Source organism: Anopheles maculipalpis, chromosome 2RL (assembly GCF_943734695.1).
Source record: "Anopheles maculipalpis chromosome 2RL, idAnoMacuDA_375_x, whole genome shotgun sequence".
NCBI classification, from domain to species: Eukaryota; Metazoa; Arthropoda; class Insecta; order Diptera; family Culicidae; genus Anopheles; species Anopheles maculipalpis.
Genome location: NC_064871.1, coordinates 86,225,098 through 86,490,501, shown reverse-complemented (window position 1 = coordinate 86,490,501; position 265,404 = coordinate 86,225,098). Strand labels below are relative to the sequence as shown.

Here is a 265,404-nt window from a genome sequence, read left to right as displayed (position 1 = left end):
ATTCATAAACACAAATTAGAGTAATTAATTTATAAATCTTCCCACCCGTAAGCCAACTGTTGAGAGTGCTCTGTGCTGGTGTTGGCTGTGACTGTATGCCGGCGGGAAAGGATGGATTCTACTGTATTGTGTACATTCAGCTATCAATTGTTATTTGTGCTCCAATGTAGAGGGGCAATGGATAACAATTGTTGCTAGAGAAAGAGAGAGAGAGAAAGTGGAGGGAAGATAAATCTGTACAAGCTCCAAATTGTATAATTATGTCAAATCGCACTGTACTGTGCACTATCGATGTCGTTATCGATTGCGATCTGAAGCGATTGCTTCAGTCAGCTTGTTATCCACTTACGCTGTAAACGAGCCGATTGGGTGAGGTAAGTTTCGCGACACAAAAGCACCCGTACAGGTGGACGTAAATGGTGCGGTACGGTGATATTGAGCACATTATGGTTTATTATACATTGGTGCAATATTTTGTTTCATTGGAACAATGTCCCGCTGATCGATTAAAGCAACTGTCACATTGGCAGACCAATTACATTGTGAGGCAAGTATTGTTAGCAGTGTCGAATTGTTTTGATTTTAAAATAGGATAAAAAATTGGCGATAATAGTAATTTTAGTGTTTTTTTTAAATATTGTTTCTTAATTGCTGCTTCAGTCCGCTTAGGCCACGCTTACTGCACGCTTTCTCACTTGAGCACGTTTTTACCCAATCGAGAAGCAAAAGTGCAAAAATTCAAAGCGCAACATGAAATATCTCAACTACTTTTCCACATTTTTTTTTCGTTTTCATTATTGCACAATTACTGACAAACCTGATTTACGAAGAACCATTACTTACCGGAAGCAATATTGAAGGAAGAGTCTTTTGCTTTCCAAGGTGGACGACGGCATACCCCACAAAACACCAGTGCCTCACGACTATGGGCGTCAATTTTATATTGTTTTTTTTTCCCCCTTCTCCATCGGTCGTTGTTTGTGTTCATCCGTTTTCGCACCGTTGTCCGATGGAAAGTGAAGCTGAGCTGGGAAGCGAAGAACTCTGGCTTTTTTACTTTCATAAATCCAATCCAAGTATGATCTGCGGAAAGTTATTTACGTGGTATTACTTCTTCCCGGAGCATCCAAGGGTGTACGGCACACAGGAATCCATTTGCCACTGGCGTGGCAAACAAGCTTTAGATGCTATGATTGCACGTGGAGTCTGCCTGCTGAAGTAATGCTTTTATTGCACCATCTTCCTTGCTCGTTGCACGGTCATCGGTCGGCAAGATGGTGACCATGGGGTGTGTGCGAGAGACAACCCACCGGAGGAAGAAATATATGTACGATCACGATTCCACAATCGAGAAATTATCGAAAAAATATAAATTGCACTGCTGGAGCTATTTATGGCACACGTACATGGCACACTGGTACCCTGATGCCCGGCATGCCCGGGGTCCGGGTGGAGCGGGAGCGTGCAGTGTCCAGTAGCAACGCAAGCATGCAACGACAGGAAATGGAGGAAACTAATAAAGCGTACATCTTTACTATCAGCCTTTACCGTTGTGGTGCAGCTGCAGAAGCTGATTCTTCGCTCGCTGTGTGAGGCCAGGCTAAAGGTGTTCCAGTTTTGCTGATGATGTCCAGTCGTCTCTTCTGTCGCTTGCAGGATTGTGTTCTGCAGGACACAAACAATCACGACATTATGTCCCGGCTGCCATTATGCGTTTGACTGTTTGACCTTCGGTTCGGTTCATGAGCTGGGATGTCGCATCCGGTTACGATGCTGCATTTTGTGCAGTAGATGGCAGATGATTTTACAATCATTAGAATTCGACTCAGATTACGGTTTGTAGGATTTGAAGTGAGGCTTTAAAAAAATCCTATAACATTACAACATGCAATAGGAACAAGTTTGTTTTAACGTTAAACAGTTGCTTCAACATTTTCCACAGATTAAAAGAGCTAAAAAATTATGCTTTTTTGAATTTTTCTTAGCTAAAACTTTCTTAGCTTACCGTTCCTAGCTACATTTATTTATTTATTTATTTCAATAGCAATCAAATTAAAAAAAGGTAATAAAAATAAGAAAATTCCCAATTTTTAACTCTAATTGATGATTTTATCATATGTTGAAGAATAAAAATATTTCTCTTTTTACCACAGCTCAATTTCTTTTGTTTAAATTTTCATTGCACATTCTTATGCATTAAAATACATAATTCTCTTTTAAACCTAAGCTTTTTAACAAATTTTATCGTAAAAATTCGTGAAGTACCAGGCGCCTCCATCGAGTTTTTCTTCTTTTGTTAATCGATTAAGCTTAAAATGTTCATTTCATTAGTTTATGGAATTTAAATGAAAAACAATAAAAAAAACTATGCCGATCTACTTGGATCAGACAGATAGGCTTATTCCTGGGTCAACCAAACCAGTTCCTACCAATGGATCTGGAAATATCTGCTGATAACGCGTTGGGACGACAAAGGTCTTTTCTAAGGCGAACCGGGTTAACCTTTTTTCCTTGACTTGCCAGGAGAAGTTTTTAACGGTGGACGAAAGCACAGCCCATGATGCCTTCTCCTAATTCTTCCAACGGAGTAGGGAGGAACTTCTGGAGAGTGGGACCTACATCCGGAGGGAAGGCAAAGGGGAAACTTACAAAGGGAAGTGGGAAGGCAAAAGAGGAAAAATGAAGCGATCGCACATCGCTTATGCTGTACCGTTGATCCGTCTGATCTTGTTTATGCTTGCTGTTGTTTATCGTGCGCCTATGCCGATCGGCGAGTCAAGTGCTGGACTGTTATAAATCATATTTGTTGATGCGACACTATGATCTCTGTCCTTTCCCTACATCATATTACATTGTCGTTTCAAGGTTTCCGTTATGCTCTTCTAGAATGTAGATGAATTTGTGCGTCTACCTTTCTTTCAAGGACTTTGTGTAAATGTAAGCAACATTTTAACCCAAAAGGAAAGTTCAGAACGACTAACATTTTTTTTCCATCTTTCGAATAATAAGACACAAAAAGATGTTGGAAATATGGTCTACAATTGAAGCCAAACAGTTACATACAGTCTTAAGTGTTTTTACAATAGAAAGAAATAATAAATTTTCTTTCTTATGAGTGTAACTCAACCCAATGCCGATTTGCACAATTAATTGGTATCAGCAAGACCTCAGAAAAACGCAAGTTACTAATGTTACTCATCTCTCACCCCTTTGCAAAATGTAATCCTTTCAAAAGAAACGAAGGAAAAACGCCTACAATTGAAACCTGCACATAAAGATGTTTATCATGTACGAAACGCCGCTCACCGTACGGAACGAACCGTACCACCTCAGCACCGATCAGCTCACTTCCGATGGAGCCATTTACCTTCCCATCCGGAACTCGGTGTCCGGTTCCGCCAAAAACCTCGTGCCTGGGTCGAGTGGTCGAGCTTTCATCGCTTCCCGCTTCTGTTTCCTGCTTCCATTTGTGTTCAATTTCCGCTTCCGTTTTGTGCCCCACCCGGTCCTTCCTTCCCTTTCTTCACAAAGCGGCTGAGCTAGCTAGAGGTATCATTGTGCCATTGATTCCAAGAAATCGTTGAGCCTCGTATCTCCTGTGGGTAGAATAATAGCTGTTTCTTTAGTGCAAGAAAAACTAGTTAAATCGTTTTTCCTAGAACCAGTTTTTGTTTCCCTCCAAGAATTCCTCCTTCTATTAGTTCAACGGCGCGCTTCTTGAAGCATTACACCGGTACTGATGCATTAAAGCGAAATGTTTGAACGGTTCTTTGACAAAGTAAAACAAGTTTGACTCGCCTTCTAGCTATTCTTTAAGAATTGCAAGATTTTATTATTCACGTTACACAACGTGAAGATAAAGTGCGAGCGTGAAAAAAAAACAAACAATCACCCGTTAGTTGTGCATTGTTTTCCTTCGACACTTGCCAAAGAACTGGGCGGTTACTGAACGCCAACGGTTGGCTCATGTCCAACGCAGCGGGAGAGAGTAACTTGCAAATTGAAAGTTACGATTCTTGTTTGATAGCGTTGAGACGACTGTGGGCTGACCGGTGGTTGACACGGATTACTGCAAACCCTGCGGGTGGCACATGGCAGCCGGTTCTTTGCGAGTTTAGCTGATTGGACTACGCAACTGGAACAAATGCACCGTGTAACGCTGCTTGAGTGTGTGCCGCGCTGCCTACGGATGACCATTATCTATGATTGCGAGAATAAATAGTTCCTGGATACGCTGTACGCGTTACAACCCGCATAACTATCTGCATAGACTATCCGGGATCAAGGTTTTCGTTTTTTCACTTCCGCATGAATTACTTCTTATATTTCCTCAGAGGTTCCTGGAAATCTAGGAAGGCAAAGGCGGGTTTTTGAAAATTGGCCAGCTTACTTCAACAGTTTTGCAACTACTCTGGATTTTTCCGACCCGATTGCAACATAGGATTGCAAATGGGGAGTCATGTTTGTTCTCGTTAAGCATTACGTAAAATGCATCCACGTTCTTTGCCAGCCATCGCCGCACTGTTGGATAGGCACGGTCAAACATAAATAATGATTTTTGTACCTTTGTAATAAATCTGATCATCCAATTTATCAAAGTTTGAATCATGTTTAAATAAACTTGCGATTCAAAATTTCTGTGATATTTTGATTCAGGGAATAAATTCAAATTCAAATAAGCATAATTCAAATAATTTTCGATTGAGTGCACCCAGGCAGGCCGAGATCGCAGCGAAAAATGAAAACCGATTTTGAACGGAACTGGCAGCACTGGTTGTGTAAAATTTTTCAATTGCAGGAAAGGCAAAAATAGGTAAAATCATGTTCGTTTGATGAAAATTTCAAAATTTATCACAAGATTGTTTCTACACCTGTTAGTTGCGAAATTTAACACAAGATCGGTAGTCATTTCTCGTTTTTGAGAGTTGAACGACCCTGTCTGGCACAAATTAGCGCCTGACATAAGCCCAGTATGTGTCCCCCCGACAAGCCACTAAAGGGGGGTGGCTGATGGATCCACTCTGACCATGAGAATCTCTTGCTAAATTTCAAATTTTATAGCGATGGAAGTGTTCAGGACTGAATTATATGCTTGGCGATATGATGGAGGCGCCCAGTATTTGATAGATGCTACAGATATTGCGGTCTATGACAACTTTATCCAGTTTTATATACGTGTTTTGAAGTTTCGCAGTTGAAATGCTGCTTGCTCTCCGTACAAACTGACTGTTAAAACTAGAATTTTATTTTTGAGGAACAAAAAAAAACAAATGTTTAAAAAAAGTAGTTTGAGAAATTATAACTTAATCAAGTTATTATCACCCATCATAAAATATTAATCTTTTAATGCATTTCTATCCTGTAACTTTACATAGTGAAATCTTTTGACCAGCTCATCCTCCTTCCTAATCTTTTTTCTTTAATCTCACTCACTACAACCCTCTCAAACAATTGAGAGTTTGCAAGCTGCAATTTGCAATCTACTACCAGCCGTCCCTTCTTTTCTGGGGATTCCTTTCGCTTAGGATAGAGCATTGGGAGTGCACATTCATGCACTCCCAATCGAACTATCCCGAAGCCCTTGTTTTCGAATGGTAAACAGCATCAACTGGATTCCTTTACTTCAACAAGTTGTAGCAGTAGTACAAGTAATAAAAGAAGTACCTTTGCACAACACAAACATGATTCATCGAGAGAAGGCTGGAGGGAGTAGAATATGGATATTTTTACTTCCCTTTTCGCTTCCTGAATGGTGGACGGGACCAGGTACAACCTTCTGCAGATTTCACATTCTCTGTTGACTGTTTTCTGTTTTCACATTTGAAGGTAACATTTTATTTAGAAACTTTAGTGCAGTGCTCCGATGTTACAGTTCGTAAAATAGAAACTGTTTTTGTAATGGCTTTGCTCTTGCTGACGTTGTTATTTAATCGATATTGACACTTACAAAGATCGTTAAGTTAAAAATATCTATCACCTGAAGCTTAAATTCTTGGAAATATATTTTTATAGCAGCTAGATAGGGAAGTCCTAGCACAAAGGATGAAAAGTTTTTATTGAATGTCAATATAACTTGGCAGCATTGGAGGGCATTCGTTCAGCATTCGTTTGATGTTACAGCTTGTGGGGGAGATCGCGAGACACTTAACCATATAAACGGAAATACGCCAGACACAACAAAATCCGTTCTTCAGTCGGAAACGATGGGAAAGTATGCATTTTGCAAGACTCCATCGAAGTGCATCGCATGCACATGTGTGTGTGTGTGTTTGTGTGAGGGCCGTTTGCTCTTGAAACGCAATAAATTGTCGTAGTTTATTGCAAAATCCTTTTTGCCCTGGTTTGTTTCGCGCATCAAACGATTAGAGATACAGGAAGCGGCCAGAAAAACAAACATACTTGTGCCTCGTATCGTACGGCAAGAGAATTGCTACCAAAGAATTCAAATATTGATCTCGTGCACATGTAAGCGATCGAACTTGGTGGTGGTGGTGGTGTTGGTGGTAGTTTTACGACCGCATAAACAACGGTGCAATGCAATCCGATGCATTCGTTGTGTGGCGGTGCATTTTATTCATCGTAACCTCAAAACGTTGGGATTGGGTAAGCTTTCAGCGCTGATTGTATTCCATCGTTGGTTTATGGTCAATATAAATTGTCCCTATTTTCCACTGTCCCGGTGCACTTAAGATGAGTGAACACTGATGAGAAGCGTTATGCTGTCCGGTTGTGCTTTATGCGCAAAACATTGTTAGTGAGTTGGAGGCAGTATAAAAAGTACATAGAAATCGAGAATATGGCGAAGAAACTTGCCTTTTCAGTCATTGATCAACTCGTAGCAACGTATCAGAAGCAGTTCTTGGTTAAAATGGTAAAAGAATGTAAAGTTTGAAGAATATGCGAGTAGTTCGAATGTGGAGATTGATTAAATATGTACAGAACTGGGTTTTAATAGAATTTTTGTATATAAGTTTGACAATCATTCTGAGCCGTGAATGAATTTTTCTTCTAACCAGAAATTGAAAGACGAAATAATAGTTAAGTTAAAAGGTCGTTAACTTTTCCAGAGACTCGTTAGTTCTTCTTACAGCCCTGAAGTCTGTTCTTTCTTGATAGGAGCTGTTTCGTCCTTACCCTACTTTGTGTTTATGATGTTACATGTGTTGTGAAGTTATATGATTTACTGTGATTATGTGTTGAATAACCTTTACTGCTTTCATATTTTACACTAATTTAAACATTTACAAATTGATTCACAATTGTACATATTATTGACTTTCACTCCGCCGTTGGACCTCGTGAAGCGATGTTTGTCTGCGGGGCTGGTTTGTGGCTGCGTGGCAGAATGGTTGGCTGCTAGGCCGAATGGTTGGCTGCTTGGGCGACTGGTGGCCGTTGGGCCGATGTACACTTTACGTTGGTTGCCACGTGGTTGCTTCGCTGAAAACTGCACTACATGATCTTCCTTGTTCTGTGTTTCTAAGGCAACTGATCTATGGAAATCGAATGCAAAAATTTAAATAAACAGCATGTTCTTTTTCGCGAAATGCGAATGCTTAAATAAACAGCACGTGTCCTGTCAGGTAAGCAATTACGATGAACTCCATTATGTCTCCTTTACAGTGCTGGATATTGATTTCAGATCAGTACACAGTACAGATTACACGAACGATGTGCAATGAAATAATCAAGTTTCTTATGTGTCTTGTGAGACACAACACAGTGAAAAGATTTTTTGTTACCCGAAATTGAAAGACGAAATAGTAACTAGGTTAAAAGAATGTAAGCGCTTCTTATAACCCTGAAGTCCGTTCTAGCTTCAAAAGAGCTATTAAAAAACTACTAAATTTGGCACCAAAGTTTTTTTTTCCCATCAATAATTATTTCTTTTTTTAACATTTAGTTATCTGAATATTTAAATAAATGTTCAATAAAAGAAAACAATGATTGTAAAATGTAAAAAAAAACTACATGATGTACCAGTTTCGCATGACGAAAATTTATGAAACTGTCACAATTTATAGCTGTCATGCAATGTTTAAAGAAATGAAATATGCACAAAGCTTTTTAATCGGATCTTCGAAGAACTTTCGATCCTGAGGACAAAGCTTATTTTGTCGAAAAGCTGACAGCAAAACCCATCTCCGTCGTTGTAAAGCGGCACTTCGCTTTATTATCCGAGACCTTTTCTTTGACGTATGGAGCCAAACGTATCCCCTGGCTGAACACTTTCGAGTGTCGAATAAAATTCCAATCATTTCGTACCACCCTCAATCCACCGAGCACCCATCGCCTTCGCATTGGAGATTAATTGATCTATTTGTAAAACCATACCCCCTGACCGTCCGACCGCTGTGGTTCGCTTCCCAAACCCTCGTCGGTTTTCCTTCGGGCAAGACTTCAACATCATTCGTTCATAGCCCGAGACCTGATCAATCTTGCTCCCGTTCGGTACACTCCCACACTGGAGCGCTGGCCGTTAATGATCTGTCCAGTGTTTTTACCCGTTTCGATCCGTCAATCAATTAGTGGAGAAAATTAAATCCATCCCACCAGTTCCCCCGAGTGTGCTTGCATGGGCCGGGTATGCTCATTGTTTCTGATGGACTGGTTTTGGACCGAGGGTAAAACGTGCCGTTCTGATGGACGTGATGATTTATTTTCCGCCTCGTCTTGGTGCTGGACGGAACTTAAGGAAGCTTAACGTGGAGAGCGAAAGATAAAAAAATAAATGTATATACATATATATTTACCCAGCAATATCAGCACACGCACACTCGACCTATGGTGGACGTGTAATCGTACCGAACGGCCGTGTGACACGAGACATTAGGAAGGATTTATCCAACCGTTCTTTGGGCCGTGTTTTTCTTGTTTCTTGTTTATTTTGAGGTCAAAAGTAAATATCAGAAAATCCTGAAGGAAAAGTCTTCTGTGGAATGCTTCATGTCCAAAAAAAAAAAAAAAAACATGGCTGTAATAAACGTACGGGCAAGGCGCGAGCCTCCGTGTTAATTAACAGCAGCCTGTGTCGTAAAATTTTCAATTAAACCCACATAAAGAATGGTCCAGAATTGTAAAAGTAATCATTGAGTTTTATGCACTTTCGGCATGGTTTTTTGTGGAACTGGGCGGGAAACCGTAGCAAATTGAAGCCTGGAAGATAGAAGGGAGAAGTTATGGAGCTCGGGTTGGTCGTTGAAGCGATAGCAGTTAGGCAAGAAGTTCCGTCACTCATTGACAATTCCTCTTTCCTGGCCGGGGAAAGATACAAGATTCCGGTTTATTGGTTCAACTGAATAGCTGAGCCGTCCAGAAAGTAGCACCATCGGAAGGAAAATGGCCGATCAGGGTAGTGAAAAGGTTTGTAAAGATAGTGAAAGTTTGCGGACATTAATCTGAAGGATTTTTTTTAAAGCCTGACAACATGAAACGGACAGTGATATCCCCAAAAATATAACCTATTAAGTCCACTACCCAAATTACTCAGAGCCACCATCTGTCAAACGGTTCATTTATAGTAAAGAATTGAGATCTTGACAGGCATGTCCGAAGAATTATGTATGATAATAATAAACTTCCTTTCAAAGTTTGTAAGTCTGCAAATATGCACAAAGCTACAAAGCGAAAACGAGCCACATTTCACTGACACATGTCGTTAAATTTAGTAAAGGAATGCTGTGCTTTATCATCAAATCACTTTTATTCGAACCGAATTCAACTGACAGGGAGAATATTATAAAAGCAGCGAGGACATTCGTTTCCTATCAATTCACCCCATATGGAAAACATATTTTCCTACTATTGTCTTCAACTGCAAACCATTATTGATTGTTACATATTTTATGAACTTTATTTCCCCCTTTTCAGTTCAGGCTGGTTAGGTTTTGAGTAGGGAAACACCTTTAACCAACTTTATCAACACCTTGTCCGTGCTGTGATTCCTTCCAGAGCAAGCGGACCTTAGTATTAATATTCTCGAAAACAGGAAAGCAGTCCTTCGTCCAATGAAGCGTAGCAGATCCGGCAACTATTACGTATCAATTCCAGCTGTTCTAGCCCAAATCTATACGACAGAAATGGGACTGGACCGTTGTCATAAGGCTCAAGCTTTGTTTCGCTTTCTCAAACATATCCGACCACACCGAGGGAGTGAGAGAGAGAGAGAGAGAGAGAGAGAGAGAGAGAGAGAGAGAAACAGTGACAGCTACGTTGCAACCATTTTGACAGCCGTTTTCTTGCGATGCGGTTAAAATGAGAATCATAAATTTGCTATTTCTAACTGGTCGAAATTAGCACACGCACGCCCTGCAGGGAGTAAAACTGAAAAAGGGACTCTTCAAGGACGGGTCCCAGACAATGCGTGAATTATTAGACGTTTGCAAAGCTCATAAATCGCACCACATTTCTCATTCTTGGACGGCGTAGTAGGGTACCTGACCGGGGTGTTATCACTGTATCCCTCCATTGCTGTCCATTGCTAACCGTACTGAAACCGTACCGGAAGGCGCTCGCCTTAAACGCCTTTTAACCCTTTTCATTCTGCTAAAGCTCCCTTCTGCTAGCAATTTTCCTTCTAGAGAGAAAATGGGATGTTATATTTGTAAAAAAACATCGTTTTCTATTTGCGCGTTGTTTGTAAGCTAAAATAATCGAAATTTATTTCTATCATATCTGTCAACCTTGTGCGGGCAGGCACAAGCAAGATTTATGAATTTGTGCCAAATAACCACCGGAACTACGCGGGCGTTTTCAGTACCAAACACAAATCTAATCGGGAGCTGGACAAAATAATACCGGAAGCCATTTTAGAGGGAAAGTCTGTTTGGTCAGCAACAACGGGTATTTGATATTATTTGTTATTTTCTTTACGTCCTTATATGTGGTGCAATTTTTGTCCCAGGTTTTTCCTGGGTCGCAGGGTCATGTTGTGTGTCTGTTTGTGTGAGCTTTTTTTGCTTGTCAGCTGATACGCTCGGTTGCGTTATTGTTAGGGAGCTATGGAGAAAAAAAAAAAAAACAGCACCGGTAATGTGTGTGCGCGTGTGTTTGGTTCTGGATTCGAAAATAAAAACGCACCACACATAGGGGTAAAACCTTAATCCGATTTTGCTCGCGATAATTTTGCAGGTCACATTAAGCGAAAACCTGGGAGCTTGTCCGGAAATTGACCAATCGCACTGCATGGAGGAAAGGGACGGAACCGGGACGCAATACCGGTTTGTCCCGTTCGCGAAAAACACATGTGAACACATTCCGGCGGAAATATTTCGATTCGGACGCAATTTAGATGAATTATGTTGCGACCACCCAAACGGGCAACACAAACGGGCTGCAGAAAGCAAATGGAGAAACGTGGGAGTAAAAAAAACAAGTAAATAAACACAACTCACGTGTGATCGAACGGGCGCATATTTTGCGCCAAACAATGTGCAAAGCAGACCATTTCGCTTGCTTGGAATCGTTATGGTCGGTTCGGTTTACCCGGTGGGTGGGAGTAGAAAACATTCCCAGCGCTCGGCTACTGCTCCCGGTAGCGTTGGGACAATCGTTTAAGCTGCCAAACAACAAACAGAAACACAATCGTGCTGTATCCTTTGATTGATTGTGGTAGTTACAGAAGCTTCCAATCGGTTGGTAAATACGATTCATACAAGGATCGCTAGCAGCGTGTGGGTTGGCTGGCCGGTCCATTTGCCAGGAGGATGTGAAAATGGCACCGCGACCAATTATCGTTTGAAATAATGCTGGATGGAATTTGAATTCGTGTGCTACGAGTAGTGGATGTTTTGTGTAAATTAAAGTTTTTATGAAGAATTTTGCGGTTAGGCGATTGCATTGATGATTTTGATTGGGCTTGTGGTTGTAGCTCAATTTTACATTCGGTTTTAAAACCTAGTAACTGGTACTCAAATCAAATGTAGCCGTAGAAGAGTATTATTATAGCATAGGAAAAATTTGTAAAATTTTAATTTTAGTTCTCGTTTGTAGAACAAATTATTTTTCGTCAAAAATTTCTGTTCCCTATTATTAAACTATAATTTGCCATTGATTAAAGCAGTATTCTAACGAACGCTTTTTAAACCTTCACACAAACAAGAATTTTTAAATCTATTAAATCCAAATCAAAATCGTGAAATATCGTCCGGAAGCAGTCAGCAGTCAGCCAGAAAAAGAGCAGCTTTCCTATATTGTTCCAGCCGTTTAAAGCGTCCATTATTCGACATACTCAGCATCCCGCCGTCCATAGCGTTCCGTTTTTATTAACACGTATTTTCAACGTGCTTTTACCCCTTTTACCGGCCCGGGCGAGTGCGCCGGGGTGATGTACCTGAAACACATAAATTCGATGTTCCTGTCAACTTCCGACAGAGGTTGCCTCCGGACAACTGCTGTTGCTGCTGCTGCTGCTACTGTTGTCTCGCGGTGAAGCAAATCTTGTCTGGACACAATGAGGTTCATCGGCTCCGACACAATCGGATAGGGGAAACCAGTGCCACAAATGACGATAAAAAAAAAACCATACACACACACACACACACACGCGGCGCCAAAGGACACGTGTACGGGACCGTTGCTGCTACGGGTAGCCGGGACATACAACACACCGCAGTGGAGAGTTCACGTTGCGTTGAGGTTCCGCTTCCGGAACGGGAATGAAATTTTCATTTGCACAATTGTTCAAACATCAGCGCAAATCAAATCAATTAAAGGCCAATTATTATCACACAGGCAGCAGTAGACACACACACACGGCTGTACATGCGCGCACACGTGCGCCGGTCCTGGGGAAAATGCCGGAAAACATATCGTCATCACCGGAAACACCTGCTCATAGTGTGTTCCCGCGTGTACACAGTGGCAACCGGGCGTCCGGTGTGTGTTTGTGCCCCGGTGATGGAAAATCGAATCATTTCCAGCGGTAGGAAGGGAATTGATTTACCCCCTCACCTTCCTCCCTCACTCGCTCCTCTTCCAACTTCGCGCTCTTTCGTCCTCTCTTCTTTATGATTTTGGGAAAATCAGCGCAGCATCAGCTCATGATTTTTAGCCACTCCCGGAATGGATCGGATGCTGATTGAAAGGATTTATGAAGTCGCCACCGGTCGCCAGGGTGGCCATCGCCAACATCATAAGCAGGTGCGTCACTGGCGAGTCCCAAGAAGTGCATTTTATGTGCCGCTATGCGATTTATTTTTCATCCCAGGTCAGCTCGGATGAGTAAGGGGCAACCGTAGTACAATCACATTCACAACCATATATGTGCACGTACGCCGTCGCCTAGAAACAATGGCCCGTTTGATTACGCCAAAGCTTCGATCGGTCGGTACCGGATGCGTGAAATTAAGAAAATATTTGCTGTCATTTCATATTCGTGTTCGGGGGAGGGTGGGAGTGTGAGTGCATGGCAGCAATAGGAGGCAGTTTTTAGACAGTGAGATCATCCGCATTATTGACCATTCCGGGCAAAATAGCGTATTGTACCAGTTTCCGCTAGCACCTACCAGGCGTATCGCTGTGATTGATGGGTTGCACTGGGAGCTGCACCGAAAATGATCATGCAACTCCCACCGGTCTGCTGCACCCTGGCTGCCCGTGCTCATCTAATCAATTAAAATGGTTCGCGTGAAAATGGATGTGCAATGGCAAGCCGCAATTAATGGACGTGGACAAATATTTGGCTGCTGTGGACGGAGGGGCTTTTTTTCGGGGAAAAAGAAAAGCACATCGCATCGCATATCGCGCTAATTAGTGGTGACAGGGAGGGCGATGCTTTTTTGTTTGAAGAGGTTTGTTTTCGGTGGGTTTCGTTTGAAACCGGAACACGCATAGAATTTGGCGCAAAGGTGCTAATAGAATGGAAATGGTACTCTCGAGAGGATATCGTTGACATTAGTGGATGATACTTAGAATTAGGATACATTTCATTTGGAACTTGTCACTGGTAAACCTCACCATACATCAGAAGAGTGTAATTACGTGAGGCATTCAATAGTGTTCAAGTAATAGTTACATTTTATTATTCGATTTCATTGTTTAATTTCCTACATAATTTAGTTATAAACTGGATTACATTATGGAAAATACTACCACTATAAAAGAAGTACAAAATAGGATATAAAGATAGAAAAAAAGGAGGATCACTTATTTGTGTTTTCAAAAAGGACTTGAAGCGCCTGAAAGTATGTAACCCGTTTAAGAGCCTATAGCTATAAGCTTCATAAACATAGACAGGAGAGCTATTTCATACGCTGTTAGCACGATAATTTAACCACCCAGAAGGTACTAAGCAATCTATTTACAATCTCTCTTACTTACATGCTTACTTTTCAGGCACTACAAGCACGGATTGTATCACGGTCTGGTAGCGCCGCCCGCCATTCTAAAATTCTTTCTCGCGAATGCATCAACAATCTATCAATCTATCTCAGTATGGGCCTTATCTATCCATGTTTTCTTCATAGTTTCCGGCACAATGTTGAGCACGTCGTGATGGCATGGCCAGTTCTCCTATCCGTTTGAAGAAAACTTGGTTCCGATCTCCGATAGGTTTTACTCAGTCCGATCGTTCGAACATTTCTCTTCTTGAATAAGAGTCTCCGGAAAGCAGATGCCTTGTCTTCGTCGCATGGATTCTCAATGCAATCCTATTGGACTCACGTTTCAGTAGAGTGTACGCCTCGCACGCTGCCTCAAATGTCAGTCCGTCGATCCATTGGAGCGATTTGGTGAATATTGAGCTCCAGATGTTAAGGTCCACGCTATACATGACATTTTCTGGAGCTATGATGAGCAGCTAGACATGTGGATTGCTTAAAAAACTTCATGTTCTTGCTCGACCGGTGGAATTCGCATGCCTTGACCAACCCATAGTAGCGTGGCGACTCAGACCAGCTGACGTAGCTCGTCAATGTAGTGACTTTTCTATGATCCTTTCACCAGATGATACCAAAAGATTTATCTCAAATCTGTCTTAGAGAAATTTTGTCATCCAAGAGGTTTAACCAGAGGAGAACCTGAAGGTATGCAACTGATTTTGGTTTTCAACTGAGTTCGACCAAGAAAAGGCGGTGTTTTTTTTCCATTTGTTAGCTGCATGCATTCGACACGAAAATCTGCGGAATGGTAAGAGGAAGGATAATATTTTCCCACCTAGAAAAAGTCAAAACAAAAAAATAAAAAAAAATGTTTTTAATTCGTTCAAAGCGAAACAGTATCTTCCCACGATGTTCTCCTTTTTTACACCCCACATTCGTAAGCTTTTTCCTTTTCACCATACCTGGAAAGCGGTTCCTCTCCAAAAATACAGCCAGTTAAATTGTTGGCAATTATTGAAACTACCCTTCAACTAAATGCTTTCATCAATATTCATATTCCACCGGTTGGTATGCGTTACCGGTAGCAAAGGGTTTTGCATGTTGCCACCCTGTCGTTCCACGAGATTTGAAATCTAATCTTCTTATACACCCAATTCCGACGATCCCCGTTGCATTAGGCCCGCCTGTTGCTTGTTGGGCTGGACCGGTGTCGGGGTAGTCAGCACCGCGAAACCGTATGCACACTCAATATTCATTCAAATCGGGCAGTAAAATTAATCTGATTTCCATTTTTGCTATTTTAGCAAAGCGCAACCGGCACAAACGACCGGTTGCCGAGGAGTCGGGTAGTTCGCAAAAATTCGATAACCAAAATAGGCACGGAGGTAAATCTGAATATAAATCCTGGCCTTTTAAATACAAAAAGAATAAAACCGACTACGAAACAGTTGAGCCACGCGGGCGGCGCGGGCAAATATAAAGGATCACAAATCCATTTAGAACCCGGTGGATATCGAGATTGGAGCACCGAAGTGAGATGGAAATATCAGGCCGGTGTATGAAAGCCCGTGAAACGAAAAGTGTGTACGCCGTTTGGTTTTTGCTTCTCAAATACCGAAAGGCTGACTACCTGTGCCTCTTTTTTTGCGTTGTTTTTCATTTTAAATATTTACTGTAAATCTCATGAATTTAAAACACCTCTCACCTCGGCAAAATGGGGTTTCGAGTGTTTTCGGTGATTTTTCCGCTGCATAGAAAGTAGAAAGAATGAAAGCAAAAGAGCGAAAAAATACAGTCACTGCTTCGTATCTCATTTTTCGGTTGGGTTGTGTGTGTGTGTGTGTGCTATTATAGTATATTTTTGATTCCGCTTTGATTTTGCACCGCTTTTTTTTGTTGACGAACGAAAAGAAGCAAACATAAATGCATAGGGGTTTGCTTCACTCAAATCGGCCCTGTGGCCACAGTAGAGCTGAATATTTGCCGTGTCGTTTTTGGTAGCATAATATTGATATCAGGGGTTGTTAAACATTTGTAGATAGTGCTCTGTAAAACGTTTATTGGTTGGTTTGATAGCAAGATTGCTTATGGAAGCTTATGAAACCTTACAAGTATATGAAATCGTTCTTTTGGCTATTAGCATCGTTTTTCTATTCTTTTCCCTGATTTATCAGGTATGTTAAATGGAATTCTTTATATTTTAATGTTAGCCATATTTTCTTGGTTTATGTGACTATTAGGTAGCCGCGATGGCTAGTCAGAACAGTTAAAGACTGGAGAAGAAGCCTCCTAGAATAATTTGTGTGCAGCACGTGTGACATGTGCTGCGCTTTGCATAAGTTTAGGCATTCTTCGCATATTGACGACTATATTTTGGGGGCCTTTTCGAGTATTTTACCTTCAAAAGAGTTTTTCCATTGTGTTGTTCAGTGTCAATTGAATGACATTCGCACACATCGCACAACAGTGATATAATGAAGCTTAAGTTAAACTCCACTTCACAGTGAAGCAGCTTCACATGGCTACGTACAAATGAGTAAGAGTCCATGATCATAAAATTATGGAAAAAACTTTTGAAAAAAAAAGTGAAGCAGCAAGAATTGGATTGATGATCAATGCGACGAAGACGAAATATCTGTTTGCCGTAGACTCTGAACGTGATAGAGCCCGAGTGGGAAGCAGAGTGTTAGTCGACGGTGACAACCTCGAGGTAGTAGAGGAGTTCTGCTATCTTGGGACTGTCGTAACTTCGGATAACGATGTCAGCGGTGAAATCCGGAGACACATTGTGCAGGGGAATCGTGCTCACAACGGCCTTCAGCGTCTGCTGAGATCCAGAAGACTTCGAGACCGCACGAAATGTGAGATACATCGCACACTGATTCGCCCGGTGGTCCTATATGGCTACGAGTCTTGGACCTTCCGAGCGGAGGATGCAAACGCTCTTGGCGTGTTTGAGCGTCGCATCCTCCGGACCATCTTTGGCGGTGTGTTTGAGCATGAAGTATAGAGAAGAAGGATGTACCACGAGCTTGCTGAGCTATACGAAGAACCGGACATCCTGACGGTGGCAAAGAATGGCAGGATACGATGGCTGGGGCATGTCATGAGGATGCCGGACTAATGCCCCGCCAAGAAAGTATTGTCGGAGATCGGTTGCCTACATGGATGGGAAGTTGCAGCCAGGTTTCGATTTTCCTGGAGATCTATTGTTGGCCGGGCCTTGTCACGACGGTGTGCTCATTAAAAGAGCAACATGAGTGAATGAGTGAAAAAGAAATTTTTAAAATAAAATTGAGATAAAATTCTCTCGAAGAATTAATAGCTGATACACTTCTCATAGAGAGGGATGCTACAACAAATTATCTAAGAGATGTCTGATGGCGATCTCCTTTTTTAAAGCAATTGATTGAACATAGAAAATTATGAAGAAGAATTCTCCTCACATAAAATACTCGAAATATATTCTCTGTGGTACCTTGCCTGCCCCTGACAATTGCCAATATAGTTCATTCTTTGATATTCTTACCTTTTTTATGTGCATACGGATATACTTTTTTGAGGAATTGTGATTTACCGTACATCCATACACACACATTGCTCCATGATGATTCTTAGTGACCTGTCATGTGAGATGCCTCACATGTCATCATCTTCCCTTCACCAAACAGCAGTTTCATTTCCGTAGCTTCCGTCATGCGTTTGCATGAATCCGCACCGCGCCCCTTTCGGTCATAAATATTTATTAACAGCAACTTTGGAGAACCAAACCGAACTCGTTGGCGTTATTGAGTTTTATTGTACGCAACTCGCGTGTCTCAATGAAGTCGATAAAAGTATGACTCCCGTACCCCATCCGTACCATTCGATTACCTCAATATACATCCCTATTTGCATGGCTCCCAAAATTGCGTTTCAGCTCTGTTCAGCGTTTTATGGAATTCAAATACGCTCACCTCGTAAACGGCGTAAAGTGCTGAGAAGGAGCAATCAAGTGGTGGTATTTTAGATGGAACGTTTCCTCGTTTTTTTGCACTCGCTAGCTGCCAAATCAAAGCCAGTAAAATTTCATGATAATTTTTGCTGGCAAATTGCAACACTTAGAAACACTCCTCGGAAGGCTCTTTACATCGCTGCCGTTTAAAAACGCTCGAAGTCCATAAAAAAAACGCACTAAAAATCAACTACAAAACAGGATCTTCGTATTTCTGGCCTCTCTTTGCACTTTATAAAATAGTCCTCGTACTCGTGTGTCTCTTTGCGCAGAACGGGGGGATGTAGTTAAGCGTAAACGATTTTCCAGCCCGCTTCGAACTCGTCATGCAGTTTTCATTTAGGCAGTTGGCGGGAAGATATCTCCATCACGGGATACAGCAACATCGATATTTACACGCTTGCGATGGCAAACTTTGGCCGCAAAAAAATACATCCTTTCGTGGCCTCTCTACTTTTCGAAACCCCTTTTGGAAATTCGAGTGGGGCATTCGATTTTCGATTCTGATTCGTTAGTGACGCGATGGGACAAATATGTGCATTTATAGTCGTTTTTTTTTTCGGAAGACTACTCGTTGCTATGCGTTTTAGCTGATTGGATGAAATAGAGTGGCGAAAATGGATGGTTAGGATTGGGTGAGTGGTAGTATAAATGGTTGACAGTTTGAAATAATGGTCTGGGGTGAAAATGAATCGGAACGAATATGTATAAGCAATATTAACATCGAGGAGCTTTTTTTCAAGAGATAAATCTGATTTTTTTGCTTTGTTAGCCTTTTGAAATCAAATATAATTGAACAGAACTTTAATTGAAAATATACTATGTTTAAAATATTAAAGAAAACAAAATTAGCACAAGGACACTGTTTTTTTATTCCACTTTGGTTGGAAGACTTTTCCTCCTCCGAGCCCATGAAAGGGCACCTTATGCCGGGGTTGCGTTGCGTTCGTTCATCCATAGGCAGAGTCCTGTTCATGGCGAGGGTCTTTATCGTAAGAAGACACCTTACCTTGGATGTATTCAGACGCTTCGTTGTCGATTATTGCGTAGCCAAGCGTGGCAAAAGTTTGGTTCATATTGAGGGTCCATATCCAGGGACATCTGTTGATGTATCGTGATCTTATGTAGATCACGGAATTCGAGTCATTTAAGCTGGAGACGCACACCCAATGCGAGCTCAGGCACAAGAATTCTATGAAGGATTGAATATGGTAGAGGCGACAGCGGTACTGGTCTTCTCACGGCAGAATCCCATGGGGTTCAAATCCCATTCGAATTGTTTTCCCCTGGTGAGGACTGACCATCCAATTATCAGCAATGCTAGGAAGCCATCAGATGGCCGGCGTGACCTAGTAGGTCGTCAATGCTAAGAAGGAGTACAAGAAAACAAATGGATGGAAGACCAAGGGTCTTGGTAATACATATCAGCGAAAATGAATAAAAAGCCGCGACAATTACTATTTACGAAACCAACTGCATCTACCAAACTACTGACATCTTTCCCACGCATTAATAATATATGGCAATTTCGAATGCGATTAAAAATGGATGATACTTAAGTATGTAAATAAATACGTTGATGTGGATGCATCAATCACTTGTTACATTTTGCTTGCAACTTCTGATTCTTCATCGCCCACAGCAACTCCATCGGTACTACCATCACTCGATAAGCCCCGATGATTGATTTCCCATAAATAAAACATCCCGCTTAAAAGTGCCCCGTTAATAGTTGAAAAGCAAACAATCTCACTTCGAAAAGTCGACCAACCCTGTGCGATGGTAACACACTTTCACATTAGCTTAAATACTTAATGCTTTCGTGACAGTAGCATACCAAAAAAGTGCGTACCTGCCTGCTTGTTGTTTTCCGTTACAAACTTTTCTGGCCAAAACGTACTATATGCTCGTTGTGCACTGTGTGCACAAAAACCGACAAAGAGACAAAATCAATTCGAATGCGCAGACACAACAAAACACACATACATATATGGTTCGACCATTCGCCCCACCGAAAGGCAAATGCATAATTTAGTCGACTTTAATGGCCGTAAGGTAATGCCGCGGAAATCCACTGATCACTTAATTGGGTAATACGATTCGCAGCTTTTCTGCTGCTCTTTCCCAATGCACACGGTTAGCGTGGAAGCGTGGAAATGTGGCAATGCTCATTTGCGTGTCGTAAAGGGTTGAGCAGGGAAATGGTTTAAAAATAAAACATGTAGAAATTGATTTTTTTTTGCGCTGCCGTTGCTGCTTCGATAACCCCTAGCCACTTGGAAAGCAAGAAGGGTTAAAAATCATTGAATTATAAATGCCACATGGAAAACGGACCGGAAAGATATAGGAAAGCAATCGAAGTGCAATAAAACCCTCGAAGAGAGAGCAAAAATAAAAAATGAACGTACCAACACTACATTTTTAACAGCAATTACAGCATTGCATTTGCATTTCACGATGCAGAGAACAGAGGGAGAAAAAATGCACCATATTGGTACAATAAGCTCGGGCTACTTAACACCGGCCCATAAGTTTAATTGGATGCCCCGCTTCAGAGCGAGAGGGTGGATCATCATTTACGAATACATTTTCCACTCGATCAGTCAGTCAGTCCGTTGTTATGTGTTGCTTTCGAGGCTTTGCTTTACAATATGTATATGCTTTGTGGTAAATTATGCAGCATCGATCTTTCGACTGCAGCTTCATTAGTTTGTTCAATGGGTATTAACACTTTGTGTTAAGAGGAAATGCGATTTAAAAGAAAGTTTGTTGTACAATTTATAGTGTAAAAACATGATTTATTTTCTGTACGTTACTTTTGGATGGCATTGTGGTAGAAAGGGGTTTTCCTGCTTTTGCCTTCAACAGTCAGTGGAATTCTACACAAAAAGTGTTTCTAGTTATTGTCCCTTTCTCCTTTTGATTCATTTTCAATTTCTTTTTGATTTACTCTCCAAAAAAATCGTTTATAATACCCCGTCCTCCCAGTCGCGGTGGTATCGGGAAGAGTATAGTAAGCTATTCGATGGCCGGCATGACCCTTGAAGATCGTTAAGCCAAGTATAGGAAGATGAGCACAGAAAGCCCCAAAACTTGACCTCGGGTTTGTGAATAGTACAACACTGTGTCCTTGATCTATGATCGTAAAGGTATGATCCTAGCAAAATGATCAAGACAGCTGTTATGGATAATGCCAATCCATAACAGCATTGTAGCTCAATAACTTTAGAAACACCTGTATCTTTGATTCAGGGACTTAAACGTCCTTACTTTATATACTGAGTCATTATGATCACCCATCAAAATACTCTCCGATCATCGATCCGCCATCAAACAACCAGCCAGCTTACCAGCCTTGTTGTAATGTGACGTAGTTGGTTAGTCTGTCCTTTACTACAGGGGAACGGTCCGGATGGGATTTGAACCCCTGTTCTATCACCCAAAATCCAATTCCAAGTCCAAGGGCTGAATAAGGTTTACTGTTTAGAGGCAAAGCAATTGAATTAACAAACAGAGGAATAACGGCAACTGAGTTTAGAGTTAAAAAAGTTATTAATTTCATACGCAAAATCGTATCTTTCCCAATATACGCCTACGTTTCTAAGATTCCTGAAAGTTATTACGAATTCATCGAAACTCAACGCACGTTTTGAGCATAAAAAAAAGTGTAGTTCGTTAGGTTAATATTATAACCTTAAAAAGGCTTGCAGATTCTAGCATTTCTGCAGAGTTAGGTGAAGGAACCTTAGTGCCCTACGTTCCTGCTACGGGAAACATACAGGGGGAAGCTGGAATAATGGTCAGATTGAACGAACACACTCACTCGATTGACCGATTTCCTTGATGGAATGTGGATGAAAATATTCATGGAAAGCTAGCAATCTTTTTCTTCTTTCTGTTCAGCTTTTGGTAAGGGAAGAAAATTGACTTCTTTTATATTGCACACACACACCCCCCTACGGGGCAAGAAACAAGCACATTGAGCGTCTAAGAATCCAACCCGCCACACAAGTTGGGAAGCTAACCAATTTTGTCAAACACTTTCGGCACATCAACCTTCTCCTTACGGGTAGTCGTTCTGACAACCCAATCACGAGGATGTCCACCCAAAACCCAAGTGTAAAGATGCTTCTCTCGGTGGCAAAGGTTGCACATAAGGTCAGCAAATAAGATAACGATGTACTCGTGATGGCGTGTGAGGGCGAAACCATTGAAGGATGAAAACGGCTTCCGGGTGCTGGGGAGTGTCGATCGAAAGCCCAAACCCAATCCAAAAGCAACACCTTCTTCAACACCTGAAACCGTCTCCAGCGCCGGATCCGGTCCCAAGGTGCAGTCGTTCGATTTATCAAATTCTGACATGCCGGTGCGGCGCTTCTTTCGGGAAGTTCAAACGATCTCACAAAGGGAGGAAAAAAAATTAAATAAATGTTCAGCTAACGAGGTTTTTGCCGACGACGAAGACACTGGTCAAGTGTTGAAAAACTAGTGTCCCATCACGAACGTCTTTGAAAAGGGGGAAAATACCCATCCGGGCAATGGTTGTACGTTCGGTACATGCACCCAAACCTGACCACAGAAACTGGGTAAGAAACCGTACGAAGCCGGTTCAACCGATCGATCGATTTAACCCCGTGTGACACGATTATGCCAGACATGAGATTGAATGTCCCGTTTCGTAGCGTTTTGCGTCCAAGGAACGCTGCTAGTCTGTAGCATAACTTTACCTACGCGCTGTCACCACGGGGACAAAGTTTGTGCTTGACTTAATCTTTTACGATTACACATTGCTCCATGGCCGTGGTTTGGTGCCGTACCATACCTCTGTTCCCTGGTTTTGGTTATGAATGCATGGGAAATGTTGCTTCTATCTCAGTCCTGCCAGTCTTAAATTGGGAAAGTTTGCCGAATGGATGATGATACTGCTATGGAGGAAAACGAATCCAAACTGCTAGCAGTAAGATGATACCGGGAGTCAGTTAGTGAACCTAAAGTTGCAACTGATGAAAGCTTTCACGATTCGATATGTTTCATTTGGGTTTCATCATCACCGTTTAGATGGTTGATGTTGTTCGGATGGTACGGCTGCAGAAAATATGGAATGATTACATTAATAAAAAGTTACCTTTTGAGTTGATACAGCAGCTGGGATTGGTTTATTGCGCTCTGGAAAATTGATAAATGTGGTATCATACCAAATATTTTCAAAGAAATTTGTTCATTAAGCTGTTATCCAATTATTTTTTTCCCTGACAGAGTCCATCGATCAATCTCTGCTCATTATTTCGATCGAGAAAGACAGATAATGGATATTAAGAAACAAAATTACAGTAGAACATCTCGGTTGAAAATCCTCGCAGTTTTTGATTAATTGCGAATGTTTGACTTTATAAACATACATATAGTTTAACAATACAGTAGTTTAGTTATGCATTACCTCGTATATTAATGTATAATAGGACAATACGTATACGTATACAATTATGAAGCGCGGTCCGCGAAGTTTCTGGTCCAAATAAATTACAGATAGTCTTACACTCACGCAAATTATAACAAACGGAACAGAGAAGCCAAAGCGATCCTCGGTTGGACGTAGGACACGAGGTTTCCAATTGGTCCAATTGCGGTTGGACGTAGGACACGTTCAGTACGAAAATCGGGTTGATGTAATGTATGCCTGGGAAATGGGAAATGCTATAGAGGAAGTGGCAAATGGTGTCCGTTTTTTTTTGAAAAATACTTTCTGATGCAAGGATTATCATGTTTTCCTGGAAGCAAAAATATTCCTGAGCTTCTTCTTTCGCGACTGCAGGCCAAGAAGAAGGCCTGCAGTCGCGTAGACACAGCCGGGTTGCCAATCCGTTTCCAGGAAACTCGGCCTAGGGCTGCTGTCCTCGATCTCCGACAGGTTTGACTCCATTGTGATCCTGACAATGGACTCACTGTGCTTCCCAACACCTCGTGCCGAACGAGTCGCTGACGAGCACCTTCTTGGTGGGGCATTTCGTGAACACCGCCAAGCAGCTCAGCTAGCTCGTTGTTCATTATCCTTGGCCACACGCCCTGCACGCACACATCACCAAAGATAGTGTGCTTAGCACACACCGTTTGATTCCCACGATTGGGCACGATTCCCTTGAGCAATACGCCTTCGGATCTTAGTATAGCTGTTCTCTTCGGCTTCATCAAGAAGATTATGAAATCTCTATCCTCACGTCAGATGTCACCGGGATAAGAGCTGCTGAGGATGTAGTTACTTGACGGATGGCTTATACTAGTAGCTCGAATCAGTCCATAGATTCTAGTTTGTACCAAGCATATTCAACAAATAGTATTGTAATTTTACTCTCTTCCTCCAATCACAGGCATTCGACAGGCGTTCAATAAATCCAAAAATATTCGAACAAGATGTTTAAGCTCATTCTAGAGGGGAACAGCTATTATAAGGATGGAATAAAGTGAGCCCGATGAAGTCCTTTAAATAGATAAACATATTGATGACACCGTCTGGATAATGTAACTTGATCTAAATCCAATTTTATGCAACTGCATGAAAACCTTCATGGACCTGAAGAGCATAGGTTCTTGAATCTGAGCCCCAATTTATGTCCATTTGAAATCAAACGTGATTGACGATCAGGTAATTTATTATTGAAAAAGATGGCAACCGACATTGTTGCTCGAGTAGCACATAAACCATAAGCGTGCTGAGGAAAAATGAGCGTAACATGAACCATTGGATCGGAATGGTATACATGGGGGCCAGATTGTCCATGCTGCTTGTAATAAACCACCCATTTGTTGTCATGCTATATTTCGCATTGTGTGTTATTGGGTTTCATTATTATTAGCCTGATGTTATGATGATACGACCGTCCGGTATCGTCTGGCTGTACGTGCACCCAGACGTACACAATGTATCCAATTCTGAAGCGGTAATAATGCTAAATTCCTCTTATTTTTAGCCATCGGAAGGGATGTCATGTTTTGATTTATATTTCCGTTCAACAGGACATAAGAAAAAGAAAGAACAAATCGGAGGTAAAAAGCTTTAGAGCGGGAACAATGCGGTGCAGTAGAGTACATTGCGCCGGAGAATCTGGAACTAACCTTAGAATGGTAGACCGTATTTGTAGTACTCAGGAAACAGGAAACCTTAAAAGGTTTGAATCGTGCCATTTGGTTTTCTTTGCCCTACTCACCCTTCCTTACTTCCAGCTCTGTCCCGCTTTTATATAGTACAGCAACACCGAAAGCGAATGAAGCTAATGAAATGGAATATTTTCTCAATTAGGTTTCCAATTGCGTACGGTTTAATTTGCATTCGAAAGTCGAGCCTGTTCATTGTCCTGAGCTACAACACCGTGCAAGGGCAGCAAGACACCCTAGAAACGTCTGAGAAAAGTCTGAAAGTCGAAACAAAACCAAGCCCAAGCTATTGGTACCTACAAAGAGACGTCTAACCACAACTTGGAGGGTAAAGGAAGGCAAGAAGACGGTCGGATAAAGAATTAAAAGCCCGTCTCATTTTCTAGCCTCCAATACCTTGGGTGGTCAATAATTTTTTCCCTACCCCAATCATTTGGTAACTTTGATTGGAGTGAGACTTCCGGTGTTACTATTATCTCTTGGAATTTCACTTTTTTCGATAGGAAACACCATACCCCCCCGCCCCTTACCGGTGGTTATGCCACACTGGAGACGGTACCTGTTCCTAGCACGTATTATAGCTTCGTTGAATCGTCCAGCAAACCCATTGCACTTGGCAATTACCAGATCGTTTCTAATCTGCTCCTCTGGCGCTGTCTTTACGTCCTGTGTCCTGAGCACACTTGCGAGCACTCGTAAACGTGTGCCCAGATAAACACAACATTCCAGTAAGGGATGGCTAATCGTGTACACACCTTTTGCATGGATTTTATTACGTTCGTTAGTGGTAAACGCAAGGATGGGTTCGAGGGGGTATTGGCTTGCTCCGGAGAGGAAAACGTGGCTTCCCCTTGTCAGAGAGATATGATAGCACTCGAAATTGGCTGTGCATAATTTATCGTCATGAAAGGAAAATAAACCACCACCGTAGAGTACCATCGGGCCATAACCTCAAACAAAAGGAACCTGTGGTGGAATTCCCGGGTTGGGAAAGGGTTGGGCAAGCTCGTGCAGTGCGTTTGTTTGTTCCCAGTCTCCGCCAGTCGGAGTGTGAGCGCTGGTGGACATACACTGGTGCGGAATGTGGAACACAATGTGCACGTTTCGATTGCGTTTGCGGGTGGCAAAATGTGGAAAATCATCCATCCTTGTGCGTTCTGCAGCCTCGCTTTGCCCTGCCTTTTGACGGGGAAATCGTCCAACCAACGAGCCTAAAGTCTCTGGTAAAGGAGAACCATAAAATGACGTTATGCTCTACATCCACCTATCCGAAGAGGTTGAACCTAACTACCCAACTCCAGCATCCAACGGATCTAATCGGAACCACTCGAGCAAACGATGCGCAACAAAAACGCAACAAACCGGTTACACCGGTCGGATCGTTTGCCTACGGGAGTCGGTAGATTCGGCAGGACGGGAAGTTTGGGAGGCTCGTAAGGCTCGCACCCTCTCCCTGGACTCCCTAACCGTGGCCGAAAACCGCAGCAGGCGATGGCCATTGTGCGTGTGCGTAGCCTCGGATATGTTTCATTTCAAATGTAATTGTGCATGTAATAGTCCGGCGAAGCGATAAAGACCGATGTGTGGTTGTTTCACCCGGACAAAACTGCGTGTATTGGTATGGTAGCATTTAATCCGTTTCCGAGACGTTAGGACACACACACACGCATACCCAAGCACACACGGCAATATGTTGCCTCGGTTGAACGTTTACCAAGCGCCACTTAATGTGCGTTCACCGTTTCATCCCGCTGTGTGTGGTGTGTGGTAATTGCTGAATGCGCAAATCAACACTGATCCCAATTTTCCAGCATTGCCCCATTTGAGTGTTTATGCGTGTGTGTGTGCGCTTTTGTATACCTTTAACACCGCAACAAGCTTGTGCAGGCAAATATCGAACCTCGCGAACCTTCCAAACACGCTTGGTCTGATTAATCCTTCTCCCAAGCAAACGCTACCCATAACCGATAGTACGAAACGGGATCCGCACCGTCTTACGCGTTAATCTCAAAAATACAGCAAACGAGTCGAGCTCGTCGACTTGTTGTGAAGATTTCTAGCACCGGAAGCTTTTCCACCCTTGGAGCGGTACCGGGAAAAAGCGGCACGACTTTCATACTTGTTGGATTGTTGGTGACGGGATGGGGCTGAACAGTAAACAGTCAGGCTGTGTCGGTGTCGGCATTGGTAACGATGACAAGTGTGAAAGATTAATCGCTTTTCTTCAGCCCAATAAACCAACTTCAGGAGAGGAAACGTAAACAGCAGTAGGGGCGTTTTATTGGAGTTTAAAGAGGTTGCCGTATTTTTTTTGTTGCGACTCGGTTGTGGTATGTAAAGATTAATTGGCTTTGTTTTTAGGTACAATGAGTCATAAAATTGTCATTAAAAAAACTCATAAAAGGTGAAGCAGAATGGTGAAAGGTAAGCGTTTATTGAGCATGAAGTAAGTTTAAAATAGCGAGGGAATAGAACTTGTGTGTGAATAAAATTATCGGTGGGTTTTTATTAATGTTTTAAGACTTTTAAATCGACAATCATCTTGAAATGGCTTTCGAAAAGTATTTTAAGTAGGGATTGTTTTCAAATAATTTGTGCATTGGAGCCGAAGTCGTCCAAATTCCATGCTTTTCCGATACATTTTTAAATTATCGGTGTAAAACTGCTATTTTGATGAGCTCAGTAAATGTTAAATTTTTGCTAAGAGTACAAACATTATAAATTTATTATTTATCCTAAGAATTACACATTTCATACACTGTTACGCTGTGCTATTTAGCAACGCGATTTGAAAAATCTGTAAAAGCCCGTTTACGCAGCAGAAAACAGTAAAGCACTATGAATAATTTGCTAGATGAATTGAGGTACGATTGAGATGTTACTATTCCTGACAAACCTGGCTGGAGTTTATGATGGTCAATCAATCGGTACGGTGTAACACAATTTAGTGCCACAATTTCCGATGCTTCACGGTAGGTATCCTGATTATACAATAAGCTATCTTTCTGTATGGGAGCACATTCATATAAAACCACCTGTCGAATATGCAGATAAAAAGAGTACCCCGATTTAGTAGATAACGCTGCCTGCATGAGAAGCGCCTAAATGTAGGCAAAGAAGTGCTCAGTTTGACGTGTTAGGTGTGCTTCGCTTATTTACTACATTCCGGTAATAGGTAAGTAGTAAAAGAACATGAGAGAGAGAGAGAGAGAGAGAGAGAGAGAGGGGGTGGTTGCAAGCAAGGTTCAAATAATTTCTACAACCTCTAACAAACTTCCTTCGGTTCCACCGTACGAGCTACCGTTACGGCTACCGACTGTCATCAGGAACTCAAGATGTTGAGAACTTGAGCCAACTGTGGCAGACAATGGTGGGGCTGTGGGCTGGTGTATTGAGGGCAAATGGTCATGAAACTGACAGCCATGTCGTTACCCTGGCCTGTTTCTTCCACACCATACCAGTGGCAGTGCAAATGTTAAGAGATAGGCCATATATTTTCGTTTATCGTTACTCGGGTCTGGTTTTTATCCTTTTTGGCTGTTTTTTTTTTTGCTTTCGGTGAAATATACTAGAAGAGACTCTGTCTTCAAATGGATCAGCTCGACCCGGGGAACAGAATTCCTTTCAGCCGTCGTTCCGATTTACGACTCCACTTCCAAGACACATTTCTCAGTTCCACCACATCCGTCTTCGTTTCAACAGCAGACGCAGGCAAGGTGTGGGCTGTTGTATCTTCTTCGCCTGCGCGCGTATCATGTACGGCGAGTACATTAAAGCTCCAACGATGGCACACCGAGTGGTGTATAATTATTTCGTGATATTTTATTTTAATGGCGGTGTCATTTAAAATTTTATGACACTGAGGAATTAGTGTCTAGGGGTACTTTGACACACATTGCTACGTCGATGTCAAGGCACAATTTTGTTTTTTGTTATCCTGTTTACTGTGTGAACTTGCTCGCTCGCGCTTAAGAAGCACACATCACATTTGGGGTGTAATCCATCGTTACGGGGAAAGGATGACACCCGGGGTAAGGAAATCGTATCATCGAAACAAAAGCAGAAGCTTTTGTGATTCCCGTATGCCATGGTAAATGGGACAGTGGGATTTGGTTGAGAGCAGTGCTGTAGGCACCGTAAGCCTTTTCTCAGTAGGGATTACGGTTTTACGATGACATGGGATGGTAATTTTAACATTAGCATAATTTACACCCCTTTTGAAAAGCGATCAGCCGACGCATGTATGGGCGATGCTATAAAATCTATGAACGTTTCTTAGTAACGTCATAGCATGCAGCGCCATCGAGTGATTTTGTTTTCGAAAATTTTATACCCCGAAAACTCTTTTAATCGGGCTGAGTTATGCTGCAAGTCAGCAAAGGCACAGATTGCAGTTTTGGAGCACGAAACGGGATCCTGTTGTTAGGGGTTTTCGCAGCGCAATTGGGTCACCATGTGGACAAGTGACTTTATACAAGAAAGCAATAATCATCTTAGCAATTGTATGTAAGACCAAAGAAAACCAAAGGAAAAACCCAAAGCTGAAATGAAATAAAACCACAACAAACCACAATCACAATTGGGAATAACAATAAAATGTGGAAAATGGTTTTACGAAAGGAAGCAAAAACAGTAAAGCAAAACAATACTTGAAGCTTATCGTTGCAACCCAAGCCAACAAACAAACGGAACCCCAACATATATACAAGGCTGGTTTTTCATCCACTGCTTCTTCTTCTTCCCATCAAAAAAACCACAAACCCACACTACCATACTGAAATCATTCAACCGTTTAATTAAATCGCACAATGAAAAACGGCTTCCGGGGTGTACACACCCGCACATATCACATCGAGCGTATGTGCTAGTGTACGGTCAACACCACTACAATGGACCCTGTTCTTAGCTGACCGAGCTGGAAATTCAATTTTGACATGAATAGCTTTCTAATTTTGTGTGCATTCCAGTTCGGTTCCTTCCTTTCCGGGATCTGTCAGTTTGGTAGGTTCGTAGTAGATCAGATTGACATTTTGCTACTACGCAACCCCCGGCTTGTCCGGGACGCCTAGCTTCAACAGCTCACTGTGGGCTGATACGAAAAGTTTCCTGGGAGGAAAAATCATGTTCCCCAACAAATTTATTGCTCAAATGCTACTTAAACTCAACAGAGCTTCAAAGAAGCTACCAGAATTAAAGTTGATGTAATGACCCAAAAAAAAATAGCATAATTTTTTTTGGACACCGGATATATTTTAATCGAAATACGTGCATCAGGACGGTTGTCCAACAATGTCTATTAAGCGTGATGCTGTCTCATCAAATCGGAAAGATAGGTAGGATTACTGCTGATCGTTTTCGCAGTAGACTAAGCGAAAAAAGTAGCCATCCACCGTGGATAAGTGTGTTTGTGGCGTCCTAGAACTCGTCATCATATTTTTGGATCTCAAGTATCGATACCCAATTTCTAGGATACATTCCCGTAAGCTTGTGGCCGGCATCTGTTGGAAGATTTATTGTATCGACAAGCTCCAGTTCTAGTGGATCAATTACAACTAACCGATACCAATTTGCTTCGGATGAACTGACTATATTAACAAAATGGTTATCCCCCAACAGGGTACTAGTTTTTCACCCTCTCCGCTTTGCTAGTTGATAAAGTGCATTCATCTCACTTTTTTCTATCAATTTTGTAACGGATGAAGGATAGCGTAAACTAGTTATCATCAAAGCTCTGTTTATTGCTGATCAATACCTTTTTCCAAGAGGTATCACGATTGCTTTCCGTTTTTTTTTTTCATTCTACGATGGCAATCGTAATATTGAGTTACACCGTTTATGTGGGGCTGCCAGCAGTGGTTCTCTTGCCACCTTCCTGGAATCGTTTTCACACCCGCCGTACTGCAAACCTTCCCCTCTCCGGCAGGGGAACTAATCTTTTAACAGTGGCTTGAAGGATTTACGGACACCAGGTTCCGAGTCACGATGATTATTATGATGGTGAGGATGATGATGATGATCATGATGATGGGCAAATCGTTACTCGCTAAACGGTTTCCGCTTCGCCGTCGAGTCCCTTCCGATTCTGCGGGTGTTTTCCCGTGGAGTTTTCCTCCATTGCGCTGTACAGTGCAACAAACGAGAAGTGATTTAACAAAACCCGGAACGTCCCAGGGTTTGGCTCCCTTGCTTGGAGATGCTTTCTACCATCCTTCACACGTTTGCACCATTGCCCGGTGAGGTAGGTAGCCTGGGTTTGGTGTGGTTGGGCTTGAAAGTTTTCCGCTTCGATCGAAACCGACGCGGCTGCGGATGCATATTCTGCGCAAACACTTCTGCACTTTTGCAAATGCAGTTGAAGCGTACCGTACGACGGAGGGTAAGATTATCGAAGCGCTGGTAGAAATCTCATTTTTGCATACTGTACCGATGCTGTCGTTGGGAGCTGGGTTCGGAAAGGAGAAAACATCTAAGAATAACTCACCATCTTACCGGCCATTTGTCTATCAGAAGCCAACCGTTGGGGATACAATCTTGAGTTTTTGCTTTAGCTTGAAGTCTATCCTCGTTTCGTTCGATATAGTGGGGAGGAAAATATAATATAAGTGTGAAAAATTATAAGGTTTTCTAAAGCTGAAGGGATGTGTCATCGAGTGCATGTAAAGTGTTATCAAAGTATATACAGATGGTGCTGTATTTTGCGTTCTATTTTTGTATTGGAATCAAAATAGCTGAATGCTTGTTCGTAAAATTCTTTACTTTTGCTTGACAATTAACTGCATAAATTTGGGCGCAAGCAATGCATGTTGCATTCTGATTATAAAACTGTTTTAACATACTTTTTCTCACATCAAGTGTAAGTAATTTTAAATAGTATAATTATTTAATATTTAACCGAGTATGCCTGGGATAAGGCAAAGAATAAGGAGGAAATGCCTTATCAAGATGATTATAAAATTTACTCAACACAAGCGGTGTTGACAATACGGCACTGGACCGTCATTATTAATTATAAATAAATAAATAAATAAATTATTTAATATTTGGTAAACCTGGTGACTTTTATTACCAGAGATTTTGAAAAATCGTTTGTACTCAACAACGTTTAAATTCGTTTAGTTTGTGCCACAATGAAATCGTGGAGGTTTAGAAATATTAAATATTGAAACATGTGTTAAGCCCTAAACCTCTCTGACGTTCAATCTGCCCCACTGGAGGCCACACTGAGACTGCAGCAAAGACTTTATCTTCCATATTTGCGTACTTGACACCTGCATTATATTCTCCACCCGTTTAAGTGGAGTTTTTCCGCTCCAAGCAGTTCGGTCTGGCTCGGTCGTGCAATGTCCATTTATATGCTTACTCTTCTTCATCATCCACCCCACGCTCAAGACGTGTGTTTCAGCCGGGGTTCTTTCTTCTTTCGCTTTATTTAGCACAAGACTATCTCACCGCTACCGGGATTTCCCGGTGGAAAGGCGGTGCACAGCGAGTTGCCTGTGGTGATAGAAAATAAAAATTGAAACGACGCACACCAAACACAAAGAACGGAAACGAAAGCTCGTTTGCACCCTGAAATAACATTTCTTCGTTCGTTGATTGGTGCCGTTCGCTCGTTCGCTCGTTCGTTGTGGAAAAATAATGATCCCCGACAGGAGCGTACGCGTTCTGGGCCGGCTGCTTTGCCTCAGAAATCGAACCTTTATTGAGATGTCTGGCGCGTGTGCAGGATGCATACACGCCACGTGTATGGCCCGTCGGTCCAATTGGATGCTTACTCGTTCGAGTGGATGGGTGTAGGGTTTTGTGTAAGGTTTTTTTTCGTGGGGGGGAGGTTCAAAATCGATGTAAATTATGATGGGTAATAAGTTAAATTAAACACCTCGCATCGTACGAGAAAGGTACATGCTGCCATCGGGCTAAAGACGAGAGAGCGACGGTTCACGTTTGATTTAAACCGTTAAAGGCACACTGTTTGATGATTGAGAAGATCAGTGAAATTGGAACACAGCGCGTGAATGGCTTGGAGCCATTTCTTTGTACGAGAAAATGGGAAATGCTTTATTGTTGTCTTTGTTTGGGAGCGTAGGATTTCACGATCAAAGTATGGTGAAGGTAGCTTTAAAAAAAAACATTTAAAAACAATTTACAACACAAAATTTAAATGGTTGAATCTTTGAGTAGAAAGAAAATCAATTGGTTTTTACTGTTCTTTTGTTGACACACATTCTTCATTTGTTACATTTTTATTGTGTGTTTTTAAATACTAAGCATGAAAACATTTTATTTATAATTGTTAAAATTTCATTGCAACATTATTTTTGACATAGTACGCCGCGAAGTATGCAATTTTAATGCTCGGATCGTTTTGCTCTATTAAATGGTATTCTCCTTTTTTGTTTCAAATTGTTTTACAAATATATTTTTATGCGACAGCGACGCAGGACTTCACAGGTAGGAGGATCCCGTGATTCAAATCCCATCTAGACCGTAGCGGTTACGGCAACGAACCGGTAACGAACACTGTGGTTATCCAGCTAAGTTGATGCCAGCAAAGTTAGTAAACCAATTTGGGATGACCGGCGACCTATAGTAGGTAGGTCAGTAGGTAGATAGAATTGAACGTATGTGATTTGAGATTTTTTTTGGTTTCCTATTTATAGAAAGAACCTAACTTTATATTTCAAACACCAATAGGTTGAAAGTTTTGAGCTTAATCAGCAAAAAAAAAAAAAAAACCAGATCAAAGTGTTTAAATAAATCTAGCTCTAAAGCAAAGCAATAAAAATTGCTTCCATCTCACTGGCGTGGTAACACAATACGCAACTCATCTTGAAGCGTGATTTATACCATTTCCCTACACATTATTTTTCATCCTTTGCAGCCGTTTGCAAAACGCACAAAACACATTACTTTTCATGAAGTGGTGGGTTGTTTGGTTTTTTCGTACCTCAAGAAATCCGAAGCACGTCATCACATGTCGTGCTGGTGGGTACGGTTGTATATTGCTCCGTGAATGAATTGAAACCGGAAGCCCATTTCGGTTCAAATTTCTCATCCTTCACCCTTACAAACCACGCGCCACAAATCAAGATTAGGTGTGGGAAAGAAAGCGTGGAAATGGAAATTTAGTGTCTTTAGAAGCTTTCGGGGTACAAAATGTACCGAAAAACAATCCAATATTTATATGGCCGCTAATGTTTGCACACTTACGATCTTATAGGTGCAATAAAGAGGGCAACAAACACACACAAAAATCTGTCCAAACAATAGGAACCAATGCTCGGGTAAACTTTAACAACACCAAAGCTGCACTGCAGATACACAATTGGCGCTTGTGTGCTGCAGCTGTTAAAGTATGGTTGAGCTTTGGATCTTTTTGCTGTATTTATTATTTAGTATTAATGCTCGAGGTCGTATTTTCAGCGCAGCGGAGCTTTGGATCGCTTTCAGAATTTATTTCAGTGTTGCTTAACACATTGAAAACAAAGAAAATCTCTCTTATGATAGAACATGTTTTATGGTCAAAATTCAACTTAATTTCCCCAAATGATAGCTAACGCTTATCGACCAAGCTCCAGGTCGATAGCTGACAACCATCGAGATAGTTATGCTCTTGGTGGAATGTTTATTAAAGAAAAAAGCAACAAAAACCACCACCAAGCAAAATCACATCAAATAAGTCAAATTCATCACAGAACATTAAGCGGCAAAATTGTACGGGTACATTATTTGTATCTGCACTCTGGCACCGAAGGAAGGTTTCCAGTCGTGTTTGTACCACGCAGCAACCGTACACGCATGCATATGGGAGAAGAATGCACGCGCCGTGTGGTTTACGCCTGCCGGTGCGCAATCTGCAGTGCAGCAACACACTGGCAGTACGATGGTAAAGGTTAGGAATTTTTATTATTGAAAACTTTAGGTGAACATTCATCATTTTTCGCCTCTGTTGAGCGTTTGTTTGAGGTTGTGGTAAAAAGAGAGTGGCCTTGTGAGTGGGACGACGGGATATTAGTTATATTTTTTGTTTGTTATTAGAGCAGCAGTGCAATGAGGTGTTGATTTTGTACCATAACCAGAGCGGAGCGATAAAGACGGTTCGGTTGATTGTGAGGCTAACAAGTGCGCGTTGTGTTACGTTTCAACAAACATGCTGGAAGGTTTTTCATCTACTGGAAGAAATGTTTTCATAGCGATATGTAGCCCATTACGGGAAGCTAGATTATGGAATGCTCTACTATTTTCTCTCAATTAAAGAATTTATTCCATGTATAGCTTTTTGAATACACATTAAAATGATGAATAAACACTTTTGTTAGGATGTCTTTAGAGCACCAAACGTAAATAAGTTTAGCGTTTTTCTGCTGGCCTTATCTTTGTTTTTGCAATCAACGCTTGAATTTTCCGTTTACGTTTGAAATTAGAGGATTGTTTATTTAGTTATTTAATGGACTGTAGGAATAAAATTAGACACGTGAGTGTCGTTGGTAGGTGAAGAAGGCCTAATGAAAAAAAAAAGTAATCAACCAATTTACTGTGTTCTTGCAACTATCGACGAATAATTCAATCAGAATAATAAAGACAGTATTTTTTACAAAGAGAGAAAAAAATCCTACCAAGTTTATAAAAACATCAGCTAAAAAAAAAGATTACGGTGTGACTGTATTGGTCGGGCTGGCACTGGCAGTCCACTCCGGGACGCGATCCCACTACTGCTTACCGCGGAGACTCTTAGCTGCTGGTTTTCACCCCTCGCTCGATGTGTCTCTCCTTAGCCAACCTGAATGTCTCGGACTCCTCCGTGACACCCATATTGACGGCCAGCTTAGTGCGGACGCCCCGTCAACATGGCCTGGTCCAGCGCACAGAAACTCCCGCCCTCAAATCAGTCCGCAATCCGACCCACGAGTAGCCGCGTTACAGGAGACGCCACGCTCCCAGTCGAGGTGGTGAGCTTTGGCACGCAAGCAGGTCTTATCGCTTTCGGTTGCCGCGTAGGGTGGCACGCGCGGCGATGCGTGTCGACAATGTTCGTTTGCTTTATTGCTATTTTAAGCTCTGTTGATGGTGGCGCCATCTGTTGTTGGGTGCGGTGGCACGATACATAAGAGAAGTGGAATGGATTTGGGAATGATTTGTTTTTTTCAATATTTAGAACAGACTAAGGGGAAAAAAAGCTTTGTAATAATTTTGTTTTATTAATTAACATTGCAATTTTGAGATATTGAAAATGGTTTATATTTATATTTATTACTCATAAAGTACATTCCGAACCGTTGGATTTGTCTTCACATAATATCTTTCGAACAACTAACTGTGATCTAACTGTCGTTAAGCCGAACCAAAATGTACCCCAGTCAACCGGAAAAAGTGTCAAATTTTTTGCAGCAAATGCAGAAAGTGTAGTAAACATAAAAACTTGCATCAGTAGGAAAGAGTTACGTACATTTTACCCCATATTTCAACCACACAAGCTAGCTCAGAATCCTCTAACAGTGGAATTAGGAGTGCATTAGCAATTCTGGAAAGAAGTCGAAGTCGGGTCCACAATCTCTGAAACCCATTTGTGATGACCACCAGCTGTGCACGAAACGGAACTTTCAATGGACGGCAAATTGCAAATTGTTGCAACAAAATCGGACAGGAAGAGGGAAGCAGAAGCAGTGCTCACTCACATGCACACAAAGGGACGGTAATTTATTCGACACAAGTGAATGTAACAACTTTTTTCATCGGATCGGTGTATGGTACGATGTAGTGCATGCGTCGGACAGGAAGCGGGAGTTTGTTGGTCGGAAGAGATAGAAGGATTCGGTTGGTTTGTTGGCGTTTGAAGGAGAAACAGCAACCGGACGTGTTTCTACTTAAATGCAGTAGACGATTCAGTTCACTTCTCACGGTTGTTAGGTAACTGTGAAACTAACTGAATATAATTCTGAGTATCTTTACATCATTGTTTCACTATATGCGTATTGAAATCAAATAACATTAAACCTCATATTGCATAATAATTTGGATATAATTAATATTAGATTTTGTGCACGTTACTTGTAAGAACTACGAGTTTTATCCTTAAACAAAAATGTTATAGATAGAGAGGTCCTTAATCCTGAAAGGTTACAACTGCTTCAGATTGTTAACATCTTCCCCAGTCTTGCAACAGTACCCTAGGAATCTTCCAATGCAGTAGAAATGTACGAGGAATCAAAGGCTTTAGTAAGCTAGTTTGTAGAGACTTTGTACCATTTGACGTCTCTATCGTCGCTATCTAAAAGATGGAAAATATCCCGGACAGGATGAAAATTCTTCGATAAAAACTACTGTCCATGTTTGAGAAAAAGATGTCATCGTAACAATTGATTAAAATGGCATTAACTACGGCACTTGTGGGGAAGTTCTTGATGTGATGGATGTGTCGATTGGGGAACCCTTTACCTTGGTGAGGGCAAAAAACACATTTGATAGACAAATCTCTGTCGCAGAGCATCTGTATCCAATCATCCTTTAATTTCACAAGGACTAGCAACTGATTCTAATGCGCAGAGGAAGCTTTATAAAGACAGTCATAGCAAAAATCATGCATTTTGGCTTAAGCACGCTTGGATCCTTTTCTCACTGTTTTTCACAACAAATTTCTTTGAATGTTGAGCTCTAGATAAATTTTACAAAAAAATGATTCTTGTAGATTTCTGTTGGAATTTTATTATCATAATTTGATAGCCTATATGTCTCCCTTCAAACTCTTTAAACTAAGAAGATGGCATACAATGCATTAATCAATAACTTCCACGTCATCCCTACGTGAAGACGTTAAGTGCTCATTAAACTTTGCTTAAAAACGTTATAAAAACCATCCATTACACATATCCAACCGGTGTCCATCGGGCCATAAGAAAATCATTTTAATTAAGCATCTTTTGCTTGCCACAAAAATCACCGCTACCCTCTGATCTAATCATACGACCTTATCCCCGGAGGTTGCAAACATGAATCAACCAACCACCACCACACCAACACCATGTTGGCAAAGCAGCATTGGCCAAGCCGTTCGCCAGGAACGGCAAACAGAGCGCGAAGAACGTAGCCCAGCCCTTCACGATGGGGGCAAGAGCTTCCAACCGCAAAACGATTCACCGGTTTGGTTTTTAGACCAACCGGTTAGCGGTTGAAATATACAGCTTTTGGTGAAGCAACTCTTGGATTTCGGGAAGGGAAAAAGACAAAGCAGAGCAGCACACACAAACACACGTACGGAAGAGCCAATTTTCCACCGATGTGGATCGTACGTATGTGTGGAAAGTCGCAAAGGGTATCATCGCACGAGCGCATCCGCCATTGAAGTCAATTCATCATTTATCATTTTCACCCCATCGTATTGCGGGTACTGGTTGTGTGGGGTTGGTGGAGGCTTTTTTTGTGTTATTTTTTTTTCCTATGGAGAAGGTTCTAGAGAATATGAGATCCCGGCAAAAGCGGTGTTTCAAATAGAAAAACGAATCGCAACGAACTTTATGGGTTCTGGGCACAACTTTTTCGACTATTTTTGGGCCAGGTAGAAGCAGGATTCAAGTAGCACCAGAGATCAGATTGCTTCCTAAAGTCCTTGGCAGGTCGGGGAGCCATCATCATTCGTTGCCAGTAAACAATAGGGCCACCCTAACTTGGTGCTGCGGCGCGTGTTATGTAGTTTCATTGGAGAAAACCTACGACACACTGTGGCTGTGTATTGCAGATGGACACGACCAATGGACAACGATGGTCTCCAAGAGCATCCATACATCATGCTTACTGACCTCGTGTGCACAGCGCCCAAGCAGTATGACAGCTGGAACCTGTGGATCATTTTCCCTTTTTCCCTTATTTTCTCAGGCCAGAATGCAGCGGTGAAAGTTGATGTTGACTCGATTCTAGCAACGGAGTCGGAAACAAAAAACCTGTGATTCTACTGAACCGGAAAACAATCTCTCCGGTTGTAGTTCATCATACCACAGGCAGAAAAAAACCAAGCTGCTTTGGGGCAAGCTTAAAACAGAACACACACACCCGCGACATAGCAAAGCCTCAAGAATGTAAGCAGAAAATCAAAGCCCTTACCATGGGTGTGGAGTTGGACACCAATGATTGGCTTTTCCTACCACACTGCCTCCGATCGTGTAAAATGCCAATTTTCATATGAGCGAATGGTGTAAACGGAACGGAAAATTTGAAACCAAATGAAGCTAGCAAATTCCTAGCCTGGACGAAAACAATGGTTCGAGCTTTTTTTCCGTAACTGGTAGGAAAAGTATTAATGGAGCTAATAGAAATTCCCGTAACTGGTGCAATATACTAGCTTCCGTAAGCTAGCGGAAGGGAGTGAAAAATATTTACAAAAAATACCAACCACAAGAGGAAAATGGCAAAAAATCACTGGCACACCCTGGCAAATAGGCTTGAAACCACAATGAAATGAACTTTCGGTTATTCAGTTCCGAGCGTATTTTGGGTGAGAAATAGTGGAAGTGAAAATCACAAGTTTAAATAGTCTTTTTGAAAAAAAAAAAATACAAAAAAACGCAGGGACAAAACACAAAACCTGAGGATTAAGCATGCAGCTTGCATATTGCACCAAAAAAAGACTCAATAAATCAAATGTACACAGTAAACTAGTGATGCCCGTGGCAACTATATCGGGCAAAACGGCATTGTCGTGTTTTGCTGTTTGGGGCTTGTTACACAGTAGCTGCTGCTGTTGCTATCGATTGATTGAGTTGTGTTTGTTCTGCGATTGAGGCAAGTGTTGGTTGGTCGTTCTGCGAGCATGTGCATTGTGTTGTTAGAATTGCAATCAATTTTTATTATTTGCAAAAAAATTGCAGCATTAATTTTCTTGTTTGTCATTTAGTAATTCATGTGCTTGTGGTGGTCCGTATTTTGGGTAGATGTTTTGGATTGATTTTTTGAATCGTTCAATATGTTTGTTTTGTTGTTTGTTTGATATATGGTGGATTGATCGTGGTTTATGTACACTTTCGTTGCAAATTTTAAACATATTTAATTCAGCTTTATTTTCATTAAACAAAAAAAGGTCTTGTTAGAACGAACCCTTATAGTTATGCTGCAGTTAATGAAATAATTTATCCTTTTCCTGTTTGTAGTGGTGTTCTTAATTGCCTTAGGTGTTTTGGTTTATTTTATGCTCTTTTGTTGAAGCTTGTGATACATTTTGAATTTATTTCAGTCGCTTTATTACAATTAATGGAAAATAACTCTGGGCTGGTTAAATATACGGATAAATTTATATCAAAATGCCTTTTTCAAAATAATTGTTGACTTTTTTCCTTTATGCTCTTGTGTTCGTAATTTTGATTAATGTTTTCCAGCAATACTCCTATCACTTTCAATTCTTTAACATATTTCTATTATTTATTTTTATTTATATTGTGTACGTTTCTAAATATGTTCGTATTTACGTTTTATCACTTTTGTTTGTTCATTGTACCTTCTTCAAAAGTCATTCTACTTTTTTCAATCTTATGTTTTGACCCTGTTATTTTTTAAAAATGTATCTATACTTGGCTTTTGCTTATTTATTGATTAGATTGTAATCTTTATATTTTGCCTCTTTTATGTTTCCAGATATCAGCTTCCTAATTAAGTGCATTTAAAAGCAACTTTTATACCAGCTTTTCATACACTCCTCAACCATACAATGCAGCGTAACTTATCGATCGGAATTAAGCTGTTCATTTTCGCCGGCCCTGGGCCCCATCCTAGATTTACTGTCCCGGGGTGTAAAGGAAAAGCTCTAAAATTAAAGCTCCACCACAACGGTGCGTTCGAAAGGGGGAGTTTTCGTTGAAAGCATCACGTCCTAGCCCGGTACCATTCTTCAATCAGGCTCGCTGGCGGCTGGTGTCGACACATACACACGAGATGGTGCGCGATGCTGCTGTCGGTTGCAATTTGTTCGCTGGCAGCTTGATGGTAAATCGGATGATAAAATTACACTTAATGGAAGGTTGCGGTCTTTGCGCCATCCCAACATGGCTGCTGCAGGATGTATGCTATGCTGCTCGATGCACCCATCGCTCGGGTACGCTCGGATGGAGGTGATGCTGCAGGGAGTTGAAATTACTTTTTAACGTAATGTCGGGCCGGTTAGTGCCTGGTGGCGTTGGCCATCATTTGTGTGTGCCGTAGCGGTATGATCGAGCGCACACCGTGCCAGCTTGGGAGTGCCCGAGGCTTGCCCAAGGCTAGCATAATTAGTATTCACCGATGCTACTAGTCGACAAAAAGTTTTGCATACGCATAGGACACATCCATCCCCGGTAGGGCGGGGGAGGGTGGGGAAGGGAGGGATTTTTTTCGGCGCGAACGATCCATGCCAGCGACAGAATGAAGTCATTCTGCGAGTAGACAGTGATCGGTTTTGGGGTGTAAAAAGCGTACAAGCCAGCATCATAAGAAAAGCGCCAGAGAATGAAGCGGAGCCATTATTATAGCGCCGTGCAGGTTTATGCAGGAGCAGTGCGGTAAACTTAATTGGGTTATTCGAAAAATTATAAACTTAATTAGAGGGAATATTCCACATTTGCTAGATTGCATTAAGATTTATGAAAAGAAAATCCACATCCTGCTTGTTCAGCACCAAAACCATCTGGTTTTCGTTTCTGGTGAAGCAGTTTTATACTAAAATTTTTGAGTTTTGATTTTAGAAAATATAAAATTTAAATGAATTTTTATCTCATTTGTATGCTTCAATCAGTTTAACTGTTGCTGTTAAAATTTCCACTCTAAAATTACCTGTTTTAGTTACATAAAGGTTCCTTCTTTTTTGGCTTTGTAATTAGTTCGATCAAACAACACCAATACCCTGTATTTAATAAAGTTATTTAAGGCCTTTTCATCCTTAAACCTTTAACCTCTCTAAGCTTCAAAAATGCTTCCAGACGAAACGAAACCCTTGTTTCCAATGTTCGGGTTTTTCGGTGACACATTTCACCCAATCCCTTGGTTGGCTGAACTAGCGAAAGTAGCGTCATAATCACTTACATCCCTTCTCTCTCTCTTCCTTCCCGCTCAACTTCATCCACGTGCTACCGGTGTTTCGAACGACACCTCCGGTAAACAACATCCCAAGCATTAACTCGATCAACTCGATGTAATTAACGCGACAGGTTGCGGTAGCAAAACCGCGAAAGTGATTCAATTTCGGCTTCGGGTGTGTACCGGTACGGCAGCGCGAAACCCATCGGCGAGCAATGCTGTCAAAAGAGGTTTCACCTTTTCGAAACGGCATCATCATGAGGGTACGGTGGGCGGTTTGTGCATGATACGCGTTTCATTGCGTAAAAGTTTGAAAGGAGAAAAGTTTGTCGCGACAGTGCGCGCGGATGGAACCGTATTGTGTCGGGAAGCTAGCGAGCTTTGTTCTGGAAGTAGTAAGCTTACAGCTTTATGAAAAGGTATGTAGAATGTGTCTACACTGAACGGTGGCATAATGTGCCGCTGGGTTGCCCGTTGCTTGCCGGTTCAATTTCGTACCAGCAATATTGAAAAGGGGCGAAAGACACCAGGTCACACTTGTCTGGTGTTGCTGGACACAATCGGGAAAAAAACCTGTGCAGGGAACGGAAAAATAAGACTTCTCGATTTCCGCTTTATTGTTTGCATTAAGCTTTAGCCGGTGTTCCGCTGTCTACGACCACGATGGGTCCGTTACGTCGGTCAGCACTACTGGACATGCACACACACACACTCTTACAAAGAATATGCATTCTTTGATACTGTTCTCTGATGCATTAGTTGGGGAGGAAAATGGAAAGCAAGAGTGCACATATTCCTTCAAAAGAGGTTTAACAATGTGTTTGTTTTCGGTTTACTCTTTGCATTATAAAGAGAGAATAAATTCTAACGAACTGGAGGGATATGGTGGAATGAAACGCGATTGGATAGGACATTACAGTAGGTTACAATTTTTTTTAAATACGCTAATGGAATAAGCGGTTGAACATTTTCAATCATTTTTACAGAAAAGATATTTATATGTACAGTGATTAGGCTTCTTTATCCTAGATAAAATGGGATTAGCAATACGAATGGAAAATATACTGAAAATCTGAGTGACGTGTTTAATAAATTGTCATAAATTTTCCGACCTGATTTGACTGTTGTATTTGTATTTCGAAAAAAAGTTTTTGTTTTAATGTATGTTTCTGTTAATTTGATGATTTCTAGTAAATAAAAGTGGAGCCTCGTGTGTCAAAATGGTTACTGTTGTAACTCATGTTTGTTGTTAAATTATTATCTAACTTTTATTACCATTCTTACATTAAATTCTACATAAATATTTCCAAAAACTCCTTTTTTCCAATTAGGAATATTTCTCTGCCGAAAAGATTACATCGATCTGCTTCTTTGTTACCGACTGTATAGTTCATTGTAGTGAAATGGTAAGAATCGCGTTTGAATAAAGTGGAGCACCTTCACGATGCCCCGATAGCGAGATGTGATAAATTTCCATAGAGATTCCTCCGGTTTCAAAATGAGTTCTGTCCTGGCTAGCCCATCTTCGTACTGACCCCACCATCACCGGCCGTATGTGTGACGGGCAGGTGTAAAACGCGACCCAATGCCTAAACCGTGCCACAGAAACGATGAATCGCGTTTTTTTTCTCTCTGACACCCGCGCACGCTAACCGGTCGTTTGAACTGACCGTTTGAGCTCATGTCGCGCAAGAAAGCGCGCCCAGCATGGGATGAGAACAGAGGAAAACATATTTGACACCGTGCTTTTTGTGGCCGAGGTGGCACGACGTACACAAACACTGCCACACGGCGTATAACAAAGGCTAACGCGAACGTTGCATCTTGCTGTGTCCTGTGCTCGTGTGCCTTCATTTCAATCCATTCATGCTCGACTGATTTATGTGTAAAATTGCATGTTTTGTTTCTTGTGATTTTCCTTTTTCTTTTGGTCGCTGGCGATTTCCTTTCTTCTTTTTTTTTCTTTGCTCTTTGTTTTGCGGGCATGTCGGTGCATTGGTGTTCCGTTGGAATGCATGCAGTGAAGGGAGCGAATTGGGTCAGTCGCGTGAGCAATGTTACAGTTCGCTGCCCTTTTTACAGTGTGGCACGGGGCGGTCAGGATGTTCCTACCCATCCCAGGCACACCCTCTGTCCATCGATTGCTTACGCTTTTATGTGAAAAGGATTCACCGGGAGAAGTGTAAAAGATTGTTGCACGGGTGGATGGCTAGAGGAAGACAGTGCAGGAAAAAGAAAACATCAAGGAACAGGTCAGTGTGGCTGGTGTATTGTGTGAAGCGAATTTTGCACGAAACAGCTCATGGTGATGGAGGCGCCTGGTGGTTTGTTTCTAGGAGGTTAAAAATGTTGTTTGTCCTTAAGGTTCTTATGGTATATGCCGTTGGGAATATGAAGAAGGATTTTGAAAAAAAATTTAAGCTTTTTCATTTTGAATTTTAAATAAAAGCCAATGTTTGAAAATTGTGCGCTATTTCCATTTTAATTGTATTGCGCTTTCAAGTCAATTAAAAGAAACATTATTATCTCCAGAAGTATATTTTCACAACCCATCAACAACACAAAAAATACTACATGAAAATCTTACACAAAAAAGCATCACCTTTTATGTAGCACACATGAACGATTACTTAAAAGCTCGGCACACAAAACAAACACTATCAGAAACGAATAAATTCATTAACATCCAGCAACGTCGCCTATGATAGCATAGGAAAAAAAAGAGCGAACCCCAAACAAAAGCTTTCTTCTATCATCCAGCAGCCTTCATTGGATGCATCTGTGCCCATTGTTGCAAGCACAGCCGCTCGCCTGCTGGTGCACTTACGGGATGACCTTTTGGCAAACGTATACAGTCAACAGCACAGGGCACCGCCATCGTTTGCTGGAAAACAATTGTGCCTGTGTTTTTGTGCAAGTGCCTTAACAAGAACAACACCGAGAAGCAAACAGAAAGAATTTCCCCTTTTTCGGATGGAAAACAGTTCCTTTCCACAAACATCCACACACACACACACACGCCGAATGATGTATGTGTATGTTTGAATTCAATTTCCACTGCATAAATTAAGGCGTGCAGAAAGTGGACCATTTGCTGGTTGAGGAGTCCCGGGGCAGTGGCGAATGTTTTCATCGTCGCTGGAAGGCTTGCTGCTGGTGATGTTTCCTTTGTACCGATGCTTTCTGGGGTTTCTGGGAGCATCGTTGTGCGTTTCGCTTGTTCGCTTGCAGCGTATAGGTCTCGTGTACTGCATCCCTTGTCTAATGGGTGCACGTGAAGGAACCGAAACCGTGTGTGGAAACCGTAGAACTGCTGACTGGTGGCTTTTGGTGCAACAAAATCTGTTCCAGCCGAACTACCCGTTGGTAAGCTCTTTGGTTGGTTTTGCTTGATCTGGGTTAGGGTCCGAGTGCTGAGAAGCAAAAACAGCTATTTTTAGATGCGGGTTTACTCTTAGAGAATTGTTTGGGAAAGTGTGTTTACTCTCGAAAAAATTAAGCATATTTTTAACACGTAGCATGGCATTTATAGCAGTAGCTTCTTTATGGGCAGCTACATTCATTTAAAAAGAAGTTTGTAGTAAATTTTCTAATACATAAAGCATACATGCAGGCGTAATTTTTTGATGAAACGTGTGTTATAATTATTGTAAAGTATTCCTCATGTCTTTATACATAAAACAATAGAAGAAACGAGATACAAATGTGTTGATCATTTCACTTAAAATATTATAAAAATAGAATAGTACGCTTAAGAAGAGATTAATAAGATACTTTTAATCTCTTGAAAAAATATAATATTTGTGTAGGCTGTAAGTGTCTAAATAATCATACCTAAATAATAAAATAACAGGTTAGTAGCATAGTTATTAAGGAGATGTAAATCAACAACTCCATGAAAAACACTATTTTCAATCAGAAGAACTAATCAATTAAGTTGAGAGATGGTAAAGCTTTATTCGATACAAAATCTTCCATTGCTATGGGGTGCTTTTAGCTCGATCATGGATTGAAAGTTGAACGGGTTGCACGAGGCCTCGGTTAACACAAAAGGATTCTATTTTTTTATGATCCCTATGGGATAAATTGTTGTCGCGAAGGACGCACCACGTGGGTTAAGGCCGATGAAGAAATTGGAGCAGAAGCTTACACACTCGTACAAAAAGAGGAACCAAAACCGCACTGCACTATTGAATAGCGTGACGGTTATTTGCGTCAAATTGCCAATGTTATTGGGTAGCGCTACCCAATATCGAGCTCAAAATTATCCAACGTTCAGGGTCGATGGGATGTAAAATTGTTTTCCCATAAAAGTAGTGAACCGGAGCGAACCGTCAAACCTTTGGTTTGCAATAAAAATGCGAACGAACAGCAAAACCTGCGCTAAAGGTCGAATGTAATGAGTGTGCCCGCCTTTTGTGAACCTACCTATGAACCGTGAAGGTGCGAAGATTTCATCAAAACGCGTCGGAACAGAAAAGGAACGCCAAACAATGGTGTGAATATAAAAATAGGTGAGAAAATAGCTAATAGAAATCAGAACTTCTTCACCCCGTTGTTCATCAGGCTTTTCAATCGGAAAGCGTCGTGGCATTGGAAAATCTGTTTTCACCTGCCCATACGCTTCGCCGATTCCGTACACCATTTGCGGTGTAAAATGTGGGAAACAAATCAACGGCCGTGCGATGCGATGTGGTCGCAAAGGCACTATAGCTTCATAAAACCTTTAACCGGTACAACGGAACGCTTGGGTACGGTTTCTTTGCAAATGTGGCCTTACCTGTTTGCGCTATTTTTCTTTTCTTCCAGTGCATAAGTTTCGACACACTGTGCTGCAGCTGTGTCGAAACCACCACCCCGATACAGCCATTTGTTCACGAAGCCGGTGGAATGTGATCGGTTTTCCATTGCACAGACGGTTTGACTAATTTGATAGCACGCTCGGTAGCCCGGCCAAAGCACGGAACAAATGGTGATCGAGCGACATTGTAAAATGGTGCTGAGACCTTTGTTGCTCGTGGTGAAATAAGAGTCGCAAGCAAATGGAAAAAAATGAAATGATGTGGAACGCTACGATAAAAGTGGAGTGGAAGGAACAGATGGTAATACAGTAGGTAAAATAGTGTGGTGAATGAGAATAAAATTTATCTTTTTTTTAGACAGGTTTTTGTACAAGTATAATTTAAGATTTAATCTAAAAAAGTTTTTCGAATGTGTTTAAAATGAAGTTTACAATTAAACTTGTATTCGTGGAAGAGGTACCAGGTAGAGCACCTCCTTTTCCTACTCCTGTTGTTTCTTTGAACCCTATAATTATGGCTCCCACTCCCGTATTACGTCGTCGGATAGTCTTTGTTCGAGCTATCTCAACACTGGCTTGCTACCGTCCGGACGAAATTTGTACCCCGTGTTGCTGAGTGAAGACTGCGTGAGTGCTGATGTGAGGATGCCGATGGGTATAGTGTTAGCAAGCGATAAACCTGCTTCAACGAATAGATAGTCTGCTATCAAACAGGCTTGTATCGGATTAAAATTTAGCGCTTGTGTTAGCTGTACGTTTTAGTCCTGCTGACAAACAAAATTGTTTATAAGTTCATTAGCTGATTACCGAATTTCAAGCTACGCAAGAAAGTCATGTCTACGATAACTCATTCGAAGTCGCAGATCTCAGTTGTACCATTGAAATTGAATAGGAAAGAGCCAACCATCCCTTCAAAAGATCATTGTTGGATGATAAGACAGGGTAAAAAATGGATATAAGTGAAAAATAAGATGACAATTGATTTGCGACAACCCTCGGAAGTGGTAGTTCTTTTTCTTCTTATTGTTGGCTTAACGACCTACTACTGATCTGATTTTGGGCAAGAAATCGAGGAATTTTGGAAAGGAGTTGACTCACAAACGCATAAGCACACTGCTTTCGATGTGATGCATAAATAGTGAGCCTAGATTCTAATGGACTTTGCATCAAGCTAACCTAACGAAAACAGTTATGAGTCAATAAGGGACAATAACTATTTCAACTATTTTAGCTAATATACAAATTATTGAAAAAGCATCCGAACACTTTTCGAACCACCTTCAGGACAAATATCTGCTCCGCGATAACGATCTTTTCAAATGGTCAGGTGTTTTTACGTGGAAAAATATCGAACGGGAGTTCTACTTTGCAACTCCACTCCGGAACTAAACGCCTGTTTGGGCCGGAAATCTTGGTTCGATTTGATTGGTCTGGTGCTCAGCGTTTCAGGTGTGGATGACATTCCAAAGAACGTTTCGTACAAAACAAAAAAAGACGGAATCAAGAAATGAACGACTTGAGGTGCATTAGCGTGACTGCTCATGCCAAGAAAAGAGGACGTAATTTTGCTTGTTGTGACCATTTTTTATTCGTTTCGACTTCACCATGTGTTCCACCGATGTTTGGTCGTTTGGTGGTGATAATGACGACCCCATGTTGAAGATTTTTTTTTATCCAGAAGAAAACGGCATAGAGTTCTGTTTGTTGGGCACGAACGTGCCACATGTTGGCATCATAAATGCGCCTTATCGCGGAACAGAATAGAAAAGTGAGGAGAAAAAAAAGGACGCTATACACAGTAGAAATTCCAACATCGCATACCGATAATCTGTCCCAGGGTTGGAAGTCATTTCCACAGGAGGATTTTGTGTGTGTGTGTGCTATGGATTTGGTGTAGTTTTTCCTTGTGTTCTCATATTTTCTTCAGTCTGGATTTTCTCTTCCTTTTTTTTCGTTCTACTAAACAGCACGGAAACGTGACGTGTGTGCACGGGATGTCGTAGGGCAGCGCAAAAGGGCATCAACATGGTTCCGAATTTCAATTTACGGCCCACATCGGGCATGGTATCGCGTGGCTGTATGCCAGTTGGTAATGTCGGTGTCGGAGTCAAGATGCCTGCACGCGCCGCACGTAAGGTATGCAAAAAAATTACCTCCTCGGGAGACGCTGGAATATACGATCCGCTTTGTGGTGTTGGTACGACGTGTCGGGACCACCGTTTAGGGTGTAAAAGAGCGTGGAAGCGGTGGCAAAGCAATGTTCGGATTTACAGGCATGTGTAACCTCACCACTCACACTCATACCCAGCCACACTCACATGGTTTGAGCGGAAAGGGAGAGGTTGAAAGCTTTCTCGGTCTCGTAAACATGGCCACCTTGGTTGCTGGTGTACGGTACAGAGAAAAAAAAATCACAAAAAGCAGGAAAGGAAAGAGTTTCGTTGCACGTTCTGGTAGGGATTAAACTACCGTGCCACCACGAACGAGACCTGTCACCGGCAGGATACAGGGAGTACGTTACCGATACCAGGCAGGAACCGTAAGCTTATCCCCAATCGGTCGTTGGCTGTTGCAGGAAGGCGAACGTGCTGGATGCCGTATTGAGTGAGTTGCACACGGTCCTTTCTCAACAGCAGGCAGAAAGTGCTTAATGTTGTGGCCAATTGTCCAAATTGCTTTCGATTGTGCAGATGCAACGAGCTGAGCAATGCATCCGAAGCGTAGTGATGGAGCGATATTTCGATTGGGGTTTTTGGTTGATAAGACTGGATAAAGGGGTTGTGTCGATTGAGGCGTTTGGTAAGGTTATTAGGGACATGGTTTTATAAGAGAGGACACTGGTAAGAAGGCAAAGGGTAGTTAGGTTTTAAAATTTACGAGGTTTAACTTATGTAACATCTAGGCTTCGAGTTTGGTATTATTTATGTTGATGATGTTTACTCCAAGAAATATCAACTAAAGAATTACAGCAAGATGAGTTTGTAAGAATTAGTTTACATAAAACTTAAATGGTTTTAAATTTTTTTTTCTTACTTTGAGTGTTGATTATATCAATTTTTAGGTCGTCATTTGTATAAATTTGTCCGGGTGGTTTACACCTATTCTCTTCTTCAAATTGGCTCAAATATTCTCGATCGTTTCGAAATAGGACATGTTAAGGTTGGCTTCTGCGCTCGCTTGGAGTAGACATTGACAAAATTACTTCATCCTCTTTGTGGTACAGGTACAGGGGAGGCTTTTTGTAGTATTAATCTTGCTGATTATCACTGCCTTTTCACTGATTGTGAACAAAAGTTTCTATTGAATGCTCCAGCTGCTTAAAATGGTTGGTTGACTAGATCCTGGCTTCCACTCGATAGACTTTCCCTTCTCCAGAAGGGTCAGAATCTGATTGGTGTTTGAGCGATTTTTATCCGGTCGACATATATCGTATATATATTTTTATTAAATGGTCCGCAAATAGGAAGGTGCAGAGTATTAAAGGGAATCATGGAGAAAGGAAGGAAGATTCATGAAGACGAAAATGAAAGGAGAATAGAGGGACACTGTAGTCGAAAAGTTGGTAGGTGTTGTTGAAAGGTGATAGAGAAAGGGGTCGTTTGAGCTGCAGTGATTGCAATGAGGAAGACGACGAGAAGGGGCATTCATAGGAAAGAAGGGAGTTCAAGTTCCTTTAACAGGAAACCTGCGATGAAGCCAGCACGGATATGGAAATGTCTTTCTACAATAGGCTCATGTCCAAAAAGGCGACAACGGACAGGAAAGCGAGTCCATCTTGATTGAGCCTGTCGGAGACCAGACCACAGCTGCGTATTCCTGGGAAGATTCAACAAAACAACAATAATACAGGGACTTCAGACAGAGAGAATCACAGACTCTAAACGATTAGCTCAAGCATTTTCAACATTTCTGATCACGTAATCAACGTGAGACTTGAAGGAGAGTGTCTGTTCAAGACAAACGCCTAGATTCTTTACAGCAGATAAACCATGCATAACCGTAGCATAAAGGTTATACCTGAACGTAATGATAAAGGATTTGGTAAACAAAATCACGCAACACTTATCAGGACTGAGGACTAGACTGGTTTTACGACACCACACAGAGAAGGAATTTAGGAAAGTTTTGAGGGTACAACAGTCAGCTCACGAGGACACAGAAAAGACTGTCTTGGAATTATCAACGTAAAGAAGGAATCCATTGGGGACAAATAAGAAGAATAAAACAGGACTAAGGACACTTCCTTGAAGAACTCCAAAGGAATCTACGAAGGAATCGGACGAGCATGAGAACGCTTTCACTCTGCTGGATTAATTGCAAAGGGACACCTCAACCCAAGACAGTAACAGTGCTCCAATCCCAAGTCTTTTGAGTGCATATGTTACACCAGTTTCGTTGGGCAAGTGCATATACGCATCCTCGTTAACTTACAACAATGACTCGCTGTGCCACATAAACATGTTGTTAAATATATTCTGCACATTGATCTCTATCCACCCAGGACATAATCGTAACAAACGCTTCACAAGCTTAATCCCAGTATAAGTGTGCACATTTTATACAATCCTTTTATTTTCTGTAAGCTTACACATAGATTTCAAACTCAGCTTCAAACCCTCATTTAACCCACGTTAACAAACAAACACACCGGTCGTGGCAGGAGTATTAATCCATGAATGGAGCGTGTAAGAATAAAAATCAACATCACACACACACATGCATGTAACCGAAGCGAACTGCTCACCGACCGAGGCTTACCAACGTTCAATTGGCCAGATCTCCTGATGTAATGGACGAAAACGAACGAATGGGAGCAAAAGAACCGGGTGGATGCTTACGTCAACGGGGGGGTAAATTTTAGAAATTAGAATTAGCAAAAGCATTACCCCGTGCCGGTGCGCAATGAACCGGCGCCAAGCCCGGTTGGTTTCGATGCAATCGACCTACTCACGGAGCGATGGTTGTAATTTTTGTATGTTTTCCAACTGCTACCGTACAGACCATCGGAAGGGTTGTTACTTTGGCATTTGGCGAACGGGAAGGAGTGGCTGAGTGCTTGAGTGCTTCTTTCCGGAAGATTTAATTTTGTTTATTGCTTTATTTGCTCAGGTGCTTTGCGAGCTGATCTGTTTTGCTGTGGAATAGCGTTCGTCCGCCTCACGCTCTCTCTCTCTGCTCTGCTCGGCACGGCTGCATGTTTGAAAGGATTAAAACTTACAGAAAAAAGGACGGCAGAAGGAGGAAAGGTTAGCAGTGGTCATACGTGGAACCCCAACCCGGTTCGGATCCTTCCAACTCGCTGTGTGTTTCTCGTTTTTTATCACTTTGGCATACGCTTGAATGAAAAATGGAGTGTATCTCTTTGGATTATATGCCTTTTTTTGTGTCCCGTGCTTTCTTTTAACCCCATTCGGTGGAGTTTTACAGGCATGGCGCTTCTCGAAATAAAACAAAAACACACGAAGAGTTTGTTTCGGTGTGTGAGTGAGTGTGTGTTGTGAATGGTTTTTGAAGGACTCTAGCGGTTCTCGGCTGAAGTGCTCTCCTGTGGGTGATTATTCACTGCAGCTTTGAGGTGGTGTTGCCCGCAAACTGGTTAGGATTGCATTAAACACATGAACTGCGAGGGTTTTGCGAGAGCTTTAAAACAGAAGGGGGTTCCTTTTTTTTCGCTGCATAGAAGATGTTGCATGCTCATTCATCACGGATTATACGCACGTAAAATTGGGAAGGTGGAAAACGTAAACAGAGAAACAAAACCCAGAAACATAAACATGAGCTAGTGTAGAGCAATTTGTCAACGTGAGTGGAATATCTTGTTTTTGTGTTTTCGTGAGCAATTAATTACGTGTGTTTGTTGAATGAAAAAAAGTGACAGATGTACGGGGCAGAAGCAGGTACGAGGGGAGTAAGCAAAGAAAAAAGCTTATTTTTATCATGATACAGTCTTATCAAACATCTCGTCAATTTTTACTGGCTTTTCCCGAAGAGAATCGTTTATTCTCGTTCGTTACCATCATTTTGTTGTTCTATTTTTTAATTATTTAAAAAGTTTGGCAATATTTAGCCTAATAAGTAATGAGGATAAAGGATAAGGTAAGAAAGAGTACGGAAAGAGTACAAGAAGGTGGGTTGCAAAAGCCAAAGCCTCGAAGAATATATTGAAGGACCGAAGGGAGACGAGAAATGGACTACTGGAGCCATATTGTGTGCGCCGCGGAAGTTCGGAGAGGAACGAACGAGGGCGTAAGGAGCGGGAAAGGACATACTGGGGGACTTGAGAAAGGAGAAAAGGAGCATCAGGGACACTGAGGAGTAGATCAAGAATAAATAAAGCCTGCACTCGAAACTGCCTACTGTCCAAAAATTCCAGATCCAGGGAACCAGGGATTGAAAAATGGATTGTATTGATTCTCTTCCTCTAACGAGCTCTAGTTTTAACCTTAAGATACTCATCCTCGGCCCGCTGACGATGGATTATCACGGCTGATATGTTGGCCTTAACCCTTGAAACATATTCATTGGCAGCTTTGTTCCGGGCTTTCGAGGAGAAGATCTTTATAGAGACCCATGGGACCATTTATCGGGTGCTGCCTGATTCTTACCGACTAAAATCTCCTCGAGCCATTCGCCACTCATTTCCAGATTACCAACGAGGGTATGACATTGAGTTTGAGTGGTATAGACAACATTTGCTATGAGCAACTTGGTGAAGGTTGTCAGGTGTCTTAGCTTCACGATCACCGTTGGTTACCGAAGAGCTAATGAGACTCTTCCAGCTAACAACGGTGATCTACTGCCTGGCACGGTAGCATGAACATTCCCAAAGTCATAATCACCGCTACAGTATATAGCCGGGATCTCCATGAATGACATGGTTTTCCCGGCAGACATCGTGCTGAGCGCTTGGACCAGTTTCAGCCGTACCACTTTTGATGCTTTGTTCCGGACTTAGATGATCCGTAATCTAAATAAAAAGAAAACAAGGAGCGCTAGTTGTTTATGAAATTGCTTGTTTTGGTTTAATGCCCATATTCTATTTTATTGCACACTACTCGGTTGCACAATTACTCAAACAGTTTCCTATGTGCTTTCGTTAATATTTTGTTGTATACTTTCACATTATTCACTCCTGTTTAACCAATTGTGAACAAATGTTCTGATAATTGCACCGTTGCAATTAAACCGTACGTTCCAGAAAGTGGTCCAGTTATTTGGTGCCGATAATTACAATAATTTCCTACTGAACAGCAAAATGGAAAAAAAACACCATTGTGAAAAACACATAAAAATTGGTTAATTATTTTGGTAAATGATTTACAGCGCTTAGCCCCAACGAGCCAAGGTCCTTTTTTTAATTGAATATTCAATCACTGATGGGTGAGTAATGTTTGCGCTATCCCCCAGCGAGCACTGCCAGCAAACACAAAAAGGAGACACAAAAGGGCAACATAGGTGAGGAAGGTTAAACCAAAACCAACCACCAGCTATCACTCGGATCGGAGATTAAAAGCTCTTCTACCCCGGTGGATGAGATAAATTAAAAAATTACACACTCGCTGGCTGTGTTTGGGTGGCGAACAGGCCAGACACACACACACACACATGAGGGCCAGTTTCACTAGAATGCTGGTCGTGCGTGTTGCTGGCTCATTTGTGCCGTCCTACGGTACCCACCTGAGCAACGGGGAGTAAAATTTATCGTTATCATTAATTTCTGACCGTTTACGGGGTGGGGCAGGGTAGCATAACATCGCAGCACCCCACCGACCGCCACAAAAGCCGCTTTCGTTTTCCAATCGTTCGACTCTTATATCGCCTTAACTTTCCGCCTCTCGCCAGCACCCCAGGATTGCACCGAAAATCGTGTTGGCAAGTGTCGCCCGGGAACGGTAGCAATAAATACCAGCAATCATATCAGTGCAACAGTTATAATCAATCAATTAATTAATCAGTGTCGGTTTTCTGGTACTTATTACGCTTTTTCGATTCCATTTGTCAATCACGATGATGCGCCAGAGTATGCAGGATGTGGGATGGCGTGGTGTGGTACAGAAGGTGCCCAACGAGTGCGCGAGGTTGTGATAATCTCTTTCTGTTTTGCGATGACAATTTCACGGCAGTCAATCAGGTAAGCAACTGATTATGCGGGATGGTACGAGCTGCCGGGCTACGGAGCAGTGGCACAAGCGGATGGGAAATTGATGACCCATTCGGAATGTATAACCACCACTAGGCTCGGGGAAAAGCCACAAGCCCAGGTGAACAAATAAGTGATTAGTTTTCATTAACTTTGAAATGTAGCTGAAATTAAATTTCATTTACAAATTTAATTAGCTCATTATGCAGCTCGATGTTGGCTTCGGTTGGTGCGGTAAAATAAAGCTACGCGTACGTGTCAAAGCTTGCACTGGATCACCGGTCCAGTGCACTCAGGGCTGGGATCGGATTTTTTGTGAGTCTGTACTGTTTTTTTGTTGTTTTGTTTCGCCTCTAAAGTGTCACAGGAATGAGGCCGATTTTGTTGTTGCCGTCATTGGTGCCGTGCTTGGTTTGTTTATTTTTGCGATATTCTAACCGCACGCTGTGCACGCGCTCTTTTTAAGCTTAATTTGTTTTTAATGAACGCTAAAGTGAGATTTAATTCACCGCTATCAGGGGAGTGAGGGTGCGTGTGCATTTAAAGTTAATTGTAGTGCGCTCCTGAATGGTTGATATTATCGGTGCTCCAGGCTCGTGTGGCTGGCTGACTGCTAATTGTTGTATAGAACGAAATATTTCTAAGCATAATCGATGCTAAATGAAGGTAATTAGAGACAATAGTATTTAATTGTTTGTTGCAATTGAATTTTAAACAGTAGCTCGTTTGGGCCATGTTGATTGTACAGATTTAGGTTGAAAATGCCTCTAGGCCGAATAAAATACCTTTTTCAAATAAAAAAAGTTATGCGCTTAAATAAAGTCAACAGTTTTTTCCCGTTTCGTTTAGTTTTTCTTTTAAAAAAAATGTGAGTTTTAGTTTTAATAAGGTTTTGAGAAACGAAGTCTATAATAAAACGTCTAATGGTGAATTTTATTATTGAAGTGTTGAATATTTACAAAACTCACGAGGCTTTCCTCATTGGGTTGGGCCTTACCCCGGGCATTTTCGGTTGTTTAAAAATTCAAAATTTACACAAATAATTAGACTGAAAGTAAGCTTGCAAAGCAAAGTTGCATGACTAATAGCAATTTAATGCATTTCATTCTGCACTACCTGCAAGCGTAGTGTTCTCATCATCTATTCACTTTGTAATATCTCGTTTCGCCGTCGCTGTCTCGCCACAAACAGCACTTAGCGAGTAACTTGTTTCCTACAGCCTACGCCACACCCCAAAATCTATCTCCCGAGGTCAGCAAGCTCTAGCTGACCACAAACTGATAACATAGTTCATGGTACTGATTTCATGAGATCGTGCCAAGAGGATTTATCTCATGGCTTCGATACGATAATTGGATTTCTTCAAGCGTTTGATAGCGTAGGCCCATGATCTCCGGAAGCCTACTTAAAATTTACCAAACGTGTTCCGTTTTCCGCTTTGAGCAGCTTATTGACAAATCCTTCTTGAAACATACCGCTCAATGACACTAATTATACGCGCCCAAAGAGATTGCCCGACTTGGTGGGAAGGTGCGGACCATATTTTGACCTCTGCCAATCGCCCAAACGGTACGATTATTCCTTGCGAATGTGTACTTAGAACTTAGTGTGGATGAAATGGATTTACATCGAAATCTGGGTGAGCTTTTGCGCTGTCGATTCGCTATATTGCTTTTTGATGATTTACACACGACGCGAGACACATCTGCTTCAAACGGACGACCAACTTCCACTTAACACATTTGCTAAGCCATCGAACGTTGTTTAAGATTAAAATTTAATTACACTTTCGAAAGTGTAGCATACAGAACGTGCATCGCTTGACAACCGGCTCCTGATGCTGGCAGCTGGAACTAGCAGGGAAGTCCACGGGAACGCCATGGAACGTGTTCGGATGCCATAAATCATAAATGATGACTTAGCAGTAACGGCGAGGACCAGTTCTCTAATAGCGGAAGTAACGCAATCAGTAGTACCAATCTAGCCCATTTCGCGTCTCGTGTCCGCCGAAACCGGTGGGAAATCCTGGGAGCCACCGAGCAGCCAATCGTAAGACAGCTTGTTTACACCTTGATAATAATCATTCACCTGGCCAGTTTAGGAAGAGGGAAACGATTGGATGGTTAGAAGCTACAACGATAATGCTTTCAGTCTACCAATCTTAAATTCCTTCCAAAGAAGATAACCATTCCTGGAAATTACAGCCAGCATCTGGATAGGTTCGAGATCTTGAACCAAATCTTCCATTTCTCTGGTCCCGTAGGAGTAGATGGAATGGCTATCGACTATATCGCTAGCCTACGGTCGTTTACTCACATTCTTTGGCTTACGGCAGGGCTTCAGGTAAACCGTCGGAACGACACAATCCCATCTTTTCGCCAGGTGATATAACAAACAAGCGGGCATAGTGGTGAACTCGGCAACGATTGTTGGAGATAGATAGAAAAGATTCTTGGTTTGTGTTTCATTTCGATATAGCGGGAGTCTGAGAGGGAGAAAATAAATAATTAATTGTTACTTGGTGTCTGTTGGCATTATCATTATAGGAACAGAATAGATTAAAACAGTCAATAATTTGAGCATTGATTTTTTTGTACTTAATAACATATGAAAGACAAGATATGAAAAAGCGCCATTGCATTCATTTAGAATGCAATCTGCCTAAGAAAGTCCCGGAAATCAAATAGAGAAAACAAAGAAAATCTGATTTAAAATTTAGTAGTCAACGCACTAAGGACGCTTTGCCATCTCCAACGCATTTTTTTAAACTGATTTATAATATGTAATTTTTATTAAAAATTTTGTATTGAATTTTATTTATTTTAAATTTAAAATTAAAATGGAATATTAAAATATAAAAAAATATTATTTTTTTGCTTACAAACCTTGCTAAGTGTATCAAGACTTACTGTTAGAACGAAACAAAATAATTTCTTGTCCGTAATTTATTCACTCGGAGGTAACTTGTTGGTTAATCGCCAATGCAGCATTTCTGTTACATTACCATAGTGGTATTTTCTCAACAGGAACATCCCAACCGTACCACTGTCCCACGCTCTGCTCACAATAGTAGCGATGGAAACCGTCTTGGGCGGCGAATCGTCGTTACGCTCCCACATAGAAGAACCGTGTCTTGTACCGTTGCCGACGAGCAAGTTTAACCCTCCGTTTGCAAAACGGGGCCGGATTTTCTCGACGATTTCCCAACCGGAATTTGGTAAATATTATTAATGCTGCACAAACCTATCACCGAAGATCCCGTAGCATCCAGAAGCTCCCGAACTGGTTTAGATTTTACACGGCGTTCGCTTACTTACATCCCCACCGGGTGCTGGTTGTTGGTTGCTATGATCCGAAGATCATGTCTCAGCGCAAGATAAGAAAAGCGTACCCTTCAACAGTGGCCGCCCACCTACGAGCGGGATGATTATAAAACATATAAATATGTGCATATGCAGGTGCATTCTTCCGGATGGGGAACGACCGAGCCGGTTCCACTAATCGCCAGGCAAAACCAAACCCCGTACGGCGCACAACCCAGAACACGGCATGAAGCGGATGGGCACAGGAAATGGTAGTCCAGTTACATGTTGTTTGCGAATGAGAATGGTTGTGCATGCAGCCTGGTCGGCTGGTAGTAGGAATGTTGCTGTACCTACACCAAACCCACCGAGCAGTCGAGCTTCATGCTACTCTTTGCCCGGTCTGCTTACGGTACACACAATGAAAGCGCAAAGCGCGAATGCATTCCGAACGAATGTAATTTACGTGCCCTTTAGTGGAGAATTATGTTCAGTTTAGTAGTTCGAGCTGTATGCCATTTATTTCCTTCCCTGCGAACCCTTCCTTGGCTTGCTTCCGTCGTCCAAGACCACCACGGTGCTCTTATGCCACAATGGTAGTTTGTCCTTTTCCCAGCAGTTCAAGCTACGGGACACCGAAGTCTCGAATTTGGTGCGGTACGGAACTTTACTACACCCGTACGGGGTTTTGCCTTGGTCCAATTATACACTTTTACTACCCGACATTCTGTCTGTGCCCTTGTAGCTGGTACCGGCCGGATATGGAGCGGGCGTGATGGGGATGGCGTTACCTTTAAACCGATTATAAGATTCGCGCCGACCGTGGTTTAAACGTTGACCATAATTTAAGCTCTGGTTGTAGCTAATGCCTGCCCGAACTTTGTGTGTGATTGGTCGGGCAGACAGCAGGAGAAAAATATACGCGCAAAACTGCCTTCAAAAAGCGCTGAAGCATACATTCAGGAATGTTTGCTTCCAGTGTGCTGGCAACTACACTGCTTCCAATTTCTATGAGGTCAATCGGATTTCTTTCGCGAATGAAATAGTGTGGTTCCCGCCGAAGATTCAGATTCAATTGTGTATTCTGGGGTTGGGGCTTCTGGACTAATGGTTGGAGGATAAGGCTGCAATATTAGCGGCAACAACAGTCGCATCGACAGTTGAACAAGGTCAGGAAAATTTAGATCCTATCGAGGCAGTACTTACTGGTACACAGACTCGTAACAGGACTCCTTATGATCAACCTCGGCGTCGTGGTCCACAACGTTCTTCTGCCTTTGAGTTGATGTTCAAAGAACAGTCGCGATATCGCCGGAATTTGACACAGAGACGGTGGCGAGAATGACAACAGCTGCAACCATGGCGAAAGAAATATTTGTTTATACTGAAAAGTTTCCAATTTTCTTAGAGAATTGAAAGCAAGAGCTCTTTGACAATTCAATAATTCCATTTAGTGTCTCAAGTAATTTGTTTTATCTTAACAAATTCTGAGCAAGCTTCAGGCCGTTTTAAACTAAACCATAAACCAATTGTTGGCATAATTAGTGTGGCCCTATGACAATACGACGGAGAGCCATAATGCTGAAATATGAATAAATAGTGTGGCCCTATAGTAACTGGATGCAGTGTCAGTGGCTGCAAATTGCTGATGAGTCGTGCCGGGGGGAAACTGAACTGTATCCAGGGGCAGGGAATTATATGGAAATGACATGCAGAATTTCAATGAATCGGCCTCTACAGTTCCATCAGACAGGAAGCTTTCCCTTAATTTCGTCCTTAAAATGGATAATTTGAGTCGTGCGTGCGTGCGTTCGTGATCATTTCTAAATGATTCGCTGTTTTACAGCGCCACCTGACGGTCGGTATTCCGATGGGGAAGCCGAACTTCGTGACCGCAGTTGCAGTATCCTGCATACATTAAAAGCATTTTGTAATTCTCCCTTCTTCCATCCGCGGCCCCAACGTCAAACTATTCAACGTGGCTGTCAGTTAAAATTTTGCACGATTGTGTGCAGCACGCACGCACACTCACGCCGTGTTTGTCATTTTCGAGGTCCCAAGTTTCGTGGTGGCCCATTATTTGCATACACATACAGTATTGGGGCTTTATGGAATGCAAAACGCACCGAAGCTAGTGGGCTTGAGAGATGGAGTGAGCGCACAAGAAGGCAGGCCAGGAGAAGAAGAACTTGGGCCGTGCTGTTGATTGTTTTGGGAGGGGTGAAAAGTTTTGTCCGAAAAGCAAAGCATTTATTCTAATTTTCTCCCTCTGCCGGTTGCACCTTTCATCGGCGTTTGCTTCGGGTGGTCCTGTGGAATAATTTACCCGTGTGCAGTGAAATGTGCCAAAGTTGAATGCTATTTAATATTTCTCACTAACACAAAAGGGCCCACCGATGTGCTGGTGTTTGTGGATGTTCCATCGTGCACGAGGACGCAATCTGACCGAATAATGCATTCTAGGATGGCGGGTCGGATGGACGGAGCTTCGTGAGTGGCGAAATTATACTACAACATGAAGCGATTTTGAAAACGAACCTGCAACCCGCTCATTATGAGGTAAAGTGTACACCATGTTCTTCGCACACACATACGTGTGGCTGTGTTAAATTGCAATCAAGTGACAAAATGTAATAAATAATTACAATGTTGCATAAATTGGCAATATGCTGTCCGCTGCTTCTGTCCGGTTTGATTAATGCCGGTAAATGGCAAATACCAGGGCGCGTCACAAATTAGGGTGTACGGACCGGGTCCACTGGAGTGAGTGATGGATGAGTATGGGTGTTGTGGAGCGGGAGCTAATGAAATGTTGTCGAATTGATTTTCATTGTTGCAGTGACTTACATGCTCCATGATGTCATAATAATTAGGCAGGTGGTGGAAAAAGCAGAACAATGAATATTTGTTTGGAGTAAGGCAAGGGTTCTGTTAAACAATGAATGTGATGATGATGGTGTCGAATGGCGTGTAGTTGTGAAGGAGTGTGCATTGCAACACCTTTAATAAATTTACTAAAAATATCTTTTACTTTGTAATGTAACTCTCGCTGACAGGACAAAAAAAAGTATTGATTGAACCTGTAAGGCAACTAATCAATAAGATATATTTTTAGGATAGAATGAATGAACTCTGGGAACAAATAGATTGAACTTTTACATAACGGCTTACAAGGATAGGCATGCCCTTTGAACAAGTGAAAAGAATTAAGTCTTTTAATTATTTATTTATTCATTCTTAATTATGACAAAACCATGGCTTTTTGTCATCACAGCTTGTGATGACTAATTTTTAAGAACATAATAAGGCATTTCCTCCTTATTCTTTTACTTAATTATTTTACTCCTTATTTCTTACTTAATAGAGTACATTACATAGTGCTAGTATTATTGAGGCTAAAAAGTAATTAGAAGGGGATAGCATCATCATAATATGATAATAAATTTATCTTTAGTTTAGACAAAGAAATCATAGATCATAGAAAGAAGGGAAACAGCAGAGAAAATTGAGATAAGCTTATTTTATTTATTTTTTTTTATTTACAATTGATTATGACGGTCCAATGCCGTATTGTCTTATTTTCTTTTTTTATTTATTTAAAAAAAAATAAGCTAATGGAGGCGCCCGGTGGTACTGGCATTGATCTTCGCATGGCAGGACCGGAATTAAAATCTCATCCGGACTGTCCCCCCGTATTGAAAACTACGAGATTTCAGTAAGTTTAGTAAGTTATTAGATGGCTGGCGTGACCTAGGTCCGTTAAGCCATGAAGAAGAATTTTTAAAATTCATGTTTGCTTCGGTTGTACTTTTATAACTGATTTAAAAAAATATATGAATAGGGTTTTTTTAGGATCGCATGCTGCGTTTTTATATAAAGTGCTTTTAAAATATGTTTTTAGAACTACAGTACAGACTTATATTATGAATGTTGTGTTTTTCAATTAACAAATGTTAGTGAATCAGTTAGAAATATAACGTAGCGTCAGACAAAAATGGACTTTATAATCTTTGATTTTAAAATTCTCTGGAACATTCGAGTGGAATGCTTCTTTTGAATGAATTCTAGGAAATACTCTAAGATTCTTGGAGTCTGAAGGCATACAATCACTAGCTATTGGTATTTTTTTACAGTATTACAAATGAAGTTTACACTGGACCGTCATAATTAATTATAAATAAACAAATGAAGTTTCCTTTGTTTGTCAAAATCATACACAACACATTGTACAAATTTGTTTAGTAAGCAATAAATGCAATAAAATAAATGATATATTAAATAATTATTAGTATATTAAGGTTCCTGCTTATTCGTGAAATTGAATGATTTGCTGAATGGTTTTATTTTAACATATTCTTAATTAATTGCTATTTCACACTTACTACCACCACTGTGACAATGAGCACGGTAGAGCAAAACGAGATCTCACTTCAAAGCATGTAGCGGGCTTGATGGTGCGATCGGATTCGGAAAACGCGAAGTGATGAATAAATTTGCAGAACATTTCATCGTAAATCCCGATGGGCATTTGCATTTTGCGTTTCCTGAGGTGCCCGATTCGGCTAGCAAAAAAAAAAAAAAAAAACGCCAGCCTCATGCGTGCAGAAATGTTAATGACGTAAGGTAAGCTACCGGTAGCCATCGTAGGATGGTTCCTTTCCGTTTTTATTGTCCCGAAGCACTCTATTCCTTGGAAATATGTTTTTTTTGCTTCTTTCGTTGCTTTTTATCCTACTTTATTCACTTCGAAAGGGCGAGAACATACCGCCGCGTAAGGAAACGTGAGACACCGCGCACTGGGATTAATCCGCAACGAGAGTGTTCCGCTTCCGGCGGTTATACATTTCACGTATACGTGAGTTGGTGTGCGTGTGTGAGTGTATTTGCTTCATTCCATGTTGCTCACGTTTGCAGTTTTCCGGCAAAATTCGCTTCGAGAGGCATAGGTTTGCGTGGATCGTGTTCTTCGTGTTTGCCGGACGGTTGAGATGGCGGGTTCCAGGAGCTTCCGACTACGTTTTTCGCTTCGCTTCGGGAAGCAACTTTCCTAATTTAAATATTTCCGAAGACAGTGTGGTGTGTACGAACGTATGATACAAACCGGAAACTTGATGCTGTTTGGCGAAGTTTGTCTGCGAAAGACGGGCTGGATTTTTCTAGGCGTCTAGTCATGTGGCTCGGGTGGAAAACTAACGGGCGATAAGTACCAGTGGAGCAGGTTTTTGCACACACCTTTGCAATGCAACGGTGTGTAGTAGAAGATTTTTGCAACTTCGTTTTACGGTGTGTGGCTTTGTGTGTTGAGTTGGATAGTATTTCTTCTGAGGGACTGTGTTTGAGAGTGTAGAAAACGATACGTTTAAAGAGTGTGTGTTTTTGCTGGAATTGTTATTTAAGTTGTATTAGAATAAATGATACTTCATTTTAACTTTATAAAAAGCTGTTATATATGTTTGTAGATTTGCCGAGTAAGATCAACAAAAATACATTTTGTCATATTATTGAAGTAGTTAAGGTAATCGAACGCTTTGTAATCTAATTTTCATACTACTAGGCCTTTTTTTTTGGGCTATAAAGTGAAATATATATTTTTTTATGAGCAAACACATGCTCCTATAATCGTGCGGTGGAGTTTTCATCATAAACTAACGCGGAAATAATGTTGTTAAAGTTTGTCAACATAATTTTACTTTGAAAGACATAAAATTGCTTACTTTAAGGAGTACTTGAGAATTTACTTTAATGATTAATATTAAAAATATGTAAAAATGTTTATTGATAAAACAATACATAAAATATACATTAAATTTCCCAAATAATGTTTGAGATAGGAAAGTTATTTAAATATAATCATGCAAAATTAAAGTTTATATTAAACAGAAATGTATTTCTTAATTATTGCAATTGCAATGAGAGCTCAATTAAAGATGGAACAAAGCTTTTCAAGCTCTTCAGCACAAGAAATAAAACAACACGTTCCAGACGGAACAGACAAATCGAAATGAAGATAAAAATACGCTTGCATCATTCTCATTTGCACTTCACGAAACAGAACTTCGTCAGCCACTGTGCATTCTCATCTTAATGAACATTTTTTTACTGTAGAATTTTTCATCCCAATTGCTACCGGTCTTCAAGGAAATAGTGGTGAAGAAGCGGCATAACAGCATTCTTTCGTGAACTGTTCAAAACATCGCTTGGAACAAATTCCGATCGGTTAGTAGACAGACGGGTTCGCTAATCCTACCCCCTTTAGGCGCCCCGTGAACGATATATTTCGCTTCCGAGCCATAGTACCGGCAGAGCACGAGAACCATTACCTTCTAAGGTGAGCTGTGTGCAACTAATGAAAGAGGATCTTTACTGAATTAGTGTAGAGGAAAAAGGCAAGGAAATGGAAAAAAGAACATGAAACCCAGCTAAAAAGGAACTACGATGTTAAGTAATGGAAGAAATTACCGAAAGAAGGAAACGAAAATGAGCGAAAAGAATTGTAAAATTAATGTTCCTGCGGTGTTGGTAACACACCAAAACGGGACGGTAAAATATCTGCTTGGCGTTGTAATCGCATACCATCGTAACTGTCCGTTTCAGTTCGATTCTCGCGTTCCGTGTCGTTTCCGCGTGTGTTGGGTAGCATTTTTACTTGGGTAAAAATCTTTCACCGGCGTGCCACGTTTCTTGCCACGGAAGAGCATCCTTCCCGGTAACGGTTGACAGTGGTGGGATTAATGGAATGAAAATCATTAAACCCATTCGAAAATTTATCGCCCATTGCGACGGTCTTGAGCATCGCTTGAGACCTTTCCTTTCACCGAACCTGTCGACGTTGATCCGGTCGATACGAACGAACCCGTTGTGTAAGGATGAGAGGTGTAAATGAGGCAACGAAATGAGTTCGGTGCCATGCTCGGTTGAGAGTCGGGCAACCCTGGATATTTTCCAACAATCTTTCAAGACGATGTAAAGCACGGTTAGAAATTGATAGTGTCTTCAAGTGTCTACGTTCATAACAGTCGACGACGATCGGGGCACAAAGCAGCACGTACGAAAAGGTCCAGCTGTTTGGCAACAGAGTGCAGTTGTTGAATATTTCTTGCCACCCGTGCGAGCAAACGAGCGAAAGACAGATTTAATGGCCACTCTTGATTCGCAGCCCGTCTACAGTGCGAAGGAAAGCTCGCAGCCTGATGAAGTTTAAAATCGAATTGCCAAAGTTACTGTGCCCACGCAGCAAGTGGTGGGGATCGTGTTGGGAGCGTGGAAAAGACCTCCGTTTTTCTAGCGACGGGCACGTTGAATTGTAATTGTGCACAATTAAAAGATGCTATCCAAACACTTTGCCACAGTGGCCGTTTTAATGACATTGGCGCAATCGAAACTCGCTTCCGTTTCGTGCGAGCGTCACGTTACGCGGTGGAATCATATCGCTTTTGCTTCGGTTTTAATATTAAGCAGCTTGGTTGACGCATCATTACGATCGTTTGATTGGATGGATTTGTAAGAGGTTCCCTCTCTTAGTAAGGGTAGCATTGTGTGGGTCGTTGGTTATTTAATTAATGGTACGTTTTGACATGAGATTGAAAAGCAAATACTTTTTTGGCAAGAAAAGTAGTTTGCTCTGTGTGTCTCTGAGCTTTGCCTTTGAGATGCAATAAAACAGTGAGATAATATAGCTGTGATTTCAAATATCAATCCTTAAAGACTACTTTAAACTCCTAAACGTAATGCAACTGAAGGATCTTGATAATAGTTTCTGAGTAATTGTGCACAGGCGGTGCTTAATTGTGTAGCGTAAATGCCTTGTCGCTAATAGCAAAGCATTCGAGCTGAATTAAGAGCGAAGAGGTCATTTTTGGCATTTTTCCAGGGACTTAAATCTATCTAGGCTGTTTGAAAAATTAGGTGAATTCATTGACGAGTTTTTCCTTTTGCACGATTTTTTTGAGAGGCAACCGAGAAGTTTATTATGTAGCCTCGGCAGTAATGATAATTTATTTTAGCAGAACATGTTGCTCTTGCGATCGCTATACTGACTTCTGTGTTGCTAGCGGAATACGCCAAAAAGTATGCAAATCGATGTATATCTTAATGCCTGTGTTAAGCCGACTAATATGATTGAGGCTTCTTTGGAACATAGCGCTCAAAAACTAAAGAAAAAGCAGATATCTTGATGTGTGAAGATGGATTGAAATTCAGTCAGATAGTTCATTTTTCCATAAAGAAATGTTGATTGAATTCACCTCTTAATCTCCAAAAATTCCAATGAGTTTTAAAGGTATCAAAATATTTGTCCTAACATGTCTCATAAACCCTTAAACCCACCGAAGTTGTGTTTATTTTTCACACAAAAATTTTCAGCTTTGCTTTAATTTGTGGATGCTCCCATGGTGCAAAGTAAATGCAACCCATTTTTTCCACCAGAACACGTTTATCTCCTAAATGCAGCTCACATTATGGTAAGCGGAAGATTCACCAGCAATGGAGAAGATAAAAATGGTGCCTGTATCCAGTATTTTTTTTCTTTCGCTCCACAATCACGTGACACAAGAATCGGGGGTAAAGCAGTAATGAACACGTTACGTGATATGTGCAACATGGAAGCCAATATGTGTGTGTGTGTGTCCATTCAAGGTTTTATCGTTTTTTTTTCACAACCCACATCTCATGTCCACAGCGCCCAAATGCCAATGGTCGGTCCGAGGGAATTGCACCACGTAAGAGCTTAACCGTGATTCGCTCATCTGCATCCGAGCGGTGATCATTTTATGCACATTGCCCTCCCTTTTTTTGCTGTATTTTACATTTCATCCTACAGTGCTTTGGGATTTGCGATTTGTGTCCCGGGCCATTTTTTTCCGTCACCAACACCCACTGGTCCGTTTTTTCTGGTTTGGCTTTCGTCCTGTTTGGTATCTGTGTGCAGGAAATAAAAACGAAAAATGTCATCTACCCTGCTGGGGTTTGTGAACCACCAGGCGTCTCCATTTGTTGTCATGTCGCATGCTTCACGAGTAACCGGCTGTTTCCATCTGTGCGATTTCTGTGAGCGCTGAGAAACGAGGAGCGAAAGCAATATGAAGTTAAAAGCATTACTTTCGAGAAGAAACACCCTGCATCACTTCATCATGCATACTGTGTATGAAATGATTTCAAAAATCGTGACGCGCCACCGGCCCAAATGTTGTGCCGCGCTTGGAATTTAGCTGTGAATGAAAACGGGTTTTATTTGCCCAGGGGTCGTCGCTACGGTACTGGACATACGACAACCACTTACGCTGGTACTGCGGTTGGGTCACTCAAGGGAAATTCTTCCCCATCGCACTGGGAAAGGAGGGGTAGAAACAGAATCCAACCACAATAAAGGGGATTCATTTTTTGTTTCTGTTTTTCACACGACAAGTAAGGTTGAGGGTGACGAGAAAGAAATGGTTCTCTGTTTCGTTGTCTATTTGTTTACCAAACTAGAAGAAGAATTTAAATGGTGCCCATTTGGTGGTAGAATTTTTAAGCAAAAAGTGGCATTTGTGGCAGTGTAAAATCGCTAAAAATCATTATGTAAGGGGAGAAACGTTAGAAAAAGGGGAAAGAGCGGAAGGATAAAAACGAGAAACGAAATAAGCGAAAAGCGATCCTTTCATTGTATTCCTTTTCGAAAATAGAAACTATACCAAGGGAGAAGCTACTTTTTTCGATGGCTTAAGAGTGAACGCAAATGAAACCATTATCCGAAGAAGCATCTGATGGCTTACCACATCGTTCGTTTGGTGTATGGGGAATTAGAAGTGTTTACATTTAGTGGCACACCTCAGTTGTTGGATTGCTTAGGATCAGTTTTTTTGGAATGGATTAAAATAGTTTAAAAACGGTCTGGTCGTTCTTCCCTTAAAGAAGAGCATAAAAGTGTTTTAAGAAACTAGAATAGTAGCAAAAGAATTATTTTTGGAGAACCCATTGCAGAACTTGTTGGTACCACGATAGTCGGTTGGATAGTCCTCACTACCGGGGAACGGCTTGGATATGATTTGAGTGTGGTGCGGTGAAACCATTCTTTGAGCTTATAAAGATAAAAATAAAATAATGAATAAAATAAAGGTGTACGATCAAGCGTCATGTTGTAGCTGTTTGACTATACGAGTGTGGTATTATTGGGGCAAAAACCAAGTTATTTCTTGTAAAGACCTTATGCAGTGTGATGGTCTAGAATTTCCCATAAATTTCAATACAAGATGAAAGAATAGAATACACCCCTTTTTAATTATTGGCTTAACTAGGAACACAAACCATCGACCTCAAATGACGCCGATAGAAAAATCGATCCATAAAAACCAAACTCACACTTACCCTCGTAATGGAAAATGATGTTCAAATTGCAGACAAAACCTATCGTGTTGTATGGTCGAAAAGTCAGCACCACCATTACGCCCAATAAGTGTTCGCACAATGGCCCTATTCAGCAGTGTCTGTGTTTTTGTGTGGTTGAGTGTGTATTTAAAAGCACTTCCCAAAAACCAGACAGCGAGTGAAATGTCAAAAACTCTGCGCTCGCCATATGTACAAGCGTCTGTGTGTGTGTGTGTGTGATTTCGCTTGGTAATTATAAAATAGCTTTTTGGCGGCACCGAGTATGGTAACCGTATGCATAAACCACAGTACCACACCACACACGGCAGCATAAAACCTTGCCCCGGAAAAAGCCAGGAACGCTCGGAACCAAATGTCCCGGTAGCTCAGCATTCATTACGAGTGCCTTTATTGGAGTTTTACTACGTAATTACTTAATCAAGTGATGATAATTTTTATCAGAGCCACATTCACCGCGCTGGCACTCGCAAAACAGTGCCAACATACATGGCGGGGGAACGAATGCGCCGCGAACGTTGGGAAAGCACCGAGTGTAAAGGAAGAGACAAAGAAAGAAAGAAACAAACCTGACCTGTGCACGGGTATATCAACGGCTGGGCCGGTGTATTCTGCCATCATTAAGCAAAATGATCCAATTGCTTGTACCATAATGAGCTCTTTTTGGTGGAGCGTAGATTGGTAGGGAAATAGCTTTAATTCGGTGCTGACACGCTCACGTATGTGTGTGTGTGTTTTGGGGGCAAACAGAGTGGCCACACAGAGAGGATCAGTGTTGCGGTTTGAATCTGGTTCCCCGGAGGGGTTTCTCCGGCCAGGCTTAAGGAACGCCAAGTAATTAAGCCGTATATTTTCGGATATTAAGTCTGTGTGGATAGCAGGCGTGCTGCGTTCTGGTGGGGTTTTTCGGTAATGTGGAGTGTCATTATGAGTGTATTGGTTACCGGGCGCTTTGCGTAGGTTGATGAGAAGTGGTGAATCTTTTTGTGCGATTAATTTTAGTGTTTGTGCTATATAGAGATTTGGAAAGTAATGATTATGTAAACATTAAACGTTTAATTAATTTGTGCAACTCAACGAGAGTACGACGAAGGGAGAGAAGGATCTTTACAGTATTATTTTCCCACATTGCTCCTGATTGAGTTTTCTCAACTTTTTTGCTATCTTGATTATTCAAAACCTGCTTACCTTTTGATTTGTAAAATATTTTTCTCAATTGTTTCTATCAATACAGCTCAAAGAAAAAATATATTAAAACACCATTTTCAAGTCAATAATTACGACTTGTTTATTTTTTTTTTCCACGATTGTTGGTCGAAGCGATTTTCGACACGGTTGTTTTTTGTTTGGTTTTTGTTTTTACTTTACAGCATATATATATATAAATTTTACATTTACAAATGTAAATAAACTCAACACAGGAAACAATGGTAATGGTACACCCGTCTAGCCTGAAGAGGTACGACGAGCAGTACAGATGTTATATCGCACTAATTTATAATGTGTTCCTTCCGAACCCTTGTACGTACGGATACAGTCGCTTTCTGTTTTGGTGGTATTGATTGGTTCCAATTCCAGGTTTTGTTCTGTTTCCTCTTCCCGTTTTATACTGTTTTCTATTTTTCACATTCGCTGAAACTTTGTTGTAAGGTCTTTTGTGTGCATTTGTTTGCTGATGCTCGTTTGTGCTTATTTTCTCTGTATTCTATTTCTCTTCTTCTTGCTTTGTTCATTGTGTATGTCTGGTAAACTTTGCTTTCACTTCTCTTCATAGTTTATGGTGAAGTTTTGTTGTTTTTCGCCCGGTTGTACCATCAGGAAAAATCACCTTCACTGCAGTTGTTCAAAACAAAGCAGACCCGGAAAACAAAAGCGTAACGAAAACTTAACCTTTGCAAGCTACCTGCATGCGACTGGACACTTATAGTTTTCTGCTTCTGTACGTTACTCTTCGATTTTACGATTGATGTAGCAGAATTTATATGCGCGTTTTGTTTTGTTTTTCTAATTTCAAATTATACATATTTTGTTATACTAATCTTTGAAAGCACCACTCAAAATGTTTTTTTTATCTTTCGTTCGTGTTCTTGTTCTTTACATTGGACGTACAAACTTCGTTTCGTTCGATCGCATTTTTCTCTGCGAGTTCTGGTTGTTTTGAATGGCTGTGTTTTACTTTTTAATTCTATTTCATTGACATTGTGTTAGGTTTTTGTTTTCGGTTTGTTGCGTGAAGTGTTTTAAAGAATTAGCAAGAGTTTCAGTAATCTCTCGTTTCTTTTTTTTACGCCTTTGTTAGAATGTCTTGTTTCCTCGTGTTTTAGTGTTCGCTTCTTACCTTCTTCTGTATTAGTTTTTTTTTCGGTTTATCTTAACAAATCTACTCCCCACTTCATATCCTTCAATAAACCAGTGCATTTCAAAAGAAGTGTGAAAGTGTTATTTTTCTCCCTTCCCTTCCTCTCGCTGTTTCCATACCACAGTTTCGTTTTACGAAATGCGATCAAAAGTACGTTTGGTTTTTTAATTGTTTTACTTCTTAAAAAAACACTATATGCAATATACATATACTGTATATCTATACCTATACGAGTTGTGCTGTAGCTTTCGTTTGCTCCGTTTCTCTTCTTCGCTTCTCATGTTTTGTTTTTGCATCCTTTAGACGTACTGGTTGGTTTAGTTTACTTCTCGTTCATCTTTATCTTTTTTTTTTTTTTAGTGTTCATAAGGCATCAAATTTTTCATGCATGCACCATCCGCACCACTCACCATTCACTCGCATACTATCATTCACACACACGCACACGTATCGCACACCCACGCTGCTGCTGTGATCGCATTTGCAAAAAAACACAATCACAATGGCTTCTTTCTACTTTCCTATTCACAATGGTTGTATAAAATAGCTGTTTGTGTTTTTTTACTATTATTTTTGTTTTCGCCAAATTTTCCTCCCATTTTTTTTTCTCCTTCCGTCTAGTAGGTTGGCGGTTTCAGTGTTTTGTGTTTGCTAATTTTGCAATCTTTACAGTGCATTGGATTTGAGTTTCATTGTTTTTTCGCTTTGCGGTGAATTTACACGCGTTATCTTCGCAAAACGGTTGCTTCATTGTCCTATTAGTGCCGCAGTTCGATTCGTAATCGAACTGGTTGCCTTTCGGAAATAGCCCCTCGCCCCCTCGATTCCCACGGCTGCAGTTAAATATCTAGTTTGGTTTTTTGTTTGAATTATCGATTCGATCATATGCATAAGAACTTTTTACAGCTTGTTTCAGGGTGTGTTTGTGTGTGTGGGTTTTGTTTGTTTGTTTGTTTTGTTTTCAATTTACGCTCTAGTGGCTCTCTGCTTTCATACACCGACTCATGTAACCCGGACGTTTGTTAGTTTTTTCGAGCTAATTTTATGTGAGGGGATGATTTTGATCGAGTGGTTGTGAGTTTAACTTGAAAAGAGCTTTCAGAAAAAAAGCTTCTAATAACATCCACAAACAATTTTAATAAAAAAAAAATTCCAATCGTTATCGGATTGAAATGTTCACCATTTAGCATTTTCGCGACGAAAGCTCTGGAGTTTGGAACGTATGAGTACGTGTGTTTGTTCCGATAAGATTGAAAAGTTTGGTCACTTTCATTTCCCACTTCCAAATCCAAATGCTACTAGCACTAAATATAATCAAAAAGATTTTTTTGATTGAAAAAAAGCGAAAGAGTTATGCGCCCTTTATGCAATTTAATACACTAGATTTAGAGAAACAGAACCAGAAACCCTATTTGTTTTTTGGTTTGGTATTGATAAAGTTTGGTATAATAAGCACATTTCTTTGTTTGCAGCTATTTCATTCTGATTGTGTAAAGCTTTTCCCTCTAAAAAAATGGTTTTGAAGAAGTGTTTTGTTTATAGTGGTAACTGACGGTTGTGTGAAATCAATTTTATTCCTTCTGGTTTTTTGTTAACAGATATATCTTTGTGTTTATTTGTCACCAATCAGTTTAAAATTAAATCCCTTTTATACTTAAAATTAAATCCTCTTTTAGAGAGCGAAACTTAACCGTACGAGTGTGTTACGAAAACATTTACATGATATAGAAACACAAGCATACTTAACCTAACTCTTTGCTAAGATAGAGATTTTAGCTGTTGATGAAAAGTAAAAGCTTGAAGTTTTGCAAATAAACAAACAAGTGCAAGCTTGCATGACTCGTTTCTGGTATCAACTGGTTACCTCATTCTAACTTACCGCACTACGCACATTCGGCAGCTTTGGAGTTTTGGACTATCACGTTGACGAATTGCACGCATACACCCACTCACACACAAACACACAAGCACACAATGCTGGCGAGCACAACCGTGTACCGCTGATTATCGTGTTCAGTGAAAAGAAGTAGCACCAACCAAGTTTTGGCGCCTTAATGGCGGCACACCGCAACACAATACGGGAGGCTGGCTGTGGGTGTGGTGGCTTCTTAGCTGTGTATGAAGTTGAGGTGCAGTCGGCGGTTCCGGATCTCGACGTCGGTGTACTGCTTCAAGCTCATCTACAAGAGCGTTGTGGTGAAGATGAGCAAAATCGTCACTACGGTCGCCAGCACGCTTGTGGTCGTTCGTAGCGGCACCGGAAGACTGCTGCTAGCGCCGTTCGATTCGGTCGCGTTAAAGCCTGCACAAGAGACGGAAAGGGTTGTTGTGGGTTAGATTGTGTAGACGAAATCGTATGAAAGGGGAGACATTAAACAAATTAAAACTAAATAAATGAAAATATTCCATTCACTTTCAATTTACCGAAATTGAATTTTAAAACCAAATAAAAACAAATGAAAAATGTTAAATGGAGCAAAAACGAATGAAAAGAATTCAGAATTCTCCCAAATAATATGACACATTTAAATGCTATTTCTATGCCGTTTTTATTCTACGATTAGTCCATCGAAATAATAAAATGTTGTATTGGACCTTGTCCTGAAAGCTCATCCGTGAGTCGGTTGGTCCCGCGCCCGCAGTTCGGCTGCGACCATTGCGAAAATTAGTGCCACTAAAACTATCTTAACTATAATGTTTTCGAATCTACCAATACTGTAGCCGATACCGGTTGTTTCGTTGCCCGTGCTTCCACTGGAGCCGGCCGGAGGACTGTCTGGATCTGAACGGTCGAATAGTTTTGTGGGTAAATTTAGAAAAGAGAACCATTTTGATTAAACTTTCTTCTTCAGTGTTTGGACTTGAACGGTCTAAATGAATGTCGTTAGAGCGTTTGAATGCTTAAAGCTTGCAGGCGAACGGTACGATCTAGACGAATGATTTGAATGTGTAGCATGATGTAGCTTGTTGCTTTCACCCTAAACACCTATCCTTTCTCTTTTATTCTGATTTTAATAATCATAAAAGATATAAAATCAACCCTACTATGTACAGACTGATAAAACAAAATCAAGAATATTTAAAGGGAAAACTATAAACAAAACCCAAAGGCAAAACAAGAACAACACTTCGTAAAACACGAAACAGAAGAGTGAAAATGCAAACGGAACAATCCGACACAATGGTCTGGGGTGGCCAGCTGTTCGGGTCCGCCTTACCCTTCTTCTGTAGGTTTTCCGGTGCCGCTTGCAGCATTTCGACCGTCGTCGTGGTCGCCACCGTAGTGGTAGTGGTTTTCAGATGCGATTCTGGAAGCGGTTTATTGTTAGATTTAGTTTTGCGCGCTTTAAAGGAAAGATGTGGAATGTTAGAAAGAAGAAGAGAGAAAGAAAGAAGAGGGAAGAGGTGATCCAGAGGGAGGAGGGGTGGAGTGCAGAGTGAATGGATTGTTGGGAGTAGATGAGTAGAAAATGTTAGTTAGTAAGGTTTCGATGGTTTTGATGTGTAGTTGTTAAGCTACTACTAGACAGGCAGGCCAGAGGTGGATGTGGAAGCAAGGCGGGGTGAAAGGGTGCACTATTTGCACCATTAATAGTAATTGGGAATAATGCTGTTGAGCGGGGAATATGCATTAAATGGTTTCAGTTACTCGACACAGGCTGAAGCAATTCAACTGTTGTGGATGGTCAGATGAAATGTAAAATAGCGAGGCATATCTGTTGTACCTCAATACACAATGGTTATATGCATCGTTCATATTTTTGATTTTAAAGAAAAGGTATATTCAAAGAGGAATTTTCATTTTTGAAATGCTAAATTTCCGTAACAGGTGGGCGGCAGAAAACTTCCTCTGCAAACCTCTTCTAGTGTGCCTCTTCTATCAGCTTCAGCTTCTCAAGATGGCCTTGGAAGAATCCGTGCCCCGTTTTGCATTTGGTGGATGTGGAACTCCACCTCCCCAAAACGACGCAAGTACCATGTGGAGTTGCATCTCATTCCTGTTGCCACATTTGGAGCGAAAGCTCTCGCTCGATCCTTCTAGCCATCAAATGGCTTGGTTGACTTCCCAATACCACGTAGTTGGAGAGCCAGTAATCACTACTGGGGATACAGTCCGGATGGGATTTGAGTCCCGGTCCAGCCTTGTGAAAGCCGTTGTCGCTGCCGTCACTTCCACCGCGGACCGTGGAAAGAAAATAGAAATCCCTTGCTGTGGATATTAGCAACTATTCAAATATATATATTTCCTGAACGATTACAGCTTTCTTAGAAGTCAGAGTCGACCGTCTCATTTCTTTAAGCACCCACTAGAAAATAGATAATTCCATAAGATAGTCATACCATCACTACACGCACAAGCGAACGACCCATTTCGAACAGAATCCAATCAAACAAAATTGCTGGGACAGTCTTTGCATTGTTGAATCGCTTCATGATTGCTTCTTAATCTTCCATCACATCTGCATCACTGCATCACCGTTAGCTTGTTTTGTCTGTTAATAAACCTCCACCTGCCACGGTGCCTGCTCCTTCATCTTGAGCATTCTCGAAGATCAGAGGATGAAATTTTATTTCTTCAAAAGCAACATAAACGGAATAAACGAGCACGCGGGGTAGGTAAGAAATCAAAGCGTAACCGGTAATGGCTCGTAGAGCGTTTATGGACAATGAGCATTACGGTGCGCTTCTTAATCTGTAAATCTTAAGCACAATAGCAACTCGTTGCTATCTCTGCCACTACAACCGAGCCAGCCAAGGGCCAATGGTAGGTGGTCTTTAGCAGCATTATTTACTGATTTACTGTGCAGCAACCAAGCAACTGCTCGAGGAAGAAACAAACAAGATGCAATTTTTGCATAAAGAGTGCATAAAGTTGAAGAGAGAGAGAGAGAGAGAGAGAGAGAGAGAGAGAGAGAGAGAGAGAGAGCGACACACAATGAGCATAATGATGCACAATGGTAGAACTGCATTGGGATTGTCGTGCCCCGCTTTAGACGCAGCACGACCTCCTCGGCCTTCCCGTGTTTCATTTTGAGAACATAAGAGATCCCGGAGAACCATGATCCCATTATCTTAATTAGTCCCATTTCCTCATTATCTTCTGCGGGCTTGATACAACCGGCTTATTGCACTTGGTGCTTGTGTCTCAAGCGTTCTGGGGGGGAATTGAAATTGTTTCATTTTTCTTTCCATTATGTTATTTGGAAAGGCACTCATTGCAAGGAACGACAGGCCCGCCACCCGCCCGCGTAGCCCGAAGGATTAAGAGCAAAGCGGTAAAAAACGAACGATTAGATGGGAAAGAAAATCAGATATCAGCTTTATTACAGACTGGAATTGATTTTTCGATTGTTTGCTATGATTGTTTTCTGCCCTTTGTGCCCTCATAATCTGAACTGGAAGAGACTGAATGAGCTGACATTTTAAGCTGTTCCTATGTTAGGGGAGGTAGTCACTCTTGTGATGATTAATTAGGCAGGAGGATTATGAGAATGGTTTAAGGGCAAAGAAAATGTGCTTGAAATTCGTTTTACTCTTGTTGTCTTACTAAGAATAGATGATTACATTCTCCGTAAAGAGCTTTCGATGAATTAAAAAGCAAAGCGTTTCTTTATCATTACATTGAGTACTCTTTAACAAAATAAATTATTTTGCTGGTGTTATAGCAGATCATTTTTATTGCAACTGTTTTTGTGAAAAATAAAACATACAACGAGCGGTATTAGAACAAATTGTGTATAGTAAGATGAAAAACATCATTGAAAAATCCTCGTCAATTCCAGGATATTAAATAGTTAAGGGAAAATCTTGGTGTAAAGCGGAAAAATGGACAATGTGGCTATAAGCTGCGATAAGTAAAGGCCAACTAATGATTTATTTTGAATGATTGTTAGCTAATTGGGCGTCCAAAAGAAATATTTGGTGTCAACTGCATAGAGGTAGGCGTCAAATGAATATTTTTTAATTTGTCTATGCACTACCAGCGCTCTGAATGAGTAAATTAATATTTTTTAACGTTATCAACGTGTTTATTAAGCCTGTGGGCAACCTTAAACAATCTGATGCTTATTTTGTTTGCTCTGTAATATTTGTTTTAAGCTAAAATATCTGTGAAATAAGCAATTTGCTTACAAAAAATAACTTTTCCTTTTAATTTCTCTTCCATATTCTTTTGATTGTGAATTTTCATTTAGTAGAGCTTAACGAAGGAATGCTTGTGTGGCAGTCTTTTAACCACTTCTAGCCCATTAGTACGGCAAGAAAACGCCTTCGAAGTGTTGTTTATTTTCAAACGATTCCTCAACAAACAGTAACGTTCCCAGCGCTGCATTAGCCTGAACCACGTGAAGGTGTATGTGTATGTGAAAAACAACCTTTTCCTGGATTCAATATTCCATGTTTGTCCACTATCAAGCAACTCAATCCCCATCATCATCATCATCAACGTTGCCGATCATTAGCCTAGTCGGCATCATCTTCATCTCCAGCGAGAATGTGTTGTTTTCTACTTAAGCACCTTCATTTTTGCGTTTGCTTACGGTGTGGCTGGTCCGTCGATTTCCAACCGCCCGGAACGATCTCGGCAGTAAACGAAGTGGTAACAGTTCTACATTGATAATGTGTTTGATACGCTTTTTCGTACTGCGTTTTCCTTCCCGGAACGGACGGAGATACGTACGGTTGGAGCTGAAACTGTCCCAAAGGAGATATCTCCGGATGATAACCTGTACGGTAGGAAGGATGGAGCATGGCTGAAAAGGGAAATCAATTCCATCGGATAAGGCCAGTTTTATTGGTTGCGATGTTTTGTTTGTCCGGCACCAGTTTGCCTAAAGGAAACTTTTCTTGTTTTTTTTTCGCCTGGTTCTCTAATGTCCGACGAGGTCTTTAAGATTTTACTTGAAAAGAAGTAGTAGTAGTAGTAGCAGCGGTGGGAGCGTTGGTAGCAGTTAGACAAACGACCAAACGACACGGAGACCGAGATGGATCTTCTGCCAGTTCAGGCGAATGCCAGTCTCTGAATGCGTGTGTTTGAGTTAAGGATTTGAGCCCGGTACCGGTATTGTTTTACGGCGAGTTTTTCCCAATTTTAGTGCCGGAAGTTGAGCAACTAATCTGTAGAAGACTTTGTTTACTTTGCGAAGTGTATCGAAGGCTCGATAAAGGAAGGATTATTTCACTTGATTGCGAAAGAAATGGGAAGTATCTTTAGTCGGCGTAAGAAGCGATGATGATTGAAGACATCCGGGCTGCAGCAGATGAAAAGAGCATCCAGATGGATGTGCCTAATTGCTGTGTTGCGAGGCTTTTAATAAAGAGGCTTCAGCCTTTGCATGTCCTCGAGCTCGCGATTACTCATCCACAGTGACAGGTGTGTTGTACATACTGCTGATTTAGTTGGTTTCTCGGAGATGACGTATTACTCCATATGTCATGCCGGTCCGTTTGATACGCAAACAATGCCTAAAGACCTCCCCAAAAGCGTTGATCCGCACGCTAATGTGCGCTAGCACTGGGCTCTTGCTGGTGGTGACTTGTCAGCGACACAGTCGTGTACGGCCGTCTTCTAAGTCGTGCAAGAGACCATGCACGAAAGAGGATAATTGAAAACAGCTGGTCCAATTGAATCTTCAGTCCGTCGGCTTAGCTAATTCCAAGACAATACAGCCTTCAAGGTTCCAGGCTTCGGTAAGTTTTTAGCAATGCCTCCGGACCAACGGTGAAGTTAAAGCCTCATTGTTCTCATTGCTCCTACGGTCCTGCGATCGGACTAATTCCTCTCGTCACAACAATTAATGCCAAAGTCCGTGTACGGGTACCCGCGTACTTACGCACGTACCGTACCGGAAGGGGTTGCATGTCTGCTGACGACTAGCAAATGAGCTTAGCAGCACGAGATGACGATGCATCGAAACACGTGCTCGATGCCGGTACTCAAACGTCCCGGGACGAATCGGATGTCCATTAAGGATAGTTGTGGCCATCCCACGCAAGAAGTGCATTGTCACCACGAACCAGACCGACCGACACGTATCACGCCGGCCGTTAGGTGAACTGCATTCGGGTTGACAGGTTGAGCCTGACTTGCAATCAGGTCAGGTATCGTCTTGCACACGCTCCAGCACGGGAGAATTGACTGCGACATCTCAATTAATCATTTCGCTTCACCTAACTCACGGCAAACAGACCATTCGCCGGGATCAATGTCAGGAAGTTAGGGCCGCGGGAGTCTTCATCCTTCGCCCGAAAATTCGTACCACCGCGGTCGTATGTTGAGCACGTTGATAAATGGCTTTTTCCCGGCTGGTGGCACGTTGGTGAAAAATAGCTGCTTCACCTGATACGCTTCTTTACGCGTCCGGTCATGTCCGGTTTTCGTGTGCACTTCAATGACTTCAATGTCAAACGGGAAGTTCGCGGGAAGGAGTAAGCTGTAACACGTGCACAGGGGCGGAAGCTAATGCCTGGGCAGTAGTTGCACCCGATATGGTGATTACCACGATGTCATCTTTCACCGTTGGCCAATTTGACGGGAAACGTCATATCGGTTTGCATGCATGGGTGTGTTACGCGTGTGTTTCTGAGTGAACGTTTGACATCTCGAACAAAAGCGAAGCGTCTCTGGCAACGTTCAGGGGCAGCCAAAGATGTCTCTAATCATGAACCGGTGGCGTCATGTTTCACGTTCATTAGCGTGTTTGGTCGGTTGGATAAATTGAAATCCGATAAGTGACGTACACGGGGGCCGACGTGTACGTTCCATCCGTCCGTCCACTCGTTGTCAATGGATGGTGGAGCATTCATGCGTGAGACCTACTTTCTCGTGTGACGTTTTCGCTGTCACATGTGGCAAGAAGATTTGTGGCCAATCGGATACTATTCATTCCTTTTTTCTCTTCAAATCCCTACCGGACGAGGCGATAGGTTCTTTCCGGTGTGAAATTACTGTTTCTGATAGTGATGGGTTGACTGAAGTGTCCCAAAAGTATAGCTTTATTAGAATTCCCCAATATTGGCGACACTTTATAAGGGCCGTTTTTATCAACACTTTGAACTTATGTTTGTAAACCAATGCAACTAAGTGCTTCTATCACGTACGCCCTTGTTCCGGGAGAACAAATTCTTGTAGTGACAGCTGGTCACGTTGCTTCTGGCGTGAACGTGTGCATCCGGTATCGGTCAATTAGCTGAGATTGACATCACATTTTCTTTCCCTTTCCTTTCCCTTTCTGATTACTCGTGTAAAAGATGATGATAAAAGCAGAACAAAAAAAAAAAAAAGCTCCGAGACCTCCTGCTAGTGACACTGACTGATTCTGTCGTGTCCAAAATGGCGCATGATGTCACTGGCAAACTGGAACACTGACAGCGCTGTATCATTGATCGTTGGTAACGAACGCATTCATAAGGTTTTTTCGTTCCATTAATTATAAACAAAATCAACCACCGTTCCAGCATACAAGCGCCTTGATAGAGGGAAACAACCGAAAGAAACACATTGTATGGTTTTCAAAAAAAAAGGTCGTTTTTTGGTTGGTTTGTTTTTGCTGTTTGCGAGAAGCCAATCCACCAACGTAAACGGTACGAGTATACACCACAATGGAGGAGTGGTGACAATTTTTGCGGGACAGAAACGAGCGTTTCAGTTTTGAATGAACAAAACGCAAACGGCCCGGACGATGATGTGCCACGATGCCGCTCATTTTCATTTACTAGAATGGATCGTGGGTAATTCATTAAATAAATTATCATCATCATGATCTGGTGCTTTGGCAGGACCCGGGTGGATCCAGAGCACCGTACTCATTTATTCATTTTCCTTAAGTTTCGCTTTTTTTGGTGGGTCGTCTGTGTTGTGATTTTTTTGGAGGGTAGTCCGCAATGAATCCACAAGGACATAGGGTGCAAAAACTTCGTGCTCCGAAAACACCTTTTCTTTACATACACTTTCTACTCACCCTTATAATGGTAATCACTACGGTTATGGTCGATTTTTATTAGAATCGTTTTAGAATGCTGAATTGTTTCACCGTTTTTTGCTGCTCGGGCACGGGCTCTTGGCGGGTGTTAGCCACGCGTCGTCACACATTCGGAAATTTACATCCAAAGCACGCGGGTGCGGAAAACACCATCCACAACGCAAGAACTCAAGGGCTCAGCCAAACAAACGAGTGCCCGCAGTGCGCTGGCTAGGCGCTTTCAATATTCTTTTCGTAGTTTTTTCCTGTCCGTATCGTTCGGACAGCGCTGTCCGTGCCCGGGTGAAAATGGACCCATTTTGCGACTGGATGAAATTAGCTGTGAACTGTGGACATGAAGCACATAGAAACACACACAAAAGCAAGACATTTTCGGGTGCTAAATCCCGTCCCGTTTGACGGTGGTTGGAAAATCGCCCAGTTTTGTGGAATTGCCAAACCAACCGTTATAGATAGCGATCGTGTAAAGGGCAGTTGGTGCTGGTGCCGACGGCAAAAACATATCCTCGCAAAACATCCAAACCGCATTGGCATAATTAGTACGCTAGGGTGGGGTGCGTATATAGCTGGGGCACAAGCAAAGCACTAACTAGCCTAGGCCAGCTTACGAGGAAAGTGTGTATTAATTCTTTCACTACTGCAGGTAGCTTAGCGTTTGAGACGGTCAGCTTGGTGTTTGGACAGTGTTTGGTGTCGTTTTTTTGTTTTGTTGGGATGGGTGATCATTAACGGGCCACCGATAGCGTCTATTAACAAGATTTTAGACCAGGAAGGGCGTTGAAGTTTTGCCTGAGCGTGTGAATGTTTTGCAGTTGAAAATTAATTTATTAGAACGATTTAAGCCATCCTCTTATCGGCGTGAGTGCTGCTTTTTGGGAGGTCTTTTTGTTTGCTTTCAAGGTTGGTAACAACCGGTAGCAGTTTTTTGAGAATGGTTTTAGATTATTTTAGCATGCAAATTTGTGTGCTGTTAACTTTTGTTTGGTTCTTCTAATTATTTCTGCTTTAGTTTCGCGCAACTTAAAACTGACAGCGAATAACTACAGGCAATCATGGAGTTCTACAAATATTTTTTAATGGTATTTATTGGTTTAGAAGTCGAATAAATAGTCTCGGCAAATTTGAAAGGAAAAAACCAACTGTCCAAGCTTTTCGAGGACAGCATTTCGATTTTTCTGCAAAAAATTGAGGCAAAATAAGGCGACGTGAAAGCTGCAGCAAGCGAGCCCAGCGAAATGGCAATAGAGTTGGGCAACCGCCACGCGAGCTGCCAAGACGAAACGTCCTAATTGAGATAAGTAGTGATGAATGTTTTAATTAGCCACTGTTGTTAAGTCCTTGAAACTGATGCTCGTCTACCGATTTCTTCCCACTCCCGTCTCCCGCGTTACGATGGAAGAGGTTTTCGATTGTGTTTTGGTTTTTTAATTTGCACCACGTTTGCGCCATTTCTCTTGAAGCTCGCAGTCACTTGCTGTAGTACCAATCGCTCCTACTTTCTCTCACTCACACACATACACTTTTATAATGCTTTATTTTTCTCTTCATTTCCTTGATTTGTGTTTTGATGTTTATTTTTGTTTTCTTCACACCACCACTGCAGCATCTTGGAGTGAATGGTTTGGTGGTGGTAAAAAATTTCTCTCAGCTTTTTTCCACCCTCCTCGGCGGCGGAGCCGAGAAATTGCTGCTATTGCTGGTGTGGAAAGTGCAACCACGTCATCAACCTACGACCAGGAGGGTGTGCTAATTAACTTTCCAGCAAGGCCTGTCCAGCAGGGGGAAAAACAATTTTCATTTCATCATTTTCGCTACGCTATTTTCGTTTCCCTCGTTTTCCGTTTTCCATACGCTCCTTCAAGCAATCGGACAGCCTGCAGGCAGTCAGAGCAGTGTTTTTGGTTGCTGTATTTTTGTGCCACCCACTCACTGCGACCAGTTGTGTGTTTGTGGGACGATGCTTTAGAAAAGCATAACTCAAATTGTGCCAACAAAACAGCAAGGCGGACAACGTTTTAACCGTAGGTTTGTTACAAACAACGTGGCAAAGTACACCTACTGTGTATCTCGTGCATCTCGGCACACTTTCAGCGCGTTCAGTGAGAATGAAAAACATCTCTGACCAAATCTGACCAAAGCACAAGAGGCAGAGCGTGGAAAGATAAAGGAGTGAAGCAGTGTCCGTGAACCAGTTGTCGGTGGAGAAAAACTGTGGCGCGGTTTGTGTAAGATGAATCGCCCCTGGAAGGTGAAAAACAGCAAAGAATTTTCCACTGCTCAAGATGAATTTTTCCCACCACCGCACTGACCTGAGGGAAGGAAAACTTTCTACCCATTGCGAGCAGTGGGGGGGGGGGGGGAAGTGAGAAACATTTATAATTTTACGTTCCCTGTTTTTTGCCCTCCACGCTATTCCTAACTCGAACACCACCATTACCGTATGGCGGTCAGAGCTGGCCATCCGCTTTGAACTGGACACCAACTGGCTGGATGGTTTTGGTGCAAAAACGCTCCCCAGCTAGGGTTTTGCGGTGAAGTTTTCATTTAAAAGCTCAACCGTGTGTCTGTGGATGAGGTAATGAGATGAGCAAAGCGCGTGGTGCAAATGCTCCAGGGCCAGCGTTCTCCTACGAGCCCACGGGCTGGCCGGGAAGCTGAAGACGTCTGTTAGAAATATCTGTAATTAAGTTTTTCTTTCGTGCGCTTCTATTTCTTACCGTGCTTCGTTTTAAATGGGAAAAACCTACCATCGAGAAACATGTATCACAGTGGGTATGTGGGGGATGGATACGCAGTCACGTTGCAATACGATGCTTCTGCGGTGCAGTGCGCAGCACGCGATGAAAATAGCAAAACGCGTAAAGTAGAAACATTTGGTCTAGGGAGGGCTTTGGGAAAATCATTCCCAGCTGGTGGAGGAGGCAAAAAAGCTCTATGGCGAACTGTCATCTAGCGTTCGGTGTCCTGGCACTGGGATGACAAATGAGTTTTATGGTGAGAATGTAATTTGCAGCTGTGCGGGTGCAGCCAACTGCAACAAGGCACATGTTTTTCCCGATTATGCTCGTTGCTCGTTGAAGTTTTGCGCTTAACTTCTTACGAGTGTAGCTTCCTGTTTCCTCTGGGATGTCTCTATTGGTATAAATAGTTTTTGACATCCGCTCTAATGGTTTTGTTGCTTTCTTTTCGATCATATGATGTTAAACCATAGTTCTTGAAAGTCGGCCTGGCTGTTGTGATTTGTGTACATGTTGGTTATTATCAAATTTGTTTAATTCCGAGCTTGGTTAAACTTTGGTTTATAGCTTCATTATGTGGTAATGATTCAAGTATTTATCAATTAACTTTAACAGTCATCAGAAAACAGAAGCCTCCATGTTTTATGCAAGCTAAGATGATTGTAAGTGAATGCATTAACATTACTTAAGATAAAGAAGAAAAAGTAAATAAAAACAATCGTAAAATGGTAACCATCCCGTCAAACACCATCATGCAAATCTCATTAGAAAGAAATTTCCAATTCACCACTCCAAGCTAAAAAGACACCACAAAGAAAACCTTTCGATTAGGAAGCACAATCTCCGCCCCGGATACAAATTCGTGTAATAAGCCCAATCATAAAGCGACCGACTCATCCACCCCGTAGCTCTACACTCGACTCGAGCGGATTATCTATTCGTGCAACATTTGGCATTTTGATTCGGGTTGGGCAAATACTAAATAGGCACAGGCACCTCCGAACCACCAAACCTCAGCAGGGCAGTTGATCATTGTTTTTAAATTAGCTATTCCACTTCTTTATGCTTCCTGGCTTCCCACTGTTGTCCCTTTGGCGAGACCAGCCCTGACGGTCGAATACGGATCATTTTCCATTGCTCATTGGCCCATTCGGCTATCTTTCGCGTTCGCGTTTCAGCCTGGCCGAGCTTTTCCGGCTCGATAAACGATAAGCGAACGATTATGAAGTAGTGTGGTGGGGCGTTTTGGGGCGTTTCGTTGTCAGTACTTTTGTACTTTTCTACTCAAACTCTCTCTACGCCATTCTATGTCTCGCGCACAGCACGGCTATGTTTATTTGTGCTGAATGATATTTCATCATCATCATCATCGTTTCTGTTGTTTTTTTGCTTTGCCGTTCGCTGCTAGACTATGTACCGCACCCGGTCCGGCGTATCACGTACCACGGTGGAAGTGGAAAAAAACGTGCCCTCAACGTTCATTAGTAAACATTGCGCTCGAACAAATTTTCCCTTTCCCGCCCGTTGGGCGGTTGGGCGCCCGAACGGTACTACAGCCACTGTGTAGTAACGGTGGAACGATTTCTTATTACATTTTTTTTTTCTTTTGGGGAGGCCATCGGGGTAAAATATTACGATTCATTGGCAGAACGCGTACCGAGGCTGGGCGCGATTGGTGGAGCGAATTCAATGAAGGGAAAGTGAAAGAATGATCGAGTGAAGAAAGTCTTAAGGAGTTTTTCCTTGCGTGCGCTGGTGTTCGGTCTTTCGAAATAACAAGCAAAAAAAAAAAAGCAGACGAAAGCACTCGGGCTCGTTGAAGCATATTGCAAGCAAAACCCGGAACAAAGAAGGACACACTGCCGGTCTGGTGGGAATGGATGTAAAAAAAATGAGGACATAGAAAAAAACAAAGAAAAACTAATTAAAACAAGACGTTTCAGCATTACATTTCTCATGCGGAGTGTTCTTTTTTCGCTGAGTGCCCGTGATTTCTATGCCATTTTCCGTGTATTCGTCCATTTCAAACCATCCATACAGGATGACGTTTCGAATAGTAGTGAGAGGTGAGACAAAGCGTAGGGTGACTTTTTAAGGCTCTTTATGTTCCACAGTGGAGCAACATTTACGGAAAGAAATTCTAAAGCAGGTTTCTTACTCTTCTTGTTATTGTCAAGCATCTCATTTTCAGTTACAACGATTTTTTGGGTGATTTTTTTCTCTTCCCTCTTTTGCGTCAAATAGTACAAAAAGAGAGGTAAGAAAATGCAATACACACACACACACCTCCTGGAACAAGGTGACTGAGTTGAAGTTTTCCTAAACACAAATCACTTCCAATCACCGAATCGGGATTTAGTTTTTTCAACACGCCCGCCCGCCCGAAAACGATTTGACATCTGTTGACACTTTGGGGATTTCTTGGAAAAGGAGGTTTTTTTTCCCCCTTCTTACTCATGATTTTTCTGTTTCCTTTGCTTGCTTTCGTTTGCAGCAAGAGGAGCGAGTTTTTATTTACTTTCCGGGCGTACGAAAATAAAATTGTGTGGGTGATGGAACAGGATCAATGGCAAGTGCGAATAGAACAGCTTGTTGGGCAATGTGTTGCGAAGGCAGCACAGTTGGAAAATTGAGAACATGAATAATGCAACAGCGGGTGAGTGTGTTATTTTGTGTAATTTTTCAAAGTGTTAGACATAAAATTTGTTTTAAATGCTAACGACATATATTTTTATAATGCTAAATAGTCCGTAAAGACATTTTTGTACAATGTGTTGCATTGTTTTAGGAGCTAAATTAATTACTTTGCTGTGCATTTTGTTGTTGTGCTACTCGTCGTTTTAATTCCTTTTTTAATATTCAATCAGCAAGAAATTTGCTTGTAAATTTTCACATTAATAATCACATTAAAATATTTCGAGATAACCCCAACAACCCTGCAGCATCACGCCTTAGTGCACTTTCCTTGTTTACTGCTCAAATCGAAACCAAAACGGTGGATAGTGAAAATAAGTAAATACTTTTTTTTCCATATTATCACTAAGATAAGATTTCTAAGATTTCTCTTATCAGTACCGATGCAAACCGACAGTATGCTGAGGATTTATCTGTGAAGCATGAAATTGATAACGCCATCGGCATCTGTCCTGTTAGCAACATGGGAAAGTGACACAAGAACCCCCTGATAAGAAGACGAAGGAAAACACAGGGCACAGGGGAAAACATGTGACACGGGGCACACACAGATACACTCGGAGAAGGTTAAAAGCTAACAGGAAACGCCATCAATCCGGTCGCTCCCAACGCAGGACCAACTTTTGACCGGGTGGTGTTGAATTAAAGAAGAGAAGCGAACACAAAAAAGTGTAGCATTCTTTTAGCGAAACGAATGTCAGCCCACGGTTGGGTGCGGTTGAATGGTAATGACTTTTCAACCGGTGTCAAGTTTTTGCTACGCCAAACGGAAAGGCTGTCTACCGAAGCAGGGGAACCAGCTGGCGAAGAAGCGGTGGTGTTTTTCTTTTGGCAATGGGAAAGCAGGAACAGGACGCGCTAACATGAATGGTTGAGTGAGGATGCGCAGACGATCATGCATATGGATATCGTGCAAACAGCTTGCTTGTGCTGTACGGTTTGTATGTTTTTTTTGTGGTTGTAGAAGCTGCTGATTGGCGTGAGCAGGTTGTGTGCATTCCACCACGGAACTTACCGTAGTACGTCGTCGAGCGGCGTTTGTTGTAGTTCGTCTCCGGTATCGAGAGCAGACACTCGATCATGGCCGGCGATTCGAGCTGATCCTTTCGTATCCGGCCGCTAATGGACACGTTGTACAGACCGTTCTCGCCCTGGACGGATTTTAGGTTCTCCGTCTCAAATAGCTCGTAGTTGATGCTGTAAGGGAAGGAGATGAGAAAAAGAATTGGAGAAGATGTAATTAAAATGGTTCGAAAAGGATGTTTGAAGTACGTAGAATCTTGGTCATATTTGTGTGTAGATCGAGTTAGAAGTTATTTTCTACTTTTTAGAAGAACATAGAGATTTTTTTTTTATTTTATTAACTTATTCATCATTTCAACGAACCTTGAGGTCCTAATACAGCATCTAAAGCATCTTCTTGTTGTCTTAACGACCTCTAAGGTCACACGCCGGCCATCGAAATGCCGGCCGACCGAAAGTCGATCCTCTACGGGGGGACTACGGGGGGACGGTCCGGATGGGATTTGAACCCCGGTCCAATCGTTTGAAGATCGGCGCTGCTGTCGCCTACACAATTACTCTCCTTCCAATAAGAAATAGATGGGTCTTGGATTGTTTGCGCCTGAAACTATTCTATTTCTTTGCTTTGTACTATGAATTATGTTGTGACCATGCTTTTAACGATGAGAGCATTCGTGAAGGAACGTCCGGTAGAGGTGACACTGACGACGATCTTCACACGGCAGAACCGAAGTTCAAATCCCATCCAGATCGTTCTCTCGTAGAGAAGACTGACCTCGCAACTATATGGTATTAGCCAGTCTGGCAGGTCAATCGAAGGCCGGCATGACGGAGGTCGTGAAGCCAAGACGAAAAACAAGACTACAAGGTAAAAGCCGGTTTCTCAGTCATTGATTCGCAAACATTTCTCACACTTTGTATGAAAGTTCCTTTTATGTTTTAAGATGAATAATCGTTTGTGAAGTTGGAAAAAAGCGGAAATCTTTAAATCGTTCCCTGACGCTTTCAATTGTTTTGTCGGAAAATGAATTATTTTTACTGAATTGAAGTGCAGTATTGATCAATTGCACCAACATAATTGAAAGCCTACATCCCATCACTTTGTATCAACATATTGCTGACCAACGCAAATAAACGCCCAAAGTGTTAGTCCTCACTTCATAGAAGCATAAATGAGCCTTCCATATCTTTTTTTTTTTCAAACTCAACACCACAACCACTACATCAACATGGTATGCAAATCGGCTTATACATATTTGAATAGATGTGTTTTGCTCGCTTTAATGTAATCGCCAATAAAACCCGAACAGCTCATTTGCAGTTCAATCAATCAGCCAACGGTAAGGATGGAGAGTCCGGTTGGGATTATGGGTCGAATGAAAAATGATTTCCTCGAACCGACTACCAACCACCACCAAGCAAGCCCGTGAACCGAACATGAAAATCAAAAGTAAGGCCGAAATAAAATAAAAAAACCGCTCTACATTATCCTTGGGCTATCTTTACATCCCATCGCTGGCTGGGACTCCCGATCGGCGGGGCAGTAAGCCCGATGTTTAACAGCATGTACGATTTATAGGTCTGGGGCGGTTCCGGTCGCTCCGGGTTTCCCTTAACGGGTGGAGATATTTCACTTGAAACACTTTATGCTCATCGTTTGATTATTGTTGAAGGGACCATTTCCTTAATCACCGGACAGGACCGGACCATGGTTGGCGGTTCGATACCCGCTCGAGGAAATCGATGTCGATCGTAAACGCGAAACCGTAACAGATTTTCAGTGATTGAATTTTCCCTTACCGACGATGGCCACAGGAAGGGTGCAAAAGAATATGTGTGTGTGTGTCCTTGCCCTCTTACCTACACACGCTGGAGGCTGGGCTTGACCTTTGCCCTGAGCTATCTTTTATAATTTTTGCTAAAAATCCCTTTTTTTCGTTGGAGTGGTACAGGTACGGACGTTCGATTTTTACTCCATACCGGACACAAATGACCGATGCGGTCGAGCGTGACCTTTTACCCCCGGTGGGTACGGGCGGGCGGAAAAATAACAACATGTCTTTTTTTTCTCGGTTTATTTTTCCACGGTCTCGATTTTCATATTTTTCAACACAGGCAACGGCTGGTTTGGCTGGTAAGGTTCGACATTGCACGTTCACGGTCTCGGTTTTGGGGTTGGTTGGTCGCGAGCGTAGGGAATCGAGTTTGATTTATCATTGAACCTTTAAAAAATGTGCCCCCTACCGGATACGGCCGAGTGCAAATGGCGGAAGCGGACTTCAACCCTTCCCTATGACCCTGGATGTTCGGGGATGGAACTGACCCAGGAAGGAGGCAAGTATGCGAGTTACAGGGCTTTCAATATCATCGTGGTTGAAAATGCTGAAGAGATGTTCGTTCAGTTTTGTTTTCAAATGAATGAAAGAAAATTTAAAATTATTTTAAGAAGAACATATGAATCAGGTGTTAGCAAATTTTGTAATGCGAAATGCATATTTTGGCCGGTTTTCGCGGAGAATTAGGAGATGCGGTGGCAATTTTTTAAATTTGCTTTACAGTTTTCCAGGGCTAGATTCTGGCAAAGGTTCGTCAACAAACCCTGTAATACTTTGTCCAGTAAAAAGGACGAAAAGAGGGGAATAAATCTGTTGATGAAGGTGATGAAGATGATGATGCGGGTGGAAAAATGAATTATGCAAATATTTTACTTATAATTTATTTCATACATTAAACTGGGATGATACTTTGTGCTGTCGTCGTGCCCAAAAGCGGGCGTTCAAAATAGGAGTCTTTAGGCGAGCGAAGCGGGTCAAAGGAGTACGGCAAGAGCAGTGGAGATTATTTCCTGTAGCAGCAGCAGTCATGGGTCGGCGCCATTGTGACCGGTATTTGTGAGCGTGTGTGTATCAAGGATTGCTCAATTGGAAAACATAATCGAACAGGCATCGAGCCGGCTGCTACCCTTTAACCTCACATACCCACAGAAAGCTCTCACAGAGTGAACAGAGACATTCGGGAGGTCGTACGGTTGGATCACGTACTCAGTTGATTGGCGTAGTGAGAGATTCATTTTGTAAAGTGGAAGGAAATGCGTGTCCCAATCAACTGTAGGTTATTTTTCCATTTTCGCTTGCTACCCTGTATCAAAAGGGTACGAGCGGGGTGTGGGTTAGCTGTATTGCTGTGGTTACCTGGTGATCAGAACTGGAAGGGACTTACCGTATCTGGAGCTCTGGCAGCGGGGAAATGTCCCGTGCGTGGCAATCAACCGTGATGTACCCATCGCCGTTCAGGTAGTAGCTTAGGTCGAATTTGCTTTCCCGAACTGGGTCGTAGAAATTGAGCCATCGAGAGAAATAAACGAAGAAAAAAAAAAACAAGGTTAGCAATGATATTAGTTTTTCGGTTCAGAAAAAGGTGATAAACGTGTTGTGTTAGGAAATGAGAGAAGCTTAAATGGCGTTGGAAAATGTGGCAAATGGAGTAATTGAATTTGTCGCATAGTGTCTAAAGAGCATGAAAGAATAAATCATTTCAGAAGCACATAACAATACAATTTCCTACAAAAATTGGAGTTGTTTAAAAGACAAGTTTAAACGCACCTAAATTTATGCAATCTGTAGGCGAATTTATTGACTGTGCGTCACAGTGTACTGCTAGAATTATTTAATTCATTTTATTTTTGTTACAGTAAAAACCTGCGTTAAAAGCCCATATGATTCCAATCATCAGTCAATGTGTTACAAAATCAGTTATTAAATTTTATTATGGTTCTATCCAGATGCATTTGATGAAGATGTTTTTTTTTATAGTTAGTTGATTTGTACAACGGACTTTCACGTTATGTGAATCTATTTTATGAAGTGAAAAAACAGAAAAAAAATCGTTGAAAAACGCCAAAAAAAGTACTAAACTTTTATAACTCTTTTGTGTGATGCATTAAAGCGCCTGCTGGCAGCGGCAAAGACAAATTCATTTTTGGATAGTGAGCACCACATACCGATTATTTTCAGCTTGGCCGATTTCCTATCGATGGACGCGTACGTCTGCACGATGCACATGTACTCGCCGGTAAAGTTGGCGAGCGGTTTGATGATCGCCATCGCTCGATGCTTGTGCAGATGCTCCTGTGACACGACGTAGCTCGTATCGACACGGTTCTTAAACGATTGCTGCGCGGTTGGATGGAGATAGTGGGATAGATAAAACATTTTTATTGCTTGCTGGGACATTCACTGCGATTATTACTGCTGTAGGTTCGACTAGAAAGTCGGACTGCAAACGATACTTACGAAAGGGAACGGATTTTTCGATGGGATCCACTGATAGACGGGCTGTCCATCCAGGAGCCATTTTAACACGAATCCTTTCTCACTTTCGTCCACCTCGTACTCGCAGTCCAGTATTAGCGGGTCGGGCGTTTTGGAAGTCTGATCGAGCAGGTAGGTTGAGGGGACTTTTAGGTTGATGATTTTCACCGCCGAACACGCTGTGGGGAATAAGAGAGCATGACAAAAAAATGGTTGAAGTATGTGAATTATTTAAAAAAAAGGTAGGTGTATGTGACGAAAATTGTTTAAGGTGATGAAATTCCACAATAAAGGTACTTTTTTTTTCTATCACATTTAAATTGATGTGCCATCCACTCATAACAGGGTAGTGCTTGTAAAAAAAATATGAAAATTAATTTGAATGCTCTCGTTCAATTTTTAATCGTTAGCATTTAACCAGCTTACCATCCATAGTGGGAGTCTACATTCATAAAAATGACTCGCTAATTCGTTATGCCCGTGCATAATAAAGCAATAAACGAAATGAAACAAAAACAGGATGATTCCTTTTTTTTCCATTTGATTTAAGAGTTGAATTGCGTGAAACCGTTTAGCTCGTTTTTGCCACATTTTTCCACATTTTTCTCCCTCCGTTTGCTGTAATTCAGCGTGCATTAGTGCATGAATGTATTATTCATTTATTTATCAAATAAAGCAAGCAAACCGATTCACCATACCACCCCAACCCGACCATGTCACATCAGTACGGTTTGATGTATGCGCTCTAGGATGAGCAACGTTTTATTTTTCTTGCTTCCCTGTTCGCTGTCCCACACGGTACAGTTCACCCGTCATCCCGTTTCGAAATGCAAAGCGGTGCAAAAGAAAAACGGACGCAAACTTGCACACTCCTTCCCCGCGGAGGTTTCGTGCTTGAAATATTCATTTCACACCCGACGTTGCGCCTGTGGATTGGGGAGAGATTCCAGCCAAACTGTCGCGTTCATATGCATCCATCCTAAAACCGGATCATGGTGGCCCACTCGCTTAGTAGCGCTGGCCCTGCCAAAACCCCCGTCCCGTCAGATTGTTTTCCCATTTGCCCACCTGTGCTGTGAGAGCAGCATTCGTCGGTACGGGAAGTTGCCAGTGTCGTTTAATATTTTATTCATCTTCATGTTCGTGAAAAAACTTCCGGTACCGCTTATCACGCAGAAGCGAGAAGGGAAACAGTTTTCAGCAGAGAATAGAATGGAAGGGAAGCATAAATAAAAGAAAAGTTGAGGGATTTTTCCTTCACGGTGTGCTCGTTTGTCGCGCACTGTCAGGGTAAACCGTTCATTATTCACTTAGTGCATTAGAAGTAGAGTCGGCTGCAATGTGGGTTGATGAAGGTGGAAACAATTTGTGTATGTGTGTATTTCGTTCTCTCCTGGGTGACAAAAGACGAGGGATAATTATTTCACAGCAGATTAGTATGATAAGAGGTGGATTGTTGAGTGTGTGAAGAGAAATACGATTTATGTATCACATACGTGTGATGGAGTGTTGCAAAAAGATTTTGTGAGTTTTTTTATTCTTAAATTTGTTTCTCGATCCGTTTGGATGATGGATTTCTGAAGCCTCTTTAGACTAAAATTTTAACTGATGTTTAATCTAAGATTAATTATCAATTTATTTTATAAAACATCCCAAAAACATTGTAAGTATTATGCTTAAAATTTATCAAAAAAAGTGTAGGATGAATGGCATAAAATATTAGGGAGCAATGCATAGTTTTATGCGTTGGATTTATTTTATATGTTCCGCGTTTCGTTTGTTTCGTTAGCAGTGATGAGGCTTAGTTATGATTGGTTTGATTTTTTGATGGCTGATTATTGATTGCAATGGTTATTACTGAAGGTGTTGATAATAATGATAAAAATATTTCAAAATTTGCTTCAATGCCACGACGAATGGTTAATTAAAGATTGAAATGGTTGTTCGCATGAAAACCTTATCCAAAGTTGATAAAGCTGTACCAAAAAATTGGCAATGCATTTCTCTCTCTCTCTCTCTCTCTCTCTCTCTCGCTCTCTCTCTCTCTCTCTCTCTCTCCATGCATTCGAAACCTTTTAATAACTTTATCTTTAAGGCTTTGATTGTATTAGTCATAGATTGCCTCTCAGCTTTTTTTAAAATTTCACGAGGGATGGCCTGGCAGTTTTGCAAGCATTTTATTTATTTAAAAGCTTCAACGTTGTTTTAACAATCTGCTTTAGATTGATTGTTGTAAAAGCCATGATTTGAATCCTTTTCATGGTTCAGTTATAAAAAAGGTATATTTGTTGGCCGTTTTTTGTTTGTGATCGTTTTTTACGGCTCCTTTCCGGGCTTACAAACCTGGATTCGAACACTATTTCTACTTTAATAAAATCTTTTCATAGCTTCACAAAGTTGTTGTTGCTTTCGGATTGTGCGTTCTGCCGAGGGTGGAGCCGAAAGCTACAATATTCAAATGCTGGCAAAGAAATAGAGTTGCGAAAAGCTTAAAGTATCCACAACAAAGAGGGTTATCTTGGGAGTCTGTTGCCAGTCGCCTCGGCATGGTGCTCCAAAAAGTGCATCGTTCCAGGGGGGTACCTTCTGGAACCAGAGAGGACACCAACATTAAAACGATATCTGGCAACAACATCATTCATAACCAACCACACCAGGGATAAGGCGCACTTAAATTGAGGGAGAAGAAAATGTCTACCCTCAAAATAAGATGTAAGTTGAATGAGTTGTAAAGCTAGACATAAGATTAGATGGTAAGGAATACTACGGCCTCATCATAAATTCAAAATAAAATCATTTCATAATTCATTTTTCATCCATATTAATCCTTCTAACTATTCTCATTTTCTTGCTTTGCACATTGCCAATCTGTAGGCGCATATAATATCATGATATCCACACAAATATTAAAGAGCGTTTGAGTTTCATTCCCGATCGAAATCGATTGCAACAAAACTTTTTTTGTAAGATCGACTACAAAACCAGCAACAGGCAACATGCAGTATGCGCACTAACCGTGCTTGCTTCTAGAGTAACGAAATAAACTACTGCTATCGGACTTGTTCCACGTAAATTGTTTCCAATTTTTCAAATCTCTCTTCCTTCTTTACTCAAGAAAACCCCCCCTATCTTTCGTATCCATTATCGGTAGCCGATAGTGAAGTGGAGAGCTTTATTCATTTATTTTATCGCTTCACTACTGGTTTGGTAGTTTCGGGAGAAAAAAAAAAGCTTTCCAGAGAATGATGCACACGAGATACGAGTTTCTCCGGTTCCCGTGTCTGAGCCATGATGTATCATTCGAAGCCCCTCGTGTTCCGTACCGCTTGAGCAAACATTTGGTGGTTTTGTGGGTTCGAGTCGATGCTTGCACCCGGTATTGATTACCTAATTTCATTGCAGAAGGGAGTACTTTAGGCGAGCTAGGTTTTTTTTTGTCTCTCTCAATCTGCTTATGCTTTGAAGTGACGGTGCAGTGCAACAATTTTCCCTGAAGCTTTAAGCTGTAGCATATTTTTTATCATTCGTTAGGGTCGGTTAGTTTGTGTTCTTGTTGCGCCAGAAATGCTGGTTGCTTCTATGAACGTTTTTTACTCTTGTTTCCTTGGGTGAGAAGGTTCGAAAAATCTGGGTGCTGTTGTACTTGGTAGTTCGCTGCTACGGCCAGTGTCATGTGTTCGTACCCTACGGTGCATTTATGTTTCATGTTTTCTTTCGGCTCCATAATCTTCTTTCGGTATCTAGATTTCTAGACGCTGCTAAGAGCCTTAGAATCGCCCTCTGGTGGATTAAATTCGACAGCTTCTTATTTCATTCAGGGTATCTGTTTTTAAGTGATTTTATACACCCAGGTTATTTGGAAAGAAAATCATGAAAGAAAACTAATCGAAACTAGGGCATATGTTCCTTGCTAGTGGTTTGCCATATTCTCTAGAATTCAACGGGAGAAAAAGCGTTTATCTTCTAGCTTGAGCTGCAAATTTGTAGGTTAATTGAATAATCAAATTAAAGAAGAATCAAGAAAAGAAGCATTGAGCTTCTCCTTACGGTATACGGAGTTAAAAAAATATAAGTCATTTCGCCACTTTAACTCGGTTCTTAAATGTTGTACAAATACACTTACACAAGAAGAAAGATCCACATTCTTACCGAATTCAAAGAACGTATCGTGTACACACGTGATTTGAAAAGTTTTTTTCTTCCCATCACCGATACAGCCCTGTGCCCGTGTGCTACGAAGGGTGAGAAAACGAACGAACTAACGAATCGATCGAGTCGATTGCGTAGCTAAGCATGCTACGTTTCATTTCTTACTTTTTACATTGCTGACGATAGAAAAAGAGTTATCTTTTATGACTGAAAGCACACAGACACAGCTCAAAACAGGTCGAGACGAGACTGGTTTACCCGGTAGAGAGACACGCATTTGCAAGCATTTTGACGCCAAAAAGGGCATATGCCATAGCCGTTGGTAGTGTCAGAAGTAGGCCAACGCTTTTCGGTGACAGACTCGAGAGCTTGGTAGCAGTGACTGGTGAGGTGAGCAAACGATTTCCTCGTTCAAACATCGAAGCCATCAACGAGTGTGTGTATGCATTGAATTTTCAAACCTTCGCTTTCGTTAACTTTTTCTTTCCCATCCTCAGTTTTGTTACCGTTTGGCTGCTGTTTACCGGAAGCCGGATGTGCCGAGATGAATGGTTTATAGCGGAAACACTCAAGTGGATAAATTTATGGAACTATATGTGCACAGTGCAGGGCAAGAGAGAGAGAGAGAGAGAGAGAGAGAGAGAGAGAGAGAGAGAGAGAGAGAGAGAGAGAAAGGAGTTCCAGGGTTTGATGCTTTAGGCATAGTATGGCACATGGTACTTTCGTGACGTTGTTGACTGGTTGGTTTGATGGTGCTCGTTTTCATTCCATTTTGTTTTGCTCTTGTCATCTTACCCCGTTAAAGGAGTAGTAGTGATTTTCGTTACAGTCTTCAGATGCTTTTTTTTCTGTTGGCTGATTTTATGGAAGATTTTTTGTTTATATAAAACTGTAATAAGGCAGACGACCGGGTACAGAAATTAGAGAAGTGTTGGCTACCAGTGACCTCCCCTACATGAGGATCATTTACCGATTCGCCAGAGACAACGGTCTTGTCCTATGATTCCACATCCCAAGTATCCTTCCAATCCTTATTCGTATTCCCCAATTCCTTTTTTGTTAAATGTTGTGTTGTCTATGTTTTAAGTGTATTTTTTGTAGTGCCACGGGTGATCCGATGACTGGGCAATAGCACTCGAGGGTGATTCCAACACTGCCGTAAAAGGGAGGCAGGCGTTGTTCAAAGTGCAGTGTTCTCCACTCCAGTCCAGTTTTGGCACATTGAGTTTGACAGTGTAGGCGTCGGGTTCGGGGTGTTTGGCGGGCTCAGTCTCGGGAGTAGTGAAGTCGCTTTCGCTGCTGCGGGATAGAGCTTGTCGATCATCCTTTGATTGGACGTTGACTGGATTGAGCTTGGAATGTCATTGCTGGAATGCACTGGAGAGCACTGTACGCAGACAAATAAATGTTCGTGCTGTCTTAACGATGTCTATTTGTTCGTTGCAGTCCAGACCATATCGTAAAGATCAACAATAGAACGGCCACAACACCACCGGAATTCGGATATAATGAACCTTCATCATCACATAGACACAACAATAGTCCTGGACCATCAAAACGCACAACATCCACCAATAGATCATCATCATCATCATCATCATCATCATCATCATCATCATCATCATCATCATCATCACCATCATCATCATCACCATCACCACAACCATAACCGAGTATGCCCGGGATAAGGCAAAGAATAAGGAGGAAATGCCTTATCAATATAATTGTACTTTTTTTTTTCAACACAAGTGGTGTTGACAATACGGCACTGGACCGTCATATTCAATTGTAAATAAATAAATAAAAAATAAAACTGTAATAAATCGATTGCGTTTGCTACTTCGAAGCTTGTATACCGTAACGAGCAGTTTTTTGCTAATTGTTTTTGTTTTTCATTCCGCTTCGTTGTTTTTAGTTCAAGTTTTGCAATGTGTTTAATATTTCCCTACAGATTATCATTAGCATTAATATTCAATTTTTAAGATCGATCTACTTTGATACAATTTGCATCATTTGGATTCTTCTTGATGACTTCACAACATCAACTGATTTTAATTTTCAGCTTTTTATATCAACTGTCCAATGAGACAAATCTGATTAAATAACCGTTATAGAACCGAGTCAGTTAAAGGTAATTTAAGGGAAATTTACCAGCCCTTAACAAGCCCATTCGAACAGTTTTTACTTGTCAAACAAAACTTTTTTTCCTATCGATTTACTGTTGTTGCTGCTCTTTGGAGCTTTCTATTTTTCTATGTACAGTCTTGTTGGGGTTTTGGTCTCATACTTACTGGGGCATCAACTTCCCACGCTATTACGATGACTCAAATTGTGTCATGTCGTCAAAGTCGTCACATCAATGATAGCAAAGAAAATGTTGGCTTGGCTTAGATTATTTCTTCTCAAGACTGTTGTTAATACATGCGACGACGATATTTTGACCGTTTTTGATGATTATTTGAAAGAAATACGTCTCATTCAAGACTCCAGACATTAATTTACCCTTAATTTACCACTTTGCTGGAGCACTTGAAACCCTTTTCATGCCATAAAATGACCGTCTCGTGTAGTAGGAAATTCTCTTTAATTTATTAAATTTTTTATAGTACCTTTCTCGACTCGAATTAATTTTTGAACTTTTTTCGTTCATTGCACTGAATAAAGAACAGTCGGATGTGTTTTCCATATATTTGGACCAAATATAAGCAAGATAATACCGAACCCCTTAATTTACACTTAATTTATCGTCGGCGGTGTTTCGCGTTTCTAGAGATTTTCTTATAATTTTATGTATGTTATCGGTTGTAAACCTTACTCAATCGGTACTGCAATTTTCTCTTGAACACTGACGAAATTGAACAAGTCAAACGGTATGCATAGAAAGGATATGTTGGAGGAAAAAGAGTAAAAAAATCAAAGTAGAAAGAAAGGAGCAACTGCTTTGAAGCGCAGAGAGATTTGTAGAGCGTAAATTTTTGTTTATTTTTGTCTTCTGAATGAAACGATATCTAAATAACTCTATGGCAATACGGTCTGATCGTCCTTTTTGAGTAAAAAAAAATAATAAAGAACTCCATGACGTTTTCTGAAAGATATTTTTTTACAGTTTAATCGAAATAGTTGCAATTGATTGCAACTTGAATTTGAAGATAAACAAAGCTTGTTTGTTGTTTGAGACAGGACACAGATTCACTCAGTTTACTTTGTGTTTTTGTACCACAAAAAAGATTAATAGAAAAACCAGACAAATAACGAGATGAAAATCACAAACTCAAACACTAGCATTCCACCAACTAATTGTGATAACATATCCCCTCACTGTTTGATACACGTTTGCAAAACTCATCCCTTTATCGACCATTGCACACGAAACACCACGGAACGTGCTGAGTACAATTAAAAGTAAAATTCCACTTAAGCTGCGTTTGTTCAACACATCGTTTCGAAATTCCGTTGACAAATTAATAGCTTAGGAAGGCAAGCCCGAGAGCGCGAGTGAGTGGGAAGAAGTGAGAAGCTAAACAAAACAAAAAAAAAACAAACCAAAGCGAAAGTCAATTGAATTGCAATCGGGCGTAGCAAAGTGATTTCAGGAACGTTCTGATCGTCGTTAAGATTGCTACTACTTTCGTGTGTTGTTTTTCTTACCCACTTTAATTCCTTTTTCGATTAGAACGATGTGTTCTTTAGTGCTGGGGAAGGTAGGATGGTAGAACGGTTCTGTCCGTTCGCAGAGAAATTGAAATGTTTCCTAAACTTTAATCCTTTTGTGGCCGTATGTTTTATCGTGTTCTAGGAAATTCTTCCTGCTCGCACCCTTTTGCCTAGTGGTGAGCTTCGTGGCAACAATGTGACCGATGTTTTCGGGCGTGCTGTACTTGTTGTTTTGTTCGGGAAAAGTGGTGGGAAAAACTTTTCCAAAGCTCCGTGTTTCCTTTGCTTCGTTGTTTAAAAATCGTCCCATGCCTTTCGATAGAACAAGAATCCATTTGCCATTTTCTAATTCCCATTTTATGTGCTACATGCTGGCGGGGTTAGCATTGCAGCAAAGCGTTTCAAAAGGATATCAACGATTTAACTTTCAAGCGCATGGAGTGAATCGAATCGTCGTCCGTTTATTTTTCTGCTCAGTTGATGCTGGGTTAAATGGCAGCGAAGGGAAAGGAGAATTGCGACGTGAAAAACTTTTCCTACAACACACATGCACACACACACACACACTTACGAGTACTGAGCATCGAGCACGACAATTGCCTGAGTTTTCACAAACAAGGAAAGCGAGCGAATTGAAACCCTGCAAGCGTAGCGGTGAAAAACATGTAAACTTTGAATTCGACAGCCCAAATGTGTCTGGCTGGATGGGAGAGTTTTAAGTTTAACGTCACCCACAGATTTAAACTCTGTTTGCCACACCTTGTGGGTCCGGTTTGCACATGGTCTTTGTTGGATTATGAGTGAGGCACCAGGCGCCTCCATAAAAAACGATCTAAAAGCTCCGCCAGATCTTGACTTGTCTTAGAATCAGCAAGAAACACTGGACTGGTTAAAAATATCATTTTTCTTGTTTCATGATTTTCGTGCAAATTCAGTTGAAAACTCCCATCCATAGAGACACAGGAAGACACAGGAAAAATATCAGACAGCGAACAGATTTCTGGGCAGATTTGTTGGTTAGCGACGAGCGCTTAAAACTTTCAATGTTTTTCACCAGCCCTTTGTGGGTGTTTTATGGCTTCACGCCAGAGCTGGCAAGCAAAGCTCTGAACTTCCTGTTGCCGAATGGGGGAGACGGGTCACACAGTCTCCGGAGACGATGTTTCAGAGTGTTTTTTTTTGTTCCTCCTTCCGTTTGCATGTCTTCTTTTGAAGCGATTGTTTTTCCTTACTTTATGCCAGTTTAAGAATGTGAGAAATGATCCCAAAGCAAAACTGGTGAAAAAGTCAACGAGTTCCAGGAACACAAAGGTTTCATGTGAAACTCGGATTTGCAGCAGCACAAAAAAAAAGCACACGAATTGCAATAAAAGACAAAGTGAGAGCAGAGAATTTCGTTCCGGAAGTGTAACGTTGCAAAACATTTCAAACTGACACAATCGTGCACACGATCGCACGTGCACACGCGGCTGAGTGAAGTTGTGAAAGTATTGGGTTGCGTTGTCACTTTAGTGACATTGAGATGGGAGGATTGTAGCGCTGGTGTCGGGGTCAGATGGCAAATACCAACGAGTGACGTGTTGAAAATTGAAAATTCTGCGTGTGAAAATGTGAAAAATGTTCCCATGAACGTGGTGAAGCAGATAGAGTATGTAAAAAATCGTTTGTTTTTGTGTGGATTTTGATGCTTTTTTTTTTGTTCATTTTTACGCAAAAGTTATCTTTATAAACCTGTGCAAACTTTAGCTGGTGAATAAAGGATTTTAATTCTATTTGATGGGAGAATAGTCAGTGATTTTGGGCGAAAAACGAACAAATTAACACCACATCGGCATTGCTAACAAACCCTTTGCGTCTGCCGATAAGAGCAGATATTCATATTTTCTGGAGTCCCCTTAGCAATGTTCTAGGCATCTAAACTCTTTCTCCTGCTTTTAGGAAGATCGCCTTCAGTTGTTATTTTCGGGGCCCCTGCAAAGCTCTGGACTTCAACCATTTGTTTAATATGATTATACTATGATCTGCCTATACGAAGCATAAGTTTAGCTTACCTTTAAATTCCATAAAAACCTGATTTAGTTTTACACTTATTTCATTCGCTTATTGACGAATTCTTCTCAAACTTTTTTCAGCAGTTTGCATACCTTAAGGCGCATGGAAAACTAAATGTTACATTGTGTACAGGAGCATTTTTGAAGGAACGATTAAAAAGATTATCAAAACACGTGAAGCACAGAGCTGTTCAATGGTAGAGGCGACAGCGGTGCCAGTCTTCACACGGAGGGACTGGAGCTCAAATACCTTCCGGACTCTAAGGAGAGTCTCTTAGATAGCGAGGACTGACTATCTAACTACGTGGTATCGTTATGCCAAGACAATCTGAGTGACATAATCATATCTAAAATAACATAAAACTATCAACTTAGGAAAATGCTTCAACTTGAATGAAGATACAATTTTTCTTATGAAATTTGTATAAAAATAATTTTTAAAATTAAACGTTACAAAATCCTGAAAAAACTCCGTCACGGATGTGCATTTCGTCCACGCGAAAATCATTGTTCCGACACGCTTCAAAATGCTTGTAGCAGCAGAAAACAGCAGAACACACTTTTTTTAATCCACGTTATTTGCCTGGTTGGTACTGTCACCCATACCATCCATTCCAGTCAATATGGAACTAGCGTGTCTAGCTTTCGGGATGGAAACTTTTAATAAAAATCCACTTCAACGGGATTTTCTCTATTAAGCGCGACACAAGGTTGCTCCTCTGGTCCCCGTCGAATGTCAAGCGGGTTGGTGTGCGGGCCGTAAAGTGACGTGCAGATTAAATTCAGTTTGTCAGTCATTGCGAGGGGTTCCAAACACATTTTTTGCACCCATTCGCATGCTTTTCGCTTAGCAGCCTTATTCTACTGTGCTGTTTTTGTGCTGTGCTGTACTACGTTGGTGGCGATTTCAGCATCAAAACACACATACACACAGAAGAAAAAATGGTTGGAATGGTAAAGCTCAAGGATTGTTCTGCCCTGTTTAGACAGCTTGGTCGCTTGGTCCACGCTTGCATCCATAAATGTGGTTTCATGAAAAATGGATTAATGCTGACGGGGCGACCGGTGGGAATGGGTGAGAAAACTTTCCACCACAAACTACACCATCGTGGGTGTAAGCATCGTGACGCTGGGCAGTGAAAAAGTGCAGTTTGTTGTTGTCAACGGGATGTTCACTCCTGCACTTTGGATTTTCTCTCTCTTTCTCTCCGTACGTGTCGGTTTCACTTGTTACTAAAAGTCACTTCTCAATTCGATCAGCGAAGTCAGTAGAATTACTGCATTACAGCACGAGCGAGAGCTGTAAAACTAGACCACGGTCAAGGGGAAAAAAAAAGCGAGCTGTCGAAATTTCTTTTTCACAAGCAAAGTTAGCTAGTATAAAGAGTTGGTAAAATAAAAAGTGAAGCCGTCGAGGGAAAAGAACATTCAAAAAGCATCCATTGGGTAGCCAAACTCGTCTTTAAACTTTCGACAGCGAAAATCAGCTTGTGCGCGGCCCCATCCCGACACTCCCGTCCCAGTAATCTTGAACAGGAATTGCAGTTTGCGATGGTTTTTTTTGTTGTTGCTTTGTTTGTTTTGCTTTCCCTTTCTCAACCCACTATATCCTTTATGGGTTTTCTGTCCGTAGAATGTCGTTGGTTGAATTTTGATGAAAGTTCGCTTCGGCATTAGGTTCGGACGGATGGTGAAAGTTTCCTTACCATCTGCGAACGAGTTTCGTTCGCTTCGTTTTCATACTTTGTAACTCACTTAAAAAAAAGAAGTTTACAAAAGTGATGAAAAAACCTCCACCCCATCGCTCCCTCTCCCCCCCCCCCTTCCATCCTTTATGGTGACAGAAAGGAAGTCAAACATTGGTATGACAAGTTCGTGAAAAATCATTTCTATTCCACCCGCGTTCGCAAGTTTTTCGGTGCATTTTTTTCCGCATTTCTCCGCAATATCCTTCAAGCAGGAAATGTTTGGTGACGTAATTGGCGAACAAAACACACTTTTCGTAGTTTTCGGGTTTGCCCCCGTCGCTCGTACCATCGTGGAAGGGACGGGAAAAGTGTTCCACTGGGACAAGATGAAACACGTTTAGTGACGACGTTAAAGTAAAGTTTGGTCGCACAAAACCCGTTTCGGTACGCATTCAATCTAACAGCAAGCTTCCAACGTGCTTACCTTTTCGTTAGCTCATCTGCTCCAGCTGATTGTGGAGAAAGTTGTAACGGGGCACTGGGAAACGACAGACCAGAAGGAATTGTTTAACCGGCCAAAAGGGTTTCGGTCCCAATGAAAAGCAATTTACCGTAATTGATCCAATACGGAATGACCTATTCCCTGGATGGTTGGAAGAAAGTTTTCCTGCGGATCAGGAGACATTTTCCAGTGTCCTTCTGAAGGTGGTAAAGGGTTTTGATGTATACTAATTGTCATATCAAATAATGATTCTTTTAGATGCCGTTATATGTAAAGAAACGTTAAAATTATTTTTCTTTACTTCAATATCTATTTTATTTTGATGTCTTGTTTCAAGAATCTAATATATGCAGATTGTATGAGATGACAAGTAACATCTTTTCTTTGAAACGAAAGCTCGTGAAGGATAGCAAATGGCTTTTACTTCACACTTTGGCCATAATTTGGTTTGATGAATGAAAACAATAAAACTATTCGGACTTTTAGAAAATAAGAAAAATAAAATGAAGCATTTTCACTACACTGAAAACATAACGTTCGAACATTTAGGCGTTTTTTGCTTGGTGACGAACGAATTTCTCCAAAGAGAGGCCTTCAGGAGTCTTTTACTCCAGTTTCCGTTTCATAAAATTATGAATTTTCCGAGCCTTTTTTTCATGTAAGCATACTTAAGATCACATCAAATTGGTTTGAGTTTAAAATGTTAGTAATAAATATTTTAATCAAATGGCTTTATCAAGTGAAGCCTTATAACATATATTTCAAAATTCATTCATTCAACCTATGAAGATTTGCACACAGATGCTTAAGAATCTCTTAACGAGTACCTCATTTTGCAAGCAAAAGTATGCAATTTGCATGAAAACTTTTTCCCTATCGTTCCTGATTCCCACATGCGTTCAATTTGGCGCATTGACAGCATGTAGAGCGGCCCGTCCTGTGAGCTAACCAAACTTTAACATGTCTAGTTCCGCCAAAGGCTAACCTCACCGTAAATGGACCTAATCGTCTATGCTCATCGATAACCTGATTGTAAATGGTTCTTGTTTGCCGAAGCGTAAGTTGATTTGGGGGTCCCCCCATGTCAGAAGCATCTCGCTTGTCAAAAGCTGTCCAATGTTTTGGACAAAATTTGATCAAATTTCCTTAAAAAAAAAAGGAAAAAGAAACAAAAGGATTGGATGAAACAGCTTCACCATTTTCATTCTAGAGCATTCCTATTCGGAGGAGGATTTCCTTTTTTTTCATCGTTTTTGTTTCTACTTTGTTATAAAAGCATAAAACCATTTCGTATTCTTATCTCGATTCAAAACTTTCCAACAGCAAGCAATGAGTTCATTTGAGAGGAACCCGGTGTGTGCGGAAGTGGGAAAATTATGTCCCGATCCTGTTGTTTTGTGCTTCCATTTTTTTGTCCTTGTGCAGCCCAACTTTGGCCTGAATTATGTTTGAGCATCAGCTTTCTTGGGCCGGTATTGAACGGCTCTGACGATCATATTCAAATTGGATTTATTTCGTTTCGTTTACCTAACAAACCCCTTTCTGCCACATGTGACCGTAACCGTTACGTTACCGGCAAAGCTCAACCCATTTGGTGACAAATTTCCAACCTATCCCACCTATCGCTCCACTCCCTTTCAAGGGTACAAAAGGCCACTTTGCTGGGTGGAGTTCGATTGCCGGAAATGCGACACGAGCACGAGCAAGGAAATGAGTTTTCTTCCCTTAAAACCTTTCCGATGCTCTGCCGCATCACACAAAATGACGCATACCGATCAGGCAGGCACATGGGGGTGAAGGTGCAGAGCAGCAAATTAAATATAACCCACCCTGGCTGGTTGTTCCCGGGGAAAGTCACATGCACACATACCAAGGCACAAAAAAAAGGATCAGTTTGAATTTTCATTCATCGAAGGTTTGTGCAGATGAGAAGGTATTTGAAAAAGGGCAAGCTGGTATGGATATGATGCTTGTTGAAACCACCGAGGAAAACAGGTACAAAGCCATCAATATGTGTTCCCATAAATCAGGAAAAATCACATTCCATCACGTACCATTCCACTACTATTAATTGTGGCATGCTGGGAATGGATGGAGCTGGAAACTGGTTTCAGCTTACGTTCTAGAATAACGGGGATGGCTGGTTTTGTTCATTTTGTTCGCTTTCCATGTTGAGAGGTTCAAAGCGAATGTTGTATTCTAGATATGATCGAATAGAACAGGTCTTTGTCTTTATTTTAATTATCTCAATATCTTTGCCCACCTCGTTATGCTGCTCGTTATGGTGAAAGATGTTGAATAAATTAAATTAAATGAAAAAAAAAACTGCACTCAATCGACATCTTTTTGGATTAATATTTGTCCCACAGGGTGGCAGAATGGATGATAAAAATGGCGTCGTCTACCCTTCAGGCACCCTTAAAATTGCCAACTTCACAGGCGTTTTCGTGGGCTGCTAAAGGCATCCATAATCGTGCTTCGGCCACGATTATGCTAATACAGTATGTCTCCTTGACCAATGGACGGGCCACACTTGCTACGTTGAGCTTCATTTGTCGTCCAGACCCGACAGGTCGGAAACAGATTTCAACGGAACGATAAAAGCACCCCCTTGATAGGATGTTTTTTTTCCACCACCGTGTGCCCAATGTTTCCATCCTCTCGCAAGAGTGTGTCACGAAAGAGCAAGCAAAGTGAGAGCGTGTAAATAAAAATATCACACATAATTATGACAAAAAAAAAAAAAAACACCTTATTACGTGTCGGTTTAGCTCTAATTTTTTTGCGAAGGTTGAGAAAACTTGAACTCGAACTCAAATCAACCGCGTCCTGACAGTCAGGGCTGGTTGTAAACGAAAGCGTAGCTTATTAAATCATTCCCAAAAGCGATTACGTGTTTTGGAGCAGCATATTTAGAACGGGAAAAAGGGATAAATGGGGCAAAAGGGAGAACCCTGCCTTTCCTGCCTTACCGGGACGGATTCGAAACTGGGCTCATCCGGTTGAGAAACGCCCTCCCTAGCGGTGCCATGACCAGGAAACATTGGAACGAGACGTTTTTCGCCTGTCACTGCCTGACTGGGGTCGGAGCTCCGGTCCATGGTGATAAATGAGCACTTCCGATCCGTCCGACTTCGGTGAGGATTTCAGTAAGTATCAACGTAACGCTCCCCATCTTCCCGCCAAACAACGTGCGTCCCACCGTTTTTCGCAACACCTTCTTCCATCCGGCTTACCGAAGCGCCATAATTGGGTCCAGGACTGCCGGGTGCGAACTAAAGGTGACCGGGAGTCGTAAATAAAAATTAATCCAAAGCTCGTACTTTGCCCAGTAAGCTCGAGTGGTAAGCTGTGCGAGCAACGGTTCCAGAGGTATGAAATGGGTAAGCATTCTAAGGTTTTATTTTAAAGCGTCCACATCACTGTGACTGGAAACAGTGAAAGATGAAAATGGCTGATGCTGTCAGTTGTTCTGGGTTTCCTTCTTCTAACTCAACGTACTTTATTTAGTAGAATTATGCTTTCTCGTCTCCGGGTAGGGGTTCTTCCGCTCGAATCAAAACAACAAAAAAGGAAACATAAACCAAAATGTCCCTCAAACGCGAAGGTCGCCAGAAAGGTTGCGGTGAAGTTTTGTCTGTTTTGTTGAAGCGAAAAAAAAGGGATAAGCGAAAGATGATGTTCTGTGCCTTTTGCTGTTGTTGTTGCTGTGTGATAATTTACTTCCCGGATGGGAAGCCGAAGCCAAACGGTTGGACAGGTTGGTTCGGTTCGCTTGAACCCGACTTCAGCTGTGTTTTGTGTACGAGGGATAGAATTAAAAGTGACACATTTACACCGAGATGTGGCGGCACAACCTTACAAAAAGTTGAAACCAAATGAGATGAGCATTGTTACAACTTTTGTAGTGCTTGAACTGTTTTTCTCGGTAGGACAAAAGTGTCAAAGTTTGGAATGGTTTGTTGTGAAAAAATAACACTCTAAGCTAGAGTTGAGGACCCAGGTGGAGTGAGACAAGTTGTAAAACAAACGGGAAGATCTTAATAATCTTAAGTAATGGAATAATTATCTTTAGAACGGGCCCCGATGATCATTTAACGAGCGACAAACAATTAAGAAATTTTCAAAAGCTTGATAAAACAAGACAATTTAAATGTTAATACAAGAGTCGCGAGTCCTTTGCTTTTATACTGAAACACAGCCTTATAAAAATATTCACTCTTATTGCTGCTGGAAAGATAAAACAAACCACCTTAACGTAATTTACCTCAAAGAGTAGTATGAAGCAATTTTCTCTTTTGAAGGTTTGTCTGCAGAAAAGCACAAAATTCACGTAACTGTTCACGTAGGAGAACAAAAACAAATATTGCTCCTGATATTACGTGAAACGAAAATTGCTTTGATTTGGATGGTAAAAATTCCTGACTCCGTACATCAAACAGAGCAACGTGCATACGCGCACGAAGGTTAGAGCCGTGAACGACCTTCCCGGAAAGACAAGACGCCTAAAGCTTCGCGAAGATTTAAGTCAACCTGTGTCAGGGTTTTCCTCTTTGATTTTTTTTTTAGAAAACACAATGCACATCACGATCATGAGTGCATGTGCGAGTAGCGCGACATCAAACCACTGAAGGCGCTAGAAACAATCACCTGCCAAAAGCGATGCCAAGGTGCTGGGAAACAAGTTGGGACCAAAACTATCATCCAGCAGCGGGGAAGGAAGTTGTGTATTAGCTACGAAAACGAGCTGTCTGCTACTGGGAATGCAAAGAAAATGCTTTCCTCCGTTGCTTGGCTACATGTTCTGAAAGTAAAATCGTTTTTACCCGTCATGCATTTCCCATAACAAGGGAAGAAAAGTTAGTATCCTCCACAATAGAACCCGACGCGACTGCTGCGAAGAGAAGGATGAAGCAAAAATGTGAGTTCCATGTATAAGAGGAAAAAAACTGCATCCCGAATTCCTCTATGTAAGGAAATATCGTTGCACAAGAAACGGGGAGTGGGAGTTTTGGCAAATAGTAAAATTTTATTTCCCGACAACCGACATCCGGTTCTCTGTGCAGTTCGCATCGTTATTCTGACGCATGCTGTAGAGTAAGAAAAAATTGTGGATCGACAAAATTAAGTAAAAACTCTCAAGGTGCCTCAAACATTGCGTCCATATCGGTTAGCATCTACTGACATACCGTGTGGGAAGTGTAGTGATTTCTTACATTCTCTTTAGTAACTTGATTTTATTGTTCCGTTTCTTCATACATTTTCAACTACTCAATGGCTGCACCATTTTGTTGCCGGCGGTATATGAAAAGGATGTTTGGTACGATGGTTTACTTTCTGTCAAACAATCGAATCAGGTTTGATCATTTGCAGTCATCGTTGTACGGGAATTGCAACGATGCAGTTTGGAGAAGATTATTTTCATTACAGTGGTGTTTTGTCACGTAAAATTGACAGAAATCGTTGAAAAATTGAACCCTGTTCTTGCCGTATGAAAACCGAACATACCATTGGGCCACCGGGAAGAACATTTGAAAATCATTTGAATATTTCAAACATGAAATGGAATAACGAAGAACACAAACTAAAACCTCTGGTACGCTGTTAAGAAAAAAATAAAATAAAGAGAGTAGTTTAAAGCTTGCTTATATCAAGACAAATGTTCACAATTGTTTATTGTGTCTACAGCGGCCGTCTCTTCCATATCACACCGTTTTTTCCACCCTTACCGTACAGGCTTAGTGCAACTTTTAAGCACAAAATGTACGGAAAATCTTAAGAACACTCATTGAATCTTCAAAGCACACAGTACAGCTGCTGGCACTGGCAAAATCCAAAACCGTTTTCTTTTGAAACGCGAATGCTAATCCCAACATGACGTTCGACCATCACGTCCTTTTTTTTCCTCAGCGCTGCACTTGATGGTTTGGGGATGCTTGACGTGATTCATTGGTAAATTTACAGGAAAACTTGGTCCATCAAGGTGAAGCGATGTAATAAAGCGAGAAGCTAGTAATGGCGATGATGATGATGATGGCGATGAAAGAGTTTGTGGCAAGTTTGGTATGATCCTTGCGGGTAAGTTTTGTTTTTTGCTTCTTAAAAAATCATCGATTCGTGCTTTCCCTCCACAGCTTTTCGTTCCTTTTCAATAGCTGTTTTCTGTTTTGAAAAACTTTCATGTGCTGACATTGTAATGTCATCTGAGAACGTTGAAAAGGTGAGTTATTCGCGGAAAGCTCCGGTAAAGAAAGATTATTGCAATAAACTTTCAGACGCACAAAGTGTGTTTCAGTGCCGATTAGTTTTGGTTGTCCTGAAATGAAAAACTGAAGAGAAAAGGTCCGCGAAGGAAGAGAAAAAAATCAGCTAAAAGTCGGTTGTAAAATTCATCTTCTCTATGGCGTTCATTGGTTAGGGCGTAGGGCATAGAAAAAATAACTTAAATTTACAACCTTCTCACTTAAGGTTGCGAAATTAAGAATAAAGGCAATAAAGCAAAAAAAACACAATGCAAACAACCCAACAGATGGTAAGACAAAAACTGTGTTAAAAAGGCAGGGAAAAGACAGGACCTTTGGGCAAACAAAATGCTGGCAATGGAATGCGCAAACAATTAACCGAAAAACATTAATACAAAACAACCCAATCAAATTAGGGACCGTCAAATTGGGTTTACAAACATACCGCAGCCCATTTTGGGGCAAAAAAAAAAAACAAAAACGGGGAAAACCGGGAAACATAAATTGGAAAATACAAACAAAAAACCATTCCCATTGGCGTACAAATTGGTGAACTGGCCCTTGCCGTTTTGTATTGGTCTATTTCTCAAAACATACACACACACACACGCACACCAACGCCTTCCACCGTTAGGCGTCGGAAGAAAAATGGTTCCTTTCGCGAATTAATGGTCAAAAAAGAAGGCGAATCGGTTTTAATTAGTTCCACCTTTTCCACGCGCTCTTATGGCAGGCTGGTTTTTGAATTTTTACACCCTCCCAGACTTACGCCATTCCCTCAATCCGCGCAACCATCTAATAAAGCAGCTGAATACAAAAACTCATTCTCCACTGGCTGGAAAAGCTATTTCGTAATTATTTTCCGCGCAATGTTTTACTGTGTTTCTGGTGGAGGGATGCAAAATCTTCCCATTTTTCCTTCAGCTTTTGTAGGTGCGTTTTGCTTTGGTGGAGGGAAAAGCTTCCCAAACCAAACGTTTGGAAGAAGAGTGGGTTTTTTTTTTTTTCGCGGAAAAGAATAATCCTTTTCTTTCTTTGTGGGTGCTTTGTCGGGGTAGGGCCTCAGCGTTACCGTTAAACTAGCCATGCTGTGGGCTTTTCGCTATTGCACTGTGCACATCTTCATCTTTTGATGAGTGGTTTAAGGATTTCATAACGCTGCCACACCCTTACAATGAGTGTGGGTCACTTGATTTTGTGGGTGTCTATTTTTTGTTCCAATTTTTGTTGTTTGTTTCTTCCTTGAATGCAGATAAATTTTAATTATTTAATTAATGAACCCCATTCAACCTCTGGGCTGTGAGTGTTTCAGTTGTCTGCCTAAGAGCCTGAGTTTTAGAAACCATTGCGCTCATAGCCTTTGAGTTTTCATAGTGCTGTGTGTAATAACAGGCATGCTGATTAATGTGGGAAATTTTGGGAAATTAATTTGAACCTTCTTTAAGGACGTTAACCAGAACAAAGCAGGCGTTCGTGTATAGCATACTTTTAGGCGTATTTGAAGTCCAAATGTGTTTTGAATCATTCGTATACATTTTTATTCCAAAATAATATATTTTTAGGCACTAATAGAAATTAGTAATAATACATTTTGTTGAAAATTGTGTAGTTTTCTACGTTAAAAACAAGAATGCATTGGAAACCCATTACCAACAACGTACAACAAGTCCTCTTGCTCAGTGGTTTACTCGGAGAAAATAAAAATAAATCTACGTCCACCAAGATCCAACAGACCCGATCGGCAAAACGATGGTGACGCGTCCTTTCCACACTTAAACACACACACACACAAGAAGAAAGTGAACGTGGTAAATAATCCCATAAATCTGTCCAGCTTTCATAAATCACTAGTGCCGGTAGGACAAACGGGTTTCCCGGTTTTATCCCGCTTATACGGTAGGCACACTCCGGGACGGCACTTTTTGCTCTATTTCTTCCCACTGAATGCACCGAGTGGGACACAAAAAAAAAAAACAAAACTCAAACATGGGCTATTTCTTTTTCGGCTACTTTTGCTGCGTCCTCCAGTGGGTGGATTTCTGTTGATCGCCTCACCTTACCGCTGAGGCTGAGCGGTTTCACGGAAGTTAGCGTTGGAGTAACTGCCGGGAAAAACGAAATCCAATACGTCGATAGCCATAAATTGTGCCTCCACTTACGTTGCCACGTTGCCGAAGGTTTTTGGGGTGATCAATGTTAGGGGGTCGAGTTTATTCGTTTGGATTCAAAACTGCAGCAGTGCTGTTGTATCGTTTTATTTTTCCTCATTTTTTTTTTTTTTGGTTGTGCTTGACCTGAAATGTGAACAACGACGCTCCTTTACCTGGTGGTGCCGCTTGTCTATAGGTGTTCTGTCACCATTTCTAAATGTACATTTTTTTCATACGTTGTGATGATGATATTGTTTTTCGCACTGCTTTGGCTGGAATTTCTAAATCCCCACAACTAAGCTACTCTGGTCGGTGGATAACACGAGCACAAAAAAGCAAAACAACAAACAAACGAGAAGACAAACAATGAATTGGGATGACAGGTCTGGTACCATTTTTCCTGGGTTCATGGCTGGCAGGTGGTAAATAAAAATCACCTTACTTCAACCTCCCGCAGCCTTCCCCATTCGCCTTTTTCCGATTGAAAAAAGGGCCAGCCAATCGGTTGGTCCATAAAACAAAACTAATCGAAGATAGATTGCCCATGCAAGGTGGCTACAAGTCAGTCCTCGAAGCCCTAGTTTTGTTTGTGATTTATACTATGTTTGTTTAGGACAGCACACTAGCTACACGGAGCCTTGCGGCTGCACTAGTAAAGGTGTGGTGGATATGTTTTCATACAATTTTGTTCGTTGGTTTTGTTGTAAACAGTAACACCCAATTGGGAATGCTATTTTGTCAAGTTTGAATGGCGATTTTTTTAAAAAGTTTTATCCGTTTTTCAGTGCGGACAGGAGCAATCAACAACAATGCGTTAAAATTGAAGGCTGGCATTGTTTTCTAACAACGTGGTGTGGTTGAAATGCAGCTCTGATGTATTTGGTAGGTCGTAGAGATGCATTTGATGTGTGCTTTTTGGATGATTATTTATTAGTATGAACTCAAGATTTATTGCTTTTAATTTATTTTGAAGCAGAACCAATTTCAAATATTGTCCTTCACAACACATACAGTATGAAATGTACAGTTAAATTGTTATAGACATCTGATCGAACTAAAAAAAGTGAATTCAATATGTTTGCCTTCTTGTATGCAAAACACCTTGTGAAAACTGTTATTTAAAATTTATGTAAAAATCTTTTCCTTAGTATGCGAAATTAAACGATGTTTCATAATCCTCATATGTGTGTGTGATACGTATATAATTTTAAAAAAATCTGCTCGATAATAAACATCATATAAAAAGTGTTCCAAAGGATTCCTTCACCTAACAAATGTATCAGAGAAAAAAGTCAATAAGGTTAATATTTTCTCCTAAATGTATGCAAAATGCCTCCCAACAAAGGCACCCGAGTTCTGCAAACAAACGCTTGTTCGTTTACTTCCGCAGTTTCGTTGGCAAAGAAAAAAAAAAGTAGAAACTCAAACATCAGTTCACTTTTGCTTTTATCTTCAAACGAGCAACGCAACAGCATCGAACCAATTGTACAGACTCCCCCAGAGGCAGTCAACCTAGCCGCAAAACCGATTGCAAAAACGTCACAGTAATGATGATGATGTTCATGATTATTACCCGTCCGTTCTATGGTGGGCGGTTTTCTCTTTTTTCTCCTAAAGCAATTCAAACCACTTCCGCAAAGAGAGGGGAACATGTTTCGATTATTCGATCTTTGCTTGTGAAAAACGTGCAGCATGTTGTAAACCCGGTTCCCGTTGTGCCGAAGGATGCGGCCTAACTAACGAATGCTGTAACAGCCCCCATTTGAAATCGTCATTTGTTTTTGGGATAGAGATGAAAGGAGTTTTTTGCTACTAGTTTCGATGATAATAACGATAGGGTGTCTGTGTGTGGCTTGTTTGATGCACTAGAAGTAGTATTCCTCTTCGATAAACTGTTGCTCGTGAAGTAATGGATTACTGTTACATGTTTGATACTATTGAACCGAAGATGAGAATGGCTATAGTATTTTATATTTCAGCGATGTGACGATTAATCGTTGCATTGATTGTTCGTGTATCTGTCAGATTTTTCCTTGAAATAATGCTGCTATTGCTTTATTTAACACATCTCATTTGAGTAAAAGCTTTCAAGGTACACCATCGATTGAATGCTTTTCATGTTCGATTGTGAACAACCAGAATTACGACAGCAGATAACAGTGTGTGCTCGTTTTCCTTTGAAAAATATGATCTTGATCACGGAATGCCGGCTCGTCACACGACATACATGAATGCTATGTTTTAAATTAATTTTCATAAAAAGCATGCCGCTCGGTACTGCCGCCATAGTGTGATATTTATTTTCCTTTATAAACATTCCACACACCACACACACACGCAGCTCGTGCTGTTTTTCGTTTAATGATTTTACATGTTTTAATTATTTTCATCTCGATATGGTTGTGTATGGCTCCGGTGCAAGCAAATAATTGCATCCATAGTTCATTTTTAATTAAGATAACCGAAACCCGATTGAACGGCTCGAAAATGACACCCAAAAAACAAACTGCAGGCTCACAGGGATGCGTTTGTGGGTAGGAAAAAAAAATTGGCGTTTTTCATAGGTGAAAAATGGAGGCGAAGGAAACATTTTGTTGTGTTCTGTGGTGGTTTGACATTGTCCGCGTGGAGGAATTTCAATTTCCAAATTCGTAAGCAACGATTCGGGCTCAACGATAGAGTTATGTTTCGATGCGAGCAACAACGGTAATACGACGAACCTAACAATGTACCCCAATACTACGGCTGTTGCATACAGTGGTATTATATTTTATCGTTTTGAAAAAATCCTCAAAGAGAGGGTTTTTGATTAATCATAGAGTGAAAAGATTACCCATCCAACCATTTTAAAAAAAGCTTTCCAAAAGAAAGTTTGTTTCATTCTTATAACGTGGATAAGCCTTGTGCTAAATATTATTACAATAAAATGTGGGATAGCAATAGAGAAAATGAGTAAGAAGCTGAATGAGAATAATTATTTATTTATTTATTTATTTATTTATTTTAAGCATGACAGCTTGCGCCTTATTGTCAACACGCAGAATGAGAATAATTGAGGAGAAAAAACTGAAAAATTGCAAAGATGATAATGAACATAATAAAAATGTTTGGTTTTTTTCTTCTCTTGCATATCCAAGAGTAACTTATACCCGAAAGAGTATTTTTTACTTTTTTGTGCTCCATAAAACATATGTTTAGTAAATATTTTGATTGTTTTCTTCTGTTGAATTTTTGAAAATGTGTTTCTTTTACTTAGTAACCATCATAACCAGTAGTGATTTCTATTATTTTTTAAGTTTTTTAGATTGTTATTTATTTATATATTATATGATGGCTCTTCATCGAATTTTTAGCATTTTTTGAACTGTACTTGTATGAGAATTAAAAGACACTGCTATGCTCATGTTTTATTGTACTTTGAAACATAACTTAGTTAGTAATGATTGCATTGTAATTTTGATAAAAATGATAGATTCAAAAAATCAATTCTCGCATCATTTCACAATACATAAAAGGAGTATCATTTGTTCTCTGAATTTTTTATTACGAATTTTTATTTCCCGTAACCGTGTACCCCGCAACCGTTTGAACGAACAGCAATATCTCCCATTATACCTGAATCATCTCCCCAACACCGAGTACCCCGATCCATACACTTTTGATGACACATTCTTGCTTTCACTGCACCATTCTAGCGCCACCGTTGTTTTCTTTGCAATTTAATAAATAAATTTCATCAACCAATAGTACAGCAGGCTTTATTACCGAGGCTGTGAGGTGCGTATTTAATATGAATAAGCACACCTTTGCTGCGACACGATGTTTTCCTTTTGTTTTTTTCCCCCTTTTTTGATGTTTTCCTTTTGTATTGAATGAGCAATGAATTATTTTTCAAACAAGCATCAACACCACCTACAAACAGCCCTGCCAGATGCTGCGAAATGACCAAACGGGAACGGTGGGCCCAAGCACCGGAGCAATCCAAACGTATTCGGAGGATTCTGTTGTGCTTCATTATTTAGCCAAGAGCAAGTGGCCAGTGTGATTGCCATACAGAGCCAGAGAAAGCGGTGAGGGTGAGGTGAGCATTACGAGATCCGGCAGAATTCATATCCACCGTTGTCACATACACTGAAAACTTGGGAACAGAATTAAATTTTGAGTACCACCGAAAACATTTCATCCCGTCCCTCGGTCCGGTTTTGGCAGCGTGTCAACGATTTTCAACTTGAGTGGGAGTTGTACAGAAAATTCCGGCCAACCAGGTCGGGGGAGATGGTGGAGATTTTTCCCCTTAGGTTGGTTTGATGGAGGAAAACATGCACATCATCATGGTATACAGAATACACATTTTTCCGTAGGTGCAATGTTGCACGTGGCAATAAACAAACTGTGCCGCTTTCGTCGTGTTCTATCCTCAGCGCTCCTCGGGCAAAACGCGTTTGCACGCGCTGAAAATATGTCCTCATTTTCTCCCCAAGCTGCTGTTTGCTGGCTGAAAATTCCTTTTTTTATTTACTTCTGCCATTCTCGGTTAAGCTTTCCAGCCTGTCTAGGCGGGTCTCGCCAGCACGCTGGCTATTTAAGCTAAGCTCTTTGCAAGCAAATTCCGCTGGAGGTTTCGCTGTCGCATTGGACACATCACGGTGTTCTCGTTTTTTTTCGTGTTGCTGTTATGCTAAACCAAATAATAAATGAGTGGAAGCGAAACTTTCGTTTAGGGGGTTTTGTGCGTTGTGTTGTGTGAGAAGACCGTGCTTGTTGTGCTCGTCTGGTCGATGTTTGTGCCGCAAATTTCTAACGAGCTAAATTCATTCATACTCGATTCGATTGAACACGGTGGGCTGTTGGGGGACTAATTGGTGGTCAATTAAAATAAATGTTATTTATGTATAGAAAATACCTTCTTCTCAAGGGTACAAAGTGCTGCTAAGCAACGATGTTTGAAATCATAAGTAATGCGATAGAAAAATTAATATAAATTATTAACGTCTGACTCGAGCCTGAAGGTATGCAATCCGTATGACAAACTTTTAAATTTCTGTAAAACTTGAAATGGGTTTTTTTGTCTAATGTGTGGCAATTGTAAATAAAAATAAATGTGGCACTGGTTCATCGATGTACTTCTCACGATATCAGAGAATGACACGAAGAAGGAATTTATTAAATAGTTTGATAAACTATTTTAAACCAAACAGCCGTTTTAAATTCGCAAAAGAACATTAAATCCATTGTATCTCATCATTGCCCTTTAAAGCTCGAAATGAATGAGAATTAAAACTCGATGTTGGTTCGAAAATTGAAGTAATTAAATTGTAAATTTTCCTACAAAAATTGTTTTACGAATAAAAATATTTATTCATGATACTAGAATAGAATTTTTGTTAAAAAATTTTAGGCAAGAATCTGTGAAGTATGTATCATTTACAACCCCAAAGTTATCACCATTACAAAATTGCAATCATAAAAATGATCCCATTGGCCACGGTGTCGCTTACGCTCCCTGTTTGTGCTTGTACTGGTAGATGAAAATGTGAACCCTCGTTGTCTTCCAAATTCACCAAACTGAAGAGCGAAAATTGAATGTTTGACAAACCGTGTTTCAACGATTAGTACCAGCTGTGGTGTTGGTTAGTCTTTGGCACCCTTAGCACCCAAAAGCATGTGATTTGCGTTGTAGGATTTGCGGGAGCATGGTTTCGGGACGAACATGCCAGGGTAGGAAAATGAATCAGGACGAAAGTATGAGTAGAGAAGTTTGTTTATGATTTATATAGCAACCAGCAGAGCATGCTGCGCTCTGGTGCAATTTTTAAGCCTTCATCGGTATGCTATGGTGGGGCCGTGTATAGTGCCGTGTGTTTTTTGGAAGAGCCACCGTCACCAAAAACACGTCACCAGCGGCAGAATCAACAGCACCAACCGCATCATATTTCAACATTAACCCCTTTTTCCTGTTCATGCCATCGGGAAAACCACGTTAATATGAGCTTTATGAATGTTCAGCTTGTACAACACACAGTACACCCCCAAACCTATAATATTATGGCCGTGGTGGTTGGTATAAATTTCGAACGAGTTAGAGTGAGAGAAGAAAGCGGGCACTGTATTGCACTACAGATATTGCAGATATTCGCCTGTTTTCATTCGTACGTTTTTCGCTGTTGATGAGGAAATGGGCATTGCACCCGGCTTCATTACTAATGAACTTGACAAATGCCATTATTTGGAGTGTGTTTTGTATACTTATCATCACAGTGTGGAGCAAAATTTGAACCACATCCAATCATGCATACTTTGATGGTTTTCTTTTTAGAAATTTCATTCAAGCTGCAAACCAAATATTCCAAAACAGGACCCAAAAAAACCAAATTAAACATGTTGCGTACCTAATTACGACGGTTGGTCCTGTTCATTGCAATCAAATTTCGATCAATTAATTTATAAGTTCCAAATAACCTCAAATGCAGGCAACACTGCACTGTGCGTTTGCGGATAATTAAATAAATAGAGCTTGTCGAATTGACGAATTGTTTATTTGCGCACGGAAATTATTGGATTGGATAGAATGAGCCCGTTCATCCACCAACCGATGACGATGAACAGTTGCGATCGACTTTGTGCAGGCTTGATCAGCTTGATTTAAAATAGTCTTTTTGTGGTGCGATTCGATAATGTTGAAGTTCTACAGTTCGATAAGTGTGAGGTGTAATTACAAAGTGATAAAAATGATTGATTTGAGGTTTGTTTGTTTATTTCTATCTTGCATAACCAAAGCATATCGCTTATAAGTGTACAATATCGCTTTCCAATGCACATTTTCAAAGGTACGATTGGTTTTGACCGTTCTGAGAATTTTTTAAGCTGTCAGCAATGGCGCTTATTCGTGTCAATTGACGACCAAAGCTGTTGAAATTGAGTAGTATGTTTCAATTAAAGCCAATAAGCAAAAAGAGTGAGGACGCCCAGTGGCAGAAGTGATAGTGAAACTGGCTTTCTCACGACAAAACCGGGTATTAAATCTCATCCGATGTCTCTCGGATCGTTATCTGAATAAATCACGGGCAAGATGAGTATTTAATTTGTAATTATCACATATTAAACTTTTCATGTTTGGTTAAAATTTTCCTCCTAGCTTTAATCTCGTGTAAGCTTAAGATTTAAACGCTTCCTTGTTCCGCTACTCGCTCAAAATTTACATTTACCATCCCTCAAGGGTAGCAAATTTGACGTGTACAAGTTTTACATGCTTTACAGCAAACGGCAAATATTTATTATTTACTGTGACTCCAATCTTCGCACACCGCACTTAATAAGTGCTCCGCTTCGTCCTGGTATGAATTCCTATTAATAAGACGAGCAAAACTTGATTCATCGGCCCCGAGCAGGTAAATAACCTTCCATCCACATCATCCTCGGTTTCTTATTTGTAACTCGTTCAACTTTTCCCCGAAGGTAAGTACGACAGGAAGGGAAAAGTTTTTCACTACAACCATCAAGAACATATACATCAACTTGTGCTTTAACGCTGGGACTGGTGCAGCAGGGTGTTTTGTGGGTTCGGTGCGTGACCTCGAAAAAGGGATTCACCTTCGTCAGCGAAAGCGTCCTTAAAGTTTATATCTTACGCATCGCAGGAAGCTAAGACGAAGTGGACCGCACGTAGTCACGCTACCATCTACTGGCGTGGCTTGGGTAGGCCCACCGTGCGGTCGATTTCGGGTATCGATTTACTTGCCCATTTCCGGTTCGTTCGTACTTTCGTTGGTGCTTTCTTTTTCGCTTATCTCATCCGAACCGTACCGCAGCGGGTGCTTGGTTTTGATAAATTGGGGCTGGCATGCATAAACCCAAAGGGGGCGCTATTGTGAAGGCGTGCGACTACGCCACGACGAAGCAGGAAAGAAAGGAGGACCAGTTTCGTGAAGTGGCAAAACACGCAGACAAGAATAATGATGATCATTAGGATTTTCCTATCTTTCGGCTGACTTGTTTGTTGCTGCGGCATCAGGTTTATTTTTCGTGCCATGGAACAGGATTCCTTCTGGCAGATGTAAACTGCCGCAGGAACTCAGAGGAAAAAGCGAAAAACTTAAGGCAGGGAAAGAAAATCTTCATCGATAACCAACGAACTGAACCGGCACAGTGTGATTGGTATTGAACGGCATCTCTATGTGTGTCCCTAAGTGGGACAACTTTGTTCAAACCCTATCGGCCCTATCTGGAACCATCACCGGAAGCGGAAATGGTTCATCGATTCGGTTGAATCAGTGGGTGGCCAAGCTTTGCCAACGTGCACATCGTCCGTAATTGAAGAGAGTGACCAGAACTTTGCGATTGCTTAAGTCACGATCCTTCTTGGGGTTCGTTTCATGCAAACAACTAATGTGAGGTGTCTGTGTTAGTCCGACTTTCTGAATTCGCGTTTTGTGTGTTCCTAGTCATCAGTGCCACGTGCTTTCAATTATCCAGCACGTAACTGAACTCCTTCGTCTACAAAAAAAAAAAGAACCGACGAAGATGATATCAAAATGAAATAAAAAGTACAAATCACGCCCGCGGTAGCGCCCATGGACGAACAAAGTACGGACGGGCAACAAAGTTCGAAAGTTTGAAGCCTACCGTTTCTCGGGGGTCAGCTACAGTACTGATCGTTGGGGGTGGGTGAAGTTTCACCAAAGTCTGCATATTTTATCGCTTTGTGACCTTGCCGACAGTGCCGGAGCCTTCGCACCATACACTGCTTCACACCCATGCTCCGGCGATGGGTGAATCATTTTGAAAGATTTATGAAGCGGAAAGATTTTTCTCACACTTCGGTTTTCGGTGGTGACTGGGCCATGTTTTGCGGTACGCTTTGCGTGGACTTAAAGACCGAATCGATTAATAAAAAGGAATGAGAAAATTTAAGTATGATTTCACGTATTTCAATGTAGTTTTGAAAGAAACTTTGTATAACTCTTTAGCAAGATAAAACTATTTAGTTTTAAGTATTGTTAGTTGAATAAGAAGCGTTATCGTTGGGACTTAACATAATATCCATCTTTGTATAACAGGATGCATAAATTTAGGGGTTTGAATATTAATTGCAATAAACGTTTTCCTGGAGAACATTTTATGGTATTAAAATTGATTTTTCTTATGTGCTTACGATGGGTGTATAAGTTTGAGTACCAAACACTCCATTCGCCACGTCTTCTGCTTTTTCAGTAAATTTATTAACTATTTTAATACTAATGAGCAAACTAAAATTCCTTTTGAGCTTGGATTTTGTTTGGAGCACATTTTTGAATAGAAAATTTTCAATTGTTTAACTCTCATTGCAACATGTTCCTTCCGGGATCATAGGTTCCATTTGAACTTTGCATTGCGTCTTTTGTTGCGTAAACTTCTACTAAAGAATAAATTTCGTTACGTGTCCAATAAAATATAACTCTTAAAGGACCATTTTTATCGGTGTTAAAGTCACAACACAGGCGTTGTTTAGTAAGCATCGTGATCATCTTAACGTGCAAGTGCAAGCAGTAGATTGTTCTTTCTCTTTTTTTCCAGGTTAATTGATGTACATCTGTCCCTTGTATCAAATCTTCTCCTTTATTTATCGTTTCCTGTTTTACAAATCGTTTGGATTTTCAGCGAACCATCTGCGCTGCACACAGCATGAAGTTTACATTTTCCTGCAAACACCGGTTTACCTTTACCATCCATGTCACAAGCTCATGTTAATCAAGCACAAAAACATGCACAAACACACGTATGCTCGTTTGTGCAATGCTCAATCCATTCGAAAAACGGGAAGCAATGCGACGAAGCCAAACTATCGGAAATAATCCATTGAGTTGGGAATGCAAGTAAACGAACAGTGCTAACCCTTTTTGCCACTCAGTGTGTTCTGTTCTAGCGAAAGAAAGCTATTAATGATTCATCGTCTTCCAGTGCAGTGGCAAAGAGTGGCAGCAGTTCGATAAGCTCTCGGTATTGATTTCGAATCGATATCCTTTTCGTTTAAATTTCCCTTAAAATCAGTGCACAAGCTTCACTCTGTCGGAAATTAAAATTTACCCTCCTCGCTGGGAACTGTTACAGCAGAGCTATTTACGGCAGCTAAATGGTCTTAAGCGAAACACAAGCGACGGACGCGTGGCCAAGATGACAGTGTAGTAATTCAACACCTGACCAAAGATTCCGACATTCGATCCGCTCGGCACGGAAATTGAACCCAATCTGACCCCAAAGCCCGGATCAAATGTCGTCCGTGGCGTGGCCTCCGAAAATAAAACAGGTTGACACATTGTCGTTCGCTTTGTAGGAAACTGATTAATTCGAAGCGTAGCAAGTTTAAGGGTCAGCAGTGCAGTGTGTCTTACTTTCCACGTTCTTGATTCCCGCACGAGGTCAGATCAATTACACTCTCGGTACGGATACGGCATCCTGTGTATCCCCGGCATCCCAGTTAGTGGGACGTTTATGGCTTGTTTGCTTTCTTGACTCGGCACCTCGTGCTTCGACAGCTCGCTTGCCGTTTCGCCCAACCAAAATGGCCCCTTGGGGAGCGTTTTTAGTGACACTTTCCGGGTCGGCAGTCGTGCAACAGTCCATCGTCATGACGTTGTAGGAATTTTAGTTTTTTTTTCCCCCACTTCGTTACTGTGTGCTGTGCAGTGATGTGCTGTGGATGTTTCTTATTCGATGCTTCCTCTTTAGTCACAGCCTAAACGTTCCAATTCGCAGCATGTGGTCACGAGACGATGTGTGACCCTAGTGGTGCGCAATAGGCGGTAGTAAAAATGTCTTCCATTTTCATCTTCTTCCCTCACATTCTTTATCTCTCTGCCGTGCGCCGTGTCTTTCTCGTCGAGCGTCACCAGGGAGCAGCACGCTGTGGATACGAGGTGTTGGATATTAATTTCATTTTTGCCACATGCTTGCGTTTTTGGCCCGAGCTCATCGTTTCACTGGACGGCACTGGACGGTTGTGTGCCGATAGGAACGCGTCCAATATCGATGTACATCATCACACACTGTGGCAGGCAACATGTCGACCACGTGGGTTCGAGCCAGCTAGTGCCAGAGGGCTCGTATAAAAATAACAAAATCATCTACTCACTTGCCCCTGCACTCGTTGCCCCGGATGAGCTGGACACACATAAATGGACGAGAAATCGTAGAATGTGTTTTTTTCTCCACTCCTCTCTGTATTCTCCGGGGAAATGGGTTTTGAATGAGGACACGGGAGGTGGGGAAAGGAAGAGGGACAACATAATAGGAGGGATTCAACACTCGTTCGTCATATGGAGGGATTATTGAGTGGCTCGGCGAACACTATTCATGACGATAACGAACGTGGCCAACGTTCGGGGGCACGCATACAAAACATATTATGTGTGCGATATTGTTACTCGTTTCGATTTGTACTGCTTAGCGTATAAGATTGATGTTTTTTTGTATACATCACAACACTATGTGACATAAAAAGAGTAAGAAGCGCATGGTTTAGGAAAGTTTGCAAAAACAAACTTTGATAATTTTTTTAAATGTGATTTATACTTTTGTTGACTGTATTCATGTCCAGACTGTCGGGAACATATATAGCTCATACATTCATTTAATTGAAATATTTTATTTGTTTTATTTGTTATTAATTATTACAATTGAAACGTTACAACTCCGTGTTAAAAACGCCTCTGATGAATAAATAATATAAACATTGTCATAAGGCATTTTCTTTGCCTTATACCGGGCATGAGTGGTTGATGTAGTTGAATTATTGTGGCTTATTTTCTGTTCAAGAAAGCTGCTAGCATTTTTTCCCAAAAAGCCCTTAAGTTTATTATATGTCTATTATCTTTATGCAATAATTGGAGGTGTGAGTCTCTTATTAATAATTCAGATACTTTTAGATTGCATTACCAGATGGTTATCTTCAATGTGTAATGCGTATTGCATATGCCAGGGCTCTTCTGTTTTTTTTAAAATTATTATTTTTATGTTCACATAAACATTTGAAAAATCAGAACACTTGATACTGATGTACTTTGTTCAATAAGTTGAGAAAGAAATTCACGTTACAAAATTCCTCACAAACAACCCAGAATTCCATATTCCAACTATGCCAAAAATAAAACTACCTCAGCCTTACTAACGTATTCCTCGCCGCTCGAGTCTGTAATGCTTTTTGCCGTCCTAACCTCCCAAGTACGATGCATCGATATTTTTGCTTCCTTCTATCTGCCTCCATTCACATTCATATCTCATTTTATTCTAACCGGGACTGCTGGCATTGTATGCTTCCTCGAGGGATTCGAAGTATTTAATCGAACGTATGCCTGAATGCATCCCCCGGCAGCACCGAAGTTGGCTAGAATGTTTTGATGAGTTGCTTTTTGTTTGCGTCCTGATGGGCCTGAAGGGCCAGGATCGAAAAGTATTTGTTAAAAAAAAAACAGCAGCAACAGAAACTAAGCCCCCAATTCACCCCGAAAGGGAAGCAAGTGACAGTGCCATATTTCATTATACATCAGCGTGGAGAGTTGCTTGTGTGGGAAAAAATTGAGTGAGCGCTTCGACAATTTTTTTCCCCTACATAGCTTTAGTAATAAATGAAGTATTTTTTGTTGTTTATTTGAAGGAATATGGGAGCATATTTTTTGACTCGTATCGAACGTGAGCTAGCTCTGATGGTTCGCAAGTTCAGTCACCCGGCAGCTGAACAGTTTCGAATCCAGGATTTGTTTCTGTCGCGTCGGGGGGAAAAATGGAGGTTCAAAACAGAATTCAATTTATACAGCTAAGCTGAAATTGTAATGTTGAGGTAGAAGTTAAAGTTCGTAGCAGCGAAAATTGAATCAGCAGAATAGCGCGTCGCAAAAATTCTTCTACAAATCAATTTAGTTTTTCTCGCATGTGTGGTTTTTTTTGCGCTACTGAAATAACATGTTTGCTTGGTAGATGAATGTTGTTAATTAAATCGTTTGACTTTATTTGCTGCCTCTAGTTGTTTTTTTTTTAATTTTAACATTTTCGATCTAACGTTTCTAGGATAATGGAAGGGTAGAATGGAATAAATTGCATAAAAATTGTGTTTTTGAACGTGTTTTACAAACCATTTTGTAATACTTTTTATGATGGATTTTGGAAACAAAACTATTGTTTCAAATATTTCTGTTACAATTGATTATTCATTTTAAACAGCGTGATGTTTACCTTGCATTTCGAATCACTTTACCGCGTATTTAAAGTACCCTTCATTCGCGGGAAACGAAATCCAATCAACACACCCAAAAACCATCCGCTCGATCAATAATATCTCATCCAATCAAAATGGACCAGCGGCAGCATACGAACCAATCGAATTTCCACACCACCAGCTGTATTTCCCGCTTTCCCGTTTGACACTCAATTTTCACGCGAAAAGCTCAAACACAGCCACCATCGCCGGCAAAAATGAAACCGGCCACCATCCCTAAAGCAACCTTTATTTTATCGTGCGCGCTTGGTCAGGCGCGCTTTGTTGTAAGCGGCAAACCTTGCCATAAGCTTGTTAGGACGTGAAAATGTAGCAAAATATTACGACCGGTTAAGGAGGATGGTTAATAGGCGTCCGCCGTTTGGTGGCGTGAGCCCCGGTCCGTCGGTCGGACGATACTTTTGATCAATAAAAATGCAATAAAATATTAGTCGAACGCTGTGAGTATAAAAGCTGCTTCCGGGTGCTCAAGCAGTGGAAGAAAGTTAAAGAACGATATGTGGTTGTAATGGTGACACAGAAATTGTGTAGAAAAACACCAAAAGATGTCAGAACGATCGACTTATATGATGCATAAAAAGACACGAAATAATTCGATCACAGTTTTGTGGAGCGATTTTTTTCTCTCTGTCACTGTCTGGGCCCTTTAACCACTTTACGACCTGCGGACATAATCCGCACAGCACAAGAAACACAAGAAAGAAAGAATCAGGAATCAGGCGCTTAAGTAAAGACAGAGAAAATGGCGTAACAGAAAGAAAGAAAAAAATGGAAACCAATTTGTCCTTCACAGACAATTAAATATTGCCATTTTACGCCTGATAATAATGGTGACCCTCGTTCCTGCTCGCTTCCCATTTCAATCGCCTTCTCTCGCTCTAATCTGTTTTCTGTTCGCTCCACCAAAAATGGGGGCTTTTTTTCGCGATGCGGAAAATAATAATCATTATGATGAAGATGATATTTCCGCCGTTCTGCGTTTCCGCCTGCACTGCAACGTGGTCGAAGGGGATTATTAAGAGCTCGAGCACGTAAAATTGGAACCGACCGGCTTCGGGTTGGTTGGCAAAAAGTTTGCCATTGCTGTAAGCGAGCTGGTGCTCGTTGGTGGAAAACTCGATCCACTTTGTAGGGACCAACACCGACCAGAACTCAGCAGCTGGAAGCGGAAATTACAACTTGATTGTGTGTGTGTGAGTTTGAGTGTCACCCAACGCCAATACCATCAGCGTGTTTATCATTAAAAGTTTTCGATTTTTGCCCACGACACGATCGTTGTCACAAGCTAGAATGAGGTCCGTTGTGAAGTGTTCTCTCTGTTTCGATGTATTTTTCGATACGGATTGACAGAACTGATATTAGCAGCGAGTGGTAGAGTAAGGGGTAAAACATTCTATCAATCGGGTTGGAAATTGTTTTGTGAAAATGGTTTTTCGGCTTCAGCTCGATTTTTCGTCCTTCGAGGCACTAATTCGATCCACTGTATCGAAGAAAGTTTCCCCCACGACATCAAACATCTAAGGTGAGTAATAAGATGGAAGAAAGAGAGAGCAAAAAAAAAACATGAAAACTTGCCCTCAGGCGAATCAATTTTCCTGATGGCCATCATTAATTTTCACACCGCACAACACGTCCAGTAAAAGGGGGGAAAAAACCCATGTCCCGAGTGACGTCCCTTGGAGGGGTGAAATGAAATATCAAAACTTTCGCAAAAGGGCCTCCCTCTCGTTTGGCCACGGCTTCAGGAAGGTGCAAATTTTACGGGTGCCAAAACTTTTCGTTATCGATAAACATTTCGGTTTGCTTGTCCGGTGACGTACCTGATCTGGACAGAATGGACAAGAAAGTTCAGCAATGGGCCGTTCAGAGAGCAAAAAAAATAAATAAAACCATTTTCTTTGCTTTAAGACTAAGAGGTTGACAAGGTAGTATGGTGTTTTGGTTCTATAAGATTAAATAACTTTACAAGTTGAAGTTAGAAAGCTGCTTACCAATGGCATGGAAGCAATAAGAAATGGTGCTCAGTGGGGGTGAATTTGAAATGGGTTTGTGAAAAAAGGTACGGTAAAAAAAACTATTAAGTTGGCCTTAAAATGAATGCTTTGTAGAGCTTGTTACATAAATTTAGGCGCTCATATTTGTTTTCTCATTTCTATTTTGTTTCGGAAAGTATCTTGAACATGATTGCCACAATAATTGTTGATATAACAAGTTGATTATAATAATTTAATAATAAAATATACAAAACATATAATTCTTCACGTTAATAAACCCTCTTCCTTCCCGTAAAAACCAAAAGAGCCAAACCAATTCGAATAGTTGACAACAAATTGCTTAGACATGTTTTTGTTTCCTCTCATCCTCAACCACCCACCCACCCGAAATTGATAACGTCAAACATCCGTAGAATAACTTTTGGTCGGCAAGGTAGATAGCGATGCTGGCAAAAGTTTCGATTACGTGCCAGGCTAGATAAATCCTGCCATCGCATCACATCGGACATTCGTTGGACACGTTTGGACATTGAGAAATGATACCACGGATACTGCTCTCGCTACAACGAACGGTCCTGATGGGGGTGTACTGTTTGACATAAATTAACAATGATAATTTCGGAACCCATCGAAAAACTTTTACGTTTGCCGAATGCCGATTGCTTACCCGGGCCACGGATTCAATTGTGAGTTAATTTAGCTGCGCGTGAGATTGATCTTGGATGCTTGGGGTTGGGTCCTGTGCGAACCACTCCGTTGGACGAGGAAGAATGATAAATGTTTCCTAAGCGTTTTATTAATCAATCATCAAGATTGTGTTAATGTAGCGTTTCGCAAAATGTTGTGTACAATTTAGTGTAGTGTTTTGTAGGGTGAAGATTGATTTGAAGGGATACTTGTATATGTTTCTGTCTGTATTAAAGCTTCAGATTGATTGTAATTCATTATTTTAGAAGTGTAATCAAAAAGTATTAACGTGTTAACAGTTGTTATTTTAAAGAATTATTTTATTATGTACGACGTTTAAAGCTTTTCAATTAAAATGTCAAAAATCTAAAACTCATTCTTTTGTGCACAAATTTATAGAAAATGATTAAATAGAATAAGAAACTCCGATTCACACACTAAACAAACATCAATAGACGCCCCAGAAAAGAATCGTTCAAGAAAATTTGTCAAATGAACCTCACTGGGGCCCAAGAAAACGTTAGGCACGCAATAAGTGATTCATGGCAAAACGTGCCCTACCCCATTTAATGGCAATGAGTCACTGGGGAGAGGAAATCCGGAGTAAAAGCCTGCGTTCCGCCGCTTGCCCACTCACTACACCCTCCACTGTTATTATAATTGAAGTCACGAGGGTAGCGACGATTGTTCTTGATTTTTCCTCAAGGAGTTTCCGACTACGTGTCCTGAGCGTCTTTGAAGCGACCGATAAAGCACGACGCTAGACAAAAGCTCCCGAATGGCGCTTCTGCCGTGGGGGGGGGGGGGGGGAAATTGTTACCTGAAGGAATGACAATTTTCATTCGGGCTGTCGTTAAAAAGGTGCGTTAAGCTAACGTCACCAGTGTCGTCTTCGGTGCTGGTGAAGCGTTTAACCATTCGGTACGTTACCTGTGGGAAGAGAACGAGGAAAGAAATGAGAATACTTGCTAACTGTGTCAATTTGAAGCTAGAATAAGGAAGGTGCCTTGCGGCATACGGTGGGATAAGGGTTTTTTCTTTCCTTTTTACCAAAGCTTAACCGATCGTTTGGTTTACCTTCGCCCCCTCCCCTCCCCCCCCCCAAGTTCCGGGTGACAATGTCATGAATATTCCGAACGCAATGAAAACTAACGACCGACCAGCCTTTAACTGGTGGTAGCAACATTAGAGGAGCATACCGGTTGGCAGGTTAACCCGTAACAATGGGATTCGCACATCAAGCTGCCAGGGCTTGGCTGGGATGAACCATAAGGCATCGCTATACGTACGTAACGAGGACATTTCCATCTCCAAGGATACACAAACTGCAGCGAACGTTTGCTGCCGTTTGGTTGTAGCGCGTGAAGTTGAGCAGCACAAAACCGAACCCACGTTCCTTCCCGGATTTCTCGTGCGCGATTTTCATAAAACACCCAGCAGGTTCGCGGCCGCACCCTGCACACACGCTGCATTACACGGTGCAATTGTTTTCATATTTATGTTTACTGCTACCGGCTTGCGAGTGTACATCGGTTGATCCTGCGACCGATCGAATGCGGTCGTTATTCTGCTTAATGGCTGCAAGCAACGCCGTTCATCGTCGCGGCATTGGTGGTAATGTGTGTATGTGTGTGTGAGTGTGTGGTCCGTTGGAAGGTGATGCAATTTTATGAGATGCAGTTTTCAGCAGCAGCAGCTTTACCCAGCGAACGTGACTGTGTGGCGCCAACGATGCGATACTATCAACTAAAGCACGGAGATAGTCGGATTTGGGGGAAGGTGGATTCAGTGTGTAAAATTTCTACCAGAGAAAAAGACTCATCTTGCTTAAAAGTAATATTTGCTTCAAATGGATGTTGCTACTAATGAAGTATCAATATCAATAACTAAAATAGATAATTTTTAATATTTCATAAAACAAATTAAGAATATCCTTCAAACATATGTTTCAATATGAGAATTTTAAATTTAGATAGCATACTTTCAAGCCTAATGCGGCTAGGCAAGGCATTCCTGGTATTCATTCTTTCTATGAAATGTTTAATAACGTTTTTCGAATGTTTTGAATGCTGTTTACGCTAAATGAAATGAATATGCTTTCAAATGAAATAACAATCATCAAGTGTAGAATTGATTGCATAATTTACGGCGTTATGAATTCTCCAACGAATATATTATTCAGCAGAATGAAGCCATCCTAAAATCTGATATATATTCTTTAAAATAGCAATGATTTCTTACAAAAACTTATTGAAAAATTCTTTGTTATACTAAGCCAAAAAATAGAAAACAAAATGAACCTGAAATAAATTCAACCAAAAGTTTGCCTACAAAAACGGCAAGAATCAAATTGAGGGAGTTTTCAGTGCCGTGGGCTCTTAGTAATCTTTGCATCCTCCAAATTTAAACCAATCCGGCTTCGATCTTTACTCTCCAAGCTGTAAGACACTTTCCTTGCTCTTTGCTCAGCAAAAACCCACCGAAAGTATCCCATCAGCGTCATGCGGATGCAGCTCTTGCATCTCCGACTCAAACACTGCGAGCCTCTTTGGAGGGCTCGTTGGGACCAGCCGAAGTATGAGCGACTAGTGAAAATATTGTTTACACAACACTCACCCACAACGCAATGGATGGCAAACGAGTGCGCAGACTGACTAGGTCTGCACGGGTGCTGCAAGTAATGGCATCATCGCCTCCCTCCCCAAACAAAAAAAACCTTTCCCCCCTAAGACTACGGAGAAGAGTCGTGTGTCGGTAGCCGACAAAAGCTGCATCGTGTGCCGTATGCAGATTATATTGAATATATTACGTACTTCGGGTGGCACTAACAGTGGCAAGACTTTTGCATGCTTTCGGTGCCTCCTGCTTTCTTCACCAGACTTGTACCTCAGGTACAGAGGGGTGCGAGAACGATGCAGCTAACGAGCAAAACGATTCGCGCTCGAGAAACTTTACTCCATGCGATTGTCCAAGAGTGTGTGTGTGTGTGTGTGTGCAAGTAACGGGTGCGGTTCGCCAGAATAGATCATGAGCCCAACACGGAACCCGCTGCACAAAAGCGTCCTTGTGGATGAGCCATTTAGTGGTGGTACAGAAAGTTGCTTACAAACACCCGAGAAATCGTCCTTTTTTCTTCTGCAAACTCATAGCTCCAGCCCCAGCTGCACTAGGAGAGGATGGGTGAGCCGTCGAAAAAGTGCACGGCCCAAAAAAAAGGGGTGAATTTTCGTTACAGTAAATACTTTGTGACTATGCAGTAAAATTTATCCTGCCTTACTTGCCGCCACAGCCAGCTGCCTGGCCTTGAACGTGTCAAGGGAACAGGACAATGGAACCGGTAGCAGAACCGGTCGCAACTATTTGCACCTCCACCGTGCGAACCGTATCCACCGTTAGTGCCATTGTGTGATGGTACGGTTTCGACCGTAAAGTGAAAATTTTCGGGCACCAGTTTGGCACCAGCAGGCTTAGTGTATTAAAATTGTGCCTTCCCAAAGCAGACGCACAGCAGTGCCAAGAAACGGGGATTCTTGCAGTGCATCCGACACAGCCCTAGACCTGGTAAATAATAATAGAATCACCCACGCTAACCGAGGCAAACGATGAAATATAATCGACCCATCGGGGGCGCCAAGGCGAATGAGGAAGCATGGGGTGGCGTCATAATTGCACGGTGCATTTTGGGGGGAGGAAAGATCAAGACCGGCACCGTGTTGTAAACGATCGTTAGCTGTGGCAAATTATCTCGAGCGATTATAGCGATGGGGAAAGGCGAAAATTATAGCGCAACGGTGCAAGGCGAACCATTACAGCGTTTAGGAATGAGCAAAGGCTTCGGGAGCGTTACAGCACTCTGTTGTAAATTTTCCCAACAAAATGCAATAGAATAGATTTTTCCTTCAGTTGAGTTTGGTTGGCGTCGGCAGGTTTGAAAGGGATGAAATATTTAATTTAATTTGTAATTTTTAATAGCTCTCATCATTTTGCTCAAGCAAGTGGCTGGTAAAACAAAGGTGATAAATTAAATGTTTATACATTTTAATATTGAATAGGTTCAAAGTATAACTTTGTTTTAATAATTCAAGGTTTCGCCTAGAGTTATAAAATGCGCATTATGAACAATTAATTTCTTCCCAAAAATGACGAAACTACATGAGCTTCTGCTCTATATCTAGCATCTCTTGTGCACCAATTAGGCTTGAAATAAAACGATTATAACCTCATAACTCCAATACAATCACTAACATTCTAAAAACTCATACCGTTCAAACCCACAAATAAGAAAAAAAAATTCTGCATACTTTCATTAAACCAGCATTAATGTTCCAAGTGTGTTGTGGCAGCAGCAAATTGAATGGTTGCACTTTTGACGTCTCTTAATCAAGGTCCTGCCTTCGGCGTTGCCTTTACGCAGTAAAACATATAACCCATTTCCGGCAGGAAAGGTCTTGCCCACTTTCGCACAAGCTACAGTAATTTGAAATGGCAGAATAATTAGAAAAAAGTGTGTAATTTCTATATTGCATCGTCCAATGTACCGTGCAGAATTGTGCAAGACAATGCTATCGGATCCGATGAGAGAGTTTTCATGTGTGTGTGTGTATAACTTTTCTACATTGCTTTTCATTAAAAGCGTGCTAACTTTTACCTATTCTGTGCATCGTACGGGCAGGAAGCGTATTCTTCTTGAAGGACTAGAAGCATTTCATTATATCCACTGGTTATAGGAACTTTCTAGTATTCGGTGGATAGCAAGCACATGATGGAAAATGGAGTAATTTTCACAGGAAACGAAAACTTATATTCCTTCCTCGGCTAATGGTAATTCTATTTAATTAATGTTATACAAAGCTATCATAATTTTTTAAATAAATTTTCGCCCGTTAATTGTGCAATCAGATACAAAAAATTATGTCCGTAAAATGATCATTTCTTGCGCCTAAAAGTAATATGTAACGATTTGTTTAGTGTTTCTTTTCCTCACTATATTAAACACTCACATTAAAAGAGCTTGTGAAGCAGTATGAGTCAATGAATCGCTCCGTTGAAGTACACGTGCCGTCAATAAGTGTGCCAAGGAAAAGAATGAAAGAAAAACACACGTAGTAAGCAACTTAAAGCTGTTGAATTAGCATGAACTTCCCACGAAAATCTTAAGAATTTTTGGTAGGTTCAAGTACAAAAAAAGAGTGGAGAATATGCTGATTGCTGCAAAAGTCACATTAAGAAGGTCGTTTAAAAAATTGGAGCTCACGCACACACACACACACACACGCTCTGAATAAGTCTTTCATTTGGCTGTACGAAATGGAGGTGAATATTTTACATCTAATTAATGATGCTACCTCACCATGGTTTTACTGTTGAAGAGTGCCTCGGTGGCTTCGCTTTGTGCAGCGTAAGGTTTGCGTGACTTGGAAGGCGCGTAAAGAAGCTGACGCACAAAGAGCTTTCCATCAAACGAATCATATTTTGTCAACGAAGGGTTTTTTGTGACCGTTGCTAGATGGTGTTTCTTTTACACACAGTTGAACGCAGATAGGAAAGAATAAACAATGTGCTTAAGAAGAAGGAAAAAGTTTTATTGAACCTATTGGGATGAAAATGTAGCTGGTAAATGATTGATAAATCATGTTCATAGCCCCTTCCAATAGTCTTTCAAACATTTTCAGGTGTCTGATGCAGGAAGGCTTTTAGTTTTGATTTAAAATTAAATAAACAAAAATCAACAAACAAAATTAAGCGCTACGCTTTACGCTCCTCACAAAATACTTTAATTTTCCACAGAAAGACGCATAAATGCATGCAACTGACGTTGAAAATGTTTTGTTTGCAATAGAAAAACAAACTCACAGAAAAAAACTGACTCTTGTACTGGCAAAATTGGCCGATAAAGCAAGAGAGCAGCGCATACACGAACGAAAGTGGCTTATTTTTTGATACCGTAAACAGTCTCCTTCACCTTATCGTACGCCGTCATTAATACACACTGAAAACCAGCAATAAAATAACCATCCTATGACGTACACACCACCACCGTGAGTTTGGTTGTTGGGCCAGATCTAGGCATTGCTTCTTCTTGTGCATTTTATTTTCAGAACCCACCGCTACTCCTTCCATGGTGGGCGTCTCGCTACTGCTCACCCCAATGGCAACGGTTCCGTTCCTTTTTTAAGCGGATTTGCAAATTTTATTGGCTACCTTCTGGCCCGCACGGACTAGGATCTCGCACGGTAAAAGTCCAATTTCCGATTCGAGGAAACGATGTCACAAAACGCGCGCGCCCGAGTAAGGTTTCTGTGCGTCCTTTTTTGGTTGTTGTTGATGTTGCTAGTGCTTTGTTGTTAAGTTTTTGGGTGGATATTCTGGCGAGCAGCAGCAACAAGGACTGGCGAATGGCATCATGTTTGTCAAACCAAGTCGGAACGGCCCATAGGCCGGGTGTGCACTGGTAATTTAATTTTTCAGACCATAAGGTTTGAGAGTGAGAGCTTAGTGGCTGTTGCTGGGTGGGCTCTTTTTCCGGCATTGTGTTGTGGGTGTGGGATGCTTTTTCATGATGGTGAAATTTGTTGAAATGTGAGAATTACTAACACACTACATACTTACTGGCAAGTGTTTGTGCGTGGCTTAATAGTGATATTCGCGATTAAGAAACGAATTCATGAGGTGTAATAATTAGTACATGTTGCTTAGAAGCGAGTGAAGCGGAATGCATGCATTTAGGAGTAGTTTTAGCATGTTGTAAAAAAATGTCCTAAAACAATTGTAAAAAGACACGAAAATAATTATTCAACAACCAAGAAAACGAAACACTTGAGACGTCAATTTAACACCTCTCACTAGGAGGTTCATTTGCGAGAAGGATCACATTAAAAATGGATGTCATTTGAGTCATACGAATATTAGCACACTGGCACCAGAATCATTTGCACAGTTTAAAGAAACAAAAGGTTTTTAGCAAGTGTTAATGTGTTCAAAGATTTTTTCGTTTCATGAGGGACCTGGCCCGCCAGTAGAGCTTACCAAAGACCAAACACACGTGTAGTAGGGCGCCCGGGATAGTCTTTACAAAAGACCAGGAATTTTCAACAATAGGCTGACAAATTAATTCCCATTTCCCTTTTCTTTCGGTGCGGCACACCGGCCAAGCTGGTGCCTTTCGTTCTGGACCACTTTTCGGTGTGTAGCGAGGAGTGAGCACAATTTTCCACCTCACCGAAGCGTTACGATCACACCACCAATTTTCCGTACCGTTCTTTCCGTTGATCGGCCTTTAGCGGGGGCCTTTTTTAGTGAGTGTGCGTGTGTGCGTGCGAGTTGAAATTTACCTGAATTTCCCGGGGCAGTCACAGGAAGCGTCGACGTCAGGCAACAAAATAAGTACGAACATGTGTCTCTCGCGCGATTTTTGCCACACAATCACCCAAATTATCGTCCCAAACTTTCAACGGGAGCCTTGTTTCGCACAGAGCGCGGGGTTAAAGGGTGGGCCAATGTGTAAAGGTAATTTTGTTTTGCTGGCTAGCATAGACGATAGACGGCGCTGGTTTGGTTGAAAAACTTTGACTGTTAAAATGGAACATTATTTCCAGTAAATGACTCTTTTTTTTTTGGCTCGCGTGTTTTATGCTGTGTGCTCCCAAGGCTTCCCGAGGGTAAGGGGGCAGCAGTGTAACCGTTCGCTTCCAATTTGACTAAATTGAACGTTACGTGAAAGGCGTGAAAGTTTTGGTTTTCTCTGGCTTCAAACAGTGAAAAATGCTATTTTCTACTCGCTCTCTTTCTCTCTCCTTCACGCTAGCACAACAAATTTTTTCTCCGTGTAAAGTTAAACAAAATAAGCAACAAACAAACGAATGGAATCCAGTTTTTTTTGCTGTTGTTGCTCAATTGTCCCTGAACCAAAAGTAAACACCCTCCGGTGCGAAGTTAATCTTTTTCTCTGCAATGGCTTTCATTGGTTTGGCCTAAGCAAGAAAATGTTTTAATTTGCTTTTTGCTTTGCTAGTGCCGTGCGTGAAATGGCGCCGATTTTGCTGGTTGGTTTGAAACTTTTTCGAATTAAATTTTTTTTTTCATGAAATCTCAAGTTAAAAAGATACTGGCGCTTTAACAAAAGAAGGCAAATGATTTGCTTTCGCCAAAGCGCTTGTATAAAGATTGAAGACTGTAAAAGAAAATGAGAAATTCGTCTAAAGAGTAAAAAAGACGCACAAGTTGCACGGGATCCATACACAAGCTTGTGTGAAAGTTCTCGGTAGATAAGGAACCTGATGCGTAGGACATAAAATAGAAAAAGTCCTCACTACGTGGTAAAGGTCCGGCTGGGATTTGAACCTCAGTCCTGAGTTGCTACAGTTACTAATCTTTTAAGAAGTAATGCTTTCAAATTTTATCTTTTCTCTGTATCTTATCACATCCTCGTTTCCACCTAAAGTGTGCACTCGTTGACTAGTTGATTCAAATGTCCATTTTTAGCTGAATGCAAATAAAAGAGCAGCAAAAGGAACAGTAAGACCCACAGTCGGTTAAACAAACCACACACCTAAACGAATCCATGCTACCCACAAGCTCAAGCGAAAATAGAATGCTCGTTTAGCTTGCAGTTAAGTTTCTCAAAAACTTTACCCTTCAAACGTTTTCGTCCTGCATGAAAATGGGGCAAAAATTTACAACCACCCATAGTGTGTTTCGTGTTTTTGTTGTGTTGCTTTCATAAGCGTATAGTTTTCGAAACCTGACAAACTGTTGCAATGCTCTGTTGAAAGGTAAAATGGGGCAAAAACCAACATACCATTAAGGTTATCATCAATTCTCTTATCTTGCTTATAAACTAAAGAAAGCGGGCTGGAAGAAAAGTTAAACAATCATGATGTGGCATGAAGATGCGAACAAAAGGACCGCTGGGGGATGAATTTCTAGTTCATTACCAAGAGCACTTTTCCCGGTAGGAGGACAGGACGGCTTCAATGGCAGCAGCAGCAGCAACAAACTCAACAAAATCGATAATCCGATAGAGATATCTGTCCATCTGCAGGTATACTCGACCGAAAGCTCATGCATGAACGAAGGGACCCTACAAAAAGGAAAGATTTTCCATTTTCCGGCGCACTCAGCGATACACAGGACACCGTGTGTTGGAAAATGGTGTTGGAGAGAGAAAAATCACGCCATCACTACTCCGTGCTATATTTGGCAAGGATTAGAATTTTGGGACCACACCCTGCCCTGGTGACTAGACAGGCGACGTCTGTCTAGTCACGGTCCTCCCAACCTCACCCTCCAGCGAAACGGGCTGTTGTGAGAGAATGTATTGGAAAGTGGTATGCAAATTTGTGCACTCCATTGTTTACTTTTCGGCACTGTCTGGGAAGTTCGATTATTAGCAACTGTCACGTCATGTCAACACCATTTTGGATTGGAGAGAAGAAAAAAAAACATAAACGCACGCCGGCAGAGACTTGGGCACGTGTGGTGTGGCGTGTTTTGTAAATCCTGTCTCTTATTATTGATGTATCGTTATTCGTCGGATTTGGAAAAAAAAGTTGTTTAATTCCCTCGCCAAATGTTTGTTTAGCGTTCATTGTGGAATACAAATTAAACTTGGCATCCATTTCGTACTTTTATAGAAAGCAATTCGAGAAGTATTGGAATTTTAGAAACAAGAGATTCAGTTTATCAATTCTTTCCACTTTATAATCACTTTGCGAGTAATCACTTCAATTTTCGTTTCATTTCACTGCCGTAGATTATTGAGTAGGTTTGCTGCCTAAAATCCCCGGAGCACATTTTTCACGTACAGGAAGATGATGCAACTATCGCGTATCAGTGCACTTTACCCTGCCACGGGTCCACAACTTGCCACGCTTTATTGTTTCGCCAGTAAGAGTTGGTTCAAATTGTGAATCCGTAGGCAAACAAAAGCATATTGATAGCCGGTCAAGGTGTGTACAGACGCATTTTGCAATCTGTTTTGATTTCATCTGGTGCAACGTTCGCGTATTTGTGAATTCAGTTTGCAGCTTTCAGTATGCAAGTGAGTTCCTTTATTGGAAGCTTTAATGGATTTTTATTTTTTATGGAACCTTTTGGCAGTTGGAAAATAAAAGCTTCAAATAGCGAAAGACTTAGCAGTAGTAGTCCATCACAAGCAGTGTTGCCATACTCAATCATTAAAATTTGAGTTTCAAATATAGAGGGAAATGATAAATGTTCCCCTCTTTCTTTTCACTTTTCAGCTGATACTGCAAATGGAATTAAATTAAACGACTCGCAGCAGCAGATTTATCAAATTTGACACAAAAAAAAAAAAAAAAAAAAATCCCCTTTCTGCCGGGGAACCAGAGAAGCTTTGAAGCGGACAAAATTAAATTCTTCACAAGGCTGGAAAGGCTGCAACAAAATCATGCCTCTATCTGTAAATCCTGCAACCGTCCTACATATCACGTGTACCGTGCACGAAGGATCGTTTCGTACCACGAAGCGAACTGTCCAGTAATCTGAAGCAATGTCGAAGTAGCTATTACGTGTTACAGTTCCCAGCTCATTTCCCACCTTTCGCTACACCGGTATGGGTATTTTATTGCTGTTGCCTTTTTCCGGCTGCAGTGTAGTTGTGCGGTTGGATTGCTATTCTCTCTCTCCACACAGCCTCAGAAAGCTGGCTACAAAACTGGCAATGTTTTCAGTTCTCTCGGGAATCAGAAAGTGGCACGGGAGCGATGGGAAGAGGTTAGGTGAGCACCATTTTAAAAGTGAATCGGATTCGGTAAGCTTTTCGGAATGTTATTCGTATCGATGCATGTCCGGAGGGTTGTAGTGCCAGCACAGTGGCTAGTGGTGTGGTGCATCCCTGACGAAACGATTAAAATGCATGTTACATAAACATACAAGAGCGTGGGGGGTAAAGCCTGGTGGCATTCGAAACACCAGTCAATGTGGCATTACCCATTACGAGTGAATTGCAATCGTTCCGAATTGTCCTTTTCCACAAAGGCAACAGCAGTAACCACAACTGTCTACAGCGTGCTGCTACAAACATATCTCTACGTAACACAAAAAACTGGAGTGTGCTGGAATGACTGTAGTATTTCAATGGTCAAAAGTAAGAATTTGGTCATAATATAAAATTGATAATAATCCTGATTTATGCGACCAAATTGGATGAAATAAATAGATATTGAAATAGTTAAATTTAATAGAAATATGGCCATTTTTTACAGTAGCGGATTGAAAAGTGGAATCAATATTATAATTAATTTAACTATAAGGCATCGAGCTGTCATAGCTGATAAATTTTCAATTTAAATGATCAAAAGATACCTTTCAAACGAAAACGATTTTAAAATGTTTTTCAAATATGTATATCAACATATTTTTAAAAATGACAATACGGCACTGGACCGTCATTATTAATTATAAATAAATAAAAATAAAAATATTTTTAAAAATGATTTTTTTTTAAAAAACTTTCTCGATTTGCTGGAGGCGCCTGGTACTTTTGGAATAAGCATAACAAATTTTTCCTCTTGCTGAAGGCGCCTGGTACTTTACATTTGAGGAAATAAATTATTTGTTCATTGGTTTTAGAATGCAAAAACTAAGATTCGAAGTACAGGTCGAGAAGAAAGAATAAAATATTTATTTGGCTTTGAATTTGTAATTTCCTATGCTTGATGAAACGACAAAGGTCTAGGGAAATGTTCTCTTTCCTTACATAAAAATGAAAGGTATTGGCGTGTGAATTCCAGTTGCAATTCATTACTCATATTTTCATACAAAATTTTGCTCTTTTTGCATCAACTGAAAGAGGAGTGAAAACATGTGTTAATTAGTATTAAAATACTTTATCAAAAAATAATTTACAAAGTTACAGCTTTTCGTCACAACAATATAGATATGTCCTATGCGAATTATATCTAACAATGACTGAAACCAAAATTTGTTCATACCAAATTTGGTTCCGTATTTGTCCTAGTCCACTCCATAGTGTTGGTGTGAGCTTGGAATACGCCTTAATGTTGCATAAACGAAATGGGACGCTGAAAAACAGTAGTGAATGCGTATCCTCAACCCGACAATGGTACGATTGTGTAGAAAGGCAACAAGGAGACAACCCACTCTTACCAGAAAAGAGAAAGATCACATTCACATCCCATCCACCAAACATGCATAACAGCCCACACATGCACAAAAACCAGTAGTAAGGAATGATTCGCTTGCAGCCATTCGGAAAATGCGCAAATCAACATCACAAACAGGGTTTTGTGCTCTGAGGAAAAGTGGCATGCAAAAACAATGCCACTTCGGGTACCACCGACCACTACCAAAGACAACAACCAGGGCTGGGTTGGGTTGGTGCCGTGACCAGAATATACAACCCTGGTGAGAAGTGAGAACCGAAAGCAGTCGGAATTATAAATTGGACCAAAATACAAATGAACGTTGTCATGTTTCAATTTAAATTACTGTTTTTACAGACATCCACACGTTTCGGTGTTTGGACTGTACGTGTGTGTGTATGTGTGTGCTGGGATAAGGAAACACCATTCCTGGACAAGTGACACTCGGCCAGTTGTACGGGAATGGGAAAATAATTTGTAGAGTTACAAAGAAACGAAATAGGACAAAAACTCCCTTGCTCTGTATCGGAGCCTAACAGGGCAAGACAATAATTGATGGCATTAAAAATCAATCAAATGCAGCTGACGTGATGTGGACGATGGCCCCCTGGCTGGAGTCGTAAAATCTGTACATTAAGCTGCGAGAAATGAGTGCCTCCGCTAGAGGGACATCATAAATTGGATACTTAAAATGTGTCTTAGGCTTTCGACGCAAATTATGCTCACCAGCCCGTAAAAACGGTACCGGAACCGGTGGTGGAAAGTCCCGGCCCAAATGGCTAACTGGAGGACTGGCTTCATTAAACCGTTGCCTTCCGGCCGAACCGCGTCAGCAAACCATCTTGTCAGCAAGGGATTTAAGTTAATTAAAAATTCAGCAACCCAAAATGCAACCTTCTGCTGCCGGTTCCGCCTCTTCAATTATGCTCCGTTTTGGCACTCAAGTGGCCCGGGTCCATCCTTCCGGCAGGGTGCGATGTCCACTCGACTATCGATCGATGCCGGACGAAAATGACTCGCCTTCATCCGGAAACACTGTGAAACATTCGCCACGCGTATAATCCTGCTAATTGATTTCTCCGCAGAGGATTTGTGACCGGTTGACGGGAAGATCTGACCTGAACAAACGTTGGTCATCTTGTCGAAATCGACAGCACACAACCGGACTGTTTGGAGGTGTTTTGATTCATTTTACACCGGGTCTTGGCCCGGTGCACCGTTTTCAAGCGAAAGATATCCACCAAAACCGGTAATCAGCTTATCACATTACGTAGCCCGTATCTGAAGGGTGTCCACCAGCTCGACCGTCTTAGACAGCGCCAACGACTCTCGGGCACGGGGTGATATTTCGAGCCGGACGCACACACACACTTCATGAGTTAAATTCAATCAGCTCCAATTGGCCGTGCGTTGCGTAATGTTATTGTTGTCGTGCGGTGTAGCTTCCGTGCTGAAATGAACTGAGCAACAAGGTAGGTGTAGTGTTCCTTAACGTTGGACGGATCGGTGAGCGCCAAGCGAACTGTGAAGCTGGAACTGGAACTGGACACAATGGTACCGGCCGTCAGCAGCACTGGCCGTAAGCAATCCGAAACGGGTGGTTCCGAATGTGATTATTTCATTATCCGGCGAAGAACGTGGTCATCAGATCGTTGAACCGTCGGTGAACTATTGAACGAGCTGTTGTGGTCGGTTTCTATCAGCAAGGGCTGCAGATTCCGTTTCGTGTTAGCCATGTTGTGCTAATGCGAGTGCTGTGTGCTCTCTACACTCGAAGACGGACGGAAGATTGTCAGCGTATTATGCAAGAATGAATGAATCGATTCTAGGGAGGTGTCCACCGTTCATGGGACGCTTAATTGATCCGTACTCAGCACTGTTGACAGCAGGGAAATGTATGGGATAGAGTTACCCATGGTTGATTTGAGAGAGCTGAAGGTGGAAACAACATCAACTGAGGTAAAGGTGCGTTTAACACCTCAGTAATATTGGGTAGCTTATGAGAAGAATTCCTTTGCTACGGTAAAGAAATTTTATCACATGAAATAAGAACACCACATGTTACATGACATCGTTGTACAGTGTGTAGCACATGCGAAGCAGTTTTGGGTTGTATTTTTGTATAATGTATTGCCTAATTTTGGTTTCACTCTTATATAATGTATGATAAAGTGAAGAAAATGATTTTTATTTTGTATTTTTCTGCTTGCATAAAACCGTGCCATCAAGACAAACTCGTGGAAAAGAATCTTGTGAGTCGGCAAACAAACTATCAGGAATCCGTTGGAATACAGATAGAAGGATTGACAGCAATATGTCAAGGATTAGTATTCCTATGGTTGATCCTTCGTAATCTTGTTTGGTTTTATTTAAAACATAGAATTCTTTAAAGCGTCTTTAAGATAGCTTCGACCCTCTCGGATAGGAGAATTAAACGAATTTGACAACGCCTGAAGGTAGACAAATGACTACTGTTTAGTACAATAAACCTTTAAAATGATAGTAGGTGAATTCAAACGGTTCCAAAAGCTTGTGTTATGGTGCCCAATTTCACACACTATAAATAGATATTGGATTATAATCTGTACTGGCGAAACTGAAGGACTTTCCTTCTATGTAAGACCATGCGATGTGCCGTAATACTCCTTGAATAGCTGTTTGTTTTGTAATAAGGAGAGTTCCTGAAGAAAGGAAGCATTTATTTTGTTAGCTTAATGTATAACGTAAAGAACGGCGCTAGTCTTCACATGGAATTATCTCCTCGTAAGCAGGACTGACTAGCCTGGTACTCATTAAACTTCAATCCTTAAACTCCAGAAATGCCACACCAAGACCGTTCGAGGTTGTAGTGCCAAAGAAGGCGCATAACAAAAAAAAAGTTCTACTTAACATGTCGTTTTCATCAAAGCACCAAACGATGCTTATAATGACGTTCTAACTCCCTCCTAATTGCGTTTCTTACAGCACTCACTGTACATCTGAGTCGAAGCTGAGGACATGTGTTGGGTTTTGAGTTACTTACTTGCAACCATGACACAACTTTGTCCTGCTAGAATTACAGCTAACCACTTCAAAGTACCACAACTGGCTTCGTATGTACTGGTTGTGGAAGAATGTGCCCTCACCGTACTGTTGCGGTATGCACGCAACTTTTCATCGCAACCCTATCATCAAACCCACACACCGTACAACGGTAGCCTGCAAGGGGTGGGATTCTTTTTTTTTTCGGACTCCTTCCAAAGCCTTCTCCTCGTAAGTAGGCACCAGACGATCAATGAAAGAGAATACTATAAAACCTCATCTGCCCCGGCTCGATGATATCGTCGCATAAATTATGAACAACTATTGACAAACCTCCGGTACAAATGGTTATCTTTGGATCGGTCCGCTCTGCACCGCACACCACGCCTTAGCAGGCCGCACACATTGTTTATTATGGCATGGGTTGCTCGCGTGGAAGGATTGACTTTATCCCTTTAATTTTGCTTCTAACGGACAAATCGATTCCACCAACTCTCCGTACAGAGGTTAAGTGTGTGTGTGTGTGTTACAATTGTAGTGTTTTTCCACATGTTGCTATCAAACGCTAGTGGTAACGAGGCACAAGTGAAAAAAGGAGGATTCTCCTGTCAACCATGAACGAGGGTTTGTACACAACGCAACCCGTATCGCAATCAATCAAAAACCCGTCCACACAAGTGTGTCGAGATATTATAGAGACACGCTGATGCGATTTACTATATACTTAGTGGGGCAGAGTAGGTGTTTGGGAAAATGCGAAGCCATACCATACCGCTCCTAACCTGGTGGTGAGTGGTTGGTGTAGAATTCACCTGGTCTCGAGCAAACAAGGGGGTCGTGAAATGTAAACCTTTAGCTCTCTTTCTCTCTCTTTCTCTCACTCTCTCTCTCTCTCTCTCTCCCAGAGGTCGTTAGTATAAATGTCAATTTTAATTAATTTAATGGCCATGCTCGACATCACTCATCTCTCTCTGTGGAACACGGTGGACGGTGGACCCTCCTGTGACAGATGTTTGAGGGACACGGGATAGACAGTTTTGTTTCCGCGTGTCGTTTGATTCCTGTTTGTGTGTACGTGTGTGTGTTTACTTTGCACCGAGCTCGATGTCACGATCTTATCGAAAAATCGTGGTTGGAAAGGGAAAAACATTTTACCTAAATGAGCGCTCGGCACGTGATGCTCCATAAATGATGGGAGGATTCATCGACGGTTCCATTGGAAGGAATAAAGGAAAGTTGATCGTTTTGCTTACTTTTTTTACGCGCATCGATGTTGTTTTTAGAGAGACACTAAGAATGTACGTTGTTTTTTGGAGGACGGATCTAAAGGAATAGTTTGGTGAGTGGTAGCAGCTCATTGAGATTTTGGAAAGGGGAAATATAACCACACATGAACTGACACAAATTAAATTCGCATACAGATTGGTCAGTATGAGTTAAGTGCGATGACACAATATTTAAATTCCACCATATTTGAAGACACCCCAGCAGCATGCCACTCACTCAAGACGTCCCAAACTCACGCTCTACTGATAGGAATCATAACAACGAGCTCAGTCTCGAGTCAGCGGCATTTGCTACCTATAGTACGGTTCAATGGTATTTTCTGTACTGCTGGTAAGGAGGACTAGACATAGAAGTAGGGAGACAACCTACAACCCAAGACAAACCATCGTTGTGACACGTACAGCGTAGCGCCAAGCGCAGACTGTCACTGATCGGGGAAAGATTTGCATAGAAATAAAGTTTTCTCTCACCACAGACACATACTGGTGCTGTGCGAACCAGAATGCAAAACCAAACGTTCTACTCTGCTGCATAACTGCATACACACTCCAGCACACACACACACATAATTTCCAACAAAATGGTCACTAGCCGGGTCCTCTACGTCCGCCCCACTTCTTCCCAACAAAGCAAAGACGAGGTGTACGTGAATCGAGAGGGCAATTTTGAAGCCATTGTTAAGGGGAATGAGATTTTCTGTTGACGTTTGAGGCTCATACAACTATCCCAGTACAGTGTACACTCCTGTGTCGTGTTGGGAAGCTATCGCAAGAAGGTAAGAAAAAGAAGAAAAAAAACGAAACGAAAACTTTTAAACTTGTGCCCGAGGGTTTTGGGTGGTGGTCAAGCACCAAATGCTGCACATGATGCAAATAAACCGAAATCTCAGTAGCAGATTAGACGGATGGGGGAGAGCTGCGAAGGGAGGTGTGTACGAGGTGGAGAAGATCTTTGGTTTTGGTGCTGTGCTGGTGCTTGGATTGTCTGGTTGGATTGAGTTTTGTCATGACGTAATCGTTCATGCTGAAAATTTGTCGTTCATGAAGTGAAAGCTCGGTTAAACGGAGATGCAAGAAGCCATAACCCAATTCTCTGTGTGTGTGTGTGTGTGTTTTTTTTTTGGGGCCTCTTTTTCAAGCAACACGACTTTTTGATTGATCTCTTGCAAGTCATCCAAAGCCTTGTTTTGGTGTAGTCAATTGCCACAAAAAAGACCAAGCCCCTACTGGTCAGCACAGATGAACTTTGATCCTTGCGGTGCGGGGAGATAATTTTATATGCAGAGATAGATCAAAAGAATTTTCCCATGTGCTTAGAGTTCTTGTGGTGTACACAGTTGTCCTAGGATAATATTCGCACAGCATTATAAAGGTAGTTCGTTTTAAAATGCAGCATAAACCTGGGAACACTTTTGAGTGAGTTTGACAGCTTTTTACTGATCAAATGGTAGCCAAATTGCTGCTAAAGCAAACCTACACTATTCTATGGAGTGATCAACTTTCAGAACAAATTCCATACAAACACTTCACTGCACGTACCTTGCATCAGTTCATTTGCAATGCTTCAACCTCATCCTTTCCTAGCATGAACCATTTTGGGCACAAACAGTACAACGATATCCACGTAACGCCTTACTTTCATTATGAGCACTGTGCGCACAATGATGGATTGACAGTTGACGTGTGTGACACTGCACACTCACTCACTCACAGCCCGCAACTGGCACGTTTTGGCAAGCTGCTGCCCATATATCGGTGACTTTGCTCTAACGGGCACCCCGAACGGGTAGTTCAAAAGGCTGTCAGGCGTGTTTCGCTTGACGGTGTTGGAAAAATGTCATTTGCAAATGATCCGAACGCACGGGCATGGGCGACACCTTGCATGGTTAGCGTTAGCAGGCGTTACGCCAACAGCAATTCTTGGAACCAATTTATCGTTTTATCGCTCGTCTTGTGATGTGCAAAGCCAGACACAGCTGGAGTGCGAAGAAAAAAATATTAAGCAGAGCGTCAATTGTGCTCCCACATCTTTTTCGTAGCAAAATTGAGCAAATTTTGATGGACATATTAGAGCAAACACACATGTTTCTTAGCAGAGTTGTTACCATCTGAGGGTGTTCAAATGAAAAGGGATATATATGCTGGTTGTTTGAAATAAATATACGACAAAAAATCACTTTTTGCCTTACTATTTCATTTAAATACTCCAATCTCGTTATGCAATCTGTTATCCAAAGTTCTATTATTTGAAAGAACTAATGTTATTAACGTTAATTGTATGAAATAAGTGAGAGATTTTCATTCTATTTCAATCAAGTTGAATGCATGAACAGGAAAACGCATTCAACAGCAAAAATCAGCATGTCCCGAGGCACAAATTGACATGGTTTTGGGCTTCCGTTGCAGTTCTTCTGTTTGAAGTCACACTGGTCTCCTGCCGGTACATGGAGATTAACTCCATGAAAATATGAATGTTGAACACGTGTTTTTGGTTGCATTCCAACGTTCATTTCGGTCCTATTAGCTTGCAAGATCGAAAAGAAAGTGTCTGACCTCACCATCACTAAACGGAGAGTAATAACACAGCAAAAAAAAAACCCTCTTAAGTGAGGCTATGAACGGTGTGGGATCGGTGTAAGGCTCAAAACTCGTTTTGTACAAGTGCACAGGCGCTAGTAGCAGACGCAAAAGTCATCTTCCTACAAACAAGATGACGCGCGATTGTTGTAAAACTCAAGCAGAGGAACTGATTTCCCATTCCAAACGCATCCCACCCAAAAAAGGGAACAATGTGACTGAGAGTGACTTGGCGTGTTGCACAACCGATTGCACGCTCAGTTTTATAGTTGGTGGACATTTTTCTTTGCCTGCCCAACGGGGGCACACTCATACTCTTCGTGGAACATTACACGATGGAAACGTTTCCCTGTCGCCCTGCAGTTGACAGACTTTGCAGTTCTTCCACGTCAGTTACCACGACGGGTGGTGCACGCTGGCAAACCAGCCGCCACAATCGAGTCTCAATTACGGCCGGGTGAAGATATCATCGGTTCCAATAACGGGACCTTGCTGAGCTTCGTCCTTGCTGCCATTGGGCTCGTGGTGGATGCAACCGACCGAGTCAAGCGGACTCGCAATTTGGACTTGCGGATTTCTTCAAACCCTTAAAAACCTGCCATTTCCGTAGCGTGGTGGATCGTGCAAGTGCAGCAGTAACGGAGACGCAGCTCCTGGGTGCCTGTACAACGCTTGCTTTATGTCGTATGCGATTGGAATAAATTTGTTCACAACGCAGCAGGAAACCAATCTGTTCGCTCCGTCTGTGGATGAAGCTGGATTTGCTGCGTTGTGAAGTAGCTGTTGCACCCATGTCTGCGTCGGCATACCGGGCCGAAACGTTACAAATGGAGCTTAATTTGATAAACAGTAATACTCTTGTTTATCGCCCTCCTATTTTTCCCGATCCGCCTAAGACAACATTGGAAAGCAACCAAGTATACGTGGTAGAAGATTTACCCTGGAAAAGCAATCCCTCCGCTCCAAGGCCGAAACGCTGTACAATGAAGCGTGTCCCAGGATTTTTCTTGTCCGGCTGTGTTCAGCCTCCGGTGGCAAGCTAAGAGTGGAAAGGCTTAACAGGCGAGTGAGATACATTCGGGATATTCTCACACCACTGACGTAGTAACGATAGGCTTAGCGAGCGAAACTCGTCCCAAACCTTTCAACGGGCCAAACCTCCGTAACGGGGTGATGAGCGTACTGCTGATGTACGCGTACCGGTACGATATGCTGAAGGAAAATTGGTACCAGCAAAATTGGATTACGCGTCGGAACCATGCTCCATGCCGCACCATCTCCAAAAAGTCCCGAGCTTAGTGATATGTGGGAACAGCGAGATTTGCAGCCTGAACCTACCTACCGGCATAAGACGATTACGCATTTTCGGACCGTTGAGATGCAGTTGGCAAGAGATAGTTTGGAAGATAGAAATGGGAAAGCAAAATAACGCAAAACGAGCGAAAAATTGCTTTTCCATGACGTTATGAGTAATGAGGTTCCTTACCAAACAAGGAAAGGAGTGGTGTGTTTTTTGTTTCGCTCCGTTCTTCCTGTGTGTATATGGATTTTCATTTCAGCTTTACCTCTTCCCAGCACCAACCATACAGCACACGGAACGAGTCACATAAAAAAGCAGAGTAATCTCCAATAGAGTACACGAAGTTGCGTGATGGAGCTGGATGAGTCATCGGCTTTTTTTTTTTGGTTGCCAATCTGCCGCCTGTCTGTGACTGCCGGTTTTTCGGCTAGGTTTCGGTGAAACAGATAATCGTATTCATCTTCCACGAGCTGTGTGCCGACATAGTTTGCAAGGGGAAACATATTGGAGGAATTAATCATTTCCTTCGAATCGTTTCGCTTGATGTATACCCCGGCAATGGGGAAGATGGTTTGCGTATGTTTATGATCGCATTAGCAAATCCTTTATCCGGCGTGGAGTATATCTCTTCGAGAATTGTTGGCTTTGGAGGGAAGGTAAAGGGATGTTATTTTTTCTAGAGGCCATTATATTCATGAATGCTTAAAAATATGATGCGCATAATATGATGACTTTAAGGAGTACATAAATCAAATGCTATAAAGATATTTAGACATTAGGATAGCTTTGTCAATTTTTATTATTAATTGAGAGAACGAACAAACTTTAATTCTGTTTTATGTGAACAGAAAATGTCAGAAATTTATGTGAACATCAAAAGAGTTTTTTCCTTACTTACACGTTGGTTTTATTTTAAATTATTTTTTGTATTTAAAATATTCCTTTAAACCCCTCTCTCTCTCTCTCTCTCGCTTTTCCCACATGGGAACGTACCTAGAATGAGAAAAAGAAGAAACAAATTTTCATTAATTAAGGATCATTTGCTCCCGAAACGGCATGTTATTGTTCCATAAAAAAATCTACCACCACATAGAAATCGCCCATACTGGAACGATACTTCTAACGATACTGCTAAAACGCGTCCACCCAAAGTCTTCCAACGGTACGCTTCATAAACAGAAGCCCTGCGATAGCGTACAAACGGGGCCCAGACCGTTAATTACACCCATAAAAAAACAACAACACCATCAAACTCACAGGAAAAAAAAGGGAAGCGCAAAAACGTGTCGCCGTATGCCGTTGCGCTCGGTCCCTGTTTGGTTCTTAATTTTGCCTCGCGGCCACACATCTCCTGCCTGTCTAGAGCGGTACACGTTGGCTGTCACCAACATCCGGAAGCAGACACACATTCGGGCGGTTGGCTGAAAGATCAACACTGTGCGTGTAGCCGTGTACACGATGCTGTCCGATACCTTTCTCACCTCATCGTGGGCTTCATATAATTAAAATATATCGACCAGCGGAATCACTGCACGAATCGCCCTGAATCGCGCGGAAAAGAAGATTCAATTCTGATGCGGTCCTGTGGGCGTTGGTCGTCCAGACACTCCTGCCGGTGCGATGCAGTGGGATCGTTCAAATTTATTAAATTCAAACACGAAAATTATGCGTCACCGGTGTGCCCAGGTTCCGGTGTAGGATCCGAGGTTTCGATGACATGTTTCGCACTCCCGGAAGGCATACAGCAGTGGTAGGTACACGTTCGCAGCGAAAAGTGCAGATCGGTGTCTATCGTATGTGACCTCTTTGCGTCCGCGATTTGAATGCGTTCCCGGCGTGTGTTTTTTTTTCTCGCACAACGTCATGATGACGTTTATGATGATAAGGGAACGTAGGCACAAGACAGCCCACGATGACTACCACAAAACACCGTCACAGGCTGACCCCAACGCTCGGTAGAGTGTTTGCGTTGGTCATTGAGCTGCTGGTCCCGGACCGGTGTGTGTGTGTGTGTGTATGTGTGGATCGGTGACTTTGCGGGCGTAATTATTGCCATTAGGTGACGACAGTCATCGCCGGCGATAGGGTTAGTTTTTTTTAGGCGAACCCCTCTAGGACACGGTAGGGCAACTCAGACCCGTTTTGTCGGCGTTATTTCAGCTGCCGTTACGTTGTGTATCACGAGACGAAAATAAACAGATCCACACAGGTAGCTGCAACGAACGGTTGGGTCACACACCCGTGTGGACACCCTCTGGGGCCGTAAATTTGGTACCGTGAAGCGCGAATCTTCCCGGAATGCTTTTCTTTTAACTGAGCGTATTGGCAACATGCCAGCTAGCAGTGCAGCATGGTTACTCTGATTCACGGAGAGGCGATAGAGAGATAAAGGACGATCTGTACACAACTGACGGTCATAGTGCTGTCTCTGACCCCAATCCACGTGGTCTATTCCTTCAGAGGATTTTATGCGGCGTTAGGTAAGAAAAAAAGCTGCTTTTGGATTTGCATAACGATGGTCTGTTTTGTGGAATTTATCGTAATTTGGTAGAAACGAAGCTTAGATTGCGTCGTAGAATAAGAATAGGATTATGGGGTTACACGTAGTGCATAATGAAATGCTGTTATTAACATCGTTCGAAACGTGTCAGGAATTAAAATTCAACAAAAAATTTAAAGTAGTTTGGTAAATTATAAAGGAAACAACTTGAAGGTTGAATAAAAATGTGTTGTTTACAAAAAGTTATCACAAGAGGACAATTTCCTTAGTTTTATTTGTGGAAAAGTGTGGTCATTTGAATCCAAAACCAATTTTACACTGAGAAATCTATACACTTTCAGCTTTAAGTAGCAAAATAACTGACGAGCACCACGAGTAAGACCTTTGATATGCACCAATGATCAACAACAAACTGTTTGAGTACAATCAGAATAAGATGTTTTTTCACGAAACAGATCCTCGTTTTGAACACGAATATATTGTGATTATAAAAATAACAATAAAACAGATGTCTAAATTTATCCCCAAAATTCGACAGCACTAGGCAATACGCCTGATTTAACTTGTCAACTGAATAAAATTTCAAGAAACTCAAATTCGACCGTATTGAGCTGCGACTTGCACCAGTCTAATTATACAGATAATTATTTTCAATGAATAATTCATTAAAATCAATAATCAATTTAAGCATTATCTCGTCCCAACCTTACGCTCACTAATCATCCAACATCAAACGTTTCTTTCTTCCTATCGTAAAAATGCCAACCGAAAAGTACTTCAAAATTTTCACCATCCTTTGGCGAGCAAAGAAAAGGTCAACAAAACCAAATAAAACTTCCTTCGTGACTTCATCGTTTGTGTTGTGGTACCAGTGTAAAAGAAAAAAAGGGTCAAGATATGGTTTTTCCCTTCAGTACCGGGGTGGGTTTTTAAATCTCACAAGGCTAAGGCAAAATAACAGCGCTGGAAAAGTATCTTCATCATGCAGCTCAAACTAGCTAATGAACTGTGTAAATTCAATTTTCAAAACTCATAAATGAAGTTCACAAGCCAGTGAAAAGGGTGCATCGAACAGTGTGCGATTTATTTTCAACACATTAAGCGTCATGGTTTCACTTTATTTGAAGATTAATTTTTAAACCGACAAATGTGTCTGCAAAAGACACAGAAAACACTTAGTCAGTGACATTTGAAGGATTAAAAGACGAGGCTGCTTGAACGGAAAAGGTCTCCCTAGTGCAAAAGAGCACAAAATCACGACTACCGGAAGATGTTCGATCAACAAAACAACGACAACAAGGCTCGTTTTGATAGAATTAACGCAACCGTAAATGGAAAGGAACCGTGGCCGTAGCTTAGAAAAAAAAAATCGGCTGTGCTCGTTGTGTTTATTTGTGTATCCCGATTGATGATTGGCCTGTTAGCTCACCACTGCTTTTGCGTCACTTTTTTTGTCCATAATCGGAGTTTTTCTTTTGTTTTCCTTTTCCCTTTTCAGACCATCAAGAGTTTCCTGCATTAAGTTGTGCTTTTGGTAATAAAATTAAATCACGTTGAAATCTTCGAACTCTCACAATTGCCACTCAATTCTCACCTAACACTGCTTCGCAGCAAGAATAAATAAGAAAAGAAGACCGTGCCAGTTTCTTTGAAATCTATTGACCTGCTTGTAGATGTGGCATAAATAACGAGCTTTAAATTTGCCGACAACAACGCGAAACTCGAGCTCCAACATCGACTCGAAGCGCTAAGAACGAGCTGCAAATTTATAGTGGCTCTGGCCGTGCCGATAGTTCGAGAGTTCGTCAATGTTTCACTCGACTTTCGCTAGAGTCGGGCAGGAGGGCTCCAAACAGCTCAGCGAAGAATTTCCCTCGGATGCCGGTAGCGATAAAACGCGGTGCGATAGGAAATCGATCGATCGATTTGTTTCGTTGAGTGAGTTGGAATGTGGAACAAACGGAGAAAGAGCAACAGAGAGAAAAAGGCATGAACAGAAAGAAAGATTCTTCCAGCATAAGACACGTGCGCGATTAATTCGACCGCGCTGCTGGTTCAAGAGTGGCGAACGTGAAATGTTTGTTGTTTTCGGCCACTGTTGTGGCAACTGGCGGGGGCAAAGAAAAAAAAAGAAAGGTAAATAAATTAATCTTGCTCCGAGGAGGGCGAATATTTCGTGGAACGGCTGGAAGACCGACCCAGTACTCGCTTCTGCAGGACCGAACACGGAAAGATGGGATGGGTTGCATCTTTATTGCGTTGCCGAGAGTTTGAGCTTCAAGCGTAATGTGTATTTCTTTTAGCTTCCCGGTTCCTTGTCCATTTCCACCGCGGTGCGGCTTACTCCTCATGCTGGCTGGTCTCGCTTTTCGGCTACCAAAAGCAATATGCGTAGGTCAGTCAGACACGAGCAATGCCAGATGTTGTAGTAGGTACGTTTCACCATCACCAATACCACCAACCTCTTAGGAAGTGGGAAAACAGCAAAACCTTTCCAAACATTTCCTTACATACATACGAACCAACCACACGGTACCGGTACACGGTTTCGCTCGGTGAATATTTTTGGTGGCTGAGGTCATTTTTCTTACTGGCGGGATGATTATTTTTCTTTGCGGTTTCGATTATCGCCATCACCGGCCAACCTCGACGGTGCGTTTACGTTTGATACGTGTTCGGTTTGATTTTTGTGTTGATTTTGGGATTTTTTTTTATCGTAGTTCAGCAAGAAATAGCAGAGCGGAGAAGACGCAAAAAATGGTTGAACATGCCAAATTAGACATTATCGTACCGAGCTGTCAGTAAAGCGAAGCAGTGAAACTAGATTTACGCACAGATGGAGCAAGCTGATTTAGCCTGTGAAGGATATTTGATTTGATGGTATCTTTATTTAATTCTTCCAGTGGCGGTGCTAGGGTTTTCATTCGGATTTCAGGTTGTGAGCAGTATTACATACATAAATAAGACTTAACAAGAGCTGGTTGACCTTTGTCCAAACGTAAAGGGAGTTTCTACTTTCTATGCATCCACACAAAGCATTAGTTTGCCTAAATTTAGGCGTTCGATTTAAAGATTTAACTGGTGCTACAAAGTTTATTTAGCATTTCTGTCCTGCATTTTCTTTTTGTTTCTTAACGTTTATTCTTGACGAAGAGGAAAGCAGTGGCTCTAATTTCAGTTTCTTTGATCTCTTTCTCTATAAATTCTCTGGAAATTGCAGCTGCGTTAAATATCGAATAGCTTTGAGAGGAATGCTTAACAGATTAACCAAAGTATCAGTACATGAGTGCAATAATTCCTATTAAAAGAAATGAATGTGTACTGGTTTCATATATGCTGCAACTTGTTCATATATTTCACTACTGGTTGTATTTTTTAAAGTACAATTTGTGTATTTATGGTTTGGTCCAAATTTTCATGCAGTAGTTTCAACAGTGCTTCATCATTAAATCAAATGCATCTATTATTACTTTCTGTTAAAATTACTGGGAGGAAGATTACTTCATTTACCTAAAGGTTTGCCATTGTTTACGTCTAGTGTTATAGTTTTCCAGCGTGTTAAATTTGTTGTGCCTTTAGCTTTTAGCAATCATTTATTTTACATTTCTCCGACAGGCACCACAAACTTAAGGTGAGTGAATCAGCTAGATCTTCATTACATTTCGATCCGATGGTTAGTATATAGAATTTCGAGTTTGTAACGACCAAACCAAGAGGTTCCAGTTAATGACTTTTCAATTCACTTTAGCAATTGCATCATTTAAATCTTCTTAAAACCACCAATAAATTCACCACTTGTACAGCTCCTCGACGATTTAGCTCAATGAAGAACCATTCGAATTCGATTGGTAGTAAGAGCTTCTTCAACAACAGCTGCCAGTAACTGCTTAAGCGAACGGAAGCGATAAGTTTTCAACCACTCCGCAGGCTCGTTAAGCGAGCTGTGGTACTGTTCCGTTACTTTACTTCCGCAAAAAGACTTCACGCACACTCAGCAATGATGGGGGAGGCAAAACGTTCTGTGGTTGTAGGGAATAGGCTTACCACGTAACAGTTTGATTGATTAGCTGTATCATCGCCATCATCATCAACATCCTCATCAGCATGAGCTTGCATCCTGCTGATTTCCCGTGCTCAACACACACTCACCGGCGCGCCTTTCAAACATCGTTTTGAATGATTCCAAGAAAACTCGCGCGTACACATCCACCCGAAGCCGGAACTAACGGGTATGGAACCAATCAGGCAGCCGGATCTGACACGCTACGTGTAGTGTGCTATTGATCAGCATAATTCATCGCAACTCGCATGGGAAGCCCGTTTTCGATTACCTTTTTGCTCATCAAAAATCGGGCAAAAATCATAAACCTGCTTCCTGTTTGGTAATTTGCGCCGACAAACCCCTCCTGTTCAGAATGTAAATGTGCAAAAAAAAAAAAAACAGTACCATTGAGATGAGTAGTTGTGATTCTGCGAAAACTCCTTGGAGGATTTGTGAAACAGGTGTACTCATTTGCAGCAAAGCCTGGTACTGTTCCGCACAAAGCACCAGGCGTCTCCATGTGTTCGTTCACACGGACTAATAAGCACACTGCTGTGCATGGTAATAGTAGCTTAAGCTACTCTCCGTTTAGTGAAGCTCATCCGGCAAAACTTAACGCTTTTGTACAGCGTTATGAGCTGGCACCTGGCATACGCTTGGCTAATGTCCACTTCGATGCGAGCCCCGTTAGCTGCAAAGTGGCTTCTTCAGTAGCGATAGAACGATCCACTTGTTAGCTGTTTGCATTTTCTTCGCTCAATCAGAAATCGAATTCAACCAACAAACCCTTCCAGTCGATTGGCTTTTACGACAGGCGTGTGTTTCTGCAAGAGCCCCGACGATGATGATGTTCTGTTGCTGCTGTTGCCTCACCATTGTTTGACGCTTATGATAGAGGCATAGTGCGGTGGAAAATGTGAAACATTAAGATCGATTCACAAGGACAGAAAGCCTACTCGAGGTGTAAGTGTGAAGCAGTATGCACTGTCTGTAAGATGGAATAGTAAAGTGAATGAAATCAATTCCCAGTACCAATCGGCGCACTCTACTCCACACTAGGGATGAAGCAACAAAATTGCATCACAACCCAGCTACACACACGCACACTCGAAGCACACTATCGCACACTGTGCAAATTGTACCGCCGTACCATCGCCCCGATCTGCCTAGGAATGGACGATCACAAAATTGGCCATTTGTGTGCATTATGGATGCATTGCAAAATCATCTCACTCGAGTGCACGCTTTCGATAAGGTTTGTGTGCCTCGTGCGTGGTTGGAGCGCTTGGGAGCGGCGACCAGATCGACTAGATCAGGCCCTCCGCACTCGATTCGACTGTTCCCAGTTCCCATTTGTGACCGGGACAAATCAACAGCAATTTCTCGTTAAGATGCAATCGAAATGCATATTGATGGTGGTCTGGGGATGGACGGGATCTGTGGACTTGAATCGATATCGGGGTTTTTCGATGCGAATGTGCTGGATGGTAGAGATCTGCTCGAGTAGTGCATGGAAAATGAACACAATCTAGCGCCAGCCACGAGGGAAAAGTTATTCGTTTTATATTTACGCTCGAACGAGATGGGATATTCTCCAAGGGTTTTGCGACCGAATGTGTCCAGACGATACGGAGAGCTGGCTACTTAAAGAAAAGATTTTATTGTTTAGCATACAAACACGGTAGGATGTTTAGTTTGGTGAAAACAATGGGTAAGATAGCAGTGCTTACTAACGAGTTGTTAATTATTGATTGTGATTTTATAGACATGCAAATGGCAGCTTCAGTTCATCTTAGCGTTAGGGTATTGAAAATACTAAGCAATCTTTTATTGAAGTATGTGCAGAACAGGAGCATCGTTTAAGTTTCTTTGGGGAATTATAAAGGATAGAGATAAAAAAGCTTTTCGAATCATCGGTTTATTTGCATATATTTTAGCTGGTTTTAGTAAAAAAATACCTACATTTTTTGTTTCAAAATTTACATTTGCCAATGTCGATCAAACACCAGCGTAATCAACACGCATACGATCTTCAACGACATTAGATGTGGCCAGTCTACCAAACAGAAAAAAAGGGGTAAAACGGGTAGCATTTTCTTCAAGACATTCGGCTCTATCAGTCCAAACGCTCGTCTCGAGCCTATGTTAGCTCGGCTGTAGCCAATGAGTATGTGCGAGTCATTCTGTATGACAATCAAACCTCAACCACTCCTGTCCCATTTCCAAAAGCTACGTCTCCTGATGACTTTTTCGCATGAGCAATCAAAAGTTAGTCAGAAAGGTAGACAGTACCGTACCGTAGGAAAAAACGAAAGAGATAAGTTTGCTTCATTTTCTCCATATTTTTCTCGGTGCGTTTTGTTCCGTGTGTTGTGTGACAACTCTTGCGCAAGGGAGGCATTATTTGTTTATGTTTCTTCGTCCATTTCCTAGCCCGGAACCCTTCTTCTTAAAATCTTGGATGTTTTTTTTTGTTGTGCAGTTGTTGTTGGTTAGTCGTTTGTCTCTGTGTTTCATAAACTTCCAGTTGCGGTGGTTCGGTGGTAAATGAACCTTTCGCTTTGGTTGATGGCTTTGGGAACAAATATTGCTTATCACTGCTGTGTCGTTTCCGAATGTTCAACGTTTTTAAGAGAACCCTTCCGCAGCGCAAGAGATGTGAATCGTTCTCGATAATTTTCTCCCGAGGCCTTCATCAATTTTGGCCAAGCGTTCGGATACGAAATGGCGGAGCACAGAGCGGTAAAAGTACGGGCTACCATCCCAGCAAGACAATCGAGAAAACTCATGCAACTGATGTGATCGTGCAAAGTTAAAGCCTGACATCAAAACGTAAGCAAGGGCTGCAAGCCCCCCAAAATGGTTTGGATGTTTCAATATTTACCGAACGTTTCTCTGTTTGGATTTGAGTGGTGGTTTCGAGACTTTTGCCACCACAGTTTGTACTGCGGTTACAGTCTATTCTGTCGAACCTGGGAGGGAGAAACATTTTCGCTTTTCGTTTATATGAAGATCAAAAATTTTATGATCAAACTTTTTACTGCTCCACTTGGGCTGAGTATCTCTTAGGTTTTTATTTTTCTCTTTATCTTTCTTCTCTCAGTAACCTTGAAGCAGAAGAAATTGAAGGTCAAATGTACTTTGTTGGAAACTGCAGAATTGAGCCCTCACTACACATTCAGGGCATGTTACGAGGTTTTCATTTTGGTGTGCCTGTGAAACAACCGAGTATCAAATGCAGAGCCGCGCTGGAGGGAAATTAAAAAATTGGAACGCCCATTATAATTGGTTCTCGATGTGCCGTCGCTTGTCAGGGTCTGTGTTTGACAGGTCTCATCGATACAGCGTAAGGGAAGCGGCTAACAGACTGGCAGCGGGAAGAGCGAGTGCTTTTAAATTCAATTAATCCGAGTTCCGGTACAATGTGTACAGGAGGAGGCTGTATGGTGGAAGCATGCACACATAAACACACACGCACAATGATCCGTGTTCTTACGGGGATGGCATGGTGACAGAATTCTTTTCCTCTTGTTTTGTATTCTTGGGCGGATCGATATGAGAAAGTCTTTCTATCGTGTTACAGCGCGGGGTTTTCGACGAAATGTAAATTTAAATTAACATTTTTGTTTCACTCAGTTCTTCAATTTACTGCTGCTTTTGCCCGTAATGAGCATTCTGCGCTACCGTATGATTGCTTTAGTGTTACTTAATGAGTTTTGATTATTAATTGCACAATTTGATAAAATGTTTCATCTTTAACAATGTATACTTCGCATCGCGTAGTGCAACCTCGCGTGAAAAACAGGCATAAAGGTGTCAGAAAATTAATAAAATCTCTTGTATTATTGCTGCTAATTATATTCAAAGGACGAAATTTGATTGTTCTGGAGTATTATCCAACATAAAAAGGGCTTTGTCCTGCTGCATGTTAGTCGAAAAACTTCGACGATAAAAAATATTGCCCTATTGTTTTGTGTCTCAAATAATTTGAGCTGTGAAAATTACTCTAAATTATTTGTCAAAACATATACAAAACTGTTCTGGTACTGAAATAGAGAATCAAATGCAAGATATCAGCAGCTTCCAGAAATATCAGTTACCCATATTCCTTACTTTCACCCGTAACTGATTTAAAGCAACCGCGTCATGACATGATCTCTGCCAATTCTACCCCAAAAATTGATGCCAAAGCCCGCACGTGCGGGTGTGCGTATCATGTGCCGTTCAGGTTTTTTCCGGTAAAGCCTTTCGCCAAATTCAATAGCGATTTGATTTGAACATACCCGCCGAACAGGAACGCGAGCAAAATAAAAATGGAAGTGATACACTGAACCGTGTTTCGGCGGGTGCGTGTAGGGCAATACGAGCATGTTGAGCATGCGAACCATGGGCAAATATTAGCTGGATGATCCGGAATCCTTAGCGATGGTGAAGCAGAAGGTTGGAAGATGAATCTTTCGAAATTCGTTATTGTCATGGGGTTGGTTTTCTTTTTTTGCACCCTCCGGAGGGATGGTTATTGTTTGGAGTTGCCAGTGCTTGGCTCAATGATGTGCAGGTACGGCATGCCAGCGTGAAGTTGTCTTTTGAGCGTATTGTAAGCGCTTCTGCGTCACACAAACGCGATTTCTTTCGAAAAGTCGAAGATTCTCCCATTTCTCATGTGTACTCCAATTCGAAATCGAACGTACGAGGGTGGCGTTTGAGCTTTATTTACCTTACGGGTGCACGATTTCGACTGTTATGGTTTGGCGTACTTTTCGTGTACTTTTCGCGTTTTGATTATTTTCGGTACCGGTACCAGGATGTTCATGCAGCATCTTCGTAGTGTATGTGTGTGTGTGTGTGCTTGATCGTAAATGGAGGGGGCCATGTGGTGCAGGAAATGATAATAATCCGCGAACATCGCAAAAGGTCGACAGGGGCCAGGATGGCACGTCAAACTGCTTCCGGGGAGGATAGAATCAAGCCAGCGTTGGTAGGGAAAAAAATAGAGCAAAAAATGCATGCAATATCCAGCAATGATAACATTTTACCTATACTAGCACCAAGTGAACTAACACACACACAACTACAGGAGTCTGGGAAACTTAGTAGCTTCACGACTTTTACGGGAATCTTTGTGCCCGGTGGCGTTTCTCAGATGGAATGTTTTGCAAATAAGCAAATAATAAATAAGCATCCGACCGATGTTGGATAGGTTTTTGCTATTGGAGATCGTTTTTTGCTCGCTCCTCCATGCTTCTACTTGCTACAAAGCAGATACGAATTTTTTGCTCTGGCTGTATCTTCAAGCAGCGTTGGTTGGTAATAAAATAGACCATTTTGCCAAAGCAAGAAAGCAATTCCAACGGGGCGAAATTGCAAGAAGTTACTTTGTGTAAACACATGAAAAGAAGATTGTTTAACCGTTTTTTTTGTTTGGGTGTTTTTAGTTCGTTTTATTTGTGTGAAAGCGAAACGTTAGCCTTTTTTTAAGGGTCGGGTTTTTCTTTCTCTAGTTGTTTAGTGATATCAGGCAGACGACACCCACACACCACAGTTGATATAAAACATCCCTCACTGACTGGTGGCTTCTTTCGGGGTGTTTTCCTTACCCGTTTCAGCGGGATAGTGTTTGATAGTGACCCTAAAACCGTTTGACAGAGGGATGAAGGGCAGACAACCTCAGGATTACCAACAAGAATTTCGGCAAGGGCAAACAAGTTTGTGTGTTACGGCCTGTATTAAAAACTGACACAAATCGAATCTATTTTCTGCGTATTATTTGGCAATGAGGTTGCTACTATGTTTGTCCCGGTACAACAACCGGAAGATACGGCCGGACCTCGGAATTCTTGAAGAAACAACACGCAACCCGATGTATGATATACATCGCTTGTCAGTGAGGGGGAGGGGGGGGGGGAAAGCCCCAATTCCTAAATACCCCCGAGACGCTTTTCGGGTTCGAACCGGTTCGAGGGTAAACCATAACCGGCAGGTGTCAATTTAAATTCAGCCCTCGTCAGTCGATCCGGATGTGGAAGTTTCTTATCCGTGTATGTTCGCTCTCTCTGGGATCTGAGCGGGAGAGAGAGATGCAGCGTGAAGAAAGCTAGAGTGAAAGTCCGTGATCCTCATGGGGCTAGTAGGACTACTAAAGCACACGTAAGAAACGGCAAGGAAACACCCAATTCCAACGTCCTTCACAATCGATTTCGGATTTTCCGAAAAAAGGTAATTTCCTGTCTCGTGGGTCGACAAGGCAGATGTGGGGCGCATGCATCGAGGGAAGGCGGTTTCTTCGAAAAGGTTTTCGGCAGCTGTTGTGTAATAAATTATTTAACCTTTAAAAAAGGCAAATCTAAACCGAAATCCGGCTGGGAGGTAAAGAAAGCGAAGCGTTAGACAACAAGGCAAATGGTAGACTTTAATATCGATCTTATTGGGGCAATGGAACGAACAAGTTTCTGAGGAGGCTTTTGAATGGTTAGTTGGTAGTTAGTTTTGTATAAAATTGCTTTCTTTAAGCCCTAATCCTAACCTTTTGTAATTGTTCTTGGAGAATTTGCTAAGAAGAACATATTTATACAAGAGGGCGAACCGTTAAGCCGTCCCAGATTCTGGAATTTTTCGCATGAGCAACACTGTCGACGTAAATCGAGCCCATCTCTATCATGCGTACACGCCACAACACTGCACACGGTAACACGACTCAATGAAGTGACAATTCTAGACAATTGTTTTGTAGTACCATTTGGGGAACCCGGAATGAAGACATTTCCCAGCCTCCCAAGGAGACTATCTTGAGTTGTCCGTTTTCGTTTGCCTCTTCCAGGCCTACCCATTGCTCGAGTCATCCTCTCGGGTAGGTAAGATTAAGTCAGTTGTGGAGCAGGAGAGGCTAGGAGAGTCCGGGAGGGGAGAAAAAAAGGTGGAAACACGTGTGAATATTCCCACCTGAAAATATCATCCAACTTTTGTGGGTGTCAGGATATGTGCGGGTGTGTATGTGTGTGGATAAGACACAATTGTCAACCGCAGTTACTTGTCCCAGCTGTGTGACATTGCTCCACGCTCAGTAGCTGTCAGTGTAGGGCTCTGTATAGCTGGAGGCCTTTTTCTTGTCACCGGTGGTAAGGAGTAGAAACTGCTTCTGTTGCTATTTTCACACAACTCTCTTCCCGTACACCCTGCCTGCTATCGACCCTCCGATGCCAAACGAACCATCTCGAGCTAAATGCGCAAAAAAAGGCAACACGACACCCTAAAGACAAGTAACCGTTTGCGAAGGCGGCTCTCTAGTGCCATGGCTCACAGGTGTGTGCAGTTATTCCCATCGGTTGTGGAAAGCTGTTCTGGTGGTGAAAAATTTCAATATTACACCGGGTGTAACTTGTACGTATGTAGGGAAAATGTGAAGAAGTTTCATAAAGCAGCGAACAAGGAAAAAAAATGCACGGAAAAATGGGAACAAACCACACGCGCGCACACACACACACACATGCGTTTTGTGGGACATGTTCACAACACCGTGAGCAGAGGAATGTTGGTGCCAAAGGCAAGAAACTAGTACGTTACACCGGTGCACATAACCACAGCGATGAAACAGAGAGGCGAAAAACAAACCTTTACGACAAGGGATCCTATTCGGCGCTTCCAGGAATGAAGCGCTGGTTGGTGAGAAAAAACAAAAGTCAATCTAGCAGGAAAACAAAAGAAAATGAAGTGAGCATGTGAACAATCCTTCAGGATGGCGTCAAGTATTACGCAGGTGTGTGTGTGTGTGTGTGTGTGTGTGTGTGTGTGTGTGTGTGTGTGTGTGTGTGTATGGTGGGGGAATGTTCTCGTTTCACGGTAGGAATACTTTTGGAGGTGGAAAACGGGAGCGTACCTGGGCATTGAAACCGTGTTCTATTTCTTACACGGACGGAAAGCCCTTCCATCGAAAAGGCTTTTACTCAATCGAGTCGTTGTTATATTCTACTGTTCCAGAGTTTCGGTAGAAGAGCAGAGAACTCTATTTCTGTTTAGTTAATCCTTTGTTTTCATAAATTTGCTAATCGTTTAAAATAATATTTTTCTTTTCGATATTTATTTAATATAAGAGACATAAAGCTCAAACAATGGCTAATGCTTGAGAGTTTCAGGATTGTTTTAGATTAACTACAAACAATATGTTCGCATTTTTCACTTGAGCAGGTTCTTATTTTGTAGAAGAGCCTTATTGTGTTGCTTCAATAAACAAACAATTAAATTAATGATAGACGAAGGTAGTTTCGGACGAGCAAAGACCTGACCAACGAACATGACAACGCTTTCAAACACTATGGATTATAGAAATCAAGAGCAATAATGTGATTACAAGAAAGTCCTTAGAAGCTTTAAAATCAGTGAGAGCCGTTAAGGTGAGTCCATTATTCACTGAAACATGGTTGACCAGGGTTTAAACTGGTACATGTGAATAGGGCATAGAAGCAGCTGAAATATCTTGACACTTATTGGGGTGGAGAATGATGGAATGGATAGCACGCCAAGAGTACGGTAAAGGACACACCTTGAAGGACCGCACAGTCTTCTCTTATTTGGCTTAACCTCGATCTCTAAGGGCTTACTAGACTTGCCGATACCACGTTGCTGAAAAGTCAGACCTCACCACATCCGGGGACGATTCGGATGGGATTTGAATCCCGGTCCTACCATTTGAAGATCGACGCCGCTGTAACCAACCCCGCCGAGCCGCCTGGAAGCGCACAGTCTACAACCGAACTATTTTAAGATTTTCAAATCATCGGCGAAACACAGGAAAATGTCTGACGTCAAAACAGAACTAACATCATATAACATTATAACTTCATTACACAACTTTTATTAGAATTTTAGAGGTCTTCCTATCCAGAAATTCACTCAAAAAGAATTCGAGCAAGCTGACGCCACACCATCGCTTTAGTCCTCGATTTTTTGTAGCTAAACCTAGGAAACCTTTTTCCATTTACATGGTTCACTCACTGAGCGTTGTACGCAGCGAGTTGTTCAAAAAATCTCACGAAGTAGCAAAAACTATTTACCCAACGTACACCTCCGTGGTTGGTACCGCTACCGTTCATAGTGTAATTTCCGGTCGTATTACAAGCTCACGATAGACAGCGAAAACAGAGACAGATGCTCGATGTCTGGAGTTGGGTGCAATTTTTTTCTTGTTCGGTACTCACACAGCACTGGCAGATGTTTCACACCAGCGTTCCTGGTTAGTTTCTTCTGCATCATCCTCCTATCCGTTGCCAATTCTACTCCCAGAAATTGGGGGGTGTGTTCTACTTGCAAAAACCACAATCTGCCATCAGCATATTCGATTGCTGCGAAAGGGCTGCCTAAGGTGTAAGCAAATGGGGATGTACAAACGAAGAAGTGATAAACCAGCAAAACTAAAACTCGGTAGAACAAGGACGTTCGCCCGACGGTACACACCACAAAAACCGAAGAACGAAGCTAACTTGCTGGAAACTTTGGCTGCCGGAAGATCTCGTTTTTGCCAAGCGGCAGCAGCAGCAGCAGCAGCAGCATCATCGCCAAACTGGAAGATAATTTAATTCTCTTTAATTAACCATCCGTTTGCGAATTCGATTCCACTAATTATACGGAATTAATTGACTGCTACCAGCTCCATTTCCAATGAAGCAGACCACCACCATCGGCATCTTGCAGGCGACGGGTTGTGTTCTTGTGTGCACCTTCAACACTGTGTAGAAATAGTGGCCCAGGAAACGACCAAGAGGTTTCCGGTTTTTCGGGATACACACGACTCTGCACGACTTTCCATTTCAATTTTGGAATTTGGTAACCAGGAAAACCAGGGGCGCTGGGTAGAAAACTTTCGTGCGATTGAAAAGTGTAGTGAAGCGAAGCAGCAGTAGTAGTAGTACTCCGAAGGGAAATTAGCTCGATATTGGAGATGTGTTGTGGTACGCTCAACGCACGGTACGGAACGTCTTTGTTGTTTGGTGATGTTGACGTACTTGAAATTAGTCCTGACTGCTTCCATGGGACAACAGCGTTTCAACTTCAACTTCACCGGAGTGAAGGAAGCAATCAATTCTGACCCTCAGTTTGGCCCAGCGTTCGTACCGGAAGTTCCGTCTGGAACGATTTGTTTGACTGCGCCGGTAGACATTGGCGACTCGACGCACCGTTCCACCGGCGGGAGCAAAATGCCGAAACGAGTCATAAACATTTCCGAACAAAATAACTGACGTCGTAAAATTTGTTCCCCGGGTACAATAAGTTTAGCTGTAGATTGCTTTTTTATTCGATTCTACTATTCTTTCGGTGCGCTGCTCCCGTTCGAAGGTTCGTTTTTTTCGGAGTAGCCGAGGCAAACTTGAAGTTTGAACTGTAATAAGAAGCAAAAACCTTGCCTTTACAGGAAACACACTCATTACAATGTACGCCATGTTTTGTTGCTGTACCTTCCAACGTTCGGTAAGGAAAAAAGGGGAAAACATTGCAACAATTGAACAAAACAAGCAAACGTTGGTGCGGATAGAGATTAAGGTTCCTGTATTTGCAAATTTTCGGAATACATTAAGCACGCCATGTACACGAAATACCACATTAAAGCTAAACGGTCGTGCTGGCAAAAGGGGCGAAGCGTACAGCAGTTCCGGATGGTACCGTGACCGAAGGAGGTAGCGTTCGGGGGTGTTTGGGGTGGGCTGGAATTATAATAATTTCTCATGCGTCAACCTTCCGCTAGCCTTCCAGCGGCATAAATGTCTCGACTCCCTCGAGGAGGAATTCTTCAACTAGCACAAATAGAACAATTTGAAGGTTACGTTTGCCTTGGGCAACATGTGATGAATGCGTCATGGTGCTGAGAAACTAGGAACACTGTGGCGCACTAGAGGAGATAGCTTTAATGAGGGTAAGAGTATAGGAAACACACGAGCGCGAAAAGGAAAGAGAGGAGCATCCCCGACCAAGTGGGGTTTGATCTTTGTGCACGGGAAACAGTGAGGGGATGTTCTTATTTGCTGATATACCACGTCGGGCGTTAACAATGCAGCTATTGCGACTATTCTCCCGTCGTCTGACCTATTTTGCCATCCAGGCTTGAGCACTGCTCTAGCGGGATGATGACTTTTGTGCGCGTTTGAGAAGGGAAATTTAACCTCTTTCACTAGAAGAACCACCATTTGTAAGACGCCACCGAGGAAAACCTCTCGAAGGCACCGCTTTTATGTGTGACATCCTGAAACACCCTTTCTATGTGTCGGCTTTAAATTTATAGGATGTGAATGGGTGTACTCGTGGAGTATATTCATTCAGCAGCAGCAGATTGGGGGGGCGGTTTTTTACTTTGGCGGTGGTACCATCGGTAGTAGGATGAGGACGGTTGAGGTGCTTTAAATTAATTTTATTTTACAACGAACGATGATCGTTTACAACCAGGACAGACGTATGTTGAGTGAAGGTTCTATCTTCTAGAAAGAGCGTTATTGAGAAGTATTAAATCAAATGATTCTTGAAATAGCTTGCACAATAAAATAAATGTATATATTTACAGCGAAGCTTGAAATCGATTGTGTACAAAAGGATTCTGGTTTAATGCTGTTGAATTTATGGATCACAATTGTATTAATATTATTAATACAATTAATATTTGAAATACAAGTTTTGGATATTTAAACTTATCAGTGCATTATTGACAAATCGTTTATTTTTCCTACCGACCACACAACTCGTTCATTTATTTACCAGCATAGAACGGACGGACTGATCAGTTCTCACGCTATTGTCGGTTACAGAAAATTAAAATTATTTTTCAAACATTAAACTTTCATTTTTAACGCACAACACAAACATTGTCATATCATGTTTTCCGCTTCTGACAATCCCGGATCAAATGTCTCCCCAATCAAGTTGAGGTATGAAAGCCACAGGGTCACACGAGCCGTACGAGGATGGGCGCCATCACGGAGAGCATCGCCCAAGAACCGGAACGTTCGCGCTGGACAATCGAGAGTACCTTTGAGGAGTCCTACAAAGCAGCAGGCACAAGGTCCTATAGTCCAGACTAACATCTAACAAGCAGCGTAGGGCAAAATGAGCACCTTTGAATGGAACGTTGAATGGAATTGAGCAGCGCCAAGGATCCAAGGAGGCCATCAGCGATCGAACCAGGGCGCAATATACCGACCCGGTGCAAAAACGATCACGAAACCCTCGACGTCATGTTAGTTATTAACCCTACAGTTACACTGTGCTTTCAGTTTGATATTTTCTTTCTTCATGAGAAGATGTAAGGATTTGTGAACGGTTAAAGGTGTGGCTTGGAGTGGCTTGCAGAGAATCTGCTGGCATACAGATCAGATGAAACATTTTTACATTATCGTTATACAACAAAAAAATGTCCTCAAAAAGCACCATCGAAACGTCGTTGATATATAAAACGAACAGCGGCCCAATATAACTTTCCTGAGGAATTCTGGAACATGCACGGAGAGATCTTGAGGTGTATGAGTCCAGTCTTACGGCGCTGCTTTGACAAGCCACACACGAAGGCTAGTAGAGGCTCGCTGATATGGAGTTCAAATAAAATGTTTTATAGGAGCACAATGATACCTCGAAACAGTTTTCTAAATATTTTACTTTTTAAAGCAACACTTAGCCATACAAAAATATGGAATTAAAACATTTAGACGCCCAAAAAAAATTCTTTTCTTTGTTCCTATTAGAAATATATGATTTATACTTTACTTTTTCTTACTGGATCTACCAAGCTAGACAATCTTAGCTACATTTGATTGCCTAAATCCTTAAACACTAATAAAACATTGTATATTAAGCTTCCATCAATCCGCAAATCGTTGCACCATTCGGTTGAGTGCAAAAGTGCAGAGAAATTATGACCCACCAAGCGCTAGCCCACTTTTTACATCCACTTTTATTCGCACACAATACTTACGTACATTATGTGGCCTCGCCATAAATTCACCACCACCAACACCGTCCGTCGGGTCATACTTTTGCTACCATTGAATATGACGCATAATCCCAGCATAATAACACAGCCCGGCGTAAAGTGCAGCCAAATTGACTCATTTCGTTACATTTCATCAAACGATAAAGTGGCAAAGGCTGGAACCGGCCGGCCATAAAGCAAAGAAAGACCAACGCAAACAGGGGAGTTACTTTTGGCGGAAAGAAAACCATTTCCCCGGTTTTGTAACCCGTTTTTCGATACGATACACCCGATAAAACCAACCCAAAGCTACCCGTGCGTCCGTCTTTGGTGAGGCGCGAACGGATTGGGTGGCGACCAAAAGGGGCTCCGATACTTCCGCGAACGATCTTGGTGGTCATTATTTGCCACAAAATTGCATCCCTTTCGGGGATGTGTCTGTGTGTGTGTGTGTGTGTGGAAACGTCATCGCTTTAAGCTGGATCACTTCCACAACTTCACCCGGGCGAGGCATAAAATGCGCCACAAAGAGTCTTTTACTTTCTGGCGACCCTTTTCTTCTTCCCTTTTCTGTTTTTTTTTTTTTTTTTTTTGGAGTGAGTTCCTGGCGCGGAGTGGAGTGTTTTAGTGTGCCATCAAACGCAATTTGACGTCGATGGTGGTAGAGCTGTGGGAAATGTCTGGGAAAAGTACGTTTCACTTTAGCTGCCACGTTTTTTGTCGAAAAACAGCCCCACACAGGGCGAGCATTGTTCGGGAATCTACAAAAGGGTATAAATTTCGCTTAGAAATTCACAAAGCAAAAGAAGCTTTCCCCGCTAGCCTTAAGTATGTGCGAAGGAACAACGCGGGATTTTGAAGTACGATAAACATCGTAACCGGGAAGGGTTACGTACGTTAGGAAATGGTTTCTTTTTGGTCTGTTTTTTTGCTGCTGTTGTCCTGCCAGCTCCCGGGGAGTCGCTCTTTAAGTACACTAGACGACGATAGGACACTGTAGACGGGCCTAACCAAAAGGCGATGATTTATGGCCAGGAAACGACTCCTCATGCAAATTGCTGCCCCAAGCACACGGGTCGTGGTGAAATATCCTTGCAAGAAGGGACAATAATGCTGCTACGAGCAATTTCCATGAGCTTTTTTTTTGCCTTTGCCGCTGTCCGTGCCGGTGTACGGCCAATTTTATCTCCCATTGGGTGCTTTCCTAGTTCGCATTCCTCGATTTTCCATATCTTGGTTATTTTTTCTTCTTGCTGACTGGGTCGGCGTACCGTCTGAATGAATAATAAAAACGCAGCAAAATTGCTTCGATTCTTCTGCGTTGTTGGGAGCTTTTTTTTTTGTTGGAATGGATCCCCCCGCTTGGGCTTGGGTTTATGATTGAGCTCAAGATTTACTTGTGCGACTGACGACTCCTCAAGACAGGGGACGGTACGTGTTGTACGTGCCTTGCTGTGTTTCTATACGGACCGGCATGGCCGCTGTTGGGTTCATTCGGAATTCTTTAAAAGGATGGCGATATAAGCGGCGATGGAGTGACGGAGTGACCAATAAATGGAACTGGTCAAAATTTCAACCGGATACCAGTGGAATTGCGCATCCTGGTACAACTGCTGGCGATAGGGTCGTAAATACGAAAAACGAGGGTTTAAATGAGGAAGGCAATGTGTTTTATATGAAAGTGTTTAGCTCTAAAGAAAAAGAAGTCTTTCACAATTTTGATAGCTGTTTAAGTTGTGTTGCACACGTGAACTTTCTGTATGGCTTTGAAAAGAGAGGGAATCGGAGAATAATAAGATAAAATGCATTTTTATCAATTTTGAGTCACTGCTAAGAGCTCTACTATTTAATCAAGTATGAGTTACTTGAACGAGAAACCAGTAGACCTTCAAAAATATTTCAAAATGCAGAAAAGTTACAAACTACGATATACTCGATACGATCGACTCTGAAAGTCGTTAGTCAATTCTCTTGGCTACCATAAGTGTTAGCAGATTCGAGGCTTGGATAATTTGAAGACTAAATAGAAAGATTCGAATCGGATTGAATCCTAATTTACGGATTCAATTCGATAGAACAGGTTTCAGAAACAGGTGAATATCAAATTTGACAAATTGTTGAAGTTTTGACTGTTCAAAGTTCAAAATGTGAGTCTTCACTCACATTTTAAAACCGAAATCAGATCGAAAAAACTCGGAAAATCTAAACATTGCTGCAAGGGTTGCATTTGATCCACTCCAATGGGGATTCTATTTTGCACTTAAAGACCGTAAGTGGCCCCTTGAAGTAATCATTCAGTTATTCATTGGCTTGAAAATGTAAACAAGAACGCATACAATTATGAAAGGTGGTCTACAAAAATAACAGGTTCAAAACAATTACACACAACATCAAACTCATGGCACAATAAACGGCTCAGAGGATCAATATTGTGTACGAAGTTCCTGTAAGCTACTCGAGAAAGGTTCACCGGCGAGTCGATCCGACTCTATCCGAGTTGATCCGATTGGAATTCTATCCGATTCGATACGGTTGAGATAGAATTATAACGATCAGGATTCTTAAGCTTATTTGGATAGGATGTGAAGTTAAATGTCTGATGGAATAAACATGACTTAAAGTAGAATGGACAATGGAAAGTGGTCATCTGTGTAATCATAATGAATTTTTTGTACTGGATTTGACTGATAATGATTTCTGAAACTTTCCACTACAATCTGTAACGACATCGTCATTGTATGGTAGTATTTAAGCTAGAAAAAATGCATTCATGGTCGAACATGGCAAACACTAAACCTCTATACCACACACGCTAATAGCGAAATCTCAGTGAATATACAATAATAAAACACACCACACGAGACGATAAAATGAGTAACAAAACTACTCCACTTCTTTCGATGGTTAGTATGCCCAATAATGCACCAAACAAAAACAGAAACCTCCGGCTTCCCTATTTTCTTTGCTGATTATGGCATAATGTTGGGGAAATTTACGACCATCCAAAAGCACCCTCCTGCGGCTGCGAAGTTTTCCTATGTTCCAATCCAAACCTACGCAAACACCCCTGCCGGCCAAGGGAAGGAAAGATATGATTCGCTAAGAAAAATGTCCTACCTGTCACCTACTAATTTGATAATCATTATCCCCGTGTCCTGTTTCTTTGCAGCCATCGGTTTGGGATGTTTATGTGGATCCTCGATGCTGCCCCATTTCTGTTTCTGGGATAGTCCCATTGGCCGTCCCGCTTCTAACGAGATGCTAACGCACCGGCTAGGCAACAGATAAACTTACCATAATAATGGGGTAACTTAGGCAGCCTTTCGTGCCGTTCCAGATGGGAAAAAATTGGGGCGATCCCTTTTGAGGCAGGAGAAAAAGCGAGATGAAATTCAATCGATTGGCTTTCCTTCTGACTCGCTGCTAAGGAAGATGTCTGCCAAACGGGATTCATGGTGGACAAATCGCCATGTGGAATATGACGAGTGGTGTCTTTCCCGATAGGGCAATAAAGTTTCCTAGCTAGCGTACGCCACACACACACTTAGGTGAGGTTCGTTCGGTTGGATTATACAGCGAACTTCAGGGTTTCCTGCAACCGCCTTCCATCCTCAAATCGATCTCACTCGTTAGCAAAATTGGAACAAAGTTCCCTCGAGTCACCTGTGTGCTCATAGAGTGTGTGTATATCTGGCACCACACTTCAACCGATGTTGCAGGTGCTTCAATTTCCGTAACACGGACCGCCGACCCGTGGCCCGCTCCCGAGGCGACGAAAGCGAAAGAAATCGAATAGAATATTTGATGAACCCTGCGCCTGCTTTCACTGCCTATTGCCACTTGAATTGGGCTCAATCGCCGTCGGGGATGAAATGTGCGTGTGTTAGTTGTGGGGGGGGGGGGGGATTTCTCCAATTCCTTCCAGTTCTGCCCTACCGCATGAAGCATTCTGTTCGATAACGTAACACCATCGGAATGTGTTCGCTCCTCACCCGAGAAGCAACCCTGACAGGCTGAGTGTGTTACCACATATATCACGTTTCTATCACGCGTGAATCGTTCATCACTTGAATGTTCTTCGGTGGGCGCGTCGCTTGGGAGTTGTAAATAAGTTGACAAACTGTGCGTGTGTGTTCGCAAAGAAAAGCCTTTAAGCTAAATTCGCCCGTCTCGCTACTTCTGATCCAAAATCGAGCCGTACCTGTTATACTATGGCACGATTATCGGTACGTGACACTCAGACGGTCGTTCGATTTCCGAACCGTCACCGCCATTCTCCTATCTCTTCTGAAAACCTCGAGCCTTTCGTCTCACGTCGGTTGATGAAAAGTGGAAAATTGTATTGAATTTTAATAACGCGCTCGCAGTCTCGCTGTCTTACTCGTTCGTACCCGATGACGGTGACGGATATGCTTGCTGGTGGTGTATCGCATATACCGTTCCAGATGATGATAGAGCAACACACTGTGCCCTTGACAGCCTCCAAAGAGCACCATTCCCGAATGCCGCTAGGAGTTTGGGGGAAAGGAAAACTTTTTGTATTTGTATTTTCCATCGTGCGACATTTCAATTCGTGTGCCTTCCCCGGATACGTTTAAAACTGGACCCGTCTGTCATTGGATAGGGAATGTGTGTGAGCGCGTGCTTCTTTTGTTGGTCCTCGTGCGATTTGTGTACATCTGTGCCAGTCTGTTGCAAGCTTTTTTGGGTGGTGAAGGTGAACAGGAAAACCGAAATGGAAAAAAAGAGGAAAGTTGTTTTTCTTCTTCCGCTTTTACCCTGGTTCACGGAATGAAAATGGTAGAATGATAATTTGCTTCAATCTTGGCGCTCTTCGGTTGAAAGACACAGTGTTTTGAAAGGTGCGTTTTTGGGATTGAACGCCCGCGAAACCCACCTTTTGCATGAGAAATCCATAAGTTGCTGCCAGCTGGTGACGATTATTTGTTAAAACTTTGCCGCTTTGCAGGAGTGATTTTTGGTCTCTTGAAAATGCGGACATTTCCTTGGTGAAAAGCTTACAAAATCTTCTTCATCTTCTTCATGCATCATGCAATATGAGCGTTGCGTAAAATATTTAGAAGATTTGTAAAGGAGAAAACCTCCATAAGTAAGATAATTTCGACGCCTAAATGTATGCATTACTTTGCCAATAATCTTAAGTCAACTCACGTACGCTAGACTGACTTCCAATGATCGGCAAATAATCCCGAAGAATTAAAAAGCACTATTGCAAAAATTGCCTCAATAGATTTAAAATAAATCAGATATTTTGGCTTCAATCTTCGTTGTTTCACTGTTATGCATGTTCATACAAAAGAAATCCTTTGTTAAGGTTAGTAGAAATACTAGCTAAATGACCTAAAACTGATTTATTACCCATCGAGCGGTGCTTTCTGACGTATGGTGCTGCACATAAACCATTGCTCCGTGCTGCGCATCATTTACTGCAGCAAACATATAAACTGTGTTAAATCGCCATAAATTTTAAAGCTTTCACATGACACATTTTTCCTGTCCGATCGACGAGATAAAGTGCATCACCGTGCTTTTTGCCGTAAACTGCTGTTAAAAAACGCTTTGCACGTGTGTGTGTGTGTGTGTTTGTTTATTTACAATTTCACATCAGAAAATAACAGTAAGAACGAAAAAAGACGATCATTGCCACCTACCACATCTCGCTACCAAACGATGCAGAATGATTTGATTTGTTTGCTAAACATAGTTACCAAATTTTCAGCACCGTTCATCGTCGTCACCGTGAAGAGAAGCGATGATTTATTACGCGGATCAGTTGCCCAAACACTGGCGCGCGCGTGTGACACGCGCGGCTGATGCGTGTGCTGCATGCTAAGGATATTTCTCGTCAAATTTCCTCTCAAGCTTGTGCAAGAACTGCGCGATTTTATCCGCGTCTAATGGCGCCACTAAGGTAATGGATGAGTGCTTTAGCTTATTTGTGTGTGTGTGTGCGCAAGCAAAAGAGCATCCTTTCGTGACTGTGGTTGAGGTACCATCATAAGAATTTTAATACACTAACAGTGCAGGCGAGCACTTCTACAGCACAGCGAAAATCTAAAAACAAATGCTCTCACTCATGTAGGAAACATTTTTCTCCATACCCTATCGAAATGAGTGCAATGAATCCTGGTGGCCCTTTCGACACTTTATTTCCTTTAGCACCAGGCAGAACTGTAAAAGTTTTCCCATCCGCCGTAAAACCGGCTTTACGAGCGATAGTGGTGTGCATGTTAAGAAATTGGGAAAATGGCTTGTTTCTATTTGGCCACATCGTTTACAGATGGACAAGGAGATGAATGGAACGAAACTTTTGCTACCGTTCGTTGGTACAGGATCGTCGAGGAACAAGCCATAAACATTTCGATTTGAACTGCACAAATGGTTGCCTTTTTGTTGGCTTTCGGGTTGGAGCCGTCTGGTGTTTGACAGCAGCAGAAACTGCGGAAGACCTTAAGGCGTGTCCTTTGAACTCTTCGGGAGGAAAAACGTTTTCACATCAGGTTTACAAATAAGTGAAAAGGTGAGACACTGTCGGTTGTTCCTTGTTGAAACGAATGAATCAAATAATAAAACTGACTAGCATGTGGACTCTACGCCTAAAGCTATGCAATTTATTGGATGAAAACTTGCTTGCTTGCTTTGAAATGTTTGGCGTATCTTGTACTTTAATGGCTTTCAAGTAAATTAATTTTAATCTTAGTGCAAATCATTGCAAGTCAAAGATCAAAAGATAAAATTACTCAAAGTAAAGCAATATCAAACAACTTTTCTTTCCACCTAACCCAAGCTAGGCGCATGACCTTTCCAGCACTAGCACAGCGCTTTCTTTTAGCGCTTCATTTTTATGGGTTTGACTTTTGCCTACCAAACACAATAGTTCCTCCATTACGGCGTCCACAAGTAAATCATTTTCCCCGATTTTACGACACCAGACAGTCATACCTTCCTTCGCTGTTCTTTGCTGTCATGATAACGCAAAACGATGCCGGATGGAGCGATGAATTTTGCACCAGTCGAAGCTTGTTTATCTTGCCTTTTACACTGTCAATCCGCGTCAAACCAACCATCAAACGGTGTCCCTTTTTGTGCCGCCATGTCGCGTCAATCCGGCACAACGTTTCCCTTAGCTAGGCTGTGCATAATTAAACCTTTGTATCCGTTTTTTTTCCTTTTCTCCCGGTGGTAAACCTCAACCGGTTTGTTTGCTGAGAAAAAAAAAACAGCAAAATCAACAAATTGTTCTCGTTCCACTTGGTTGGCGAAAAAGAAAACGAAGGGATGCGCCAATGTGATTAATACAATCATCTAAATTCGATGAATCAATCCATTTTTGGGATGGGATTTACATAATTTGCTTCATTTCTTAAAGGGGTGCATAAAGCCATTTCCTTTTCGTCATAGTTGATTCAATCTCGCGCCTCTTTTAATATGGGAAGGAAAGGAACCTAGCAACACCCCCGATTAGCATAAATTTGATTACGGGCTCGGCCGAGACATCAACCGTTGATGGGGTGAAAAATTAATTCAACATGTCGCACGTCACCAGAGTGAACTAAAAAAGGAGGCTAAATTGTTGCGAAAAATAAGCTCGAATTGCCGAAGAAAAAAAAACCCCGGTCTTCACACCGCATGCCGGATTTCCGTCTGAAGCGGATGATTAACTAATATGCCGTGTGAAAAGCGATTAACCAACGGTTTCAATGTGGGTAACACCTTATAAGCTGTCGGGGTATTTTCACATTTTCCATTGCCCTACTTTGCATAAAAAAATCTCCAGCAATGAGAATGCAGTAGACGGTAAAATATAACGCCTACAGGATACATCAATTTCACACCTCGATTCCTTTTTTTCTGTCTCTGGATTTGTCTGGGTGTGTGTGTGTGCTTCTAACAGGGAAATTTGGCAAATTTGCGTTCCTTGCGGTGAAGCACACACAAATGCCACCGGTATCGACAATCCTGAGGAAATGTGCATGAAATTGATTTTCCGCCTTTTTAAATTGTGCCACGAAACTACCACGCAAGAGAAATTGAAATTTGGTGAGTGTTAAATCAGGCATTAGACACGTAAGCTTTGTCGTGTGTGTGTTTCAAGCTTCGCCATAGAAACCTCAGCATCTTGCATGGTGATTTGCATACATTCAGGCTCATATTTTGGATTTGCTAGTTGAAATAGTAATAACTAGCTTGAGATCTACTAGAAATACATATTTTTCTTTCTTAGCTTAAGATATAAGAATCGATTTAACAAAATACATATAATGTAAATATCAAATGTTCCACTTAGATCAACCACTCAGCTGTAGATAATTCACTTCACCTAATGAGATAGTTTCTAGGCAAACTTTCCAAATAAAAACCATAAACCGCAAACGGTGTCCAGGCGTTGACCACAAAACACCATGATTTCGGGGTCAAAAATTGACCTGACAACATAAAATCGGATTTGTCTGGCAACCGAACACCAGTCAGCACGTTCCGCTGAGCTTCTTCTGCTTAATCATGTCCCGCAAATCGAAACCACTGGCCAGCAACTGCAATCTTTCTCTCTCTCTCTCTCTCTCTCTCTCTCTCTCTCTCTCTCTTGCTGACCGGTTTTTCTCGTTTTTGCAATTGCAACTGCAATTGTCCTTATGAATATTCAGCCATCGAACTCGACGACCTAGCACGAGGTACAGGTTCGTTTTCCATTTTATGCACCTGTCTTGTAGTACCAGCCCAACCATCACTGCCCCGAAAGCGTCCATCGGTTCTGATGCCGAGTTGTGCCCGGTAAGGATTATGAATTTCACATTGTCTGACTGAATAAAACATTCGGTTTCCTGTGGCGTACTGGGAAGGTACGTGTACCATCGCTCGGTTCGTTCGGTGGGTGACACGAATTCAACTTCATTTGCATGTAGTTTGAAGAAACTGTGGAGAGACACTCAATAGCCAACATCGTCTTGTGAGCGTGGTGTCGTGGTGACGTTTCACAAGAATTCTTTCACTTGCGTGCAATGTGCAAGATTTTACGCTCAGCCGGACACCCGGGAAGTTGGGAAGAGCGATCGAAAGCGAGGCAATTCCTGAAGCAAAAATGGTAAATGCTGATGCGAATGATGAAATCGAACAAGACAACCATTAGAAGATAGCTCCTGCAACAGTCAGTTCGAGATGGGAGGACGGGAAAAAAGGGCTAAAGCACGATGTCCGATAACGGATGTGATAATGGCATATCAATTGCAGCAATCGGGATGGTCAAACCCGCAGGTAAAGCTTTCGAACTAAATTTAAATCAATGGTTCTCGCCCGTCTAAAACGCTGCAGTCTTCCATGCAGCAGTTTGACCAAGCAGTCGCTATGTGTGCTGTCGGTAAAATTATTCACACACTCACACACTATCGGGATGTTCTCGGTAGGATGGCAAGTGCAAAGTTTTCTGTCACTTTACATATTATAGCACGCCAATTCGAGTGTCAAGCGTACGTTTGTCTCGTGCTAATGGGAATCAGCTCGGGTAACATTGCTAGCCAACCGTATGTGAAGTAACACACAAGCAGAAACGTAATGAATATAAAATTAAAAATAGCATTCAATTTGATGATTGGATTTGATAATTGTGAAAAGTTGAGCGAATTGCATACCTTATGGATGAGTGTATTTTTAATTGGTGCTTTGACTTACAAACAATGTTTAATACTTTAAAACGATATACTTCTTAAGTTCTTTATTTGGAACCTGTCAAAATACGAGTTCCTAAATGATGAGTCTAAGGACACCTAGCGCCGAAATGTATGCAAGATTTTAATTATTATTTTAAGACTTCTAAACCTAATTTTTGATTTCACATATCAAAAAGTATTTAAACTTTGTTTAAAATTAAATTGATTTTTGTTAACGAAATGAATAACATGGCATCAATCGAATCATTAATTTATTTTCTTTGTAGATATGTTGACAAGCGAACTTTTACCTAATTTTGTTGAAATATAAATAATGGCCTTTTCCTACTTGGTTTAAAATACAAAAGCATGATTTTAAAAAATTTTCATGAGCAATTAAATCCATTACATCGCAATAACTCACTTTGAATTGCAAACAATCGATTCGAATAATATTGCAATAATCTTTAATGCCTTACCAGTAGCTCTGTTCAATTATTCACCCATAATGCGCACATATACAATTGTTAATCATTAAAATGGACATCCTTTCCGGTGGCAAACGATACGACCCAAGCACGAGCAATCAATAAAACAAACCAGCCCTGAAGCCTAACATTAAGCTCCGGGTTTTATTCGCAAACTGTAATAACATGTTTTAAACATCCGTTTTTCAATACAAACGACTAGCGGGAAACAGCTCAATAGCGCTTCAAACTTGTACCATTTTATCGCTTTAACTTGGAGCTACCGAAGCGCTTTAACGGTTGATATGTTACCGAAAACCTCAAACAAGAACAACTATGTCACACAAGCGCTGCTGTATTCTGGGTGGTAGAATGAATATGGGACGAGAAGAAAAGAAAAAAAAAACCGGAGAACAAAAGTACCCCGAGTACAACAGATGTCATCAAAAACCCCGGGACGATTATTCGTTGGCAAACATCATAAACTGGTGTGGGCTTCCCCATTTCATCAACTTGCCATCTCACGCCCAGCTGGCGGGCTAGTAGTGACGTGGCGCGCGGGTTAGAGTGTGAGTTTTCCGCGAACGAAAACTATTATTAGTAGTTCCCGGACTTTCCACTCTTCCCACTGCAGCTTAGCTCGTGTGCCAAAGGACACGTCACCGGCAGCTGCAGCTCGTGCGGCTTTGACCCGAAACGATGATAGCAGTTGCAACAAAAAAAAGTAGAAAAACATCCACCCCTCTACACATATTCCAAGGCAAGCGGACGGGCTTGATGATTGGAGCAGATAATAAAAGCCACTGACGGGCCACCAACACCACTGAGGGACAATCATATAAAATGGACGCTATAGGCTTCTGCAAAAGAATGCACGAAGCGGAGTAGAACAAGCACACAAAGGAGACCTCGAACTCCAGCCGTTCACATGCATGGGCGTAGAAGCACAGATAGGAAATAGGAAGCCAAGTCACCATCCCCGGCAGAAGATGACGTTGGAGTTGTATGCGAATAGGGCCTTCCGCCGTTGGGTTGAAAGATATGTGGAATGTATTTTTATATGAAACTCTTCCACAATCCACGGATGTGATGTGGCTCGGTATAATCCTTTTTTTTTTTTTTGCTACTGAGAAATCGAGAACGACTCCCTCGCCGAAGATTGTCATGCGGAGGGTGAACCTTTGGGTGAAATACACAAAAATACGCCAACTCGTCAGAAAACCGTGTCACTGATCGGGCGTTACTCGGCGAAAATGACGTTGCCATTTCGATGCGTCCGGATTGTTCTTTTTATACCTTTTCTACGGAGTTAACGAGCAAACCATGAAGGTTAAGTTTTCCTGTTGGCCTTATAAATTCCTTGTCCTTATTCATAGTCTGCACGTGACGACGCAGACGGGTTACCGACGTTTGTGTTTGCACCTTATAGCAACGTGTTTATGGTATTTGCATTAAAAATCTTCTTCTTAACATACTGATCGAAACGTTCTTTTTGGAACATTGCCAAACTACTCCTTTGTAGCAAGAGTGTCACTCAAAAAATTGACTTTAAGAGTTGTAATTCTTATACTAGAATAAATACAGCAAGATCAATGTCGTGGTTTTATAAAAGAAATGTATTTTTTCCACACTTGAATCTGTTTAGGAGCAACAGTTTAATGAACGTCCCGATGTCTCTCTAGCGCAAGACACCCAAAGGGCATCCACCAACCGGCAGTCCAATATTGGCCGAGGCTTTCCAAGCGGACGATTGCGGTGTAGCTCATGCAACGCCTCGACCGTAACAGAAACTCCCACACACAACGAGCACTCGAAAGCAAAAGAAGCAAAATCAATTTTGCAATTTTCATCATAATTTCACCGTTTTACCATGTCCCTTCCGGGCACGGGCTCAGAACTCACCGTTTGGACATAATTTGCTGGACTGCCGCGTTTTGGACCACCGACATACAAGAAATCAGCTACAGAGAGTTTGTTCGTGCCCTGTGCGGCGGTGACCAAGGTGAGCGTACAAAAATCTCGACAAGATTCCGAGCGGAACGTGCCTCGAACACCAAAAGTCGTGTGACTCCCTGCAGAAGGACTCACCTACCGCTGATAGCGTCCCCCGGAAAAGGCTCGACAATCTTGAAGCAGTTATATCACATCTTTGGTAAAAGTTAGGTCGCTTTTTCATCCTGCTCCCTCCCTCTCTCTCTCTCTCTCTCTCTCTCTCTCTCTCTCTCTCTCTCTAACTCTCTCTCTCTCTCTCTCTTCAGCTTCAGTTCTTCGCTTTGGCTCTAGTGACCTGCAGTCATGCAAGTTGAGCCCAGCCAGTGCGCTCGGAAAACGTGCGACGACGTTGAAATCCTGCAGGCAAGCATAATGCCGTTTGACATGCAAAACGGTTTTTAAGAACACTTAAATTTCTCTCACCGTCAGCTTTTTTTTATATTTAGTTTTTCTGCGCTAAAGAGGACGTCCTCGGTGTCATTCGAAGGACTACGCCGTGCATACGCGGCCCGTGCGCGTGGTGGTTTGATGCTTCCTGCTTAACCACTTCCGGTGCTAGAAGGTTCAAAGCCGCACAGCGAATGCTTAAATCCGGACAAAGACTAAGATCTCCGGACTCATCAACGACTCCGAGCGTCGGTATAATCTTCTTGGCCAGGATTAGTGTCCACTCAGGACTTCCAGGTATAGGTGGCTGTGTGTTTTAAAGGTGAAATTTAATTATATAACCGGACGTATTAAGACGGACAAAAGGGAGCAACCCAAACTACGCTCGGGATGGACGTTGAGTGGTTATGTGGTTATGTCACTCGAACTGTTTACACCACTCAGTCAGTTGCTCGACCACACCGTACTCAGCCAGCTCCGATGGGGGTTTCTTGAAAGCTGGTGATTAAATGTCTCCGATTAGCAACACCGGACTCCTTCAGTTCACCAGCAACTCGGAGACTCGTGCAGGAGATTACGATGCAAGAGTGTTGACGTTGACAAAACCGCGCCCTGTTAGCAGGTTAGACAGTTCTCCAAGATGACAGTTTTCAATGGCCACCGGTTAATGGTAGTTGTCAACAATCGAGTTGTAACTTTTATTCACACTTAAAGTGTTTCTAAGAGCGCTTTTACGGTTGGTGAAAGCTCCTATCTGGTTGATGAAGGCTATTGAAAATGGTAACGAGATCGTCTACTGCTTGAAGCAAGCATTAACATTGATAAATATTTAATGGGAAGAAATCTTTTCCGTTTTCAAATTTAGCTACAATGCTTGGTGTTGCTTGGGTTGAAATGGATAGGAAAATGAACATTATCCAAGGAGAAGTACCTTCTCAGGAAAATTGAAGGATATCAAACATCAAGCTAGAAGGACTGCGGCTTAGTTGAGGACAAGGAATTGTTTGAATCTTCTACAACTGTTAGAATAATTTCCACAAAACGTATAGCACACAGCCTACATTTAGGCGCTATGCAGTGATTCCACTTCGAAAAGCGTGACATTAATTGTACACACACTTGACATTTTCTCCTGAAACATCAAATATTTATTCTTCATAATTTCCCCCAGCAGATGTCACCTTATCTTACCCCATTCATCGATATTTTGGTTCTGTTTCGTTAAACCGTTTATCTTTCCACTTCAAACGAATACGAATCGGTCCGCCTGCAAACGAATCGAGGCCGAACGTACGAAAGCCGGAGAAGTGTGAAAGTTGCCTCCTCATTACAACATATTACCTTATCACTTCCATCGCTCCATCGCCATGGACCACCGAAAACTTTATCCTAATTCCATTCAAATTCAACACCACTCCTCTCGAATGGCACCACGCGTTTCGCTCCCGGTGACTAATTTCTCACATAATCCATTTTTAAGCCTCAAAAATGTCTTCCGAAAGGAACGAAAATGTCGTCCAAAAACTACCCTACCCTCGTCCCGACGCCACGCGTCCTCCCGCATTTTCTTGTTATCCGGGAAATTTAATTAAAAAGATCCCATCCGTTCGATATCGCAAACCGGTAAAGAACCGTGCACACACACCGATAAACACACCTAAACTCTTCTCAAGAGGCAATGTGTTTCGAATGATTCGATTAAGCTAAAATTTCGGATGGAATTTTAGCTCCAGGAAAGAGTGTCCCTAATGAGTGGTACAAGAAAAACAAAAAAAACGGTAAGATACATCCCGAACAACATAACCAAAACATGTGCTTAAAAGGTAAGATTAACTAAACTAAACTATTGCTTGCTGGCGATGGTGGCATGGAATGGGAGAATTTTCAAAATGGTGGTCCTTTGAAGATAATTCTCACGGTGGAAACAGATACAGCTACCGATAGCCAGATTCAGCCAAAAACTATCAAGAGGCTTCTGGTTTAAAGTTTTCCATTTCATTACGCCAAATGAAATAGATGGCGTACAGTATTTACAAAAAGAAAAACAGGATACACACTACTTGGAACGTAGCAGAAATAACAACCGACCCCCGGAAGCATTGTGTACATTCTGGGATGGAAAAGGAATCCTTTACGTTTCGATTGGGTACACTGAATCAACTTGACTACTGCCAAGAAGCACTACTGCACAACACAAAAACCGAAACAAAAAAGGAGGCAAATGCAATCAACCACTACTCTCCACTGTATCGGTTTGGGTGAGTGAGAATCAGAAAATCGACATCGAGTCGAGGCTAGCCGGCAATAGAAAACTATCAAACGAATACCGATTCCCCGCTAGAGCCCGGTTCCTCTAGGAAAGTGGTTCCTTCTGACAACGATCTCAGCTCGATTAAGTAACTAACTTTAGGGTTTTTGGGGTGTTTCTGTGTCTAGTGGCAACGGCAATACAGGCTCTCTGCTGACCAGACCAGTCACCAACAAGAGCGAAACAAAAAAGACTGTACAAGATGTGATCCTCCCAGCTGCAACTGCTCTGGGCCGCAAACATTCTGAAAACGTCTGCCCGTATGGGCAATTTCCGGTCAACTGCAGCCGAGTAGCCGACTCGGTATGTGTGTACGTGTATATCTCGATCGATTCCGAATTGAAACACATGATATCTCCAACCGTACGAGAAACTGCACTACAACTGCAGTGTGGAAGCATTTCTTTCTCTTTCTCTCTGCGCTTTGTGTTTGTGTGTGTGTGTGTGGTTTAGGTCAGTACTACTTCCACACCGAAAGGACCTTGTGGGAAAGTTTACTCCGAATACTCGCCGCACCACCTCCCAAGCCGCTTGCCCTGCTTCAAATGTCAATAAAGCGAGATTTTGCTCCGGTCGAGTCAAACTTTACCGGTACCGGGAAGTTAAAGGAAGACAGATCCATATTTTAAGATAACATACAACATGGCACATGGTTCCGAAATGGGAAGGACCCCAAGTAAGGCGCTCTGTAATGAAGGAAAGGCAGCGAGACCTGGGCGGGATTGCTCCGTATGCTGTCGGTGTCTATATTCAGGACAGCCGGTTAAAGCAATCGGCTCCGGTTCCTGGTAATGAAAGCACTTCCTTCACTAGGCCAAATCTAGGACAATTGGAGTACTGTGCGCCTCGGCCAAACGTTTATTTTCTGCACCCTAGTTCTCCTGCTTCATTGAAATTGGTGGATTTGTGCGGTAAAGAGTGAACTTAAAAGAGGGATGAATTTGGGATAAAATCGATTGCCGAGGATAGGAAACACTAGCGCAAGGCAGGGAGTATAATGCAGTCTTTCCGTGATTTGGTGTTAGGATGGGTTACGTATTGGCTAGAAGCATGCCAAGGCTGATGTTCGCCAAGTAAACACAATTTATAGCAGTGGTATTGCTTGTTTTTTCCGAGATTTTCTTCCCTCTGTAAAGCTTTTTAAAGGGATAAGGATTGGATTGAAAGCGGTTCACTGATTGCAGTGCAATGCATTCGAAGAATGTGTTGATTTCACGTGTTTTCCTATTCGGGTATGTAAAAACGGCTCCGTACTAATAGACACGAGGGAATTTGTTGAGTTTAGGAGTATAAAAATTAATAAAAAAAAAACTCTTTCATGTTTGTGGAATAGACGACCATGGCACACGAAAACGTTTTAGAAGCAAATAATGTAAAACAAATTGTTTTACACAAAGGCTTTTGGTTTTATCGTTACTTTGAATGCTCGTTATGTATCGCCTGAAGATATGCAATTAGTAAAACACGATTGCACGGCTATACTTGGAACGATTGACATGGCGTTTCATACAATGTTTCTCAGGTCATAAAGCAAGCAACACCATGTTGAAAACAAAGAACGTTCATCGATAGAACAAAAATAACACATTGATTGAATAAATTGTTCGTTGTATCGATATCGCAGCTTCAATGGACAGGAAAACTCATGTTTTATGGTCTGAGAAACACTGTAAGCTTTTGAGGTTTGTGGAATTTAATACTTTATTTGGTTACATTGCTAATAGAGTAGTGAAGAGTGGAGAGATAATTTCGAGTGTATTTTACAAGATGCTGAGTCAATGTAAAGGTTTTACAAAACTAATTACTTCATCATGTCCAAGGGATATTTAAGAAAAAAAGGCTATGAAAGATTGAAAAAAAAAAATCTCAAAAATTATCTACTCCTTCCGTTGAAATTAATACTCTGATGATCTACCACACAAGTATTCTATGTTATTCAGCGCTTCGTCTTTCTTAGCTCCAAATTTCGAAGCTTACAAAAAGGGAAAACCCGTCTTACTTAAGATTTCGATTCAATGCCAAGGATGTAACGAATTCACACCACAGTGCTAACAACCAACGAGAAAATTCAATTTAATGTTCTTCACGACCGCACTGAAAGGATGCTTTTAAGAAGCCATCTTTTCAGCAATATCACAACAAACTCCCGGTGGCACTTCAGAGCCGGTTGGAGGGCCGTCCGACGACCAAAATACCGAAACCCCAAACGCCAGAAGTAAACGAAGCTAAGAAGGGAAGAAGAAGAAATAAAAACCTAAAACCAAACCATTCACACCAACAAAAACACACACAAACATCGTATAAATCTTCATTTGCAACCCAAAGCGGAAATGGTGGGCAACCCTGCGCTAAGGATGCGGCGACAGACGTACCTCCCACGAAAGTGGTCAGACCAGACCGTCCAGCTCATCGTAAGTCCTGTTTTTGTACTTACACCCAAAGCGGTCGTAAGGGAGATCTTTGGCCTGTAACAACCTGTTACAGGGCCATGCCTGATGATGGTGGCCAAAGTCATCAAAAACTCGCAACGAACTTCACATGCTGTTCGGCGATTGTTGGTCGGACTCTTTGTGCAGAATGTATGTATGTGTCCATGAATTTGTAATGGTCGAATGCCATAAATTCCCATTATATTAGTTATGTGTAATGCGAACGCAAACGCGTATGACAAAAGCGTAATAATGTTAACCGCGTCTTGATGGCCGCCCGTACCCGAGACACTCGATGACTTCGGTTGACCATACACCAACACACACGCACGCATGGGACAGCAGGAAAGGACAATTTTCTGCGCCTTTTTCGGTGGAATTTTACGACCATTTGCTTTGCTTTCTTGTTTTTTTCTTCTTAATGTTTGCGTTTTGCCTGAAGCAGATAAGATGGCGGCTGACAACAAGGAAACAATTTATTCCATTTTCACCATGTAAACGGAAGTGTATCGCACACACCGGCACACAAACAAAATCACACATAGAACCGGTGGTAAAAAATCACGTACGATAACAAAAAAGGCCCCGATAAGCTGTGAGGCTGTAGAGTTGTGTGAACAAACAAATAACACGCACTGATCCCAAGCATACCAGCGCGATGGAGACGCATGGTTCCGTGGTAATCCTAGTAAGATTGTACATAAAACTGATCAAAAATCATGTGACAAATGGTTAATATTTCAATCCAGCTTCGTGAAACAAACAAAAAAAACAAATATTGGAAAATCGGTCCACTCACCTCCAAGCAGCACGCAGAGTAATCCAATTTTCATGCTCGTACGTTTATCCATTTTTATGATTTCACGCACTCCGTTTCGCTGAACTGCTTGCGATAAAATGAGGCTGACGGTGCTGCTGCTGCTGCTACCGAGAAGCTTTTCCGCCTTCTTTTTCCGGAATCAAATCAGCTGAATGCTGTGATGTAGACACGATACAAGCCAACGCACACAGCCTCACGCTCACCAGCCTTGGACACACTTTGTATGAGCGGGCGGGGGTTTTACTACTGCCTTACTCAAGAACTGGGTTAGGGACGAATGGGGAACGATATTTTAAAAAATCACCTTCACTACACTAGAGTTGGCTCAGGATGGAGGATGATGAAAAAAAAGGAAGAATGAAAACCCAACTCGCGAAAGACCGCGCGAGGAGCGAAGTGCAACGTAAAATAGATGGATAAAATAAAATATTAAATCGAACCCGCGTTTGACGTTTTTTACACCGGTATTTTGTTTCACACACTTTTGAAGGATTTTTTCATAACTTTTCTTTTTTTATTTCGCTTCTTTTTACTGACACTTTTCACACATAAGATTCACACTATTTCCGCATTTTTACACTTTTTTACGCTGTGGAAAAGTAAGAAACAACACGCACTTTAATAGCTTTTGGCTTCCCTTTGAAAATATCTCTTTAAGGTGAATTTTCCCAGCGAGCTGCTTCACCTGCCATTTTCCAGCTAGCTGCTAATATTTTTCCCAATAATAACAAATCTTCCAAAGCATAAATATCGCTTTCGGAACTGCTGCTTACTGCAACCTGTTTCTACTAGCGTTGAACGAATTTTCAAGATTTCCCACGTGCTCAACGTCTTCGTCTAGTATCGGTTCGTAGGAACGAGTAAAGCGGGGCAACGCACCGATGTAATTTTATTACGAGAGTGCGTCTATTTTTGTGCTTCGTCTGACGACACGATTAATCTTGTGCGCACACCACCACCATCCACAGGCACTCGTTAGTTTTGCGCTTGTCCCAGCTGGCCCAGTTTTGTGTGTTTATTTTCAAGCAGAATTATTCCACTTTCGCTCCCAACTCCCGGACCGGCATTTTTCTTCGTCGTCGTCGGTTTAATTTGAAATCGCGTTTCGCATTACGTGTCTTTTTTCTTCTGTCGTGAAAAATAACACAATCTCACAATCCGGCAGCCCTTTAATGCCGGCACAGTTCGGTTCGCTACCGGGCACGGGTACCACGAAAGCTCACGGGGAAACTCTCACAAAATCGTACTCAACTCTCTGCTCTTCTCTGCAGGCTGCTCTCTTGTGGTTGAAGGCTTTTCCTTGCGGGAAGAATTTCCTGCTCAATCCTTTTCCGGACAGGACACACGGGGCACATCAGGATTGCTTCCGCGTTCGTGATGCGTTGCAAAGGTGGTTCGTTTGTCTAACCACCTTTTTTTACTGTCGTTTTATGTATTTCTCTCGCTATTCAGACGTTTAATCTCAACTGTTGTTCGAAGGCTAATTGGAAACACAAGCATTCCACTTTCAAAACACGCTTTCTTAACACCAGACCAGTTAACTTCGCTTTCAGATCAATATTTTTTCTTGTCTCGTAGGTTGCTGCTAAACTCACTTTAATTCCACGATTTAACTCTCACGGTTTCACACAATTTTGCTCCCGCCCCTGCATGGACAGGTTTGGTTTTCCATCGGGTAATAAGGGGTTGCTTTTTTTGATGAATTCACCACCGATTCGTCACACAAGCCCGAACAACGAAAAGCGATAACAACGCACGAACGCAACGCACGATACAAACGGCGACGGGAACGCGCTTCTTAACCGAACCGTCGGCTCTGAGAGGCGGCACGCGAATGATTCTATGCTGCGAGCATGGTTCTCTGAGCAGAACATTGTGTGGTTCCATAAAGCGTGACGGATGCTATAAACGGAGAGATGTGCGTGCGATGTGACAAAAAAAAAAAGAAAAAACGAGGACGAAGTTTGGCGAGCTGTGCAGTTGGCTGCACGATACCATGGATGGCACATATGTTGAAGAGGAAGGATATTTTAGGGAGAATTTTATGTTTGTTCGTTCATTTGTACTAGCTCCATGCTTTCAAGCTGACTAGTTGCCTGAAAGAATGTTGAAATCTAAATTTTGGAAAAAGTCAATATGCAATCCATTAAAAACCCAATTTGTATAACTCTTTGGTGAAAACATATTTTGATATTACGAAATTTGAAACGTTTGTTTAATAATCGAAAAGAATAATATTAGAGTAGCTTCATTTTATAGCAACTGGGGTAAGAGTTTGAATTAACTGTGGAACATGCAACATAATTTTAAGTGTTGCACTACAATCCGAAAGCGAGGTGAATAGCAGGTGAGAGAGAATTCCTCACCAAGTGAATTAAAATTCTATCTTTCTGTGCATACAATTTGTCTCATTTTTCTCAGCTTGAAATGTTGCCTTGAAGAGCATTGACCACATTCTCTTTTCACTCTAGTGAACTGAGAGTCGGCAGGTGAGATGAGCATGCAACAAACTGCACCCCAACATAAAATTGTGTTTCTCCCTCTCTCTCTCTCTCGCTCTGTGGAGCTCAACATGCACACAAACGCACCCGCACGTTCTAAGCCCATAAAACCATCAACTTTACTAGGTCAGGCGATTGTATGTTGAGGAAGTTCAGCTTTTAGCGGTGTTGCTCATCTGTTTTGAAGGCCCTCGTTTTTGCTTCTTTACCATCGCTGGAGAGAGCCTTCTAGCGGAAGCAATGGAAAGGACATTAACCGGCGTACGAGTGCATGAGGTTTGGAGAAGTTTGTGAATGCGTGTGTGTACTTGTTTCGGGGTTCTCTCTTTGTGCCATCTTTTCACACACCCTCTGAAGACGGACCCGGTTGGTTGCAAGGTTAAAGCACCCGAAATAATGAGAAATGTCGGCGAAATGTTCTTGCCAATTGACAAACGGATTGCTTCCTTTTAATGAGTGGTCTGTTGCTTGTTGAAGCAGTTGAAGTGATGGAAACGAAGAATTGATGAATGGGAATTGTAGGAATGTTGGAAGTGTCATAGTTTAGAGAAGTTAGTTTTTTGTGTTGATATAGTAAAATTTGTCATAAAGAGCCGGTAAATTTTATGTCAAGTTTTATGTTTTAAAAAACAGATCATAGATGATGAAGCAAGACCTTTCAAAGTTCTGGGACAGAATTTATTAATTCACATCTTAAAACTATTAAACTTTTTCTTCAAGCAACCAAATCTTACTATCTGACAATTCGCCGCAAGTCGGCTTACACAAAATAAATAAATATCCTTTATGAACTCAATACAAAGAGGTCAGTCAGACTCAAGACTAGTTTTGTTTACATTTTAAATACAAATCAGCAGAAGAATCCAAATAATTTTTTTTTGTTTTTTTTTTCATAAAGGACGGCCAGGCCGTATTGCTAAATAAAAATAAATATTTCTTCACAAATATCAGAATAAGTTATCTGGTTGATGTTTCCTTTTTTTTGAATTTTTTAACGCTTTTTTAATCCTTTTTTGGTGATTTTTTTTTTCATTATCAATTATTTATTTTTATTGATTTTATTCACGCTTTTGTCAAAGCAGGTTTTGGTACTTAATTTTATTATGTGTGAGTATGATAATTTTTTTTATTTTTAATTGATAACTATTTATTTCTTAATTTTTTTCAGACGAACTAATAAATAAAAGAGAAACATCGTAATCATTTTATCGCTCATCTGTCACCAGACTATTTAAAAAAAGGTAATCTCTCCTTTTTCTTAGAATATTTTCCCGAAAGCAAAACATTATAAATTGGAAATTGCCGCTGTTCGAAAGAAGCACAGAAGAAGTTTATCGAACAAGCTTTATCAATATAATCCAAGCCTTATAAACTAGAAACAAGAAGCGAGAAGACAAAATTACAAAAAAAAACAAAGTCTACTTCTCTTCAAAACACACCCATATGGCGAACACACCCACCATTCAATGGTACTTTATAAGAGAAAAAAAGCCCCAACAGACGAACACTTTTCCCGAAGGTCACCATGATAAGGCTCCCGAAATCGAAAGGAAAAAGGTTACCCGCTCCACGTTCCTATTCCACTATCCATTGCCGTGCGGTCAATATTTATGCTTCGCTCTTCACAATAAAACACACGCACTCGTTCGAACACACCCAAAGCTATCCGAAATCCGCTAATAAAAGACATCTTCAAGTAGGTTTCGACGAAGCTCTCGCACAAAACCCGCACAGCACAGTACAGGCCCGTTCCATGCGCCTTGCCATGTGTGCTTTAAGCTGCGCTCAGCGCTAGGAAAGGTGGAATTTATTCGATTGCTTTCGTTATTGAACATTAACCGCAAATTGATTACGTTTACGGGCGTCTTTCGCGTTGCCCTTTTCCTTCACCGATCAGTGATTAATTGGTTTCGTTTTAATCGATTCGCGGCCAGTGGAGCTGGGGGAGGGGGGGTTTGGGTTGTTTTGATTGTGAGCGTTTGAGCGTGATTTTCGGAGCAGTTATTATTGCTCAATTTGTTTCTTTCGGGCTCTTGGTGGAGGTGATATGTGGAACACAGGAATCCAGCAGTGGGATAAAGGACATTTTGTCTGCATTTAATAAAGCAATAGAATTAAAGTATATTATTATTGGCCATTAATTCGTTCGGCATAAATTTTCCTTCCACACTTAAAAACTAAGCAATTAGCCAGGGGATAGCTTTTTAAACCCAGCAGCCATCTTAATCTTGTACAGTTACCCTTTTAGAAACCAAAGTCACTTAAGCTGCAAATTCCAGCCTCATTATTCAGGCAGCAACTTTCAAAACTCCGCAAATTAGTTTGCTTAGGCTCGCTGCTATGAATGCTGCAAACTCCGTGGTAAGTTTAGCATTTGCCTTCAAGTGAGGCTTTTACCTTCTTTGAATTAATTTTGATCCTTGGATGGATGGAAAGCAAGCAAGCAAACAGAACAAAAAACGAAGAAAAAAATGATCGTAAGCACCCCTTGCTGTACTGAGCCATCCAATCCTTTATCCTGCTCCCGTATCCGGATGGACTTTGCGGGCCAGCGCCAGATATAAGACAGTCAGGGAAAGTTTGGAAAAATTCTACTTTTCTGGTAGGAGAATTCATCCACAAGTTGCTGCGAAGTGCTGCGTGCGTGGCGGTGCTGCAGCAGTAAAGTTTGATTCCATAAGCCTAGTGGCTCATGAAAATTCATACTCATGAATTTTGGCGCATTCGTGCTCCATGGTCAGACGAAAGAATTGACTAGTATGAGGGCTTGGAGAATAATTTGAAGAGAAAGTATCATACAGATGATTCACGTTACCTGGTCTTTCTCTCGATGAGAAGGTTGATGCAGGATGATTTGATGGCATATTTATATTCGAAATTAACTAGGTTTGTCATTCAGGAAAAGATTGACGGAAAAAGTAAGAGACAACCGGATGTGATCTAGCAGAGAAAATAAGGATTTTTTCATGTTGGACGGCCAGTCCGTATTGTTTGAGAAAATAATTTGTTTATGGATGTTTTTTTAATGGTTTTGTTCAACTTGTTGTAAACTCTGTGTCTTTTCCTTGTTTCAATTACCTGTTATTTAATTCACTCTTGTTTGATTGCTTATGACATCTTTGCAACATTATCTTTAAATTATAGTTCTATTTAGAGGCATTACTTAAAGTTTTGGAACATTTTATAGCATTGAAGTTTTTTATAATTTTCCTTGTGTTTTTCTTGAATAAAGGCTAAGCGCTGAGTCGTGTAATTATTTATTTACATTGTTATTTCTAATTGTTTTTATTTATATTAATTCACTGCGGAACAATGTCGTATTGTTCGTTAATATGTTTACGTTTTTATCCTTTATAAAAATCCTTTTAATTAATTTCATTTACTGTCGAAATTTTTTTTTTTTATTCATAAGGGACGGTCAGGCCGTATTGCTGCTGTCGCAAATTTTTCATAAGTACAAATACACACAAATAAACTAAATAAAGCTCTTGAACAGTACACACATCAAAGCGCTTCCAGCTCAACGGTTAAAAACTAGTTGCGTGATATGGAAATTACAATCAACCCCTCATATTGCATGTGACGGTTTGTAGTTCTTTACCTTTCCCACCCCCTCCCCCCCCTCCTCTCTCCAAACAGTGTACGTTCTGCTTGATGAAACGTACAGGAATCCATAAGCTAAGCCACGCGTGTTTGTCTGTTTCCCTGTGTATAGGGGAATGCGTCAAAGGATGTACATCCCCGCACCAGAGCACGTGACCGAGGGTTATATCCACCTTCGCTTTAACGCTGCCAGAAACGACTCCGGTTCCGGTTGAGGTCCGTTAGTTCTTTCCTACGTCCGTTCCTTCCCTGCCCTAGCGTTGTGCGACGATGCGTGAAGAAGCGCAGCTCCCTACCGCATCGGATGAGATGGTGGTGGAACGGAAAAGGGAACGATGATAAAGATACCGATGAAGGAAGAATGCATGGAAATTGTAGCAGCTGTTCGGTTCGGTTTGGTTGGCCACAGCACGAGCCCCTATTTCATTCCATGCTCGAGTTCGAGGGAGTTTGTATTCACGTTGCACATATTATCGCAGGATTTGTCCAGAAAAGTCAAGACGATGTGATGTGTCTGGTTGACTTTCTTTGCGCGTATGGTAAGTGTTTGGTTAAGAACCGTTAAAAGCGTGTAATAAATAGAAAGAAAGAGAAATGAAGATAAAAGCAATGGCAAAAGATTCCAAATAACGAAACAAAAATAACGAAAGTTGCAGAAATTGTATTTATGAATGCGTTTTAAAGGGTTTAACCTAATTGGTTAAACTTATTAGGTTTGACTTATTTAAGTAATGATACAAAAAGACTAATAAAACAAGTGTAATAAAATTTCAAAAAAAAAATTCAATTGAAAACAGATAAAAATAATGAGAAATTGATGAAAGGAATAAATCTCAAATGTAGTATGTTTTATTAGGAAATTAAAACGGCATCAATTTTACTGCACTTTTTGACAAACAAAGAGAAAATTTATCAAAAACTTATCGGAGATTAGTAACGGCATTTAACATCGCATTACGGCTAGAAAGTCCTTCAGAAAAAAAATGCTTTTACAAACGTGAAAAAACTTCAAATAGTGAGTAACGAAAACCTAACTAAAACAACTGAAGAAAGTAGCAAATGCATCAGCTTCAACCAAAAAATTCAATATGTATTTTAATATGACGCCTTATTGTCAAAGAATTCATTTAGTTAGGATCTAAAATTGATGCGTCCGTAATGTAGGCGTAGTAAAATGTAGAATTCAAACAAACACAACCACTCAAAGTATTTAATCACATTCTGTTTGATGTAATAAAAGCATTATGTAAAAGGCAATAAAGATAAGCCGTTTTTCCAAACAGAACCGAATCAACCGATCGATTCATTTTTTCAACGCCTCCACTGCTCCGCTTATCGGTTTGTTTAATTAGCACACCCCTGAAGGTATGCTAATTGCATTGCACACGTTTGCCAGCGGTGTTCTTTGAACGCATTTCCCATTGCATCCTGTGACCTATCCCAACCCGCTTTTTTTTTTGTGAGTGCGCCTTATGTCATTCGCTAACTTCCACCCCAAACGCTTACCCAACTCGGAAGGGAATTTTCGTGGGAAATTCTGCACAAGAGGTTGGTTTGATTGATTGGCAGGTGAATTACGCTCTACTTGTACTCATTTCCCCGAACTGTGCCGGAACTGTGCCGGATAATTTTAAAATGCGCAACAAATCCAACCACCAGCGAACTGTGTGTTTATGTCAGATTAGATGCACGGTAAAGCCATCATCATCATCATAATCATTGTTGTACGAGGATCGTTGTCGTACCCATCAATAGCTTTACCATTTGTTTTGCCTGTCGTGTTTCGATTTATTAAAAAGCCGCCCGTTTTTATGACCGGCACTAAGTGTTCTAGCACATGTTGAGTAGCTGGCAGATGTACGGCAGCTACCTTTGGTCGAGAAAATTATGGAGGAGGCAATTGAAACAGACACCATTACGCATACATACCTGCCAACAGCGAGCACAATGTGACGCCCATCCGCCCGTTTTGCAGATGGCTTTCGGAGGAGACCGTGCATTTGGAATTGATGGTTTTCCATCAATCAAATTAGAATTAATGTGAACATTTGATGAAACCTTACCCGCCCTGATCCGCCCTGGCACAGGTACAAAACCACCCGCGTCCGAATGATTGATGTTACGGACGGTGGCGACTCTAAAAACCAGATTTAGATCGACGGCTTAACGGTGGGCAATTGCCGCTTGTCAGCTCAGAGAGACAGACGTGGGAAACGGAATTTCCACCATTTTGCCCACCCGGCCCAATAAATTGCCGGACTTCCTGTAGCGCGGGCGGAAAACCAGTGCGAGCACCGTTGTGCGCTGCATAATTGAATTAGGTTCTGTAATTGACAGCGATATGTAAACAGGATGTTCGGCCGGGTGCATCCACACTTCCACACATCTTCCCGTTGCTTCCCGTTGGCCATCTCTGCTTGAGAATGGGAATGTGGTTGCATAGCTGAGCACTGTCAACATTGTAGGCGCGATCTGATGTGGAGTGTCTGGGAACACGTGTACACGAGTAGTAAGTTAGTAAATCCTTATCAGAAAAGGCACTATTTGTTACTGCATTTGCGAGGGAAAAAGATTAGGAGGAGAATTTTTAAACCACATATGGTCTTACAAGATTATGGATTTGAAAGTATTTTTTCAGGATTTGTTTTGTTTGCTTTCAACTCACAACAGGGGTTTTAACATCTTCGAAAATGCTTCATATCATTATCTTCTTTCAGTTCATTTGCAGCTTTTTCAGTTTTTGTTTGTAATTAAAAACAACAAAAATCTCTTCTTTTTCTCTTTCTTGTTTTTAACATACATCATTGTGCTTTTTACGGTTTTTTGTAAGTTTTTTCCAGTTTCTGTCGTGCTTTTTAGTTTTTAAGGAAGGAACGTGAAGTACGCTAGTCATTATAGAGAAACACTTCACCACGTACAATAACGCTCGACTAAGGAGACAAAAAGAAGTTCACCTTAGTGGCGGTACTTACTTTTCTTTCCGTTCCAACCTGCCATCCCCATTTTCCCAGTCTCCCCTCGCCAGAAAGGTCCCCCCCCCTTACCCTCTCCCTTTCCCCTCCTCACCACTATCATACGACGTGTGAAACCGGTAGAGTGAACTTAATGGAATTAAAAACTTAATTTTCCTGGCTCGACAATAATTTCCATAATCTTTCCATAAATTTAACAGCAGGCTAAACCCACCCCCACCTGCTGGCTGGCTTCATTTTCCACCCCTCCCTTCCTCCCCCTTTTTCCATTTCCTTCTCTTTTTCTCACACGCATTCATAAACTAAACCTGTCTCGGTGTCCTCGTGGGGATGGTCTTACGTGTGAAGATGCTTGCGGGGTTTCTGGTTTGCAAAATCCCAGAAACACTCGTGCCATACCGGTGGGAATTTTCATCTGTCCTTTTTCCTTTTCCCTGCCTTTCCACACGCGCCACTCTTCCCACCTCATGTAAGAAAGATGTCTTTCTTTCTACTGTCACTTCCTTTGTACCTGCCAGCGAAGTAGTCTACCTGTGGCCGTTGGAAAACTTCCCAGCAGCATTACGTTCGGCGTCTTCTTTGTGAACTCCAGCTTCCGGTGGACAGTTTGTCGGCTCATTCGTCGAGCATCGGTGCATTTCAAGCCGCAGTAGCTTACATCGCTGGCTGGCAACAATCCTTCCCGGTACAGGCTGTGCTTTGCTGCTGGGGAGGATTTATGATAAGTGCAAGAAACGGGTGCGCCTTGCTTACACAGCTTATTCGCGCGTATTCTCGCGGTAGCGAAAGCGTGGCAGTAAATCTAGTGAAACCCTTGATGGGGTGCACTCGCGGGCAGCAGTGCAATGCAATGCAGTGCCGGGTAAAGATAATTTTCCCTTTCACACTGTACCAAATAACTTACGCCACGCCAGTGACAATGTTGCGCAGCTCACAGCCTTTTGCGAAAGGGGGGGCGCTTCCGCGCTTTCGGTTGGTGTGAATTGTACAGGCTGTGCGCGCAACACCATCACCTGTTTGTTTGTATTCGGTCACTGCTGCTTCTGCTGCTGCGGCTGGCAGTGGGTTCCTCCAGATAAAAAGCTTTCCTTTTTACAGGGCTGGGTGTAATCGCTCGCTTCTGGGAACAAACACAGCTTTGGGAAGGCAGTTTTTGTGTTGCTACCAATCACCGTATAATGGGATGTCGATGGAGCAGGCGCTACTTCAGCAGTTTTCTTAACAGCGGAAAGAAAATCATCCTTTCAAAGAATGCCAAGAATCATTTCCACTGCAAAGTAATTGATAAGCAATGAGCGCAATAATGAGAGAAAGCTGCATTTTATTCTTTTGATTTCATCATAAAGAAATTTCTGGAGAAAAAAAACTATAAGAAAAGTGTAGTTCATAGAACGGAAGAACACAAACTTAAACAGATTTTTTTATTATTTGACATTCATTTAACAATATTGCTTGTTACATTTACAGCCCTTCTGTCCTCTCGTAGAGTGATGATTTGTGAAAAATATTCACATTGTTTGCTATTAGCAATCTTTCGAGCTTTGTACAAAGCCTGTAGTCTTTGGGGCATTTGTTAAGAATCATTGAATTATTTGTTATTTATTTATTTATTTATTTATTATCAAACATTAAATTTTCACATTCTTCTTCTTCTTCTGCTTCAGCTTCTTTTCCTTCTTCCTTTTTTTCTGGATTTTGTATTCATTCATTACTCATGATATTCTTTAGTTTACCTTTATTTTATTCTTTTTGTACACCTAACGGCTTTACAAATCCTCAAAAATTTCACAAAATTAGAAGGACATCCTTTGGTCGAAGGCTGGGGAGAGGTTAAAGAAAGGGAGACCGGAAGACTTGGAACTAGGAAGTGTGGAAGGAGGCAAAGGAGAAGGTAAAGTAAAAAGTGCTTCTAGGGAGTTCGTCAAAAAAAAAAAAAAAATACGCGGTCGAAGTGAGTCGGAGGAGCATAAAAAGAGTTGTGTCAGAGGAGCTGTACCATTTATTTATTTCATTCATTTCTTATTGTCTGGCTAATGCTATTCAATATAATAATAAATCTAACCTACCGCTAAAGAGGGATCGGATCAGGGAGAGGCATTAGAAGCACGAAGGCAAAAGCGCAGAAGGAAGATAGGGAAAGGGAGAAATCAAACCGATCGGAAGAAGAATTATAGCAACTTATTGCTCGTAAAAGCGAGTCGCTCGCAAGCGAGGCGATAAGCTTGAGCATGAGTGCGACGAGTTCCTAAGGATTCCAGACCCAGTAGTTGATAGCGTACAGGATACTGTCTCTTATATACAAAAATCTTAATATAAAAAGAAAATAAATACATCGAACGAAGTCAGTGCAAACAAAAGTGTTTAAAACCTAACATTGTAAAGCCTTTTGTCTACATGGCGGAGTTTTAGCACAGTGTTTGCGACTAAAAACGCATCAATTCAGGCGATTGACGTTAAAAAAGCCCCCCTCTTTTCGGGTTCCATCCCTCAGTTTTACTCAACCAATTCTTTGGAATTTTCATTTCAATAACTCACCCATGCGATCGAGCCAAACGAAACGACCCTCTCGAAAGCCAAACTAGATCGTCTAGCAGAGCGAGAAGTCAACTACTGTTTCTAAAGTTTCCAAATTGAGCAGCTGCATGCCATTGATGCATTCCGATGTGCAGCGTTGCGTGACTTTTGGATTTTTTACCATCAACACTTATTCTGCAAAGCTCCTTTCAGCCCCCTACGAAGACGAACACCACGACGGTGTTCGAATATCGGGGTGATACGGTAACGTCACACTATCCTATCCTATTTTCGAGTGAAAGAAAAGTAAAACTCCTTCTCTCACGAACGACAATCGAAGAGCGCCTTGTGGACGCCAGCGAGGAAGGGGTTCGTTCCTGCTTTACACCCATCCCGCCACCATGGTAACGCACACTGTTACAGTGTTACAAATGCATGCCATTTTCCCGATGGCTCGTGTCAGCAGCAGCAGCTTCGTGACATCGAAATGTGTGTTGTGCAGAAATTTCGTTACTTTACCCGTCCGCTACGATGTGCTTCGATGGGCGGTGGTGGTGGTGCGTCTTTTGGTGGAAAAGTTCTTCTTGCTGCTTCATTTTTTACCCCACTCCTGTGTTAAATCGGCAGGCTACAGTTGTGCTGGCGTTTCAGTTTCCAGTGCATTTGTCAGCATTTGTTTCTTGCGACAGTGAATGGGAAGTTGCCGCTGGCAGGGAGCACCGGATTGGCACAGAAACTAAAGCGAACACGATGAATAATACATCAGCGTGCAAAACTGCTGCCGTGCATCCTTGCCTGCCCCATTTTCATGCTCGACGGTGATAAGTTCGTTTGTTTAAATATTTGCGATCGTGCACGAGTGTGAAAGGATGTGTGATTTTTTTTCCGTCCTGTTTTTTTTTAATTATTCAAAGTGTGTTAAACTTTTACTGTAAAATTATGCTTGTTGTTGACTGTTTGGTGGCATTAAAAATAATCGACAGATGAAAGTTTTTGATAAGATTTATCAATATTGCACGGCTTAAATATTTGACGAGTTATTTTTACTTCTTTGCAGATCTTAATTTTTAATTTTCTTTTGTTTATCTTTACTGACAACTTAAAATTTTAAGTTTGCATCTTGATGATTTAAGTTTTAAAAAGATCAACTTTTCCCCTTTTCTTTGCACTACCGGAAACTAATAAATTCTTAAAATTATAATAGAATAAAACGGATTCTTCCCATTATGACTACGTTTATGATTTCTTGAGTTGTTTGGACCAGCATTAAAATTAACAAATAAGGATTAAAAGGATTTAAGTAATAGAAATTAATCATAAAAACTCATAACGTCTGAGAGCGTTTTACTATTAAGATTATTTTCTTTTATTTTTGTAATTACAGCCAGACCGTGCTCTTTAATAATCTAAGATAATACCCAGTTTGAAACAAGCTTGACCTAACCAAGCTTAACGAACAAAAAGCATGATTGGCGGGAACGATAGGACATGAAGGAAAGACGAAAGTTCAAAGTGTGGGACATGGAGTTAATGTCTCGCATCGCACGTAGTAAGAGGTCCCTTGCTCCTGACTGCTGTGCGCCTCGAAAGAACTAGAAGAGAGGGGCAAGCACAAAGGTTACGAGAGGGGACATAATAAAGGATTGAGGAGAGCAGAGACGGAGCATCCACACACTCTAGCAGGAGGGATGCGATAAAGGAGGATTGGACATTGGTACGGCCGGATTCGAGGGAAACTAATCCTAGTTTCCGACTTCTGAGCTACTGAAGAAGTTTGTTCTACTGGGATTTTGATGGCGGCGAACCTAGTAAAGGTGGTCCATGTGGATCTTGGCCGAGGGCGACCAGATCACAGAATGGTACTCAAGCAGTGAGACAAGAAGCATCGTAAACCCAACATGCAACACGCCTAAGCTCACGAAGGGTCCTCAGAGCTCTACAGACTATGGAGTCGATATGTTGTGAGAAGATGAGTCAAGGATTACATCCAGGCCCTTAACAACAAAAAAACGGTCACGTTGAACATGTACTAGGGAAGAATTATTTAAAATACGAGAACGGAGGAGGAATTCGAGGAGGAAACAGTGGAGAAAATTTGAAGATCATCGGCATAGCACAGAGAATGATCATAAGCATACTCCCTTGAGGTACACCGGCACTGGAAGAGATGTTTTACAATGTTTAGACGGTTTTACGTATAAAAAAATGACTATGTTAAGTGGTGGACTGCTCACTGTGCTCCATAAAAAATCACATAGCTCAGCACTGTGCGAAATGCGATCAGCAACGAGTGACATGATCTGATCGAGGAGCGAAAAGCACATTTAGGGGTTTTGCGAATGGTGTGCGCTATTTGAAGAGCGTATTTAGAGCTATGCTATGCTAATGCGAGACGTCAGCTGCGAGGCCTTCTTTTCATTCTTTTTTGTGTTCTGCTCTTGCATGTTTTTTCACTATCAACACACAGTTCACACGAACATGAACCTCATCAACTGTTTGATGATAATTTTTCCGTGTAAAGTATAATAATTCTCCTGGCGACCACCTTGTTTCCCCCTGAAGAAAAGCTTCGGCCGTGGTCGTCGTGTTAAAGATTCGCGATAAATGTTTTGTTTGAGCTAAATGTTAATTGCCATTTTGCATGCGCTCAGCGCTTGGCTGTGCCTTGTACGTGTTGTGTTGGTTATGCAATAGTTTTTTTTTCTTCCTTTTCTTCTGCTTCCTAGAAACCAAACCGGAAGCGAAGCTTATGCTTGTGAGGCAATTTTCTTTCAGCTTCTGCTACAGCAAGGATCTTGCCATCGAAAAGGCGAACGGTGAATCACATCGCACATATATGTTCGCGGCTAATTTTGCGGTTTCTCAACCACAAACGTACGGCTAGCTAGAACGTGCATCGGAGAGTTTGTGTGATTAAGTGAACATGGGGAGAGTTTCGCCAAAACAACCTCCCTGTGGGGAGCGAGTCCGAAGACCAACGCGAGGAATCATAAATTAATTTAGAGTGAAGGAGCATTAATTTGAACGATGGCCAGCACACAACCAGCTGCAAGGGTACACATGTGGCAACCGGGTGTATGAGTGTGTCGCGACGATCTGCGTCACGCGACCACGTTGTAGCCTATGTAGCCATAGTCGCGACGGGAGAACAGGTCCGGAACGAATACGACAATGCTGCACGAGCGCAACTGACCGGAAATCAGCTTCCTACGTAATTACACATGGCTAGACCACAGGAGGAGCACTGGAGTGCAATGAATTCTAATGACTTTCTTCGGCTGGAACTGGGGGAGAGGAAACGAGCAAAGGTTTGTAGGGGAATGTTTGTCACCGGGAAGCTTCGGCCAGTTGATATTTCCTCGAGTTGACTTCCGTCAGCCGGAGGGAAATGGCAATGAGAGGGTGCGTAGCGGGTCGAATGTGCTTTTATTGTCATGTTTCGCTTTATGGATTATTGTTTTGGTTAATTAACTTGATGAACGGTGCTGATAATTGCCTAAACCATAACAGGAACGAGTTGTATTCGAAGCTGATTAATTGATTGGTATTGGGCAGTAATAACGTCGTGAGTGGACAAATACGAGTCTTTTATACATTTTTTTTCTATTTCATTCCCAAAAACAATTTTAAATAATTTTTTTCACAAATTGGAAGGGTTTTTTACATTTAAAAATTTAGGTATTTTAATCGTTTTTACAGCATCCTTTGGCCATGCGTCTTTTGTACGCCTAACAGTATGCAAATTAAAGTATTTTTTTAAGCAGAACCACTTATAGACAACATATAAATGGATTATTTATGACAAAGCATAAAAAAATTATGCTTTTTGTCAAATGTTTGAATAAAATCTACATCGTAAGCGATGTCTCCTGCTCACAATCCTCACCCTTAATGTTCCTACTAAAGCTAATAATTCAAAACGATGACCCACGGAAGCGATCGTCAGCATTTATATTTGCGATTCTATTCAAAGTTGCACACTTGCCAACATACATAACCCCACAGCTACTTCGCCTCTTCAACGCTAAACGTAACGATAAGCTAACTCCTAACCACTGCCAATCTACATATGGTTGGTGTGACATTATGGGTGCTAACCATGCTGCAGAAACCGTACTCGGCACACCAACACGACACAGACCGTACACTTCCATTTGACCATTTCACGACGTTTCCCAAAACGCACATTTTATTACCATTCGGGAGTGTGGTTTCGATAGTGGCGACAAGCTGTCGGCGGGCGACACGGGCCGGAAGTGTTCACACGAGCGCGTTATGCTGACTCACGGTATCATCGCGAGGGTCTTAATTCGCGCGAGGGTAGCACATGGAAATGGGGGCTCCATTGAAGAAAAAAAAAAATGCTTTTCTGGCTTAACCCTTCAATGATTAGTTAGAAGTGTTTTGAGATTTTTTTACTGCTGTGCAAGACATTTGCATGCCATGCACCATGATTATATTTGTCTGAATGCTGATGAGTAAAAATGTTAATAATTTGAATCTGAGAGCCTTAGATGAAAGGCTGACAAATGCCTTGACAAATGCTTTACTTCGTATGAAAAAAAGTCAAAAGAAAAATTAAACTGGATTTATTAAAACATTTTTAAAACAGCATTTAACCAAAAACTGCCAGGAGGTCTCGCCCATTCAGTTATGCAATGATAATTATTTTGAATTTCAAAATTTGATGCATTATACCAGTTTCCTACTCGACTGGATGAAGAATTTACTCAAAACTAAAACTGAGCGAGTTTCATCGTTTCAACCTATCGGAAAATGCCATTACTAGCGTTCCAGATTATTCAAAGTTTTTGAAGAAAAACCCTTTTTCGTAAAGCAAAGAACTGGCCGCAAGTGGGTGGTTCGGGTCGTAGTTTTGTACAAAAAGCTACGCGGTCCAAATACATATCCAACGGTATGCAGCACCGATTCGATACAAAGTAAGCAAATTATCGCCGATTTACCACGGCAACGCTACTGGCATATTTTTGCGAGAAATTTGGGGACCCTCTGAGCCAAAGACGCAAGATAAGATACGCCGAACGCTCTGTTCTGACTAAAAATGAGCGAGAGATCGTTAATTTTCTGCTGCAAAGCTAAAATTTGTGGAATATATGGTCGAGCGGGTGAAAATCTCGGGGTGCGGTGTTCCACAAAAAGATGCGAGGCCCAAACACGCTTCCCACCGAGTTATCTCCGATTTTCCACGGGAATGCTTTGGTTGTTTTGCAATAACTGAGCCAGGGGCTAGAGGGACTGGGTTGAGGTGTTCTACAAAAAGATGTGCGGGATAAAGACGCATCCAACGATAGGTCTTTCATCCCGATCGGACGAAAAATGGCCGAGTTATCACCGATTTTCTACGGGGACGTTTTAGTTTTTTCCGCAATAACTGGGCAAGAGGGTGGAGGGATCGGGTTGTGGTGTTCTGCAAAAAGGTGCGCGGCCTAAAGACGTATCCAACGATGGGTCATTCATCCCGATCGGACGAGAAATGGCCGAGTTATCATTGATTTTCCACAAGGATGTTTTAGTTTTTCCGCAATAACTGGGCAAGAGGGTGGAGGGATCGGGTTGTGGTGTTCTGCAAAAAGGTGCGCGGCCTAAAGACGCATCCAACGATGGGTCATTCATCCCGATCGGACGAGAAATGGCCGAGTTATCATTGATTTTCCACGAGGATGTTTTAGTTTTTCTGCAATAACTGGGCAAAGAGGTGGTGGGATCGGGTTAAGGTGTTCTGCAAAAAGGTGTGCGGCCTAAAGACGCATCCAACAGTAGGTCATTCATCTCGATCGGACGAGAAATGGCCGAGTTATCACCGATTTTCTACGGGGATGTTTTAGTTTTTCCGCAATAACTGGGCCAGGGGTTGGAGGGATCGAGTTGTGGTGTTCTGCAAAAAGGTGCGCGGCACAGACGCATCCAACGATGGGTCATTCATCCCGATCGGACTGGAAATGGCCGAGTTATCACTGATTTTCCACGGGAATGCCGAGTTTTTCCTCCATAGCTAGGTGAAGGAGTGGAGGGATCGGGTTGAGGTGTTCTGCAAAAAGATGCGCGGCTCAAAGACGCATCCAACGGTAGGTCATTCATCCCGGTTGGCGAAAAAATGTGGGAGTTACCGCCGATTTTCCACGGGAATGCTGCTGGCGGAATTTCCCGGGAGTTTGCGGAAAATCCCGCTTAGTCCCCTTCGACATTAAAAATCACGTTTTGGAGGGGTTTTTGAAAGATTTTTCAAGAAAGAAATAAAAATGAGGAAATAAATTAATTTTGAAGAACACACTTAAAATGGCACGGAAAAATATTTGTCATCTCGGAAAGAAATTATTTTCCAATCAGTTTTTAAAACTTCCATTTGCTACCTCTTCGGATTCATGCTCTCCTGTTACTCCCGGTCGAATTTTGCCGCATAAAAATTTCCGGATTTTTGACAAAAATTTCCAGATTTTTGCCACAAAAATCCGACCTGGAGTAACAGGAGAACATGATTTCGTGGAGGTTGCTCGGGTCGGTCAAAAATTTCGAAAATCAGTTTTAAATTTGGGTTGGAAATTTTAAGTCTGAAATTCAACTATAATTTTTGCCTCGGGATTTTAAAACTGACTTTGGATTTTAAGATTGGATTTGGAAATTTTCGGCTGACCCGAGCTACCTCTTCGAATTCATGCTCTCCTGTTACCACCAGTTGCTCCCAGTGGTCCTGGCTCCTCCGTCTTTGGACCCCGCCACATATTGTGACCCCCATCCCACCACCCCCTCCCAGGCAATGCCACGGAAAATCGGTGATAACTTGGCCATTCCTTGACCGATCGAGATGAATGACCTATCGTTGGATGCGTCTTTAAGCCGCACACCTTTTTGCAGAACACCACAACCCGATCCCACCACCCCCTTGCCCAGTTATTGCGGAAAAACTAAAACATCCTCGTGGAAAATCGGTGATAACTCGGCCATTTCTCGTCCGATCGGGATGAATGATCCATCGTTGGATGCGTCTTTAGGCCGCACACCTTTTTGCAGAACACCACAATCCGATCCCTCCATCCCCTTGCCCAGTTATTGCGGAAAAACTAAAACATTCCCGTGGAAAATCGGTGATAACTCGGCCATTACCCGTCCGATCGGGATGAATGACCCATCGTTGGATGCGTCTTTAGGCCGCACACCTTTTTGTAGAACACCTCAACCCGATCCCTCCACCCCCTTGCCCAGTTATTGCGGAAAAACTAAAATATCCTCGTGGAAAATCGGTGATAACTCGGCCATTCCTTGACCGATCGAGATGAATGACCTACCGTTGGATACGTCTTTAGCCTGCGCATCTTTTTGCAGAACACCTCAACCCGATCCCTCGATCCCTTCACCTAGTTTTGGTGGAAAAACCCAGCATTATCCTGATAAATCGGCTATTACTCGCTCAGTCTTAGTCCATTCAGCGCGATCCGCATATCTTTTATATGCATCTTTTAGTCATGCATGTTTTTGTCAAACATTTTCGTCAACCTTTCCCCCCACCACCCTGTTATTTCGGAATAACAATAGCATTTTCTAGGAAAATCGGTTGTAACTCGGTCAGATTTGGTCCGATCAGAGCGATCCATATATCGTTGGATGCAATTTTATATCACGCATCTTTTTTTTCAAACATCGCTCCGTGATGTCCCCTCCCATCACTTAGTTATTTCGGCGTTAAATCTATCTTTTTTGACCTTTTGTTTTCTTTCTTTATAAATAGTGACCAAAGTGAAGACGATTATACTAGATTTGTTTTAAAGTTGTATTATAACTTAACTATTTTTTTAAGTTGTATGTACATGTACTGTGTATGTACTATGTGTATGTACTGAAGATATTCCTCCATGTTTTTTTTTTGCTTGTTGGCGGTGGCGGGAGAGGTGCCATTGGCACACTGAACCGAGCCCTCAGAAGATCTTCATATACAAGGATAGTACTGCTCTGGCAAGGAAGTTAGTTTGGTGGGATTAACTCATCGTAGGTGAAAGGGATTCGTTAGTCGGAGTGGCACCCCCTCCCCTCCACTCCTTTCCACAGCCGGTGATGCCACTGGCCGACCTTACGTTAGTCAGCCGCTGTAGGTAGCCTAATCCGCCCTTTGTTGAAGTAAACATATTTTTGAATCATATTATTTTAATGTCTTTGGCTCCTCGCCTAGCAGTTTTTTACAGTCAAGATACGTTGTTAGTCTTCATGAAATCAATGATCAATGATCTATAAACTAGATAAACTAAAAATCCGATTACATAGCTTTGCTTGGGTAGCAAATATCGGACAATTAGCAAATATAAATTCCATGTGATAGAGGGCCCCAACTTCCACTCCGCTTAGGGCCACCAATAAGTCGACAAATAAATTTCGTCTACCAAGAGCTCATTTTGATGGGAAACCCCCCGAACTGCAGCACAATAAAATTCATGTTCGATCTTTAAATTTTGCACTTTTCATGCAAGGGTTCATTTAAATACATAACCGTCTGCTCCTGTTCTTAAGCCAATGTACACCACACAACACAACGTAACGCACCAGCCCAAAAGAATGTGAAGATGCAACCAGCTGCTCATTTGAATTTGTAATTCAAACACGCCCCATCCAAGCACCACCATGGCCATCCATGGCCATTTGCGCGGGTGCCACATACAGAACAGTGCTGCGATGGTGCGCACGATAGCACGTTGATTGCGCGGATGCTTTAGTTCGCATCGGTTGTCTATTTTCGGTACCATTCGTTTTTGTATCCCCCCCATCTTCATTCGTGCCACGTGTGTGTCGATATGCGTCGATGAGCATTAGCATTTTTATGCACCGAAGGGTTTTTTGCTTTGTTTCGTGCCTGTCTGTCGTTGGGTTCGATTATTTTGCTACACAACTATACGAAAAAGAGCGAGAATAAAATAGATATCAAAATATGATATAAAATGTACCAATCTACCTAAGGTAGCATGTGTTGTACCGTAAAAATTACTGAACTGAGAAGAGAGGACTATACTGGGGTACATCCGCTTTCCGGTTGGGAAGTTTTCTCTATTATTCCTTCGATTGATTCGGTTCATGCTGAAGTAAAGGGATTGGAGTTCAACCTTTTTGTCACAGAAATAAAATTCTATCAATGTAAAATAAATACTTTCCTCTTTATTAATCCAATGTTTGGAGGAGTCCTTGAAGTGCCCAACAATGCATCGAAGTTGCTGATTTTGATTCGTATTTTGTTACCGCCTTTAGCACAACTTTTCATGAGTCTGTATTTAAGGTTCAAAACCACAACAAAACTTGCCCAAAATACACTGGCTATGCAATAAAACCAGCGCTCTGAAGCACATTTTTGTTGATCTGCATGTTACATAAGTAGGGACAGTCTGTTGGGTAAAACGAACAACCGTGGCAGCAAAACAGGAGCAGCCACTCAGCCATGTTGGCTAGAATATTTACACTCTGCCGAGCATAACATCTATACCGGGGCTTCTGGTTGCGATGTGAATACGCGAACAGTTTGCAAATTTGCTCCGTTACGCAAAGCACAAATATGACCGCTGCACTAGTCATTTGCTGTGCAAAATGTGTATTAGGGTTCTCTATTTAGTTTTAACGCAGTCAGAGAATTTTTTATGATATCAGTTCAGATTTAAAGTTTTGTATCGCGATTCTAGCTTGTTTTTGTTAATGATTTTAAATTAAAATTTCATTTTCAATTCACCTCAATTTGGAGAAATATGCTTAAAAATAATTCACAAAAAAAGCACTTTAAAGGTGGTATCGAATGGACCGTGTATGTCCTTTTCTTCATCTTGACAAAACTCTTCGATCACAGGTGGCTCGGAGGATCGTTCCAAGGTGCTACCTCAAGATCAAAGAGGAGGCTTTGACCCTCTTGAAAACCTACGGGTGACAATTTTCAATCACTTATTCCATGTCTGTTGTTTCACTTATTTAAACCAGACCGATGAATCGGCTCTTAAGATGGCATCATCTACCTGTTCTGCATAACCTCTAAACTCGTTTGAAAGACTTTCGGCTTTTTAATTAAACAAAGGACGCTTCTCTTGCCTTTCATGATGGAGACGATCGCCCGTATGTGAGGGTTACGGATGGAGTTCTTCTCCAGCGCCATCAGCACACTAGCGATATCAGTGAAGATAAATGTTAGGTAAGGATATGAATGCAATGCCACACAGCAGCTTTGGAGCGAAACAACTGTTGAATACCGTGAGGACGGGTTTTCTGCTTAATCGCTTGATGAAACTCGAGGCGGGTGTTAACTTAAATTTCTAAAATTTTGCTCTTCTATGCAGTGTTAAGATCTATTTTTGATTTGATTTTCAACGACTTTACTTTGGATTTGAGTGGTCTGTTGCATATATGTGATATATTCGATATCCCAACTTAGTAAAACCCAAGATAAATTCCGCGGTCTACCTTCCATATAAAAATTAAAACTTTGTTCAACAAGCTTCAGCTAATCTATCTTTGAACCATGCATGTGATGGTGGAGATAAATAATTATTTGAATAAATCATATTCTAGGGGTAGCATGAAACGAGAATCATCAGAATTTTTCAACTGTACTATGCCTCAGACAATGACAGATAACCTTTTCTGTATTGTCTCAGATCGCGTAAGATAAAGATCATAAAGATTTGTATTAAACTAAGTAAAGTAGAGTGAGAAGTGAAAGCAAACTGAACAGCTATTTAAGGCCTCAAACCTTAACGAGATCTTGAATGAGTTGGATCTTCCAACAAGTAGCTGTTAGTTCATGAGAGTCTTTTCCATTTAGTGGGCCCCGAACATTGGTCCCGAAGGAAGGCCTACCGGACACTGATCTCCTCGAAAAGAGAGGCTCTATCGATCATATTTACAATCTTGCAAATGAAAATGGATCTCCCGGACGCGCTTGAGACTATTTTCTGGGAGGATTTGAAAAAAAGTCCTACTTTAGAAGAGTTACTGCTTACTCATCTGAAGGTGAAAGGATTCGTCTAATTTTTTTAAAAGCTTGTCCGACCTTGGGATCATCATTGGGATTGAAATTATTGTACACTATCGTCAACAGGAAATTTAAGTCTTTACACGATAGGATTGAGGCTCAAATTATGCTACACGTGCTGCTAGGAAAAGACATAAAAGAAAGGCAAAGAACTCTTGACGTTTTAACGCCAAATCGGCTATGTTCGCCAGCATAGAAAAAGCAGATATTTAATTCTCGCTATTTTCAATAAAGAATCATTTGATGCATTATATCAGTCAGTAAAGTAATGAATATCTTCCTGAAAAGAGTCTACTAATGAAGTAAAAATTGCAAATTTTGTTTTGCAAAAATTGACTATTTAAGCATCCAAAAGAACATTCGAAACGGGCCAGCATCATCAACAAAGCTAAGATCTCAAGTCCAAACTAAAATAAATTTGATAGTAAATTAATGAGATTAAAAAACCTTTCTTAAATTACAAAGCAGCAAAATAAATGTTCCCTTAGTGAGCTGATAAAATCAATTAGAAAGTTTCTCAACGCATTTCGCCATAAACAACAGACCGAAGACGAACGATTCTACGCTACTTTCTTTACCACCGTTCAGCGATGATTGGTAATCTGTTTAGCACTCACTAAAATACACCTTCCACCTATCGAAAATGGCTCTCGTGCGATACATTTTAAACTTCCAATCATTCGCTTAATAATTGATCGAAAGCAAGGTCCCGGTCCACCACGGGAAAGCCTGCGAGCGGCACACGGTGGACCGAACAGAAGTCTTAAAGTTGGTACACGAGCCACGATTATCAGCCGAGTCGCGGGTTGTGCTTTTTCCGTTTCGTTTACGGTTCACTCCCAGCTTCTCGGCGTATCACGGGGAAAAACCTTCCACCTCGTCCAACATTTCGGTGGTTGGTCTGCAGTGGACCAGGAAAATATAACTCCACGTCCATCGCTTTTCTCCCTTGGTTACCGGTTCCCTCGTCACGGTGGTACACCATCGCTTCCATCCGACCCGCGTGACGGTTGATGTTTTATGAAAAGTTTTAATGCTTTATGTATAATTTATAACTCGTTAATGCTCTTCTCTCCTGCCATTTGGTGCGAGGACCCGGTCGACGCTAGACAGTGCTCAACTCTCGCCAAAAAAGGTGGATCGCAAGACAGCAAACCGCATCGGTTCGCGCCAAGCCTTCCTTTACAGTTTCGGGCTCGGGAGGGTTTTACATCGAAGCAGAACTTGGGTAGATGTAGTTTGCAGCTAGGCTCCTGCTGTAACCATATCGTTGCTCTCGCCGTAGAGCAGGATCCTGTGAAATTAAGCAAACCTGCTACAACAACAAAAAATAACACATTTCGTGGCTATGTTAAATGGAAAACTTTTACATCAAAAACCTACGCGACAGACGATTTGCGTCTTGCTGAAAGGGAAATAAAATGAAATAAACGACGCTTTCACAATTTGTTCACCGTACTAGGGTGGGTGTATCATGTTTTTCACTTGCGTGTTCATGCATACAATCAGGTAAGCCGTATGCGTTGGTTTTGTTTTTCTAGCTCAAGTGCATTGGATGCGAATAGCAATTAGTGGAGAAAGGCAGGCAAAGATTAAGGCATATAATAGTTTTTTCAGGTTCACGTTGGTCAAGTGGAAAAGTCTTTCGGAATGATGGAAATGACTTTTTGCTTTGTCTTATACATATGCCATACATGCAACAGGCGTTATAACATTAAAATGGTTTAAAAAACAGCCAGGAGTCGAAGGCAAGCATCGAATGCAGTACGAATTTTATTTCTCTCATTTTAAATGCTCGTACTGCTGACAAGATCTTAAAGTATGCAAATTCTAACAGTGCAAGGCACAAAAGTCAAATGTTTAACTGAATAGTTGGTCAATTAGTTTTAATAGGTTTCAATGGATTGGTGGATAAATAACTGTCTTAATATTTAATATGCTCCCTTTAGTGAAGAAATATACTTCATGGAAACTTTTTTCAAATGACTTGCGACTAATTATTTACTTCCAAACGATGCGTGTATAAATTTGACAGTCAGTTCATTTTAAAATACATTTTTTCTAAGACAACACTGTTTCTTATTTAAAACAAAACATGACTACTAATAAAAAATGCCCTCTGAGAACAATTTCAGCTTCAATGATCGACATGATCGAAAGAAAAGAAGACTATTTTGATACTTAAAATAAATATTTCAAAGTAAATTAAGCTTAAAAATTCAATATGAATCAATAAAAGTAAATCTGACAGCTGTTCAAAAACTCAAAAAACAACTTACAAATTGTGAGCATAGTTTTGTAACAGCACGGGCACTTTTCCTTCCTATGAACTAGGAACAGGGTTCCTGGCTTCAAAACAATTGTATACATTTAGGCGCAGCGATGTTATCGATTTATAATCTAGCGTGAATAAATAAAATTAATTCTAGTTTTGCTGGTAGGATATGAACACTTTATGCTTCCAGATCAAAGCCTTTGCCAGAGACCCTATTTCTCATTTATCATCTTTCGCGTCCGTGTAACAACCGCCATACGTGTGGCCAAACGTTCTCGTAAGCCACACAGTTTGGTCATACATATATCCGGCCAACGTGCAACCAGCAAACCAGTTTAACGAGCGTAAAGCCCACCGGAAGCCCATGGCCACAACACATGCACACGGTAAAGCGGAATAAAAACTCATCCTCACACCCACCATCACATCCACTCGATTCATCTTCTTATGGTGGCCACAAAAAATAAAACGCCGCCAAAAATTGCGCCCCAAACCACCATCACCTTCGCCATCGGCACCGGGAGCAGTTTAATGAGAAAAGTTTAACCCTCAACATGACGTACCGGTCTGGCTGGTGGATCCCTGGTGAGACATGTGCGCGGCTACGGTGTCGTGTGCGTGAACAGGATACGCGTCCTAAGCGCCATTCCGGTTCAGTTCTGACTTACGGAAGGAAATGATTTTATTTTCCGCTTTCAGCGAATTTTGGCATTTTTTTTTGTCACGACTCACTTCAATTTTGTTTTCCTCCCTCACAGCTCGATTGACCACGCAGGTAGTGGACGAATGCACACACAAAAAAAATGCCATCGTTACCTTCAACCTAACATCAATCAGTCTTACTTAACCGCGTCCGAGCATGGTGACATTTGATTTTCATTGTTTTTTTTTTTTTTTGGTCTGGTTTTTTGTTTCCATGCGTTTCCTTCACACCCATTTCCCAATATAGCTTAAACTTTCTCTTTAGAAGCAATTCGGTCTTGATTTGATGTATACACACACACACATACACACAAAAAAACAACTCACACAAACAACGAGATTCCTTTTTCCACAGCATGGTCTAAGCATTGGTCGTGTTGATGGAAAACAAACACCGCCGCGCTGTCGCGTTTTTTGTTTGACAGTGTCCTGTGCTGTCATGTTGGGAAATAAGATTTTTTTTTCTTCTTTGCTGTGGTGTTTTTGTGCTGCTGTTTGACCCGAACAGCTTTTCCATGTATGCCCGGCGGAAAGGATAAAGCAGAGTGTTAACTCTATGGCAAAAACGCATGCTTGACGCTTGAGCACATAGACACGGTTCAGATGTGAATGGTGTGTTTTTGCTTTAGGTTTCGCGGGAAATTTTCGTTTCAGTTATCGAAACAGACGAGCTGGGAAATTGTAGTGTTTTGCCAGAACGTCATAGTTGCTGTGAGCGATATAGACAGTTTTTCTTCTTCTTAAGAATGTAAGACATTCTCAAGGTTTTTTTTAAAAAAAACTTACTACAAAAAAATGTATATTTTTAAATGCTTCCCTTATCATTTTTTGTCTAATCAAGCTCTTTATAAATTTGAAATAGTTTTAATAGCGTCAAGCGTCATAGAATCAATGAACTAAAAGATCTTGTAAAATATCAGGAAAAAAGTCATTCTAAACATGATGTACTGAGACTCATCTCTAGGTGATACAACAATTTATCATGCTTTCTCAACTTTAATCCGCATGGCAATGAAATCTCGATGAAGCTGTGTTTGATAGCTAGGAATACATTCTTCATTCTACCATATATAGTAAAAGACACTGTCTTTTAGGGTGGATTTCAGACATAATGGACAAAGAGTTTCCAGAAGAAGCTCTTAACATAAGCATCCGTATATCTCCATAGCTTGGGACGGTATAAACGATGGCACACATCGCGAAAATATTATTCCATAATTATCTTAGGATCATCTCTCAAGTATGGTGCGAATTATATAAACTTTTTAAATTATTTCAGACAAACAGTGATACTTATTAAGGCAAAAAGACCCCTTCAAAAAAAGACTCAAGTTTTTTTTAAACATTCTCATTCAGAACACACAACCAAACCTACAATTGTCCTAATTGTGGAATGAATTGTGGTAGTAGTCATCGTCAGTAGGAGCTCAACTCTTTCCAAAGGTTTCTACCCCTATATTTAAGTGTCATCTTTTACTTGCTTGAATCCTTAAGCTCATAAATTAAATAATAAACTGTAGCAAATTACTCATGGGAAACAAAACCAAAAGGTTTTAAGAGCTATGTCCACTAGCTAGCTAGACGAAACCAAAGCTCCCAGAAGAAGACAGATCTCGATATTTTAACATAGAATGCTTTGAATCCTGGCATACACTGATGATATATACATCATTGATCTGGAGCTTTCACAGGTAGCAGAGACCTACCAAATAGATCGAGCAGGTGGCAGAAAACCTCGAGTTGCGGATTAACGAGGCAAAGACCAAATTGATGCTGGCAACTAGAGTTGGGTCAAGCAGCTCTTTTGCCTAAGTTGAGCGAGGCGCTCGAAGAGCCATGAGCGCGAGTTAGCACAGTATTCAGCGAATTGCGCACTGAGTGACGAGCGCACTGAGCGACGAGCCTGGGCAGGCTGCTTTTTTGTTTGCTGATTGCTAATTTGTGCAATGGTAATGTTTGATAGGGACAGGTTAAAAAATGTTATCTGCATGACGTTATTTGTAAGCGCTGCATTATTTGTTTTCAGTTATCACAAATGCTTCGTTCGTAAGGCATGAGTAATTTTTTTGCTTGGCACATTTTCGCACACCACGCGCTGAATGTTCAGCACACTCCGTAATGATCTTAGCTAAATGCGCTCTTCTGAGGACATATCGCACACCGCTCAGTGCGCTCTCCAGAGCGCGTTTCGCTCGTTGCTCTGAGCGCTCATAGCTCAGTGCTGAGCTAGGTGATTTGGAAAAAACAATGAAGGAGCCGGTATAACGACGAGCTGTACGAACTGTATGACGACCTCACCGTCGAGCAGCGAATTAGATTAGAATTAGAATTTCAGGCCGTCCACACGGACATAAGAGGCGTGGTAGGCCCAGATTGAGGTGGGAGGTTTTCGTGGAATCATCCGCTATCAAGGCTGGGATAACGAATAAAAGATTGGCGGACGACTTCGCGGGACCTTGAGCGGTTCCGGACTCTGCTACGGCAGGCCAAGACCGCCAAGTGGTTGTAGCGCCTGATAAGTAGGTATGCTTTGAATAATATTTATCTTATAATAAAATTACAATAATAAGCAATACGGCCTGGCCCTCCCTTATGAATAAAAAAAAATTACAATAACAATAAAATAATTATAATAAATTACAAAATAAAATTACAAAATCAACCGACCATCTTGTTCATATACATTGTCTTCACATGTCGTGTTTACAATACGGCGCAAGTCTTCATACTCAAAATAAATTTAAAAAAATTAAATAATAAATACATTCTTAGATTTTTTGAAAAATCACCCTAAAAGCGATTAAGAAAATTATTTTATAGCTCCTAAACACAATAGGATATTTCAAGATATCGATTCACAAGGTTATGATGTTAAGGGAGATACAAATTAATTTTTTCACTTTAATAATACAATCCTCAACACTTTCAGGAAGTAAATTTCCATTGAATGAAAAAATAATTTATTCAATGTACCGCTTCAATCGAATGAAGCCAGCAAGAATTGGAGTGTGTTCCCAAAAAAAAAATCGTTTCGTTTCGTTCTAGTACAGTTAACTTTTGTGTGTTGTGAAAAATATCCTCCCTTACAACAGGCACACGAAGCTTATATCCTTCTGACATGTGCGTAGCTTGACGAAAATTTCCCGGTGAAGCCACGAAATAAAACATCCAAAAAATGAGAACCATCCACACATAACACACTCGTCTAAAGATCCGAAACAAAACGATGAAACAGACAAAAAAAGAACAGCGGAAAATGTCACCCTGAACACTGGCCTGTGGGCCGGTTGATGAAAATTCGCCCTTTGTTGTGCTGCTGCTGTCTCTGCCCATTTGCTGGGCAAAAGCTGTCCGGCACTCCATAAAGATAAGCTGGAAATAAATCTAATTTGCTGTGTGGTGCGTTTTTCCTGCGCAACGTTGGTCCACTTCATGCCACATTTATTTCCCCCAAACCCAATCCCCCTTCCAAGCTTCAAGGGCTTGCGTAGCGACGCTGAAAATGAGTGTAGGATTATCCTTAAATGAGGTTCTCGGGCACTTTCTCTCGGTTTCGCTTCGTCTGTTGGTAGGTGGATTTGGACTGATGTGGTCCGTTTTGGGAACACCGCTTTGAATGCTTTAAGGAATGCTTATTGTAAACACTGGGAGAAAAATGGCCGTTGAAGCTTTTGCCGCAACCGGAACCGATTTGGCGTAATGGATGAATGCTCATTTTTCTTGACACATTCGCGTACGCTTCACTTGCCCAAACTACCGATCGGTTGACGAAAGTGGGTCAAAAGAATGGGTCTTCTCAATGGGAAGGATGAGAGAGAGAGAGAGAGAGAGAGAGAGAGAGAGGAGAGAGGTTTTTTTTTTACTGGTTCATCCCTGGTGCGTCCAGGATGAAAAACAACGGATTGCATGCACCGCCAACAGGCGTCCTTTGCTGGCTTCGGTCGGCAACAAGTGCACCATAAATATTCGTCAATCAAAAATTAAACAATCGTAAATGACAATGAAAAGTTTCCGTTGCGCTCGCAGCTGATAGCAGGTCGTAATTCATTGGATACTCTTTTTTTTGTACTCGATCTCTCTCCCACTTAGTGGAAAGTTGGACATTCAAAAGCCATCCGAAGCCAACCAAGCTTCGAAGCCTGATAAACAAGATGGCAGATTTGTACGAGAATGCGAACAGGCTTGTGATGTATGTGATTGTAGCGTTTCGCGATTTGTTGTCAGTTTACGTACTGCAAGCATTTTGGAATCTCAGAAAAACATAGATTATGACGGATTTAATATGTCTTAAATTAGGCAGCTTAATTTACATGTGTTGCGTATCGCTTTTCGACTTAAATTCTCGTCTAATTTTAATTGATTGAAACTCACCTTTACGTTTTCCTCTCAGCACTTCGGACTCACATTGCTTTCTGGTGTAAAAGAACTAACAATTTCCCCATAACGACCAGAAGACCAGGAGACTAATTTTTTACAAGAACGTTGGATATCAACGTCTACCGAAGGTTCAAGTCAGCCAGACGACTATGGATGTTTAGAAATAATATCCCTTCCAGGCACGTTGGGTATTCGATGTCGAACCTCGACTAGAAAGTTTCTCAACGCTCTTGGGCTGAAGTTGATAGCAGAATTTTGAGTTTTAATCCCTTGCATTTTATTTTTAATTGATTTCTTGGTTCATATTTTTATGAAGAGTATTGCCTTTGTACTGTATTGCATCATTGTATTGTCTTGTATTATAAATAGAGTCGATCGATGATATAATTTAAGGCTGCTTATCGTTTCGTAAGACGTGTTAGGCTTCCTTGACTTCCCGTCTTCCTGAGCTTGGCCACCGAATGATCCTATTTTCACACTTTTTAACTAAAGTTATTATCATCAACGTGCAATTTCTCGTTGACTATTTGCTGCTTATCATCGATGTAACGAAGACAGTCTTCCCATCGACATTGCTACACTTACCAACATATCGCACATCTTTTCACATCCCTCCGAATCTTCCTAATAAGCCAAAATGCCGCTTAAGTATTATCCCTCTAAAGAGAAAAGCGAGAAAAACCCATACCACCGGTCAATGCACACTCTCCATTGCACCGATAAAACTTAACCACAAGCGACCATTGAAACAGCATGCTGCTAGCAACGTGCGCAAAGACAATGTCCACCAACCGGTAGTGCACGAATCGGTCCACGAAACTCTCGCTTTCCCGATTGCTCTTTATCTTTATTACTGTGCTTATCATGATTTATGCAACGCTTCCATGCACTGTTTACATAAAATCCTCCAGCACCAGTTTCCCGGTGAGTTACACCGGATTGAATCCTTGGGAAGTTTCTCCACTTACTGCTGCTGGGATCCGTACGAATAAATCCAGCAACCGACGAGCGAAACTTGCACTGATCCTTCCCGAAACCCGGAGGAAGAAAAAAACAACACGGTGCACACACACACAAGCGTTGGTCAGATGTCGTACCGTCAGACCGGGTACGCTGAGAGGAGACTTTACCGAAGAAAGTTACCCCAGCACCTGCACGTGGTCGAGAAGTATGTGGTTGCTAAAGTTTGTGTTCGAGGTCCTGCACGCTCGTACGCGCCGTGACGATTGTTGGAAGCTTATGTTTTGTTTTGTTTTCTTCTCGCTGGTTCCCTCGCTCGTTTAATCTTAAAAGTACAAAGACAAACATTAGTATCCCTGGCTCTTTTGTTGGCCCACGTCTGGGTAAGCGGAAGGTGGTTACGGGTAAAGATTTTTCTTCCCGATATACACACAGACAGCTGGACAACTGACTTAATCTAACCACGGGGGTTGAACACGCACAACATAAAGATAGGTCAGTTCGGGAAAAGTATGCTTACGTTGATCATTGTTTAAAATCGCCGCCGGTAAGGGAAAGCGGATATAAATAAGTGGCTTAATGGGTGCATTTCCGATGTATTTTGATCATAAAACGAACATCCGCTTGAGTAAAAATGAATAAATTGACAACGGCAAAATTTTTAAATTTGTAATTTATTTCTATTGCATAACTTAAGGCGTAGCCAGAAACAGAACAAGCAACAGATCATCTAGAAGAATGCTTATTCCAATGGAACTGTCCTTCATGGTGTAATACATTTATTTTAAGTGATTTTTTATAAAGTACACGCCTCATCGTATTATTTGGATGATTTTATTTCCATGAAAACGCAAGGAGAATTAAGTAAAATATTATCGTTCCCGTCATCGATTTGCTGTTTTCTTTTTGAAGATCAATGCAAATGGAAGCGATGTAGATTTTTTTTTCACTTTGTGTATCAAAGTCATTTTATTGAGCCTTGTTAACAGTATCAAGCATCAATTTTATATCTGTTTTAGAAAAAAATCCTTAGCTATTTTGTCATGTGTGTATCGTTTGTTTCACAAATTTCCGTAAGATACTATCAAAGAAATAATAACGTGATTAGTTTGCTCCCAGCAAAACGTGCAAAAGCACAACCAATTTGCAAAAATACCATTGACCACCCAACTATCAAACTATTCAATAATCTGGCAACCGAACCCCTCCGAAAAGCTCTAAAATTACCGATGAAAGCTTAACGATGTGTTAAGAAAATGGACTAGCTTCAAAGATAGCACCTTCAAAACCGTGCCAAAATCCTAAACCGAAACTCTCACGCAATGGGGTAGGGTCATCCCCTCTCAAACCATACAGACACACAAAGGTCAACTCCCCCCGGGACCGGCACTGGCCGACACCGTCCAAATGAAATAAAACATTATTCCATTCCACGAAACACTGAATTATTGCTCCCAGTCAAGTTGAATGTGCTACTATTTGCCTCCCGTTTCAATATTAGTCCAGTGTGCGGGGCCTTCCCTTTCCGCCTGCCTGCAAACCAAATTTGAATTGGTCATCCAGAGGGTACGAAAAGCGAAAGGAAAAGAAATCGCCCAAAATATAAAAAAAACGGAGGATTGAGGTTAAGTGTTGGGCCGCAAAAATTACCCCCAAAAAACCCTAGACCGGGGTGCCGGTCCGGGTGGCATATTATTTATTGCCAGGATAGAACAGCTAAGATAGGTGCGTTGGGAGCAAACTAGAAGACGAAAAGAGAAATGACAAAAATGAAACTAAACCTAGGCACACCACTAAAGGAAAACAGCGCATTGGACACACAGACACACACACACAAATAAAATGGAAAAATTGTGTCCTTCCGTTGTCTCAAGAGGAATCGGTTGAATAACAAATGGATTTTTAAATAAATGGATTGTAAGGTGTACGGGAAGAATTCAGGAAGGTAAATCGTGCACAATCGTGCTGGCTGGATGGTTTGGTACGGCTTCATAAATAATAACGCTGTGACTAGCACGGTGCCTAGGTAGCATAATGAATCCAGTGGCGGATTTAGCCTTTCGGAGGCCCCAAGCGAAGCGAAAATGCAGGCCTTCTCTATCACATTGAACCTAAATTTGATATTTGCTATTTTTGTTGTTCTCAAAATAAAAACTGTTTTACCAACAAAATGCTCCTCGACAATTGTCGCTGATAAGTAGTAAGGAGAGACTGAAATACACAGTAACTATAACCTTTTTTTTTTGTTGAATTTTCATCCGTTTGCAACTTATCTTAATTGAGATAATGTATTCTTGGAATGAACCTTAATAAAGTATACTCTCCAAGGATCACTCTTTAATCGCCTTTTTTTCTAACACTTACACCTGTTCGTTGGTGGCTGATCTGATCCTCTTAGCATCGGATTTTACAATCATCCAAACAGTAGAAAAACAGGGGCTAACAACGACTGCAACAGTAGCAACACAAAAATAACTTGCCACACAACCACCGTGTGCAGGAAGTGTACACTTTCCACCTAGTCTAGACAGACAACTCGACAAAACGCCGTGGATCACTCTCTCACACGTCTGGGTTAACTTATAATCGGTGTAATTCTCAGTATTTGTACCGTCGTGCCATCTACTATCCTCGGCAAAAGCTTCCCCGGAGTTGTAGTAGCAGTTGAAAATTGCTTTCCAATCGTGTTTGCAAAAAAAAAAAAGCCGCTTCCAATCCTTTGGCAGAAGCTTCAAGAAGTGAGGGCAAACTTTTTAAACCACGATTGGCCTCAAGCAACATGGAACTGCTCCGTTGTTCCGCGTGGAAAGAGCGAAGCAAACCTCACTGAAAAGGCCCTCGGTACAGTTTTAGCTACTTTTTGCCACTCCACTACCGTACGTCCGGCTCTTGTTTTATCCATTTTCCACCAGTTTATCACTGGTAGTTTGTTTGGAAAGTGACCTGCTGCACCCCTAACCCTTGGTCACTTGCGTGTTCCCGGGATTTCTTTTTTTGTTCCTTCGGACACTCTTCCCATACAGTCAGCCAGGTTCGGAGGCGTATCTTGATGTACGTTAGGTGCAGTGGGGTATTTTCTTCCATTTATGTTTCGCACAGCTTCGGACATCGTTCCTGATTTGGACATTTGCAGCAGGCGCAAAAGTCACACAATTTCGCCCACAACCGAACCCAGAAGGCTTGTTAGGGAAAGAGTTTGTCAGACTTGGTTTCCTCTTATCGCTTGTTTGGGGTGGATGGACTTTTTTTTGTTGTTGCTGTTAGTGCTTTCATTATTTTGTACCAATCTTTTCTGATACTTCTTTCGTACGGTACTGGGTCTTGCTGGTGGACAATTTTTGGTCCACTTTGAGTAATTTTTTTTTTGTGTGTGCTGCACTGGCTGCACTATGTGAACATGAAACATCACCGGCAACAACAGTTAAATGCCACGGACACGTCCCCGTCTGGAGCCGACTGACTTCTGGATGGTCAATTGGAAAACTAGTTCCACAACTAGAGCACGTCCGATGGCTTCTTTTGCCGGCGGGATGGCTCTTAGGCCAATGGCACGTGGAGTTCCATTTTTTTGTTTTTTTGTAAGGGTTTCAGGACGTAAAACTAAAAACAAGTCACATTATTCTTGGACACTTTTCTGACGTCTGGTTTTGAAAGTGTCTGGAAAGAGAGATATACCGGGATACGGAAACGGTAGATGTTTGGTGATTTTACCGAGACACGGTCAGGCTTGAAATACATTTTACAAAAGATTCCTTAAAGTAAAGTCTAATTTTCAAGTTATTTTAAGGATATTGTTTCTTATACTTAACTGTCTCAGTGAGATTACTTGGCTCGCTTCTTAAAAGCTTCTATACATTCAGGAGTCATTATCGCCTCACATTCGGTATGACAATTCCCCAATAACTGTTACCAGATGATTCTTATCCTATTCCAACTGTGATCCCATCCTATTCGTAGCGATGTAGAATCAGGCGAATCAGACCAACCAACAGAAGACACCAAAGTAATGGCGCTTCTTCACTCACTGCTCACTATAAAAATGGCAAGCAATCCGAATTGCGCCAAGGCAGCTGAAGCAACTAAACCTCCTCCGAAGAGCTCGCTTTGGCGAACTTTTTCATCCTATCTTGCTGCACTTTATTTTACGTTTCTAAAATCCTTTTAAGCCTTCATTCTTTTGCTTCTTCAGCAATCAACACATTTCGTGCAAGAGTCACCACCATAACGTCAAAACTATCTGATGTGCACGTGAATAAAAGCATCAAAATAAAAAAAAATATTCGCCATCAGATATATTGCGGGAGCTTTTGCCCACGATTGCTCGTATCGAAATGCCTCGTAAACTGTATTTCGTCAATGCACGTTCAGCACACATACAGCAAACATAGCACGATAATATCCTTTACTGTCTCTGTGCGACACTTGCCGAAATTTGGTTGCTTCTAACGCTTACAAATAGTTCTCAATACCCAGCAAATGGTAACGCTTTGAATCGCTGTACCACACTCAAATCACCCGGAAAACATGTGTTCGCGCGCAGTCATCAACCATAAAACCCAGAAGCTGCTGATCTGGCAGCTAGATTTTAAACTTCCACTGGCAAAAAAAGGGGCCACGGATAAGAGAATCGAAATAAAACAAAGCACTCACATACAGCAAACTTTTCACTTCACTCAAAACAACACATTTCACGTAACGTTACCGAAATTGGGTTGATTGAAGAGAAGCGGAAGGAGTACAAAAAAAAATCCCCCTGTACAGACTAGCGGGCAGAGAGGAAAGACCCAAAGGGCTTTCAATTCTAAGCGTGTGAGTACGGAACACATGCGTATAAACCGATTCCATTCCATAAGCTCTAGTTCAAACCTCTAGCCCAAACTGTTCGTGCGTTGCTGTATGTTAGGGAAGTGCAATAAAACGCTAAAAGCGATCATAAAACATACACCAAACATGCTGTAGGGGGCACCTCCCCAAAAAGGCGAACATTTGTAACGTTCGCTGAACTAAGTACATTTGGTTTTGTCAGCAAACATTCGTTTATGCTGACGTGTTGGGAATTTAAGTCGTTTCTTTGTAAAAGCCTGCTACGAGAGGTTTGTAGTGAACGACTGCTTCCCACTAGTCACACCTATTCGCTGTATCTTTGCAGTTTTATTGTAGGGTATTGACTGAGTGTATTACTACAAAATAATCTTCTTACTGTGCACGTGAAATGCATGTGACAATTCCATATACACCAATTAAAAATAGTTGAAAATCTACTAGAATCCACTCTACTAATTTCGGAGGCAGAGCAAGCAAGTATAGAATTCATAACAACTGTTAAACTTTCTTATGGAAATTATGGATCTTGACTATGAGGCCTTGTTGCATCTACCGCTGTAAGTTGCACCAATGTCAAGCACTTTTATACGTTTGGTATGAAGCACAAATTCACCTACAATCAAAGCGCTATGCGCTTATCACGAGCTGTTGAAAAAGCAGTCTCTGCTTTACATTTGACAAAGACAAGTGCTTAAAAGAAATAGAGATTCCATTACTCTTGTGCGATAGCTGAAATGTTCGCCCAGTCAAGAAATACATAATCACCAAGCAAAGTTGTTTAGTACCTAATCGCAAAACCTCGGACAACAGCTTTCAGATAAGACAGATCTGAAAGCTCGGATCAGATAAATGATGTTTAACAATAATGACACAGTACAGGTGAAAATACAGCATAAATTAATAAATTAATGGTCCTTATTTTATTGCAAAACTATGCAAAAATTAATTGTATTAAATGCCTTTACTTCTAATCCTAGTCTTATTACAACATTCATATTGTCATTTAAACTTGTTTTTCAACTGTTTTTTTTTTAACGGTTAACGTTTGTTTGTGAGTAATAGTTTGCCCAAAGTTTAGTCATACTATTTTTGGAACAACCCCGCAAGCATTAATAATACTACACTACCCTAGCTCCAGACAGACCAAACCAACAGCCATGCATAATATTCCAATCCAAGTCCTCCCTTGAAACTAATCAAGACCAAAATCACTGTACGGCGGAGTTCTTCCCGAACGGAATGGAGACCATTAATTTCCGGACACACAAAACTTTACACTCGCACACTCCAGAAGTCACAACTCTCTCGACAGTATCGCGTTGCAGTTTGCTGTGGAGTTTTGAGGACTGCTAGCTAGAATTCCCATTATTCCGTTCGTAGGGAATAATTTTCCCACAAGCCAAAGTTGTCTAGATGAAAGCGAAACTTCATGCCAAATCCATCGATCTTAGGATACCGTTTTCTTATCGTGTATGTGTGTGGAATCGTTACGAAGGAAGTTTAATTTTAACTTTGTAAACCTTGCTTCGTGCAAAGAGGCACCATAAATTCCGCACGCAGCCGGAAGTAATAAATGAACGGTCCTTGGAGGCTAATCAGTACATTAACTCTGCCTGATCGGTATGGTGTTGACGCGCAGCTACTACGGTAGTTTTGTAATGTTTTTTTTTTTTTCAAAAGCAAAGTGTTCTCGAGCAAGTCACAAAGGTTAGCAATTATGTGTTCAGAAGTAATTTACCTCGAAGGTTCATTATTTTTAGCTCAAGATTTTAGGATAGCAGGACGATTCCCTATGTGTCACAAACTTACGTCTATCAGACACGAAAGTCTGGATTGTTGTGCAACGAACGGATGCAACTGCATCGTTGTCCTCTATCCTTGGTGCACACGACACACTGGACGAACGTCAATGTAATCTTCTTCTGTTCCGCAAATGGGTTAACCACACGTCATCAAACGTCCCCCGGGTGCTTCGCCTGTGAAGGAGAACCAGCTGCGAAAAAGGTTACTCTTCAATTTAAATTTTAACGCTATCAGCATTTTAATTATGTTCCATGAAGTCCACCCTTACACGGCACGAGTCTTTCTGCTGCCTCGTCCTGCTGGAGGTGAACTTTTATGCAAAATACATATTTAAATTTCCCTTGGGAGAAAGATGTCGCTTTCCTTGCTGGCTACCTGGCCTACACGGTCAGGCTTCCATGACGGCATGCATGACACACATGTGTTTAAAATAAGCGTCCAAAGAATTGAACTGCCTCGGGGCAGGACTTGTTGTCCCACACCAGTAGGGTGCCTCTCCACAAGATTTCCCATCGGGTGTTAAAGCCAGGTACTTGAGCAATGAATAAAAGAGATTAGATCAGATTGTGGTGCATTTATTTTCTAAGAAACAAGCCCTAAGGATGCAAGAAGCATGTAAGGATCCGATATTGTCCTTTTCCGAAGTAGCTCGGAGTTCAAAGGTTCTTTACTTTCATCTTGCTATGCAAATGTAGCTTGTGTGAATGCGTTTGTACGAGTAAAAATTTTTAGCAGGCAAAATTTACGATGCATCCTCGACACAGATTCTATCTGCAGATGGGTTTTATTTTATTTTTCCTTTGTACTTCATTGCATTTGAAGTGCTTTATTTCAAAAGAAGTTATTGACTGAAGTGTACACTTTACTCTACCTCAAAGATACCGACGGGTGTGTATTATCATATTTAAATATGCATACCAGTTTTGCATGGCGAATCCAATCAATCTTTTTAAACGATTTAAACACCTGCGGCTAAGGTAGATTAAATGACGGCAACTGGTTTATGGTGTCTTGTAAGTGTCTCCGTCGGCATTCACGATGGATCAAACAAGACTTTGTTTTTAAATATTTCAGAAGAACATTTTTAAATATGGTACTTAAGCAAAACTACAATTACATTTAAAAAATTAGGAATCTACTTTGTCCTTAAATTTCAGTCAAGATTTGATACATGAAACACGACATCGCAACTTATTCCTAAAACGTAGTGTATTTCTTCCTTTGGTGGCACCTGGGTATCCCTTGTATACGAACTCCTAAAGGTATGCAATGTTAATATAATTTTTTAATTTGCTTTTTGAATGACTGACTTCTATCGACTACACGTCATACTTATATATGTTTTAATTTGCTTCCGAAACGTATAAAATGATCATTAAATTTACGAGGCATATTAATCAAAGGATCGAAGTCGCTACAGGCACGCCTGGTTTGTTTGATCGCCAGTGTTTGGTAGTTGCTACAAAAAGTTGTAGGAGGTATATTAATTGTTTGAATAAGTTAACGATAAAGCTAGTAAATATCCTACAATGCTTTGAGATTTCTATTATTAAAGAAATACACTCACAGATACCACACACCTTTAGTGAAACTTAAGGTCAGAACAATCAACTCTGAAACAGAAAAACTCTCAAAGGATGTGTACCTCCGGCAAATTTCCTTTTGTTTTCAACCCTTTTTGTCTATGCCCAAGCATGTTTTTGGCTGTGTGTGTGTGAGTGTGTGTGTTCAAGTGTAAGGTTTTACCATAATCACCCGGATTATCTGTTTGTTTGTCGACGCCTCAAATACGCCGGGTGAGAAAAACACCTTAACTTTTACACTCCTCACACACACACACAACCAATCCACTCCCGTTGTATTGTGTATTGCTCTCGAGCAGCTTCAATCCCACCCAGCGTCACAACGAACCGAAAGCTTCCTATTAAATTACCACTCATTTACTCCCCTCGCAAAAAAAGACCTCACACGCTGCTCTCGTTCGCACTGTGAAATAGAATTTTAAAATTAAATAAAAGACACTCGACGTACCACTTGGCTGCTGTTCGGGCAAAAGCCTATCTGCAAACCCGTTTTTCGAGTGCCCGCCCCCGGCTTCCACCGGGCTCAATCTGCTGTGTTCTGCTTGCATAAATTAAATAAAACTCACCGTGTTTGGTTGGGCGCCCGAGAGTGCCGCTGCTGCCGCAAATTTTGTTTACAACTAAATCAAAAAACTTTGCAGTCACTCTCGCCCGGGGCTTCGGCGCTCGTACTCGCATTTCGGTTTGTGGTTTTCGCGCGGTGGTTTCGGGAGCATTGAGGTCTGGTAAGGATCCGTTTTTAGCGAAGGATTTTCGGCAGAGCAAAGGCAGCTTCCTGCTTTCTTCCGGGTGCCATCAGATGCATCTGCACCCTCACCCTTCTTCAGGGGTTGGGGCGGGAGGGGGGGGGGGGGGAGGTAACTTCCAAATGGCACCTTGAGGATAGCGATGGCGTCACCATCTCAGCAGCATCAACAACAACAACATCTGCATAGGAAATTACATTTCGCAAATACAATTCGGGGCCTTAATTTATTTACACATTGCTATTCTCCGCCTTCCAGCACCATCTTCCATTTGCTGCACAGTGTTTTCTGCTGTTTTCGCTCCTTTTTCTTCATTTAAGTCTCCCGGATTTTGCGTAACAAAACGCCAGGAAGAAATGCCTTCTGGTTGTGATCTCAATTTCAGATGTGGTTGGGTTGGTTGAAAGAAGCAACGCTCGTGGTAGAAAATCACGCATCACTTATAAGCGTGATGCATTCTTGTGTTTTGGCGCGCAATCGCGCGAGGAATTTTGAGGAAATGATTTTCCTACACCACAGAGTCGGGCTGCACAGTTTGCTGATTTTTGGTGGAAAATGTCATTCTTGAAATGAATTCTTGATGAGTTAATGGAGGGTGGCGTTAAATTTTTGCGCGGCAAATTTCTTTACTATATCAAATAAAAATACATAACGATTTATACGCAAAAGAGTGAGTCAATCTTTGCTAATTTTCAATAACAGTGAAAGTTTTTTAAAACAGTGACTAAAAGTAAGCAATCACACGATTAAAGCAACGTTAGACATTGCATACTTTCAGGCGTATTTGTTGCCTCGCGTTGATCTGAACTGGCATAATTACGCTCAATCGAATGAGGGGAAATTTGTAGAGAAAAAGTTATTCAGCCAAACGAATTTCCAAACTATTAATCACAATGTTTCAGTTTCCTAAATCGTGTTTTTTGTTATCCAAAACAAAATCAGTATTTTTCCAGTCAAGCGATAAGTTAAACGTCATCAAGATCAGCGCCAATACCATCAAAGCAATCGTGCCATGCCTTCCGGTTCGGATGTAGTACATTTAATCCCCTCCCAAAACAGTCCTCAAAAACGCCTCACGAGATGTGACAGTGATTGCAAAATTTACGAATAGCACCAACACCAACATATGGTGCAGTGACAGACGCTACGAGAGAACACCAGCAAACATCCTAAATCTGGTACGGAACCAAAAATTACAAATCATCCCAACACCCCAAAAATTGCACCGGAACCGGAACTACCCCTTCTACACACACCCTCCCCACTCACGCTTTTGACTGATTGAAGCAGTTGTAGCACGCATCGGCATAGCGCTCTAAAAGCAAGGAGGAAGCTGTCTTGAAAGCAGCCGGTAAAGTCTTATCAGATCTTGGTGCCTATTTTCGGCATATGGCGCTTGCTCGCTACTGCGTTTGGCGCTTTTATGGTGCATACTCGATGGGATGGGTTTGTGTGTGTTTTGTTGGTTTTTTTTCCCCCGGGTGGTTGGTGACAATTTCCAATTTGCATATCATACACCATCCATCTTTCAAGTTGCTCTTGCCTTGAAAGGGGTTGGGCAAAAACTCGTCTTCTTCGGGTTGATATCTTAGTTGTTGTGATGGTTCAACGATTTTGTTCGTGCTGGCTTCCGGTTATTTTCGTATTACGTAGTGAGTGTTGCTGTCCGCGGGAATTATTTTTGGAATGAATAAGAGTAGTTCAGTGAAACATTTAAGCTCACCTCAATTTTTCAATTTTAATAAGAAGAACAATTTTCGTTATAATTGTTTAAATTATGGTTTCTGCAGAAGATTTATGTAAAGTGCAAATTATTGTAAAACAGATAGAGATAATATTCTACACTATATTCAAGCCAGATAATCTTGCCATAAGAAACTAATTTAAAAATATCAACAGCTGAGAAGAGACTGACAAATCGAAAAATCATTTAAAAACATTCATCATTTGGATGCTTTCAAAAATGAATATTTTTGCTTTTATTTTAGTCTTCAATCATGAAATTTTTATTATAGTGGATGCATGGACAAACAAATCATGAAAAATTTGCACACATGGAACAAAATATGAAACATAAATGTAAAATATTAAACATTTTAAAGTGTAATTAACATGAAATGAAACTAATTCGACACAAATCTTTGATAAATCACCGAGCACATTGTGAATGGCTAGTCAAATATTCAAAATTTGCATACCTTTAGGGACAAACAGCGCACTCTAACAAGCTTGCACGGCAAAACAATGGAATATATTTATAAACTGAACTTTCAAGTTGATTCCCATTTTCATCTTGATTAAAAGCAACATTAATAACAACCATTGCTTCGTGTCTGTTTACGGGGAAAATAAAAATTACTGCTGTGTCAAACCGCACCCGAAGTATCTTACTTAATCGATCAAGCCATCTCGTGCACCACCACCACCATTATCACCAACCAAACTTCATTAACCTTCGATCGCCAGTATTCCATCACTGCACACTGTGACTATCAAAAAGGGATGATAAAAGGCCAAATGGTGTCACATTTATCACCACACCAAACAACTGCACATTCTCGTCTCGGAACCGCATTAATCATGGCAAACAAATCAAGACCTTAACAACGATTGTTCTTTATCATTTTACTTACCAAACACATCGTACATCACACCTTCGCCAGGTAAGATACGTTTTGTGAAGGCTCGGTGCTTTCTTTGCATTTGGCATAAATGGCTCGCATCCTTACCTGATCTGGGGACAGTAGGTGGAAAGTGAAATTGCCAATTTTATCAACCCATTTTACTGGTTCGGTCCAACCGAACTGCCTACGGTTAGAATAAAAATATAAGCAGCCAACAATTCCGCCCATATGTCATCGGGCGACTGGTGTGTTTTTCTACCGGATTAACACATACTGGTGGCGAAAACGGCAGAAAGAACAAACTCAATCTCGCTAGATGTCTCCATCCATCTTTGATGGTTTCTTTACTCTTCAAATAAGCGAGACGTTTTCCTTTTAGCAACCAAAAAAGAAAGAAACTTTGCTCGACAAACGGCACGGCACGAGCAAAACTTAAGTAAGCCTTATAATTTATTCAACTTCTTCTGCCTTTCATCGGCCTTAAGAATACAGACATGCACACACACACACAACGACTCACACAAACATGCGTTTGTGGCTCAGCTGCAAAAATCTGTCGGTCGGTCGGAAAAACGAATCTTATGCAACTACACGTGTGTACCGTACGTGCTGTACTGTGTGTGTATGTGTGTGTGTGTGTGTGGGCTAAAGTGAAATACGACATTTTCCTTCCACCTTCCTTCCACTTTCCCAACAAGTCGTTCGAAAAACTTAGCACAAAAACTCACGGTTAGAAATCGTCTTTTTCGTCCCTCTCCTATTTCCATTGCCTTCAGCTTCATCCACAAAAGCACAGACTAAACGATAAACAAACGCTTCAAGACTTTCCTGCCCGTTTGAAGAAACCGTACCCACGTAGCAGTAAAGTGGCAAGTAAATGAAAAACTACCGTCATCAGCAATGGTGAAACGGAAAATTTGTCATAAAAAACCAATTCCCCCACCCTCCAGCGAGCTGTGCTTCTCCAACTTTTCGCTTCCGTGTTTTAGTGCACACGCGAATCGAAGGGAGGCAGAATTGCAGCTGGCACAAGGTATTTCTTTCTTAACTGCTGTGGGCTAATAGAACACAGTGTGGGAATGATGGGACAGTTTAAGAAAAAAAAGAAAATTTATTATAATAAATAAGTTGAAAATAATGGAAGGAATAAAATGTAAAAAAAATCAGGAGATGAAAAAGACAAAAAAATATAAATAAGGAAAGAAAAAATTATACAAGAAAAAATCAGAAGATGAAAAAGACAAAATATATTAAAAAAGAAAGAAAAGAAGAAAATACATTGAAGAAAAAAACGTGAGAAAACAAAAAAAAGTTTAAAAACTAAAAGCATGTAAATAATGAAAGGTAAGAATAACGAAATAGTTGTAGCAAGTAAACTGCATAAGAGGAGCAACAGCAATGCTTTTTTTACGTTCTTGATACATAACAAAAATAGTTTACGAAGAAAGAATGTGCAAGAACATAATTTAGAAAAATAATTATATAGAAAACGAACGCAATATTAAATATAAAAAAGCAACGATAGTATGATACATCCTTTTCAAAGCCCACCGTGCGCGAAATCAGGCCGAAAAAGAACGATCACTTAGACAAGAAAAAAAAAAAACAAAATAAATCCTAGACGAGCACACCGCTCAGGAAGGCACAACACAAGGCCAAGACAGTTAATGTTGGGTAAAATTTTCGGATTATTGCTTTAGAGCAAAGTTTCTCTCTCCCGCCCAACCAAAGCAAGAGATGGGGAGGAAAATATACCTTTTTTTCCTTTTTGCTTTGCTGCTATAAGCTGGAAGCAAAAAAAAATAACATCAACAGCAGCAAAAGAAATCGCCTGTCATCACCGTCTTAACCGTCTGCCGGCTTGATCGTGCTCTTGGTGGTGATGGTGGTGGTCGTCGTCATCGTCGTCATCGGGGACAGCAATTGTTCCATCGACAAACTTTTCGTTTTTATCATACCGTAAGCGGACGACACGGTGGACAAAAGTGTGGCCCCGAAGCGAAATATGACTTGCCACGCAACGGGACAAAAATGGACGGGGCGGATAAAACACACACACACAAAGAGCGAATCTTTTGCTGAGCAATACACGTAAATATGCACTGCTTTTTGAACCGCATTTGGGTTTTCCTTTGACTAAGAGAAACAGAGAAAGTAAAACTGTTCTTATGTAAAATATTGCAGCAAACCGTTAACGTCATTAGCAGCAGAAAAGCTTTCACGAATCTCAAGGTAGTTACAGCAAGCTGTCACTTGCGCTTTCTCCTTTCGCGGCTGGCATGATCCTTCTCTGGTGCGATTTTCCACCAGTAACAAGCTTTCGTAATAGATCCTCCTTCCAGCTCCTGCTGCAGCTTTGGTTGCAGTTTATGCTTCGAGTTGATTGTTTTGGCTTTACTATTTCCCCAGTTTTCCATTAACTGTAACCTCCAAAATTTGCCATTCTCGTTACGGAGCAAAAAATCAACCCTTAAAATCTGTACTTGCTTTTGTTTTCCCTTCTAAGAAAAGGACCATTTTCCCTCCAAGAGAAGTCAATCGTAAGCCAAGATGGATTTGGCTCCACCATGCAACAAAATTCGCTTTTTTTCTCGCTCACCAATGAAAAGCGGGCGATTGAACACAAGTTGCACGTGTATATGCAGTTGGAAGGTAAAAACATCCTTGGGAGGGAGTGTGTTTTGATGAAGTTGCTGGTGAAACCCGAGTAATGCCCGACTAAATGAAGGCGAGTTGATTGAAAATAAATTAAGTGCGATCATTCCAAGATTAGAATCACATTTTCACTCCTTTTCAACGGGTTTTGGGGCGAAAATTCGATCACAAACGGTGGTAAGTGTGTTCAAGAGAATGCACTGAATAGGTTAGAAGTTTAGGAAAAGCGGAAAATAGAAAAGCATGTGTCACTGAACTAGTTCTTTTTTCATTGTTCCTTCTCAAGGAAGCATTGAAGCTGCTTAAACGGAACCTTCGAACGAAACATACTGCTGGTCACATTCCAAAAACTACAGCACTTTACCCAGTGAAGAAGTAATTAAATTTTACATTACTCATCGGCGCACCGATATTCTTTCGCCAGAAACGAAAACACCCAAGCCACGGTTCATACGGTTCTGCTGGAAATGGAACAACTTTCCATCGTTATCGTCTGCATCAGCTTAGGAAGCCAACACGGGGAATCGAATTGAAACGAACAGCTACGCCGATTGTTCCCACTCACCCCCGATGGGTGATGTGTGCTCGAGTGTAACGGGTGCCAAGTAGCGATCGATTCAGTGGAAAGAAAGCAGTTAGCAGCTCGATTGTGTTGCGCTTAACGGCGAGTGAAATGGAATGCAATTGTGCCGAACGGATTTGCTGAAGGGGTTTTAATCAATGCTGCCATACTGTGTTGCCGTTTTTTGTTTTGCCCCGCGTAGCATTTGTTAAGGTAATTGAAGTGTCGCGTAAGATAAAGTAATTGGTAGTTGGTAAAGCGAAGGGAGTAATGTAAAAGTTGTGCCTTTTTTATAAATTGAGAAACTTGTTTCTTATTCGTTTGAGGCAATCGGTTTGTAATTAGGGATTTGCTTAACTTGTGCGTTGTGACGCGAAGGACCAGGTGACAAAATTTATGCAAATCGGGTTACACTTTTAAAAGTTTATTTTTGAGCATTTTTAAGAACAATTTCAGGTTTTCTTTCTTTAGTTTTAGGAATTATATAAAAAATATAAAGACTTTTTCAATCACTACAACAATTAAAAGTAACAATTGCTTTTAAACACAGTTTATTACAACAATTCTATGTAGTTCTATACGCTATACTGTTCTATTGACCTAAGCCAGTTTTTTGTCATATGTGTTTTGTCGTTGCGAAGCTGAAATGCTGCTTGCTCTCCATTGAAACTGACAGTCAAAACAAGCCTTTACTATAAACAGTAGATTGTTGTCGGACAGAACCCTTAAATTAGCTTCGAACAGATGTCCCAAAAATTCATCAGTTTTAGAGAAATACTTAATAAAGTTGTAGACCATTAATTCCTCCAAAATGTTTCAAGTTTATTTTAAATTCTACTCCATTTCACGTGAAAATTTTCTAATTTTGGTATATCTACTTATGGCTAATTTCGGTTTAACTGCTTAACTGTTTGGTAGAAGCCAGTTAAAACTTTCAGATTTTTAAGTTTACTTGCTCCCTCTTGGCGTCTCCAACAATTTATTACTCCTTCCACCATTTTTTGAATATCACTTAACATTTTATTCTCCAGAACTACAATAAAATGATCAATGTTAAACAAATGGTAAACAAATTATACTTCCCTGGTACTAACTTTCATTGTTAGCTCTTTTCCAAACCGAAGCGAAAAGCATCCCCGTTCGATTCAATTTGCAAAATTGATTCGATTTTAGTGCTCTCGCACCCGCGTATCGAATACAGTAAGACACAGTAGTATTGGATCTAACCAGCGGAACTGGAAAACACTTTCACTATGAAACCGAAACCGTATCGTACTGTTCACTTGCCTTTGGTTCTATTACAAGAAAGTTGCTTTCTATTCCCTCGTTCTTTGTCACGACGAAACAAAACCCAACCGCTCGAATGGAATGTAATGTAATGTCAGCTAAGTAATAACAAAAGTACTCAGAATTATTGGAAGCGAAAGATGGGCAAAGATGCTTGAAACCGGATGTTAACAAAATTTGCATAGGTCTTCCGTACTTTCTGGCGATGTGCAAGGGTACAACGGGACAGACAATTGAAAGACGAAGACGAATATTGAATTTTAGTCAATGAAACGGTAAATAACAACACTACACAACAGCTCTTGTGCGGTATGTAATATCATGTAAATCTTCCCTATTTCTCAGCTAAATACTTGTTCTTCAAAGCAACTTAAAGATTGTTATTAAATTATTTAGAGCAGACATTAAACAGGAATCTCTTGGTAGCATTGCGTCCTTACCATTCCTAATTGTTTTTGATCGGTACCGGTTGTGTTCGCCATAAGGTCACAAACGGCTGTTTTGTTTTCGAATTTTTCATTCCCCATTACATTCTTACATTTACTTTTCATGTCTTCCGCTTTCATGTCATTTTCCAACCCACTTAAGTCAGCTTGTTTTTTTTTTTACGACCGTGCAACGAAAGACAAAAATAAAACTCTGCGACAAAAATCAGCATCCACTCGAGCGTATTTTCTTTTAGGCGGAAACAAGCTGCAAGTGCTGCTAAAGATCGAAACACAACTCTTGCGGTGCAAGTCTTGCTGATTTCCGTTTCGGTTGCAGTGCATAGCTTCGCTCCACCGAAATCCTTCGCTCTTGAACACTTGACACCACTCGAGCAGTTCAAGCGCCCAGAAACCAGTGACCGTCACACAACAATCGTCCAAACTGTTCCAACGATGGCTGCAGAATATTAAGAAAGAATATCGTATTGCTTTCATCTTTGCATCCATCTGCTCAACTTGGACCGAGTTACCGATTGGACGCCAGTCACTCCAAACAATGCACTCATCGGGCACAGGAAAACTCACCTTACGAGTGGATCTCGAAGAAAAGTGTGTGGGCAGCTGCCGACATCAAACAACTGAAACGTAACGGAACGCACCGGGCACTGATGCGAATATGAGTGGTTGATGGAGTGAGAGCCCTGGACTTTGGTTGGCTTTCTTTTCTGCGACGCTAAGGACGACGCGTTCCGTTTCTGGCTTTTTGTTTGACCATAGCAAGCAAGCGGTCTAGCTTTAGAAGATGGTTGAAGCAACATCATTTTAGCGTTTGATTTCTTTATGATAGGTTTTGATTTTCTTTCTGCGAAGTCGTTTGTCCATTATACTTCCGCTTGTAAGACTTCCCACGACGCAATCTTCCTTGATGTCATTAAACGGGATTTCTTTTCAGTACTATGCGGGGAATGGTGGTGGTGTGAATGTAGATGGAAAAGGTGGGTGTGCACCAGCAAATGATGTTTATATTCCTTTCATATACCACAAAAAAAGAACATGGCTTTGTATCAATCAGCTTGCAGGAATGTTTTAGATTTAAAAATAGAAGCTATAAAAATAGTGGTTATACAAAAAAAACAAGAATTTAACGATTGTTCATAAGAAATAAGAAAGATAAGAAAAATTAAGTCTGAGTATTTTTATAAAAAATGTTCCGACTCGCTTTTACTAAAAAAAATACTAATAAAGGTAGCAAACAAATATTTATTTATTAATTTAATTTACTATGACGACTCCGCTTGTGTTGACTACGTTATAAACAGGAATTATTTTAACAAAAATGTCACAAAGCATTTCCTCCCTGTCGTAGCAAAACCATAATTATTATTTGAATTTATATTTAAATCGACGAATGCAAATTTAAAATCAGTTTAACCAAAATTTTTTAATCAAGCATTTTTTAAATCAATTCTATGCAAACTTGTTAAATTTATGTTTTGTATTTTGATAAATACTCATCGAAAGTTTAAAATGAATTTAAATTGCATAACTTTAGGCGTAAAGAATCATATTAATCACATATTGAACCAATTTTGAATCGGTCTCTGATCGGTGTTTTAATAACTTAATGAAGAAAAGTCAATTGTAATATCATACAAATGATAACTCTTGAGGTTCAAAAATATTTGATCCAACCAAGAACTTTCGTTTAATAATTGCCTGATCTTCCTTTGCTGTTGTTTCCACGGACCTGGGTTGCTCCTTAAAGCTTTACTAGAGCCCAAATCTTCGATCTCTAGACAAAAATCATTCTTCATTCGTAAAGAGGTTATTGAAACATTTGAAAAGCTTAAATATTTGTAAACATGCGGATGCTTCTAATATGCTAATAAATTTTTCTCAGAAAATGTTCAATTTTATAATTGATGGTTAAACAATGAAATGTATTTTTATCAGGAAAAACATAGAAAAATTCACTCATTCAAATTATAGTAATTTTAACATCATGATCATCATCATCACCATCTCTTTGATCGTTATGAACATCAATTGCATTGTTGCTATTTCTAGCGCTATCAACATTTTTTTAAACTACATTTTTTTTTTACTTTTTAAACATAGCAAAACAAGTATTGTTATTTTTTGTTGAACTATCAATCTATTGTTTATCGTTAACTTCACTCAAAAAAAGATCAAGATCCATTTTACATTTTTCAAAACATATTTTTCCTTGTAAATAACATTCTCCAAGCTGAAATTGCATCATCAATATGCATGAGAAATTAATGCAGAACTGATTGTTTTGCCAACAAACAGTACATTGTACTTACAATTCACTCGTAAAAAAAAAATGGATGACCTGCACTAAAGTATTGTTTTCACAAACGAAAAACAAAAAATAGCACACAATAGGACAAAAATAGCTTTATCCTCTTTGTTCTGTGTAATTTGAGTCCAGCGAAACAACAAGCGCATCAACCACTTCTGCAGCTGCTGCTTCTGCTATTGATTGAACAACATCCATTTGATCGTTGAACAAAAAAAAAACAGCGGGAGAAATGTAAATCGTTACATCAAAAGCACTCTGCCCGATGATTGCAGCATCGGAATTAAAAGATATATTCATACCGCATCCCAATTAGCTTTTTCGATGCGTGCATAAATTTTACATTTATCCATCCCGAGTCGGCAGCACACTCGCCAACGTTCAATTACAAGTTTTGTGAAGTTGAAAAAAGCATTATGAAACATGCAAAATAAAGCACCTTTTCCCGAGGCTAACCAAGTGGTTAGTAATTGTTGATTTGCACCAAGCCAGGTTAGATTGGTTCATTAGCTGCAGCTATAAGGGTGGTTCCGATCCGATTTCCAAAATGTATCAACCGAACAGTGTGCAGCAATCGAGCTGCTTCGGTGGTGTCATAGTTGTAAAATCATGAAACAAAATTACATCCACTCGGTGTACGGGTACGTCCGGGCAGGAGAGTTTTTTGGGGAGGAGATGAAACAGGATACAGACACCATGATGCCACCATGCTTCGATATCCAACTGCAACCCGGCACTTGTAGCACGCCGTTTCGACTACGCAATAATGCGTCAATCAACTTGATGCATTTTCCATCAAGTGCTTCGGATCGGGCGGACATTATGCATGAGACTTGGGGAAAATGAGATCCCCAAACGGTGAAGAAGGGACAGCGCGCGATCTGGGCGTACGGTTGCGAATGCCCACCAGCCCATGCAGTGGGTCATATGGGAAAATTATTCCACTCCACATCTACATTTTCCGCGGTGCAATGGAATGGTTATGTGTGCGTTAAAACACGTTGCGTGGGGAGCATGTCCAGCAAATGAAACTGGATGGGTCGAGGCAACCGTGCATTCGCACGTGCTCCACCTGATTGTGATTGATTAATTACATTTTGTGTACATTCGAGAAAAGGGAAACTGACAGCATGCAACCGAACCCGTGCGCAAAACCGTCCGGTGCTGCTTACTAACCAGCCAACAGCAGCCGAACCCCGTTCCGTTTTGGGAAGGAATCGGTTGCGCAACCGGAACCACCGGATAGCGAAAGACAAGTGGTTCTACAATTGGTCACAGGATGCAGGATGCACCCAAGGCTCACCGCATTGAATGTTAAACATTGTGCAATGCGCTGATGAGGTTGATTAAAAAGACAAATGAAATCCAGCATCCAGCGTGATCGGGATATGGGACTTGGGGAGTTTTTTTGTTGTGTGTGTGCAATTTTATCGTTCCATCTCTCTTCTGATATCCGGTACCGATGTTTCATTTTATTGCACCAATCAGAATGTACAATGGACAGGAAATCTCATCACATCCGGACAACGAGAACGAAACGTTTCCTAGGCAATGCTTTTTTAGGAGAGCTCAAGGAGCGGTGCTATCTCATAGCAACAAGCATCATACATTATCGACTAGAATAACCTTAATAAATAGTTGCACATGTGTTGGCTAGCTTTTTACAAGCTGATATATGTCATATGTCAAATTTATAATTTTAAGGCTCTCAAGACATCTAAATGCAACGCACGAATGTCTGCAATCCAATTCAGCTTGCAAGTTAGCTTACAATTACATTTTTACCAGCTTGTGACTCACTTTCCCACAGGATGCCAGTTGGGAATTTGTCTGCAAACTGCAGAAAGACCCACCCATAGAACGGATTGTCAAATACCACATGCAAAACTATTCCCGCGAATCCAATGATTCCGAAACCTGCCCAACAAATGGTGGCTCGGTTTTACATTTAGCCTCGGATGCAACCGTGCAACATTCTGGTAGCAGTAAGTTATGCATAATTTTAACTCCACTAGTGGTACAAACATATGGCTCAATCAAACCCTGCTAGTTGCATACATTAGGGGCGGTGTATTTTGGATGCAGTACTGGAATATTTATTCCCATAACAAGCACTTGTAAATTAAGTGACCAGCTGTAGCAGAATTTGGCGATTATTTTCATATTCATGCGAGACAGCTTCGGTCCGCTGCATGATCGATGTGGCGCGTTTTGTTCAATAAAGTTATGAATAAATGTAAAATCTAACTTGCTTGCACACGACTTATTATTCGCAGGACAGTGCTCGTAAATTGTGGATACGTTTCAGATGATATGTTGTCATGTACACAGTAATGCGAAATTATATCCGTTTGTTAGCTTTTTTAGAATTCACTTGTGATTCGGTTAATTTGGTGTACATCTTTGATTCAAGTTCATTTATACATAAAAGATAGTAAGCAAGTAAATGATACGATTTTTTTAAAGTTTGAAATGGCATTTTGCTCGATAATCTTCGCAGGATAGCAATTCCCAACATTTTTGTGGAAAAGTATGGCCATTGTAACAGCAAACATTTTTATACTGACGGATCCTCAACAGAGCAGGGCATCGGTTTTGGCGTAAATAACATTGTATCCGAGGCATATTTCCAACTACGCCATCCATGTTCGATATATGCAGCGGAGCTCGCCGCAATCTTTTACGCCTTGTGGTTTATAAGTGCTTGTCCTCCAGACGAATATTTTATATCTGTGAATCTGTGAAGGCTATTAAGAGCCCGGACTACTTCGTAAAAGAAACATGAAAGGTCTTAGGCTCATTGTTTGAAAACTCATTCCGGATATATCTTGTTTGGCTGCCTGCACATTGCGGTATCTTCGGCAATGAGAAGGCAGACAAATTGGAAAAAATGGGTGCTTCGGAAAGGTTCTTTTTCGGCAGGTTTATCCTACCTCACGAGTACATGCGTGCCCCGGAGTCTCTCTGCTTGGCTCGGTGGCAGAGTTTGTGGGACGCCGATGAGCTCGGGAGGTTTCTATATTCGATCACTCCCCAAGTGTTCTTGAAGCCTTGGTTCTCAGGTCTCATCGTGATCGTGATCATCTCAGGTGATCGTGCGTTCATTCGAATTATTTATACACTTAGGTCTAATCATTTCGCTTTCGGCGCGCATCTCCAGCCCAGGAGCTCCAGGACAGATCGACTCCAAAATATGTGGCTGCGGTCTCGGATACCACGACATAGATCATCTTCTATGGTCTTGTGTGGAATACGAGGCTGCTCGACCCGCCTTGTTAGACGCAGTCCAGGGCGTTGGAATGTTGCCGAACACTTCAATTCGGGACCTGCTGGGAGACTGCGACGAGGTCTACCTGAGAACAATATTTCTTTTCTACCGTGCTAACGGATTATTAGTGTGATCTTCTTCCCCCACTACTCCCACTGCTTGTCTGTCTTATATATGTTGATGAATGAATGTATGAAAGAGTACGATGCGTGAATGGTTGGGTACCATGTGGAATGCGTGAATGATTGGGTACCATGTAAGCAATACGACCTGGCCGTCCTTTATGTATAAAAAAAGGCATTTTGGTAAGGAAAAAAGCATGTAAATTATAAAAAAAATGTATTTAGACCTTAAACATTCAATTAACCTATGGTAATGATTAAACCAAACTTCTAATGCAAATTCATATTATTTTGACAGCTATAAATAAAGCAATAAAACGATCTTATGACTAAATAAAACACTAAATTTAAACCATTGTTCCGGAAAAACTCCAACTTACAGGCCTTACAGACCTACAAACCAGCAACAAATGCTGTTCATATAATGCCAATAATAAACAAAGTAGAATGTAAGATGAACGATTTTGCTGCGAAAATGCTTTAAAAAAAAAAACAAATCGGAAACCCATCGAACATACAAAATCAGTCAGTTCCTCGGTAAAGCAAAAAGAAAGAGCAGCCTGAAAAAAGGCGATCCTAATCCATCCTAATCTTTCTGAACCTGTCAGGATTCATTTCTCCATTCGTAAACGTGCCCGATTCGCTATTTTTTCCACTCTTCACTAGTTTCTTTTTCTCTTTCTCTGTTTTCTTCGCCAAAGGGCTAAACCACCGGAACCACATCCGGTAGTAAATCTGGTCACGTTCGATTGCAAGATAATATTTTCATTCCACCGCTTTTTTTCTTCTCTCCTATAGCCTTGTATATCTGTGGTTTTTCTGTTATCCGTCTTCCAGAAGGCGTTCAAGATTCCCGCATTTGGTCACCTTTCGATGTGCTCAATTGGCCAGAATATGGATGAAGCCACAGATCATCGACTGTTGGCAACATAAACAGACAAGCTGCCGTCGGTAAGTCTGTTGCTGACCGGAGCTGCTCGGTTGGGTTGGGTTGTTGTTCCGTTCCGATGCTTGATCCACGGGAAATGCACGCCAGCCGTACTGCCAGCGAACAGGAAGAGGGCGTAGTTTCTTTGAAATGTTTACAGATGCCAGCAGATAGCATGCCAGCAGGCTCGGGCACTCTAAAACATATAAATTACTAACAACCGAACTCGATTCCTGTTCTGCCCTGTACCGGGTGGGGAAGCCACCTCCAATGGCATCTTACATTAAGGGGCGAATGCTGAGATGGTTTTGCTTCGTGGTGAAGATCTTGCAATCCAGTACGGTTCGGGAAGGAGACTGATTCCCAAGACAAACGGAATGGCAAACGAAACCCAAACCCTAAAGTGCCCGGCCCGGTTTCATCTTCAATAAATTTTCATCTATTTACCAATCAGGTTGGCGCCTCAATTATTTATATTGAAGGATGCACGAAAGGGGTTGGTTAGCCAGCAAGGAATCGTTGGTGAGTGCTGGTTGTCTTATTGGACATATTTTAGGTCGGTTGTTGAGTTTTGTATCGTTTCCCTAGAGGCGGACACAACGACACAACGGCAATCCTTTATCCGGTACACGGGAGGGAAGAGCTTTTTGTGGGAACTTTCTAGCAAAACTTTTTCGTTGTAATACGTTTGGAGCGAAATTCGGACATGCATTCAACGGGTGTATCTATAGCGCAGCAGCTGGTTACAATGCAGCTCACAATCTTGCTAAACTACGGATGCCCAACAATGTTCCTTTCGATCCCATGGTACACAACGAAAGCTTGCCAAGGAACGTTTTAACCGAGCGAAGCGCCTAAAGGTATGCAATACATCAAAGCCAAAACCCCAGGAAGCGTACTCCGGAAGCAACTGTGCAGCGACCATTCGGATACGTTGCAATAGGATATTGATTCTTCTCTCGATTGCCCCTAGCCACACACCACAAATCACAACACTTGCACATCTAACCGGATGCAAGAAAAAAGAAATGCCAATGGGCCATGGCGTGGAAAACAACCTGAAGAAAAGCTACATAAAAATGGCTACGCAAAGACAACGACGGTGGCATCTTTGCCAGGGTATCGGCGTTTTCTCCTTATCCTGTCCTCAATTTCAGCATGTCGATTGGAAAATAAGGAAAATATACTACCTTACGGCTATCGTTGCTCTTAGCTCAAGCTGGCCACACCCCGCATGCCTCCCCGGCGAGAGCGATGTATCTCACTGGTCTGCGCATAATTCAGCCTTCTCAAGCACGAAATGCACTAACGCGCCCTAACGACTGGCCTTCCACAGGGGTAGCACACGGGGAATGAGAATTCACTGGGAAATGCAGGAAAGCTAGCATAAATTTCCAACCGTTCGCAACCGTTCGCTGCGGTTCATTGAGCAGTTTTCGGTTTTCGAGAGAACGCTTTCACGGATGGGCAAGCGAAATCCGCCCGCCCGGAAGCTTCTATCGGACCCGTTAACTGACCATGTCGGAAGTGATTCGCTATCGGGCCTGCCCTTGCCTCGTTTTGTGCAATTCCGAAGAAAGCTTTTGAGGTTGTGCAGGAAACTTATTGCCGAGCAGTTGCATGCACGCTACACCAGTGGCACTTGCAATTGCGCCCGGTACAGCCAGCATGGACGGGGCATTAAATTGAGTTGGAAAACCATGTGGGTCAATGCTTTGGAGATCGATGATGCTACAACGATGGCCAGTGGTATTGGTAATAGGAAAATAAATTTGATTGTCGTGATTTTATGGCTGGCTGGATTATGGAGAAAATCGGGGCGGACGTTGGCTTCGGGCATTAAGCCCTGGATAAGTAAGGGGGATCAAATTTTGTGGGTTTTAATAATGCGTGAGTGCTAACGCTGGTCAGGGCACCGAATAGAAAAACTGTTTTTTTAATATAATACTTTAAAAAATTTTCTTGTTAATTGTCATTTTGTCAGCTTGTAAAGTGTACGGCAAGTAATATTTTTGTAAGTAAAATGGACCAAACTGTTCGACTTTTTTTGCTGGTATGAAAGATAATCTAAAGAAATAAATATTTTCTTACATTTTTCAGAAAAGTTACATTACATGTTTTTAACTAAATACCTAATAAATTTCGTATGTTAGGAATTCAAATTAATATACGTAAATTTTCTAGCTACCATGAACACTCGGAAGCTCACTTGTGTATAACACATAAAAGCTGACTACTCACCACGGGCTCACACGCTTTGACCCTTTTAAACTCCTGTGACCACATTTTTCCACCCCGTTACACCACAAGTATGAAGCGGCAGTTTTTGCCACTTTCTAACGCTAAACGTGCACCATAATTACGCACCGATTCCCCGTTGCTTATCGTGCAATTAAACGCATTTTGTGCTGCTCGTAGCAAAATCTATTAAAATGAATCGCACACCCTGGGTGCGGATAAACTAGCGCCACATTTTTAACCCACGCCTGAATTAAACCATCTTCCAGCTGGTCGAGCCAAGCGGGAAGGTGGCTTAGAAACGGGTAAAACTGGTAGCCAGAAGTTCCCTACCCATTCCCTCTTAGCGGGTGATGTGATTGGAAGCCTGTCCATTTGTTGCACTGCACCGCCAGCAAGTGTGTAATGATGCAGTTCACCAAATACGAGGAACCACATTTTAATTATCATTCTAAACCGCTGCAATACGGTACGGGCCGGGGCGCCCATTACTGGACCCGTACCAACCCGAAGCCCATACTGGATTGGATTGGACTGAAAGACCGCAGCGGGAATATAAAACAGGGCAGGAATTTATTTTCATAAAACCCTCAAAACTTCACTTTGAACGCTCCACTACGTAAAAGTATATTCTAATTTGCCAGCGGGAAGCTGATGTGGGTCCATAACGCTAATCAATGATTTTGTGCGAAATTTGCAGCGGGCCACATAAAATCGGGCAGTAATGTTTATTGCCAAGGAGGAGAGACTGGTGCAGAAGGAGATGCAAAGAGGACAAATAAGTGCAATGAGATTCACACGTTGACTAATAATAGTTGAAATGTCATCAGATATATTAATAAAATGAAAATATGAAAACTTTAGGAAAGAATGTTGATAAGAAAATAATTTATAAAATTATTAAATTATTTTAAATAAAAAAATATTCATATAATAACAGACTTAACATTGAATATTTGATTTTGAAATAAAATCGCAACACGGTTACATATGAAATGAATGACGATATGAATTTGACAAATTGAGGTCTTGACAATGATCATTGAGTAATGAAAACATCTATAAATAACAAATAAAAATAGATGAAAGCGAAGACAGTATTTCCCGCTCAGCAAATGATTATTTTCTTCTTTCTTTGTTAAACTCAGTTCGATTAAAGTTATGCTAAATTCAGTCGCAGTTTCAGAATAACAAAACTTAAAAGTTGAAATGTGTTTACGAATAAATTAAATTCTAAATGGCATGCCTTCCGGCGTTTCATCCGAATTCAATTGTACAATGAAAAATTGAATCAAAAATATTAGAAAGGACTTTTGTGCATGAAATGAATTTTCAGACGTATCAATACAGATTGAAAAATCAAAAACCCATCCAACGATTCTTTTCATAGAAAATGCAATTTCCTACGCAAACATTGACCATACTCGGCAAATAAACATTAAATCTAAACCAGTTTCCGTGTCCGAATCGTACCGCCTATATCGGCTATAGCCATCGCTTGAAATGAAAATACAACCAAAATTTGTTCTTCACATTCACAGAGCATAAAGTGCAAGAAGATCCTTCGGAAGCCCCCCCCCCCCCCCCCCAAAAAAAAAAAAAGGGAGTCAAACTGTCCCTTACACATACGAAAACATGCATGTCGAACAGATGTCAACCGATGGACGCTCTCCAACAAAACCTGTCTAGACCAAAAGCACGACCTTGCATCAGGCGAACGCAATGCACACATCAACCGAGCCAAGAAGGCAAACATTGTGCCACACGTAAACATACATCCATCTCCTCTCTTTGTCCATACTTTAGTGTTCAGGGTGACAAATCAAAAACCGAACCTTCATATCCACACCTTCGAGTGTCCCTGCAACACAAGACCAAAACGTATCCACAAAGGCTTAAACTGTCTACAAATTGCAGCTTACGTTTGCCTCTTTAACTGTGGTTTTAACCTTCCGAACTGGTGGAACCCTATTTGGCTCCCTTCAACCGAATGATATTTTTGATTAGTTCAAAAAACTGTACGAACTGTGCAGCATGGTTCAGGAGCTTTTTCCGATTTGTAGAAACATCGATACGGCAACTTTGTGTTTCGTTTGCGTAAAATCTTTGCAGACCATTCTCCCCGAAAATCACTCACAGAGCCTTACTCGTAGCCGGTGGAAGAAAGCTGATAAAATATTCCATTCTCTCGTACCAGGAACGAGGAAATATGGTGCCGGGTGCTACACGTCTGATTGTGTGTACCGGGCCTCCAGGAAAAACAGACTCACGCTGCACCGCTTGCATCCGATCCAGTTGGAAAGATGTTGTATGCCTTTTCTTTTTGCTTCAAACAGCTCCGAACCCACTGCCAGGCGTCTCTTCCGACGCGCTATTTCACGTCCAACATCCAATTTCTATGCATATGTAGTTTTCACAGTTCTTAAGGGAGTTATCCGGCCCGAGGTTCGCATCCTCTTCACGGACAGGACGCACATCAGACAGATGGTGATGATTTTGATAAAGGACACCCCGGAACCGATGCTGCTGATGATTTCGCATTCGTGTTCGAATTCGCATGCCCATTCTTCCCTGCTGCCGCTGCTGGCCCTCGGAGGTTTTGCTCGGTATTATCTCACCCCCCAAACGTTCTCGGCCGGATGAGAAATGGTTGGCACGCAAACGAGACGAGAGTGGCCCTGTTGGGCAGGCCTAGAAATCGATGATAGATCGTATATGTGAGTGCGCTCGGCTTGGTGGGCTTGGTCCCTTTGGGCGCTTTTCGGGCTCAAGCGACGTCCGACGCCTTTCTTGACACATCCTTCAATATTTTACCCTTCCCTCCGCTGCCCGACCTCCACCAGGAACGGGGGGGGAAGGAAAACAGATTTTAATTTCGTTTTTTAATCATTTCCGTCCTCCCACTGGAGAACGTGTTGTGAATTTCGACAAACGACGACGAAGCGCCTGAGCCATCGTTCAAATGACGGAGCGACAGTGCTTTCCCCAAGCAGCCATCGTTTCGTTTCCCATCTTCATCAGCACCCAGCCACCGAGACGGGCTTCATCATGCATTGCGTGTGACATTTTTCCGACCATCTTCATGCTACGGACACTCTCGTGTCTTACCGTAGAGCGATACGGCCATCGCACACCAGTACAACAACCGTACCGTACACGGGATGATTTAAAACATTCGCGCCGAGAGAGTTGGCCAGAGGAAAGGGAATTAATTGTGCTTGGCTATGACTGACAAGATCTGGCCCGGTGCACGGCAATGGGACAGGAATGTCGATTGAAAGGAATTAGATTTTTCCTCTCACCGTTGTCAGTCTGCAACGGTGAACGTGCCAAAAACCCGGTACCGGGCCTGGTTGATTCGTAACTACGTTGCTAATGAAACAAACGTTCGGCGGCGGTACCGGCCATAGAACGGGCCAACCCAGACAGCCATTCAACCGATCCGCAACCGAGAAGCCATCATAGATCGGTGACGGTGTTTAGAGTGTAATTACGTTTATCAGATGTGTAAGCCGGGGTGTGTTGCTAATTGATGGGGCTTGCTCTGGTGCTTTTCGCCAGAAAATACCCGAATTGGGTCTATCGAATGACAGCTGTCAGTAGGCGGTGGTTTGAACGGGAAGGCGCGCCCAAATTCATACCCTCCACACGTCTCACACTCAATATTTATGTGGATACAAGATTGTCAAGTCGTGTTCGTCGCACGAACCAGCACAATGAGACATAATTTCCTGAAACACACTCATTTTACTGTTAATCTAATTATTTATTTATTTATCTGTACGAGTGTATGAACCTCATTTTTTATAAGAGTTTTGTGCAAAATAGCTAATAGCTAATTTTTTTGCGGATGGTAAAGTCACTCCACTTTTCAAAACTCATATTATCAAACTTGATATTAACATGAAAACACACAATAATACAAAGAGATCTAGAGCTACTTCTATTCTCTAGTTGTTTTCTAAGTTGGGCTTCCATAAGAAGCTAAACATACAAAAAGATTAATCTACACAACCTTCCAACTTTTGATGAAACAGTGCAGCACAATCTTTACCTTTCGCTTAAGCAAGCACATGTTTTGTCTCAACTGCTTTCATCACAAAATTCACACACAAAAGCAAAACATACTCAGCTTCAGGAAGAAAACTTTGTTACATTAAAACTTTCTCCCTAACTACCGCTCAAGGGTTGTCAAGTTCAAGCGCTAGACGATTTCGGCGAGGCAAATGTCGTTACACAATTGATGAGCTCGAGTGTAACGCTGCTCTAACTCGCCTTTCGGCGCGAAAGAAGATTTAGAAGCCTTCTCTAATTTGTTTAAAGTTTTACGGAACATTTGAAGAGCTGCTGAAAATACGACAACAGTTCACGGTCGGATTTACTACTACAGACTTGCCCAGCCTGCCGTTATGAGAATAAACTTCCCTAGATTGAAACTTACAACTTTCCTTATTGAAAAAGCCTTCGCTCATTGCGCTTGTGCCTCTTAACTCCTTGTCTCGATGACAGCTTATTTAAGGCCTGGTCGGGTGACTCGGAAAACCGGAATGTCAACCCAAGAAACGCTCCTGGATCTCGAAAAGTAGCAAACCAAAACTTAATTATTCACTGCTCCAGCGGCTCGCAAGCTTGCTTTCTGTTGAATGGTTCCGAAAAATGCTACTACATTTACTCGGTTGAAACCAGAATCAATGGTAATCGTCCGTGAAGATCGTACCCGAATCCTTGACTTTTTGATTAATAGAGTAAACCTGGGTCTGGGTTGAAATATATTTGAATGGGTTGTATTTTGATCTCAAAACCCCCGAGAAATGTTCAGAATTTAATCCAAAACTTTCTTTTGTCTCTAATGGTATGGAAACCATTTTTAAACTATTAAACCCTATCTGAATTTTGTAAGACGGATATTAACTCAAACTGATTTGGAACTTTAATGCTGAAGGTCGATTGGATTGAAGTGGGTGAAATTTAGTATTTATGCTTTCATTATTGTTTGTAGAATAGTTTTTTTAAATTATTAATCTGGCTCCTTTTCACTCTCGTCTTATTTTATCTCTTTGCCACACACAAATCCATTACTCAATTTTATTTGCTTAAACAATTCGCTAAGCCAGCATAGTTCTGCGTTTCACAAGACATTTTATTCACACGTAAAACTTGCTGCTAAAAAACATGCTATGACAGTTTGAATTGAAGGAAGTGAATGAATTTCTTTCGCTCGCTTAGTTTTGTATGGCCCACTGGCTGACGTTTGCAGTTGCGTTCCGATTTGTTTGATAAGTTCTTTACCCGACGAACGGGGCAAAAAAGGCCAACAACAATTTCCCCTCACATCTTCGAGTAAAACATAATCAGAAATGCCAGCAAATGTCAGCAAACTTTTAGCCCGTTCGTCGTTTGTTTTCAACGTACGCGCAGTTCGGAAACAAGCCTATTTCTATGGATCTAAAGATTTTTTTTCACTTGCCTGACTTTTGCTTTAGAAATACAGTGATGTGCAACAAAACATCAAGTTTAAATCTAATTTTGATTATTTGCAAAAAAATACTACAAAGTTATAGAATTTTCATAGAACCCAAAGTTATGCAATTTTTCACTTTTAGTTAAAACATTTGTTCAAAAATATTTAATTTAACAATTTTCATTTCATCAAGCATATCAAAAACTTTAAAACTAATAAAATAGACGTCCTCGAGTTAACAAATTCAATTGAACTTAAAATTGTATATAACAATTAAAAAACTATCAAAAGCTCTAATGTGCTTCGGACATAACCAAAACTGTTTTGTCATGCAGCACTACTAAGAACAAACTTCCGGATAGCGTCAGCCGTGGCTGACTACAGGCAATGTAAACTTTGAAACGATTTCCCCTTCAAAAAGCCCCCCTAGTTCCGACTTACCGAACAAAAAGGCCCTACCAGGGTAGAACCATGTTGGAAAACAGAAATTCTTTGGCGACAAAAGTTATTTCAGATTACAGAAATTGCTGCACCGTAGTAAGATGAATCTTGCCACCATTCTTCCACTAGCGGGTTCTAAAAAAAATCACAATCCCCTAACCGTTAGCTCTAGTAGTGCGCTAGTGCGCGAAACCTTGTCCAACTCCATTCCAAGCTGCCGAATCGAGCTTCTGACCAACGAGCGATGCCACCAACGGTCGCCGGCTATAGTAGTGGTCAAAGAATGATTTACGGAGCACTTTATTAAAATTGTTTTCCAATTTTTTCCTTTTCTCTTTCTCTCTATTTCTCCCTCTCTCTCTATCTTTCTTTCTCTTTTTTCTTCTCTTCTTAAGCCTCCTAGAAAGTCATTCACAATCATGGATGTTTCTACAACAGTCTAAATGCCCCCGACACATTCCTCAGCCTTCGCTACACCTCAACGTCTCTGCCCCTTCGGTTGAGTTGATGACATTTTCCGGTTTATTTCCGCCCGGAATCGGAACACGCACCGTAAAACGGAATCTCGACCACTACTGCTGGCCTCTGCAAAACTATGCACTCCTCCCAAACCAATGCCACCAATATCCCGCACCGGACCGAACCGAAAACGAAATAACTTCCGGTCGCTTGTCTTCCACCAGAGGACAACCATGCTTTGCCAACTTTTATTATCCGTTTCCTTTGCCCCTTCCGTCCCCAAAATGGAACATTTTCTATTGACGTGCGGATAGGCCTTTTTCCATATTTATTTCACCAAGTCACACTCGGTGGCTCTCGGTGGGCAAGCTGGCTCACTGTTGCCGGCTGTTCATCATTTGCCTTTAATGATCCAAATCCGGAGAATGTGCTTCAAACCCCTAGCGACGACACCGTGCGGCTCAAGGATATGCGACAACATCGTTTAAACCACGGCACGGAGCTCATTTGACTTGTTTCTTTTTCTCCAACCTATAGATCTTCCCGTTTCACTCACACTAGCTTTATTTGGGTGTAAGAATATCTTCGTCTAAAGCGAACATCATCATCCGTGTGGATGGCAGCTCATGACAACAAGGAAAATATGACGCATAGTGAAGAAATTCCAAGTTTTCATGTTTTGTTTCGGGGGGTTTTTTGGTTCACGAAGGGCTGGCTTCTTTTATTGCCATTTAATAGCAACTAATTGGAATGTAATGAGTATTTCAAAAGGTATTTATCAGGATTCTAAGCAACATCTTGCGTAAAATCTGATGCATTATTTCATACTAAGTGCAACAAAAAATAATCCTGAAAATTAGGGCAGAATTAATCAACAGTACTCGTGAATCACGGAATAACTTTTCTCAGAATATGTTTAAACCCTAAAAGCTGCCTGGTCCTATTTATACCATAGAATTGATTGATTCTTACGAAAGTTAACGATTAGACATGAAAACTTTAAACAAAATAAATACAAAATCACGTTTTGGCTAAAGAGTAATAAAGGCCCTCTAGTTGTACAGGATTCATCTCATGCAAGCTTGTGTGAAAAATCACGGTAGATTGTGACCATAATGCGTAGGACATAAAAATATTATTTACATAAATCATTATTAAAATGAGGAAAGTTTTTTGAAATTATTGTCAAGTGTCGCAAAAGCTAGCTTATGTACATATAAGACTAATTTATAAAAAAACCTTTCACTAACTTATTACATCATTTAAACGAGACAGTTCATACTGTAATTGAAATAATTCTAAAGTGACCCATATTTTTTAATTTAAATGGCTTTATGTACGGAAAAAATAGTATATAAACATGATTTGATTATAAAGTTGATTGAATTGCTAAAATTTTATTAAAACTAGTTCAAATAAGATTTTTTTTGGATTTTATAAACCAATAGTTTTAATATTTTCACTATGTCCTACTTAGCCATGTTTACAAACGACTGTGGAGCTTGCCTGTGAGTTTGCTGCGTGCAACTTGAGGGCCTATATTACTCTTTAGCCATAATTTCAATTAAAACAGAACATTGTTACATTCTGCTTTGTTTTTCACTATTCAATTCACTACACAGTAATAATTCCATGCATAAAAAATCGTTAAATTGTTAAATGTTCCACGATTTGCACAATTTATGCTTTTCAATCATACGCTTATCCTTAAGGAGTCTCTTTTCCGTTAATTTCATGATGCCACACAAGAAGAGATTTCGCTACAATTCCCTCGCAAATCTCATCCTTATAATAACGAGCCAGAAGTAACAAGCTTTAAACAACACCTCCAGAATCAACCGAACAGACCCCAAGCACTCCAGCATTTTTTTTTTCGCCATCAAAGTCCTCCCAATCATTACGATGATTTATTTCCCTATGCTTAATTATCTTTTCGGCAGCGGCACATCATCACCAGCCCATGCAGCTTTTCCGCAGCAAACAAACATCAAGGTAAGCTGCAAAACGTAATTATTTCTTGGTAAGGTTGTTCGCCCAATCACCTTCACCTATCAAAGAGAAGCAACATGATGAATAAGTGGTAGAAGGGAAAATAATACACGAAAAACAGAAATCATCTTTATACATCCATTCAGCTCACTTTCCATCCAGTTTCTCGGGAAAAACAAACCACAACGCACGTATACTTTCCCTACCAGCGAACGGTACGGCACTCGAAGCGTTTTCCTTTCGTTGACGTGATTGTCATCATCAAGCAATGTCTTCGTCTACACCCGCCCAGTTCCTGCGTACGCTCACACTCACCCACTCTCTCACATCGCAAGCATCATTGTTGTTCATTATCAAAGCTCATCATTATCTCTGTTGTCGCTGATATCGGTTATGAGCTATCCTTCTGCGCTTCTCTCGGCACACCGACCGGTGCCACCAGCCCGAGCCAGACACGGGCTATTGTTTTAATGGACCGAAACCGGCACTCGTCCACCGTTTGTGGCGTCATGTTTTTCTCGCCCGCCCATCTTTCCTGCTATGCAAAGGACAACTCACTGGGGAGGGGAGGTAGGTGTGAGCGAAAGCATAGAAAATTGCCATCGGCTATCATCCTCTCGAGCGTCAAGCTTCGCTCAAGAAAAGCTTCATCCACAAAACGTTAAACGCCAGCTCGAAAGATGACGATGGCTACGGGCTAAAAACGGATGAACGCAGCAGCTCGAGCGTCTGCAATGAAATTAATACTGCCCGTGAGAAACAATGGCGAAAGACAGAGAGCGAATGTGACACATTTCGGGTTTTATGATCGCTCCATAAAGATATCCTGTCATCCGAACGCTGGTTGAGAAGCTCATCTTGGTTGGTGGTGGTTGGTAGGAGGTATATTGTTTTCCTTTCTTGTTGCCGCTCATCAATTAACGAGCCTCGGTTGCTTTCTTCGGAGGAGTTGCGGTTCAGCTTCACACGGTTCGCGATACGGAAGAAGGCTCATAATGAAATAGTCATAAGGTTATAAAACATTTATAAGCTTTATAAATTGAATATGTGCTTGTGCAATTCTTACTGGGGATGGGGATGGAGAGCTTGCAAGAAGGGTCAGCACAGAAACCACATGTCTCGACACGAAACGTACCCGAGAAGGTCCACCGGGCACCGGAAGTGATCCGGTGATAAGCCAAAAGGGCAATATTGAGACGATGATTCGTAATTTATCGTCCGTGCAGTGTCCACATACTCTGCCCATGCATGCCAGCAGATGCAGCACGCTCAACGCCTGAATGTATGCAACACAACATTATTACCTTCTCAGCTTATCCTCGAGAAACAAAAACGCTGTGTCCGTTTTCGTATAATGCGCTGCTCGGTGGTTTCGTGTCGATGCCATGGTAAAGGCTCAACGGCGAAAGGTACCCCCATCAACCATCGGCCATTGTCCGACGCTGGCATCATGAGAAAGGGGTTCGTCGCTTGTGTGAGCAACCCACATAATAAACTATAATTAAGAAGATACAGTGGTGGCTTTAATTGGATTTTAGTTTTATTCCTCGCTTGGGTCCCGAGGCTTCGCACACATGCTTTGGTAACCACCGGTTGCAAACAGTGACAGTTTCTAATCTTCTGCCTGTGAGTGAGCTCACGGCGTAGAGACACGGAACGGTTGATGAAACGATCCGTATGATTTTATTTAATTTCATATGTTGTTGTTGGGCTTTGCTCGTTGCGCTGGCAGCAGAGGCTGCAACAAAATTGAGACACAATTGCAGTTTTGCTCACGGCAGGAAATGTTACGCTTTTGTATTGTGTGTGCCTGTATGTGTATTTACAAATGGCAGTGAGCGGAATAAACGACTGCCTAGGCGACAGCATAATTGCGTTGAAGATTGTGCATGTTTATGAAACGCAACACATAGCAATGCAAGCGACAACCTGGATGTTTGTATAGCGCACAACAAAAAAAGCCTGTTCGTACACAAACATACCCGCACTAGTGATACTTCGCAAAGAGGGATAAGATATCATTAAAGTAGACATTAAATAGAACGGGAGAGATGTTAATATTTGTTTGGAGATAAAAGAAGGTGTTACAAAGGTGTGAGACAAATAAAAAAAATCTCGAATATTTTAACGTAAAAAACGTGTCAACAAAATATTTAAATAGAAGTAAATATTGTTTAAAAATTCGTGAAACATTTATAGTTTTCGAACAAATCAATATTAAACATTCAAATTTTCGCCTAATCCGAATCGTTGCTCAATTTTGCTTTTTCCAAAAAGCACCATCTGTTGACCCACAATTATTATCATCAACATAAGTTTGCATTGCATAATCGACCGAGCAAATGATTAACGGTACTGCACGATATCATCAAAGCATGATAAGAAGAAGTGTACATAAATCATGCAGAGAAAAAAAAAGGGAAATGGGATACATACCGCGCGTGTGTACAATTTTCACCACAAGAACCATCCCTTAATTAAGCGCCCTCGTGTGACGGTGCGTGCCGGTTTCGACTGGCAATTGCTGCCATACAATCAGCGTGACTGTGTACTACCTGTATCGCACCAGTTGCAGTAAACAAAAACGTCACCCCAATCGTGCGATTCGAACGGTGGTGCATCATTAAAATGATAATGAAATTCATTGCCTGTATGGAGCACGTGTGTACCTTAGAGAGAATGTGAATAAGAAATCAACGTGCACCAACGTGCCTCATCCTGCCTGCTGCTTCATGGCACAAACAAAACGCGCGCGCCGAGTGGCAGAAAAGTTTTCGCAATCATATTAATGATCTTATTATGTCAATAATAAATTGACACGCTTGGTTGCAGCGAGCCCACGCCGTTTGTGCGTTCAGTATTACAAGAGTTATATTCATAAATCCACAAAAAAAGCCGCACGTTCCACATTTCAATGAGTGAAAAGACAGGAAATTAAAACCCTTTTCCAAAACCAGTCCTTCCAATGGGCTGTGTCCATCCGTGCACCACTGTACAATCCAATCAACTCATCCGTAAGGCTTAAAAGATTGCGACACATCGGACAGCGAGTGGAGCGAAAATTAATTTTTCAACCCCTATTAAGGAGAGGTCACGTGAACTTTGTACGCGTTGTGTTTGTTATTAGCTTCCCGTGTGTTCAAGGTGCATCGGATTGTTTTCCCTGACCGTCAAAGCTAATTAATTGCTTAACATTCCAACACTTCCTTTTACACACATTTGCTGCACGTGTGTTTATGTTGGAAATTAATTTATTTGTGCTTCCGATTGATGAGGCACGTGCATGGTCTTGCAGTGTGGAAACGATTGCGCACGAAGGATGCTTCCCAAACAGAACAGAAAAAAGCATTTAAACGTATCTTATCCTCCAGAAAAATACTCAAAATAACGCTTATTGCAACCAAAGTGTTTCGAAAAATGACTTAAAAATCCATACACAATGCGAAACCAAATCATTTCACTTGTAATTGCATACATGCGGGCGTATAAAACCACTCAGTTGAACTATTTCTGAGCGGGTACAGTGACTTTTAATACGCTTGTTTTCAATTTTTCCCCTTTACTTTGTAGCTTGATCCAGTGCATGCTCGTTAACAAATCTTGCTCTTTCAATCCGTCTAAAGGTCGAATCCTAACGAACCTGGCCGTGGCAGACATACCGTACTTACTTCCACAAACAATCAATGCTCAACAACTTCCTGCCCGCCAGACGAAATCGCCCATACCCGAACTCCAATCAAAACGCCTGTTTACCGTCGCACTAAGGCACACCGTACATTCGATGGAACCGGTTTTGTTGCTCTTCTTTTGATCTCAAACCCCTATTCGTCTGGCAGTTGATTTATTGAAGCCGAATGCACTCGGCCACCTCCAGAACCGGCCGGTTCGAGTGATTGATACGTCTGAGTAGCCAGGATCCGATGCGTGCTAATCCATCAACGAAACCTGCCGGGAGAGTGCCAGATGGTCACCACTCTCTCACACTCACCCTCGAAATGGATCTCTTACTGACACTCTGGGAAAGGTTTTCGCACCGTTTCAGCTACTCCTTACCGGTGCAACTTCACATCAACGCGTGTGTTGGGCAATTGTGCCCCTAAAGGTAGACACAAAGTTAAATACGAGAAGTTGGAAATATTTTATGCAAATATTTGTGTACATTTTCCCCAAACCCTCTTCCCCATGAAGAGTTCGGTCCGCTGTTTGGATCTTCAATCGGATCCATCGGAACAATGGAAGTGTAAGAACGCTCGTACAGCAAAGTGCCAACTCGAAGCGGCCTGCTCGCCTCAAAAGTACCGGGGTGAAGTTTCCCCACACGACGTTGTCAAATGATGATGGTCGGGGATGCGTTCGCGTCGAGCGTAATGTTGATTACAAACTTGAGACTTGTGAAGAGTGTCGGATATTCCCAGACCAACCACCAGACACCGAGCAGCCGAATTGGGCGCTAAATTTAACGATCCTAATCGGAAGTTAGTTTTCCTCTCATACGGTTGCTTCATTGTCTCAAGCAAATGCGCTCGTTACGTAGTTACTGCAGCACAATCCCTGCGCACGGTACGAATTCGTACGACTGCATCTCTCATCCTGCCTCCACCTGGGCACCACCGACGTGTTTGTAATAGGTTAGGAACAGCAGGAACAACAATAGACGGCACGACTCAAAGTTTACACAAAGAAATGGAAAATCCTGCTCTCTTGACTCATCCATCCGTACACCACACCCCTCACCGGCTCGTGTGCAGGGAAGTGTAAAAGCAAATTGTATGTTGATTGTGCACGACCACCACGAGCAACATTACTACGCCCTGCTGCTTCTACCTTTCCCATCGATGCAAATCTTTGATCAGACAGAGTCCAAATTTGGCTCCCCCTTTTTCTTCTCCACGCCAAAGAATTTCCTACACCAGCATCCAGCTTTTTATGGTGCACGCGTGTGAAGTTTCTGTGCAGGGAATACCATTCCCGGGCTGATATTTGGTAGGAATTTTCCTAAACCTTTCGATGCTGCACGATTACTGATTTACGGTGTTTTCAAACCCTATGAATGCTCTCCGAATGGGATTACGGGAGGTTTTAAAAGGGAATGGTGGTAATGTTTTAAGTGGTATTTGATTGATCTTATTGATGGTGGGAATGGATGCTTTACGGAGTGTGTGTGTGTGTGCATCTTTTGAGCCTTTTCGCTAATGAACGGTAAACGATTGATCAGATGGAATTTATTAGCATCAATTGTGCATCGGTAATGGATGCAGTGGAATGCTGATCATCATGAGCATTGGTGGTAAATCAAAATATTTTAATTTGTTAGTTGTTGAATACCTCACTTCTTTTAAGTAATTTTTTAACCCCAAGAAATTAACAGGCAATTCGTGGTAGTTATCATCAAAAGGAAATTTTAAAAATAACAATTTTTAAAAATATGAATAGTTTATAGTATCTCGAACCAATCCTTCTCCAATAACCGCTCAATGTCTTATTGTTCTCCTTTTGCCTTATTTCCATAAAGTTTACACGGGAGTAAAATTTACTTTCGGGCGGTCCGGTGATGTAGGCGACAGCGGCGACGGTCTTCAAACGGCAGGACCGGAGTACAAATCCCATCTTCCCACACGTAGTGAGGACTGACTAACCAACAACGTGGTATCGGCAGTCTAGTAAGCCATTTCGATGGCCGGCACGACCTCAGAGGTCGTTAAGCTAAGAAGAAGCAGACGTTTACTTTCCTTTTCTAATTTCACTATTATTATCACCTTATGTGATAAATTACTTATACAGTAATTTGTTTAAAGATCGACAATACGACACAAGCTGTCATACTCAAAATAAATAAATAGATAGTATGTTTAAAAAAAGTAGGATATGCTAAAGTTTCATTTGCTGTAAGATAAACCTCAAATAATCTTAAGGAGGTGTCTTGGAACATGATGTTCCGGTATCCATCCTAATTTGTCTGAATATTAACGTTCTTTTCAATGTGTGGTAACCATATTGATGTTTCGATAGAAAAAAAAATCATGATTTTCTGTAAAACTGAATTCGTAATCAAGAATAATAAGCTCCTTTCAGCGACCCATTTATATAAATTTGTCTCTTTCCATACGGTAATAGAATCGATATGGCCTTGGCCTTTCTATTCAAATAAAAGAGGGGTTTTTTTGGATCTTTGTTCATCTATTTGCACTAATATTTTCCACATCCACACCATCATCAAACAAAAACCTATTCACCAGCCAGCAACGAAACCATAAAAACATTTTCCAAGAACAGTCCCACAAAAACATCCAACCGGAACCGCCGTTTCATGACAAAATCTTCTAAACGTTCCACTTTGCATACACCGAGCAATCGCTTGTCCGACGTTCACCACACATAAAGAAGCATCCTAAGCACGGGCCCGACTATTTAATGCAGCCACCCGTATCATAAACATTTCCATTAAATGGGTCCCCCGGCTTTAAAGCGCCGTGTGCAGTCGTCAAACGGATGTGCAACTGCACCGACAAAACGTTTCACCCAAATAGACACCCGGAACGACGTCATTAGGCGTCAGAAACAGAGCATGAAAATCATATCTTTCAAGCGCCATTTCAAGGCGCAAACGCTTGCCTCCAACTACAGGGCGATATGGTTTTGAAGATTCCGTTTGATGGTATCATCAAGTCAGGCGGCTCGCTTTCGCTCTTTCAGCCCAGCCAGCTAGTCTGATTCCTCAATCATGTGAAAGTGACATTCAAGTGATGTGCCAGGCTAGCGCAACCCGTTCGTTCGCTTCGCTACGAATGCAACCGACCAGCCCCACCAAACCACCCCACTGCTTAATTCGGTTTTGATTGCCATTATTGTTATTATTATTGTTATTATCGCAAAAGCCCACTATCTCGTTTGTATGCAAATTTTGCTCGGGTCATAAAATAATCATTAAATTATCATATTTATTATTAAAGAGAACTACTTTACGCTACGCTTTCATGCCTGTTTGCGCAACCCGTCCGTGAGCGGGGGGTTGGGGTGGGCTGCCATTCAAAGCGAGGCTTACATCCTCACAGCCGGGAAGCGACCCGAGTGTGGTCTCTAAGCGATGAGTCTGTCGCCATTTGCCCACCCCACCTAGCTCCCGGTCTGATGGTCTGCCACAAACCAGTTCAGCAAAGCCTTTGTTCGGTTTGCTCATCTAAAAATCGAAAATAGAGCTTCCTACTGCAAAGAACATGGAGGCGCCTGGTCGGTTTCAGCCGAACGAGAGTTTGCATTGACGTAAGGATATAAAATTTAATTTTTAGCATCAGTCAAGCTCTTATGCAAACAAAACAAACGCCTCTTCCACTCATCCTGTACCGAGAGCGTAGCAATTGATCCGTAGATAGAAAAGCGCACCAAAGGGCCTCACCCATCACAGGCCAAGTAAACGCACGATCGGTGGGTGACGAAAATACGACCATCGAAATGGCCCAAACAGCAAGGGCGTACCTGGTCCGAACAAAAACCGGACGACTCTTACACCGCCGAAGCTTAACCTCGTTCACTTCCGCCAAACCCACCGACACGGATGTCATATTTCACGGCAATGCTTACCGTGCCTGGTGATAAATATTTATTTTCATTACCATCCCGAGTTGAGCTTCACAGCCCGAGGTTTGTTGTTGTGCATGGGGGTTTAAACCCACCGACACTTCCGGGACAGCGGGAGCACAGGCTGTTTGCTTGCAATGCTCGAAAATAGAACGGCTCCGTTTCGAAGCGCCAACAGTTCCCGGTGATACCCGATGTCGTTGGGAAACGATTTCGTGCTCGGGGAAAACCACCTCAGGAATGTATGATAAATTTTAAATGCCATCAACAACGCTACGATGCGGTGATTTGGCGCCTGGAGCCTGGAGGGTTGCGGGTGGGTGGAGTGGAGTCGTTTTTAAGACGACCAAACAAACGCGTAACCGCAAAGCGATGACGAATGACAATGGCAATGAATTTGGGGTGCTTTGTTGTGCGTGGATGGATCGTTAAGGAGTGGCGAATGGAGAACTTGGCCGTACATTGTTTGTTCACATTTGATCTATTTTTCTGAGCCATGTAGAGAACAGTGCGTTGGAAGATTAATTTAGTGATAAAAACAATTTAGATTAAAGTTAGAAAAAAAGCAAAAGCTACAACGTATTTCAAATTTGATTATTTTAATCAAAAATACATGTGGCCCAGTAGCAGTAGCGAATTTTTTGTCCTATTTTCACTACCAATATGAAGCCATGTAAAGTGCTTTTTGGCTTCAGAAGGGTAGCAAAGTTTCGAAGCCGAACAACCCCAGTGGTATGATTAAAATTGTATAAATCGTCGATTGTAGTGTCTTCTTTCTTCAAAACATTCTCAATGACAGTTTTTCCTAAGATCTTGCTAATTTTATAAGTTCTACAATCTGTTAATAAAAAGCTTACATATCGCTTTGTTCTTTCCAAGTAAAGAAACGTTGTAAATATGTTTTTAAAATATAATACTACTCTCCAAGTAATTTTCACACATTCTTCAACTAGCGCTTCCGATGTGTCATACTTCAATCTACATAAAACACTCAACGCCACAGGAAAGCTTAAACCTCCATTGTGTGTCTGCCTGAACACATGGCTAGTAATTAGTGTACAAAACTCATTCAGAAGAAACAAGACCCTTCTTACAGCACCCTCAGCATCACCAGCAGCAGCGATCGAGTGCAGCTTAAGTCATAATTTCCAAACAGCACCAAGCGCGACCACACTCTCCCGACTCCCGAAGTAATGGCTAACAATGCTCTCAGCTTTTCCTCAGCTCTCTACGGAAGTTTTGTGCCAAAGTTTTCGAGGCACCACACAGCACACATCCATCCTTGCGTCAGGAGACGCTCGGAACGAAACACCGCTGGTACGCGTCATCCCATTCTAAGCACTTTGTTTACCCTGCACGGTACTTTTCATCACTTTCGTCAACAAACTACCCGCTTCGGCGTGACGCTAATGCCCGGCTTCAATAAGGATCACGACTTTGACGACTTTTACGCCTCATCGACAAGGATCGTGAAATTGTGGCGACCGTAGCATGTGTTTTGTAAACGTGCACGGAAGCGGTAGGGAAAACTTCTGCACGCTCGGTAACGCTGTGCGCCATTTATGTGATTCAAAAGCAGGGAAAATGGCATCAATGTGTGAGGTGCTTTCTATAGTTGGACGGTGGAAATGGTAAACATTTGCCGTGCAGTGCTGCGCTAATGTGCTGCTGCTTTTGTGGCGCATAAAGCTTTCATCAGTTCACGGTGAGAAGGTGGAAAGTTTCAATTATTTTCTATAATGATTAAGAGAACAAAAGTGTATTTATTGCTTGTTAAAACTTACGGATTTTTAAAAGGAAGACTTTTTATTCCAACAGCGGCTTCAACACGTCATCAAAATTGATATCTTCTTAGCACGTAATTTTCTACGTAAACCGACAAACATCTACGCACTAAAGTATAGTTTTATTTCTCATAACACGTCTCTGGCAGTGGCAAATGTACACCTTTTCCATTCTTGTGAAATAATCCAATCATGCACTTTGAATCGCTTTAAACAACTATTACTGCACGATCTCCTTACATCATCGATTTACATCACACTTTCACATCTAATCCGTGGTATCTCTTTGCTTTGCACTCAAATTGCTTTTGAAATACACCGACAAACGATATTACTGTGAGCGAACTTGATGCCCGTGCTAACCCGAAGCCCATCATCCCTCGCCTAGAAAACATCGTTTTTCCATTTCCTCATGCGGAAACGCTTTTTTTTCCTTTGCTCTCTGCTATCGATAACGTTCCTTCCTACCCATAGTACCCGTAGCGATACTCCTCGTACCACACAGTGCACAGAGTGTGCTGGCAATAACACCGGTATCGCTAGCTTCCGGAAAAACAAATCCATCCATAAGCTTCTCTAAACCTTGCCGTCCACCGTTGTGCGTCTACCGGGTGGTGAAGCTTTGTCTCGAGGAAGAAAACCTTTTCTTGCACTTTACCGCCAGAGAAAATGGTTGAGCGAAGAGCAGCGAAAGAAGTTTGTAGTGCCACTACGAACATTCGAAAAACATTCGCTGCACTTGTTTTTCTTGCCGAGCACAAAACGGTTAGAAAAAATACAACAACAACACCGCAACCCCTTTTTCAAGAGCGACCTGAAAGTGCCTGAAAGTATGCAATTTATGTGCAGCTTAGATGCGCGCGTGACCACGAACCGACAATCCGATGTTTTACAGTCAAAAGCTTTTACACGCACTCCGATTCGGCGCTGATCTGTTGTTATCTGGCAGGCGTGTGTTTGTTTGTGGCCTGAAGAAGATGGTCAGCTTTTCTTTTGCTAGCTATTGGAAGCGTTTGACCTGTACTATTTCACTTGAGCTACAAACGATGTTTGATAAGTAAATGCAGCTAGTTTCTTGCTGGTGCTGTCATGTGTTACAAGCTTATAATTAGTTTGAAGTCTGCGGCAGAATGTAACAACCATTTACCATACACAACCAATGTAAGTGATTTAGTTTCACCTGCTCCCCTAGAAACTAGTGCAAAGGTAAACTAATCGATCGCTTCTAGTCAACCACTCAGCAACCTCAATGGTATGTGGTCAATTTTCTGCTCTCGTTCTCGGTTTGCTGATTGGCCTTATCGAGCGTTAAAGATGGTCGCACGTTTTCCTTTTCCAACGTCTTCCCACTTAGCAAGAAAACGCTTGTCCCGAGACGAACCCGTCCATCCTTTTAATCATCTCAACCCAGCCACACCGTACCATGATGGCAATTCGATGTCACCTTTGGCGTATGTCTTCAAGATATCAGGCTTCGCAATATCAGATCGGTCGTTCAAAGAATCCTACCATTACATTCCCGCACAGCATCCGGATGTCCGTCCGTGAGCCCGGACGCTGCTGAACGTCGTCTTCCAGGATTCCATTAGACGCTTCAATCAAGCCTACTACTGCTACGCCTTTCTGCACTTTGCACATGGGCAGACGAACGATATCAGGGTTGGGAAATGATTGACATTTTATTAACGAAGAATAATGCGAGTGTAAACAAACGACAGCATTTCGATGCCACCTCCCGACGTGTTTCACACCTTTCTCCGTGCCGCAAATGCCCCAAGCAAGCTAGCTTTAAGAAGCTGACCAGCGGTACAACCGACCGTAGGAAAGCCTTTTGCTCAAGACAATACCACGCTTCACACCATCCACCAAGACGCTCGTGCCGTTTCATCGGGCTTAAGGCTACCTTTAAGCTCCAAAAAATAACCTCCACCTTATGGTCATCCAGCATCGTCTAGCTAAACCGATACAAGGCGGGAAAAGCAAGGAGGATTCATGGACGATGAATCGATGAAGCTGGGATAAAAGCAATTTCTAGTAACAATTTTGGCACAAAGGCCCGTACGGAAGTGAGCCTCCTTTTCACAGTGACTTGGGGTGGGAAAACAAAACGAGAAAACACAGGACACAATCATCCATCTGTTTCGTCTGATGGATACCCCCAAAATGTTAGACACAAGACCTTGGGAAAACATTAAAGGTGAAAGCACCCAAATGCCACATCTTTGACAGCGAGGGAAAAAAAGGATATTACGGTGAACCTTACTCCACCGCCAAATGAGGGTAATATTTTTGGTGACCTATTATTTGGAAAGTTTTGAGGGTATTTTGATAAGAAATGGTAGTATTTTGATGTTAAAAATTTATTTACTGCTTCGAAATGCTTCATTAAGCAAACAACTCGTTTCAAACAACTTTTTGATCTTTAATTTATCTTGGTAATAGAAATAACGAACGGGATAAGCAAAATCGTTGGAAATTAATCAGACCCACGGAAAACTAAATTAACTAACACTAGAGACATCCTTCGCTTACCAAAGCACCATCATTTATCATTAACCTCTGCATCAGCCAAAACTTGCTCATGCAACAGCGACTGCACCAACTGGTCGAAAAAGGTGAAGACTTCACTAATTTTGCATTCGTACTTCGCCCAAATAAGCAACAATTTTACCCCAGTAACAAAATATCTTTCTACCCCATATGCCTTCAAACCCCTTATACTGCCCAGTATGGCGTGAGAACTTTCCCCAACAAGAAAGCATCGGCCAAAGCAAACCGTAAAACTTACCGCTTGCAAATGGAAAATAATGCAAATTTCAATAATACCTCCTTCGCTGTACGAAACACAAAACAACGCCCCAAACCGGGACGCTTAAGGTAAGCTTTTCTCGGTACGGTAGGCAGGGTTTGGAAAAAGTTTGCTCCCATTGAGTCCCGTTATCACGCAGCACAAGCGGGGCAGCGCACCTCCGTCCCTGCTCGGTACCCGCAGCCTGGTACGGTACGACGGGAAAATGGTCGGCACGGCAGGAAGGAAATAGTAGTAAATTGAATTTGAAACTAGTTTCTCTGGGAGTTGTTCGGCGTGTTGCTGTCTTTCATTACGTACCGTAGTGGGACGTTGGATTGATGCGCAATGTGCCGTGGTAGATGGTAATGCTGGACATACCCGTGCCACACTACTAATCTACCCAACTGCAATGGTGATGGGAATGTAAAAGAAAAATGCTTTGTTGGGACACCAGTGAACCATACTATGTCGCAGTGGATTGAGTGTGTGTGTGTGTGTGTGTGTATTTGCGACCAAAGGGCAACAGGATGTGACGATTATGAATATCCGTCAGACGAGTTTTATTTATTTTCCATTCGGAAAAGGTGTTTGTGTGCGATGGGAGTGAAACGCTTGTGCTCGTGGAAGCTCTATCGTTGCACATTTTTATGCTTGTTTTCAAACCAGTGGTGAACAACCAATGTAATACTAAAGATTTTTTTTTGTGTATCAAACTGTAATTTTTTGTTATCTTTTTTAAAGGAAGTTTTAAGTGTCTGATACACCTTTTTTCGCATGATCTCGTATGAAAAAAAGAAGACGGGACGTGATATCCTTTCGACTAATTATCTACCACAGTTTCTGTTGAACGATCGAGACTCCCACTCTTCAGACTGTTCCTTCTCCAGTAGCGCCAAAATCTATTAAATATTTGCCCAGGGGCAGTCCGGTGGTGTAGGTGACAGTCAAACGGCAGGACCGGGGTTGAAATTCCATCCGGACCGTCCCCCGTAGTGAGGACTGACTAGAAGGTCGTTAAACCAAGAAGAAGATATTTGCTCGATCATATCTGATCGACATAAAGTGTGACACAATGGCTGAATTTTTTCAGGTTCGGTTTGAGCAGGCTATAGGAAAAACTTTTTCAAGCAAAGCTCTTTGAATATTCTCGTCATAGCTTTCGTATATAAATAGATGAAGCTCTCAAATATTTGAGGTGCGTGGTCAACAAGTATATATAGATCACTGAGCGGTGGAACGATCACTAGGTAATAGCGTTATCGTATGAAAATTAATAAACATTTTTCACATCATGAGAAAATGTTGTTTAAAAGAGAAGTGAAGTAAAAAGATGTTGTAGAAAAAGTGATCGCTCGTATATCGCTTTCGTTTATGTAACTTGTTAACCCCTGACGCTTATCAATTCTATTTATTTCCCACTGACGATAGCATTTTTTTCCATTTGATCGGTACACCGAGTGCAAACTCTCGAGCACTGGCAGTGGTCAGTAACGTTTATGCATAGACACTGCTAGACGAAACAATCAGTAACAAGCGTTTTTATCCAGAGCCAGCTCAAGTTCCTGACTCATAAATACAAATTGCCTTATTTAGCATTTGCCACTTTGGTGCATCTCCATAATCCCCTGATGAAATATAAATTAAATAAAATTCATTTCCCTCACCGAGTTGCCCACAAACCTAGAATTAGTTTTCTTGAGTTCCCAGAGTCCAACGGATTGAAACAAAAAAAAAACACATAAAAATCGTGGAAACAACGCATAAAGAGCTGTAGTTATGAAGGCTATGGATCGTAACTACTGGCCACTTTTTGCCTTCGAAAGAAGAAGCACTGCTCTATTTCTAACTAGCTACCACGCTGACTCACCCAGCGGTGCCTATTGTTCCGGCACATCCGTAGGCATCCCGCAAAATGGCAAATGAGTGGCCTCAAACCACCACAGGGGTGGGTCTAACTTTTACTTCCTTTGACTGGCGATTTCCATTTCGAAATCGAGATAAATTCGCGATGAAAATTCCACCCAACCACCGATGGGAACGCGAGGTTGCAGGAGAATCGCCCGGAAACATGCTTCTACTCGACGATCGACACTTCCGGTTGCAGAAAACTTTTGCTCCAGCGTTCGTTCGTTCACCGCATCACTTTTTCCCAATCTAAGCCAATCGGTGAGCAACGGC

General features: G+C 41.5%; 1 protein-coding gene across 4 annotated transcripts; it reads right to left on the bottom strand.

Annotated features, from left to right (window-relative positions):
- Positions 1–73,497: 73,497 nt before the first annotated feature.
- Positions 73,498–186,490, bottom strand: LOC126568374 (uncharacterized). Of its 4 annotated transcripts, none has more exons than XM_050224839.1 (7): positions 186,403–186,490; positions 92,184–92,380; positions 91,892–92,063; positions 91,111–91,216; positions 87,884–88,065; positions 74,675–74,800; positions 73,498–73,758 (listed from the first exon to the last, which is right to left on the bottom strand). In XM_050224839.1, exons 1-7 carry the CDS (start codon positions 186,452–186,454, stop codon positions 73,637–73,639), a joined length of 957 nt encoding a protein of 318 aa, XP_050080796.1. In that variant the 5' UTR covers positions 186,455–186,490; the 3' UTR covers positions 73,498–73,636. The 4 variants fall into 4 exon arrangements, with proteins under 4 accessions (XP_050080796.1, XP_050080797.1, XP_050080798.1 ...); XM_050224840.1 differs by having other exon boundaries at positions 74,675–74,764; XM_050224841.1 differs by lacking the exon at positions 74,675–74,800 and adding an exon at positions 74,185–74,238.
- Positions 186,491–265,404: the final 78,914 nt, after the last annotated feature.

Coding starts and splice junctions, on each gene's coding strand:
- LOC126568374 (XM_050224839.1), bottom strand. CDS start 186,454: ATGGATAAACGTACGAGCATGAAAATTGGATTACTCTGCGTGCTGCTT. Junction 92,064..92,183: donor CGAAAAATCCGTTCCCTTTC/GTAAGTATCGTT, acceptor CCAACCGCGCAG/CAATCGTTTAAGAACCGTGT. Junction 74,801..87,883: donor CCGCTCGACGACGTACTACG/GTAAGTTCCGTG, acceptor TTTCCTTTAAAG/CGCGCAAAACTAAATCTAAC.